Source organism: Macaca mulatta, chromosome 7 (assembly GCF_049350105.2).
Source record: "Macaca mulatta isolate MMU2019108-1 chromosome 7, T2T-MMU8v2.0, whole genome shotgun sequence".
Lineage (NCBI taxonomy): Eukaryota > Metazoa > Chordata > Mammalia > Primates > Cercopithecidae > Macaca > Macaca mulatta.
This window is the reverse complement of record NC_133412.1, coordinates 118,412,166-118,700,523: the sequence shown is the minus strand read 5'-3', so window position 1 is coordinate 118,700,523 and position 288,358 is coordinate 118,412,166. Positions and strand designations below refer to the sequence as shown.

The 288,358-nt window shown below is 38.5% G+C and overlaps 4 protein-coding genes and 2 non-coding genes across 18 annotated transcripts; 3 read left to right on the top strand and 3 right to left on the bottom strand.

Moving 5' to 3' along the window:
* The first annotated feature begins 68,875 nt into the window (after positions 1–68,875).
* On the top strand, positions 68,876–68,982 carry LOC114679759 (U6 spliceosomal RNA). Its single transcript, XR_003731871.1, has one exon. It is a non-coding gene; the product is annotated as a U6 spliceosomal RNA (small nuclear RNA).
* A 22,102-nt stretch (positions 68,983–91,084) lies between these two features.
* Positions 91,085–152,509, top strand: MIS18BP1 (MIS18 binding protein 1). 3 transcript variants are annotated; one of them, XM_077940954.1, is made up of 20 exons: positions 91,453–91,629; positions 91,901–91,925; positions 100,112–100,220; positions 102,854–102,892; positions 104,863–105,497; positions 109,472–109,585; positions 109,821–110,302; positions 116,919–116,992; positions 118,699–118,829; positions 121,792–121,879; positions 123,309–123,466; positions 127,081–127,232; positions 128,050–128,143; positions 130,142–130,970; positions 138,980–139,152; positions 140,119–140,279; positions 145,528–145,676; positions 150,202–150,289; positions 151,903–151,957; positions 152,145–152,509. In XM_077940954.1, the coding sequence occupies exons 5-20, from the start codon at positions 104,954–104,956 to the stop codon at positions 152,246–152,248; spliced, it is 3,396 nt and encodes a 1,131-aa protein (XP_077797080.1). In that variant the 5' UTR covers positions 91,453–91,629; positions 91,901–91,925; positions 100,112–100,220; positions 102,854–102,892; positions 104,863–104,953; the 3' UTR covers positions 152,249–152,509. The 3 variants fall into 3 exon arrangements, with proteins under 3 accessions (XP_028707364.2, XP_077797080.1, XP_077797081.1); XM_077940955.1 differs by lacking the exons at positions 91,453–91,629; positions 91,901–91,925 and adding exons at positions 95,455–95,674; positions 96,518–98,268 and having other exon boundaries at positions 98,351–100,220; positions 102,778–102,892; XM_028851531.2 differs by lacking the exons at positions 91,901–91,925; positions 100,112–100,220; positions 102,854–102,892 and having other exon boundaries at positions 91,085–91,629.
* A 3,784-nt stretch (positions 152,510–156,293) lies between these two features.
* FANCM (FA complementation group M) lies at positions 156,294–227,783 on the bottom strand. 3 transcript variants are annotated; one of them, XM_015143628.3, is made up of 23 exons: positions 227,174–227,783; positions 226,425–226,597; positions 222,650–222,727; positions 209,645–209,803; positions 206,060–206,191; positions 204,022–204,154; positions 203,259–203,384; positions 202,645–202,731; positions 198,845–199,029; positions 193,244–193,450; positions 190,632–190,845; positions 186,486–186,643; positions 184,045–184,200; positions 179,979–181,887; positions 175,123–175,217; positions 174,942–175,010; positions 172,764–172,892; positions 171,305–171,461; positions 168,799–168,905; positions 167,003–167,566; positions 159,832–160,207; positions 157,418–157,709; positions 156,294–156,497 (listed from the first exon to the last, which is right to left on the bottom strand). In XM_015143628.3, the coding sequence occupies exons 1-23, from the start codon at positions 227,679–227,681 to the stop codon at positions 156,359–156,361; spliced, it is 6,153 nt and encodes a 2,050-aa protein (XP_014999114.3). In that variant the 5' UTR covers positions 227,682–227,783; the 3' UTR covers positions 156,294–156,358. The 3 variants fall into 3 exon arrangements, with proteins under 3 accessions (XP_014999114.3, XP_014999116.3, XP_077797079.1); XM_015143630.3 differs by lacking the exon at positions 193,244–193,450; XM_077940953.1 differs by lacking the exon at positions 222,650–222,727.
* Positions 227,784–229,236: 1,453 nt separating this feature from the next.
* On the top strand, positions 229,237–248,175 carry FKBP3 (FKBP prolyl isomerase 3). 3 transcript variants are annotated; one of them, XM_077940962.1, is made up of 8 exons: positions 229,237–230,277; positions 231,182–232,519; positions 232,876–232,967; positions 233,758–233,865; positions 242,022–242,157; positions 242,689–242,756; positions 245,477–245,574; positions 247,829–248,175. In XM_077940962.1, exons 2-8 carry the CDS (start codon positions 232,408–232,410, stop codon positions 247,881–247,883), a joined length of 669 nt encoding a protein of 222 aa, XP_077797088.1. In that variant the 5' UTR covers positions 229,237–230,277; positions 231,182–232,407; the 3' UTR covers positions 247,884–248,175. The 3 variants fall into 3 exon arrangements, with proteins under 3 accessions (XP_077797088.1, XP_028707363.1, XP_014999113.2); XM_028851530.2 differs by having other exon boundaries at positions 229,237–231,022; positions 232,221–232,519; XM_015143627.3 differs by lacking the exon at positions 231,182–232,519 and having other exon boundaries at positions 229,237–229,369; positions 232,866–232,967.
* Positions 248,176–248,474: 299 nt separating this feature from the next.
* On the bottom strand, positions 248,475–280,312 carry PRPF39 (pre-mRNA processing factor 39). Of its 7 annotated transcripts, XM_077940960.1 has the most exons (17): positions 280,181–280,312; positions 268,872–268,956; positions 268,614–268,771; positions 268,014–268,139; positions 267,757–267,825; positions 267,491–267,653; positions 267,244–267,362; positions 261,304–261,471; positions 256,402–256,567; positions 255,515–255,622; positions 254,252–254,416; positions 253,812–253,938; positions 253,199–253,467; positions 251,517–251,701; positions 249,816–249,890; positions 249,472–249,592; positions 248,475–249,229 (listed from the first exon to the last, which is right to left on the bottom strand). In XM_077940960.1, exons 6-17 carry the CDS (start codon positions 267,575–267,577, stop codon positions 249,173–249,175), a joined length of 1,647 nt encoding a protein of 548 aa, XP_077797086.1. In that variant the 5' UTR covers positions 267,578–267,653; positions 267,757–267,825; positions 268,014–268,139; positions 268,614–268,771; positions 268,872–268,956; positions 280,181–280,312; the 3' UTR covers positions 248,475–249,172. The 7 variants fall into 7 exon arrangements, with proteins under 7 accessions (XP_077797086.1, XP_077797084.1, XP_077797087.1 ...); XM_077940958.1 differs by having other exon boundaries at positions 268,614–268,956; XM_077940961.1 differs by lacking the exon at positions 267,757–267,825.
* LOC114680037 (small nucleolar RNA SNORD127) lies at positions 253,049–253,134 on the bottom strand. The gene has a single exon (XR_003732112.1). It is a non-coding gene; the product is annotated as a small nucleolar RNA SNORD127 (small nucleolar RNA).
* Positions 280,313–288,358: the final 8,046 nt, after the last annotated feature.

Below are 288,358 nucleotides of genomic sequence, written 5' to 3'. Positions count from 1 at the left end.
ATTCTTTTTTCTGCCCCTTTGAGATGTAAACACCATCTGGGAAAGTCTTTCTCAAGAACTTAAGAGCCATCCCTTTGAAATGTAATCATCAAGAAAGATAGCTTCTATCTCCCAGTCTCTGTGGGAAGGTAGAAGTCTAACTTCAATAAGCACCAATGAGTGACATACATGGCCTAACCACACTGACCAATGTACTCCCTAATGCCCTCCAAAACTCTTCCAATAGCTCACTCCAATGCTCATAAAACTCTCCCATCTTTTGCATCAACGGAGTTGAGTACAATCTATCCCACAGTGCTATGCTGAGAGCATTCATCCATATCTCCTTTGTCTTGCTAATCCCTATTCATCCTTCACATCTCAGCCGGAATATCTTTTTCTCTAGAAAGTCTTCTATGGTACTAGCCATCTAAGTCTAGGTCAAGTACCTTCCTCTACTTTATCTAAGACAGCATTTATTACACTTTATTAGTTGCCCATTTACTTGTCCCTAGACTCTATTAAGTCTCCATCAGGATAAGAAGCATATTTGTCGTGTTCACCATAGTGCATATAGTTTTAATGAATAAATATTTGTTAAATAAATTAATGAATGACTATTAAAATGGTCCAGTCTTCCATTCAAGCCAGCACACTGATTAGGCTCCTGACATTTCAGAATAGAATCCTAACTTTGTTACCTTCTTATCTGTTTTTATCCCATGTGGACCTGCCTTCAGTCATTCACAGAAAGGATTCTATGTCTTTGTCAAAAACTACAACCTCAAATTGTCTGTTTTCCTCTTTCTTTAGACTTAGCCAAGAAAATTTGAGGCAAATTGCCCTAAAAGAAAACAATCTGCCTTTTTTTCTCTACATGCTCTAAACTATAAAGTATGAGAAGATGACAGTTTCACATTAGTATAAAAATAAAGATAAGAATCAAGTGGGACCACCAAAAGTCTACATAGTTGGACCATATTAGTTTGGTCCCTCAAAGACTCACCTGGGCCACGACTACATTTGAAAACTCTGTGGGCACTATGCACTCAGAATTTTGTGTGAAAGGCACACACACATACTCTACAGTCTGTTTGAACAGCATCCCCTGGAGTTATACAAAGCACCATGGCCTTGAAATCACCTCTATCAAGTTGCTGTTTGTGTTAAGCCTCTAGCTTTAATTTTAAAAAGCCAGAAACAGACACAAAAAATTCACTCCCAGGTTTTCAGTAAACATATTGTTAATGAAATTTTCCTCTTCAATAATTAGCATGCAACAAAGAAATATATTTTTGAATTTGATGTTAGCACAATCCAATGCTGGTTTCTTGAAGAAAGGTAGTAAAACAAACCACTATCAATTCTAGAGGAAAATTCTGAAGGCTCCTGTTCCCTCCCTGTCCCCATTCACTGTGTCCCTAAGAAGGAAAAGTCTTCTTGTAAACCAGGCAAATTCCAAGGTAATCTTTGTGTTATAGTACTAGGTATCTTCTGAGAACGTCTAACTTCCATGATGCTGGAGACACAAGATAGAACTCAAGTATTTCACTTTTCCGGGAAGAGGCACTCTCTCCACCTATACCTCATTGCCTTCTTTCCCCTTAAATAGCTATGTGGGAACCAGAGAAAGCCTGAGGGAAAAGGAGTGCACTTTGATCCGCCTCTTCTAGGAAAAAAAAAAGTCCTCCAGAACTAACCTAACTCACTAGCATTCAGGACTTCCCTTCGGTTTTGAGTCAAATCTCAAGTTAAAAAAAATTATATCCCTTTTTCTGGTATAGTCTCTACAACACATTTTCCCTGAGGGGCAGTAATGACAGGGTGGAATGAATCTCTGGTGCACTACTTTATTACCACAGAAGCACTCATTTTGAAAGATTTAGGAATAGCCAAAATTTTCAAAAGGAAAAATTAATGAGGCTTTAAACATTAAAATATAATTAAAAATTATAACAATTGTTAAATGTGGCATTGCCAGACAAGAGAAATTTAATAGAAGAATTTTAAGTAGGAGAATGACATATTCAGATTTGTATTTTGAAAGAGAATGTGGAGGATGGATTACAAGAGGGCAAGAGTAGACACTAAGACAACAGTTCAGAAGTTTTATGGTAATCCAGGGAGGAAGTAAAAAGGGCTTGAACAAATGGAAATGGAAAAGGGAATGGAGGTAAATGGACTAATCCAAAACATATTTTAAAAATTACAGTCATCACAACTTCCTGGTTGATATGATAGAGGTGAGAGAGAAAGAACAGGTGTGAATGGTGCTGAGTTTCTTGAATTTACTACCTGGTGGATGTAAAAAGAAAACAAAATTTAAGGACTTTTCAAATGTATTATGCCAAGGGGAAAAGTTAAGCCTTAATGCTTTCCAAACAGCTGCCCTCACACTTTGCACTTGAATAAACTCTTTTAACTGGATCCTGAGCCTTTTGATTATTTTAGGCTGACATGGATAAAGGTGTCTTTCACAGAGACTGGAAACATAACAGGGGGAGAAAGTTTGGAAGGAAGATATTAAATGGGGTTTGGGATATTATTAATGTAAGGTACCTTCATGATAAACAAATAGAGATAACAAGAAAGTTGTTGGGTTTAATTTAAAAGATAATTGTCAGACTGGGCATGGTGGCTCACGCCTGTAATCCCAGCATTTTGGAAGGCCGAGGCAAGCAGATCGCTTGAGGTCAGGAGTTCGAGGCCAGTCTGACCAACATGGTGAAACTCTGTCTCTACCCAAAAGTACAAAAATTAGCCTCCCCGGTTCAAGCATGGTGGCAGGCACCTGTAATTCTAGCTACTCAGGAGGCTGAGGCAGGATAATCGCTTGAACCCTGGAGGCGAAGGTTGCAGTGAGCTGAGATTGCACTACTGCATTCCACCCTGGGTGACAGAGTGAGACCCTGTCCTGCCAACCCCCCAAAAAACAAAAAGATAATTGTGACCTAGAGATGTAGATTTGGGAGTCAGCACCATAGAGGTAATTCTTAAAGCCATAATGGTGCTGAATAGGACCCAAGAGAGTATATAGAGTGAGAAAAAAAGTATGGCAAAACTTTGAGTATTACCTAAAGAATGGTAAAGAATGGACAGCAAGAAAGGATTCTGCAAAGGGGACTGAAAAGGAGCAAGACAGAGAAATTGGATGAAAAATGGGAGAGTAACATACCAGAGCAACTACTGGAAGAGGGATTTTTCAGGAAAAAGAGAATGTGACTGGGTCAGCAGCATCAAATGCTACTGATAAGTCAAGTCATAGTAAAAGGAACTGAAAAATGCCCATGGGACTCAGCTAGAAGGAAGTGAGGACCTTGACAGAAGTACTTCAGTGAAATGAAAGGATGCTGTCTGCAAACAGATTGAAAAATAAATGCAAGTGATGAAACAGCAACAGAGCACATGAACAACATTTCCAAGAGGCTTGAATGTAAAGAGGAAAAAGAAAATGGAGAAAAATAAGGCAGGATTAGGAGTTGTTGCTACAGAGAGATTTTACTGATTTGATTGTTTATTTCGTTTTTGAGTAGTAACTTTTTGCTGTTGTTTTGTTAGTTTTAAAATAGGAGAAAATTGAATATGTTTAAATGCTCCATGATTCCTCCCTCCTGGTATTCATGGCTTTGTGTAGTTCTCTTTCCACCTCACAATGCCTGAACTTTCACATTCAATAGGACAGATCTATGTAAACAATAGGATAATATGGAAATGGTGGTGTGTGATTGTGATTCCTGAAGCTAAGTCATAATGGGCATTGTAATTTCTTTCTTTCTTTCTTTCTTTTTTTTTTTGAGATGGAGTTTCACTCTTGTCACCCAGGTTGGAGTGCAATGGCACGATCTCGGCTCACTGCAGCCTCCGCCTCCTGGGTTCAAGCAATTCTCCCGCCTCGGCCTCCCAAAGTGCTGGGATTACAGGTGTGAGCCACGGTGCCCAGCCAAGACATTGTAATTTCTTCCTTGTTCTCTTGGATTGCTAGCTCTGGAGACAGCCAGTGTCATGTTGTGAAGACGTTCAAGTAGTCCTTTGAAGAGGTCCATGTGGCAAGAAACAGGCTTCCTGCCAATAGCCCTCTAAGTGAGGCATCCAAAAGTGGATTTTCTATCCCTAATCAAGCTTTCAGATAATTGTCAGCCTTAGCAGACATCTTGACTGCAACCTCATGAGAAACTCTGAGCCAAAATCACCCAGCTTAGTCACTATCGGATTTCTGATGCACAGAGACTGTAAGGTAATAAATGTGTGTTGTTTTAAGCTGGCAAGTTGTTATGCCGCAAAACATAACTAATACAGGTTATGGTATTAAAGGAAAGAAGACTGGGCGCGGTGGTTCACACCTGTAATCCCAGCACTTTGGCAGGCCGAGGCGGGCGAATTACCTGAGGTCGGGAGTTCAAGACCAGGATGCCCAACATGGTGAAACTCCGTTTCTACTAAATATACAAAAATTAGCCAGGTGCAGTGGCGCACACCTGTAATCCCAGCTACTCTGGAGGCTGAGAATCGCTTGAACCCGGGAGGCAGAGGTTGAGGTGAGCCGAGATAGTGCCACTGCACTCCACCCTGGGCGACAGAGTGAGACTTTGTCTCAAAAAAAAAAAGAAAAAGAAAAAAAAAAAAAAGGAAAGAAGTTAAAAATATTTTTAAAAAGGAGGAAATCCTTGATATGCAATATATCTGGGGACATAGAAGAAGGAAGTGTTCTCTAAGTGAAATGAACAGCCTCAAATGGAAGAAAGAGTGCCTCTTTCACTTCATAGGAGGAAAATAAAAGGATGGCCGTATTAGGTCAAGTTGTTTGTCAGTAGCAGGGAATGAGGAAGTATGCATCCAATGTTCTGTTTTCTCTGAAAAGAAGAAAGTGGGGTTATCTGTTAATAATGACGGAGGAAGTGGAGGGGTTTAACTTGAAGAGGATAAAGAAATTTTAAGTAGCTGCTGTGGAAAATAGGAAAGACATGACTAAGGAACCATAAAAGGATTTCTCAATAGCATTCAGATCCCAGTTGATGTCAGAGATCATGAATTTTTTATATAACCAATCTGTGAATTTTCTCCAAAATAGAGGTGAACTACAGGAGTTCCTGTTGGCAAATCCTCATAAAGCAGCTTTGAATCACAGTTCAAATTAAGACAAAGTTGCCTGCACTGTGGTCTAATCACAGCTTGACAATTAAAAATGGCAGGTGTGATTGAAGAGAAGCATGGTGCTTTACATCCAAAAGAGATGGAAAACTATACGGCTAAGGAAATTCAAACTAATCCCCCAACCATTGTTGTATAGAGCTATGGCTATGTAGCTAGTTTCTTTTAAAATGTCAAGAAATACAATAGTGTAGAAAATTATTAGAAATATTTTCTGGGTATTAATGATTCATTATTTCTTGCTCTTTCATCTAAATACCTTTCCTTTCTCTTCTAGTCTCTCCTGTTACTTTAATAGGCAACCATTACAGAGCCTAATGAAACACTCCCCAAAAAATAAGCAAAAAATACCTCCCTTCATGCTTAAATTTAATGAATTGCATTCTTTAGAAATGGCCCATCAAATATGTTTACCCATTGAATGCAACATATACATAAATTTAATCTAACAAATAACTCAAGAAATAATTTCTATGATCCAGCATATAAACTTTTCTTTATATAATAGATATCCATGATTCAAATTCAAATGTCAGAGCAGCAGTATATAAACCACCTTCAATCAGGCTTGTTGTAGTCTGTCTCTTTAAATACTACTTTTTAAATTCCAATATAAACCAGGCTTAGAAAGACACATTCCCACCATGCATTAGCAGAACAAGAAAAAATACCTTAAATGTGAATGCTGCCCCCTTGTTAATCATATTCATTAAAGAATAAAATATTTTATACAAATAAAAATTTTTAGGCTCCAAAGTATGGAATGTAGTATTTTTCAGCCATGACTTTTTAAAGAGGTATATTTCTAAAAATACCTTGGGCTTTATTTCAGTAAACAATAACACACAATAATACAAACAGATACACTGCCAAGTCATTATTCCCATCCTTATTAAGGCAAATAGCACCACTAACCTGAAGCACTATAAATAATGAGAGTGTTAAACTGATTTCAATGAATAATTCATGAAACCCAATTCTTCCAGTTTCCTTGGCAGTACTCTTACAGCCAGATGAAGCAATGTAGAATGATTACAAAGATGTATCATCTGTATTATTGGGGTATATGTCTTATCTATTAAACTAGCTCATTTATTTAAAAAATAATAATCATCTCACAGCTACTTTGTATTCTAAATGTTTGCTTTTATAAGATAATGTGATGCAAATGTACCTTACTGGAGTCTGAAAATGAGATAATGTCCAAACGATGTCTGCTTCACACTCAGGACCTGATTTAGGAGTGAACTGAACCTCCAAGGGTAAGATGGAACACCCTGTGACTCTCAGAGACACTGTGTTGCATTCCTGACCCAGCACTTCACCAAGATGAAGGAGTTTAGGGTCATCAAAAAGGATCCTGGGAGTTCATTGAGCAGAGAAACTGGTTCTAATTCTAGATCTGCCATTGACTTGATTTGACCTCAGTCAAGTAACGTAACTTGTCTAGATTTTCATCCCTAACTCTTTCACACGAGACTATGGACTGGAATAACTATGAGACTCCTTCTGGTCTTCATTTTCAGCAGTCTACATTACCACCAAACCAATTTTCTAGCTTCCAGCCATATTCTACTAAATTGCAAGAATCATGAATGCAGAGAGATGTTTTGTTCACCAATGTATCCTCAGCATCTAGCACAGCATTGGAGTATTTCAACATAAATTTATTGAGTAAATGAATTAACCTAGTATAATTGAAAAACACACTATCAATCCCAAATGTGTTTCTTCTTTAAAACAATGTTTGACACAGCAAAAGTCTGGAATTGCTAAAGCCCTAAACTGCTGACAAAAACTAAAGATAAGAGAATCATTACATTCAACAACAAATACCTTAGTGTTTGGTTTTCTCACCAAACTATCAGAGCAATATATTTTTCAAAGTTTATGATGGAGCAAGTATTAAAATTTTGTTTTTCTATTGCTCCGAGTAGCTAGGTTTAGGTCTAGCATTCTGAATAATCAGCTGGCTATTCGTTTTGATAGTAATCCTAGTGCAAAGCAATAAATCCTCTCCCTCTTCCAATACACAGATATGAGCATATGTGCACACTTAAGCCTATATCTCTTCTCAAAACACAGACTTAAAAACTATACACTCTAAGAAAATGTTTAAATCATGGAATATTCAAGACGAGACTATTCTATAGCTTCTGCCAACTTTATACCTGCCACCAGTCTATCTTGTGATTTATTCCCATTCTCTGATTGAACCTCTGCCCTATGGAATTTTAGCATTTTCTCCAATAATTGAAGATTAACACTCTGTTACTACCCTCAGAAATTCTTCCTGATCTAGGCCAGCAGTGATAGTGAGGGAGAAGCATTTTAAGTTTTGCTTTCCCAGATATCTGAAATTTATTCAAGTAGATTCTTATAACCACTCGAAAATAAGAAAAAAAGGTATTTTATATCTAAGAAATGCCTCTGTGATAGATGATTTCTACCATATTGTGCTTCGTATAATAATAGTACAATATGAAAGATTATAATGTAAATGATAAAGTATAGCAGATAAGCCCAGAGCCATTTAATAAAGTAACAGTGGTGACCCTTATAAAAGACATCCAATATTTATTCTACCATTGTTCCATTGAATAATAAAAACATGGTTTCAGAATTTTATCTAAGCTTAAGTTTTCTAATAATTGGTTCAAGAATGAGTAGAAACATACCTCGTTTAATTGTGCTTCACTTTAGTGTGCTTCTCAGATGGTGCATTTTTTATAAATTGAAGGTTTGTGGCAACCCTTATATGAACAAGTCTATTGGCACCATTTTTCCAACAGCATATGTTTACTTCTTGTTTCGGTGTCACATTTGGTAATTCCCACAATATTTCAAACTTTGTCATTACTATTATATCGTTACAGTGATCTGTGATCAGTGATCTTTGATGTTACTATTATAGTGTTTTGGGGGCACCAAGAACCACTCCAATATAAGATAGCAATTTTAATATATAAATATAATGTGTGTTTTGAGGGCTCTGTCTCTCTCCCTCTCCATGGGCCTCCCTATTCCCTAAGACACAACACTATTAAAATTAGAACAGTTAACAACACTATAATAGCCTGTAAGTGTTAAAGTGAAAGACAGAGTTGCATGTCTCTCACTTTAAATCAAAAGCTAGAAAACATTTAGCTTAGTGGGGAAGTTGAAAGCAAAACAGACAGAAGGCCAGACCTCTGGCACCAGTTAGCCAAGATGTGAATGCAAAGAAAAATTCTTGAAGGAAGTTAGAAGTATTATTCCAGTGAACACATAAATAATAGGAAAGCGAAACAGCCTCATTATTGATAATAAAATTTGAGTGGTCTGCATAGAAGATCAAACCAGCCACAAGATTTCCTTACACCAAAGCCTAATCCAGAGCAAGGCCCTAATAATTCTCTTTAATTCTATCAAGGCTGAGAGATGTGAGGAAGTTGCAGAAGAAAAGTTAGGAACTAGCAGAGGTAAGTTCATGGGGTTTAAGGAAACAAGCCATCTCCATAACATAAAAGTCAAAGGTGAAGCAGCAAGTGCTAATGTAGAAGCTACAACAAGTTATCTAAAAAAAATCTAGCTAAGATCATTGATGAAAGTGGCCACACAAATCAACAGATTTTCAATGTAGACAAAACAGTCTTCTATTGGAAGAAGATGCCATCTAGACTGTAATAGCTAAAGAGGAAAAGTCAATGCCTAGCTTCAAAGCACAGGTTAACTTTCTTGTTAGGGAATAATGTAGCTGGTGACTTTCAGTTGAAGTTAATGCTTTTTTTACCAATCCAACAATGCCAGGGCCCTTAAGAATTGTGCTAAATCTACTCTGCTTATGCTCTAGAGATGGGAGAACAAAGCCTGGATGATGCACAACTGTTGATAACATGGTTTACTGAATATCTTTTTTTTTTTTTTTTTTTTTTTTGAGACAGAATCTCACTCTGTCTGTCACCCAGGCTGGAGTGCAGTGGCACAATCTTGGCTCACTGCAAGCTCTGCTTCCCAGGTTCATGCCATTCTCCTGCCTCAGCCTCCTATGTAGCTGGGACTACAGGCACCCACCACCACTCCTGGCTAATTTTTTGTATTTTTAGTAGAGACGGGGTTTCAACGTGTTAGCCAGGATGGTCTCAATCTCCTGACCTCGTGATCCGCCCACCTTGGCCTCCCAAAGTGCTGGGATCACAGGAGTGAGCCACCGTGCCCGGCCGGTTTACTGAATATCTTAAGCCCACTGTGGAAACCCACTTCTCAGAAAAAAAATTTTTTCAAAATATTACTGCTCATTGACTATTCACCTGGTCATCCAAGAGCTCTGATGGAGATGTACAAGGGGATTAATGTTATTTTCATGCCTGCTATTACAACATCCATTCTGCAGCACATGAATCAAGAAGTCATTTCAACTTTCAAGTATTATCATTTAAGAAATATATTTTGTAAGGCTATTACTGCCATAAATAGTGACTGTTGTCATGGAGCTGGGCAAAGTGCATTGAAAATATTCTGGGAAAAAAAAAAATCACCATTCTAAATGACATTAATAACACTTGTGATTCATGGGAGGAGACTGAAATATCAGCATTGAAATAGTTTAGATATTTGTCCACTTCTAATCTCATGTTGAAATGTGATCCCCAATGTTGGAGGTGGGGGCTGGTGGGAGGTGTTTGGGCCAGGAAGGTGGATCCTTCATGAATGGCTTAGTGACCTCCCCATGATAATAAGTGTAGTCTTTCTCTATTAGTTCACATGAAAGCTGGTTGTTTAAAGAGCCTGGCATCCCCCTCTTGCTTCCTCTCTTGCTATGTAACACACCAGTTCCCCCTTCACCTTTTGCCATGATTGTAATATTTCTGAGGCCTCACAGAAGCCAATCCTGGCGCCATGCTTCTTTTACAGCCTGCAGAGCTATAAGCCAAATACATCTCTTTATAAATTACCCAGCATCCAGCATTTCTTTGTAGCAATGCAAAATGGACTAATATAAACGTTAACAAGAATTTGGAAGGAGTTGATTCCAGCCCTCTTGGATGACTTCGAAACCTTCAAACCTTCAGTGGAAGAAGTAAGTGCAGATGTGATAGAAATAGCAAGAGAACTAGAATTAGAAATGGAGCCTGAAGGCTGGGGGCAGTGGCTCATGCCTGTAATCCCAACATTTTGGGAGGCCGAGGCGGGCGGATCACCTGAGGTCAGGAGTTCGAGACCAGCCTCAACATGAAGAAATCCCATCTCTACTAAAATTACAAAAATTAGAAGGGTGTGGTGGTGCATGCCTGTAATCCCAGCTACTCGGGAGGCTGAGGCAGGAGAATTGCTTGAACCTGGGAGGCGGAGGTTGCGGTGAGCCGAGATAATGCCATTGCACTCCAGCCTGGGCAACAAGAGTGAAACTCTGTCTCAAAAACAAAAAAGAAATGGAGCCCGAAAATGGGACTGAATTGCTGCAATCTCATGATAAGATCTGAACAGATGAGGAGTTGCTTCTTATGGATGAGCAATGAAAGTGGTTTCTTGAGATGAAATCTACTGCTAGTGAAGATGCTGTGAACACTGTTGAAATGACAGAAAAGGATTTGGAATATTACATATAGATAGTTGACAAAGCAGCAGCAGGGTTTGAGAGGGTTTTAAAAGAAGTTCTACTGTGGGTAAAATGCTAGCAAATAGCTTTGCACAGTGCAGAGAAATCTTTCATGAAAGGAAGAGTCAATCAATGAGGCAAACTTATTATTGTCATATTGCTGCAGTCACCCCAACCTTTAGCAACCACCACTCTGATGATTCAGCAATCATCAACATCAACGCAAGAGCCTCCACCAGCAAAAGGATTGTGACTCACTGAAGTTCAGATGATCATTGGCATTTTTTATCAATAAAATATTTTTAAATTATGGTATGGATGTTGTTTTTTAGACATAATGCTATTGTATACTTAGTAGACTGCAGTATAGGGTAAACATAACTTTTTATGCACTGGGAAGCCAAAAAATTCATGTAACTCACTTTATTTCAATATTCACTTTATTGTGGTGGTTTGGAACTAAACCTGCAAATCTCTGAGATATGCTTGTAGTGGCATAATTATTATCAATTAGACATGAAAAGAGAAATGCTAGAAGCCTCTAGAAATATTATTCTTTGTTTATAAAACAGAGTGAGAATAAAACCTGGTGTCTCTTACAGCTGGACAGCTGCACATGAACAAGAAAACATGTAACTCAGTTGCAGCCACTTAAAAATCACAAAGGGAATCAGCCTTAGTTTGAAGCCTGACATTGCAGATGGCATAATAGAAAACCGAAAGAAGCTAGGTCCATGATGCCATTAATGAGCTCCTAAAGCATTTAAACTTGTAGCCAACTTTACTTCTAGATGCTCTGTTATTTGAGAAAACAAATGTTTTTGCTTAAATTAGTTTAAGTTAAGGCTTCTGTTACTTGCAGGCTGAAGAATTCTATCTGATATACATAGTGATCTATTTGTGGGAATTTAAAATAAGCATATAATTAATGTGATTTAAGATTTTTTAAAAACAGGCCAGGCATGGTGGCTCACGCCTGTAATCCCAGCACTTTGGGAGGCCAAGGTGGGTGGATCACCTATGGTCAGGAGTTTGAGACCAGCCTACTAAAAATACAAAAAAATTAGCTGGGCATGGAGGCAGGTGCCTGTAATCTCAGTTACTTGGAAGGCTGACGTGGGAAAATCGCTTGGACCCAGGAGGCAGAGGTTGCAGTGAGCAGAGATCGTGCCACTGCACTCCAGCCTGGGCAACAAGAGTGAAAGCCTGTCTCAAAAAATAATAATAATAATAATAATTTAAAAATTAATAGCAAACCTGTGAAGATTTCTGCCATACACAATGTATAATTATAAACAATAGCCTTCTCTGAGCACATAGTCTACTAAGCAAATATTTCCTATTTGATTTATCAAGGTTTCTTATCTGTTCACAAGCAACTTTTTAAAAAAGTTAAACGTAAAAGACATACTAGGAATAAAACTTTATGTGTCAGTCTGTCACTGTGGAAAGACCTTCATGGAAGTAAAAGATGGAAAAGGCCTGTTTGATTTGTACCTTTTGCAAGACATGATAGTTCGTTACCACATACTTTCTTGTTAAAATTATACAATGGGTCTCAATCCTGAGGCATTAGTGGATAAGGTGACTTCTAGCTGGGATTGAAATGAGATTTCCCCCCACCCTGAGGAATAGTACTACAAATAGGATCAAGTGAACTACTGAGGGATTTCATCCTACCCTACAAGACTCCTAGTCTGTTCTAGCGTGATAATTTCTAAATATACAAGAAAAATTAAATTCAATGTAAAAGTTACTTCATGCCCTCAGCTTCCATACAACCAGGAACTGACATAGTTCCATGTGGAAGTAAACTTTCTAAAAGATCATTCTGCTAGGTTATAAATTTTAACTGACCTGCCAACTTTCTAAGGGCCACAAAAACTATCTCAATAATCTAACTTGTCCTCACACCCTAACCATACATCTGTCACATTAATGTAGTTGGGCTTTACAGTGTCTTATGTTTACTCTTCGATGTTTTTATTTTTGATGGCTCTTTTGTTTCAGATGAACTTCCCCTCCTCTCATCTCTCCCACATTCCTCTCCTCTTCTTCCTCTTCTCTGCTCTTCTCCCACCTTTTCTCTCTCCTTCCTCTTTCCTTTCCAATTCCTACTCATCATTTCAGGTCTAATTCATATCTTATGACGTGCTGAAAACCTTTCCTGAGCACTTCTCTCCTCTAAATTCCTATGAAGGAAAGTCTGTACTACACAATCCCAACATGTCTTGATTTAATAAGGCAAAATGATATAACAAAGAGCTTAGTCTTTAAGATGAAACAAGTGTTCAAAGCCCAGCTCTGACACTCTTTTTAACATTGTGACTTGTATCAGACCCTCAACAAAGAGTACAATTATTACCAATAACAATAGGAATAAATGATTATTAAATCCTGATTCTACTATGTAATACCTTTATGATCTTGAGAAAGACATTTAGCGTACCAGAACCTGAGTTTCCCTATGTTTAAATGAATAACATCTGTCCTACTGACCTCATAAAATTGTGAGAATTGAAGTAAGATTATGAGAGTAATAGCGTTTGTAATGATTATACAAATATCTACATGATAGATTCTGTGAAATAAAAATAAATCCTAAGCACCCCCAACCAATGGAATGAACTCTTCTTGACCAAGGAGACTCCAGAGAAACTTGAAAAACTAAATTTTTGAGCCACAACAAAATGGGAGGTTGGGCACACCTCAGTATACTCTCTTCCTTGCTAATCATTCTCAGACTTTTTTTTCTTTTACTAAGAGTTAAACAGAAACCAGCCCCATAAAACAAAGAACAAAAGACACACTCCTCCACTGACTTCAGTAAACTGCCTGACACTGCAATCAGACTCTCCTTCATTTCTGTTGTTTCAACATGGCAGCTAACGAGTTTCACAAAGCATCCTTCCTGATAAATGACCACCAATCACAAATGCTTCTGATTAGTTTACTAAGGCTGCATACTGAGCACCGTTGTGGGCTGTTTCAGTTTTTGAGGTACACAGCCTAATTTTACTGCATTTTTTCTTGTTCTTTGTCTTTTTTTTTTTTCTTTTCCAGAGACAAGTTCTCGCTCTGTCACCCAGGCTGAAGTACAGTGGCACAATCGTGAACTCCTAGGCTCAAGCAATCCTCTTGCCTCAGCCTCCTACAAGCACAAGTCACCATGCTTGGCTAATTTTTTCTTCATTTATTTGTAGAGAAACTCAGTGAGATACGAGAGAATATGGACAGATAATGTAACAAAATCAGAAAGGCAATTTATGATTTGAATGAGATAATCAGCAAAGAGATAGATATAAAGAAGAGCCAAACAGAAATCTGAGAGCTGAAGAATTCAAGAAATTGAATAAAAAATGTAACTGAAAGCTCCAACAATGGATTAGACCAAGCAGAAGAAAGAATTTCTGAACTTGAAGACATATATTTTAAAATAACGTAGAGAGACAAAAAAAAAGAAGAAATAATTTTTTAAAATTAAGAAAGCCCACAAGATTTATAGGGCACCATTAAGCAAACAAATATTCAATCATTCATGTTTCAGAAGAAAAGAGGAGAAAGGTATAGAAAACATATTCAATAAAATAATATCTAAAGCCTTCCCAAATCTTGGAAAAGAAATTGATATCCAGGTTCAGGAAGCTCAAAAAACCTGAAGTCAATTCAAACCAAACAGGTCCTCTCCAAGACACACTATATCAAATTGTCAAAAGTCAAAAGTCAAAAAGTCAAAAGTCAATTCTAAAAACAGAAAGAGAAAAGCATTAAATCAAATATACGGCAATCTCCAATAGATTAACAGTGAATTTCTCAGCAGAAACTTTTCAGACCAGGACAGAGTGGGATGATATATTAAAAGTACTGAAAGAAAAAAAGGTCAGCCCAGAATATTATAGCCATCAAAACTATTCTTCAGAAATGAAGGAGAAAAAAATCATTCACAGACAAGCAAAAACCAAGGTAATTCATCACCAATAAACCATCCTCAAAATAAACAATAAGAGAGAAAGTAAGGAACAAATGATACACAAAACAACTAGAAAACAATCAATAAAGTGACAGGAGTAAGTGTTCCCCTATCAATAATAAACTTGAATGTAACCAGATTAAATTCCCCATTTAAAAAATATAGACTGGCTGGATATATTTTTTCAAAAACAAGACCCAACTGTATGCTGCACAAAGAAACTCACCTCGCCTGTAAAGACATACAGACTGAAAGCGAAGGGATGAAAAAAGATATTCCATGCAAATAAAAACCAAAAGTGAGCCAGAGTAGCTCTACTAATATAAAACAAAACCACAAAAGATACTGAATAGCCAAGGCAATCCTGAGCAAAAGGAACAAAGCTGGAGGAATCACACTACCAGCTTCAAAATATGCTCTAAAGCTGTAGTAACCAAAAAATCATGGTACTGGCATAAAAGCGGACACAGATATGAATGGAACAGAACAGTGAATCTAGAAATTAATCCACATATCTACAGCCAACTGTTTTTTGACAAAGGTGCCAATAACACTCACTGGGAAAATGACAGTCTCTTTAATAAATGGTGCTGGGGAAACTGGATATCCATATGCAGAAGAATGAAATTACACCCTGCCTCTCACCCTATACAAAAATCAACTCAAAATGAATAAAAAAACTAAATATAAGACCTAAAACTGTAAAACTATTAGAGTAAAACATATGGGAAACATTTTAGGATATTGGTCTGAGAAAGATTTTGTAAATAAGACCTCAAAGCACAGGTTTAGAAAAAAGCAAAAATAAACAAATGGGATTATATCAAACTAAAAAGCTACTGCATAGCAAAAGAAATAATCAACAGGGTGGAAAGACAACCCAGAAAATGGAAGAAAATATTTACCAACTACTCATCTGACAGGGGATATTTTAATATCCAGAATATACAGGGTACTTGATGCAATTTGGATATTTGTCCCTGCCCAAATCTTATGTTGAAATGTAATCCACAATGTTGGAGGTGGGGCCTGGTGGGAGGTGATTGGATCGTTGGGGCAAGTGTCTCATGAATGGTTTAACACCATCTTCCTGATGCTGTCCTCACAATAGTGAATGAATTCACATGATATCTCATTGTTTAAAAGTGTGTGTTAGCCAGGCATGGTGGCTCACGCCTGTAATCCTAGCACTTTGGGAAGTCAAGGTGGGAACATCACTTGAGGTCAGGAGTTCAAGACCAGCCTGGCCAACATGACAAAACCCCGTCTCTACTAAAAATACAAAAATTAGCTGGGCCTGGTGGCACACTCCTGCAGTCTCAGCTACTCGTTAGGCTGAGGCAGGAGAATTGCTTGAATCCAGGAGACAGAAGTTGCAGTGAGCCAAGATCATGCCACTGCACTCCAGCCTAGGTGACAGAGCGAGACTCCATCTCAACAAAAAATTTTTAAAAGTGTGTGTCATGTCCCCACCAATTCTCTCTCTCTTGCTCCCGCTTTTACCATGTGATGTGCCTGCTCCCACTTCACCTTCTGCCATGAGTAAAAGCTTCCTGAGGCCTCCCCAGAAGCAAGCAATGTCAGTACCATGCCTATACAGCCTGCAGAATTTTGAGCCAATTAAACCTCTTTTCTTTATAAATTACCCAGTCTCAAGTATTTATAGCAATGCAGCAGCCTAATACAGATCTCAAACATCTCAATAGCAAAACACCAAACAATCCATTTTTTTAAATAGGCAAATGATCTGAATGGACATCTCTCAAAAGAAGATATACAAATGGCCAATAAATATATGACAAAATACCCAACATCAGTAATCATCAGGGAAATGCAAATCAAATCCACAATGAGAAATCACCTTACCTCAGTTAAAATGGCTTTTATTTTATTTCAGTTTAGTTTAGTTTAGTTTTTTTTTTTTGAGACAGAGTCTCACTCTTGTCCAGGCTGGAGTGCAATGGTGCAATCTCAGCTCACTGCAAACTCCGCCTCCCGAGTTCAAGTGATTCTCCTGTCTCAGCCTCCCAAGTAGCTGGGATTACAGACTGCGCCACCATGCCCAGCTAATTTTGTATTTTTAGTAGAAATGGGGCTTCACCATGTTGGTCAGGCTGGTCTCGAACTCCTGACCTCATGTGATCCACCTGCCTCAGCCTCCCAAAGTGCTGGGATTACAGGCATGAGCCACTGAACCCAGCCAAAATGGTTATCATCAAAAAGACAAAAAATACGAAATGCCAGTGAGGATGTGGAGAAAAGGGAATTCTTATATACTGTTCATAGGAACAGAAACTATTAGAACCACTACAGAAAACAGTATGGGAGTTCCTCATATAACTACCAATAGAATTACCATATAATCCAGTAATCTCACTACTGGACATTTATCCAAAGGAAAGGAAATCAGCACATTGAAAAAACATCTGCACCTTCATGTTTATCCCAGCACTACTCACAATAGCCAATATATGGAGTCAATCTAGGTGTCCAATAAGAGATGAACGGATAACGGAAATTTGGTACACAATGGAATACTATTCAGCCATAAAAAAGAATAAAATCCTGTTATTTGTGGCAACATGGATGGAACTGGAGGACACTGTGTTAAGTGCAATAAGCCAGGAACAGAAAGTTAAACATCGCATGTTCTCATTCATATATGGAAGCTAAAAATAAGTTGAATTCATAGAAGTAAAAAGTAGAACAGAGGATACTAGAGGCTGGAAACAATAGGGGTAAGGAAGGGATAAAGAAAGATATCTTAAAGAACACAAAATTACAGCCAGAAAGGAGGAATAGGTTCTAGTGTTCTATATCACTGTAGGATGACTCTAGTTAATAATAATATATTATATAATTTCCAATAGCTAGAAGAAGGATATTAAACATTCCCAACTTAAAGAAATGATAAATGTTTGAGATGATGGATATGCTAATTACTTGATCTGATCACTACACATTACATGTAGTGCAATATCAATGTGTACCCCATAAATATACAATTATTATGTATTAATTTAAAAAATCAAAATAGGCTGAGGACAGTACTCATGCCTATAATCCCAACACTTTAGGAGACCAAGTCAGGTGGATCACTTGAGCCCAGGAGTTTAAGACCAGCCTGGGCAACATAGAAAGATCCATCTTAAAAAAAAAAAAAAAAAATTAGCCAGTATGGTGGTGCATGCCTATGGTCCCATATACTCAGGAGGCTGAAGTGGGAGGGTAACTTAAGCCTGAGAGGTCAAGGTTGCACTGAACTATGATCATGCAACTGCACTCCAGCTTGGATGACGAAGTGAGACTCTTGTCTCAAAATAAATTTAAACAAATAAAATCTTTTTAAGTATGCAATTGTTCAAAAATATGAATAAAACCACATAAAAAGTGTGTTTTACAAAAGACTATAATGAAACATACCAAATTGTTAATAGTAGTTTTTATGACAGGGACTAGAGGGTGATGCAAGTGAGGCACTTAGGACACAAAATTTAAGGAGATAATTGCTCATCTCCTGCAAATGCAAGGTCAGCCTCCTTAAATTTTGTTCCCAAAATAATATCCTGGATACCCAGATAAAGTTGCATTGCTGGGATGACATTGATGGTAATAGCAAACAATCAGAAATGAACAGTCGCTTCTCTCACCTCCTGCCTTCCGATCTCCCTCTACTGCTCCCGGCAGATCCTAATAGGAAACTAGCCAAGAACAAATAGTTGGCAGAGTCTCAGACCCAGCATTACCAATTATAGAAGGTCAACTTGGAGCTGGAAAACAATGGCTTAATAATTGGCACACCAATCAACTAAAGCTTCCCTAGGAATAATATAACCATTTTTCTTTTAATCAAATTGTATGTAAAAATAAATTCTGACAAAGAGCAGGGTCTCAACTCCCATCTAGAAGAAGGCATAGAGCAAAGACAGGAGTACTATTGTGGGTTTCAATGCAGTGAAAGGACTTGCCTTGAGTTGGAAATAGAGCCTACCTGAAATTGTTTTTACTCAATATATGATTTCATGGACCTGGAATAATCAATCTTCTAAAGAAATAACTCAGTGGTAATATAGGTAACATAAGGTTGTGTTTGACAGCATGAATAGTGAAGCCAAAATTTATTTAGCCAAACTAAATAAAAGACATTCTCAAGAAACTCATTAGAAGAGACACAATTCACATTCAAATTACCTAGTTTCAAATCCTTGTTTCACCATAGAAGGGCCTAGTGGCTTTAGGCAAGCTACTTCAATTATTTGTGCTTTCGTTTTCTCATCTATAAGGCTAACATAATAATAGTGGCTACATGATTGTGCTACTGTGAAAATTAGTTAATCCACATGCAGTGATTAAAGAAGTGCATGGAACGTGGTAACTGCGTAATAAAACTTGGCCACTATTTCTGGCTATTGATTAAATTTCTTCCTTTAGTTTAAAGAAATCTCGTTAGTTCAAAAAAGTATAAATGTGTCTTGAGATAATACTTTAATTTATTATTGGTTATTTATACTACAGTGTAAAGAAAAGAATGAGGGTAGATTTAGAAGAGAATATAAGGAATCAATAGTGAAGATTTAGGAAAACATGAGAATACTAGGTTTGTAAAAAAAATAAATGTAGGAATATACTGTAATGTCCAAGTGTGGTGGTTCACGCCTGTAATCCTAACACTTTGAGAGGCTGAGGCAGACAGATCACTTGAGGACAGGAGTTTGAGATCAGCCTGGCCAACATGGTGAAACCCTGTCTCTACTAACAATGTAAAAATTAGCTGGGGGTGGTGGCACATGCCTGTAATCCCAGCTACTTGGGAGGCTGAAGCAGAAGAATCACTTGAACTTGGGAGGTGGAGGCTACAGTGAGCCAAGATTGTGCCACTGAACTCCAGCCTGGGTGACAGAGCGAAAAAGAAGAAGGAAGGAAGGAAGGGAGGGAGGGAAGGGAAAGAAGGGAGGGAAGGAAGGAAGGAAGGAAGGAAGGAAGGAAGGAAGGAAGGAAGGAAGGAAGGAAGGAAGGAAGGAAGGAAGGAAGGAAGGAAAGAAGGGAGAGAGAGGAAGGAAGGGAGGGAGGAAGGAAGGAAGGAAGGAAGGGAGAGAGAGGAAGGGAGGGAGGGAGGAAGGGAAAGAAGGAAGGAAGGAAGGAAGGAAGGAAGGAAGGAAGGAAGGAAGGAGAAAAAGAAAAAGAGAAAGAGAGGGAGAGAGAAAAGAAAAAGAAAATAAAGAGGAAGGAAGGAAGAGAGAAAAAGAGGGAGAGATAAAAAGAAAAGAAAGAGGGGAAGGAAGGAAGGAGAAGGGAAGGGAATGAAAAGGAAGGGAAGGGAGTGAAGGGAAGGGAAGGGAGTGAAGGGAAGGAAGGAAGGAGGAAAGAAAGAAAAAAAGAATGAATGAACGAACGAAAGAAAGAAAAGGAGGAGGAGGAAGAAGGAGGGAGGGAAGGAAGGAAGGAAGGTTGGCAGGGAGCGAGGAAGGGAGAGAGAGAGAGAAAGGAAGGAAGGAAGGAAGGAAGGAAGGAAGGAAGGAAGGAAGGAAGGAAGGAAGGAAGGAAGGAAGGAAGGAAAAGAAAGAAAGAAAGAAGGAAAGAAAGAGATAGATGGGAGGGATGGAGGGAAGGAGGGAAGGAAGGAAGGAAGGAAGGAAGGAAGGAAGGAAGGAAGGAAGGAAGGAAGGAAGATCCACAATATTTTGCTCATAATTATGTTCCTTGCGTAGTGTCTAACACGTAAGAAATCTCACTAATTATATGTGGAATGAATTACTTGAATAAATTTAATAATTAAGGAGTGTTGAAAGTAAACTTAATGTAATTGACATTTCTGCCTCTGTTCAATCTAGAAGGAGGCTATACAATACTTGAAGTGAGTTGATTGGTCTAAATATGGAACAGAAGGATGTAATATTCTTCCTTCTCTTCCACTAAATAAAATAATAGGTGTTTGGGAGGAGTTGAATAGTTAACTAGAGCTATGCAAAGGATACAAAAACTAAATAAAAGATGTTCTCAAGAAATTCACTAGAAGAGACACAATTCACATGCAAGAAATAATTGACTTTATCATCAGAAAGCAGCATATAGCAAAGAACTATATTGTCTGTAATAAACAGTAAATGCCATAGCAGTTTAGGGATAGAACAGGCAAATCACTGACCTTATAGAGGCTACAAGAATTCAGCTCTCCTGCTCCACACAACACTCCCCAGTAGCAACAGCTCCTAAGGTCCTGGAGTAACATAAATTAAGTCAGAGATAATTTGACTGGCAGATTCTAAGATTTTATTGGTGACATATCCTACTTCATTTACATTACAGAGATCAAAGAGGATCTCACCCTGACATAGAAAGAAGCTTTTATGAAGATCTTCTAAGTCTCCATATTACAATAACTTTATAAGTTTTCATCCATTCCTCCCCTGTCTTAATATACATCTATATCCATTTAACAAGGAAAGAGGAGGAGAGGAAGGAGGAAAAGGCGTTTTGTCAGGAAAGCTTGCTATCTTTGTCCTAAAAAGTTTCTAAGCGTATCAATGTTTTATCTTATTCTTTGATATTTCAAATAGGCCACAGTGACACTCCTTCATCCCAGAAGACAAGCTTCAGAAATCTTAAAAGTATATATAGTGAAAGAAATCAAGGTGGGCACTGTGGCTCATGCCTGTAATCCTAGCACTTTGGGGGACCGAGGTGGGAATATCACTTGAGGTCAGGAGTTCGAGACCAGCCTGGGCAACACAGTGAAACCTCATCTCTAGTAAAATACAAAAAATGAGCCGGGCGTGGTGGCGTGCACCTGTAGTCCCAGCTACTTGGGAGGCTGAGGCAGGATTTTTGCTTGAACTTGGGAGGCAGAGGTTGCAGTGAGCCAAGATTGTGCCACTGCATTCCAGCCTGGGCAACAAAGTGAGACTCCATCTCCAGAAAAAAAAAAGAGAAATCAGTCTTCACCATTCCCACATTAGCCTTGTTTTCTGAAGTAGTTGTAATCGATCCTTAGAAAATGAATCTCCAGAACTCAGCTAACTGGGTTTCAAATAGCAAAATGTTTTCAAGCTATGCTTTGCAACTGTTTAGTGGATCGTGATATTAATTATTTTAATTATGTGATATATTTGTATATAGGTACACATATGTTGAGTCATGACACAAAATGCATCCTTACTATGGGTCACAAGTCAAAATGTTTGAAAAACACTAGTCTAAGCTGTTAACAGGGAAGAGATCAACAAAGGAAATTCACCATATTGACACTCAGCCATACAAAGCTCTATTAACATTATTTTCAGTAAAAGAGACGAGAAGATAAGTCATCTGATTTGTCTGACATCCGTATAATTAATGTCAGGACAGTGTTAATTATTAATAGGATAGCATGACTTGCTTCCTCTCGTGGAAGGATCTGAAGAAAACTTCACACTTACATTTTGGGTTCACTCTCCTTGACCATTTACAATGTAATGGCTGTTATTTCTCCACATCTGTAAATAAAGGCATATGCCTCTGAGTGCTGAATAATTCATGTGTCTAGATATATAAGGGTGTAAAAGTTATATGTCTTTATATAGAATACATAAGTGTGAATAGAATACATAGAATAGAATACAAGTTAATATGAGCATTACTGGACCTGTCCGTAATAATTAAGTTTGTTAAGGAGACTTTATCAGATAGAACACATGCAGCATAGCCCATTACCTTGTAGGGTGTGGGAAAGAATGCCCTAAAGAAACAAGCTGCAAGTTATGATAAGCTGCCTGTAAGCACTGGATAAAAGCCTACAACTGGGTGGCCATTAGGACAGCTGACTACGGAAGACAGACCAGTGTATGTGTGAAATGGCTTCCTTGCTCATTCTTATCCTGCTGTTTCTTACTTATGCACCATAGAAAGGTCAGCCCAACTGGTGCCAAACAGCCTTGAATATTAATCCAGGAGCAGGTGAAGCAAATTGCCTTCATCACCATAAATGCTCATTATTTTATCATTTCTTTTTCTTCCCTCCTTTAGATGATGTGCATTACATGTTATACGTTATATATGCTAAACTAACAAATTTATAACATCAGTTGTTTGCTACACTTTGTGTATAAAGTTATTTAAGTAACATCTTCCTAAGAAAATAATTTTTTTCTCATCTGCACAAACTCTCAATCTAAAAGAAATAGAAAGGCTAAGGAAAGCGTACACAAATTCCCACAGAGCAAAATAAATTCCTTTCACTTTAGTCTAGTTCTTTATCCCCAAATATGGTCATTATACTACTTAGAGCTGACATAAATAGGAGAAATAAATGCATGAAGGAGGGGAGGCTGCGTAGAAGTACTTATTTAGTGCCATTTTTATAGCTCTTAGCAATTTTACAAAAGCACTTAAATATACATTATAACATTTGATTCAGATTACATTGTGATGCAGTAAACAATATTACTTATCCTCATTTTTCAAGTAAAGAATTGAGGCTCAGAAAGCTAAAAACAAAGCCAAGACTCAGAGTCCATCTGTTTCTTCCATATACCACACTGCCCCTCTACTGACCCAAGATGATTGGGACTTCTTCAAACGGGATGAGTTGAAACTCTGAAAACAAATTTTAAAAACCTGGAGGGTGGCATATAATCCCAACCCCTTTTGACCTTACCTATAATTGTAATTCTATACAAGGCCGCATAGGTATCATAAATATCTGCTCTTGTCACAGCTCTCTGCTACCACTAATTACTATGGCTCACAGCCATCAAAAGCAGTGGCACTGACTGTCCAGAACTGAGCAAATACTCCAACTGTGCCCATCCTCTCATGGCAAAACTAATTTTTCTATCTGAACCTAACAATTAATTAGACATAAATTTCAAAATGCAGGGTCAAAATCAGGAAATACTGTCATGTTTATCCTATGTGTAAAATATAACTACAAGGTAACCAATGAACCCAAGTAAGAGTAGTCCTAGGACGTTTGCTCATTTACATGGGTGTGTTTAGTGGGAAAATCTGTGTCAATGTGAAAAAAAAAAAATAGCTTCCCCAGCAACTCAATCTTTCCGGATCTCCTATATCTAAGAAAATGATAGAAAAGATTTTAAACTATTAAAAAGGGAAGACTTTGATGAAGTTAGCATTTATTTAAATGTGTGTATTATATTATACATATATCACTGTATTTTATATATATATATATATATATATATAGAGAGAGAGAGAGAGAGAGAGAGAGAGAGCAAATGTGCAAGGTAGTGCCTGCCACAACCACCACAAAAAGAGTGACAGTGGTAGAGCTTCAGAGATCCTGTGGTCCAGTCCACTGGGAAATGGGAAATAACTGCTCTTTTTATCTTGTCTTGATGCTCTATTTTTTATCACTGTCTTGCTTTCTTCCCCATAACATCAGCCTATAAATCTGTCTCAGAATTAAAAGTTTCTAATTGGGACCTCTCATATCCACATAGTATCACAGAAAAAACAACTCTGAATCATCCCCGTCCCTGATTTAATAATAGCTAACATCCCATAAATTGAACATTGTAATAAAAGTATAACAGAGCCTTCTTAGAGCATTGTTCTGCTCTTTAACAAAAAAATTTAAGGGGTTATAAAAAGTTTATGAGAATTTTACCTTATGGTTAAGCTAATTAAGATTATATAAATTTGTTTACAAGGCTTTATTAAGAATTGGCTTTAACATTAATAGTACACTAATGCAAAGGTGAAATTTGGCTTTCTCTTTTGAACAAGATTTTCCTGTAATATTAAAAGATAATGAAAGGTTTTCGTTTGTCCTCCTGGGTAAATGGCAGGAAAAAAGGAAGAAGGCAGACAAAAGAGACAGATTCAGGTGACCTCATGCTGTCTTTATTGGGTCTTGTTGTTTAGAAAGCTGATTCTCTCCTCTATCAGTGAACGTGGGTTTTGCCATTAAAAAAAATTTTTTTGAGTCACCAGTTTGGCTAAATGAATAATCTGTGATCTTATTTTGTGATAGCCAGTGTTTTACACTTTGATATTTGACAGACTTTCCAAAATCAAATTATAAATTATGTCTCCTTCTGACCGAAATTGACCTTTTAGATATTAGGTCCCCTAAAGTCCAAAAATGGCATATTTGGTATAAAAATCATATGGGAAGCATTGTCAAATATGAAATGGTGTTTGGCTTTCTTTAGGCTGTATTTGTACAATATGTGTTATTGGTATATGTTCCAGAATTATGGGAAACTCCTATAATTGTGACATGACTTAGTATACATTATTAATAATTATAATTGTTATGTAAAATTGTTGCATGCCACAGAAGTAGCCAAAATTTCTAGTCAGTTGTGGCTTTAATAGTAGCTATCCTAAGACTTTTGCCATCCACAGACAATTGTTGTCTTGCTTTGATCCTTTTCAAAAGGCAATTTATAATCAGATATAGGACTCTGACAGTACCCATAAATGCAGGTCTCTGATAACTTTAGAAATTATGCTATTGGAAGAGAAGAAAAAAACAAACTTCTAGGACTCTCGTAAGGAGCTAATGTATTAAACATGGCTAATTCTTTTGTTTTTAAGAGTCAAGAAACTTTTGTCCTTTTGAGCTACTACAACTTTTAGCAGTTGAGTAAAATGTAACTCCTGTGAGCAAAATTTGAAGCACATTGCTTTCTCTCTACCTGATTTCTCCAGAACTGTGTGTGAGTACTCTCAACTTATGGCAGTATAGTTATTTGGATGAGTGCATTGAGAATCTGTTTTCTTTTATAACAGAACACAATTAGAGAAAGTGGTCATTTTACCAGGATTTGGATTGGAATGGCATGCTTTCAGATTTCAACAGACTGCTTTAAGGAATCAAATTTGACTTATAGAGCCAATAAAAGACCCTCAGGAAAGCTGGCCTCATACCTTGTCTCTGCATTCCCTGTAGAGGACTCCTGACCCATGGTAAGTAAAGCATGTAACTTTCTGACAAGCCAGGAGCCCCAAGTTATCTTAGGACCTTGAATGGAGGAAAATTCAGGCAAAGTGAAAGAGATAAATCCATGGCTGGACTTCAAGGCTTTAAAAAGTACAATCTGAGATTCCTTATAGAACAAAGTTTCAGCAAAGCCAAAATTAAAAGAGCCTATATGGCAAATAATTATTCCCACTGCACTTTATGTAAATAATCAGCCAGAGCACAATAAGACTAAAACTTATTTTGCAAGTAAATTTGACTTACTATGATTTATTTTTAATAAAAATGGGGCCGGGCGCGGTGGCTCAAGCCTGTAATCCCAGCACTTTGGGAGGCCGAGACGGGTGGATCACGAGGTCAGGAGATCGAGACCATCCTGGTGAACACGGTGAAACCCCGTCTCTACTAAAAAAAATACAAAAAACTAGCCGGGCGAGATGGCGGGCGCCTGTAGTCCCAGTTACTTGGGAGGCTGAGGCAGGAGAATGGCGTAAACCCGGGAGGCGGAGCTTGCAGTGAGCTGAGATCCGGCCACTGCACTCCAGCCCGGGTGACAGAGCGAGACTCCGTCTCAAAAAAAATAAATAAATAAATAAATAAATAAATAAATAAAAATGGGTACTGGAGAGAGAAAAATTATGCTTCAAAAAAAAACTATAGTACAACTGTTAGTTGTTCCTGAGTTTTTTTCCTGCACTTTGGACTAAATCTTAAATTATTTGTGGGCTACAAGTCCTCAAACTAATGCTTTCAAATCTTTACTTTTAAAACTGGAAACTGCACTCCTTATTTTAGAACTCATTATTGACCTTATAGTATGCTGTTTGCTTAAAAGGTGTACTTAAACTATAAATGAGAATACTAACACCTTTGCCATGCAAGCCTTGGAACCCCAGCCCAGCCTGCTGGAGTATACGCAAGACAACTGCAAAGCGGTTCCACTCCTCTTACCTAGAGGTCAACACCTACCCCACTATGCCCTGGTAAGCAGGAAGAAGTTAGAGTGGCCTTCCTCCTTTTTCCATCTTAATTAGCCCACACCTTAAGATTAAGGCATTACAAAACCCAAAGGGAGGGATTGAAATTGCCCCTGCAAAATTATAACTGAGACAGTGAAAGAGACCTGACCTAACCAAATCCATCTTGCTTCTGACCTCCAAGCTGTCCTTGTTCATTCCTAGGCATAGACTGAACTAACTTAGGGAGGAACTTAGTTTGTAGTTTATAGTTTAAAACAAAGAGGACAACAGCCTCTTCCCCAAAAGAAGCCCCCTTCTTGCCTGGGGACTAGGCTGCCTTTGTAAGATTAATGAATTAAGCAGATGATTAGAAATTATGGTTTAGGAGTCATGAAGTTGGAGGCTACAAGATTCTGACTCTCCCCAAATTGCTCCTGGGGATAACATCACTATTATAAGACCTAAGATCAGTGCCTGAGATATTCTGCAGGTCCTGCACTTTATGGATCAGCTGGCACCAGCCAGATCAATAAACTGACTCATCAGATCTTGTGGCCCCCACCAAGGAACCGATTCACCACAAGAGGAAAGCTGAGAGTCCTTATGATTTCATCTCTGACCCAACCATTCAGCACACCCGACTCACTGTCCCCCGCCCCCCCACTCACCTTAAAAACTGATCCTCAAGTGCTCAGGGAGACTGATTTGAGTATTAATAAAACGCCCTCCCCCCAAAAAATAGGTAACATCTCCAAAGGATTTTAAAATTATGTTCAGTAACCCTATGGGTGTGATCTTTTGGAAGAATGGGTGTTTTTCTTCTTTTGCTTTGATTTGTGTTCGGCTGGGTTTGATACTATTGTTTGGGTTTTTTTTTTTTTTTTTTGTAATTATAACTCGTGATAGGATTTAGTAACAAAAACAAATTCGAAAGAATAACATAATGAGACTACATACAACACACATGCATGCATGCATGTGCACATATTATATAATCAAAACCCAGATTCAAAAGAGTCAGGATTGGTGGGGGACGGTGGCTCATGCCTGTAAATCCCAGCACTTTGGAAAGCTGAGGTGGGCAGATCACTTGAGACCAGGAATTTGAGACCAGCCTGACCAACATGGTGAAACCTCGTCTCTATTAAAAATACAAAATTAGCCAGGCGTGGTGGCAAAAGCCTATAATCCCAGCTACTTGGGAGCCTGAGGCAGGAGAATCGCTTGAACCTGGGAAGCGGAGGTTTCAGTAAGCCAAGATCGTGCCATTGCACTCCAGCCTAGGCAACAAGAGCGAAACGCCTTCTCAAAAGAAAAAAGAAAAAAAAAAAAGAATCAAGATCTAAAAGAAAAGATATCAGAGAAACATCAGAGTGGGATATTAATTGTCACTGCAATTCATATAAACTTCATCTTTTTTTACCATATTGATTTTTTATCATATTAGTGATTATTTATCTTATAATACCATTTAATCTTCAAGAGATAGAAGTACTCATATTTGAAAACAGTTTTAATTATGCATTCCAAACAAACCTATTTTAATCATTCAAAATGTAAAGTGAATATTTATTCTAATGCATAAAGTTTAAATTGTATATATTGGGTTTCACATTGGCTTCATTCAAAACTAACATGAGTCATTTTTAAATTCTGTAATTATGACCAAGTGATGTTTCGCAAATAAGGTTAACTGTGTATCCATCAATATTCATTGTTAAAAAGTTAGAAACACCACATAACTGTCTTAATCTACAATCTCATATTTCTCATCTCAGGTGGCCCAGTAATGCATTTCAGATGCAAGAAGGACTTCAACAACTGTAGTGTCTGGTTCATATTGATAGTATTCCTCATAAAAAAAATTTAAAATGACAACCTAAGTTGGTGTGAAAAGGCACAACCTAATGGTCTGAGATACTGTTCTTTCTTTCTGACCTCAATCCATCATCCAATAACATAATGTTACCATAAGTGAACCAAGACTGAGATTTATGCATATTGAAAATTGCCTAGCAGTTCTAGAAAAGCACATGCCATAATAACGTGCATTAAAACTTTTCTTATTTGGAAAGCTCAATTTACAGTTACTCTCACCAGGCTTAGGTAAAGCAAAATCTATCTATCTATACCTTATTAACTGAAAGTCTCAAAAACAACCACTCATTTCCCTTCCTGGATTTTTCCAGGATTTTTGCAGGAAGGGAAATGAGAGACAATAAACGCAAAATTAGTTATCAATCTCTCCTTTGGGGAGGGTCCTCAGTGGTCCAGAGGAGTCTGGTTTTTATGCTTTAACTTATGCTCACCCAGTGGCTTACAGGAAAGTGGAAAGGGAGGCAGTAAATCAAAATGCAAGGAAGACTCTCAAGAGAAGAATGGAACATTCCTAATTCCTCAAAAGTTTCCTACTTCTGGTCAATGTCAGATCATACAAAGTTATTTTACATTGGAAAGGGAGGAGAGCTAGTGCTGGAGAAAAAAAATAAAAAAAGAAAAGGAGGAAAATAACTCCAAACGAGAATATCCGTACTCCTCCAATTGCCCAATTGTCCAACTCCACTTAAGCTTGTGGCAAATGCAAAGTCCACTGGGCCAGCAATGAAGCAACAGCCCTACTGGAGTCCTGACTTGTGCCCGCTCTTGCCTCAGTGGCCACAACTATGTGCCTCCCATTCACCTGGACCTGGGCTGACATGTTTTATTAAGTAACAGCCTCGGTTATTCAAATGAGAAAAATCTGGCATTGATGCCTAAATCACAGACACCAGACAAATGACAGACATCTTTTCTCTCTGCCCTGCAGGTGTGGCATACACCACAATAATTTCATGAGAGCCTTTCAACCTTTTTTTTTTTCAGTAAGACATAATCATAAATGTAACAAACAGTTCTAATCAAATAGATTAGGCTCCTAAACTTTTAATTCAAATAAGAAATTCAACATGTGTTTTTCCTCTCTGCATGTTACAGGTAAGGAACTGCCAATAATTCCCTTCTCACTTAATGTCTGTTAAGCTTTTCAACTTCCAAGTATTTTTTATCTTCAGAAAAAAAGAATGTTGATTTAAATATTATTTTCAGAACAAAAAATTATTATGTAAGATGAGCAAAAGATTGCAGATTTTTTAGAGGTTACAGGTTACTTTCCCAGAACATGGCAACAATGCGTGAAATTCAGGCATCTTACAAGATTCCTTTGCTAAAAATAAACTTTCCAAGAGTGGTTTTATGACAAAAATAAAATCGTGCCCATGTTTCTACAGATATAGAGGAAGAGGGAATATTTTATCTTTCTTATCATGCTGAGATTTTCATCAGCTGTTAGAAGTCCCTACAGTTTTACTGCTAGTACCTGAATTTCATAAATTAGCATCAAGAGAAAAATAAAGGCTAGGCTGAAAAGCTCAAAACTTACAAAACAGAAAAGGGAAAAGGCCAAATAAGATTATTAATACATGAAAATTGGGAAAATCAGGGCATGAAATGTTTTCCAACCTCATCTGACAACTCAGTAACATCAGAGTTAGAAAAGTAATTATAATTGCTCATATAAAGGGTGCAGGATTACATGGGGGAATCATGATATCTGCATGGATATTTTATGTTCCAGAAGTCTAACTCAGCCAAAAAATGTAAAGTTAACACATTAATTCTAGATATTTCTCTCATTTAAAAAGTTGGTAAAACTATATATGTACTCATGTGAAATATAAATGAATTTTTAATTCCTTAAAGGAATTCAGCATTATATAAAAGGAATTTGAGAACTAGTATGCAATTCTGAGGATCAAGGCCCTTTCTAGAAGCATAAAATATTCAATTAACTATCCTGTAGAATTTTTAATTGTGACATTGAAATCCTAAGCAGAGCATTAAAGTCTATTATTCTTTATGAAGTAGTATTTTCCAGGACTGTACACACTGTCAGTTCTATAACTGCACTTTAGGGTGCAATTTAAGGTTTTGGTTTCATTCTCAACTCATGTTAAAAGGTAATGTTTAATTCCAATTAAGCTACTTTTCATATAATAACCAATAAAGCATAATTTCAAACCAAGAAAATATTATATTTCCTTAATTTAAAAGGATGATTATTTTTAATATATCAGGACAACATCTTACATGATTTCAAAATCAATAGGATGTTCCAAATTCCCAATGCTATGCTATAACACATTTTTTTCAAGATGTGCTTTTTGGCTCATTTCTTTCCTTTACACACTCAAAAAAACAGGTCCTCCACCTACTTCCAGGGAAGAAGGCAGCTCTGCACAATTGTGCCATTGACACAGAATGGAGGAAGCCTGAAATAGAATGTTGACCACCACTAAGGAATTCAATGAAAAGAAGTAACCCAGGCTATAAGTCAAAAGGAGGTAATCTAAATCAAATCAAATCTAAGGTAAATCTAAATCAAAAGAAGGTAATATTAGCACCATTAATTTACAAACTCTATGATTTGGGGCAAGTTTACTTAACTCTTTTAAGCCTCAGTTTCCTTGTTTATAAAATAAAAATAATGATAATACCTATTTCATAGGGATGCTATGAGAATTATGAGTTAATACACGTATAACACTACACTCAGCACCTGGTACCTAGAGAGTGATCATTAGATGTTTACTTTTTCTTACATTAAAATTCTGATCAATCATTTGGGCATTTCTATGTTCAATGTAACTCCAGGATAATAAACAGCTTCGAACATATCTATAGCTCCAATCAATTGGCAGCAGCTGCCTAGAGTAATCAATTAAGAATAACCAATGAAGTATCATTTGAAACAAAAAAATATTATATTTGCTCAATAAAAGTGGAGACGTATTTTTTAATATATCAGAACAACTTCTTACAAAATTTCAAAATCAGTAACATTTTCCAAATTTGAATCTGAGTTCAGGGGAAAAGAGTTATTAATTACTATTCCTTACTGTGGGCATGAAATAGTGTAATAACATGTTTTCCATCCCTGGTATAGGTATGTGTTTGTTGTCATGTTAAGTAATACTTTCTGTGTAAAGAAATTGTTTGTTTTCCACTTAGTTTCGCCTTTGTGTGAACAGGAAAATCCACTCATAGATGTGAAAGGGCAACTGTGTGAGCAAATCTACAGAAAGTTAATAAATCAGTTTTGGTCCAGGATACCCTAATTTAAACTGCCAATGCAATACTGCCAAGAAGGTTCAACTGACTGACGGATCATCACAATAAATGTTTACATTTTAAAATAAATACATTATGTAGAAACATCAGGTCTAATATTTTTGCATATTGAAAAACATGTAGATTCCTTTTCGCAGTGTATGAGGAATGCTGGAGATCACATGCATTAAGACAGTTTTTGAAAAGTAGTGATTTTTTTTAAGAAATGAAACATTCAAAACAGATCAGTCACAAGCTCTACATCCTACCACATTGCTGTCAACTTCCCTAGTTTAAAAATAGGTATGATTTTAGAAAAAGCAAGCAATGCAGAAGAGCATATAATTTTTAAAATAATTTTAAAACAGCTCATCTGCTAAATTCATATTACATAAATTTAGTAGATTTATAAAAGATGTTTTTCAACAATTCAAACTGAGTCTTATTCAATATTTATCCTGTGCTACAGAGAATGTATCGAAGTTTGGATTTGCTACCACTAAAGTAGCATAGTTAATTACAGCACCCACTAAGACATGAAAAATTGAGTCATGTTTCCCAAAATGTTAACATAGCCAACATGTTTAATTTACAAACTTAAAGTTATTCCTAATTCTGTTGCCACATGTAATGTAATTACAGGGCTTTTATTGCAACACAATGCTACTGCCCATAGTTTGGCTAATATGCATTTTCTATTTAATTCTCTTTATGCTATAACACATCTTCCTTGATAGATAAGCAGAATATTCCACTATTACCTATAAACTTATATTTCCTTCAGGAATGGCCCTATGAAGAATTTAGTGTAAAACAAGTGCTCTAGTGCAATTTGTATACAATGCATTTCACTAGATTAGTATTTTAAAGAAAAAAGAAACCTTTGTATTTTAGTATTAGAATAGGGTGTATCTAGGCTGGGCACGGTGGCTCACACCTGTAATCCCAGCACTTTGGGAGACTGAGGCCGGCTGATCACCTGAGGTCAGGAGTTCGAGACCAGACTGGCCAACATGGTGAAACCCCACCTCTACTGAAAAGTATAAAAATTAGCCGGGCGTGGTGGTGGGGGCCTGTAATCACAGTTACTCGGGAGGCTGAGGCATAAGAATCGTTTGAACCCAGGAGGTGGAGGTGGCAGTGAGCTAAGGTCCTGCCACTACACTCCAGCCTGGGCAACAAAGTGAGACTCTGTCTCAAAAAAAAAAAAAAGAATAAGATGTCTCTAAAAATCATAGAATATTAAAGACTGAAGACTGCTTAAAACAGTAGCTACCAAGGTTTTAACCAGTAAGGACCTCTTTTTAATTTTTATCTAAAATGACTTATGCTTTCCTATATCAAGTGGAGGAAAAAAAAAAAAAAAAAAAACTCATGCACTGTTAGTGGGAATGGGAATGTAAATTAGTACAGCCATTGTGAGAAACATTATGGAGATTTCTCAAAAATCTAAAAATAGAACTACCATACAACCCAGCAATCCCACTAGTGAGTATTTACCCAAAGAAAAGGAAATCAGTTTATTGAAGAGATACCTGCACCCCTATGTTTACTGCAGCTCTAATCACAATAGCCAAGATATGAATCAACCCAAATGTCCATCAACAGATGAATGGATAAAGAAAACGTGATATGTATACACAATGGCATACTATTCAGCCATTAACAAAAAAGAGGGAACTCTTGTCATTTGCAACAACACGGATGAGCCTAGAGAACATTATGTTACATGAAATAAGTCAGACACAGAAAGATAAATACAACAAGTTCTCACTCATATGTGGGAGCTAAAAATAAAAAAAAAAGGAGCTCACAGAAGTAGAGAGTAGAAAAGAGACTTTTAGGGTTTAAGTAGGAGAGTGGGGAGAGGAGGATAGGGTGAGGCCGGTTAATGATAAAAATTACAGCTAGATAGGCCAGGTGTGGTGGCTCAGGCCTGTAATCCCAGCACTTTGGGAGGCCGAGGCGGGTGAACCACTTGAGGTCAGGAGTTCAACACCAGCCTGGCCAACATGGTAAAACCCCGACTGTACTAAAAAAAAAATACAAAAATTAGCCGGGCATGGTGGCATGCAACTGTAGTCCCAGCTACTCGGCAGGCTGAGGCAGGAAGATTGCTTGAACCCAGGGAAGCAGAGGCTGTGGTCAGCCAAGATGGTGCCACTGCACTCCAGCCTGGGCAACAGAGCAAGACTCCATCTCAAAAAAATAAAATAAAATTACAGCTAGACAGAATAAGTTCCAGTGTTATGTAGCACTGAAGGGAGAATATTGTTAACAACAGGTTAGTGTATATTTTCAAAAAGCTAAAAGAGAGGATTTTGAATGTTTACAACACAAATAAATGATAAATGTTTAAGGTAATGGATATGTTAACTGCCCTGATTTGATCCTTGTATATTGTATACATGTATCAAAATATCACTGTAGCCTATGAATATGTAGAATTTTTATGTATATTACTATATTTTAGTTTATGCATATAAATATATATTTTATATAAATATATATATTTATATATAATATTATAAATAAATGGTTAATCTTTCCTATATGAAAAAATACATTTAGAAAACTAATGATTAATTTTTCCATTCAATATATGCAGACATAAATGCCCGTTTTCCAGTGGGCTTTAGGAATACTGAATAGGAGCCGGGAACGGTGGCTCAAGCCTGTAATCCCAGCACTTTGGGAGGCCGAGACGGGCGGATCACGAGGTCAGGAGATCCAGACCATCCTGGCTAACACTGTGAAACCCCGTCTCTACTAAAACATACAAAAAACTAGCCGGGCGAAGTGGCGGGCGCCTGTAGTCCCGGCTACTCGGGAGGCTGAGGCAGGAGAATGGCGGGAACCCGGGAGGCGGAGCTTGCAGTGAGCTGAGATCCGGCCACTGCACTCCAGCCTGGGAGACAGAGCGAGACTCCGTCTCAAAAAAAAAAAAAAAAAAAAAAAAAAAAAGGAATACTGAATAGGTCAGGCACAGTGGCTCATGCCTATAATGCCAGCACTTTGGGAAGCCAAAGTAGGAGGATTGCTTGAGGCCAAGAGTTTGAGTCCAGCCTGATCAATATAGTAAGACCTTGTCTACAAAAAATAAAAAATTAGCTGGGTGTGGTGGTGCACACCTGTAGTCCTAACTACTTGAGAGGCTTAGAGAGGAGGATTGCTTGAGCACAGGAGGTCGAGGCTGCAGTGAGCTGTGATCACACCACTACACTCCAGTTTGTGCAAAAGAGTGAAATCCTGTTCCCCTTCTTCCAACAAAAAAAAGAAAAAAGAAAAGAAATACTGAACATAGCTCAAGGGCCAGTGTGAGCATGGTGCGCTGATAGAGTGCGATTTCTGGAGCCAGGTGCCTAGATTTAATCCTAGATCTACCACTTACTAGTTGTGTGATCTGTGCTTGTTTCCTTAACAATAAATATCATAAGAATAATGAGAATAACTACCTCCTTGGAGTAAATACTAATATTTATGTTTAAAGCCCTAAAAACAATGCCTGGCAGATAGTAACTGCTCATTAAGTGTGAATTATTATATGAATATTACCATGTTAGTCCCTGAAGCAGGAACCATCTTTGGAACTCATCTAGTCTATGTCCGCCTAATTCAAGTGTCCATTTCTAAAACAGTCTTAACTAATGGCTATCCATTTCTCTCTTGAATATGACCAAACAACAGGTAATGTATCAGTTATCTATCGGCACAGTAATATTGCATAAAAACACCTCAAAACACAGTAACTTCAAACCATAAGCATTTATTTAGCTTATAATAAATAAATGGGTCAGCAATTTAAACTGGGCTTGCCTTGGGCAATTCTGGGCTTAGTTGTACTCAACTCAAATGTCCAGAGGACAGCAGGCCCTCAGATGATTTAAGAAGGCTTCAACTGGGATGATGAGGGTGACATTCTGCCCTATGTACATCTCATCGTTCAATCATATTGACCAAGAATATTCACGTGGTGCTGGCAAAGGTGCAAGAGAAAACAAACACCAATGTGCAAGCGTACTTCAATCCTCTGCTTGTGTCACATCTGCTAATATCCCATTGGCCAAGCAATTCACATAGTTCAGCCCAGAGTTAAGGGGCAGGACAGACCACCCTGCCCTCAGCAGGAAGCACTACAAAGTTACATGGAAAAGGACATGGATGCAGGGAGTGGTAAAAGAGTTAGGTCATCAATGCCATCATACACAGAGCGTGGACTAGATCAAAAGGCAGTCCTTTACAATTATTAGACAGATATGCTTGGGGCTAAGCCAAACCATCCCTCTCTTAAACTTCTGTGGTTTCTTCTAGTTAATTCTCTGGAGCCATGACTGTGTAAGTCTAATCATTCTTCTATATGACATTAAGTGCCATTAACATATTTAGTTAGGTTCCTCATAAATCCTATCTTCTGCAAGATAAAAGGAAAATCAATCCCTTCTATTGTACTTAATATAACTTGAGAAATGATCTTGCTTTTACTGTCAATGTTTCCCTTAAATCATGGTACTTTATACATGTCAGATGAGGTCTAATGTTACCTACATTATTCTGGGTACTGTACATCTATTATAGCATTTAAAAAATAGTATAGGCTTTTTTGCTTTCCTATCACATTGTAAACTCACACTGAGCTTGCAGATAAAAGGCCCAAGTGTTTTGCATGAAGTATTAGTGAAGTAAACTCCTCTGATTATAATTTCTCATAGAACGACCCAATAACACACTTTCCCGAGTATAGGCTTTAGTTCACAATGAATCAGTATGACTTTGCCATGTTTTTTGTTGCTATTTTATAAATGAATTGATCAGTCTATCCCAAATGCTAGTCCCTAGTCAATTGCCTTAATGATACATTTTGGTCCTGTAATACAGCTTTATTAGGACTTCCTGCATTAAAGAATGGATTTGGACCTACTGTGCTTCCATCAGAGGTGGTTTATGTAATCTTATAAACTTAGAGTTGGAAGGGCAATTTGAGATCATCAGCTCCAACCTCCTACCCAATATGGATAATGTTGAGTAGTCCTAACAGGTGAATCAGGTCAATGTCTGAAGAACTCTAGTGTAATGCCCTGTTTGTGGTAATCCATTTCCTGGTTACAGGGACATTAGAACAAGTTTGCAGGGAAGGGTATCCTTATCTAGTTCCTTATATTTCTAAAGGCTTTTCAATTTCAAAGTGCTTCCTTATCGATTATCTAATTTTATCTCCTTTAATCCACATACTCACTGATTTCCAAAATTACTTTAATAGGGCAAAAATCTTTGATTTAGCAATTAGAAACATTTGAAAATTCTAATACCTCTATGAGAATAAAAATATTGATTTATCTTTACATTAAGATTTAAATTATTCATAGCAGATTCTTTCTCCAATGGATTTTTATAGAGTGGTGTGAAGCCACTGGGATACTTGAAAAGGAACAAATTAAGTTTCAAATAAACCTTACACACTTCAAAACTTTGGCTAGGTGGGAAAGTAGTGATAGGTTAGAAGAGTAGTAGAAAAATGTCAGAGAGATTTAACTGTCCATTGAATAAAACTGCATAACAGAGATGAGTTAAAAATTACCACAAGCGACTATTTTTGTTGCTATAGGACAACATGGTGAACAACCAATTATGTGACACTGAAATTGGAACTGTCAGCTCTTAGCACTTATTTCCTTTGGCCACGATAATGGAAGAAATGAGAGTACATGCTGGGGCAAAGAATCAAATCGCTGATAATGAAATAATAACATTTTTGAAGAAAAACAGATGCAACCACTAAATTAATGAAAATAGGAAGAAAACATTCAAACTTTGCTTTATCCCCAATTAAATCACTCATTTCCAGGTTGTGAGTGTTCTCCCTACAGAAAGGAACTATAATGGAAGTTCTCTCTCTTTTGGTTTAGGTTTGCTCTGCTCATTCTGTTGTGTGAAGGATGAGAATAAGAACTTTCAGAAGTATGTAACACTCTCAGCATGTGAAAAATCCCAGAGAAGGAAAAATTGTATGTTTTGGATTAAATTATTAAGCTGTATTCTCTCCTTCACATTCCAAGTTTAACACACACACACACACACACACACACACACACACACACACTTCCCAGAAAGACATAGGAGAAAGTTTTATTTCCCCTACTAGATTTGCAATGCAGTTGAACTACTTTTAATTTTCAAATGATAATCCAACTTCTTGGACATATGTCAACAAAACCATTGCTTAAACCTAACGTGCACATTTCCTGTCTCAAAGAATCTTCTTGTGCTGCTTTTCCAGACAAACCATCTTTTCAGGTCACCAGTTGACACTGGGATCCATCCAATGTAGTCCTACCACCTACTGACAACCCACTTACCATGTCTCATTGTGAATTATTTGTCTACATGTCTGTCTCCTCTACCAGACTGTGAGCTCCAGAGGGCAAGAATTACTTTTTGTTTGATTTTTATCTCCAGTGACTAGCACAGGTTCTCATACGTGGCATTTTTTTTTGAATAAGTGAATAAATGGAAGCATTCTGCATCATCATCCTCCTTTCATTCCTCCTTTCACTTCACCTCCCACAGCCACTCAGGTTGACTCCTAGCAGCAATTGGATAGGTAAAAGTATGAATTAGAGGCTGGGTGCAGTGGCTCAGGCCTGTAATCCCAGGTCTTTGGGAGGCCGAGATGGGAGGATCACTTCAGGCTAGGCATTCAAGACCTACCTCATCAACATAGCGAGACCCCATCTCTTAAAAAAAGAAAAAGAAAAAAAGTATGACTTGGGAGAAAGGGACAAGATGGCTGACTAGACACAGCTGGAAGCACCTCTTCCATGGAGAGGAACCAAAATGTCAAGTAAACCTCCACACCTCAATCAGATTTTTTGAGGGAAAATATTAAAAGTCAATACAGAGGTGACACAGACACTGTGGTTGAAGAGGGAGGAAGCAAGGCAGCCTGTTTGTAGTCCGTGAGTGCCAAGACCAGCCCAAGGACCTGGACCAGACCTAAGGAAGGGGTGAGTGAAGGAACCCTGGGCCACTGCATTCCCATGACAGTCTTCTGAGATCCTAGCTACAGGAGTTGCCATGACCCTCACAGACCTCTGGACTGGCAGGGGAAGCTGCACAGAGAATAAATAGAGGCACAGCTTGAACCTATGCAGAGTCCAAAAGGCTTCACTGTGCTGTATAGTTGCAGCAAAATATAGGCATAGGATCCCATCTGCCGAGGTTATCCTTCTTGCAGTGAGAGGTTGCAGCACCTGCTGTCTGCTCAGCTGGGGGCTAGCAGGGTCTGGGTATATTCACATGCTCAAGACAGGCCCTATTCCCATTGCCGCAGGATTCAGGTGCATCTGATCCATGTGCCTTGTTGCCTGCTGGTCCCTATCAAGGCCACCTACCTGGCCATTTCTGCAGGAGGGTACCCACAACACAGCCTTCACTGCCCCACCTGAGAGTTGTATTGGCAGCCTGGGGGGCAGTTCTGCACCCCCATAACAGCGGGTGCTTGACCCTGAGGGACCAACAGAAAAATCTGTGGACCTGATCCCAACTCCTCAGGACTTGAGCACACTGTCCTGGGGTACTGAGCTGAGATTTGTGGCCTGATCTCAAGTAGGGGAGAAGCTCCCATGATCAGAACACAGAGAAGAGTGTGGCATAGGTTCATGTGCCAGCACAGAAGTTAGGTGAACCTCCTTTAGTAAAACTGGACCAGGAAGGGCATGCGTGGCCTGATAGCCATGGCTTCTTCCCCAGGGAGTCTCACAGCCTGGAATGCCTGGAACAGCTCAGCAATCTTGGCACAGATGGCTTCACACTTCAGTCAGATTATTTGAGGGAAAATACTAAAAGTCAAGAGAGAGGTGTCAACACAGACACCGTGGTTGAAGAGGTGTCTCTGACATTCACCCCGACAGAAGGCCCTAGCCATTTGGGCCTCCCGCCAGGGTGAATGCCAGCAACCAGCTGGGTCAGGGGCGCATGAGCTGGGCAAGACCCACAGCCACCTGATGGTCTGAAAACCCCAGGCCACAGGCACCATACCAATGGTATATCAGCAGTGCCACTGCCCTGCCTGGGAATCCTCCACCCTTGATCTACTGCACCACCAGGCCATCCGAACCCCACAACCCACTCTGACTTTGGCAAGCACAGAGGACCAGCAGGTTCCCAGATAATTGCGGTCACCTGGTGATCTTACCCTCAGCATGAACCACCCCTGAGGAAGTGGGGATTACAGCCCACCAAAGCCCCTTTTGAGAAAAAGGAAACATGGACACAGCACACACAGCTGAAGAGGGCACCACCAAGGCCCAGGAACAGACTTGGAGAGGTAGTCCTCTCTTCCTCCTGACCCACATCCTCTCCCCAGTGCACTGTTGCAGACATACCGAAATACAAAAGGGATGACTGCAAGTAGGGGGCACACTTTTCAAGTTTATCTGGCACCTCTGCCCCCACTGAAGACAACTGGAGCTGAATAAGAGCTTATATGCCAACTCCATCATTTAAGCATCATCTACTAGACTGCAGCCTGAATTATACCACCAAACAAAAATATACTGCTGCAACAAGCAATGCCTGTAAAACCTACCACAGAAGTCTATCTGAAACCAAGGAACCCATACAGAGCCTTGGCTTTCTGAAGCACCCAGAAACAAAGTCAATCAATTATACCCAACATAGACCACAATCATACCCACAAGGGAAACATAACAAAAACTCAAGAAAGCCTCATCCAAATCACAGCAAATTCAAAAAGAAAAAGAAGCATCAGCCCCTCAAATGAGGAGGAATAAGTGCAAGAACTCCAAAAATACAAAAAGCAAGAGTGTTTATTCACCTCCAAATGTGAATCTATCGCTAGCTCCCTAGCAATAGATCTTAATCAGATTGAAATGTCTGAAATGACAGACATAGAATTCAGAATCTGGATGGCAAGGAAGCTCAATGAGATCCAAGAGAAAGTTGAAGTCCAATCCAATGAAGCCAGAATAACAATACAAGGTTTAACAAATGAGATGGCTATATAAAAAAAGAACCAAATGGAACTTTTGAAATTGAAAAATTCACTGCAAGAATTACAAAATACAATTGGAAGCCTTAACAACAGACTAGACAAAAGCAGAAGAAAGAACTTCAAAGCATGAAGACTTGTCCTTTGAATCAATCCAGTCAGAAAAAAAGTAAGAATTTTTTTAAATGAACAAAGCCTCCAAAAACTATGGGATTATGTAAAGTAACCAAACCTATGACTCATTAGCATTCCTGACAGAGAAGAGGAGAAAGTAAGCCATTCGGAAAACATATTTGAGGATGTAATCCAGGAAAGTTTCCCCAGTCTCACCAGAGACATTAATATGCAGATACAAGAAATCCAGGGAACTCTTGCAAAATACTATAGAAGATGACCATCACCAAGGCACACAGTCATCAGACTTTCCAAGCTCAACAAAAAGGAAAACATCTCAAAGGAAGCTAGAGAAAAGGGCCATATTAGATATAAAGTGAATTCAGTCAGACTAACAGTGGGCTTCTAACAGTGGGCTTCTCAGCAGAAACCTGAAGACATTGAGGGCCTATTTTAGCATTCTTAAGGAAAAGAAATTCCAACAAAAAATTTCACGTCCTTCCAAGCTAAGCTTTATTAACAAAGGAGAAATAAAGTCTTCCCCAGACAAGTAATCACTAAGGGAATTTGTCACCACCAGAATGGCCTTACGAGAGAGGCTTAAGGGAGTTCTAAACATGGAAATGAAAGAACAATACTTGCTACCACAAAAGCACATGTAACTACATAGCCTGGAGGGCCTATAAGCAACTACACAGTCAAGAATACAAAACAAGTAGCTAGAAACACCAGGACAGGAATAAAACCTCACATGTAAATATCAACCTTGAATGGTAATAGCCTAAGAACTCCACTTAAAATACATACAGTGGCAAATTGGATTAAAAAACAAGGCCCAGCTTTCTGCTGTCCTCAAGACCCATATCACATGTAATGACACCTATGGTATCAGATAAAGGAATAGAGAAAGATCTGTCACGAAAATGAAAAAAAAAAAAGGCAGAGATTGCTATTATTGTATCAGATAAAACAGACTTTAAACCAACAACAGTAAAAAAGGACAAAGAAGGGCATTACATAATGATAAATGATTCAATTCAACAAGAAGATTTAACTATTTTAAATATATATATATATGCACCCAACATAGAGCACCGAGATTTATAAAACAATTACTACTACAGCTACAAAACAGACTTAGACAACTACATAATATTAATGGGGGAACTTCAACACCCCACTGAGAACATTAGACACATCACTGAGGCAGAAACTAACAAATTTAATACTTAAATTCAACACTTGATTGATTGAACCTAATAGGTACCTACAGAATTCTCCACCCAACAACCACAGAATATGCATTCTTCTCATCTGCACACAGAACATACTCTAAGATTGACCACATACTCAGTCATAAAGCAAGTCTAATAAATTCAAAAATACTAAAAGCATAGTAAGCATTTTCTTGGACCACAGTGGAATACAAATATAAATCAGTACAAAGCGGAACTCTCAAAACCACACAAATACATAGAAACTGAACAACTTGCTCCTGAATGACTTTTGGGTAAACAATAAAGGCAGAAATCAAAAAATTATTTGAAACAAATGAAAATAGAGATACAATATACCAGAACCTCTGGGATGTGGCAACAGCCACTTTAAGAGGAAAGTATAATGCTAAACACCTATATCAAGAAGATAGAGAGATCTCAAGTTAACAGCCTAACGTCTCACCTAAAGGAACTAGAAAAACAAGAATGCACTAATGAAAAATGAAAACTATGGGCCAGTATCCTTGATACAAAATCAACAAAACCTAGCAAACCAAATCCAGCAGCACATCAAAAAGATAATCTACCATGATCAAATGGGCATTATTCCTGAGATGCAAGGATGGTTCAACATATACAGATCAACAAAAGTGTCATCACATAAACAGAATTAAAAACAAAAACCACATGATTATCTCAATAGATGTAGAAAAAGCACTCAATAAAATCCAACATCCTTAATGATAAAAATAAAATAAAATAAAATCTAGGCATCAACAACCTAGGCATCGAAGGAATACACTTCAAAATAAAAATTGCCATCTATGACAAACTTATGACCAATATTATACTGAATGGTCAAAAGTTGAAAGCATTGGCCAGGCACGGTGGCTCATGCCTATAATCCCAGCACTTTGGGAGGCTGAGGTGGGTGGATCATCCAAGGTCAGGAGTTCGAGACCAGCCTTGCCAACATGGTGAAACCCCATCTCTACTAAAAATACAACAAATTGGCTAGGCATGGTGGCAGTGCCTGCAATCTCAGCTACTCAGGAGGCTGAGGCAGGGGAATCACTTGAACTCAGGAGGCAGAGGTTACAGTGAGCCAAGGTCACACCATTGCATTCTAGCCTGGGCAATAAGAGCAAAGACATGGAATCAATACAGGTGCCCATCAATAATGGATTATATAAAGAAAATGTGGTACATGTATACTTTGGAATACTACACAGCCATAAAAAGAGCAAAATTATGCACTTTGCAGCAACATAGAGGCAGCTACAGTCCAGTATCTTAAGCGAATTAACACAGAAACAGAAAACCAAATATCACATGTTCTCGCTTATAAGTGAGACCTAAACACTACATAGGCATGGACATAAAAATGAGAATAACAGGCCCTGGGGACTCTAAAAAGTGAGAAGGGGACATGGGGAACGGTTGAAAACTACCTATTGGATACTATGCTCACTATTTGCATGGTTCAATTGAAGCTCAAACCTCAGCATCATGCAATATATCCATGTAACAAACCTGCATGTGTAAATGTAAAAAAAAATTTAGTTTTTTTAAGCTAAATGTTTAAAAAAAAAAAAAAGTCTGACTTGGTATTTTCTCATATTAAGATTACTTCTCCTTCTTGTACTATTTCTCCCTAACTCCCAGCACCTAATTTGTATCCCACTATTGACTGCACCTTGATGACATTTAAGATGCTCACTAAGAATAGCATAAAGTATTAAACATAAAATATCTTCCACAAGATCCCTGACAAATAGTTGACAAGTCTCTGCTCAAATACTTGAGCTTCTAGTTATGGCAGAATTCCTTTAAAGAAAAATATCCGTTTGCAGGTAACTTTTTAAACAAAATATACCTTTCTGTCTCTCTAACACGCTCATGCTTCTAAATCAGCCGCTGGGGTGTCCTGGAATAAATATAATTCTTCTACATGAGAATCTTTCAGCTATTTAAAGATAAAATGAAGTCCATCCAAGTTTCTCTCCTCCATTTTAAATATTTTCTATTCTCAACTACACCTCATGTGATACGGCTTCAATTCACTCTTCTCTGAATATACTCCAGTAGATCAGTCATTTTCGAAATGTGACAACTGGAATTAAACACAATCCAACAGATATGTTTTACAGGGAAGAGAGGATATCACTTCCTTTGTGATATGATCAATGTTTGCATTATGAGTTTAAGGGTTTTTTGTCAGGCGGTGTTTTGTTTGTTTGTTTTTGCAACTATATCACACTGTCACCTATTTTAAGTTTACAGTCAACAGTACCCCTAAGATGTTACCACATGTGCTACCTTATACATGATGCACAGGTTTGTTGATGGTTGTTGTTTAGTCACCTAAAAGAAAAGAAAAGAAAAGAAAAAAGCAGCACTTTAACTCTAGTGTCAAAAAATTTCATTCTCTTAAATGTAACCTTCTATCTCCTGTTCCAGCTAATCAGGATCACTTAGATTTTAATTCTGTCATCTGACATATTAGCTATGTCTCCCAGCTTCATCATTTGCCAATTTAATGAGTATGTCATTTTAACAAAATAATTTTAAAATGTTGAACCCAACTTTTCAAAGACACATTACTAGAGATGTACCTTAGGCACTATTTGAACACTGCCTTCAAACCAGTTACAAATCCAGTTCCTGCATTTTTAATGTACAATGCCATGTACAAAAGCCTGCAAGGCCAATAGAAATTAATTTCTAAAGATGAAATTTTTTGAGTTGTGAGAGAAAGTGTTCTGCCAGGAGAGTTCTTCTATTATAGGTGTCTGTTCATAAGCCTACACTGGTTAATCACATCCTTACCTAGGTTTTTAATTCCTTCTTTCCACAATGGTGATTGAATTGTGCTGAAAATTTATTAAAAGGATTGCCTTGAGTGAAACTGATTTGGAGAGATATGATCTGCTGATTTCTTTTAAACATAAACTCTAATATACATCATTTCTCATGCAAATATCCGTGAACAGCTCCATATAAAGAAGCTGAAGGGTTCCAGGTAATCATGAGCACTGTAACAATACAATATTAAAATGATTTCCTCATGTAAAATCTAGAAGTCAGAGCTTCCAGATATTTGGCTTGATTTTTAGCATGCACAAGTTACTATGATCATCTTCATTTCAGATTCATTGATTTTATTTCCATTTTTACAACTCTCCTATGTCATTGAATCTTCCCTGGAATCTATAGCCCTGACTCAGTGAAAACAAAGTGAATCACAAGCTATAGTTGTTTTATTTTTAGTACACAGCACAATCCTGAGAGAGTTGCAGATGTTCAGAGACAAAAACAACCACCACCACCTCATGTAAAGCCAAAATAACATTCCCTTGCACCTTAAAGTGAGGATCTCCTGTTGTCTGAATCTTAATAGATGTCAACAGAGACGGGGCAGCCATAACACTTTCAGGAGAAACTGTGCACTCTCTCTGTACTTTTCTGGCGCCTTTTTCGGTTTCAGAGAAAAAGCACAAATGGCAAAGGAGGAATACCACATTGATGAGCCAGGTTAGGCGTCTACCGCACAATTTTATTACTTTTACACACAGGCTGTGTATGAAATGCATGAGGAAAATGGAAAACAGGGGTGGTGCCTTTCCAGCCAAAAGAAGCCCTTTTTATCAGAGAAGTCTGCTAAAATTATGCTGAATTACAAGCATGTAAAAAAATGGGTTCCAAACACCACTCTAAAGCTGTTTTTAAGCCAAGTGGTAGGTACTCATTTGGATAATAAAATGTTTGCCAATATAATTAATTCTAGTTTTTCTGCTTTCTATTTGCTTTAAAAAGTTTTATATTTAACCTAGACTGCTATAAGAATACAAACTAAATCTGAACTTAGAATATTATACCATTCAAGTGTTTCTTTTCCTCCACATGAATTTTAATTTAATGAAATCACATAACATTAGGCCTTATTATTTATTTATTTATTTATGTATTTATTTAAGAGACAGGGTCTCACTCTGTCATCCAGGCTGCAGTAGGTTGGCATGATCATAGCTCACTGCAACTTTGAACTCCTGGATTCAAACAGTCCTCCCATATCAACCTTCAGAATAGATAGTCTTGTAGTAGGACAACAGGCACATGCTATGCTCAACTAATTTTTTTTTTTTTTTTAATTTTTGTGGAGACAGGGCCTCACTCTGTTGCCCAAGCTGATCTCAAACTCTTGACCTCAAGTGATTCTCCTGCCTCAGCCGCCCAAAGTGCTGGGATTACAGGCATGAGCCACTGCACCTGGCCAGGCCTTATTTTTATAATACACCGAGTGTTTTTCTGTAAGTATGCCAAGGTAACTATAGTTCAGTAAAAAAATACTGTTTTCTTCTTTACCTTTGGAAAGTAAGTGAGTACATAGCCTAATTTGTGATGGGGATTGACCACAGCAATGGCAACTGCCACCAGAGAGTGACACCACCTCAGGACATCATAGGATAAAAAATACCACTCTGTAGAAGCAACTTCAGTGTAAGTCATATAAAACAAACACAACATTTTGAAACTAATTGGGTTTGTTTGTTTAGAGACAGAGTTTAGCTGTCACCCAGGCTGGGATGCAGTGGCACAATCATAGCTCACAGCAACCTCAAACTCCTGGGCTCAAGGGATCTTCCTGCCTCAATCTCCCAAGTAGCTAGGACTATAGGTGTGTACCACCATGTTCAGCTAATTTTTTTTTTTTTTTTTTTTTTTGTAGAAACAGGGTCTTGCTATGTTGCCGAGGCTAGTTTCAAACTCCTGGCCTGAAGCCAGGATCCTTCAGTCTCAACCTCCCAATACTTGGGATTACAGGCATGAGCCTCCATGCACAGCCCAATGAATGATCCATTTTTAATTTAAATGTCACACTATAGCAATGACATTTGCTGAGCTTCCTGATGGGTTCATGGCCCAAGTGTAAGATACAGTCAAACAGAATTTTAAAGTTGTATTTATTATATAATTGTAGAAATAGGATATTTTGGGGTATTTTTACTTGTGTCATTGTACCTTGCTATCAAAGTGTGGTTTGTAGATCAGTCCCATTGACTTCACTTAGAAGCTTATTAAAAATGCAGTACTCAGGCCCCATGCCAACTCCTGAGTCAGAATCTGCATTTTAAACACAACCCTGGTTCATTCATATGCACATTAAAGTTTGAAAAACATTATCATAGTACATTTTAAAGTATCTTCTAGCTCTGATCCTCCACAGCCAGAATCCTGCACTCCCATTTAAATAACTAAAACACATTAATAATAGATGTTTTATTGAATCTTGCATTCCTTTTAAATTAACCGGAATAAAAAATTGCATGAACTTGTCAAATAATGAACAAATAACTGACTATGGTGGCAAGAATGAGGGTTACATAAAAATTGTCTTTGGCCAGGGAAAACAAGTAACATCATTCATTCTTTCAGTATGCTAACTGCTCATAAAATTGCAAATGATGCTACTAAATAAGACAAAATGACACAGCTATACAGAAATCAAAGAAGCACATCTAAGACAAAGGCACAAAGAAAACTGTAATGCCAAATGCAAAATTTCATTTGAAATAGGAAACACAATAGACTTGTTGTGCAGAAGAGTGTATGGACATGACAGTGTAATAGAGAATCATGAGGCAAGTCCTTGTCTTTTGTCTGTCACCCTTCTTGTATGTTGTGGGGAGAAGCCCTATGTCCACAACTGCTCCCAAACAACCTTAAGCAATTAACCACTTCAACATTTTGTTGCTTTTCTTTTTCTTCTGGCTTTATTTTTTTGTAACTTTTAAGTTCAGGGGTATATCTTCAGGTTTGTTACATAGGTAAACTTGTGTCATGGAGGTTTGTTGTACAAATTATTTCATCACCCAGATACTAAGCCTAGTACCCATTAGTTATTTTTCCTGATCCTCTCCCTCCTCCTAACCTCCACCCTCTGATAGGCCCCAGTGTGTGTTGTTCCCCTCTATATGTACATGTGGTCTCATCATTTAGCTCCCACTTATAAGTGAGAACATGAAGTATTTGATTTTTCTGTTCCTACATTAGTTTGCCAAGGATAATGGCCTCCAGCTCCATCCATGTCCCTGAAAAAGACACAACCTTGTCCCTTTTAATGGCTGCATAGTATTCCATCATGTATATGTACCACATTATTTTAATCCAGTCTAACATTGATGGGAATTTAGATTGATTCCATGTCTTTGCCATTCTAAATAGTGCTGCAATGAACATACACGTACCTGTGTCTTTCTAACAGAATGATTTATGTTTTGGGGGTATATACGAAGTAATGGGATTGCTGGGTCAAACAGTATTTCTGTCTTTATGTCTTTGAGGAATTGCCACACAGTCTTCCATAATGATTGAACTAATTTATACTCACACCAACAGTATATAAGCATTCCTTTTTCTCCACAACCTCACCATCTGCTGTTATTTTCTGACTTTTTATAGTAGCCATTCTGACTGGTGTGAGATGGTATCTCACTGTGGTTTTGATTTGCATTTCTGCAATAATCAGTGATGTTGAGCTTTTTTTCATATGTTTTTTTGGCCACATGTATGTCTTTTGAAACATGCCTGTTCAAGTTGTTGACAAAAAGTCAAACTCTGTAAAATATTTGGAGAGATTTACTCTGAGCCAAATATGAGTGACCCTGGCCCATGACACAGCCCTCAGGTGGGCCTGAGAACATGTGCCCAAAGCGGTCAGGGTACAGCTTGGTTTTATACATTTTAGGGAGGCATGAGACATCAGTCAAATACATTCACAACTCAAAGTGGAGAGGGCTTTCAAGCTATAGGTAAATTTAAACATTTTCTGGTTGACAATTGGTTGAGTTTATCTAAAGACCTGGGATCGTAGAAAGGAAATGTTCAGGTTAAGATAAAAGATTGTGGAAACCAAGGTTCTTTAGAAGTCTTATAGTGGCTGCCTTTGGAGACAATAGATGACAAATGTTTCCTATTCAGATCTTTAAAAGGTGCTAGACTTTTAGTTAATCTCTTTAGGATTGGGAGGGCCTGGAGAAAAAGATCTAGCTATGTTAACAGAGATTCTTTACAGATGCAAATTTATCCCAACAAAGGACAGCTTTGCAGGCCCATTTAAAGATATGGCAAAGAAACACATTTTGGGGTAAAATATTTTGATTTTCTTCTTTGTCTCGTAAGGTTATGCCAAAGTCAGGTTGGAAAGTAAGTCACAAGATATAGGGTTAAATAAAACCCATCTGATGATAATTTATTATTTGTAGCACATGACTCCCCAGACTCCTTAGATAGGAATTTGGGCAAGATTAAAAAATCAGAGTTTAGTGCTCAAAGTCCGTTGCCCACTTTTAATGGGGTTTGTATCTTTCCTTGTAAATTTGTTTAAGTTTTTTTATGGATGCTGGATATTAGACCTTTGTCAGATGCATAGTTTGCAAACATTTTCTCCCCTTCCATAGGTTGTTTACTCTGTTCATAGTTTCGTTTGCTGTGCAGAATAAACTCTTTAGTTCAATTAGATCCCATTTTTCAATTTTTGCTTCTGTTGCACTTGCTTTTGGAGCCTTCATCATGAAATCTTTGCCTCTGTCTATGTCCTGAATGGTGTTGCCTAGGTTTTCTTCTAGAGTTTTTATAGTTTTGGGTTTTATATTTAAGTATTTATTCCATCTTGAGTTAATTTTTGTATATCATGTAAGGAAGGGGTCCAGTTTCAATCTTCTACATATGGCTAGCCAGTTATCCTAGCACCATTTATTGAATAGGGAATCTTTTCCCCATTGCTTGCTTATGTCAGGTTTGTCGAAAATCAGATAGTTGCAGGTGTATGGCCTTATTTCTGGGTTTTGTGTCTATTTTTCTGTGTCTATTTTTGTACCAGTGGTGTTTTGGTTACTGTAGCCTTGCAGTATAGTTTGAAGTTGGGTAGTGTGATGCCTCTAGCTTTGTTCTTTTCGCTTAGGATTGCCTTGGCTAGTCAAGCTCTTTTTTGTTCCATATGAATTTTAAAACAGTTTTCTCTAGTTCTGTGAAGAATGTCAACGGTAGTTTAACAGGAATAGCATGAATCTGTAAATTGCTTTGGGCAGTATGGCGATTTTAACGATATTGATTCTTCCTACCCATAAGCATGGAATGTTTTTTCATTTCTTTGTGTCATATCTGATTTCTTTCAGCAGTGCTTTGTAGTTCTCCTTGTAGAGACCTTTTGCCTCCCTAGTTAGCTGTATTCCTAGGTATTTTATTCTTTTTCTGGCAATTGTGAATGGGAGTTCGTTCCTGATTTGGCTCTCAGTTTGACTGTTGTTGGTGTATAGGAATGCTAGTGATTACTACACATTGATTTTGTATCCTGAAACTTTACCAAAGTAATTTATGAGCTGAAGGAGCTTTGGGACTGAGACTTTGGGGTTTTCTAGATATAGAATCATGTCATTTGCAAACAAGGATAGTTTGACTTCCTCTCTTCCTATTTGGATGCCTTTTATTTCTTCCTCTTGTTTGATTGCCCTTGCCAGGATTTCTAATACTATATTGAATAGGAGTGGTGAGAGAGGGCATTCTTGTCTTGTGCCAGTTTTCAAGAGGAATGCTTCCAGTTCATCACAACCAGTGTGATGTTGGCTATGGGTTTGTCATGGATGGCTCTTATTATTTTGAGGTACATTCCTTCAATATCTAGTTTATTGAGTTTTTAAAGTGAATGGATGTCAAATTTTATCAAAAGCCTTTTCTGCATCTATTGAGATAATCTTGTGGTTTTCATCTTCAGTTCTGTTTATGTGATGACACATTTATTGATTTGTGTATGTTGAACCAACCTTGCATCCCAGGAATAAAGCCTACTTGATTGTGGTTTACAAGCTTTTTGATGTGCTGCTGGATTCGATTTGCCAGTATTTTGTAGACGATTTTGCATCAATTTTCATCAAGGATATTGGGCCAGGTCCAGTGGCTAATACCTGTAATCCCAGCACTTTGGGAGGCCAAGGCAGGTGGTTCACTTAAGCTCAGGAGTTCAAGACCAGCCTGGGCAACATGGCAAGACCTTGTCTCTACCAAAAATACAAAAAATTAACTGAGTGTGGTGATGCATGCCTGTGGTCCCAGCTACTCAGGAGGCTGAGGTGGGAGGATCACTTGAGCTCAGGAGTTAGAGGTTGCAGTGAGCCAAGATCGTACTCCAGTGTGGGTGACAAGAGTGAGACCTCATCTCAAAAAAGAAAAAAAAAAAAAAGAAAAAAAGGATATTGGTCTGAAGTTCTTTGTTGTTGTTGTTATATCTTTGCCAGGTTTTGGTATCAGGATGATGCTTGCCTCATATAATGAGTTAGGGAGGAGTCCCTCCTCCTCAATTTTTTGGAATAGTTTCAGTAGGAATAGTACCAGCTTTTCTTCGTACATCTGGTAGAATTTAGCTATACATCTATCTGGTCCTGGGTTTTTTTCAGTTGGTAGGCTATTGCCAGAGTGATTTTTACAGCTTTATTGAGGTATCATTGATATACCAAAAAAAAAGCACATATGTATACAATTTGATGAGTTTAGACATATGCATATACCCATGATACCATCATCACAATCAAAGTAGTAAACATATCCATCACCTCCTAAAGTTTCCCTGTGTCTCTTTGCATGGTTTATTTTGTTTCATTTTATAGTAAGAACACTTGGCAAGAGATCACCCTCTTAACCCATCTTTAAATACACAATACTGCATTGTTAACTAAAGAAACCATGTTGGGTCAGCCAAAGTGGCTCACCATAATCCCAACACTTTGGGAGGCCAAGACAGGAGGATTGCTTGAGCTCAGGAGTTTGGGACTAGTCTAGGCAACATATCTAGACCCTGTCTCTACAACAGCAACAAAAAATGTTTTTAATTAACCGGGCATGGCGGTGCACACTTTTAATTACAGCTACTTGAGAGGCTGATGCAAGTAGATCACTTGTGCCTGGGAGTTAGAGGCTGCAGTGAGCTATGATCGCTCCACTGTACTCCAGCTTGGGAGACAGAGTGAGATCTTGTCTCTAAAAAAGTAAAATAAAATAACAAAATAAAATTAAAATGAAGGAAGAAAAAAGAAAGCATGCTGTACAGCAGATCTCTAGAATTTATTCATCTAGCATAACTGAAACTTTAAGACAATAGAGTAACAATTCCCCATTTCCCCTCCACCACCCCAGCCCCTAGCAACCATTTTTTAAATGGAAAAATTAGTCCTTTCCTACATTAAAACCCTTCAGTGTCAACAGGATTAAGACCAAACCCCTTAGGAAGTACAGATGCTTTTCAACATACAATAGAGATTGGTCTCCATAAACACATCGTAAGCTGAAAATATTGTTGAAAATGAAAATGCATTTAATATACCTAACCTACTGAACATCATTGCTCAGCCTAGCCTGCTGTAAACATGTTCAGAACACTTACATTAGTCTACATTTAGGCAAAATCATCTAACACAAACCCTATTTTAAAATAAAGTGTTGAATATCTCATGTAATGTATTGAATATTGTACCAAAAGTGAAAAACTTGTATGGGTGCTTTCAGTTTGGTTTCTACTGAATGCATACTGCTTTTGCACCATCATAAAGCCAAAAACAATTGTTCAGTCAAACTATTGTAAATTGGGAACCATTTGTACACAGATCCTTTCATAAGCTGCTTATGACTTTCCACATGACCTACCATATAGCCATTCCACACTGCCAACTCGTACTGCTAAGATTTTGGACTTCCTTCCCCCTTCCTAGAATGGTCCGCTCTGTCCCTTTTGGCTTCTGGATGCTCATCCTCCAAGTCTCAGGTTTCACTTACCCTACATAGACGAGATTCGGCATGTTCAAGTTCGTATGGCTGTAGACATCAGTTACTCTATATAGAATTACTCTTTCCTCTGTTCTATCAATGTAGTGGCACTTAATACATTGTACTGTAATTGATTAACATCCCTGAATCTTCAGCTCGATTACACCCTTAGTCGTCTTTTTAACCCCATTACTTGGTACACTGCTGCCAAGCACTTATCATCACTCTGTTTTTCTCTTGGAGACAGAGTCTTATTCTGTCACCCAGGCTGAAGTGTAGTGTCACGATCATGGCTCACTGCAGCCTCAATCTCCCAAGCCCAAGCGACTCTCCTACTTCAGCCTCCCAAGTAGCTGAGACAACAGGCATGTGCCACCATGCCCAGCTAGGTTTTGGTTTTGGTTTTGCTTTCACTTTTTAGTGACTGGGTCTCTCTATGTTTAGTGTTGGGTCTCTCTAGGCTGGTCTCAAACTCCTGAACTCAAGCAATCCTCCTGCCTCAGCCTCCCAAAGTTCTGGGATTACAGGCATAAGCCACTGTGCCCAGCCAATTTACTGCTACTCTCACTAGATGCGTGTTTCTATTCCTGGGTTCTCTATTTTTGTGTTAGTTTCTGGATTCGCCAAGGTTACCTCCACCTCCTGGATTAACTATGCCTCTTCTGCTTTTTATTCTTTTTTTTTTTTTTTTTTTTTTTTTTTTTGAGACGGAGTCTCACGCTGTTGCCCAGGCTGGAGTGCAGTGGCGCGATCTCGGCTCACTGCAAGCTCCGCCTCCTGGGTTCACGCCATTCTCCTGCCTCAGCCTCCTGAGTAGCTAGGACTACAGGCGCCCGCCACCGCGCCCGGCTAATTTTTTTTTTGTATTTTTAGTAGAGACGGGGTTTCACTGTGGTCTCGATCTCCTGACCTTGTGATCCGCCCGCCTCGGCCTCCCAAAGTGCTGGGATTACAGGCTTGAGCCACCGCGCCTGGCCTATTCTTTTAATATATTTATTAGATTTAAAATTCTGCTTTACATCTGAGTTTCCTTGACCTTGCACTTACCTTTTAATTTCATTCTGTTGTTTTATATTCTTGTCTTTTAAACTTTCATTTCACTGAATTTCTATTTGTGAAAAATTCTTCTACAGCAAGAGACATTCACAAGGAAACAGTTTCTGTTACAGAAATTATCATTTGACTAGAGTTTAAAAAAAAAGAATTCTTAAATGTTTATCCCCTGAATACTTTATATTTGAATTATAACATAGATGAATATAATATTTTGTCTAAGAATGTGGTGGACACCTCTATTTCTTCCAGTGCTAAAGTTTTCTTTTTTTTTTTTTTTTTTTTTTTTTTTTTTGAGACAGAGTCTCGCTGTGTCGCCCAGGCTGGAGTGCAGTGGCACGATCTCGGCTCACTGCAAGCTCCACCTCCCGGGTTCACGCCATTCTCCCGCCTCAGCCTCCGAGTAGCTGGGACTACAGGCCCCTGCCACCACGCCCGGCTAGTTTTTTGTATTTTTTAGTAGAGACGGAGTTTCACCGTGTTAGCCATGATGGTCTCGATCTCCTGACCTCGTGATCCGCCCGTCTCAGCCTCCCAAAGTGCTGGGATTACAGGCTTGAGCCACCGCGCCCGGCCCCAGCGCTAAATTTTTCTGTAAAAAGTCTGACACAAGCTTGAATTTCCCCTTGTTAAGTAACTTGCTTTTTCTACTTGATGTGTGAAGAATTCTTTTCTGTTGTTAAAATCTTGATGCTTAGTAACACACAGGGTACTTCTCAATGTTGTTAATTCAGTGTCAGTTTTTCCTATTAGATGTGTGTGCTTTATTATGAAAGAGATTTTCCATTATTATATCTCTGAATACTTTTTCTCACCATCTGTTGTCTACTTCAGAGATGCCTATTATTTTGTCAGTCATCCATGTCTACAGCCTCTTCCTAATTGCCTTCACCTCCATCTTATGTCTCATTCACTCTAACTTATGCCTTTTTTCCATCACATTAATTGGAATTACATCACATTATGTAATTCCATCACATAAATTTTAACTATGTCTCTTCTGCTTTTTATTCTTTTAATATATTTATTAGATTTAAAATTCTGCTTTACATCTGAGTTTCCTTACCTTGCACTTACCTTTTAAATTCATTCTGTTGTTTTATATTCTTATCTTTTAAACTTTCATTTCACTGAATTTCTATTTGTGAAAAATTCTTCTACAGCAAGAGACACTCACAAGGAAACAGTTTCTATTACAGAAATTATTATTTCCTTTTTTTTTTTTTTTTTTTGCAACAGAGTTTCACTCTTGTTGCCAAGGTTGGAGTATAGTGGTGGGATCTCAGCTCACTGCAACCTCTGCCTCCTGGGTTCAAGGGATTCTCCCGCCTCAGCCTCCCAAGTAGCTGGGATTACAGGCACCCACCACTATGCCCGGCTAATTTTTTTTATTTTTAGTAGAGACAGGGTTTCATCACATTGGCCAGGCTGGTCTCAAACTCCTGACCTCAGGCAATCCACCCGCCTCAGCCTCCCAAAGTGCTGGAATTCTGGGATTACAGGCATGAGCCACCATACCTAGCATTTCTTTTCTTTTCTGTTTTTTTTTGTTTGTTTGTTTAGGCAGTGTCCCACTATGTCACCCAGGCTACAGTGTAGTGGCATGATCACAGCTCACTGTAGCCTCCAACTCCTGGGCTCAAGTGATCCTCCTACCTCAGCCTCCCAAGTAGCTGGAACTACAGGCATGCACCACCACCTCCAGCTAATTTTTGTACTTTTTGGTACAGATGGGGTTTTGCAATGTTGTCCAGACTGATCTCGAACCCCTGAGCTCAAGGTATCCTCCCACCTCCACCTCCCAATGTGCTGAGATTACAGGCATAAGCCACTGCACCCAGCCAGAAATTATGATTTCTTATAGATAGTGTCATCATTTCTCTTTCACATCTATGTTTCTCTCAGTCTCTCTCTGACTTTGTCTCTTTATATTTGTCTTTTTCTGTAGCACTTTTGCAGAGTTTTATGCCATTTCCTTTCATCTTGCATATGTTTATACAGGCAACACTGTACAGACATTATTTGCTCTAATATAGTGTATTTTGCAATCATTTTCACTTGTTTATACACAGTCTTTCAGAAAGGTCATGCCAGAAGATTTAACCCTGCTAATGTCTGTAAGAAGAAAATAAAAAACCCTTTTAAACATGACACAGTGCTACACATATTACATTGATTTAGTGTAATTTATTTATGGTGGGCACTAAGATGTAGTGGTCAGGAGAGCAGACTCTGGGACAAACTGTGTAGGTTTAAACCTGTATATCTTGGATTGCTAAATCATTTAATCTATCTAAGCCTCAGTTTCCCAGTCTCTAAATTGGGACTAATAAGAGCTCCCAATCTCATTGTTAGGGGGAGCAAATGAAACAAAGTATGAAAAACACATAGGAGGCACTTCATATTTGTTAAATGAATAAATGAATACATATTCTCCAAATAAAAATTTTAAACATTACAATATATTTTCAGTTTCAGTTTGAATAGCTTGATTCTAAATTTGGCTAAATTTGTCAATCAGTGCCTTTATCATTTTTTGATACAGGCGCAGCTGACTCATGCAAAGATGTACGTTTTAAACAGCAGCAATTTTTTTGCTTGATGCCACTGAGAAATTCAAAGAGGCGGCTTGCCATCTAGTGGAAACCTGTTAAATTCCAATGCCTCTTCTGAGTCTGGCAAATTCACAGATTAAGGTAAATTGTTCATTTTAATATGTTCTAGAGAAACTTCCTTTATATACCTTGTTTGTGCACATTTATAGGAGGGAAATGCTCTGTGGTAGAACAAAATAATAATAATAATACTAACAGTAATAATAATCAACTTGAACTGTCCTCTGATCGAATGGGATTGGCTTTACAAGATAACATATATTTTATAGCATTCTCAAGTCAGACTTGAAAGAAAATTCCAGAAATTAATTAGCAATAGAAAAGACATACTTGTTTAAGAGATGTCAGAATTTCTTCCACAGTGCTCATGTAGAAAGGCCACGAATGGCCGGGTGCGGTGGCTCACGCTTGTAATCCCAGCACTTTGGGAGGCTGAGGCGGAAAGATCACAAGGTCAAGAGATCGAGACCATCCTGGCCAATATGGTAAGGAAACCCCTTCCCTACTGAAAATACAAAAATTAGCTGAGCGTGGTAGTGCGCGCCTGTAGTCTCAGCTACTCAGGAGGCTGAGGCAAGAGAATCACTTGAACCCAAGAGGCGGAGGTTGCAGTGAGCCAAGATCGCACCACTGCAGTCCAGCCTGGCAATAGATGAGACTCTGTCTCAAAAAAAAAAAAAAAAAAAAAAAAAAAAAAAAAAAGAAAGGCCACGAATATAAATGGCCTCATGCTCCCAGGTCTCTTTCTGATTTTAAGGCCTGATTTCTTTGTTTCCATGAGTAACTTCCTTTTCTTCTCCCTGCATTTATCTTTTTTTAGGTAAAAGCCTGATCAGAAACTTCCAACCTATTTCGTCCTCCTAAAGAAGGATGAAAGTACCTGAAGTAGCCAAGTCTTATGAAACTACCCCATATATCAAGAAACAAATTACACTGGCAGGGTCGTGAGCTGTGGCAATGATGTACAATTCTTGGGTCAAAAAGGTAACCAATCTACATGTTGAATAAGGTCCTCTCTCTAAAAAGGTGGAAACTTGACAAAGTTATGGGTAATGATTCTTAAAAGAGGTAAGTAAGTGGATTCCATTAAATTATTTGAAAGGTTAACGGTTTTAAAATATAATGAGGCAAGAGCTATGGTTAGGAGGGAAAAAAATGTATCAGTGAGACCAGGGAGAGAAACATTTGGGCAAAGCATGTAGTAGACAATGGTTCCAAGAACCTTCTGTCTTTTCAAAGCAACCTTTGAGTGGGGCTATCCATAACCCCATCCATAAACCAAGCTTGAGTTTTTTTCTTTGTACTTCAGGTAGAATCTTCCATAGAACCATAGGCATGAGATGAGTGAAATGGCACTGTTAAAACAGTGATAGGTGCCTAGGGGTCTATAATATCTACCGTGAAGCTTGTTTGAGCCATCTGGTTATGATTATACTTGCTCCTAAATGTACCAACTCCATCTTGCAATGTACTATTGCTTGGCCTAGCTGACCTTTCTATTTGGTAAGTCTGATAGGACCCAGCTCATGATGGGAATTTCTATAATATATACATGGTTACTTGATACTCCATGGTCAGGCATCCTATCTCCACCAGGGTTGGGGAGCACATCGAAAGGTATATAATTCTCTACCAAAAATGGCATTGCCTTGCTCCAGAAACCAAGGGACTAACATTATAATTTGCCCACTGGGACTTGCAACAAATTCCACACAGGATCTTGTCTTACCACTTATACCTTTATAATCACAAACTCTGCTAAATTGTATGACCCAAGTGACAGGGCTGCTTGCAACCCAGCCTGGACCTGTTGCTATTTCCTACTCTGGATCTGATTTAAAGTTGGCACCATTTTATGTCATCCAGTATATTGGCTGGAGAAGTATCCCTAGGTGTAGAACTGTGCTGCCTCCAGAACTCAGAGGTCCACCAGGTATTGTGCTTCTTTTTTAATGTAGGAGGTACAAGATGCAATAATTTGTCTTTTATGTTAGAGGATATATACAGGCACAGCCCTGATCAATAAACCCCTAAAGTATCTACAGATGCAGCAAGCACTTATATCTTCATAGGGTTTGTCTCTCACACACTAGAGCATATCTTGCCATTGCCTCCACTGTGCTAGCCCTCTCCTGCAAATCCAACTCAATCAAAATAATGTCATCAAAGTAATTGATCAGTGTAATGCCAAATGTCAAGTGGGTCCAGATCTCTTCAAACTGTATTATGACAGAAGACAAGAGGATTAAAAACAGCCCTGGGACAAACCTATAAACAAATATTATTGTCCATTCCATATGAATATAAACTGTTTCTTATTCTCTTATCTAATTGGAAAAGAACACATTTTCTGACCTTATCCTTAGCCCAGTGAGACTGATTTTGGATTTCTATCCTCCAGAACTGCAAGAAAACAGATTTGTGAGGTTTTAAAATGTGACGCTTGTGGTAATTTGTTATAGGAGCCATAGGAAATTGTTACAGCTAGAAATCTAGTTGATGTATGTCCCTGCCTACCACACGATGTTAAGCCATGAAGTCACAGTCTTGGGTCTCAGGAGATATATAAACTCCACTACAACACCTGTATAAAGAAGCCATTTTATTGGAAGAAAGAAAAGGAAGCTGGCAGGAACCAGGATTTCGTGAGATTACACATTTAATACATTGTGTAAGTCATAAGGGATCACTTTTTCTTTCATTCATTAGTAGGGGGCACTAGTGAGCATCTGGAGATAGAGACAATATTGGTCTTGGGCAGTGGTAGCCAGACTTAAATGTAAGGAACTCCAAATGAAACCAGCTGAAACCTTAGATTCTAAGAGACTATAGGGAAATGAAAGATTGGTTGACATCCAGAAATATCGATCATCTAAAGATCCTTTACCTTATGTTTCATGGAATACCAAATCAAGAAAAACTGCTGTCAAAGACTTCTATAATCATGGGAATTGAGTATTCTACAAGACTACAATAGTACAAGTTCATCAATGGAGTTCCTCAAGGTTCGTATTCTACTATGCCCTATATATTTAGGGTATGTTGGTCCAAAAGGTAAAACTCAACCAAGAATCACAGATATTGGATGTCAGTAACTAAGTTTAATGAAACCTTGGTTGGATGAGATGAACTAGCATCACAGTTAAAAGCTGGTAAATGCAGAATGAGAAGAGAACCCAAAAAATCCTGCTTCCAAGGTAACAAAAGCTCATGTTCCTGCCACATGCTCCTTTTGAATGGATGTGACATATGGAGGACCTTAGCTTATTCCACTGTTTCCCATCTTTCCCATCTTTAAGAGCCTCAGAAAAATAGTTCTGGCTCTGAGGAAGTCATCCTAACAAAATGGATATGAGGCTAACTATAGGAACCCCAAACTCCTAGAAGAGTTTTGGTCTTTTTATTGCTTATCAATAAACTCATTCCTGCAGCGGGAAAAAAATTCAAAATTGTTTCATCACAGGCAGAGAGTTTCTCTCTCATTGCCTCTCTCCTAAAAGAGAGGCAAAAATATGAGAAATTACTATTGGTTCAACTACCAGTTTAAAAAACTGACACATTCATCTCTAGATTATGTTGATAAGAATAAAATTAATCTGGCCAGGTGCAGTGGCTCAAGCCTGTAATCCCAGCACTTTGGGAGGCCGAGACGGGTGGATCACGAGGTCAGGAAATCGAGACCATCCTGGCTAACACAGTGAAACCCCATCTCTACTAAAAAATACAAAAAACTAGCCGGGCGAGGTGGCAGGCGCCTGTAGTCCCAGCTACTCGGGAGGCTGAGGCAGGAGAATGGCGTGAACCTGGGAGGCGGAGCTTGCAGTGAGCTGAGATCCGGCCACTGCACTCCAGCCTGGGCGACACAGCAAGACTCTGTCTCAAAAAAAAAAAAAAAAAAAAAAAGACGGGAGGCCGAGGCAGGAGAATGGCGTAAACCCGGGAGGCGGAGCTTGCAGTGAGCTGAGATCCGGCCACTGCACTCCAGCCTGGGCGACAGAGCCAGACTCCATCTCAAAAAAAAAAATAAAATAAAATAAAATTAATCTTTATATTTATGCTTTCAACCAAAACACAACCACTATGGAACCCTGGACATTAGTATGGCCTTGGCTTCCATTTTCCAAAGGAAGAAAAACATCTGCAGGAAAAAAAAAATTCCAAAGTACAGCTGGAATAAAGTTTACATTTTTCTAATTCTATTATCAACTCTCAGGTTTAGATGATCATAAACAAAACCCAAGAAAGTACTTCTACAAAAACTCCTCTTTAAGATGACTCAGGTAAAAAAAATAATAAATGGGGGGAGGCAGAGGAATGTTTTAGTTTTTATTTAAAAAATAAAACACTATATTATGACAGAATATTTTGTATTTATTTATTTTTTATTTTTATTTTTTTTGAGATGGAGTTTTAGCTCTTGTCACCCAGGCTGGAGTGCAATGGCATGATCTCGGCTCACCACAACCTCCGCCTCCCAGGATCAAGCAATTCTCCTGCCTCAGTCTCCTGAGTAGCTGGGATTACAGGCATCTGCCACCACTCCCAGCCAATTTTTTTGTATTTTTAGTAGAGACAGGGTCTCTCCATGCTGGTCAGGCTGGTCCCAAACTCCCAACTTCAGGTAATCCACCCGCCCAGGCCTCCCAAAGTGCCGAGATTACAAGCGTGGGCCACCGTGTCTGGCTCTATTTTTTTTGTTTGTTTTTGTTTGTTTGTTTGTTTGAGACAGAGTCTCGCTCTGTCACCCAGGCTGGAGTGCAGTGGCGTGATCTCAGCTCACTGTAAGCTCCACCTCATGGGTTCATGCCAGAGCAGAAACACGTTAAATTTCTAACAGAGCACTCTGATATCCTTATATTATCTTAGTCAATTTTCAGAATTGTCCTCCTACTCTGCTTCATTAAAGCAACAAGTCACAACTTTTCTCTGAATGTCTACATTACTTTGAAAATTAAGTTTTGTGGTTTTTTTGTTTGTTTTGTTTTTGTTTTTGTTTTGAGATGGAGTCTCGCTCTGTCGCCCAGGCTGGAGTACAGTGGTGCAATCTTGACTCACTGCGGCCTCTGTTGCTCAAGTTCCAGTGATTCTCCTGCCTCAGCCACTCAAGTAGATGGGATTACAGGCACGCACCACTACACCTGGCTAATTTTTGTATTTTTAGTAGAGATGGGGTTTCACCATGTTGGCCAGGCTGGTCTCAAACCCCTGACCTCAGGTGATCCGCCCACCTCAACCTCCCAAAGTGCTGGGATTGCAGGCATAAGCCACCGTGCCCGGCTGCATATTAAGTTTTAACTAGATACTTCGTTGCAAGTCATAGTATTTTATGGCAAAGTAGTTATATCAGTTTTTGGAAAACCACTTAAATATCTTAGGATGATAACTAAATCCAACTAACATATGTGACATCATATTAACCAGAGATAAATGTGTATGGGTGCTACAAAAACTGTAGTATGAATTAAAAATATAAACAGTTTTGGCAGAGCATGGTGGCTCACACCTGTAATCCCAGTACTTTGGGAGGCCAAGGCAGGTATTTCACCTGAAGGCAGGAGTTCAAGACCAGCCTGGCCAACACGGTGAAACCCCATCTCTACTAAAAATACAAAAATTAGCCAGGCATGGTGGCACACACCTGTAATCCCAGCTACTCAGGACTTGAACCTAGGAGCTGCAGGTTGCAGTGAGCCAAGAGAGCACCCCTGCATTCCAGTCTGGGTGACAAAGCAAGAATCCATCAAAAAATAATAATAATAATAATAATAAAAAATTTTTTTAAAAGTTTCTAAAAATCACTTTGACCAAATATAAATATCTCATATCACTTAAAAGAGCAAACAACGGAAAATGAAAAGAGCTATTTGATAGGAAAATAATCCAAATATACTTTAAGGTATGCACAGTATAAAAAAATAAGTTTTTCTTTCTATATATAAAAGATGGCTAAAAATTAAAGTCATTGCCATTTAAGCTAAATGACACATTTGGATTATTTTACTTTGCATATAACAATCACTGAAATTGTACATTCCGTATCATACTTTTATTGACACATTAACAACTCAAGTTATCTTTAATTTTTCAAGTACAAAGTATCTCATGGACTTAGGGTCCTAGGGAAGGGACGTGATAGAATTATTTACTTTTGGAATGCTCCATATGAGAGCTCTATTGTAGAAAGTGTAGCATAGGCCGGGCGCGGTGGCTCAAGCCTGTAATCCTAGCACTTTGGGAGGCCGAGACGGGCGGATCACGAGGTCAGGAGATCGAGACCATCCTGGCTAACAAGGTGAAACCCCGTCTCTACTAAAAATACAAAAAAAAAACTAGCCAGGCGCGGTGGCGGGCGTCTGTAGTCCCAGCTACTCGGGAGGCTGAGGCAGGAGAATGGCATGAACCCGGGAGGTGGAGCTTGCAGTGAGCTGAGATCCGGCCACTGCACTCCAGCCTGGGCGACAGAGTGAGACTCTGTCTCAAAAAAAAAAAAAAAAAAAAAAAAAAAAGAAAGTGTAGCATAATGATTAAGAGCATGAGCCCTACAGCTACATGCCCAGCTGTATCAGCTGTGTGATTTTTTTCAAGCATACTTAACTTCCCTATGACTCAGTTTCTTCATCTGTAAAATGGATGAATGGTTGTCTCATAAGAAGTTGTCTGGATTAAATAAGTCAATTCAAATAAAATGCTTTCAGCAGTGTCTTGAATAAACACAGAACACATAGTAGCCATTGTTATAGTTAACCTATCCCTCATGCCTAAGATTACTCCCTGGAAGCAAATTAAGTGCTTTTGAGGAGACAGGATCTCCTGTGCCATACTTTCATTCTTTCACCCTACAAATTACCCTTACTCTCAATACAATCATTGATTTCAAAGGAGATCATAAATAACAGCACACAGAAAAACACTGTATCGGAACTGCATAAACAGACTTTTTTAAAAAAAAACAAAAAAACTTTAAACTCACAAGGCTTTATTCTCTCCTGCAAGGATACAGAGACAGAATGGTGGCTCCACAAAACCATCAGTGACCCTAGCTCATTCTGTCTTCTCCATCATCCACAGTAAGTGGCTTTCATTCTCAAAGCCATCTCATGAACCAGGAAGACTGCTGAGCTCTAGCTATCATATTCCAGATGGCAGAAAAGGCAAATAAGTCCTCTCTCAATCAAACCTGCTCCCATCAAGAACCTTCCTAGAAGTCCCACACAATACTTTCATTGAACTTAGTTGGTCACATCTCCCTGCAAATAAAATTGAAAAATGTAATTTTTTTAGCTGGTTGTGTTGCTGCTCTGAAAACTACTGGAGTTCCATTTCCTTGCTGCAATAATTAAAGAGTATGAAACCTAGTCTCTATAATCATAAAGAAAAGTGGACAGCAAAAAATCACTCTCAATAATATATTAATGGGCCAGGCGTGGTGGCTCTTTGGAAAGTTGGCCAATGCAGGCAGATCACCTGAGGTCAGGATTTGACACCAGCCCAGCCAACATAGTAAACCCCATCTCTACTAAAAATACAAAAATTAGCTGGGTGTGGTAGCACAAGCCTGTAAGTCCGGCTACTCTGGAGGCTGAGGTAGAAGAATCGCTCGAACCCTAGAGGCAGAGGTTGCAGTAAGCTGAGATCACACCACTGCACTCCAGCCTGGGTGACAAAATGAGACTGTCTCAAAAAAAAAAAAAAAAAGGAAAAAGTATATATGTGTATATATGGTAACTCTAGATAATTAAGAGTTGATTACAGTAATGCTACCTAGCATTCAATTTGCTTATTTGGTGTTTGGACATATAACAAAGGTGAAAATGTAGAGTAAAATACAGAGTTAAAAACAAGAACATTTTTATCTTAATCTCATGCATATTTTAGGCAAAGAAGATTCTCTGGCCTGAAAAAGTCAAAACTCTCTTTTTGATAGTCCATGAACAAAATGAACCTAAAAAACACATTTACCCTTTAGAAAATCATAGAATTACAGTTGAAAAGGGACTCAAGGTTACTTGATTCACACAGCCTTTTTGGTATTTTATACCCATGATATTACTTTCTCTAAGTGATCACCTGGTCTGTATTTAAACCTATGTGAGAACGTAGTATTTTTGTGGTAATGTACTCTAACCTTAGAAAATTCTGACCTCCTGGTAACAGTGATTGGTCAAAAGTGTGGGCATATGATACAAGGCTAAATCAAAATCCTGCCCTGAGATTTTTCACACTGAGAAAATCGCTATGGACAGTCATAGAGTGCATGTGTAGAAGTGGCTAGCAGCCATGTTCCTCACAATATGGAGAAATCTTGTATGCGATAAGGGAGAATGAAGCTGAAACAAGATAGAGAGAAAGAGAGAAAGACATGGAAGACAGAGTAAAAGAAGATGACAATGTTCAGGTCCGATACAATAGTCTCTGAATTTCGCTCTGTCGCCCAGGCTGGAGTGCAGTGGCGCGATCTCGGCTCACTGCAAGCTCCACCTCCCGGGTTCACGCCATTCTCCTGCCTCAGCCTCTATAGTAGCTGGGACTACATGCCCCAGCATCACGCCCGGCTAATTTTTTTGTATCTTTAGTAGAGACGGGGTTTCACCATGTTAGCCAGGATAGTCTTGATCTCCTGACCTCGTGATCCACCCACCTCGGCCTCCCAAAGTGCTGGGATTAGAAGCGTGAGCCACTCAGCCTGGCATGTCTCTGGTTCTTTAAGCAATTTATTTTATAGTGTGACCTATCTCAGTCCTTTCAACAAATCTCCTTTTCTACATAAACTAATCTGAGTTAGATTCACCACCTAGGGCAGTTAGTTCTTGGCTGTAAACTTCCAGACTTTTTAAAATGTATCAAAAATAAATTTGGATAAGTGGAATTATAGTATAATTACTGTTCTTTAATATATTTTGCTTCTTTAAAATAATCATGGGCTTATTTCTGTGGCACTTTCTGTGGCAATGCTTCTGCATCTCTCTGATCAGCTTTAATGCCTACCAAAGCACTCATTTGTGTGCTTTAAAAAATAAGGTACCATTTTTTATTTAACCAATGACTTACTGATAAACATTTAATGTTTCATTTCATTAGTATAAATACTGCATTTATACTTGCACATATATTATTGTATATTTGTGCAATTATTTAGAATAAATCTCTAAAAGTATAATTATTTAATCAAAAAAGATACACATTTAAATTTTGAACGTTATTATCACATTTCCCTCTAGAAAAGTTGCAAACATTTGCATTCATAGAAACTGCATGGAAGAGGGTCTGCTACTTTATACCCTCACCAGTACCAGGCATTCTCACAGTTTAATCTTTGCCATTATGGTAGTCAAATATGCTGTCTCACTCGTGTTTTTATTTTCACTTTTTCAGTCATTAGAAAGACTGAACATTCTTTTACTTTGATTGATCATTTATATTTATTTCTTTTCTCCTCTTCTTCCTCCTACATTTCTTCCTCCTCCTTTTTAGAGAATGACATCCTACAACAAACATCATGCTTTAGGATTCATATATCAGACCCAGAACAGAGCAGAGATACAGAGCAGAGATATCAATCACCTCATTTATTCTGAATACTTTTGGTAATGCTGCAAAATATTATATGAGTTTTTTGAATGGCATAACACTTGAGGCTGGGTGCAGTGGCTCATGCCTGTAATCCCAGCACTTTGGGAGGCCAAGGTGGGCAGATCACTTGAGGTCAGTAGTTTTAAGAGCAGCCTGGCCAACATGGTGAAACCCTATGTCTACCAAAAATACAAAAATTAGCCAGGCATGGTGGTATGAGCCTGTATTTCCAGCTACTCCGGAGGCTGAGGCAGGAGAATCACTTGAACTGGGAGACGAAGATTACAGTGAGCAGAGATCGCACCACTGCACTCTAGCCTGGGCAACACAGCGAGACTTCGTCTCAAACAAACAAACAAACAAAAACATTTGAGACTTTTTCGATAACAAGTGACAAAACTCAACCCAAACTGGCTCAAGCATGAAGGGAACATTAGTTTACATAACTAAGAAGTCAAGGGCTATTACTAGGTTCAGTTGCATATTGACCCAGGACTTGGTTTTGCTCTCTTCATATCTTTGACTCTGCTTATTCTGTGTTGACTGTTTTCTCACTTTTCACATGTGGTGGAAAGATGACTATAGAAACTTCTCGTATTCTCTCTAGTTCAAGTCCATGAGAAAAAAGTAATCCTGCTTTTCTGGTAACAAATAAGATTCACTGTGAATGGAAAGGCCCAGATTATTTGCCCATCTTTAACCAAATACTGATACCAGGCAGTATGAAACGCTGATTGATTAAAACCTGGGCACCTATTCCATCCTTAGGGCCAGAGGTGAAGCACCATCTAGAACATTCTAGGACTGAGGCTAGTAAAAGACTGCATTCCAGAAACACAAAATCGAATAGTGTAGCCAAAAAGAGGGTGAAAGAATGCTAGGGAGGCAATCATCAAATTACTATTATATACTCACGTTTATTATTGACCAAATGAACTACCAGTCAAAACCCTGATGTCTTTTTCACAAAGGAAATAAGGCCATGACCTCCAATTATCTTTATCAAAAGAAGACTAAATTGTCTACCTCGTCTTCAGGTTACCATTAGTGGAGGTGAAGAACACAGATACTTTGATCTAGAGCCCTAATTAAGAATTTAAGAGGCTGGGTGTGGTGGCTCACACCTGTAATCCCAACACTTTGGGATGCTGAGGCAGGCGGATTCTTGAGACCAGCCTGAGCAATATGGAGAAACCTTGTCTCCTCAAAAAATACAAAAATTAGCCAAGCATGGTGGCATGCACCTGTAGTCCCAGCTACTTGGGAGGCTGAGATGGGAGGATCATTTGAGTCCAGAAGGTCAAGGCTGTGATGAGTCATGACAATGCCACTGCACTCCAGTCAGGGTGATAGAGTGGGAACCTGTCTCAAAAAGAAAAAAAAAAGTTAAGAATTGGGCCAGGCGTGATGGCTCACACCTGTAACCCCAACACTTTGGGAGGCTAAGTCGGGAAGATCATTTGAGGTCAAGAATTTGAGACCAGCCTGACCAACATGGTGAAACCCCATCTCTACTAAAAATACAAAAAAGTTAGCCAGGCATGCTTGTGCATGCCTGTAGTCCCAGCTATTTAAAAGGCTGAGGCAGGAGAATCCCTTGAACCCAGGGGGCAGAGGTTGCAGTGAGCCAAGATCGTGCCACTGCACTCCAACCTGGGCAACAGAGCAAAACTCCATCTGCCTCCCCACCAAAAAAAATTGAATTAAAGAGACTTAAATAAATATGGGAATATATGATGTCTACTGATTACACACAATACTGTTAACATGTCAGTTCTCCCCACATTGATCTACAGATTGAATGGGATCAAGATAATAAATACATCCATCACTCCCAAAAGTTTTCTCATGCCCCTTTTTAATCTTTCTTTTTTTCTTCCTCCTCTTCTCTTTTCTTCTCTCTCCTTCTGTATTAGTCTGCTTGGCTGCCATAACAAAACACCATAGACTGGGTGGCTTAAACAATAGAAATCTATTTTCTCACAGTTCTAGAAGTTAAATGTCCCAGATAGAGGTGCCAGCCAATTCAGTTCCTGTTAAAGGCTCTCTGCCTGGCTTGCTGAGGTCCACATTCTTGCCACATCCCCTGATGGCCTTTCCTCTGTGGTGCAGACAGAGAGAATAGTAAGTGATAGAGCCTAAGTGTGGCAAGTAGGACATCTGTGCAAGAAAAGGGGGTGGGGCAGCAATAGCAGGATGGTTAGGCAATAGCAGGGATGTGGATCATATAAACAAATATATTAAAGATGATGGAATCCATTTTTGTCACTGATGGGAAGGAGGGTTACAAATATGAAGAGGAAGAAAACTAGAATGAACCCTGTGGTACTGAATAAGAATGAAGGCTTTCAGGTAAACTTATGGATTTCAAAGAGATACAAAAATAAATATAGATATGAATGCATATATATTGTTTATAAGTGTGTATATGTGCACGAAAGAGCCTGGGGGCAGTGACCCCAGTTTGATGAACAATGGGATATTACATAGTTTCAAACTATCTCCCCACAAAATACTTACTTATTACAAAGAGGAAAAGAATAACATTACATTGTTGAATCCTAGTGGCTATCACCTTAATCAAGTGATCAAAGTAAGCATCAGTAAGGGAATATAGAAATATCATGTGACAACTGATAGGATATAATGAGAAAACACAGAATTACTTCTGTGATATTTATGCCAAAATTGCATAGCTTGAATCTAATCATGAGGAAACAAATCCAAACTGAGGGATATAGTACTTAATAACTGGCCTATAAATCTTCAAGAATGACAAGGGCACTCACCTTGGCAGCACATATACTAAAACTGGAACAATACAGAGAAGGTTAGCATGGCCCCTGAACACGGACGACACACAAATTTGTGAAGTGTTTCATACTTTTTTTTAAAAAGTGTCAAGGCCATGAAAGTCAAGAAAAAACTAAAAAAGAGATATGACAGCTCCATACACCACAGGATTGTGAACCAGATTTTTTGTTATACATGGTATTATTGAGACAATTGGCAAAATTTGATTCGGATCCGGAGACTGGAGGCAGTATAATGCATCGATGTAAATTTCCTGATTTTCATGGTTATTTTGCAGTAATAGGAGAATGTTCTAATTTGTAGGAAATACACAGTACAGTATTTAAGGAATGACCCATTCAAATAGGCTTTTTTTGAGCATCTTGTACTGTACTTACAACTTTTCTATACGCTTGAAATTATTTTAAAATTTAAAAAGGGGTCTGGCACGGTGGCTCACACCTATAATCCCAGCACTCTGGGAGGCCAAGGCAGGTGGATCACCTGAGGTCAGGAGTTGGAGACCAGCCTGGCCAACATGGTGAAACCCTCTCTCTGGTGAAAATACAAAAATTAGCTGGGCATGGTGGCATGCACCTGTAATCCTAGCTACTTGGGAGGCTGAGGCAGGAGAATCACTTAAACCCAGGAGGCAGAGGTTGCAGTGAGCTGAGATCCTACCACTGTACTCCAGCCTGGGCAACAGAGCAAGACTCCATCTCAAAATAAATAAATAAATAATAAAATAAAAAATAATTAATTAGTAACTTAATTTTAAAAATTAAAAAGGAGTAAGAAGTCCAGGTGAGCCCAGAAAAGCAAATTTGAAACAAAGCAAGCAAAACAAGCTAGATTGCTTTACTATAACAAAATAACAGGAACTTTCATTTTTCCACTTTCCACTTTTTGCATTTCTTTGTGATAAATCACCCCATATTCTGTCAGGGATATCCATGTGCCTTGAGAACATTTATTATAGCACTTACACAAATGAAAGGAAAAGTTCATATTCACCTTCTGGGAGTCAAAATAGGATCTTAAAGCAAGTCTTGAAAGCTAGGCTTAGTATTTTCTAAATTGATTTACTTCCAAGAACATGTCAGGAAAAAGTCTAAAGGGCTTAGACCATAGGGCAGAGAGGGCATGCAGGATGCACTCCTTTTGACTAAGATGGGTAGGCCCTGAGGCTTGCTATATAAGGCACAAAATAGCGGTTCTCAAAGTGTGGCCTAGAGACCCCCTGAGGATCCTCAAGACCTTTTCAGGAGATCTGTGAGGTCAAAACTATTTCCATAATGTGCTAAAACATTTTGTGCTTATTTCATTCTCACACTGTCATAAGTAGAGAGTGGAGTTTTCCAGGGGCTACATTATATATGAAATTCCAACTAACTGAATACAGAAGCAAATATGAGTTACTATTTAAGCTATCTTCTACTTAGCCAGACATTAAAGGGAATTGCAAAAACATAAAATAATGCCATTTTTTTCATCAATGGTGTTTTATTTTGAAAAATATATTTCATAAGATATGGTATGTACTATAATGAATATTATTAAAATTTCTGCTTTAATTTCTTTTTTTTTTTTTTTTTTTTTTTTTTTGAGACGGAGTCTCGCTGTGTCTCCCAGGCTGGAGTGCAGTGGCGTGATCTCGGCTCACTGCAAGCTCCGCCTCCCGGGTTCACGCCATTCTCCCGCCTCAGCCTCCCAAGTAGCTGAGACTACAGGCGCCCGCCACCACGCCCGGCTAGTTTTTTGTATTTTTAGTAGAGACGGGGTTTCACCATGTTAGCCAGGATAGTCTCGATCTCCTGACCTCGTGATCCACCCGCCTCGGCCTCCCAAAGTGCTGGGATTACAGGCTTGAGCCACCGCGCCCGGCCCTGCTTTAATTTCTTATATGGCAAACATTGATAACTATAACCCAAACAAATCAAATTTATTTAGGGTCCTCGAAAATTTCTACAAGTATAAAGGAGTCATGAAACCAAGTGGGTTGAGAATTGCTAACACAGAAGCAGAAAGTCTACCCCTTCCAGGTTAAAGTGTTATAAAAGAAATAAAAGAAGAAAAAGCTACAGCCAAGAAGTCAGTTACTTGGATTCTCATATCTCTCTCTCCCTATGCCCCTGTACTTCTGCTCAAACCTTAAGTGAGTTTAGAAACATCCAGGTAGGTATGGGAAACTCAAGAATATTGAGACTAAATATATTAGAAGAAGGCTGAAAGCAAGAATTCTCACATTTTGTGTGTGCGTGCCATGGACCACCTTTGGAGGTCTGATAAAAACATATGGATCCTGGCCAGGCACGGTGGCTCACGCCTGTAATCCCAGCACTTTGGGAGGCCGAGGTGGGCGGATCACAAAGTCAGGAGATGGAGACCATCCTGGCTAACATGGTGAAACCCCGTCTCTACTAAAAACACAAAAAATATTAGCCAGGCATGGTGGTGGGCACTTGTAGCCCCAGCTACTCGGGAGGCTGAGGCAGGAGAATGGCACGAACCCGGGAAACGGAGCTTGCAGTGAGCCGAGATCGCACTACTGCACTCCAGCCTAGGCGACACAGCGAGACTCTGTCTCAAAAAAAAAAAAAAAAAAAATGGATCCATGCTTAGAATGTTTTTATATTCATAAAAGAAAATACACAGAATTCAAAAAACAATATGCTGAGATACATTTCTATTCATATGCCCCCAAAAAAGTCCTGCACATGACTACTTCCAAAATGGCACAAAAAAAAAAAAAAAAAATGATGCAATAGCAACTTCAGGTGGCTATGGATAAATAAGCCTGGAACAAGACCCCTGGAACATACCTCTTCCCTATGGCCAGTCCTTTTCAAAATGCACAGGAGCCACCTATGCCCCATGGAATGGATACAGAAGTATAAGAAACTTGGGATTTAAAAAAAAAAAAAGAAGAAGAAGAAGAAGCCATAATGTGGGGATACTTCGACACCTCCAAATAGCTTGGACCATGTACTCTAACAGCCGACTTCAGCATGTCACCGCCTGCAGACTTTAGCCTATCAGCACCCCCCCGGTGGGGGATGCTGATAATGGGAGAGACTATGCATGTGTGGGGACAGGAGGCATATGGGTAATCTCTGTACTTTCCTCTCAATTTTGCTGTGAACCTAAAACTGCTTTAAAAAAATTTTTTTTTTTAATGTTCAGCATTGCTCCTGTTGCTCGTCCCTGAGTCTATCTAGACATTTGGAATCACAAGACTAGAATAGGTGAATAGGTATCACTATATAGGTTCTCAAAGCTATCCACAAGTCCAGAGGCTTGTCTTCATTGACCACTCCCATATAATAGCTCGAGTGGAAGAGAATGAGATCCTATGGACATGAGCAATCATCATCTTGGATAAGATGCTCCATGCCCCAGATAAGAAACAACATTCATGAGCATAACTTCCTGGTCCCCACAAATGACATCGAGTTATTCAGGAAAGTCCAAAGTTTTGGCTTTACACAGAAATTTGTAGTTCTTCACAATTAGTCAAGGTAAATTTATCAATCAGGGTTATTTTTACTATAAACAACATTGCTAGTTACATAGTTGACATTCTGCCATTTACAGGTTTCTAGGGAAATATAATTAGAAAGTTAATCCAAGGTAAATTTTGTCCACAGAAAAAGAAAGGATTTTGCTAACCTTTACACATTCTTTCTCTGTACCTTTTCCCAACATTGCATTAAACACCCTTGAAGCCACTAAAAAAGGTGAAAACTCACATCAAGACCAAAACCTAAGACTAACATAACAGATATTTCAATGCTGGATCTGGGAAAAACAATACTTAGTATAAGAAAGACGGAATTTTCTGTGAAAAGCACTTACACTCTGCTTCATGAAACAGAGATTGCCTGACAAGGAGTTAGAAAATAATGCATACTTCACTGCTATCTGTTTCCGAAGTCAGCGATATGGTATCTCCACCAACCAGAAATTTAGAATGCTATTCTTCTTTTTAAAAAGGGCCAATCCATGAGTTGACTGTGTCTCTCCTCCATAATGTTGGGAGACAATTCTCCAATGGTCTCTTGTGTTTCTGTATGTCTCATGAAGAGGCACTGACAGCTTTTGTTCCAGACTATCTTTTCAAGGATGTTTGTATGGCAATCTCAGAAGATAAAAAGTTGAGTCTCCCTCTAAAGCAGAGCATATATTTGTTTCCTGACCACGATAGTAAATGTGTCTCTAATGAAATATTTTCATGAAAACTGACCTAATAGAAAAGAAATATCACAGACCTCACTTTTAGGAGCAAGGAAGCTAATAAATAAGCTGATTTTTTTTTTTTTTTTAATCCCAGAAAGTTTCAGGAATTGGAGGCTCCAGATACATCTGAAGGCAAAGTGTAGAGTTGAGCTTAAAACAGAAGAAATAGTTGAAAGTCTGTATTTTTTTAAAAAAATCATTTCTCAGTCCTCTTTCCTTAGCCCAAAATTTGGGGACACCTTTTGCAGCTGAGGGATTAGTTATTATCTGAGAACAGGTGATTAATTGAAAGTCCTTATACTAAAAGGTGACAACCTAACCCTCTTCCCTAGTTTGTCTCACAGAACACCAGTTTTATGCTCTGTTTGCCTCTCCAGGTCCTTTCTCTGCCATTCTCTCCCTGGCTCTGAGAAACTGACTTTTGTGGACTTTATCAACCAGGTTCCCTTAGTCTCTGGCTTGCATTTGGACTCAGCCAATGAGAGCCACCAGCATAAGATCACAGGGTAAAAGGAGAGATGAGTTTAGCTTTTATTCTCTTTCTCACCTTCCCCTGCAATTTTTGCCAGTGACTGCAGTTCTCTCCTTTCAGATACAGCAACTGTTGGACGCCCTCTCACACACCACTACAGATTACTCCAGGTTCCAGTATACGGTTAGGCCTAGGAGAGGTAATGGCTTTCTGCTGTTTTTAGTCCTGTAGCGTTTACCATCTCTTGATTGTTCCTATTTGTGAAGGTTTGTAATGTTTCCCTCACTAAACTCTCTTCAAGGAATCCTTTCATTGCTCTTCGCAGTTTCCCCTTTAAGTGATCCATCTGTTTCTTTCTTTTTTTTTTTTTTGGTGAGACAGAGATTTACTCTTGTTGCCCAGGCTGGAGTGCAATGGCATGATCTCAGCTCACCGCATCCTATGCCTCCCAGGTTCAAGCGATTCTCCTGCCTCAGCCTCCCAAGTAGCTGGGATTACAAGCATGTGCCACCACGCCTGGCTAATTTTGTATTGTTAGTAGAGACGGGGTTTCACCGTGTTGCCCAGGCTGATCTTGAATTCCTGATCTCAGGTGATCTGCCCGCCTCGGTCTCCCAAAGTGCTGGGATTACAGGCATGAGCCACTGTGCCCGGCCAGATCCATCTGTTTCTTATAGACCCACACAGTCACATACCCTCTGGCAATTTTGCAGGATGCTTCTACTGGACTACCTGAACAAGCCCAAGAGAAAGACCTACAGAGGTTTATTTCTAATCAAAAGGGAAAAGCGTGAACAAATGCCCATAAGCATGAAGGAGCTAATTGTGTTCCAGGAACTAAGTGCTACTAGGTGTTACATGTAGGGTGGGGAGTGAATGAAGAGTAGGCCCAGAAAGAGACAAATGCCAACTCAAAGAGTATCTTGTAACTCACATCAAGGATCTTGGAGTTTACACTATAGGCTCTGCAGAAGCACTGAAGGATTTGAAGTTTGAATTTCTATCAATGCTGGAATAAAAATGAAGGAAAATGTAGGCAAGGCTAGAAGATGGAAGACATGAAGACGTGACAAAGACAAACAACTGCAATGGTTTCAATGAGAAATATTGAAGGCCATGATTCAGACTGTGGTGATGGAATGGAGGAAATGGACAAAAAATTAGCAGCTACTGGGAGGCAGAATAGGTGAATGAGGGAATGGGGGGAAACAGTCCCGACTGGCTCTTGAGCCTCTTACTTAATAATGGATAAACAGCCTTTCACTGTGATAAAGTGTAGAAGATGACAGAATTTAAGAATAAGATTCACTGGGGGAAGGAAGGAGGTGAGGCGGGAACAATGATAAAGAGTTCTATTCTGAACAAGTTGAGCTGGAAATAGCTGTGGGAAATGTGGGTGAAACTGTCCCTGAGGTGCAAGGAAAGAGCTTCCCTTCAACCAACTGGTCAGTGTAGAGGGCAATGAACTATGAGTTTTCCCCTCCCTCAATGAGGGAAAGCAAATCCAAATCCACAGCAAAAGAAAAATGTAAACAAACAAACAAGCAAACGAACAAAAACAGAGCAAATCTGCCCTTGATTTTAGCATGGTAGTAGGCAACTGCCAAGACCAGAATAAAGGCTCCCTGTGTAGATACCCATTCGACCACAAGATGGCATCAGAGCTTGTGATGCATGAGAGCCCTAGTCAGAACCTACCTCAGTGCAGCAAAGCCATCGCTTAATAGTTTTTGTTTGTTAGCAAGGAAGGGCTATTCACTGGCAAAAACAAAACAAAACCCCAATAAATGACTGAAAAGAGACATTTGGAATATTCTAAAACAAATTATACAGACTATACAGTATGCTCTAGGAGCTGGGAATATGGCAGGTGATGAGCCCTACTAGAGTCAAGCAGGAGCCTGTTTAAATTGGACATTAAGCCTGTGGGATAGCAGGTGTCACATAAGCAGACAACTTCAATATAAACCACAAGGTTGACCTGGTGCGGTGGCTCACACCTGTAACCCCAGCACTTTGGGAGGCCGAGGCAGGCGGATCACTGGAGGTGAGGAGTTTGAGACCAGCCTGGCCAACATGGTGAAACCCCGTCTCTACTAAATACAAAAAATAAAAATAAAAAAATTAGCCAGGTGTGGTGGAGGGCACCTGTAATCCCAGCTACTCAGGAGGCTCAGGCAGGAGAATCGCTTGAACCCAGGAGGCAAACGTTCTAATGAGCCAAGATAGTGCCACTGCACTCCAGCCTGGACAAGAGTGAGACTCTATCTCAAAAATAAAAATAAATAAAAATTAAACCACAAAGTATGAAAGGTGATCCTGAAGTTAGGTCAATTGGCATAACAATCAGAAACAAGAACAAAAACACTAGCAGGTTTATGTATCACCAGGCATGACCTCAGGCCTCACCCCAGGTGGTTGTTGAAGAGGTCCAGATATCCTCAGGTCAAATATTAGATTAGACCTGGGCATTCTGCGCTCTTGGCCTTTAATAAATACCCCCGCAAACACTGCAGTTCAGTTCAGTCACTCACTGTGGAGCTAGATGAGTTAGCAAGAAAAAAACCACGTCAGTGCTGGCATCTCATTCCTTCTTCCCCAAAATTATATGTCCTAGTCGTCATCTCAGCATGGAGAGGAGATGGAAGCAGCAGAGGTAGAGTGAGACTTACGGCATTTCCCCCAAGATTGGGAGGGGGATATAATATTGAGATTTCTTTGAGAGGCAGGAATCTGCAGGGGCAGAGTAGGTCAATATATTTTCAAAGCAGCCACTACTTAGAGAGAGAGAGATTTGACATACCACACTCAAAAGCAGGAAATGGGAAAATCAAGCCATCTCCTATGTATTTCCTAATAATTTGAGACTCTTTAATAAAAGAATTCCATTTCTTTGAATTCAAGCTAGCTTCAGTATGCCTTTTGTACCTATTAGTATGAACTTATATGGGAAAACAGAACAAACTTTATAAAGTCACGTCCTATAAATCATTGATGCCCCCACCTCCCCAGCCCACTTCACTTTTAGTTGTAACCGAAATACTAGTTATAATAGGCATTACAGACATAGTTACTATTGATACCACCAGGCCTCCCATATCACCCCAACCTCAGCCTACATGCAATTGAACTATCAATAACTATTTCATCAACTTTCAAGTTGCCTAGATATGGGCCATATCTCTGAATCATTTATACTCTAATATGTCACATGGCTACCTCCAAACCTTCCAGTTCTATTTGCTTAATTCTTACTGTCTTCAAGCTCCTCAAGACCCCTTGTCTCTTGATCCTTCTATAATAATATTCCTAATAGCCTTCCCTTGCCTTTATTTTTATTACCATTCAGCCAAAAATTAAAAAAATACAGTCTATCGTTTGAACTACTCACGTAACTATATCTTTATAACTCCTCTGTATTTTTTCATTCTGCTATATCCATTCCAAAATAACTCTAGGCCTGGATTAATATTTTCCCTTACAAAATTTATTAGAAATAAAAATAGTCAATCCTGTAAACTGGTGCAACTACAAATCCCAACCCCAACTTTAGCTCGATTCTCAACATACTATAGCAATCTTTCTGTTTCTCTCAAGATAGTTCTCTCCCATTTTCTAACAACAGGTGCTCCAAAATTGAACTACTCTTTTCACCAAGCAATCATTGTGAGGATTAAATACTTCAATACCTGCTAACTTGATTTTAGCCAATGATCTCTCTTCCTTACATCAGTGACAAACTATATAGGCCATGGAGAAGAGTTTAACATGAAGACTATTTCCTACCTAAAAAACTCATGTGTATGCCAGGCGCAGTGGCTCAAGCCTGTAATCCCAGCACTTTGGGAGGCCAAGGAGGGCGAATCACGAGGTCAGGCGTTCGAGAACAGCTTGGCCAAAATGATGAAACCCTGTCTGTACTAAAAATACAAAAAATCAGCCAGGCACAGTGGCGGGCGCCTGTAATCCCACCTACTCAGGAGACTGATGCAGGAGAATCGCTTGAACCCAGGAGGTGCAGATTGCAGTGAGCCGAGATCACGCCACTGCACTCCAGCGCTGATGACAGAGTGAGACTCCACCTCAAACAAACAAACAAACAAGCAAAAACTCATGTGCATCTCTACCAATAGTTCCTCCCAGCTATTCATTCTAAAAGAAATGTCCCTCCATTTGTAAAAGGCTGGCAGGGCACGGTGGCTCACACCCATAATCCCAGCACTTTGGGAGACTGAGGCAGACGGATCACTAGGTCAGGTGTTTGAGACAAGTCTGGCCAACATGGTGAAACCCCATCTCTACTAAAAATACAAAAAATTAGCCCAGTGTGGTGGCAGGCACCTATAATCCCAGCTACGCAGGAGGCTAAAGCAGAAGAATCACTTGAACCCAGGAGGCGGAGGTTGCAGTGAGCTGAGACCGTGCCACTGCACTCCAGTCTGGGCAACAGAGAGAGACTCTGTCTTAAAACAAAAGCTAACAATTCATTAATCTTTGCTCAAAGAAAAAAAAAAAAATCTCAGCTAAGTCAAAGGCAAGTCTTTCCAACTCTGCAGACAAATATTTCCTTAGTCCTAGCTGGTCTAAGCTCTTTCTCTCTCCTTCCTTTTATGTATTTCTTGGGGAACAAATATCTTTGTGTTTGTCTCCAGGCACTCACCTCTTGATTATACTCTGATACCATAACCAAGCTTCTGCCCTACAAACCTGTTGTCCCCAAGTCCCCATGATCGCCAAGCCCAAAGAGTATACTTTAACCTTTATCACATTTGCCTTTTGGGCAGCATTTGACATTAGAGACAAAATGTTTCCAAATTGCAAATCTGTAACAATAATAACAACAACTACTATATACTATGTACCTAAGGTGCTAAGTGTTTTATACATGTTACCTTATTTAAGCCTCACAACCATTCCATCTCATTAATGAGGAAATGGAAGTAAACTAACTTGCCAATAGATATACAGAGAGTAAGAGAAAGAACTCAGATCTGGAATCAGGGCTGACTCTAAAATCCATTCCTTTAATGACTATGCTATTTTCAGACCTATGTAGCATTCTGCCTACTGGCCAGTCCCTCTTGGATTACAAAGTAAATTCAAAATGACCAAGCCTAAAACTAAACATATCTTCTTAACCCCAAACAAACCCTTTTTCCAGTATTACCTACTTCTCTAAATGGTACCATTATCCACCAGAATGTCCAAATCAGAAACAAGAAAGTTTTCTTTAAAAATTTCCCTCTTCCAAGTCCTACATCAAATTGATCATTTAATTCTGTCAACTACATTCCCTTAACTTCTCTCCAATCTGCCCATCCTTACTTTCAGAGCTTTGGGTTAGGTCCTCTACATGTCTCACCATGAAAACTACAAAAATTTCTGAGACAGAATTATCATCTAGAATGCCATCCACTTCTAATCAATTCTCCACACACTATCAAAGTGATCATTCTAAAACTCAAATGTTCTTGAGAATGTGAACAACCTGGATCCCTCACATACTGCTGCTGGTGGGAATGTAAAATGGTATACACTCTGGAAAATAATTTAACAGTTTTTTTAAAACACTAAATACTTCTCATGTTACCCAGAAATTGCCATCCTGGGCATTTATCCCAGAGAAACAAAACTTAAGTCCGCGTAAAATCTTACATATGATTTTTCATTACAGTTGTATTTGTAATAGTAAAAAAACTGGAAATAATCAAAATGTCCATCTGTAGATGAATGGTTAAACAAATTGTGGGTACATCTGTAAATAAAAGGAAACTATCAAAACTATTGATATACACAACTTGGATGCAAGGGCATTATACGAAGTGGGGGAAAAAAGCGCCAATCTCAAAAGGTTACATGTATAATGATGGATGCAAAGGCATTATACTAAGTGGGGGAAAAAAGCGCCAATCTCAAAAGGTTACATGTATAATGATTTTGCTTACACAACTTTCTTGAAATGACAATATTAGAGATAAAAAAAAAAAAAGAAAGAAAGAAAAAACAATTAGGGCTGGGCACGGTGGTTCATGCCTGCCATTCCAGTACTTTGTAAGGCCAAAGCGGGGGATGACTTCAGGCCAGAAGTCTGAGACCAGCCTGGGCAACATGGCAAAACCCCGTCTCTACTAAAAATACAAAAATTAGCTAGGCCTGGTGGTGCACACCTGTAGTGAGAGCTACTTGGGTGGCTGAGGCACAAGAATCACTTGAACCCAGGAGGCAGAGGTTGTAGTGAGTCAAGATGGCTCTGGAGAATAGCCAAAAGTCTACAGCAACCAAGAAAATGCTGAACCAAGAAAGTGGGCAGACCACTTGAGTCTGGAAGTTCCAGACCAGCCTGGACAATGCAGCAAAACTCTATCCCTACCAAAATAAAATACAAAGACTAGCCAGGCATTGTGGCACATGCCTATAGTCCCAGCTACTTAGGAAGCTGAGGTAGGGGAGTTAACTTATACTGCGAGGTCAAGGCTGCAGTGATTCATGATTGTGCCACTGCACTCCAGCCTGGGTGACAGAGTGAGGCTCTGTCTCAAAAAAAAAAAAAAAAAAAGAGCAACTTACTATCTAAAACCATCTGCAGATTTCGTCAAAATGTCAATGACATTCTTCACAGAAATAGAAAAAAAAAAAAAAATCCTAAAATTTGTATAGAACCACAAAAAACAAAGCCATCCTGAGCACAAAGTTGGAGATTTCACACTACCTGACTGTAAAATATACTACAAAGCTGTAGTAACCAAAACAGCATAGTACTGGCATAAAAACAGACACACAGACCAATGGAACAAAATAGAGAACCCAGAAATTAATTCACATATCTACAATCTACAGTCAACCAAACTTTGACATAGATGCCAAGAAAACTCATTGGGAGAAAGACAGTCTCTTCAATAAATGGTCTTGGGAAAACTGCATCTCTGTATGCAGAAGAACAAAATTAGACTTCATCTCTCACCCTATACAAAAATCTACTCAAAATGGATAAAATACATAAATGGAAGACCTGAAAATATAAAACTACTAGAAGAAAACGTAGGTGAACTGCTTCAGAACATTAGTCTGGGAAAATATTTTATAAGCCCTCAAAAGTAAAGGAAATAAAAGCAAAAATAAATAAATGAGATTATATATAACTAAAAAGCAATCAACAGAATGAAAAGACAAACCAGAAAATGAGAGAAAATATTTGCAAATGACTCATGTGACAAGTGATTAATACCCAGAATATACAAGAAACTCAAACACCTCAAGAGCACAAAAATACAATCTGATTTTTAAATGAGTAAACGATCTGAACAGACATTTCTTAAAAGATACATAGTAGGCCGGGCGCGGTGGCTCAAGCCTGTAATCCCAGCACTTTGGGAGGCTAAGACGGGCAGATCACGAGGTCAGGAGATCGAGACCATCCTGGCGAACACAGTGAAACCCCGTCCCTACTAAAAAAATACAAAAAACTAGCTGGGCGAGGTGGCGGGCGCCTGTAGTCCCAGCTACTCGGGAGGCTGAGGCAGGAGAATGGTGTAAACCCGGGAGGCGGAGCTTGCAGTGAGCTGAGATCTGGCCACTGCACTCCAGCCTGGGCGACAAAGCGAGACTCCGTCTCAAAAAAAAAAAAAAAAAAAAAAAGATACATAAAAATGGCAGGCTGGGCACAGTGTCTCACACCTGTAATCCAGCACTTTGGGAGGCCAAGGCAGGCAGATCACTTGAGGCCAGGAGTTCAAAACCAGCCTGGCCAACATGGTGAAACCCGGTCTCTTCTACGAAAAAATACAAAAATTAGCCAGACGTAGTGACACGCACCTGCAGTCCCAGCTACTTGGGAGGCTGAGGCAGGAGAATTGTTTGAACCTGGGAGGTGGAGGCTGTAGTGTGCTGAGATCGTGCAACTGCACTCCAGCCTGGGCAACAGAGCAAGAGCGAGAGAGAGACAGAGAGAAAGAGAGAGAGAGCGCGCCAAAAAACACGTGACAAAATGCCCAACATCGTTAATCATCAGGGAAATGCAAATAAAAAGCACAATGAGGTTTTATTTCACCCCAGTTAGAATGGCTACCATCAAAAAGACAAAAAAATAACAGATTCTGACACAGATGTGGAGGAAAGGAAACTCTAACTGTTGGTGGAAATGTAAACTAGTAGAGCCACTATTGAAAATGTTACAGAGGTTTCTAAAACAACTACAAACAGAAGTACCATATGATCCAGCAGTCCCACTACTGGGCATTTATCCAAAGGAAAGGGAATTAGTATATCTAAGAGACAACTGTACTTGCAAGTTTATTACAGCACTATTCACAATGGCCAAGATTTAGAATCCACCTAGGGGTTCAACAACAAATGAATGGATAAAGAAAATATGGCATATACAAATGGAATACTATTAAACTATAAAAAATGAATGAAATCTTGTCATTTGCAATAACACAGACGGAGCTGGAAGACATTATGTTCAATAAAATAAGCCAGAAACAAAACATTAAACACCACATGTTCTCACTTATATATGGAAGCTAAAAAATTTGATCTCATAGAAGTAAAAAGTGGAATACAGGATACTAGAGGCTGGGAATGATAGGGAGAAGGGAGGGGTGAGGAGAGATTCGTTAAAGGTTATAAAATTACAGCTAGATGAGAAGAATAAATTCTAGTGTTCTGCATCACTGTAGGATGACTATAGTTAATAAGAATATAATTTCAGGCCACATATGGTGGCTCACACTTGTAATCCCAGAACTTTGGGAGGCCGAGAAGGGTGGATCGCTTGAGCCTAGAAATTTGAGACCAGCCTAGGAAACATGGTGAAATCCCACCACTACCAAAAAATACGAAATTTACCTGGGCATGATGGTATGTGCCTGAAGTCCCAGCTACTCCTGAGGCTGAGCTGGAAGGATCCTTTGAGCCTGGGAGGCAGAGACTGCAGTGAGCCAAGATTGTGCCACTGCACTCTAGCCTGGGTGACAGAGACCCTGTCTCAAAAAAAAAAAAAAAAAAAAAAGAAATATAATTTCAAACAGCAAAAAGAAAGACACTGAATGTTTCCAACACCAGAAAAAGATAAATGTTTGAGATCATGGATATGCTAATTAACCAGATCTGATCACTACGCATTATATGTATAAAAACAACACTGTGTACCCCATGAACATGTATAATAACTATTTGTCAATTAAAAAAGTAAAAAGAGGAAATGTTCTTGTACAAAAGCTTTGCAGCATTTTTGATTGCCCTTATTGACCTCCCACCCCATGGGAAAACAGCCTGTTGCATGACGAAAGTGATGCCACCTTGAAGTGAAACTGCCATGATGACCATGATGACTTCTGCAGCAAGGTCTTTAAGAATGCCTGTAACATAGACAACTTCTCATAAATAAACAATCCCTGTAGCATAAATAAAGATGCTTATCTAATCTCCCCAGTGATCACGTTTCACAAGAAAGTCTGAAGTATGATGAGCTACACAAATCTTTATCCTAAAAGCTTGCTTTACAAAGGATATTTTCTGGAGGGCAGGTAGAGGGATCCACCATCTCATGCCCACCCAACACATTGCTTCTGTTCATAAGTCCTATTAAATGTTTCTTTCTGAAGAACTGGATTTTTCAGCTTGGTTTCTTCAGCATCTCAGCACCTTTGGCAGCAGTCTTGAAGGCAGTACCCTGTCTTCAAGGTTCCAGTGTGGGACCTTGGTCCCTGGTTGTGGAGGGAGCACAGACCTTATGCTTAGAGAATTGTGTGTGTTTGTCTGTTCTAACTTATTTGGCAGTGTATTAGTCTGGATTCTTCAGAGAAACACAACCAACAGGAAAGAGAGGGAATGAGAGAGAGAGAGAGAGAGAAGAAAAAAAGAGAAAGAGAGAGATTGATTTACTCTAAGGAATCGGCTCATTGAAGTATGGAAGGCTAAGAAATCCAAGATCTGCATCACTAAACTAGTGACCCAGGAGAGTCAATGATACAGTTCCAGTCCAAGTGTATTAATGTCTGTTCTCACAATGCCAATAAAGATATACCCCAAACTGGGTAATTTATAAAGGAAAGGGGCTTAATTGATTCACAGGTCAGCGTGGCTGGAGAGACCTCAGAAAACTTACAATCTTGGTGGAATGGGAAGCAAACACATCCTTCTTCACATGGCAGTGGCAAGGAGAAGTGCTGAGCAAAAAGGAGAAGAGCCCCTTATAAAACCATTGGCTATCATGAGAACTCACTATCACAAGAACAAGCATGGGGCAACTGCCCCCATGATTCAATTACCTCCCACCAGGTCCCTCCCATGACACGTGGGGATTATGGGAACTAAAATTCCAGATTAGATTTTGATGGAGACACAGCCAAACCATATCACCCAGTATGAAGGTCTGAGAAACAGGAGAGCCAATGGTGTAAGTTCTAGTCCAAGAATGAGTCCAAAGGCAGAAGACTAAATGTCCTAGCTTAAATATATTCTGGCCAAAAGAAAGAATTCTGTCTTACTCAGCCTTTTATTCTATTAAGGCCTTCAACAGATTGGATGAGGCTCATCCATGTTGAGAAGAGCAATCTGCTTTACTCTGTCCAATCCAAAAATTAATCTCATTCAGAAACACCCTCACAGACAAACTAAGAAAAAAATGTTTAACCAAACATCTGGCAATCCATGATACAGTCATATTGACACATAACATTTACCATCACAGAGCACTATTTGAAAGAATGATACAAGGCACCTGACTTTCTTTTATATAAATTGAAACCTATTCAGCGTGAAAAAAAAAACAGCTACACAGAAGACATTCTTCAAAAACATTGTAAGACAAATGGACAACATGCTGCCACCTAAGGCAAAGAATTACAATTGAGGCAAATGATAGATGCAGTGAAAGCCTGCAAGGAAAAGCTGGGTAGAGTTTCTTCGGGAAATTATTCAAAAGTATCTCCATATGCTGAGGAATTTAGAAGCTATGCACATGCCTACGGCAGGATGCATATTCAAAAACAATCTATAAAGACTGTAAGCTTTTAATTCTTGCTTATCTTTGGGCTCAGCACAAGTAGGGAGTGAAGGTTTAGGCAGGGTTATAAATGACCTCGCTAAGTACTGAAAGCATGCTGTAACACACAGTCAATCTTCAAAGGTTGGAAGACGGTATTTTTGTTTCTTTTATTATTTTATTCTAGTGTAGCTCCTGGTGTTCAGGAAAATATCTATCAAAGCACCAGCTGAACACAAGCTAAAGGAACAGAGACTTCAGAGACCACACATGACAAATAATACAGACTTTACAAAGATCATATAGAAAAGACACTAAATAAGCAAACAACTGTATTTCACAGGAAGCAACAACAACAACAACAACAAATCCTGAGAAGGGAGAAGAATCTGATGTCCAGAGTTAGCATATTTTAATATTCAAATGTCCAGTTTCCAGCAAAAACGTTATGAAGCATGCAAAGAAACTAGAAAGTACAGTTTATTTACAGAAGAAATTAATATAAGCTCTCCCTAAGGAAAAACAAACCCTGAACATATTAGACAAAAATTTAAAATCAACTGTCTTAAATATGCTCAGAGAGGTAAAGGAAACCACAGACAAAGAGTTAAAGGAAACCAGAAGAATGATGTCTTAACAATAGAAAATATCAACAAAGATAGAAATTATGATAAGAAACCAAGTAGAAACTGTGAAGCTAAAAAATACAGTAACTGAAATGAAAATTCACTACAGGGTTACAATAGCAGATTTGAGCAGGCAGAATAAAGAAACAGTGAACTTACAACTGTCGACTAAAATCAAAATCCAGATCGAGTAGTATAAAGAAAAAAGAATGACCAGGCATGGTGGCTCACACCTGTAATCTCAGCACTATGGGAGGCTGAGACAGGAGAATCGCTTGAGCCCGAGAGTTCAAGACCACAGTAAGACTCTGTCTTTACAAAAAATTTTTTTAAAAAATGTTAGCTGGGTATCGTGGTATGTGTGTGTAGTTTGAGCTACTTGGGAGGCTGAGGTGGAAAGACCTCTTGAGCACAGGCGTTCATGAGGCAGTGAACCATAATTCTCCTTGTCAGCCTGGGTGACAGAAACAGACTCTGTCTCAAAAATTAAAAAAAAATGAAAAAACCGAAGAATAATTATTGGAGTCTTAAAAAATCTATGGGAATAATCAAGAGTACCACCATACACATTACAGGAGTCCCAGAAGGAGAAGAAAAATAAAACATTGCAAAAAAAATGTTGAAGAAATAACCAAAAACTGCCCAGATTTGGTAAAAGACAGGAACCTATGCACCCAAGAATCTCAACAAACTCCAAGAAGGATAAATATAAACAGTTCCACACTGAGATACATTATAATCAAACTGTCAAAAGACAAAGACAAAAAAAAATCTTAAAAGCAGTGAGAGGAGAGATTTGTCACATACAAGTGATTCTCTACAATAAGAGCATCTGATTTCTCATCAGAAACAATGTAGGAAAGAAGGCAGTGGGATAACATAGTCAAAGTGCTGAAAGAAAAAGACTATCTACCAAGAATTCTATATTCAGCAAAGTGTCCTTCAAAAATGATGGAGAAATTAAGACATTAGCATGTAAATAAAAGCTGAAAGAGTTTGTCACAAGTAGACCTATACTATAAGAAATACTAAAGGGAGTTCTTCAGGCTTAAATGAAAGAAAACTAGACAGTAACTAAAAGCTCTAAGAAGAAATCAAAAAGTTAGATAAATATAACTACATCAGTAAATACAAAAGCCAGGATCGCTATATTTTTGGTGTGTGGTTCCCCTTTTTTAATATGATTTAAAAGCCAAGTGCATAAAATAATTACAAATCTATCTTAATGAACACACGATGTATATAGATGTAATTGGTAATGATAGAAACATACAGGAGAGGTCTCAGCTGTTTAGAAGCAGAGTTTTTGTATGCTATTGAAACTAAGTTGGTATCAATTCAAACTAGGGTATTATAGATTTAGGTGGAAATAACCCAAATGTCAATGGAGTAACAGATAAATAAAACGTGGTGTACACACACACACACACACACACAATATGGAATACTGTCAGCCATAAAAAGGAATCAAGCACTGATCTACAATGTACAATTTTTGAGGTATATAAACCTCAGAAAAAACTGTGAAGGAAGTTATACATAAAAGGTCCATATTGTAATATTGTATGATTCCATTTATATGAAATATCCAAATATGTAAATTCATAGAGACAGGAAGAAGACTGGTGTTTGCCTAGGACTGTGGGGAGGCGACAAGAGAGAGTGACTGCTTAAGGGGTATGAGATTTCCTTTTAGGATGATAAAAAATGTTTTATAGATGGTGGTTGCAGAATATTGTGAATGCATTAAATGTCATTGAATTGTGCACTTTAAAATGGTTATTTTAAGTGAACTTTACCTTAGGTTTTTTTTTAATTAAAAGTCCTGACCATGCAGAAACATGAAAATATTCATATTGTATTACAATCATACACCATAGGCAGCTTTTTTTAAAAAGAGGAAACAGAAAATAACAGCATGCACTGCACAAAGTAATGTTCAGTAACACTTTTAAAGCTTTTTGTTTTAGTTAATTGTAGTTTTGTATATTTATTAGGTTACAATGTACAATATTTCCTACTGTGGGTTGCCAAAAAAAAAAAAAAAATTGGAAAGCCCTGAAAATAAAATCCTGCTGCTACACTCTTTTAATTATTCTTCTGTGGCAGGCATGGAAACATGCAATTCTGATCTTTTGTTAAAAAAAAAAAAAAAAGTAGTCACTGAGCTGTGAGGAGTGCAGTTAGCTGACAGCCTCTGGCTGCAAAGCCTTTGAGATTTGTTAAAGTCTTTGTGCCAAGGCCATGTTCTTCCCAGGCAGCCTCCAGTCTGGTGGATATCAGGGCCTGGCCATGTCTGCCCACTGCAGGACTTCTCTGATAGACAACCCCAAATCTTCCTATTGGGTTAGCCAAGACCTTGTCAAATCTCCAATGCAATCTCAGACTGCACCTACCCAATTCCACTTTCATCAATCTTTCCTTTTACAAATGTCAGATCTGTATCAAGATCTGAAGATTTCCCAGGTCCAGTTCTTCTTCCTCCCCCTTGGTCTTTCACAGGATCTATTTCCCAATAATCCTCATTCCAATTTGGCATCAGCTTCCTGGGTGATCCGAATTGATACATCCTCAACACTTATCACAATTTGTAATATGATTACGTGTTTGTATATTGTCTCCATCACAGAGCAATTTCTTTGGCAGCCTTTTTCACTGAAGGGTCCTCCTCTCACAAAACCTGGATAACTTCCTCACTGACTCCCTCCTTGTAGCCTATACAGGGGAGTAGTGGTTTTACTCTGTGCCCTACATAAGGGCACCCAGCTAAGAGAGTGAGAGGGGGCTGAAATCCTGTTTCAGGGCTATATCTGCCAAGAGTAGAATTTCTTAACCATGGCACTACTGACATTTTAAAATAGTTAATCCTTTGTAATGTTGGGGGGGGCTGTCCCCCCCACCATTACACTATGACATTTAGTAGTATATCTGTCCTCTACCCACAAGATGACACTGGTACCTTCCCTAATTGTGACATTCATACATGTCTCCAGACATTGCCAATTGTCCCAAGGTGGGGGGCAAAACTTTTCCTGCTTAAGAACCCTTGGCCTTGATGAAACAGCGTTTTTCTACTTTCTCCAAGTGTCATATGGTCAGTTAGTAGTCCTGCTACAACTTTTCATGGTCCTAGGAATATTCCTCCAGGCTAAGCAGCCCCAGATGTCTTGGTAGCAACTCGCACACAGCGTGAAGCTTTCTGTCTCTTCCTTTTATATCCCTTTTTTTGGACCCTACATGGGTGTCTGCATGTGTTTCCATGAAGTATAGGCCTAGGATGGGACAGATTATCCCAGGTGGCTGTGAACTGCAAATCCATTTCCAACCATTTTCTCAATACGGTCTCCCTTCCAAGCAGACAGAAACTTAAAGGAGGGCCAATCCAGGGCAGCATTGAAACTGCCTTTGCAAAATTATGGCTGAAACAGTGAAAGAAATATAACTTAACTGACTCCTCCTTGCCTCTAACCTCCAAGCTGTCCTTATTCATTCCTGAGTGTAGGTTGAACTAACTTTGGGGGAAACTTAGTTTGTAGTCTATAAACAAAGACGGTAATAGCCCTTTCCCAAAGCAGACCTTCTTCTTCCCTGGAGACTAGATTGCCTTTGTAGAACTAACATTAGCCACAATATTAGAAACTATGGTTTAGGAGTCATGCAGCTGGAGGCTACAAGATTCTGACCCTCCTTAAACTGCTCCTAAGATCAGTGCTTGAGATATTTTTCAGACCCAGCACACAGAGGATCAGCTGGCACCACCCAGATCAATAAACGGGCTCATCTGATTTTGTGACCCCCCAAACCAGGAACTGACTCAGCGCAAGAGACAGTTTCTACTCACTATGATTTCATCCCTGACCAATCAGCACTCTAGTTCACTGGGTTCCCCCCCACCAAATTATCCTCAAAAACTCTGATCCCCAAAAGCTCAGGGGAGACTGATTTGAGTAATAATAAAACACTAGTCTCCCGCACAGCCAGCTCTGCATCAATTACTCTTTCTCCATTGCAATTCCCTTGTCTTGAATTGACTCTGTCTAGGGAGCAGGCAAGGTAAACCCCTTGGGCAGTTACAGTATGTTGCCATTAAGGGACAGATGAACTGTACCTTGGCCTGTATGCCTTCTCATCACACTTTGTTATCCACAAACTGTTTAATCCAGTTTTGTTTGGAAAATTACTAGTCATCTTATGTAAATTCCTGCGGCCATTCACATTGGGGCATACTACATACTACTTCTTTCTTACATGAGAAGTGGCCAATTAAAAAGAAGTGTGCATTTCTGAGTGCCTGCCCTTAATACGTCAGGGTTCCTATTTTGCCTAAACTTGTGAGCCATGGCCATCTTCATCAGGCACAGAAACCTCTTACACCTCAATTTCAGGTGCTTTGAAATCTGAATGACCATCCCTTCAAACTTCCCCTATCAAAGTATATTTCACACATGCCATTTAACCTGTTTTAAGGCCGGTTCCCACAAAACTAGTGCAAATCCATGTCCAATCATTTTCTCATTATGGTGTACAAGAAAGAAACTTCATTTTATCCAGGTAAGTTTGCTTCCTTTCCCCCTACCTCCAACTGTTGTTTTTCCTTACTTGCATTCATGTGGATGTTTTAAATTTATATTTTGGATTTTGATTATTCAGTGTACAAAATTCAGATGTGTAATACCTAACCTTGTTTTTTACTCTGTTTTTATACTCTTCCTTAATCACCTAGCCTTGTTTCCACATGATAAGCTCTCCCTTAGCTAAGAAAGCTGGACGAACTCCATTTGGCTCCGTCATTTGCAAGGTTTCAAGGACTCCTTACCCACCCCCTTCCTCTGGCCGAGAATTTCGAGCGTTAGCCATCTCTCGGTCGCCAGCTAATAAAGGACTCTTAAATTTGTCTCAAAGTGTGGCGTTTCTCTAACTCACTCGGGTACAACAGATGCAGGATTTAGAAGGGATTGCACAAGTCACTTAAAAAAAGATCAATCCATTACAACCTTTTCAGTAAAGCCTCTTAATGGGGAAATGTGATATGTGACTAGGAAGTTGAGTAATTTTCTTAAAGTATAAAATAAAAAGAAGCTCTCATCACAAATGCGGATGGGGGGAAGAGGACAGACTTCATGCAGGACTGGAGTTGAACAGGGTTCAGGGCTGAAAACACACCTTACATTCCCTCGCTTCCCCTTCTCTACTTTCAAGACTGAACCAATGTGCCCTATACAAGGCGAAGTATACACCCGGTAACTCCGCGGTATCAGAGCGGAGATTCACTGGGTGCAGTCTAAGGCGGGACGCAGCCTGGGGGCCACCGTCACAAGCTGCATGCAGCAACCTACAGTTGTTGAGATTAATGTTTCTAGAATGTGAGGTGACTTAAAAATAATAATAATCACTTCCTGGCCCGGCGCGGTTGCTTGCCTGTAATCCTAGCACTTTGGGAGGCCAAGATGGGAGGATCGCTTAGAACCCAGGGGTTGGAGACTAGCCTGAGCAACATGGCGAGGCCTCCTCTCTACAAAATAAAAATTAGCCAAGCATGGTCGCGCACGACGGTAGTTCCAGCTACTCAGAGGCTGAGGTGGGAAGATCCCTTGGAGTTCCAGGCTGCAGTGAGCCGTTATTGCGCCACTGCCCTCAGGCCTGGGCGACAGAGCGAGAACCTATCCCCCACGCCCCAAAATATCACACTTCCTGAGGGAATGGTTCAAACTAAACATCCCACTTTGTGCGTAACTTTACATTCAATCCATCATCCCCTCAAGAACAAAATGTTCTTTCTCCCCCTCAAACATGGAGGGCAGAAAAACAGACGTTCTCTCAAACCCACCGAGCACGCTGTTTTCCTGAGACGGAAGAGACGGATAACAGCCGCTACTGCGCACAGCCTAGTGGGGGAGGACGGCAGCCAGGAAGGGCCAAACTTAGACGCAGCAGCGCCGGAGCGCGCTCGCGGCCCACCGCGTGCGACGTCAGCTTTGCACCGGCAGAGCTTCACGGGAGGAAAGGCGGGATTCAGGGTGGGCGGGTGCCCTGCGAAGACGAAACGAACTTTGAGGAAAACTAGAGGATCTCGCCCCCTGCCTGTGACAGCTTAGGGTCGCCTACTTTTTGTGGATACACTACCGTCCACGGCGTGCAGAGGCCGCCTGCAGTTTTCTAGCGTCCCTGTGAGACGCACGGTGGCGCAATTCCCGAGAGTGCCAATCCTAGGCCGGCTGGAGGGCGGGCTCTTCAAATTTGAATTACGGAAGTGTTGTGTGATAGTATCTCGCGGAGGGGGTAAGCGTCGCTTGGTGCCCGGCCGCCGCGGGCAGGGGCCACCGTGGGCCTGAGGCGCGAGCCGGGCGGCGTCCGTCCCTCCCTCCGCGCGGAGCCGAGCCGGGACTGCGGCAGTCTCTCCCTGCCAGGCCCTTCACCCAAGGTACGTCCTCCCGCGCCCCCCGATAGCCTCCTGCCGCGGGTCCCCGCCGATGGTGGGCGTCCTGCCCTTTAAGCATGTAGGCTCACGCAGTTTATTTATTTATTTATTTGTAGATTTCTGGCTTTGGTACTGATTTTACAGCTTCGCACTCGATGTTCACTTATTTTGTGTCTACTGTACTTAAGAGAGTAGAACACGATTGCTCAGATTTATTTCGATGGTGAGCGTTCTAGGTCTTTGTTCTAAAATAACTTTTTTTTTTTTTTTTTAGAATACCAAGTGGGAAAATTATATGCGTCAGTACCCAACTCTTCCCCTTGGGACCCCAGGACCCACAGGGCTATAGAAGCAATTGATCATTCAGCTTATGTTTTGTTCTGGTTAAATTGCATGCTTGTTGCAAACAGCTTTAGATGTTAATAAAATTATTTAGAAAATGGTCGGGCGCGGTGGCTCACGCCTGTGATCCCAGCACTTTGGGAGGTCGAGGCGGGTGATCTTTGAGCTCAGGAGTTCAAGAAAATGGTAGGCCGCTTCATCCTGCCCTTCGAAGATAAACACTGTTTACAATTTGGTTCACTGCTTCCAGAGTTTTTCTCTATGCTTGTTTGTGTTTTATTTATTTATTTAATTTTTTTTTTACACAAATGCAATTATATGTTGTTACTTTCTTTTTCAATTTAATATTTCTTGGACGCTTTTCCGTGTAAGTACATATATATGTATTTATTGAATACATAAATTGTATGGATGTGGTGGAATTTATTTTGTCCTTTATTGGTAGACATCTGGGTTGTTTAATTTCATTTTATGCTGCAGGTACTGCAGCATGAACTTCCCTGTTTAGTGGCTGTGTAGACTACGTTGCCTTTTGGTAAAGAACTTAAGCTATGGAGTCGGGTAGAATCGGATCCTCTTTCTCACTGTCGAGTGACCTTGGTCAGGTTACTTAACCACCTTATACCTTAATTTCTCTTTTTTCAAATTTGGAGTAATAACAGTACTTAACTCTTTCGAGTTACTGTTAGATTATATAGTGACTGGCATGTAAATATTCAGTAAATAACGGCTATTACGATACATATATATTTGCATTCTTATGCAGATGTTTCTATAGGAAAAAACAAGTTAGAAGTGGAATTCCCAAGTCAATAGTATGCAGACTTGCATTTGAAATTAATCTTTACCAATGTGATATGAAAAAAAAATCAGTTTTAGTTTGCATTTCCATTTATGAGTAAAATTAGATGTCACTTGACTCGTTTGTTGGCCTTTTTGTATTCTATTAATTGCATTTCATGTCCCGTGACCGTTTTCTGTTTTGTACATTTTTTAAAGTTGATTTATTAGGTCTCTTTGAATGTTATGTAAATTAACCCTTTGTCATATGTGCTGAGTATTTTTTTCAAGTGTATCATTTGCCTGTTAACTTAAAATTCTATTTTTCCCCTAATTCTATGTCCCAGTTTTGGTTAGTGTGCTCTGGGATTTTTGACCCATTCCATAGTAATAGTTATTATTACTGCTACCACTACAGTAAATTCTTACAAGAACTTTCCATGTCTTTTTGGGAGGAGGAGGAGGAGTTATATTCAGGATCATATACATAATTGTTTAGCTTCAGTTCTGTGTTTATATGTGTCACTTGTAACTGACTGTCATATGTTCTGAGAAATACATTCTCAGGAAATTTTTGTCATTGTGCCAGTATCATAGAGTGTACTTATAAAAACCCAGGCTATATGTTATAACCTATTGCTTCTAGGCTTCAAACCTGTACAGCATGTTACTTTACTGAATATTGTTGGCAGTTGTAACACAATGATAAGTATTTCTGTATCTAAACATACCAAAATATACAAAAGGTACAGTAAAAATAAGTTAAAAAAAGGTACACCAAAACAATTTCATGGGACCACTGTATATGTGGTTTGATGTCATTATGCAGTGCATCACTGTACCATAAATGCTTACGGCCAGACTTTTTTTTTTTTTTTTTTTTTGAGACAGAGTCTTGCTGGAGTGCAGTGGTGTGATCTCCGCTCACTGCAAGCTTCGCCTCCCGGGTTCACACCATTCTCCTGCCTCAGCCTCCCGAGTAGCTGGTACTACAGGCACGTGCCACCATGCCCGGCTAATTTTTTTGTATTTTTAGTAGAGACGGGGTTTCACCATGTTAGCCAGGATGGTCTGGATCTCCTGACCTCGTGGTGTGCCCCCATCGGCGTCCCAAAGTGCTGGGATTACAGTTGTGAGCCACCACGCCCATCCTGGCCAGCCGTTTCATCCAATGGTTTTCCCATTCCTGTGTCTTTATGTTGAAAACAATTTTTTTCCGCCAGTACATCAGCATTTGTCAGTTTTTAGAATAAGTTTTAAGGATTAGATTTTCCAAACAACTTTAAGCAGTTAATGAAAACGGAAACATACTTTCTCCAGTCTGAGAGGAACTAACAATTTCTTGTTGCTGACCTCCATCTGTTAGCCAATGTGCTTGGCTTCAGGACAGGCTGTTCTTTCCTCCACTTGAGGGATGCCAGTTATTAAATCTCCACTAATGTCTGTGTTTCATCAGAGGCTGATTTCTTTGTTTTGCTCTTTTGACTAGGAAGGAAATGGAGCTTCAGATCTGTCCTGGATGAATTATCTAGACCCAGTGGTGTTCTTGTTTATCTATTCCGCAAAGCCTCTGTGGTCAGAGGGAATTGTAGATCATTTTTTTTTCTCTGCATTCTGTCTTTAACAAACCACTGGCAAATACTGACTGCTTTTTTTTGGCTTATATTGAGTTGCTATTTATCACACGGTGGGAAAAAGGTCTCCTAGAGCAACTTTTTGTGTCTTTGGGACGGGAAGTGGAATTTGAGGATTTTTCAGAATCTTGGCTACTCACCTTTATCCTACTACTTGCCTGAATTGGGGGCAGGGACATTAGGAAACAGTAAGCTCTGTTTGTTTCTCGTAACCTTTCAGTGTGACAATTATCTGACTTTAAATGAAGACAGTTCTGCATGTCCATTACAGATTGGTTCTGTTTTCAGTGCTGCTCGCTTATTTGCAGTTTTTACTTTCTGTTTAGCATCTCATTAGGCTCTGAGGAATTAAGATTGTGTAAACCTGAACATTCTTTGCCGTTTTGCTTTGCAGTTTTCCAGTTTATTGTTGTTGTTGTTGTTGTTGTTATTATTATTATTATTATTTTGAGACAGAGTCTCACTCTGTCGCCCAGGCTGGAGTGCAGTGGTGGTACGATCTCAGCTCACTGCAACCTCCATCTCCTGGGTTCAAGTGATTCTCCTGCCTCAGCCTCCTGAGTAGCTGGGACTACAGGCATGTGCCACCACATCCAGCTAATTTTTGCATTGTTAGTAAAAACGGGGTTTCACTGTGTTGGCCAGGCTGGTCTTGAACTCCTGACCTCAAGTGATCCTCCTGCCTTGGCCTCCCAAAGTGCTGGGATTACAGGCGTGAGCCACTGTGCTCAGCCAAGTTTATTCATTTTTTATTTTGAGAGATTGTATAGCTTTATTGCCTTTCTTTGAAATGAACAGCTAAGCCAGACTTGGTGGCTCACACCTGTACTCCCAACACTTGTGGGAGGCCGAATCAGGAGGATCACTTGAGCCCAGGAGTTCAAGACCAGCCTGGACGACATGGGGAAACCTGTCTCTATAAAAAAATGCAAAAAAACATAGCTCAGGTGGTTCATGCTTGTAATCCCAGTACTTCGGGAGGCTGAGGCAAGTGGATCACCTGAGGTCAGGAGTTAGAGACCAGCCTGACCAATATGGTGAAACTCCGTCCTACTGAAAATACAAAAATCAGCCGGGTGTGGTGGCATGCGCCTGTGATCCCAGCTACTTGGGAAGCTGAGACAGGAGAATTGTTTGAACCCATATGGTGGAGATTGTAGTGAGCCAAGATCACATCACCGCACTCCAGCCTGGGCAACAGAGCGAGACTCCCTCTCAAAAACAAAACAAATAAGCAAAAAAAGAAAAAAGAAAACATAGCAGAGGTGCAGTGGCACAAACTTGTGGTCCCAGCTACTCTGGAGGCGAAGGTAGGAGGATTGCTTGAGCCCAGATTTCGAGGTTGCAGGGAGCCCTGAGCACACCACTGTACTCCAGCCTGGGTGACAGAGACACTGTCCCAAAAATAAAACAGAAATGAAGTGAACAGCTAATATTATAACTTCCCAGTACAGAACCCCTGGAACTAGCACATCATAAACATATACATGCATGCATTAATATGTATTTGCAGGATTCATATTCTGTGGAAGAATTACAGTGGTTTTTAGGAGCTCCAGACTCCCAAGATAGCCTTCTTTGTTGACTGTTGTAATTTAAGAATATTTTCCTTCTTTTTTTCTCCGTTATCATAAATTATTGGATTAAATAATACTTTGTATATTAATTGCTTATCTCTCACAGAAGTAGCTGTAGATAAAGATACTTGATATTTTTTGGTCTGGCTATGTTAGAATTTTCTGTGATAGGTTTTTTTTATGTTTATATGATGTTAACTAATTGGAATAGTTATAAATTCAGCTATAAGAGATGCTGTAAATCTAGACTAGTAAGTTCCAGGGTCCTTGGATTGAAATATTTTATTTATTTACCAAATATTAGTTAATGCAACTATATGGTTCCTTACCTAGAACCTTAATTTCTAGGTGTGAATAATACAATTTATGTGTAAGAAACAAGTTGCAGCCGGGCGCAGTAGCTCACGCCTATAATCCCAGCACTCTAGGAGGCCGAAACAGGTGGATCACCTGAACTCAGGAGTTTGAGACCAACCAGCCTGACCATCATGGAGAAACCCCGTCTCTACTAAAAATACAAAATTAGCCAAGCGTGGTGGTGCATACGTATAATTCCAGCTACTCGGGAGGCTGAGGCAGGAGAATTTCTGGAACCTGGGAGGCAGAGGTTGTGGTGAGCTGAAATCCCACCATTGCACTCCAGCCTGGGCAACAAGAGGGAAACTCCGTCTCAAAAAAAAAAAAGAAAGAAAGAAAGAAACAAGGCTAAAACTATGTAAACTCAAGTACAGTATTTCTGCTAAAAATTCTAAATAGCACTACATTAAAAGAAATCAGAATGAAAATAATTTACCATTTATTTGAGGATTTTTCAGCTAAGACCTTAAAATGTAAATGCTCTAGAGCATAAAAAATCAGGATTGGGTATTATTAAATAATTGAATAGTTTTTTTTTTTTAGCTTTTATTAGAATAGATCGTTGTAGTTGCTGCCTTAAAATATAACTGCCTAAAAGGAAAAATTATATTTGTGGAACTTTATCTTTTGTAACCTAATGTATTACCATTTGCATGTATCTTTTATTTCATTTTGTTTTGTTTTATTTTATTTTATTTTGAGACGAGGTCTTGCTCTGTCACCCAGGCTGCAGTGCAGTGGCACAATCATTGATTCCCTGCAGCCATGACCTCCCAGGCTCAAGTGATCCTCCCTACTCAGCCTCCCAAGTAGCTAGTGTTATGCCCAGACCGTTTATTCCCCGAAGAAGACCACCAGAGTCCAGAGTCAAAGCTAAGCAGCAAGGATCTTTATTACAGGTTCGAACCTGGAACTCTCCCTCGCTCGTGAAACGAGACGGGCAGGAGAGCTCCCCCACTCAGCTCCGAACAATGTTATATAGTCTAAGAAAAGTGGGCATAGAGTTATTATACAAATCAGATATATGATTGGCTAGTGTTTGAACAAGGCGATTTGGCTAACTATGATTGGTTCCTGCCATTTCTGATATTTTGGTTCAAACTTTGAGGCGGGAGAGCAGGTTTATGGCAGCAAGAGTTTATCTTTCTTAAACACGTCTTGTGACCTTGCCTCAGAACTTACAAAATCTCTGGTATGTGCAAAACAAAATCTCTGGTACGTGCAGAAAACCAGGTACTCACAGAACTTACGAAATCTCTGGTATGTGCAAAGATTAGAGAGCAGAACAAGGGTGTAGCGGGTGGGGGGCGGGTACACATCTATCTTTGTGTCCTTTCATTTCCCCCTTCTCATAAGTAACTGGATGTCCAATCTTGGATTTCCAGAGTCTTATAATATAGCCTCACTTTCTGGGTGCAGGAGAGGCTGGTGATGGCTACGGAGGACCATTAGTTGGATGGTATCAAACCTTTCTCTGACAAATTGTAAAATTTTATTTACCACACAGGGGCCTATAGTGAATAGAAGTAGTAAAGACATTAGGGGGCCTAAAAGGGGTGCCAGAAGGGAAAACATTGAAGAGCTCCACCAATTGTTAGCGGCTGTAGTGAATTGTTGCTTTTTCATTTCTAAGCTTAGTTCGTGTAGGCGTTGGACTCTTTCCTCAACTAACCCTGACTCATTTATATAGAAACAGCATTCTTCTTTGAGGAACATACAGGTACCTCCTTTCTCAGCCGTGAGTAAGTCTAAGGCTCTGCGGTTTTGAAGGGTGACCTGTGCTAGGGAGGTGAGCTGCCGCTGAAGGAAGGCTAGGGAATAGGCGGAGTCTTCCATAGCAACAGAGAATTGTTGTAACAGCTTGTCGTTTTCTATCATGGAGTATTGTAGGGCCCCTCCTGCTAACCCCGCTGCGACGACAGAGGTGGTTAAGGATATTCCGGCAATTAGTGGTAGAAAAACTGCTCGTCTATGTCGCGCAGTTTTAGTTGGGGCGGTCCCTGCCCAGCCTATGAACTCTGCCGGGGTTAGCAGTGTCAGTCGGGGAACTAGGGTAACAGGGATACACAACTGTCCGTCAGAGATGCTTTTGGACAGAGTTTTTAACAGAGTCATATTACACCAGAAGAACACACCAGGGGGAGCATATATGGGACTATTAGGGTATGTAGCCGATTGGTTACAGAGGCTGTTGCTAAATGCCGAATAACAATAGGGGTATTTCTCTTGGTATGGGTCACGGTACAGGGCTACATCGGGTATCGTGACTATCGATGAGTTAAAACCTGTATAGTTTGTGGGAGGGGAGGATAGAGGAACAGCCGTTAATGGTGGTCTTCCTAGGGTTGCACACATAAAGCAAGAGGACAGGTCGCCTAAACCAGTGAGGTTGGCGAATGCTAGCCCTTCCCGTAATAGAGTTAGCCAGGAGAAGGGCTGCAAGTCTTGTGATAGCTTGGTTTCTTGCCTGTGGATTTGTGTGTGGATTAAGGGTTGAATCTGGACTAGACTTCTCCACAGATATAAATGGCTACTGGGCCAGGTACTAGTTGATGAGTAATATACTCCCCCATGTTGTGGGGTTGTCCACCGAGAGTCCCATGGGTCTCTAATTATCCAAGTGTAAGTGACGGGAGACTCAGTTTTGTAAAAATACCACCCTTGTCGTTCTCTCCAGTATCAGACAGAGTGCGTCTTACAGTAGCTATATGGGCAACCTGCACTCTGGTGCCACCAATAATTTTTACAATTATATTCAGTTTGATCATATTCAAAACAGATCATGGGTATTGCTGGTTGGGCAATCTGGAACCCAGTGAAATTGAGGTAAACTATAGTATTACACCCTGAGGGGGGGCAGTCTGCGCTAGCTAGCAGTTTACCCGCTTGGGGGGTTTCCCCGGGGTGAGTTTTGTTCTCATAGAGCCAGAACCTCCAGACATAGGGATTAGACGGCGCAGCAGTGAGGAGAGTCAGATGCATAAGGCATAAAAGCATAGGTAAGCTAGACATGGTTACGGCTATGGGGATGACGGCGCAGGGTTAGCTTTAAGGGATTGTTCTTAGCTTTGTCTACAGTCCATGTAACCGGTGCTCCAGACGGCTCGAGAAGGTCGGATGTTGGGTCCACTGGTTTGACGTGTGTGTAGTGGATCCACGAAGCAATGCCTTCTACTTTGAGAGCGGTGGGAGTAGTCGGGAGTACTTGCAGTGGTCCTTTCCACCTGGGTTGAAGAGTTTCTTGCCGGTGGCGCTTGACTAGGACCCAGTCTCCCGGCTGGAACGGATGAGGCGTCGGCGGAGGTCCTGCCTCGTACAGTTCTCGTAGTCTGGGCCAAATTTCCTGGTGAATTTTCTGTAAGGCTTGTAAGGAGAACAGGAGCTCAGAGACATTTTCAGTTTCAGGTTTGAGTAAGTCATCTTTTAGACTGGGGACCAGGAGTGGGGGTCTGCCATACATGATTTCATATGGTGTGAGGCCTAGTCTGTAAGGGGTATTTCGGGCCCAGAACAGACCATAGGGGAGAAGTACTACCCAATTAGCGCCAGTCTCCATGGTCAATTTAGTTAAGGTCTCCTTCAGAGTCCGATTCATCCTTTCTACCTGTCCTGAGCTTTGGGGCCTATAAGCACAATGTAATTTCCAATTTGCCCCCAGAATGGAAGCCAAATCCTGACTTACCTTAGCAACAAAGGCTGGTCCATTGTCTGACCCTATTTGGACGGGAAAGCCATACCTGGGGAGGATTTCTTCCAAAATTTTCTTTGCTACAACCTGAGCAGTTTCTCTCTTAGTTGGGAACGCTTCTGTCCATCCTGAAAAAGTATCTCAGTCTCTGACGTTACAGCCGCTCCTGCATACCGCTGGCCTTGGTGGACATAGCTGCTGCCATCAGTGAACCAGGTGAGTTCTGTGTCGGGGAGCGGACGATCTTGCAGGTCCTCCCGCACCCCATGCACCTGAGCCAGTATCTCAGTGCACTCATGGGACGGGGCGTCCAAGTCTGGATTTGGCAGCAGTGAAGCAGGGTTTAAAGAGGTTGGGGGCAGAAAAGTTATTCTGAGGGGGTTTAACAGCAGTCCTTGATAGTGGGTGAGCCGGGCGTTACTCATCCATCGGTCCGGCGGCTGCCGGAGGACGCCTTCAATGGCATGCGGGGTTATAACGCGCAACTCTTGCCCCATGATAAGTTTATCAGCGTCTCGGACCATTAGGGCGGTCGCCACGATTATCCGGAGGCAGGGTGGCCAGCCAGCAGCCACTGAATCTAATTTTTTTGACAAATAGGCAACTGGCCTCTGCCAGGGGCCTAGGTACTGTGTTAACACGGCTTTTGCAACACCCTTACTTTCATCCACGTATAAGTGGAAGGGCTTGGAGACATCAGGGAGCCCCAGCGCGGGGGCTGATAACAAGGCAGTTTTGATTTGCTGAAAGGCCAGCTCAGCCTCTTCCGTCCAATTGAAGGGCTGCCGTTCCTTTGTTGCCTGGTATAGGGGCTTGGCTAACTCAGCAAATCCGGGTATCCATAACCTACAGAACCCTGCCGACCCCAGGAATTCTCTCACTTGCCGTGTTGACTGGGGTCTAGGGATGCGTAGGACTGTTTCCTTTCGGGCTTTGGTTAGCCAGCGTTGCCCCCCTTTTAATAGGTACCCCAGATAAGTTACCTCCGACTTGCAGATCTGAGCCTTTGTTGCTGAGGCTCGGTAGCCTAGCTCCCCCAGAGTCTTCAGGAGGTCCTCAGTCCCTTGAACACAAGTTTCCGGGGACCTGGCCGCTATTAAGAGATCATCAACATATTGCAAAAGAGTTATTTCAGGGTGTTGCCGCCGGTACTCACCCAGATCTTCATGAAGGGCTTCATCGAACAGGGTTGGCGAGTTCTTGAACCCTTGTGGCAGTCTGGTCCATGTTAGCTGACCGTTGATGCCCCTCTCAGGATCCGTCCATTGAAATGCAAAGAGTTCTTGACTTTTGGGAGCCAGAGGAAGGCTGAAGAAAGCGTCTTTTAGATCAAGAACGGTATACCACTGTTTTTTGGGATGTAAGGCACTCAGAAGGGTGTATGGATTGGGCACAGTGGGATGTATGTCCATGACCCTTTTATTAACTTCTCTTAAATCCTGTACTGGCCTGTAGTCCGTACTGTTGGGTTTACGAACAGGTAACAGTGGAGTATTCCAGGATGAGTGGCAAGCCCGTAGGACTCCCTGGTCTAGGAGTCGGCGGATATGGGGCGTAATTCCTTCTCTTGCCTCCAGGGGCATAGGATATTGCCGAACCCGAACCGGGTCCGTCCCTGGCTTAACTTCCACAAATATGGCAGGTCGATGTTTAGCTAGCCCCAAGCCCCCAGTTTCTGCCCACGCTTCAGGGAAACGCTGGAGCCAAGAGTCAATTCCCTGATCGGGGGGCTTTTGCTCTTGATGGAGTCGGTACTCATCTTCTAAGGTGACAGTCAGGATAGATATTGGCCTGTTTTGGGAATCAGTTATCTTGGGCCCTTCTGGCTCAAAGTGGATTTGGGCCCCCATCTTTGTCAGCAAGTCCCTCCCTAGTAGAGGGCAGGGGCTCTCTGGGATGACTAGGAAGGAATGGGAGACTTTTCCCGTTCCTAAGTCTACAGTCCTCTGGGTTGTCCAGGGGTATTTTTTGATGCCTGTGGCCCCGTGCACCCAGGATGTTTTCTTAGACATTTTTCCAATTGGTTTGGTTAGGACTGAGCGTTCCGCCCCAGTATCGACCAAGAAGCGAACTGGGGACCCCTCCACTTGCAAAGTTACCCTGGGTTTGGGGAGGGGGTCCGAACCCCGTCCTCCCTAGTCAGAGTCCTGGGTAACGAGTACGGAGGTAGGGTTAGCTGGTCTCCGTTTCTTTGGGCAGTCTTTAATCCAGTGGCCACGTTCCTTGCAATAAGCACACTGATCTTTTTCTAATCCTTGCCAAGGGCCTTGCTTTTTCTGCTTTCTGTTTTGGCCATTTCCTGCCTGGGGGAAAGCTGCTACTAAGACTTTGGTCATTTCTTTGGTTGCCTTGAACTGTTTTTCTTCTGGAGTATCCCTATTATTATAAACTCGCTGGGCCATCTGAAGGAGGTCCTGAATCTGCTTTCCCTCTAAACCTTCTAATTTCTGGAGTTTTCTTTTAATATCTGGTGTTGCCTGGTTTACAAAGGACATTACTACCGCTGCCTGATTTTCCGGTGCTTCCGGGTCCATAGGGGTAAACTGTCTGAAGGCTTCCATTAATCTCTCTAAATACACAGCGGGGCTTTCTGTCTTACCTTGTAACACAGAATATACTTTAGCCAAATTGGTGGGCTTGCGAGCTGCAGCCCGGAGACCCGCCATTAGAGTCTGGCGATAAATGAGCAGTCGTCCCCTACCTTCTGCCGTGTTGTAGTCCCATCTGGGCCGGGTCAAAGGGAAAGCCGCATTAATGAGGTCAGGATTTGCAGTTGGCTGGCCGTCATCTCCTGGAACCAGTTTTCTGGCCTCAACTTGGATTCTTTCCCGCTCCTCCGTTGTGAACAGGATTCGGAGGAGCTGTTGACAGTCATCCCAGGTCGGCTGGTGAGTAAACATGACACTGTCTAACAACGAGGTTAGATCTTTGGGATTATCTGAGAACCGAGCATTTTGGGACTTCCAATTGTATAAATCACTGGTGGAAAAAGGCCAATACATGAGACGGGAGAGCCCGGTATCATCAAGCGATCCTATTTCTCTGAGAGGCAGGGCTACAGTGGAGTCAGGGAGTCGGGAAGCTTGGTCCCGCTGTACGCGGCCTCGTGTTCGGCCGGCCGGCCCCCCCAGGTTACTTTCGCTCTCGGCTGCTTCTGCTTCTCAGTTTCCCTCTACGGAAGCACCACCCTGGGGGACTGGGTCCTGCGGGATAAGGTGCGGATATGGTGGGGGAAATGTGGGTTCTAACGTTAGGGGGTCCTGGCTGTCCGGCAGCACAGGGGCCGAGGGAGCAGAGGGAGTCTTTTGTCTTGTAGGTCGTGTTACTAGGACTTTGCAGGGCTCAGGGATGAATGGAGTTATCCAGGGTGGTGAGTTTTCCACAAGATCCTGCCACACTAGAATATAAGGAATTTGATCAGGATGTCCTGACTGCCCTGGCAGGAAAATCTTAGTTTTTACCTTAGTAATAATAGAGAGACAGAAAGTTCCTTCGGAGGGCCACCCTACGCCGAAAGAGGGCCACTCCGAATGGCAGAAAGTAACTAGCTTTCCCTTCTTTAGTTCTACGCTTAAGTTACGCCCCCGAGCCTTCACATCCTTAAAATTGGTAACAAGGAGTGAGAGCGGCGTGCTCTGGTTGTTGCCCATCTTTGGACTGCTCCTACAAAGAGAAGGGGGGACGAAAATGAGTGTGAAGCAGAGGGGAGTATCCGACAGGTCCGGTCCTGGAAGGGGAAGAAAAGGTTTTATGTTTCGTTTTGGGCTTACACTTAACACTTAACAATAACGGACAGACAGTAATAACGATGAGCATTCGCGAGCGCGTGTCGGACTTCCGACCTGAGTCAGACGGGGCAACCAAGGATGGAGGCCCCCAGATGGGCACTGGGGAACGTCTCCCACCAGTCCCGAGTGGCTGTCTTCTAGCGCGTCCGCCAAGACCGTGCCACTTACAGAACAGACCAATACAGATTACAGATTACGGATTTCGCGAAATTTCAGGGAGACAGACAGAGACAAAGACAGAGACAGTGACAAAGCCGGCTTACCTACAGATTAAGATCCGTTGACTTGGGGGTCTGGTGGGCTTGGGGGAAATCCCGGATGAGCCCCCATTTGTTATGCCCAGACCGTTTATTCCCCGAAGAAGACCACCAGAGTCCAGAGTCAAAGCTAAGCAGCAAGGATCTTTATTACAGGTTCGAACCTGGAACTCTCCCTCGCTCGTGAAACGAGACGGGCAGGAGAGCTCCCCCACTCAGCTCCGAACAATGTTATATAGTCTAAGAAAAGTGGGCATAGAGTTATTATACAAATCAGATATATGATTGGCTAGTGTTTGAACAAGGCGATTTGGCTAACTATGATTGGTTCCTGCCATTTCTGATATTTTGGTTCAAACTTTGAGGCGGGAGAGCAGGTTTATGGCAGCAAGAGTTTATCTTTCTTAAACACGTCTTGTGACCTTGCCTCAGAACTTACAAAATCTCTGGTATGTGCAAAACAAAATCTCTGGTACGTGCAGAAAACCAGGTACTCACAGAACTTACGAAATCTCTGGTATGTGCAAAGATTAGAGAGCAGAACAAGGGTGTAGCGGGTGGGGGGCGGGTACACATCTATCTTTGTGTCCTTTCACTAGGACTACAAGTGTGTGCACCCATCACACCCAGCTCTTTTGTTAAGGAGACTTCAATAAAAATAAAATCTTAGTCTGATTTGTGAGCTACAGATTATCTAGTATTGTTATGAATCAGTTAAACATTTTAAATAGTATAATGTTGTGGAAAGCAAATAAACTTTAAACATTTTCTGCCCCAAAGCGTGATAAAGACTGATTTTACATTGAACTACAGGTTTCTGTGGATCGCCTCTGAAGTTCTATATGAAAATTGTGCTTAAGTGAATTTTCTGTTAGAAGAACTTGGTTGCTCCTGCCTTGTCAAGATGATTGCAACACCTTTGAAACATTCAAGAATTTACTTACCTCCAGAGACATCTTCTCAAAGGAGAAATCTACCCATGGATGCAATCTTTTTTGACAGCATTCCTGCAGGCACACTTACTCCTGTAAAAGATTTGGTGAAATATCAGAACCCCTCTTTAAAATCGAATGACCGTAAAAAGAATCAGTTCCTAAAAATGACAACTTTTAACAATAAAAATATATTTCAATCAACTATGCTAACAGAGGCTACTACCTCTAACAGTTCTCTTGATATCAGTGCTATAAAGCCCAACAAGGATGGATTAAAAAATAAAGCAAACTATGAATCACCGGGAAAAATATTTCAAAGAATGAAAGAAAAAGTACTGCGTGACAAGCAAGAACAGCCACCAAGAAACAGTAGTTTGTTGGAACCACAGAAAAGTGGAAATAATGAAACCTTCACTCCTAACAGAGTTGAAAAAAAAAAATTGCAGCATACCTACCTATGTGAAGAAAAGGAAAACAACAAATCATTCCAGTCAGATAACAGTTCACTAAGAGGTTAGTTTTATGTGTTAGCTAAAAAACTGTAATGTCTTAAGTGTTTAATGTTTCAGACACTGTTTTTGGTACTCAGAATATAGCAGTGAACAAAATGGACAAAAATCCTTGCCCTTGTGTAGCTCACATTCACGTGGTGGAAAGACATAATTAACATATTAAATAAGAATTTTTATGGCATAGTAGAAGAGGAAAAGTGGAAAGAGAAAAAGCAGAATTAGGATAATGGGAAGAGTTGGAGGGGTATGTAATTTTCAGTGGAGTGGTCAGAGTAAGCTTCAATAATTTGAATTTGGGAATTTGAGCCCACAAAATTGAATATGATGATAGATACGTGTATCTTGAGGAATGGGGAAGGATGATCTAGGCAGCTGTTACAAATGCCTTGAAATCGCATTCCTGACATGTTGCAGGACTAGCTATAAAGTTAGTGTGTCATGGAGCGAGTAGATAGAGCTCAGGAGGAAGGCATAAATAAGAGTGGGTCAGATTATATAAGGGCTTTATAGGTAAATGTAAGAGTTTTGGCTTTTACTGTGAGCAGAATAAGCCATTGGAGGGTTTTGAGCATGTGAATGACAAGATCTAACTTACGAGGTTTTTGTTGTTGTTTTTTAATTAACCATTGTGTACAATGACTTATGTTTTTAAAATATCATTCTGGCTGTTCTGAAATAGAGTTACTGCAGTAAGTCAGATGGCAGCCACTGTTGGCTTGGTTCAGGTGTTAGTAGTGCAGATAGTAAACGTACAGATAGTAAATGGCTGGACTCTGGCTGTGTTTTAAAGGTAGAGCCGATAGGATTAGCTCATAGATTGGGTGTAGAATGTAAAATAAAAAGATGTAAAGGATAGCTCCAGGGTGTTTTTTTGTTTTATGTTTTTGGTTGTGGCCTAAGCAACCAGGAGGGTGATTTAACTGAAATGGGACAAACTGAAGGAGGAATGGAGTGTGAGCTCATTAACTAATATTTTTGTTATGTTAATTTTGATAATCTCTATTAAAAATTTAAATTTAGGTAGGGTGTTGGAAAAAACTAGTTGGAATTTAGGGAATTGATCAAGGTGAGAAAAGTACATTGGGGCATCATTAGCACCTAAATGGTATTTTAAAAGCAATGAGATTAGATGAGGTCATCAAGGAGTAAGTATAGAAAGAAAACATTCAAGATCTGGGTCCTGGGGTACTCCAGCATTTGGAAGGTAGAAGAAAGATTCCCATCACTTTGGGAGGCTGAGGCGGGAGAATCACCTGAGGTGGGGGTTTCAAGACCAGCCAGACCAACACGGAGAAACCCCATCTCTACTAAAAATACAAAATTAGCCAGGCATGGTGGCGCATGCCTGTAATCCCAGCTACTTGGGAGGCCGAGGCAGGAGAATCCCTTGAACCCAGGAGGCGGAGGTTGTGGTGAGCTGAGATCATGCCATTACTCTCCAGCCTGGGCAACAAGAGCAAAACTCCAGCTCAAAAAAAAAAAAGGTAAAAAGAAGAGTAGAAAGGCCACTGAGAAGATGGTGAGGAAGAAGGAAAACCAGGAGAGTGATACTGTGAAAGCCAAGAGAATGAAGTACTTTAAGGTGGGAGTTGACAGCTGTCTGATGCTCCTAATTGGTCAAGTAGGCTGAGATTCTGCTGCTCGATTTAGCAATGTGAAGGTCATTGGTGACTTTGATGCAGGGCGGCTTTGGTGGAATGGTAGCAATGAAAACATTGCATGAAAGGGTTCAAGAGAGAATGTGACAAGAGGAATTGACAATAGTGAACATAAACAGCCCTTTTTTTGAGGGTTAGAAAGTGTAGTTTAAGGTTTTATAATTTTTAATACTTGGTGAAATGCAGCATTTTTATATGCTGTTGGGAATAATGAAGTAGGAAGGAAAAAAATGAAATTGCTAGTATGATGCCCTTCAGTAGTTGAGAGGAAATATAATCCAATGCATCATTAGAGGTTTGACCAGAACACAAACAGACCAATTGTTAACAGAAAAGAAAGACATTTATACAGATGTTGGTGGGTTATTATTGTATGACTTCACAAATAATTTAAAATAAGAAGTAAAGTCATCAGCTGAGCAAGTATGGAAAACAGGTATTGAAGTTTGAGGAGGTAGAGGTTTGAATAGTTTGGGAGAGGCCTAAATTTGATTTCCTAGGTAACGCAGAAGATATGTTTAAGATTTGTGGACATGAATTTAAAATGGAACCAGTAAATATGGCTGTGAGTTTTCCTTTGGCCCTGTTTAGCTGCTAAGGTGCTGGTGTAGAATAGGGAGGGAGCTGGATTTAACTGGGTTGTAATTTTGCCAAATAGAATGAAGTGACAGAAGGACAAAGGAGGGTGTGTGTGAAGGAGTCACGATGAAATTTAAGCTGATTAATGAGGGCAAAGGATCTGAAGGAGATGAGGGATTGTGAAGTGTACATTTTGTTTGGATAATCACTGGATTTTGAGAGAATGATCTGGAAAGATGACACTGCAACAATTGAAATTGAGATTTTAATGAGTATCAGTCGTTGATAATGAAAGATATTTTACTTGTATTATCTCTTTTAATCCTTTCAACAAACACTATGGGTGGATACCCATTAGTGGTCTATAAATGGGGATTATAAAGAGAGTAAGTCTGCTTGCTCTATGTCTCATAGGTAACAAGTGATAAGTTGATAATTGAATATAGGTATCTCTTAGCAAGCCCGTGCTCTAAATCACTACACAGTAGGTTGTGGGTATACTGTTGCATTTCCAAGACAGTGACATATTCTAACACAGAGTTTTCTAAGGAAATTTGGGGGTAGAAGTGGGGAGACTCACAGTCATCTGTTTCTCATATAGCCTGGGAGAAAAGGAAGAAGAAATGAAATAATGCATATTAAAGTGTTCAAATATAATAAGGTAGCATTTGAGAGTAAGAAATACCTGAGTGTTCTGAGAATCTGGTGACCCTTTCCCCCAGAAAATATAAACACAAATACAAATACAAATTTTGTATATAGTTTTAGAAACCTTTTAGAGAGTCTGCATGAACCTCGGACTCCCACATAAGTGGATAAATATAACTTGTTGCATTTGATTGAATTACTACTGAATTGCCTTGCCATTTCCAGTAGAATGAGTTAAGGATATAGAAACTTATTGTTTCTTTTTGTGACACGTTGTTATAATGAAATCTTTATGTTAAGATTTCTGAGACCAAAGTGGCATACTTATTAAAGCATAGTCACTACCAGTCTTTTCAAGTATAAGATTTAAAATTAAACATATAAGATAATTCTTCTCAGGCTCAAATTTTAAGTCTATTATCATCCCCTTTTTGTGTGAAAGAAACTACATTCGAGAAACATTAAACTTTAAAGATCTAGGAGGTAAAGCAGAATAAAATGTAAGCAGTGCTATTAGTTCTTATTTGTCTAGTTGAGAAACCTACAACTTGTGAGCATTTGAAGACCTACTAAAAATTGTCTAAAGGATATAAATTATGGCTGAGTCTGCTGTTGCGTCTCAGCATTTTAATTTTTAAGGAGTAAGTTACAACTCTTCGACTGTCGACTGTCTTTCATGCTTTAGAAATTCACAGCAACCAGAAACAGAATCGGAATTTTCAAGACTGGGTGAAACTTTATATTGTAATCTTAACATATACATATCCAATTTGTGGCAGCACCAGAATTCCAGGTCTCTAGGTTTCTAAGTCTAATACTTTTGTCTAGAGCTGGCAGGTTGTGTCTTGGAGAAGGTTTTAAAAAATTCTTCCTCACCATAAGGTTGGTATAGAGAATGGGGTAGAGGTATTAGAAGATAATACAGCCAAAAATAAAAAAATATATGTAACTGTCATATATTGCGAAAGTACTATATTGATCTGATCATTACTAAATCTAAGTGTCTGTATTTCAAGAATTTTAAAAGATGTTTTTTTCTTAGTAACTAATACAATTCAACTTCTTCTTTCTTTAAAAAATAAAACCTTAGCCTCGGTCCAAGGAGGTCCTCTAGAATCATCAAATAATGATATTTTCCTCCCAGTCAAACAAAAGATTCAGTGCCAGCAGGAAAAGAAAGCACCACTGCACAATTTAACTTACGGTAAACTATTTTTGGTTTGTTTTTAGTTTGTTACTTAAATATATAGTTAAATGTTCTAGGTAATTATTTTCCTTGTGTGGGCATTAAACTTTGGCTGTAGACAAAAGCTTGAATCGTAAAAGAGACACTCAGAGAAAGACTGGGCAAGAGGGTGGAACATTCCTAACCTAAATTTATCTCTTAGTTTCCTATGATCCTTATATAATTTTTTTGTTTTGTTTTGTATTTTTTGCAGAACTTCCAACTCGGAACCAAGAACAGGAAACTTTTTTGGCTACAGAAGCCCCAAGCAAGAGATTAACTAGAGCTCAGTTGGCTAAACAAATTCTTCAGTCAAAGGAGAATGTAGTTGCAACCACTGGGTCCAAAAAGGACATGTTTGTTTTAGAAGGCATTGATTCTGCTGATGAACAATTTCAAAATACTAATGCTGAGACTCTCAGTACTAATTGTGTTCCTATTAAAAATGGCAGTCTGTTAATGGTTTCTGATAGTGAGAGGACAACAGAAGGGACTTCACAGCAGGAAGTTAAGGAAGGAAATGACAAAACAGTGCCTGGAGAGACAGGTCTTCCAGGTTCCACGGAAGATACCTGTAAAATTGTACTTGCAACACCAAGACTTCATATAACAATACCTCGGAGGTCAAAAAGAAATGTTTCAAAGCTTTCTCCAAGAATATTTCAAACTGTTACAAATGGAGTTAAGAAAAATCAGGTGGGAAAACTTTTAAGACAGATATTTATTTCTATTTTTGCCCCATTCTTCAAGAGCTTGAGCTTTTGATGTTCTCTCATTATTTTTTTTTTCTAGCTAGGATTTGAACCTGTATGCTTTATTATTAACAGTGTCTTCATTATCATGTTTTACTGTTTACTGCAGTGACAGGGTGACATAGTGAAAAGAACAGTGAGTTGAATATAAGAAGAGCCACGTGTTAAGTCTTATCTTGCTCTATTACTAATTGTGTAGTCTTCAATGATTTACCTGTTCCCTTTGGTGATGAACATTGAATTCATTCCTACTCTTTTTTTCTGATACGGTACTACTAAAATAGTTAGATCAATTAAGATAGAAAGGAACTGTAGCATCTGAGGATTTGAGAATTTTTCCTAAATTAAATAGAGTAATCAATAAAAGACTTCAGAGCATTGAACTGTTACCTTAGGACAAATTCTCTGAAGGAAGTGGAATGGAAATACAAGCTTAAGGAGGAAGATGCAGTGTAAAATTTCCAATTCTTAAAGGTTTGCCCATTAATTATTTATTTATGTTTGAGCAGGAGTCTTCTTCTGTCACCCAGGCTGGAGCACAATGGCACAATCTTGGCTGACTGCAACCTCCACGTCCTGGGTTCAAGCGATTCTCCTACCTCACCCTCCTGAGTAGCTGGGATTACAGGCACCTGCCACCATGCCCAGCTAATTTTTGTGTTTTAGTAGAGGCGGGGTTTCACCATGCTGGCCAGGCTGTTCTCTAACTCCTGACCTCAAGTGGTCCTCTCGCCTTGGCCTCCCAAAGTGCCAGGATTAGAAGCATGAGCCACGGCGTCTAGCCATTAATTCTTAAATGTATAGTGGTGGTTATCAAATTGAGATGGTGTATAAATTCCATCTAAATTTTAATTAATAATTTTTTAGATGAGGCCTTACTCTGTTGCCCAGGCTGGCCTCTTGGGTTCAAGCAATCCTCCCACTTAAGCCTCCCTTGTAGCCATCTAAATTTTAAAGAGTGACATACCAGTTATGGTTTTATATCTCAATATATTCACTAGAAATCCCATTATTTGAAAATATGTAAACTTTATCTATTTACTTATTTATTTATTTTATTTATTTTGGAGTCTCACTCTGTCTCCCAGGCTGGAGTGTGGTGACGCAATCTCAGCTCACTGCAACCTCCGCCTTCCAGGTTCATGCAAATCTCCTGCCTCAGCCTCCTGAGTAGCTGGGACTACAGGCGCATGCTTCCATGCCCGGCTAAATGTTTTTTGTTTGTTTTTTTTTTTTGTATTTTAGTAGAGACGGAGTTTCACCGTGTTGCCCAGGCTGATCTGAACTCCTGAGCTCAGGCAATCTGCCCGCCTCAGCCTCCCAAAGTGCTAGGATTGCAGATGTGAGTCACCATGCCTGGTCTGAAAATATTTAAAACTTTTAATGAGAAGTTTTAGATGTTGAGTTAAAAATATGTGAGATGGGTTAAGCAAAAAAGTTTGAAGACAAACTGTTCTAAGAGGCCCCACAGTACTAATTTAGTCATCTGTATAGTGCTATTTATCTCAGTTACCACAAGAAGTCCAAGCTTTCCAAAACTCTTATCCCTATTTAATTCTGAACTTCCACTAATTCTGTCTCAATTTCTCACTCATACCTAACTCTCCATACCTTACATTGTGTCCTTTTGAACTCCAGTTATGTCATCAGCAAAATGTTTTACTGCCAGTCTTCTATGAAGATTTCTTACACTGCTCTAACTAAAATGTGGCTTCTACAAACAACACACTCAAGTGGTGGCTCCTTTTTCTCTCATATCCCACATTCCACTGGACCTAGAGATGACATAAGGTGTAGCTCTGTTGCTCCTCATTGCTACTTCAGGCAGTTTTTTCTTCCTTCTCTCTAAAGCTTCTTTGAAGCACATGCCATAAGACTTTACCAGTTGTATTCATCTGTAACACAACCTCCTAGTCATGACCTTGCATTTCTAAGTATTTGACACCTGTTAGTTTTCCCTCTACTACTTCTGTCATAATCTCCGGTTACGTCTACACTCGTTTAGATGATCCATCCAACTATCTTTTTTTGATAGTCAGTGACCCTTCTCCTACCTTTACCCTCTACCGTATACATTTCCATTGCTTCTCATTACCAAATAAACATGCACTGAATTTTTCAAACATGCCACTCTCTCACTGCCAACTCCTGTAGTTGAGATCATTCCCCCCTAGTACTGTTCCCCTACCCTTCACCGTCAATACTCTGACCCCTCTAAGACAGCGTTCATCCATCAACTCTCATGTCCTCATTTCACTAGTCCATCACTATAACTATTAGAGGTTTTAAGTCTCAACTCTCTTTTTTCCCCGTTTGTCCTCCTCTGGCTAAATGCCAGCCCTGGTTAAATTTAACTGTACAGTCCTGTACCTGACAGCTGGAAGTGGCTAGAGCAAAACACACAACCATATTGGCTTATCTCATTTTAAATTTGACAACAAACCTTAAATGGGCTGTCAGTATTGCCCCATTAGTCCTGGTACATTTCACTTGTCAATCTACTCTCTGACTTTCCTGGAAGAGTAACTCACCTTTTCTCTCCTAAAACCTCCAGATCTTCTCATTCCCATTTCATTGAGAACTTCATAATAATCCCATCAGAAAATCTACCTGCTGCTGTTTTCACATACTCTGCTTTTTCCCTCCTATTAAAATGGATGAACAATTTATGCTCCTTTTCAGAGCCCATTCATTTCCTTTTAAGGGTAAGGACATTCCTTTTAAGGGTAAGGACATTGCCCTTTCAATTGCCCCGTCAATTTTTTTTTCCTGGATTATGCTCATTAACATATAAACATGTTGAAACATGGCCTGCATTTTTTAAAAACATGCAAAGACCCATCTTTCCTTTATCCCCTGTCCAACTCCAGCTGCTACACTATTTTTTGTTTCCCTTTATATAGCAAGATATTTTGAAAGAGGTATGTGGTTTTAAGTTCTCCATTCCCCCTTGAACAGGTTTCACCTTAGACTATTCATAAAATATCCACTATTTTATTAATATTGCCCTTTCCAAGTTCAGCAGTCATCTCCATAACACCAAATCCAGTGACAGATTCTTATTTATTTTTTTTTGTTTTCTTTTTTTTTTGAGACAGTCTTGCTCTTGTCACCCAGGCTGGAGTGCAGTGGTGCGATCTTGGCTCACTATAACTTCTGCCTCTTGGGTTCAAGTGATTCTCCCTCAGCCTCTGGAGTAGCTGGGATTAGAGGTACTCGCCACACCACATCCTGCTAATTGCTCTTTTTAGTAGAGACGGGTTTTCACCACGTTGGCCAGGCTGGTCTCAAACTCCTCACGTGATCCGCCTGCCTCAGTTTCCCAAAGTGTTAATGATTACAGGCATCTTATTATGTCTTTTTTTTTTTTTTGAGATGGAGTCTTGCTCTGTTGCCAGGCTGGAGTGCGGTGGCGTGATGTTGGCTCACTGCAAACTCTGTCTCCAGGGTTTAAGTGATTCTCCTGCCTCAGCCTCCTGAGTAGCTGGGACTACAGGCACGCACCACCACACCTAGCTAATTTCTTGTATTTTTAGTAGAGATGGGGTTTCACCATGTTGGTCAGGATGATCTCGATCTCCTGACCTCGTGATCTGCCCGCCTTGGCTCCCAAAATGTCTTTTTTTTTTTTTTTTTTTTTGAGACGGAGTCTTGCTCTGTTGCCCAGACTGGAGTGCAGTAGTGCAATCTCAGCTGACTGCAGCCTCCACCTCCCGAGTTCAAGTGATTCTCCTGCCTCAGCCTCCCAAGTAGCTGGGATGACAGGTGCCCACCACCAAGCCCAGCTACTTTTTGTATTTGGGTAGAGAGGGAGTTTACTAGTTGAGCTGGTCTCAAACTCCTGACCTCAGGTAATCCACCCGCCTCGACCTCCCAAAGTGTTGGGATTACAGGCATGAGCCACCACGCCTGGCCCCATAATGTCTTTCTAAAGAAGTGTGATGCTTTATATTTTGTATTCCAGGATCTTTCCTGATTTTGTGCTACATTGCTGGCCATCCCTTCTCAGTCCCCTTTGCTATTTCCTCTTCCTTTCCCCAGAATCAGTCCTAAAAATGTTGGAATTACTGCAAATCAGCCCTAGAAATGTTTCTCTACCTACACACACTCTCTAGGCTCTATTTCCAGTGTCATAGTTTTAAATTCCATCTCTATGCTGATAGCTCTCCAATATGTTTCCAGCACAGAATATTCTTCTCAACTCTACACTCATGTGCAGTTGTCTGTATGACTTTTCTATTGATATCAGATAGGCATCTCAAATTTGAAATGTGAGAAAACGTGAGATTCTCATTCTTGATTTCTTTACCGTACCTTCTCCATTGTCCTGTATTGGTACCAATTGTAATACTTTTGGCCCCAGTATTTAGGCAAAATTTTTAGATTCATCTTGGACTCTTGTTTTTCTCTGATGCTCCACATCCAAACCATGAGGAAATCCCATTGACTCTACTCTCCTGAATGTGGCCTCTTCTCGCTGTTCAACCACTACCTCCTAGTCCAGGGATGACTGTCATAGCCTAGTGGTCTCCCTGCTTCCAGTATTGCTTTTCTCCTTTTTCTCCTTTTTCCAGACAGAAGCTAAAATCTTAATATAGTCTCATCTCTACCCAGTAGTCCCTTAAAATATCAAATGTCATTCTGTTCAGAATCCTCCAGTAACTTGTCATCTCAATAGAAAACACTAAGCCTTTACCATGGTTTATGGAGCTGTACTTAGTTAATCCTGGAGATCTCCAACCTCACCACTTATTCTCTGTCACTTACTCCTTTCATATTATGCCTTCCATGCTGCCTACCTGGGTCTTTGCGCTAACTCTCTGTGCTTAGAAGAATCTTCTTGCTGATATCCATGTGACTCATTCCTCACTTTATTCAGTTCCCTCTTCCTAGACATTCTCTAACTGTTTTGTCTTAAAAAGCACCTCATTTATCTAATACCTTATATTTATTTTTCATAGTAATTATCACCACCTGACATTTTCATATTTGTTTAGATGCCATTATCCTGCTTGCCTCCACCCCCTACCCCAACACACACACAAGAATGTTGAACCTAAGAGAGGCAGCTGTTTAGTTTCTCACTGAATCTCCACTATCTAAAACATTGTGTAGAACTCAACAAATATTTGTTGAATGAATAATGAATGAACATTTTGATATATAAGCAGTATATAAGCTGTATAATAGTATGGTACAGGATTATTATCTCCATCTGACTGGTGCGTTGATATATCTCAGGTAGTTCCAAATGTGGGAGAAGGTAAAAAGAGAGTAGTATTTACTGCTGCTTCCCCAAGTCCTACCTATAATTTTTTACTTTTTTCAGAAAGAAACATTTAAAAGGGGCTTAAAAGCAGAAGCCATATCTGTGTCTTGGGTGAGGGTAAGACAAGATGGTGGATCCCCTCGCCATTACTACTGAGACCCACGGCTTATAAACCATCCTACTTACAATTTTTTATTTTGATGTATTTGCTTCTTGAGGGTCTTGTTCTGTCATCTGTTGAGGCTCACTGCAGCTGAGGCTCAAGTGATCTTCCCACCTCTGCCTCTCCAGTAGCTGGGACTATAGATGTGTATCACCACACCCAGCTAATTTTTTAAATTTTTTGTGGAATCTTACTATGTTGCCCAGGCTGGTCTTGAATTGCTAGGCTCAAACGTTCCTCCCGACTTGGCCTGCCAAAGTTCCGAGATTACAGGTTTAAGCAACTGTCCCCAGCCGTCATTTATAATTTTTTAAATGGACATAATTGACATGTGCCATAACAAAGACTGTCCCATTTTAATGTTTTTTCCTGATTCAGTATAAAACTACAGCTAGATAATTTGTTTTTATTTGTAAATGTGTAACTTTATATATAATAAATTGCTACTCAAATTATTCCATAAATTTTGACTTTTTTCTCATCAAAAGTAGTTCAATTTTAAATTTTATGAAATGTATATACAGTAATTTTTTTGCATAGATTGTCATAAAATGTGTTCCATTAGAATGATATTTTACTTGTAGTAAGGTAATAAGGAGTTCTCTGAGCTATTCAGATGTTTACTTTGGAATAAAATGCTGTTAAATCTAGATTACCAGCAGTCACCTTTTTAGTTTGTAGAAAATTGGAATACAGGTCTAAACTTTAAAAAAAAACAAAAACAAAAACAAAAAAAAACCTCTAATTTTTTAAGGACAAAACATAACTGACTGCTTTTCACTCCAAGTTATTGGGCTTTTTGCAGGACTTGGTGTTTTAATCTGTACCTTGGAATTTTACAAGATTTTTTTTCCCCACCAGTTGAAATTCGATAATAGAATATTTGAAGTATAATTGCTTCTTGATTGTAGAACAAATGCAGTACAACCTGAATTCATTCTTTTCTGTTTCATTGTATACAAGAATTTTACCTATTGCTATTTAGAATAGAATGTGAATCTTACATCGATGGCACTAAGGAATATTTGGATTACTTAGACAAGTTTTTTCTTTTACTGTAAGTTAATTTTGTAATGCTCGTGCTGCAAGTAATACAGGAAATATGTTCTTTGTTTTATACCTGATTAGATAGTTCAGCTACAGGAATGGATGATTAAAAGCATCAATAATAATACTGCTGTATGTGTAGAAGGAAAATTGATGTAAGTATACTATTTCAGTATTCTTTTAGTAAAACTTTAGTTATGTGTAAGCACTTAAGAGGTGATGCATGAGAAATAGCATCCTCCATAAAACAATGACCTAACAAGGTTATGAACTGAAGGCAAAAAAGTAAAATTACTGTGCAGGTCCTAGCCGTGTTGATTGCTACCAGCTTTTTTGTTTTTGCATGTGTACTCAAGTTATTTTTAAAATAGTGACAGTGTTAATTTGTATAGTGCTTTTTTTTTTTCTGAGGTGCTAATAAGTGGACTGGTATTATCTGCTTAATTATATATGATCAGTTAATATTTACTACATGCATTTCAGTCCAGATTCTTATATCTAAATTGGGACAACCAGATATAAATTACTGATCCAGAAAAGGAATCAAAATTACTTAAAACTTTGCCATACAGCTACATATTAAGTAATCATTGGCACTTTCTGGTTCTCCCTAAAGTGAGAGCATCACCAGGTAAGTGGGCTTTACCTAATTCTGCTACTCTATTAGCACCATTTCCTATTCTTCAAGGCCAGTTTCTTAGTGCTACAAATATTTGTAATGAAATGTAATAACTCTTCTCCAGCCTTGGTGACAGAGCGAGACTCTGTCTCAAAAAAATAAAAAATAAAAATAAAAAATTATAACTGTTTAAGGTACTTATGTAAGTTTATAAGTTGAATGTGTAAAATCTGTATTGTCCATTCTTTATCTGTCTGCTTTGTGCACATTTCCTTACTATTAAAGATGCAGTGTAGATTGCCTTTGTTGGAATTCCATTGCTGCTGCCTACTATCTGTATTACCTGGGCAAGTTATTTATCCCGTCAGTCTGTTTCTTCATCTGTACAATGTGGATAATTGTATTACTTACCTTGTTAGTTGTGCTGAGGATTAAATGAAAGGCTAGATAACAGTGCTTTTAGAATGTTATTTAAATGTTTCTTAAATAAGTAATTAAAGCAAAAAAGAATTGAAGAGAAATAATACTGTATTAAGGTATAATATATGAGTTTAATCCTAGTTGACCAAAGAAAAGTAACTTGATTTCCTTATTCATCATGCTTATCATTAGTATGTTTATTATTATCAGTTACCTGATGAATGGGACAGTATTCATCATTTATCTAATACATCTTCATATTTTTTTCTATTTCATATTTATTCTTTAAAGAAATATGAAGAATAGATTTATGGGTCAGTGATTTGATACGGTAATTTCTTTTTTCCTCACTTAAACCTCTTTTGGTACCTTCCAAAATGAAAGGTAAAAACATTTGGCTGTATAGCGAGGGTGAAAAAACACCAGATTAGCTGGATCCAATCTACTTTTCTGCATAAAAACTAACACAGTATAGACCCTGAAGGAGAGGGACAGGGAGATCATCCTTTGGAAGCTTAGCATCAGTTAAGCTGAAGCTGCAAGTATTTATTGCCAGCATCAGATACTGAGACAAGGCCTCTGCTCCCTTACTAATAATATTTTGTAGAAGGGACATGGTTTGGCCACAGTATAGTTTTTTTGGTACAATATTGGGATTACAATAGCTAAGCAGTTGAGTTCTGCTTTAATGTTTGGCCCTCAAATATTTTGTAATTAGACTAACAACATTGTTAGTGTTGCTGTAGCTAGAGTGTGAAATTATTTTCTGTTAGAAATTTCTGTATGAATATTTGACCTTATCAAAACTATTTTTTTTCCTAGAGATATCACTAACATATATTGGCACAGTAATGTGATTATAGAGCGGATTGAGCACAACAAACTTAGGACTATATCAGGCAACATTTATATATTAAAAGGCATGATAGACCAAATTTCCATGAAAGAAGCAGGTAAATGACTGTCATTATTGATAAGTTATTTTAAGAAGTAAAGCAGTTAATCATGTTTCTCACAGTAATACACATTTTTTAACTTTTTAATTAGGTATTTTATAATTATGAATAAATCAAAACTAAAAATTAACTAATATGTAAAACTTGTATAAAATTGGTAATTTTTTCTGATTTTTATCACTCTTCTTGACAATTTCTAATAAGTTATGTGATTTTTTTTTTTTTTTTTTGGGAGTTGGAGTCTTGCTCTGTCTCCCAGGCTGGAGTGCAGTGGCACAATCTCGGCTCACTGCAACCTCCACCTCCGGGATTCAAGTGTGATTGTTCTGCCTCAGCCTCCTGAGTAGCTGGGACTACAGTTTCTGCCACCATGCCCAACTAATTTTTGTATTTTTAGTAGAGATGGGGTTTCACCAGGCTGGTGCTGTGCATGACCACTTCCAACATGGCACAAAAAAATGATGCAATAGCAACTGCAGGTAGCTGTGGATAAATAAGCCTGCAACAACACCCGTGGTTTCCTGTGGCCAGTCCTTTTCATGCACAGGATCCACATACACCCCCAGGGAATGGACACAGAGTGTTAAGAGGTTTGGGAATTTTTTTTTTTTTTTTTTGGAGTCTTGCTCCGTTGCCCAGGCTGGAGTGTAGTGGCATGATCTCAGCTCACTGCAACCTCCACCTCCTGAGTTCAAGCGATTACTTGTGCCTCAGCCTCCTGAGTAGCTGGGACCACAGGCATGTGCCACAACGTCCAGCTGATTTTTGAGACAGTGTCACCATGTTGGCCAGGCTGGTCTTGAATTTGTGACCTTAGGTGATCCACCCACCTCAGCCTCCCAAAGTGCTGGGATTACTGGCGTGAGCCTCTGCGCCCCGCCTGATTTGTGTGAGTTTTAAAATATCAAATGAAATACTCCTTGTTTACAAGGAAATATGTTATAAGAATATAATTTAACTCCCTGATTCCTCTCTTTGTTGAACCTACCTGGCACAACCCCAGTCCTGGTGTAACCTGATTTTCTACCTATGCCTTGCACACAGCTGAATATAACTGGAGAAAAACACATCCAAGTAGTCTAAATTTATGTTTACTAGCAACAAGTTACAGTCCCTTAGTGGTTTCTTGGTGCTGCTTGGTATCCTACCATATTTCCCTAATTCATTCACTCTCCTGTCCTTCCTGATGACTCCTTCATATTTTGAGAAATCTCCAATACCACCTCCTTATTACCCTCTCTCAGGTGGGCAAAGTAGGGAGAGGGCAGAGCACCTGAGCAAGAGGAACAATCAGAAGGATATTTCTTTACCACGTCTACTCACCTGCTTGGATCAGCACCGGCTTTTATTATGGATGAACTAGCATGTTACTGTCTGTCAGCCTCTCCATTTGTACACTAGCTGTCATTTTCTCTTTTACTCAAGGACGTTATTCCAGTAACACTCCCTTCTCCTTTTTTTTTTTTTTAAATTTCTGTTTTACCCACATTTCTCCTTTTAGCCAGTATTACTCTCATTTGTAGCAAAACAACTCATATAGTTTGTTTATATTTACTTCTGTAAATCTAATTTCTCTTGAATTTTCTTCCATTTTTTTTTCTTGATTCTCTTTAACCTCCCCGGTTCTTCACCAAAACAACCCGTATCAAAGTCACCAGTGGCCTCCACATTGCTACATTCAGTATACACTTAACAGAGTTAATCATACTTACCTTTTTGAAATACTTAGTTTCTCTAATACCATATTCCAATTTCTGTGCTGCCTCACTGCCTGCTCCTTCTTAATTTCTTTGTGTATTTCTCCATTTTTTTCTAATAATGGGGTAGCTTGGGGCTGTTAATACACTCTGTGGTATGCTGATTCCTTTTAGTCTTTAAATATAATTTATATGATGATGAATGCGAATTTTATATCTCAAAGCAGGACCTCTCCCGTTAGTACCCAATTCGTTTTTGATATCTCCACTAGGATGTCTGTGGGCATTTCAAACTTAATATATCTAAAACCTGATCTTTTCCCTTAAATTTGCTAAAGCTATAGTATTCCCCATCTTTCCATGTATCAGTAGCCAGAATTCTTGGAGGCATCCTTAAATTCTCCATTTCTCTCATACCCACATCAGTGTGTGGGTCAGTACATCCTATTAATGTATCTCCAAAATATATCCCAAACTGAGACCTCTGCAGCATCACTATAGTCCAGACTTTCCTCATAATTTGTCTGGATCATTACAGTGGCCTCCTAACTGGTCTCATTCTTTCTTTCCTCACTCTTCCACAGGCTCGTCTCAAAACAGCAGTTTGCTTTAGCAGTCCTGTTAAATAAATTAGATCCTATAGCCCCTCTGCTTGGAATCTTTCCATAGCTTCTCATCTTGTCCAAAGTAAATGGCCAGTTCTATAATGACTCTAAGGCCGTATATTATAATCTCTCATGCTTCTTACTGCCTCTGTTGCCCATGTGAGTGGCCTCCCAAGTTCTAACCCCTCCTCATGCCACTTCAGTTGTTTCAAACAGGCCAGGTATACTCTTGCCTTGCACTTTATGTTTTGTGTCCAGTATTCTAACCCCATATTACTGCATAGCTCAATCAGTTTGTTCAAATGATGCTATTTCATTGAAGACTTCCCTGATTATCCTTTTTTAAATTGCTGTTCACCCCTCTACTCCCCCATGAACATATCAATACACCTATCTGCCCATCCCTGCATAACCATCTAACAAACAATATATTGTACTTATTGGTTAGCTTTTTTTTCCACATTAGAAGGCAAGTTCCATGAGGATAGGAGTTTTTGTCTGCTTTGTTTACTGCTGAATTCTGAATATCTATAATAAATAGTACCTAGTGCATATTAAGCAATAAGTGCATATTTCTTGAATGATTTAATGAATTAATTATATCTCTTTAAAATTCTAGGCTTTTAAATACTTTTGTTGTTGTTTATCCTTAAATAGGGTATCCAAATTATCTCATAAGGAAATTTATGTTTGGATTTCCAGAAAATTGGAAAGAGCACATTAATAATTTTCTGGAACAGTTAAGGTAAAATGTTGTTTTATGTTTTTAGAAGTCAACTTTATTGAGATACCTTTACAGTTTATTATGTGTGTGCATAATTTACATTTAATTATGTGTGTGCCACCATGTCCAGCTAATTTTTGTATTTTTAATAGAGATAGGGTTTTGCCGTGTTGGCCAGGCTGGTCTCGAACTCCTGCCTGGCTGCAAGCGATCCACCTGCCTCAGCCTCCCAAAGTGTTGTGATTACAGGCATGAGCCACTGTGCCTGGCCTGAGGTACAGTTTACATTTAATTAAATTCACCTGTTTAGATATTTGTTTGTTTGAAATACCATTTTTTTTTTTAAATTTTTATCTGAGATGGAGTCTCACTCTGTCACCCAGGCTGGAGTGCAGTGGCAGGATCTCGACTCACTGCAAGCTCCACCTCCCGGGTCCCATGCCATTCTCCTGCCTCAGCCTCCCGAGTAGCTGGGACTACAGGCGCCCGCCACCACGCCCGGCTAGTTTTTTGTATTTTCAGTAGAGACAAGGTTTCACCATGTTAGCCAGGACGGTCTCGATCTCCTGACCTCGTGATCCACCTGCCTTGGCCTCCCAAAGTGCTGGGATTACAGGCCTGAGCCACTGCACCCGGCCGAAATGCTAGCTTTGAAGTTTGCTTTGGTCTGTGAAGCATTTCAGAAGCAATAACATTTTACTAGAACTTCTGTCGAATTTAGTAAATCTCAAAGGAAAATAAAACTTTTGACATATGTCAAAGTAATTCTTAATCATTTACCCTTCAAAAGGCATGCAGTTATTAAATACTAATGTGCAGTTCTTCCTTCTTTTTTTCATTCATTTTCTCAGTAGTTATGGAGTGTCTGCTACTTTACAGACACTCTAGTTGATGCTGGTGAAACAAGAATTTGATTTATTCTTGCCCTTGTGGAACTCATAAGGGATACAGACTTTAAACTTAATCACAGCACAAATATAATAATTGATAACGGGGGCTGGCATTTTTTTTCTGTAAAGGGCATATTCTGTAAAGATAATATTCTTGCGGGCATATTGCCTCTATTGCAGCTATTCAGCTCTGCCATTGTAGCAGAAGAGCAACCATAGATAGTATATACATGAATTAGCATGGCAGTGTTTTAATAAACTTCATTTACAAAAACAGGCAACTGGCAGTTGTCCTATAATATCAGTTTAAGTAGGAATTTTAAGAGCATCTAGTGGGAAGCAGTTTGCAGATCATATTTGAGTCCTTTGACTTAAGCTGTTACACCTCAGTTCTTTGTGAAGGAAGGGAGTGGAAGCCATGAAGGATTAATAATGTAAGATTAAAGATACCCTGCCTGGGTAGAAAGAGCTTTATGGAAGGGGTTTTTATTTGTTTATGAAGATTTTGTTTTGTTTTTTTGAGAATCAGTGCTAAGGAAAAATAATATAATTGTTTTTAGGGCTGGTGAAAAGAACAGGGAGAAGACGAAACGAAAACAGAAAATTGGAAGATCTGTTCGTGACATAAGAAAATCAATGAAAAATGATGCACAAGAAAACCAAACAGATACCGTTCAAAGAGCCACCACCACTTATGATTTTGATTGTGATCAATTGGGTATGTTTTGTCTTTACTTCTCTGCTGGTACAGTGGTAAGTTCTTACATGGTCTAAATTGTTTATGGTTTGTAATGTGTATAGTATTGTGTTCTTTGACTTATACTGCCCCCACATTCCTGCTTCTTCACTACTAAATGAGAAGTGACTATAATACAAATTAATCATGGTCAGTATTCAGCTTGCTTCATCAAATTTCACCTTTGGCTGGGCCCAGTAACTTATGCCTGTAATCCCAGCATTTTGAGAGACTGAGGTGCAAGGATCGCTTGAGCTCAGGAGTTCGAGATCACCCTGGATAACATGACAAGACCCTGTCTCTACTAAAAGTCAAAAAAAATAGCCTCCCATGGTAGCACATACCTGTGTTCCTATCTTCTTGAGAGGCTAAAGTGGGAGGATCGCTTGAGCTCAGATGGTTGAGGCTGCAATGAACCGTGTTTGTGCTACTAGACTCCAGTTTGGGCATCGGAGTGAGACACTGTCTCAAAAAATAATAATAATAATAATTACCTTTTTATTAATCAGAATATCAAAGAACACTGGTAAACATATTAATGAAAGATGATTGTTCTTTTAATTTCCTCGACCCAAAGTATTTAAGCTGCCAACCTACTGCAAACCTATTGTAAAGACATATTTTATTTTTGTACTAAATTTCATTGCTCCAAATAGGCAAAATCTGTTTCCTTTCATGGAGGAAATGGAATTGAAGAAAATGGTTTTCTTGAATGACCATTGCCATAAGGATAGATTGCAGAACTGGTTTTTTTTTTCTCTTTTTTAATAAGGAGACCAACTTGCCAGAGCAGAACTGTTTTGTATCAGCTCTTTGCCATCACTATAATCTGCTTCACCTGTGTAAAAATGTATGAACATTAAATTACAGCTCTTTCTAAACAATATAGATGAGTAAAAGTTACTAAAATATGTTGTAAACATTTCTGCTGATTTTGCCTTAACCTTGTAACTAAGAGCTTTACAGAACTTCCAAAACTTGAAAAAGAGTTCAAGAATCCTGCCAAAAACATAGCACCATACTGGATATAAATGTACCTGTATCCTATTCTAACCACTCCTCAACCCCCATTTGAACTTCCACCCTGAAACTTTGCTTATCCTTTCTAATGCAGAGAAAGGAATAAATTAAATATGCAGATGGCTGCTTCCCCATAGCTAGCAAAAAGTCACTTACCATTGCCCTAGTTCCTTCTGAACCCTTCCTCTTTTTATCAAAAGTCATCCTATTTTCCCTAAATTAGGCATATTGCTTGAGCATCTTGAGTATGCTGGAACCTTGGGGCTTCAGCACCTGCTCTCTACTTTTTTACTCCTAAAACAAGAGAATCTTTAACAGTATATCTCACTTCTAATCATTTATTAGTCTTTAGTCTTGGTTCTTTTTTTTTTTTTTTTTTTTTTTTTGTGAGACGGAGTGCAGTGGCCACATCTCAGCTCACTGCAAGCTCTGCCTCCCGGGTTCATGCCATTCTCCTGCCTCAGCCTCCCGAGTAGCTGGGACTACAGGCGCCGCCACCTCGCCCGGCTAGTTTTTTTTTTTTATTTTTTAGTAGAGACGGGGGTTTCACCATGTTAGCCAGGATGGTCTCGATCTCCGGACCTCGTGATCCACCTGTCTCGGCCTCCCAAAGTGCTGGGATTACAGGCTTGAGCCACCGCGCCCGGCCCTAGTCTTGGTTCTTATCTCTTCCTGTACCCCATTTCACTTAGAGCCAGCACTTATTAGGGATTTGATCTTAATTGCGAATATTATCAGTGAGGTGTTTAAGAAAGCTAGTGGCAAGAGAAATGAATAAAAATTTAAAAGACTAAAGTTTGATAACTATTTTACATACCAGCTTATCAGCTGTGTCCATAGGAAAATCACTCAGCTCTTTTTTTTTTTATTTTTATTTTTTGGAGATAGTGTGTTGCTCTGTCTCCCAGGCTGAAATACAGTGGTGCAATCATGGCTCACTGCAGCCTTGACCTCTTTGGTTCAAGTGATCCTCCCACCTCAGCCTCCAGAGTAGCTGGGACTCCCGGCATATAGTACTGCACCTGGTTTGTTTTTTATTTCTTGTAGAGATGGGGTCCTACTATGTTGCCCAGGCTGGTCTCCTACTCCTGGCCTCAAGCAGTCCTCCCACCTTGGCCTCCCGAAGTGCTGAGATTATAGACATGAACATAGCACCTGGTGTCAACATTTTTAAAGTGCTTTCCATGAACCTTGGTCTGTTAAGTTTTAGGAACTTAGAGATGAATAAGGCATGATTCCCGCCCCTCCTACCCCCACGGATCTTAGTTTAGGGGCAAATATTAATGTATTCTGTTAGGATTATATCATTTTTCTAGTGTGATTCATTAAATCTTTGTTTAATGAAACTGTTAGACACTATCTTCATATCACATAAGTTATTTCGAGTGGTGGTTGGTTGGGGCTGTTATTAATTTTATTATCATTGCACTTTGCATGAAAAAAACAAAACCACAACTAACATTATATAGCTAAGATTATGTAAAGGTACCAACCTGAATTAATTTAAGATAATGTAATTTTATGTATGTGTTTTAATGATTTGCCTAAAAAGTACTTGTATATCATATTATTGCTCTTAAAGCACTCTATCTCTGTTATTACACTTACCAGAGTATATGATAAATGACCTATCATAATAGAAGCCTCCTTCATTATATGGTAATATTTTCAAGAGCAAAGACTAGTCAGTACACTTTTAAAGTATAGCTTCTAGAAGAATAACAAAAATGTTTTTATGCTTTTTATGAATCTGTTTTAACTTACCTAGAATTCCAGCTTAGTAACTGTTTGTTGAGCGTATATTATATACTGTATAATTTAGTTTTGCTCAAAATTTTAATTACAGAAATTTAGTTATATATTGGAGTACACAAACTAGTTGAAACATTAACTTACATTAACTACATACATGAAGAAATAGAAGAGGAACAGTTATTAGCTTTGTATTTATTTGATGTGCAGTTAGGATGAACAGGAATTTTTATTTACAAAATGGATTAACCTTACTATTTTGTCTTTAGATGTGACTAGGAAGATCCAAAACAGATGGTCATGAATAATACGGCTGTCTAGGCTTTTTAAATTTTTTTTTGAAGGAAAAAAAGTGATTTGAACAAAATATAGCCCTATACAGAGTGATTCTGTCCAAATAAAATTGCTTTATATCCTAGTCAAATTATAACAAATATTTATGACAGAGGGATTAGACAGATTATCATTATTATTTCTGAGACAGGGTGTTGCTCTGTCACCCAGGCTGGAGTACAGTGGCACAATCACGGCTCACTGCAGCTTCGACCTCTCTGGCCCAAGCGATCCTCCCACCTCAGGCTCCCAAGTATCTGGACCATAGGCATGCCCCAACCTTTTATTTTTTGTAGAATCAGTATATCACTATTTTGCCTAGGCTAGTCTTGAACTCCTGGGCTCAAGCAGTCCTCCTCCCTTGGCCTCCCACAGTGCTGGGATTACAGGAGTGAGCCACCACACCTAGCCTCAAAGTTAATTCTTCATGTAGAAAAGCAGCTTCCCTTTTATGTAACCATTTATTGAAATCTCCATCTTTGTACTCATAGAACTGAAGAGTAATAAGCACAGTGAGTCGCCAGGAGCTACAGAATTAAACATGTGCCACAGTAATTGCCAAAATAAACCAACATTAAGGTTCCCAGATGACCAAATAAATAATACTATTCAAAATGGAGGAGGAGATGACTTACCTAATCAGGTAAGGCTTTATTGTACACTGTATAGTACAAGCTGATATTTAGAGGGGTGATTTACTACTGAAAAGGTTTGCAACCATATCAGGGACATGAATTCTGTTTTTTTTTTTTCTTTTGAGATGGAGTCTCCCTGTTGCCCAGGCTGGAGTGCAGTGGCGTGATCTTGGCTTATTGCACCCTCCGCCTCCTGGGTTCAAGTGATTCTCCTGCCTCAACCTCCACCTCCTGGGTTCGAGTGATTCTCCTGCCTCAGCTTCCCGAGTAGCTGGGACTACAGGCGTGCGCCACCACGCCTGGGTAATTTTTGTATTTTTAGTAGAAGCGGGATTTTACTATATTGGCCAGGGTGGTCTCAAACTCCTGACCTTGTGGACCCACCTCAGCCTCCCAAAGTGCTGGGATTATAGGCGTGAGCCACCACACGTGGCCATGAGTTCTATTTTTCAAGTATCAGCTTTTCATTAACTTGGGGACTGAATGTCTTGATATTTATTTTCCATGTCTCTCAATGAAAAAATGCAGGCAACAATAAAAGTTTTAGCTTTTAGAGTAAAGCTTAAATAAAGCATATTTTTAAAAGCACTTGAAAAACCACAAAGTGTTAAATTAATATAGAAAATATGTAAGATAATGGATACCCAGATGTTGCTTGTAGCACTCAGGGTCTGGCAACTGGATTTCTGACTGTGTCCACTAATGAAATTTGTGGAACTGTAAGTACCTAGAAATTTGTATGCTTGATGCATACTATGAAAATGCTTCAGATCATGTTTAGGTAGCAGTTTTAAAATAAAACCTAGGTATCTTTTTGTTTTGAAGGAATTAATTGGAAAAAAAGAATATAAAATGTCTTCAAAGAAACTAAAAATTGGTGAAAGAACAAATGAAAGGATAATAAAAAGTCAGAAGCAAGGTAATATATCTTTAATGGTTTTTTTAATGATAAGCAGAAAGCTACTATTTGAAATGTTTTTAATATGATAAAAGTGATCTTGTAAATTTCCTCATGTAAAATGGCAAATTATATAATGGTTTTAAATGTTTGGTTTTGTTATTTTTACATAAGATGATTTTCATAATAAAATAGCCCTTTTAAAAACCATCTATACTTACAGGTTTGCCTTCTTTAATCTGGGTACTAAAATATTTGTTTAGATCACAAAATTATATATCATTTAAAATACGCTTACAGGAATGTGTAAAGAGTGAATCCTTTTATGAATTTACTACAATAATTTAGTTTCAAGTGTGGATTTTCAGAGTGATTTAATTGGAATCTTGCATGCTATAATTTACAGCCTTTCCTCTAAACATTAGCAAGTTTACAGTTTCATGTTGAGCTAAATCCATTCGTTTTATAGCATTTTTTCTGTTTTATTTCCTCTTATAAGTAAAAAGAAGTGAAAGTGAAGAACATTTATTTGTTTGAAGAAGATAGGAAAGCAGTGCTGCTTTATACTTCCGAGTTCATACTCGGTTAAAGTATCCAAGATAGCTGGATCTTTATTAAATAATTTATTAAAATTAACAAATACTCTGGAAATATTGTTCAAAATTAGAATGTTGAAAATTTTCAAATTCCCAATTGAACATTTGAATTGGATTTATATGAGAAGTTAGAAGAAAATACTTTTCTCAGAATTTGAAGATATATGATGCCAGTGGAAAATCTTGCAGACACTTTCTAAATTATTTTGATTAGTACCTTTTTCCATGGATTGTAATTTAGAGGCTTCTTTTCTCCCCAGCATTCAGTATTATCTATCAGTCTCATTTTGTCAGTCATCTTGTAAACAATAATATATGGAGGTTGTTGTAATATGCTTCTATGACAGTGGGATGATTTGCAGTTTATATGTATTTCTAATTACAGTTGGATAGTTTCAGTTAATTTGACTTCTCATTACTTAGGTTTTGAATTGATGAATTGTTCTCATTTTAATTTGCTTTCTTTAATGACAAGGTATAATATAAGATTCTCAGGTTGTTCTGTTTTGCTTGTTTTGTACTTTATGGTGTTTGGGGGGATTCATTTTGAGTGTGTTTCTATGACCACCATTGGCGATAAAAGTGGAACCATGCAGAGGAAGTTCCATGTCCTCCTAACTAGCAGAGCCCATATAATGTATACTTACTTAGTAAGGTTTCAGTGACTACTGGTTTTCTTATATCTTCTGAATATTTTACCTCCAGGGCTTTGATTTAACAAGTATTTACTTATTGCCTACTGTATATGTGAAAGGCTCTGTACTACGGCAAAAAAAAAAAAAAAATCAAACCATACAGATAAAGTTCTAACCATTAATTATTTTTGCCAGTCTGATTGAAAGACAAGTGTGCAGTTATAATACATGTCTCACTGTCAAACATGGCATTATTTTAAAGTATTCTGGAAACTTGAAGAAGAGCTTTCATTCAGTATAGGGAATGTGTACAAGTTTGTACACTAGGTGGGTTAGAGAATAAAATCGAAGCAGGTAGTGATTTTGTTTATAGATGAATGAAGAACATTTTCAAAGCAGAGTGGACATTAATGAAAGTAGAGAACCAAGAAAATCTGAGGAATTGCGATTTTTGTGGTTCTGAACATAGAATACAGTGGAGATTTTGACAACAGTGAGAGATTGGAACTATGTGGAAGGCCAGGCAAAGGAGCTTATTTATATGTCTACTAAAAGACTGTGAGAAGTAACTGTCAGGTTTGTATAAACAATAGTATATGTTTACAGTTGAAGGGGCAGTGGTCTGAATAGACCTGGGCTTCAGAAAGATCAAAATGACAGGAGGTTATACAGTGTAGCTTGTGTATAAAAATAGTGTCTTTTCTCTGTGAAAATATATTTTCTGTGCTTATATTTGTTTATAACTAATTTGAGATTTTGGTCTTTGGTTTTGTCTTATGAAATTAAAGAGACAACTGAAGAATTGGATGTATCCATTGATATTCTAACCTCAAGGGAACAATTTTTCTCAGATGAAGAAAGAAAATACATGGCCATCAATCAGAAGAAAGCTTATATTTTAGTAACGCCACTTAAATCTAGAAAAGTGATAGAGCAAAGATGCATGAGGTATAATCTGTCCTCTGGCACCATTAAAGCAGTAACAGATTTTGTAATACCAGAGTGTCAAAAAGAAAGTCCCATCAGCAAGTCCACGGAGACTTTAGAAAATACATTTGAAGGTCATAAAAGTGAAAACAAGGAAGATTGCAATGAACGTGACTTACTTACTGTCAACCAGAAAATAAAAATATGTAACCTTGAAAAGGAACAAATGCTCACCTCTGACATTAAGAAAAATACCAGACTATTACCAAAATTGAAGAAAATAGAAAATCAGGTAGCTATGTCATTTTATAAGCATCAGTCCTCAACAGATTTGTCAAGTGAAGAAAGTGAAACAGAAAAGGCCATTAAAAGGAAAGCTGAAGTTAAAAAAACCAAAGCAGGAAACACCAAAGAAGCAGTGGTTCACCTGAGAAAGAGCACAAGAAACACAAGTAATATTCCAGTGATTTTGGAACCTGAAACTGAAGAAAGTGAATATGAATTTTATATCAAACAAAAGAAAGCTAGACCTTCCGTCAAAGAAACTCTTCAGAAGTCTGGTGTTAGGAAAGAGTTTCCAATTACTGAGGCAGTAGGATCTGATAAGACAAATAGGCATTCCTTAGAATGTTTACCTGGTTTAATTCAGGATAAGGAATGGAATGAGAAGGAGTTACAGAAACTTCATTGGTAAGTAGTTAGATTTCATTCTGAAATATCTACAGAGCAGCCACAAGACAGTTAAAGACATAAAAACAGCAATAAGGGGTTAACATGGAAGATGTCATCAAAAGAATTGGGAGAAATTACAATTTGTACAGGGAATGGAGATAGAATACAGATAACTTCTAGTGGTATTTTGTGGTCATCTCTAGTATGAGGAAATTATGAGGAAAGCCTAAGTATGAGGAAAGTAAAAGTGACCTTCTTTCATTCCCATATAATATTTCAAGATAGCCAAATGGTACTCTCTCACGTAACTTCATGTTTTAAGAAATTTGTTGTTTTATTTTGTTTTGTTTTGAGTCTTGCTCTGTCGCCCAGTCTGGAGTGCAGTGGCGCAATCTCGGTTACTGCAACCTCTTCCTCCCGGGTTCAAGCGATTCTCCTGCCTCAGCCTTCTGAGTAGCTGGGACTACAGGCACACGCTGCCATGCCTGGCTAATTTTTACATTTTTAGTAGAGACAAGGTTTCACCATGTTGGTCAGGCTGGTCTTGAACTCCTGACTTAATGATCCATCCACCTTGGCTTCCCAAAGTGCTGGGATTATAGGCATAAGCCACCGGACCCGGCCTAACAAATGTTTTGTAATTAACTTTACTGTTATAAAACCTTAAAGCTGAATTCAAATTTGTAGGTTACTTGATGTCTTTTGCCTTTATAGGGAATAAAATAGAGTTTCAAATTGATGATTTTTTTCCAAGGTTTTATATTTAGAACAGAAATTCAAGAAAAGCTCAGTTAAGAACCTGCTCTTTCATTCCTTCATTAAACATTTACTTATTTGGGTGCCTCCTATATGCTACGTAGTTTGGAATGTTTGGAGATACAGAAATAAAATAGACAAGGTTATTTTCCTCAAGGAGCAATTTAGTAGGAAAGACAGATAATACAAAAGTAAGCCAGTAAATAAAAAAAAATTAATTGTGATACATTCTGTGAAAGAAACAAACGAAATTGATCAGGAAAGCTCTCTTTTGGTTGATGCCACTTAAATGGAGATCAAAGGATGAAATGATGTCAACCATATAAAGAACTAGAGAAACAGCATTCCAGGAACAGAGACAACCTAAACACAGGTCCAAATGCTAGGAATATGTTGATATGGGAGGAACTAAAATAAGACTACTGTTATTAGAGCATAATGAGTTGTAGGGGAATGGCTTGAGGTGTGAGCAGAGAGGCTGTGACTATATTGGGCATAACCTTCTGGGTCATGATTAGGAGTTTTGTTTTTAGGTGTAATAAAAAGACATTTAAGCATGGCATATAGTTTGAGAAGATGCCTTTGGGGAAGTAGACAAGGCATTAATTGTGGGGTTGTTGGAGTAGTCCATTGTTGTCTGCACTGATATGGGAACTGAAAAAATGGAGAAAATTGGATTAAATCTAGCAATATTTGTACAATATCAAATACAAATCCTATCAATTATGTGGCACCTGACCTAAATAACTTGGTAGATGGTGGTGTGGCAAATATTTGAGGAAAGAATAAGTTGAGATTGGCAATTGAGTTTCTTTTTAGACAGTTCTATGTGGATTGTCTTTTAAGAGGCAGGTTTCAGTGAGATCTAGGCTACAATATAACTTTGGTAAGCATAAAGATGGTATTTGAATCCAGTAGATTGAACTGATGAGAAAACATAAGGAGATGGTGTGAAGAGAAGAAGGGCATAGTCCTGAGCTCTGAGAAAAGTATTTAAAGGAGGGAGAGGAGTAGGCCAGTAAGGGGGAAGAACCCAGGACTAAGTCATATTGCAGAGACCAATAGTGAGAGTCTTTCAAAAGTGTGGGAGTGATTTGTTGTGCCTATTGCTGCTGATAAATCAGGTATGTTAAGAATTGGATATGGCTACATAGATTTAAGTTTCAGTGGTCTAGTAGTATTGGAAACCAAATCACAGTTGAGTGGTTAAAAGTGAATAGAAGGGTAAAGAGACAGCCTAGGTGTAGACAACACAAGAAATTTGGCAATGATGGGAAATGAGAACCACAGAGATAATAGAAGAGAATGTGAAGATAAAGGAAGATGTTTGGTTGCTTACTTGCTTATTTGTTTGTAAGATGGCTGTTGCCAGAGTATGATGGTATGATGATGGAAGTGATCTAGCGAAAAGAAAGGAAGATGTGATTGATAAAGGCAAGAAGAACACAGAACTAGACCACATCTAGTGTTCTACTGCCTTGTGTACTCCCCAGACTTAGAACAATTATAATTCATTTCATATCTGCCTTTAGAAACATTCTTCCTAGGGCATCTCTGTGAAACTCTACTATTCCTTTTTAAATTTTCTAAATATTCCTTCTCTGTCTTAATTTCAGGCAGAAAAGGCAATCTTCCTTCTTATTCCCCAAAATTATTTTTCTTGTTTGCTTTCTTGCTATAGTATCCCCCTCAGTGATCTTTTGTCCTCACAAAACTCTTTCTTTTTTGTACAATGAGTCCCCAGTCTGTATCTCTGGCCCTGAATTCTTATATTTAGATTTGTATTTCCCTTTGTCTGCTGGGCATTATTACTATATAAACCTCACCTATGGGTCTGACGTAATATGTCAAAAGCAAACTTATTTTCCCCTGCTTGCCTACTTTGCTAACATTTCTTTTTCTGGAAATGTAATTCTTTCCATCAACTATATTTAAACTCTTTGTCATTATTGATTTTTTAAAAAATTCAATTAGTTGCCAAAAAGCTATTCCACAGAGTCATTCTATCTGCACCTTCTTTTCTTGACGCTACCCTTTTAGGTCTTTGACGCCTTTTGCCTGAACTATGGAAGTAGTCTTATTTGTAGTTTCTTCTTTTTGCCTCTGTAACCTTTTTTATACATCTCCAGGTTATTCTTTATACATTGTTGTGGTTCTGATCAAAAACTTGCATTGCATTCTTCCTAATCTTCACATTGTGTAAAGATTCTTCTGCCTTTCATTGAGAGCAATCCGTATTATAGGCTTGATTATCCTTTCCAGCTATATCCCTTATCATTTCCTTATAATAAAGCTTCTCAACCTTTACTGTATATTCAGATCATCTCAGGAGATTTTACAATGCCTGAACCGTAGAGATTCCAGTTCCCAGTAAGGTGGAATAAGTACACTCCCCTCTATTTCTTCTCTGCAGCTATAAAACCTAGACAGAGGCTGGTGCGGTAGCTCACGCCTGTAATCCCAGCACTTTGGGAGGCTGAGATGGGTGGATCACCTGAGGTCAGGAGTTCAAGATCAGCCTGGCCCACATGGTGAAATCCTGTCTCTACTAAAAATACAAAAATTAGCTGGGCATGGGGTGCATGCCTGTAATCCCAGCTACTCCAGAGGCTGAGGCAGGAGAATCTCTTGAACCCAGGAGGCAGAGGTTGCAGTGAGCCGAGATTGCGCCATTGCACTCCAGCCTGGGCAACAAGAGTGAAACTCCGTCTCAAAAAAAAAAAAAAAAAACCCTAGACAGAATGTATGGAGCAGCTTTTTGTTGACTTAGAAAAGTAGATAATAGCAGGTCGATTGTAGATTGGAATTTTAAGTACCACCAAATTAGCAGTGAGTTTCTAGTATTTTGTTTGATGCCCCACAAGTGAGACTCGAGGATACTAGAAACCTAGAAGTGGGCATTGAAGCGTAACAAGGAGGGTTTAAAGAGGAGCTCTCCAGTTCTGGGTTGAGGAGCAGAAAGGGGGACTTCTGACACTCAGAAACAGTGGAGGAAATCCCCAGTTTTTTTGTTTTTTTTTTTTTGTTTGTTTGTTTGTTTGACTTATTCTCTTAATTCCATGCAATCCTGCAGGGGCTACAATCACAGCATCAGCTGGGGCTGAGATATATCTAAAACTGAGAGATGAGAACCTCCTCTACAATTAGGAATGGTTGTCTCAAAATAGTGGGGCAAGTACCTGTTGCTTCTGTTCTCTTTCTGCTGTCTGTTGCTTGGTATTAGACAAAAATTCAGTTGTGTGAAGCATACAGCAGAGCAGAGTAATGAAGCCCAAGCTTTCTGGCCAGAGAACTGACAAGGAAAACAGGGTACCGAAAATCACGGAGAGAAAGGAACTAGGAAAAGCAACCCCATAAAGTTGTTTATGAACTTCTCTGCCACCCAGGAGTTGTACATATGTGGACATGGTCCTAAAGAGCATATAAAAGACTGAGAACTGAACTAAGCAGTAGACCACACGCAGTTTCTAGGCTAGCTACTCAGTGTGCCACACACTAGGATAGATCCTAGCAGCACTGCAGAGCTTTGAAAAAGGAAACTGACGTTGAAACGACGATAGTAGACTCAACATATAGCTTGGAATACAACCAGGTTGATGATCTGCTAAAATAGAAATAGTAACATTTCACTTGAAGCAGTAAAATATTGATTCTAAGTAGACTGTTCAAGTTAAGTATATTTAATGTCATCCCTAGAGCAACTTCTAAAAAAAAACTATACAAAGAAATAAATTCAAACATAAATTAAAATACCAGAAAATCAGATAGCCCAAAAGAAGGCAAGGAAGAAGAGAAATGGCGGATTTTTTTTTTTTTACATAGAACAAGCAGAAAACAAATAATAAAATAATTGACCTAAATCCAACCTAATTAAATTAAATGGTCTAAACATACCAATTAAAAGACAGATTGTCAGAATGAATTTAAAAACATGATCTAACTATATGCTGTATACAGGAAACTCACTTTAGATATAATGATATAGGTAGTTTAAAGGATAGAAAAATACTATCTAAACACAAATCAAAGCTTGAGTGGTTGTATTAATATCTGTCAAAATAGACTTTAGTAGGAAGAAAATAACCAGGAATAAAGAAAGACATTACAAATGATAGAAGGGTCAGTCACCAGGAAGGCATAAAATTCCTAAGCGTGTATGCACCTGACAATAAAACCTCAAAATACATGAATTAAAAACTGACAAAGCAGCAGACTAAACTGCAAGGATAATTAAATCCACAATTATAGGAAACCACACTGCTTTTCTCTTCGTATTCGATATAACTGACAGAAAATTAGCAAGTGTAGAGAACTGAATAACACCATCAGTCATTTGTATCTGATTCACATTTACAGAACATTCCACCCAATAATAAGAAAAAGAATAGGTTATTTCCAAGGATAGGTTGATCATTCATCAAGATAGAACATATACCAGATCATAAAACATCTTAACAGATTTAAAATCGCTGAAATTATACAAAGCATGTTCTCTGCTAATAATTGAATTAAACTACAAATCAATAAAAGGAAAATTTCCAAGTGGTTTAAAATTAAATAACTTACATTTAAATAATCTGTGGGTCAAAGAAGAAGCCTCAAAGTAGAAAACATTCTCTTTTTTTATTTTTTTCTTTTTGGAGACGGAGTCTCATTCTGTCACCCAGGCTGGAGTGCAGTGATGCGATCTCAGCTCATTGCAACCTCCGCCTCCTGGGTTTAAGCAATTCTCCTGCCTCAGCCTCCCAAGTAGCTGGGATTACAGGTGTGCGCCACTATATCCAGCTAATTTTTGTATTTTTAGTGGAGGTGAGGTTTCACAATGTTGGCCAGGCTGGTCCTGAACACTTGACCTCAAGTGATTCACCCACCTTGGCTTCCCAAAATGCTAGGATTACAGGTGTGAGCCACCAGCCCGGCCAGATATTCTTAACTGAACAAAAATGAAAATATATTAAAATTTGCAGGATGGGCCTAGGAGTTCATAAACAACTTTAAAGGGTGCTATACCAAGTTCCTCCCTCTCCCTGATTTCTGTCGTACTTTATACATAGACAAATTATGGTGCATTCTTTCAGTGGACTACTAAGCAGTAAAAAGGAAGAACTATTGATACATACAACAACCTAGTTGAATTTCAAAGGCATATTGAGTGAAGGAAGCCAACTCAAAGGCTTATATACTATATGATTCTATTTATATGACATTCTGGAAAAGTGTGCTACACACTTTTAAATGACCAGATTTCACGAGAACTCATTATCAGAAGAATGGTACCAAGAGGGATGGTGCTAAATCATTCATGAGGAATCTACCTCCATTAACCAGTCACCTCCCCCTAGGCCCCACTTCCAATACTGGGGATACATTTCAATATGAGTCTTGGGTAGGGGCACATATTTAAACTATATCAATAAATAAGAATTATTTAAACCCAGGATTCAAGACAAATGGACCTTAGAATAGCATACACAAAAGTAGAAAGAAAGAGGGCACATTTAGAAATACTGAAAGAATGGGTGTGGGGTTTGTGCCTATAGTGCCAACCACTAAGGAGGCAGAGTCAGGGGGATCGCCTGAGCCCAGAAGTTGGAGGCCACATTGAGCTATGATAATGCCTGGCATTCCTGTGTGGGCAACAGATCGAGACCCTGTCTCTTTAAAAAAAAAAAAAAAGAAAAGAAAAGAAAAATAAAAAAGGCCAGAATGACTGGAATACTGAAAGTTGACCAAAGAGCAGTACAAGATGAGACTAGAGAGTTGGGCAAGGAACAATACAGCATTACACTAAGGATTTGGGGTTTTATGCTAATAATGAAACAAGTTTTAAACATGGTGTGATATGTTTAAGTGTGTCTTTTTAAATTATCTGGAATAATCTAGAGGAGATGTATTAAGTACTAGTTTCTTATTAAATACATTATTATTTGTGTTATATAAAATAGTTCTTTTAGACAGTCGTAGATTTAGAAATTAGCCACACACACAAATAGAGAAGCTTGAGTTCCCAAGTCCTTCTAGTTTTTCACTTTAGAATACCTGTGGAATGATTAATTATGTAAAATAATTCATTAACAAGTATTTAATGCTCATAAGTATTCTTTTCTGCATGGAATAGTATGCTGTGGTCAACTGGTAGCTGTTTACAAGAGCTGATTGTTAAATTTTGGGGAATTTTAAAAATTGAGTGTTAAAGTCATTAAAAATTAAATTATATAAACTTATAATTATTTAAAACAAAGATAATGCTCAAAACTCATTACTTCCTAATTATTTTACATTTTATTACATATGTTCTCTTGTATGGCGGAAATACTATATAATTGTGTGCTATCACACGTGTTTTATCAACTCCACATTCAGTGACATGTTGGTAGCTTGACATCAACCCCAATGGGAGTATTTACCCTTTGAAAATCATCAGACTTTATAAATCAGGGCTGTTTAACCCCAGAGAGCTGATTAAAAATTTTCCCAAGTAGAAATAAAAATATTTTGCCAAAGAAACAGATTAAAAATAAAGACGTGGTATAGTTGAAATAACATTGTATATCACTTTTATGGTAATTGATGAGTTACATAGATGTTTTCTGACTAAATTGTCAATCTAACCACAATGCATAAAATCTTTATGGGGAGAGTGGGGGTGGTAACTTGTATACCAGGTTCTAAATCATTTACAAAGGAACTTGTAGAATGTAACTCAAATGTTAAATTAGGGACTTCCTTATAGTTTTCTGTATTTCAGTTTTCATTTTCCTTAATTAAGAGAGCATTTATCTAAAATACTGAGTTCTACAAAGTATAGTAGAATGAAAGCAAGCATAACACTTTTTAATAGCTTATAACCTAGACTGTATAAGAGAACTAAGAGCTTATTGTCCAATATACTTAGCACCAGTAAGATTTAAGGTAACAGTGTAGAAAATTTGGTCATGCCAGAGTCTCCTAAAAAACCGTATCATCGATTAGTTGGACTTAGAAAAAAAAAATGTTGAAAGGCTGAGGGTCATTTTTCAGGCTTAATAAAACACATCAAAATAGTTAGAAGACATCTACTAGATAGGTAAAATTACATCTTCATATTTTAAGCACTAGAGTAAGTTATTGAGGGGAGGGAATAATATCTTTCTTAATTGTTATCCAGAATGATTTCGATAAAACCAATTCCTTCATCTCAGTAAATCTCATTAATTCAGTGGTATGCTTTTAAGAGGTTATTGTCATTGGTTTGAATTTCTTATTCTTTAATTGGTTTTGATCTTCCATAGTGCTTTTGCATCTCTTCCAAAGCACAAACCTGGTTTCTGGTCAGATGTAGCTGCGGCTGTAGGTTCTCGATCTGCTGAAGAATGCCAGAGGAAATATATGGAAAATCCCAGAGGAAAAGGATCCCAGAAACATGTCACTAAGAAAAAGCCAGCCAATTCCAAAGGCCAAAATGGTAAACTTTGTAGTAAATAGTTTTTTTCGTAGTACTCAGTGTTGATTTCTGATCACTGAAATCAGATGTTTTATATTTATCCATGAATATTAATAGGTATTTTCTTAAAATATTAAAGCTAGAAAGAATTTCAGAAATCATGTTTAATTTTTAAGTCTTACCTAGGTCTCTACTTCCATCAATAGTAGTTTAGTAGCCTTGTGCTTTGAGTTTTAGGAATTCTGCAGTTAGATCCAGAGATTTCAGTATCTGAATTATTGTTCTGAGGGTTTAATTAAAGGCACTTGGGTCAGATCCCCAAGTAATTTATGAGAAAGCTCAGAAAATACTCAGTTTTCATAGTCCCATGATTACATACTCCTGTTCATGAGTACTAGTAAAAGGTTGATTATGCCAGAGAATTTCTATAATAAGCATTAGTGAGAACCCAGTACCCCATCATAATTCAATAAGGTTTATATATTTTAGCAAAATCAATAAATTAGGCATTCAGCAAGTGGCAGTGTAGAGGCAATCATTCTTGCAATGTAAAGATCTTTTTGGCCAGGCGTGGTGGCTCTGCCTAATCTTAGCTTCTTCATGAGTATCCTATGGGCTAATCATATTGCACAAATCCCAGATCCCAGTGTAGAAATAATCATTTGTTCTATAGGAGACTTGTAAAATAAAAAGCTAAGTTTTCATTCTCTTTTTCCTTTCTTTATCTATATTTTTTTAGAGAGATGGGGTCTCACTGTATTGCCCAGGCAGGTCTTGAACTCCTGGGCTCAAGCATTCCTCCTGCCTTGGCCTCCCAAAGTGCTGGGGTTACAGGGATGAGCCACTGAGCCTGGCCAAGGCTGAGTTTTTTTGTTTTTTTTTTTTTAACATGAATGCACAATTTAGATTTTGCAAAGGCTATTAACTTTATAGAGCAGTTACTATAAATAACCAAATCCTTATCAAAATGGTTTGCTGACTCTTCAGGCAAGCAAGGTGATGCTGATCAGAAACAAACTATTAAGATAACTGCCAAAGTGGGAACTCTTAAAAGGAAGCAACAGATGAGGGAATTTCTGGAACAGTTGCCAAAAGATGACCATGATGATTTTTTCAGTACAACACCTTTACAGCATCAAAGAATACTGGTAAGAGGCACAAAATCATTGTTTTCCTTATCTGTATTGACTTTTATATCTTTCATTTTTATGTATGGTAGTGTTCATCACTAATATTTAGGCGAAGGATCAGTAGCCTCCCTAGACGTGATCATAGTCTTATGGCAAACAATGTGCTGATATATGCCATTCTTACTAGTTTCTAGAGTCTGCACTTCAGTCGGTTCAAAGGTAATGTTTGTAGAACCAAACAGTAAACCTAGAATTAGGCAAAACATATATAAAGTTTAATATACTACCAAGCAAACTTTTTTTTAAAGGTGATAAAAGATACTGTGTAGTAATTGAAAGTAGGGATTAAATGATAGTAGCACAGTATTAAAAGATTTGAATGTATGAAAGAATTTTTGTCATATGAAGAGTAGAATAAGTAAATATTTCAGTGACTGGAGTAATTCACAGCAAATAAAACCAAGCTAGTATCTGTAATATGAACAAGTCATTCAAATGTTACTGGAATAACAAAAAGTACCAAGATCACAGGAAAAGTGTGAAAAAGAAGAAATTCAAAAGGCTTAATAAACACTTGGGGAAGTAGTCATTTTAGTTAGTAATTCAAGAAAGTAAAGTAAATTATATATGTATACTTTCTAAATTACAGAATCTTAAAAAAAAAAGTAAGTTAAAATATCCACTGCTAACAGAAGCAGTGCTGATACTGATACAGTCAGACATCAGTGGGCATACAAATTGAATCGTACCTTTTAGTAAGAAAGCATTATGGCAATATATTATAAAAGCCATAAAGATTTATTCTATTCTTGAGAGTTTATCCTAAGAAATCCAAAAGCCCCAAATCTTTGCAAGATATTTATTGCAGTTTTATCTTTATAGCAAAAAACTGGAAACAATCTGTATATCCAGTAAAGATGTTTTTCATAAACACAGTGAAATACAATACAGATATTAAATGCACATTTGAGACTTTCTAGAATCTAAATATAAATGTTAAGAATATTAAGATTAGCGGGGCGTGGTGGCTCATGCTGTAATCCCAGCACTTTGGGAGGCCGAGGCGAGTGGATCATGAGGTCAGGAGATCAAGACCATTCTAGCCAACATGGTGAAACCCTGTCTCTACTAAAAATACAAAAATTAGACGAGCGTGGTGGCGCATGCCTATAATCCCAGCTACTTGGGAGGCTGAGGCAGGAGAATCGCTTGAACCCCCTAGATAAAGATTGCAGCCACTGCACTCCAGCCTGGCGACAGAGCAAGACTCCTTCTCAAAAAAAGAAAAAAAAACAAAGATTATTAAGATTAAAGTAATGCAGAAATGTGTGGATAACAGACAACTGGACTATTGAGTATAAGAATTCAAACAGTTAGTGAGCTAGACATAAGCGTAATTTTTTCATCTACCAATTTCTTGTCATTAAATCATCTTCAATTTAAAAAGGCTACACAACGCTTTACAAAGTTTAGTAACATTAGCTGGGCCCCCTTTTTGCTTACACTGGTTATAAAGGGAAGTCTTAAGAGAGCCACCAGAGGCCCTGACAATGTTTTCTTCAAAACACTGTGGTCCACTAGGGGTTGTACCCTTTATGTTATCCCACCATCATTTCAGGTTCTATATGTGTATATTTTAGCCTAAATGCAATAGTAGCATCATAAAGAACAGAACTGCCGGGCATGGTGGCTCACGCCTGTAATCCCAGCACTTTGGGAGGCCAAGGTGGGCAGATCACCTGAGATCAGGAGTTCAAGACCAGTCTGGCCAACATGGTGAAACCCCATCTCTACTAAAAATACAAAAATTAGCTGGTGTGGTGGTGGGCATCTGTAGTCCCAGCTACGCAGGATGGTGAGGCGAGATAACTACTTGAACCCAGGAGTGGGAGGTTGCAGTTAGCCGAGATGGCACCATTTTACTCCAGCCTGGGCAACAAGAACGAAACTCCGTCTCACAAAAATAGAAATGTAAAGAACAGAACTAAAGTAGAAATAGACAGCAACAAATTATCTCATTTTCTGTGACATAGTTAACATTGCTTGAGTTCCTACTGAGGGCTAAGCATAATAGTAAGTGAATTAGAGTTTTGTTTTGTTCTGTTGATACGAAAGGTCAGATTTGTTTGCATATTGTCTATGCCTGCTTTCATGCTACAGTGCAGAGTTGAGTAGTGAGAACAGAGACTGGACCACAAAACCTAAAATATTCACTATCTGATTCTTTACGGAAAACATTTGCTGACCTCTGGTCTACATAACCTTTAGAAATAGGTGTTATTATCTCTGTTTTACACAAGAGAAATTAAGTCTTTTAAAGGCTAAGGCTCGTCCTTGTCCTTGTTCCTTGACCTTAAAATTTCTAGCAGACACAGCCTAAACCTGTGCAACCAGCAGACCCCCATCATTCTTGTTTATCTTCTGTCAGGGAGAGCCTCAGCACCCTAGACCTATATAGTGTAGGATGAATCCCTTCTGTTACTGGTAGCGAATCCATACGGGTCTGCAGAAACCACAATTCTTACCTCCTCAGAAGAAAGAATTCTGGCCAGGTGTGGTGGCTTATGCCTGTAGTCCCAGCACTTTGGGAGGCCAAGGTAGGAGGATCCCTTGAGCCCAAGAGCTTAAGACCAGCCTGGGCAATATAGGGAGACTCCGTCTCCATTTTTTTTTTAATAATTATAAAATTTTTTTAAACAGAATTTGACCAAGGAAACATAAGGCAGAAGGAGAAACCAAGGCAAGTTTTAGTGCAGGAATGAAAGTTTATTAAAAAACTTTAAAGCAGGAACCAAAGGAAGGAAAGTACTCTCAAAAGAGGGCCAAGCAGGTGACTTGAAGGATGGTTTAACTTTGTGACTTGGGGTTTTATATGTTGGCATGCTTCTGGGGGTCTTGTGTTCCTTCTCTCCTGATTCTGACTTTGAGGTGGGCTGTCTGCATGCCCAGTGGTGTGCTAGCACTTGGGAGGGGAGCAAGTTACAGTGTGTTTACTGGATTTGCACACAGGCTCACTTGAGGCTTTCTTCCCTTACCAGTCGAATGTCCATAGGAGGTCATATACCAGTTAAACTCCTCCATTTTGCCTCTTAATGCACATGCTTGAGCCCACTCGCCCAGCTTCTGAGATCTTATCAGGAAGCTGCTCATCACCAATTTTAGGTGTTTCTGTTTATTGAGAGATTGCCTTTCCCTGGTGCTGGCTGCGATTAATTATTATTTTAGAGACACAGTTAACAACCACCTGACCATCATAGGATGGTTGCCTAACAACATTCCTGGTAGGGGATGGGGAGGCCTGCTCATTCCCTGCTTATCCCTGACTAGCTACCTGCTGTAACATTCCCACTTCCACAAGTCACCAGTCAAGGTTAGCTGTTTCCAGCTGGAGGAAGCTAATGGTGTTTATGGCCCAGGGGAGGTTAGGCTTGTTTCCAACCCAGAGCTGTTTCAAGCCCAGGGGAGGTTAGGCTTGATGGCTTGTTTCCAACGTAGTCAGTGGGATGGAGCTGGGAGGAATAGAAAAGATGGAGGAAGAGAGAGAGATTAGGGCCCATACACACATTAAAATTATACACCTACATGTGCAAACAAATGGTGCACTGCCTCCAAACAAATCCCCAGTTAAGAGGACTGGGTAGAGTTCCAAACTCCTTGCCTCAGTTTCAAACAGCCCCCACCAGGGGACTGAGTCCAATGTGAACAAAGCCCTGAGGGTGCCACAAATACAAATGCGTAAAAATGGCCAAATGGTGACACCAACAGCTAAGTCTAAACAGAGCAGAGACCCAGCAACACCCTGAAAAGAGTCAGAGGGAGGCTAGGTGCACATCAGCAGCTCACCCGGTTCCAACGTTTGTCGACTTCTTCAAAATGTCACACATTGTGACATATCAGTGAAGCTTTGGAAGCAGCAGATGCTGTGACAAAGAGAAAAGGAGGTTCCGCAAGACAAAGGCACATTGGCAGCTGCTGGAAGCTCCCCTAATGTTCTTTCTACGGGGTCAGCTAGCCACGAGCAGCTGGCATTCACAGGTGGCTCCATGGCCCCATCTAACAGAAGATCAGATAGGTGGGTCTGGAGCCTCCTGTGAATACACAGGGCTCCCTGTATGGGCCACCAAAAATTGTAACAAGCATAGGAGTCCAACTACTCGCCGCTTGTGAAAAGAAGACAATATAACAAGAGCAAGGTGTGACAGAGTTTTATTATCTGTGCCAGCAAAGGGAAGTGTGGGTGAAATTCCAAAAATTCCAGTCTTCAATTTGTGGAGAGAACATAGGAGTTTTTAAAGAGAGAATGGTTTGGAATGCAGGAGAGGAGGGGTTAGGAGGTGTCAGGTGGCTCAGTGTGCTTCAACAGCTTATCTTGAAATATTATTCCATTTGGTGAAGGGGCCAGCACCATCCTGGGCCCAACCAGGTTACAAATTAATTGTAGTAAATCTTGCAGTAAATTTCTAGATGGGAGTGAGTTTTGGCCTTGACTGGGGAGAGAATTATTAAAGTATCCAGTTTGTGCCAGGATCCAGCCCCTGAAGCTTCTAAGGAAATATATGACCAGATAAACGAGCATGGTGTGCACTTAAAAAGTGTCTAGGTAAATACATGTGCATAAGGCATGGGAGCACAGAATGGGTAAAGAAAGGGAATGGAGGTTCACATTTTGAGGCTGTATTTCAAGATGAATGGAAACACATATGCAGTTTATCTCAAAGTTGTATCTTAAAATTGGGGAGAAAGGAATAAAAAAGTTTTAAAACCTGGTTTGAAGCCACACTACTCGGTTACAGGCTGAATAAAGAGGGTGACAAATACAGTTTCTCAGAAACATTTAATAGAGACTTTTGAGCAGAAGCCATCTCTTGGGTGGCCACAAGATGGTGGATTTATGCACTGTTATCACCCCAGACCCAGGGTTTATATACCATAGGGAATTTGCCTAAGGGACGGATTTATGGTAAGTATGTGTTTACAGTAACACCAAGGTTGTTTTGACCTAAGGACAAAATTTCTGGTAAGTACATGGAAGTAGAAATCTTAGAGGCATTTCCAGAACTGGGTTTAATCAGAAGTCGGCATGGTGAATTAGCATCTAAAATGGAGTTCCTCTAGCCTCTACTCCTCTACCTACTATTGTTTTTAATTATCTAACTTGAAAAGTTATAAGAAGGAGAACCAACCTATCAGTCCTCCAAAAACTATTTTGTGATAGAGAAAATACATTTTATGGGGTGTCTGCTGATAATAAATACTTGTTTTCTAGTTGCCAAGTTTCCAGGACAGTGAAGATGATGATGATATTCTGCCAAATATGGACAAAAATCCAACAACTCCATCATCAGTTATCTTTCCATTGGTAAAAACTCCTCAATGTCAGCATGTCAGTCCTGGCATGCTAGCTTCTATAAATAGGTAAATATTCATGCATATGATATTTTAATTCTCTGCATCAGAGTAGTGAGGAACATTTAAACATTTCATGAGGACCATAGATGCCAGTAATGGGAAGAGTCATTATTTAACAAATCAAGAATGTATAGTTTCTAGAAGTTAAGGATGGACAATTTCATCAAGTCAGGGTTCTATTCAATAAATAGCACTGTGATATAATCCACATTTACTTCTGGATCAATTCAAAATGGATCAAGGTTTTACTTGTAAAAAATTAAAAAAAAAAAAAAACTAAAGAAACCTTGGAGAATGATTTTATAATACCAGATTAGTGATGGTCTTTCTAACTATAATATAAAACCTACAAGCCATTAATGAAAAGATGAATAAAGTCAACTGTATAAAAATGTTTAACAAATTTTACCTGGTACCAACCACTACAAACAAAAGACAACCTGAGAAAAGAATATATGCAGCTTGTCACAGGCAAAAGGCTAATTTCTGTAATATATACAGCATTCCTACAAATTAACAAGGAATGCATTGTTAATTTTCATGCATTGCTAGTGAGAAGGTAAATTAGTGCGATCTTTGCAGCAACAATTTGTAAGTATCAAAATTATAAATGCACATACCCTTTGACTTAGGAAGTTTACTTACAGAATTGTGAATGTACAGCTTATTCATGGTAGCATTGTTTAAATTGCAGTACCTCAAAAATCTATCAGTAGGGACTAATTAAATGAATCCTCGTCCATTATGTAGTCATAGAAATTAATGAAGAGCCAGGCACAGTGGCTGAAGCCTGTAATCCCAACACTTTGGGAGGCTGAGGTGGGAGGATCACTTGAGCCCAGGAGTTTAAGACCAGCATGGGCAACATAGGAAGACCCCATTTCTACCAAAAGAAAAAAAAAAAAGTTAGCAGGATGCAGTGAGGAAAGCCTGTGGTCCCAGCTACTAGGGAGGCTGATGTAGAAGGATTGCTTGAGTCCCAGAGGTCTAGGCTGCAGTGAGCTGTGATTGCAACAGTTGCACTCTAGCCTGGACAACAGAGTGGGATCCTGTCTCAAAAAAAAAAAAAAGGAATTAATGAAGGTATTTTTTATGGCTGTCATGATAAAATGCCTAAGATACATTAAATGAGAAAAAGGTAGATGTAGTGAATAATATACTGTTTGTGTAAATAGAACCTATATGTGTGTATGCATATATGTATATACTTGTGTGTGTGTATATAATTGCTTTTATTAGATTAAGTATTTCTAAAAGGATGCATAAGAAACCAAAACATTGGTGATCTTTAGGGAGAACTAAGGTAGCTAGAGGAAGGAGAGGGGGGCTTTTGAATTTTGAACCATGTGAATACAGGAACAATTTGAAACATATACATAAATAAAATTAAGAAAAAAGTAGGGGTGACTAACAATAAAATTTCACCAAAAAAAGATAGAAAGTAGTAAGAATGAGGCCTGAAAATAGGCTATTCCATTTGGAGAGTAAGAGGCTATTGCTGATCTTAGAGCAATTTCCACAGAATGAGAGGCAGAAGCAAGATAATAATGACTGAGAAAAAAACTATTCAGTACTCTCAGGAAGCCTGCTAAAATTGTAATTTGCACTTATTGGATAAAAATATAATTTTCCTAGGCATCTAAAAGTTATTTTTTATTTTAGTATTTAGTGCAGGTGAAAGCATATTGAGAATACAATTTTGGACAAACTTTTTGATAAGCACTTTGACCAAATCATCAAAAGCCTTAAAATATTCATCCTTGGCCGGCACGGTAGCTCACACCTATAATCCCAACACTTTGGGGGGCTGAGGCCAATGGATCACGAGGTCAGAAGTTTGAGACCAGTCTGGCCAACACAGTGAAACCCTGTCTCTACTAAAAATACAAAAAATTAGCCAGGTGTGGTGGTGTGCACCTGTAATCCTACCTACCAAGGAGGCTGAGGCAGGAGAATCGTGTGAACCCAGGAGGTGGAGGTTGCAGTGAGCCAAGATCACGCCATTGCACTCCAGCCTGGGTGACAGTGCGAGACTCCGTCTCAAAAAAAAAAAAAAAATTCATCCTTTTGGCCATTGAATTTTATTAGACACTTTAAGGAAATATGAGATTTGGACAGGCATGTATTTATATGAACAAAGATGTTCACCATAAAACATAATACTGAAAGTTTGAGAATGACCAAAACATCCAAAAATAAGGAAAGTTATAAATTAAGATTTATCCATATAATGGAATATGAAACAAATCATGTCTTCAAGAATGTTTAATGACAGAAAAATATCCAGTGGATAGTAGTTTTTTAAAGCTAGGAAAACTACATTCAGTATGATCCCAATTTTATGTAACAAATTCATAAGGAAGGAAATTTCTTAACTTACACATCACCAGCCATTATTTCTAGGTTATAGAATGACACCAGTGTGGGTTGTGAGTTTTTGTTTTTTGTTTTGGGGGATATTTTCTGTCCATTTACATCACTTTTACAATTAAGGAAATCCGATAGACTCACTTATGTCATGTATCTATACTGTCTAAAACTTTTTCTTAAAAAAAAGATTTTTTTTTTTTTTTTTTTTTTTTGAGACGGAGTCTCGCTTTGTTGCCCAGGCTGGAGTGCAGTGGCCGGATCTCAGCTCACCGCAAGCTCCGCCTCCCGGGTTTACACCATTCTCCTGCCTCAGCCTCCCGAGTAGCTGGGACTACGGGCGCCCGCCACCTCGCCCGGCTAGTTTTTTGTATTTTTTAGTAGAGACGGGGTTTCACCGTGTTAGCCAGGATGGTCTCAATCTTCTGACCTCGTGATCCGCCCGTCTCAGCCTCCCAAAGTGCTGGGAATACAGGCTTGAGCCACCGCGCCCGGCCAAAAAAAAAAAGGATTTTCTTAGGCTTCTTCACTATCTTTGACTTTACTATCTCTAGTAATTGATGAACTTTTCATAACAGTTTTAAGTAATCAAACAGTTGTATCACTTCAGAAGTGAAAAACTCTTTGTCTTCAGAGACATCTCTTTGACAATAGACTTACCAGTTGCTGATCCTGAACAAGTGGCTAGGCCTGTTCATTTGTTTTTTGTTTTTGAGATGGAGTTAGTCACGTTGGAGAGCAGTGGCACGATCTCAGCTCACTACCACCTCCATCTACCAGGTTCAAGCAATTCTCATGCCTCAGCCTTCCAAGTAGCTGGGATTACAGGCACATGCCACCGTGCCCGGCTAATTTTTGTATTTTTAGTAGAGATGGGGTTTCACCATGTTGCCCAGGCTGGTCTTGAACTCCTGACCTCAGGTAATCCACCAGCCTCAGCCTCCCAAAGTGCTGGGATTGCACCTGTTCATTTGTTAAGCAGTTTGCTAATACCTGATGAGGTCTATTCATTGCTATACAGCAGTGTTTGATTCAGATAAGTATCTTAATACAGTCACATTTCTACATGTCAACTTTAAGGTTGTTCCCAAATAGTCATAAAGAACAGGATACTCAGGTATGTAAGATCTTAGAGCCAAGGGAGAGTATGGAAATGGGTGTTCAGCTGGTATTAACTGTCATAAGTGGGATTAGGAATTGTGGGTTTAAGGAATTAAAAATAACCAATCATTCTACTTGGCTTTTAATCTCATCAGTTATGAGTCAAGCCTATTTACTTGTAAGGGAAGAGATAAGGTAAAGGAAATGAAAAAAACAAAAAAAAAAAATTTGGTGGTTGGTATGGGGAATTCAAGAAAGATAAAGTTTTGTAGAAATAAAAGGCTTGATGAGCTGGATTGGAAACCCAGCACAGTTGGAAAAATTGAGGGTTTTCAATCACCAGGCATATCTTTAAAGTGAATAAACTGAGATTCAATTAGTATAGGGAAGGAAGTGAACAATGGTACAGCAAAAGGGAGTCCAAGGACCAGAGGTCTCAGTGGGAGTTTTGGAAAATGAAGAGAGGCAGCAAGATACTGGAAAGAGCGTAGACAGTACAATGAGCAGTAAGCAAAGCATAATTTCCCAAAATAGTCTTATTCATTATTTCCTTTAAAATGTTTGAGCGTTTTGCCCATCTCCATAGGCACATTGTATTGTCCTCTTTAAAATACAGAATGTACTTTTTAAAGATGGAAATACATTTGAGGTCAGGCATGGTGGCTCACGCCTGTTATCCCAACACTTTGGGAGGCCCAGGAGGGCAGATTGCTTGATGAGCTCAGGAGTTCAAGAGCAGCCTGGGCAATGTGGCGAAACCCTGTCTCTTAAGAAAAATACAAAGATTAGCCAGGCGTGATGGCACGTGCCTGTAGTCCAAGCTACGTGGGAGGCTGAGTTGGGAGGATCACGTGAGCCCAGGAGGCTGAGGCTACAGTGAGCCATTATCATGTTACTGCACTCCAGCCTGGGCGACAGAGTGAGACCCTGTTTCAAAACAAGAAATACATTTGAAATTAATTTAGGCAATTGTTGTTCAACCTGTGGTTAAAAGTATGACAGTTAACTGAAAATTATTAAGTTGACTTAAAAATATTGTTGACTTTATTTTGTATTCAAACAGGAATGATTGTGATAAATATGTTTTTCGTATGCAAAAATATCATAAAAGTAATGGTGGTATTGTCTGGGGCAACATCAAGAAAAAATTAGTAAGTATTTTTCTTTATCCAACACATATCTATGAAACAACTTTAATATATGATAAACTGTGGTAGTTATAAGTGATGTCACAGTCCCTGTCCCTAAAGTGATTATAATGTAATAAGTTACAATAATGAAGCCATGAATGAGGTAAGTACATAAGTACTGTAGGATTACAGATGGCATTACATAGACTGAAACATTGGAGCAAGGAGAAAATGGGTAAAAACTTTGATTTTTGGGAAATGAAGGGTGGTAAAAATATACACAGGTCTGGGAAGGATATTTCAGGCAAAACACAAAAGCTTATCTGTTCAAGGATTAAAGAATAATTCAGACTGAGTCATGATTCTCATAAAATAAGACATTTCATCAAATCCTATGTAGCTTTAAAATGGTTTCAAGTGTTTTTCAGATGTAGCTACTTAATTTTATTTTTTTATTTTTTATTTTTGTACATTCTAACATTTAAAATCCAACTACAGAAAAATTTTTAACTAAAAGATGCCTTAATAGAATTATCTGTATCCCTCAGAGAAAAGATTAGGACAATCCTTTATCCCCTTGAATTACTTTTTAAATTTTTAATTTTCTGATTTTAATTGCAATAACTGATTATCAATCAGATATAAGTACTAGGATTCTGAAAAAAGTATTTCATCTCAAATTTCGTCAAAGTAAGTAGCTAATCTCAGAGAATGGTAACTTATGGGAACCCCCTTGAGTCCCTTGCTTTATGACACTGAGCAAGTTACTTAAGCTTTCTAATATCATTTTATTCATGTGTGGTATGATAATGGGGATCATGATTATATTGATTTATGTTACCAAATGATTTTGAGGGCTAAATGATATAGTGTTTTACCTCATGTCAGAAAAAAATACATTTATATCACAGTCTGTGCGCATGAATTTGTATCTCAAAAATTTCTTCAAACAGTACTTACTCTTAGTATAGGGGCTATTATATTTTTTATTCTGTTACTTTTTATTTTTAAAAGATTTAATGATTGCCAGCCATGGTCAATAGTTTGATAAGCATTGTAATGTGTGTGAGCATGTACTTCAAACTTGCCATTTACATTACCATTTTAGCCAAGAATTTCAAGTACAGAGAATTAAAATTCTGCTAGTACAAAACATTGTACTGTTAAATTAACAGACTGTAGGTAAAATACAGTAATTACTATTCTGTATAGTAATTACTATACTGTAATAGTATAGTATTGTAATTATAATTACTATATATAATCATGATAAATTTTGTTTATATTTTACGTTTACTAAACCAGTATATTCATTACCTAATTACTTAGTACATTTTGGCAACTTTTGGAGGCCCATAGACTATCCTTTAACTGCTATAGCATTAGTTTATAGTTATGAGTAGTGTTTGCCAGCAGTGGAAAACAACATTGAGTAAGTCATGGTTCTTGCCCTGAATAAACCCAAAAGAGAATTAGGCATTTCACAGATAATTATAATGTGATTAAATGTTGTTATAGGCATAGTAACCTATAGTTCAAAGTAACCTGGGGATAAGCATGCTTAATTTTGTCTAGATTTGAGGTAGATTTCACCAGGAGGTACCATTTAGCTATTAATAGTAACTCTTTTATAGGTTGAAACTGATTTCTCAACTCCAACACCAAGGAGGAGAACCCCACTTAACACAGGTAATATACTTACAGCTTTCTTTTGTGGCTCAGTTCTATTATAAGGTAGATTCTTTATTTAAATGGTATTAAAATTAATTGCTCTCAAGTGGACAGACTTAGCATTTTATTCCTTATAGTTGTTTTCAGTTTTATTGAAAGTACTTTTAGAAATTTATTAATCTTTTTATTAAACTTCTCTTCACAGATTTAGGAGAAAACTCTGGTATTGGAAAACTTTTCACTAATGTTGTGGAATCTTTAGATGAAGAAGAGAAAGATTATTATTTTTCAAACTCTGATTCTGCATAGTAAAATGAGAAAATATGATTCCTGGGATGTTTACCATAAAGCAGACAGTGTGTTTGTATTTTCAACTGGAGTACATGTATTTTCTTTGTAAAGTAGCTTCCTATGAAAATGTGGACTTCTTTGAAGGTTTTATGTGTTTGTGTTCAAACTAAAATATCCTTATTGCTGCAGCTTACTAAAAATGTAAAGAAAATTGTTTTTGCTTGTGTAGACATCTGTATATTTGTTTTTGCATATTAAAATATATAGATACTTTTTAAATATGCATCCAAGTCTTTTTACTTTAAGAAAAACATTTCCCAAACAGATTTTTTTCTTTTAATTTCAAGAAAATTTTGCTACCATTTAAGTAAGTAAGGGAGGGTGAGAAGGATGACAGAGGTTGTACTGGTAGCTATTGAATTCATGAAAACTTTTAAGTTAGCATTTGTTACCAGTTATTATCCAAGCCAGAGTAGGATTTGTTACCAGTTGTTATCCAAGCCTAATGTTTAAATTACACATTGTTGGAATTAAATTACACATTGTTGACATGCTCCTCTCCTGATTGTTTTTATTTTATGTGATTGGCATATCTATGAAACCTATGTATATTTAGTTTATTGCTTTGCCATTATTTTACTAGATATTTATTTTATTTTACTAAATAATTATTTTACTAAATAATTATTTACTATTTTGTTCTCTAATTTTTAAGTGTTATTTACATATGCAGATACAGCTTAAATATTTTGACTAGATTAGACAGTTAATAGATCCACCATTAGTAATCAATATATTATGTCATAATAAACATCCTTTTTCTTTCACTGAAATTTCGTTTAGAAATAAACTTATTTTCGCTTATTATGTTTTGAAACTTGACATATAGGATATTTTCCTTCTGGCTACACATTCATCTACCTTTGTTCTCTATTTAGATTATTCAAATAAAGTTAGTTTGCTTTTATAATATTTGTTTCTTGTTTTTTGTTTGTTACTAATTACTGGGTGATAGAAATAAAAACAAATCACGAGTGGTCCTGTTTAAAGTTTCCTCAAAAAAAAAAAAAAAAAGTAACATTTTCTTGTTTCTTAAGTGTTTTAGTCAGAGCAGGCCTGGTGTCATATACCTGTAGTTTCAACTACCTGGGAGGCTGAGGAAGGAGGATTGCTTGAGCCTAGGAGTTCAAGGCTGAAGTGTGCTATGATCATGCCTGCAACTAGCCACTGCAGTCTAGCCTGGGCAAGAGAAAAAGACTCCTCTTAAAATAAATAAGTAAATAAAATAAAATAGTAATAATCAGCAGTTGTATAATTACAGGACCCATGGAAACACTGTAAAAAGAACAGTGCAATTGGACTAAGATTATTCTTTAAACTACTATGATTATTTCTGCCATAAAGACCATTGGTGGATATAGGATGGATCAAAAGAAAGGTTTATTTTGGAGTGGCCAAAAAAAAATGCTGTTGTATTACTTGAGTTGCCAATACTTTATCTAATACTATACTGCTTGGAGTTAATGGATAGTGTTTTAGGAGTTAAGAAGGTGGTTAAATCCCTTAACAAAAAGTAAAAAGGTAATTGAAATGGCATAAACTTGACTCAAATCAAGAGTCTGACCCCTACTGCCTATATATTCCCTTGTCCTATCAGAACTCCTTCAGCGCCTTCCCTATTCTAAGGTATCTCACCTGCCAGGTACCTGGTTTGTCCCATTTCTATCAGGTCATAAGATGAACTAATAATAAAGTTTAAGGTAAGTAACCTCCAAAGGAGACTTAAAAGTGGAAAAGAAAAAGACCTTAAGGACTTAAATAATAAGATGGATAATCAATGGTTAATGGCTACCAATGAGAGTATAGGAGGAGGCTATTGCAAGCCTAAATATGGATAGAGCTCTCCACACAGCATAAATAAATGAAATCCTCTAGGTTATGTCTGTAACACCATGTTAATGTACGTAATTTTTTTTGTCTGATGGGTACACACACAGCTGAGTCTGAGCATGTGGTATCTCTGAGGTTGAGGGACTGCATGATTCTGGCATGCAGCTGGGGCAAAGCACCACCAGATGCCCCTACCCACAGTCCCTGCTGACAATGTAGCAGCAGCATGATGCATGAAGATGTAGCACAGTGGAAGGAGAAAGGCTCCTTTCCTCCTGTCAAAGCTTAGCATTGTGCTCACTACTAAAGGAGAAATACTCAAAAAGTCCAGTTACAGAAAATTGATAACTGCACACTAGGCAATAACTTACAGTGTTTCCTCTCTCTGGTTTTGACAGAATTATTGAGCAGCAGACATAAGAAGTCAGCTGCTTTCAGACAAGTTGAGAGTTGATACTATCTCAAAGGAGCTAAGTAGAATAACTTTTTTGTCCCCTTTTATCAACACCATAGAGTGAAAGAGAATCATATCTAGTTTCTGGGTTCTGCTTCTAGATTTGCCAGCCTAAACTTGAATAAGTCACTTGTTTCTGGGCATCACTTTTATCATTTGGTAAGAAAGGGAAGAGAAGTGATTTGAATTACATGAGCTCTGAAGTCCCTGCCAGATTTAAGGTGAGGAAAGCTCTCTGCGGTGAGGCTGGTTCAAGTACCCAACAATGTAATAGGGGTAAAAATGAGGCCGAGAATAAAGGACTCACATAATTAAAGGCTGCTTTAGTACTAGACTGACTAGAAGAAAGATGTCATATATATTGCAGATACAAGCAAAGCCTTCTTTTTTTGTTTTTGTTTTTGAGATACAGTCAGACTCTGTCGCCCAGGCTGGAGTGCAGTGATGCGATCTCGGCTCACTGCAAGCTCCCCCTCCCAGTTTCACGCCATTCTCCTGCCTCAGCCTCTCAAGTAGCTAGGACTACAGGTGCCCGCCACCACACCCGGCTAATTTTTTTGTATTTTTAGTAGAGACAGGGTTTCACTGTGTTAGCCTGGATGGTCTCGACCTCCTGACCTCATGATCTGCCCAGGATTACAGGCGTGAGCCACCGTGCCCGGCCCCAAGCAAAGCCTTCTTAATGTCATCACAGACAACAGAATAGATCAAAACAGTAAATGTAATGTGGTCAACATAATGGGCCTGAATTCAGTAATTTATATTAAAAAGAAACTTTCTAAATCCAAACCAATATACCACCTTGAATATATTTCAGCAACAAAAAAGAGTAAGGTAGCTGGGAGTTTGTATTAGTCTATTCTCACACTGCTATGAAGAAATAACCCAAGACTGGGAAATTTATAAGGAAAAGATTTTAATTGACTCACAGTCCTGCATGGCTGCGGAGGCCTCAGGAAACTTACAATCATGGTGGAGGGGAAGCCAACGTTTCCTTTTCCACATGGCACTAGGCGTGAGAACTGCAGAGTGAACAGAGGAAAAGCTCCTTATAAAACCATCAGATCCTCTGAAAACTATCACTAGAACAGCATGGGGGAACCGCCCCCATGATCTAATCACCTTCCAGGAGGTCCCTCCCCAACATATGGGGATTATAATTCAGATTACAAGTCAAGATGAGATTTTGGTTGGGGACACAGCCAAACCATATTAAGAGTTCATATTAACAGATTTGACAGTACTTAACTGGGACACACCTCTGGTCAGATAAACATTCAGTTAAGTTTTCTACTTTCCTAGTTACTAGGTCATTTATCTCACAACCACCCATCACCCACACCTTACCAAGTACACATATTTAGAATCGGTACACTTAAAGTATACTATCTACACATGGGAAAAATCAACAAGTTGGCTGTAGTTAGACATATCAACTTTACTATTTATCACAACAGTACAACTTTAATCTTGGGAAACATTCCAAAGTATATGTCTAGCTTAGCTTTTACTTTCTTAAACTACCCTTAGTAACACTTTTAATAAACCTTCTTTTATTTAATAAAAAAAATTAGTTTCATAATCTAGTCAAAATGATCACCAAACATCAGATTTTTGTTTTTTAATAATTTATATAATCTATATAAATAAAAATATATACAATATAAAATATATTTAAGGAAATATTCTATTTACAAATAAACATAATCACAAAACAGCAATGATTATTGAAGTGCATTTAATATTGTGAGAGTTCTTTGAAAACCCCATCTTGAGCAGCCTGATTATGCATCAGATTTCAGTCTATCTTGGTTAAGATCATTTGGTAACATTTGTATGTCAAATACATAGTGAATATATCTATAGATCTCCTCAGCCTTCTGATGAGTTACTTGTGCATACATGGAGATTTCTTGAGGTGTGCTGAAAAATAAATGAGACAAAATCATTACACTAGGACTTTTGGCTTTTATAAAATTTAATATTACCTAAAGAACACCAAACACAGTAGCCTTTAAAGAAATCATCTCAAGCATTATCCGTCCAGCTGATGTCTTGAAAATTAGTTTGGATAAAACAGCTACTTGGTTCCTTTCCTTAAAATTATCTAGAAAAACAATTCCAATATCTTCAATGAACTGAATGTTTTTGTGTTCCCCAAAATTCATATGTTGAAGCCCTAATCCTATGTGATGGTATTTGGAAGAGGCAACTTCGAGAATTAGTTGATAAAGGTGGATATCCTCGTGCACTTATAAGAAGAGGTCAAAGAGCTAGCTAGCTCTATTTCTGCCATGTGAGGATACAATGAGAAGGCAGTAGTCTGTGACTCAGTACAAAGCTCTCTCCAGAACCCAGCCATATCTCCGACTTCCAGTATCCAGAACTGGCAGAAATAAACTTCCGTCATTTATAAATTACCCAGTTTATGGTATTTTAGCATTGCAGCATGAGCTAAGACAGTATCTGATGTAGGCCTTTAATTAAAATAAACTACATTCTAAAATCTCCCTCTTCAAGCAATATAAATGCTCATTTTTCTTGTTACAGAACTGAACAGCCCAGAAATGTTAGATTGCAAGGTCAAATGTAACTGCTATTTATTGTCTCTCCACAGAGCTCTAAGGTTCTCAAAGGAAATCCCTACACCTATTTTTTCTTTTTTTCAATTAATGTCCCTCAGCTTCATATAGTAACTAATATATGTTGGCAGGCAAAAAATGTTTACTGAATAAAATCTAACAGGCACGATGCCTCTTAAATTTTTTTAACGTTAAACTTCTATGGAATGCTTTTAAGAATCTTTTAAAAGTAATCATTTAAAAATATTACAACAGACATACCTGTTAGCCATCCTTTTCACAGATGAAAACTGGTGACACATATTTAATGCAGTTATATAACTTATATTAGGAATACTTAAATAAAACTGGAGTGCCTCACTTTTACTACTATTCACCACTGTTGGAACATGAATACCAACATTCTTTCTTTGTTCCACTAAAGACAGTTCCTTTAGCAAATCTGCAGTTTCTTCTTGGCAGGAACTGAAAAGAATTCGGATTCCAGCGCCAATTAAGGTAGTCAGCAGGCTGTCATAGCTTTTTGTTCTCCTAAACATCCTTGATGCGTCTCCTAAATATTTATATTTAGGGAAAGGCAAACTTTAGTAACTAATATCAAGTAGAATCATTAATATACTTTATTTTATTAAAATCCCAAGATCTACACCATTGGCAAACTAGTGCCACATTCTGCTAATGAGAAACCCTACAACTAATGTTTCTCAAATATCTGAGAAAGAAAATAGGGATAACTATGAGCACCTTGAGCTGGAATCAACATAGAAAGGTGAATAAGGAAGAGCTTATATTCCTACATAATTCACTCCTGAAGGCCAAGATTGTATTACTCATCTCTAATTTTTCATGCCAGCTCTGAGGAAGGGCGCATTAAGTACTGGTTTAAGTGATACAAAATTATCTTATGTATTTATTCCAAAGAATCACTCAACAATTACCCTGTACACCCATTTTAATGTCATCTTGCCAATTAGTTCCCTACCCTTTCTTGTTCATTTTCTATTCCATATTCTACTTAAATCCTTTTATTGGTATTCCCTATCATGGCCCTCGATACTTTTCTATAACCTTTGCCATGTTACTTTCCTGTCTACTCCAAATCTATTTCCTTTATCCCTGACTTTTCAAATTAAAAAGAGGCTGGGGCTGGGCACGGTGGCTCACACATATAATCCCAGCACTTTGGGAGACCGAGGCAGGCAGATCACAAGGTCGAGAGATCGAGACCATCCTGGCCAACATGGTGAAACCTCATCTCTACAAAAAATACAAAAAAAAAATTAGTTGAGCGTGGTGGCACACGTCTGTAGTCCCAGCTACTCAGGAGGCTCAGGCAGGAGATTCACCTGAACCCAAGAAGCAGAGGTTGCAGTGAGCCGAGATTGCACCACTGCACTCCAGCCTGGGTGACAGAGCGAGACTCTGCCTCAAAAAAAAAAAAAAAAAAAAAAAAAAAGGCTGGGCACGGTGGCTCATGCCTGGAATCCCAGCACTTTGGAATGCCAAGGCTGGCAGATCACCTGAGGTCCAGAGTTCGAGACCAGTTTGACCAACATGGTGAAACTCCGTCTCTACTAAAAATACAAAAATTAGCTGGGCATGCTGGCACATACCTGTAATCCCAGCTACTCAGGAGGCTATGGGAAGAGAATTGCTTGAACCTGGGAGGTGGAGGTTGCAGTGAGCTGAGATCGTGCCAGTGCACTCCAGCCTGAGTGACAGAGCGAGACTCTGTCTCAAAAAAAAAAAAGGAAAAAAAAAATTGGGTAACCAAAAGATAAAATGACTTATGTAAGGCCACATGGTTCACCAATGACAAAATGGGGATGAAAAAGCTGCCCAATTCCCACACCAATGTTTTGCATAAACTACACTATTACCAAAAGTATAAATGTTCAATTCTTCTGCAGTGGCTTTCACAACTACATGATTTTACTTAGTTCTCATAATATCACAAGATGAATAGGACAAGTGTATTATTAGTTCCTCAGAGGGAGTGACCTGTCAGTGCAATGTCTCATAGAGAAACCACAGAAACGGTGTGTCTTCTGATTCCGTATCTCATGATCTTTTCACTGTTCTTGAGGGCTCGCCATACAATTGAATAATTACTGCAGAAATAACCTACCTGAAGCTCCAATCCTGCACTTCCAAATGCATCCTAGGCACCCACTTCAGTGACCCACTGAGAACTCGATCTTAACGTGTTCAAAATTGAACTTTCCTTGTCCCTCTTATCTGTTGCTTCCATTATATTCATAATTGCAATAAACAGTACCACTATTTAACTGCCCAATAACCAAGAAGTTGGTCAACTCAGTAATTCTCAACTCCTCCCACCAACTCTTGCTAATCCTGACTCCTTAAACATCTCCCGAATACTACTACTCCTCCCCATTGCTGCCTTATTTAAGGCCCTCATTCTTCGTGGGTTCCTGAAACAGTCTTATGTTTGGCAGACTTGCCTTCAATTTCCAACCCTTCAGTTCTCATAAGCTGCATTTAAATACAATAACTAATGAAAGCCATTATGGCTGCATGAAAATAAGAATGACATTCACCAGTCAGGTGTTTATATTTTAAGAGTTCCCACATCCTAATAACAGAAGAATAAACTAAGTTAACAGTCAAGTTCCTTTACAGTCTTATAAACAAAGATATTCCAAATTACAAACCTGTTTTTTCTCTGTCCTTTTCCACAATCACACATATTCTTTCAAACATACTCTGCAGGTGCTGGATCTGCTCAATGAGCTTGTTCTTATTGATACTATTTAACATCTCAGACTGAGACCTCCTTTCCACCACCATGCGGTTACTCACGATGTAATCACAGCCATTAAGAGGACAAACTTCTACTTGCAACCCATGAATTGCTCTTAGGGAAGAAATTACTTCTAATCCAGAAGTTATTTCATGACCGCCTACAAGAATACAGGTTTCTTTTCCTTCCTGTGGAAGTCTAAGAGAAGTATGTGTCCCAGCTAAATGTGGTCTTGAATTGGAAGAGGATGCCCCTGAAGCGCAAGAATCCTCCAAAGCACTACCATCCTGAAAAAGTGGAAAACACTGGTCACAATCAGGTGAAATACATAAATGTGCCATAAGTGTCTCATGTCCAAAGTTGATTCTCCGTACTGAGAACGTCCAGTTTTCTTCCTTCAATTTGACCAAAGTGACAATACATGAAGGAACACGTAAGTCACTATTCTTACACCTCAAAAAACTATAAAGCTATAATTAACAACAAAAGCTAAGAACAGTAGGATGTAAAGAAATAGGAGAAAGTCTAAAAATGAACAGGAAAGGAAATAAGTGTTAAAAAAGAAAATTATAATTTTTAGCCTAGAGAAAAAAAACAAATGAATGGAAGATGAAATAATCTTAGAGCAGATTAGAGTTCATTGTGAAGAATAAGGAAACCAGACAAGACATTTTTGAAAAATAATAGGAAGATTAAATAACCAGAAAGTATCTCCAGTTGAAAACAACTAAACCTGTTTAGTTTTAAAAAACTAACATGTTTGTAAAAAATACTTAGAAACACATAAATGGTCTGACGAGAAAGGAAGAAATACACCGAGGTCAAAAACAACATGGAAGTGAGAATTTTGGAAGTTACTTAAGCCAGAACATACCCAGCTTTCCTTTCCAAAGTAATCTGCCAAATCCTGTGAACCATGAGCTCCTCTTTTTGCAGAGGCACAGGGCACGGGAAACAGTGCCAGATGTCCGAACCTCTGTCCCCAAAAACGGTTAAACATTTTTATAAGCGCAAATAAAAAATAAATCTACTCCATAAAAAGCAGAAAGGAAAAAGTAGCTGTCAATCTTGATATCTGGTAGAGAGGGAAAAAATCTCAGAATTGGTATCAACATACCGGCCCTACAGCCCTCATGTAGGCTTGTAGCCAGAATACACAATATCTGTGTGATCCACAAAAAGCAAGTAATAAAATGTGCTCTCAAAAAAGAAATGCAAATGGCTCTTACAAGCTATATGAATGTATGAAACTGAAAGAAAAAAGATGCTTTCAACTTTGCTATGCAAAGAAAAACACAAATTTGAAACTATATGACATGCCATCTCTCACTAGGTTGACAATATTCTCTGTTAATAAAGTTCTGGAGAAATCAGAAACTCTTTTACAATGCTGGTAGTAATAACATGGTACAGGGCCAGGTGCAGTGGCTCACGCCTGTAATCCCAGCACTTTGGGTGGCTGAGGCGAGTAGATCATTTGAGGCGGGGAGTTCGAGACCAGCCTGGCCAACATGGTGAAACCCTGTCTCGACTAAAAATACAAAAATTATCTGGGCGTGGGAGGCGGAGTCTGCAGTGAGCAGAGCCACTGCACTCCAGCCTGGGGCGACAGAGCAAGACTCTGCCTCAAAAAAAAAAAAAAAAAAAAAAAAAAAAAAAAAAAAGTACAAACCCTATAGAGAAGTTAGCAACATCTGGCAACATTACATATGCATTTACTTTTTACAGCAATTCCAAGAAATTAATCCCAAAGTTACACCGGCAACATTTAAGAGAATACAAACATGGCTATTTATTATAAGAACAAAAGATTAGAAACAACCCACATATGCATCAATATAGAAATGTTGAATAAATAATTACATAATCATACAATGGTATATGTAGCTACACAAAGTAATGAGGAATATATATCTGTATATTACTATTGAGTGAACCTAAGGATAGTTTTAAGTAAAAAAATCAAGACGGGATAAAGTACGTACTATATTTTACTAACCTATCTAAGGAAGATTAAAAATATAAAAGCATCTAATTATATATTTCAAACAATGTATAAACGAGCCGAAGTATATAGATATTTTTAATTATTACCTTTGTACAAGGAAGGAAACAGTGAAGGACACAAAAATAAAACTGGAATTTTTTTTTTTTGAGATGGAGTTTTGCTCCAGTCGTCCAGGCTGGAGTTGTATGGTGCAGTCTCAGCTCACTGCAACCTCTGCCTACTGGGTTTAAGTCATTCTCCTGCCTCAGCCTCCCAAGTAGCTGGGATTACAGGTGCCTGCTACAACACCCGGCTAATTTCTATATTTTTAGTAGAGACAGGGTTTCAAACCATGTTGGCCCGGCTGGTCTTGAGCTCCTGACCTCAGATGATCCACCCACTTCGGCCTCCCAAAGTGCTGGGATTACAGGCGTGAGCCACCGTGCCTGGCCTGGAATTTGTTGAATATAAATTATTTTGTAGATTTCAATTTGGGACCATGAACAAAATAAATAAAAAGACATCCCATTTTCATGCACTGAAAAATTTAACATTATTAAGATGACAATACTACCCAAAACGATCTATGTATTCAATACAATCTCTTTCAAAATTCCAAAAGGATATATTGCAGAAATGGGAAAACCCATACTAAAGTTCATGTATTTCAAGGGACTCTGAATATCTAAAACAATCTTAAAAAAAAAAATAAAGTTAGAAAACTCAGACTTACCAACTTCAAAACTTACTATAAAGCTACAGGAATCATGACAGTGTGGTACTGGCATAGAAAAAGACATATGCCAAAGAAATGAGAGTCTAGAAATAAACCCTCACATATATGGTCAACTGATTTTAAGCAAGATAGCCATGCATCACCACCACCAAAAGCTGGACTTTTACATCATTAACAAAAGTTAACTCAAAATGAATCAAAGGTATACACTGAAGAATTAAAACTACAAAACTCTTACAAGGAAACATAAAGGAAAATCTTCATAACTTTGGATTTGCGAAGATGTTCTCTTCCCATACTTGTCAGCAGATTGCTCTAGTTACTTGGTGTTTGCTAGACTGGTGGGAGGGAGCACTAGGAGTGTGGAATTTGTGTTTTCTATTGTCCTGGTTCAGCCATAGTCTTGGGCAGGACTTGTTTCTGTAGGTCTCGAAGGTAGGAATTTCTCAGTGATCTTACTCTCCCTCCCAGTTATTAGAGACCTGTAATTGTCTAGGCTTAAGATGTTTTCCTGCCCTTCTTCCAGTTATAGAGGATATTTTTCTTGTTTCCTTCCTGATCTGCAGTCTTCACCTAAGCTCTGAGGGCAATACAGTTTGCTGCTCTTCCCCCAGTAGCTTAAAGCTTTTTGTTCCGTAGGAGAAAGTTGGAAAGGAACAAGGTGAGGCATGGTTCCTTTTCCACAGCAATTGCTTATCTCTTCCCCAAGGACTGTACTAAGAAAAAGGGTTTTTCTTATTCTCAGTCTTTTTTGTGAATCCCTGATGAGTGTGTGAAGAGCCCATGAGTGGCTGTAAATTCCCCGTGTGTCTACAACTCCCAGGGGTTCTAAGCTTTCATGCTAGTCCATTGCCTTTTGTAATTCACTAACGTTTTAGCTGAAACTTTTTTTAAATTTTTTTTTTAGAGAGTCTCACTTTGTTGCCCAAGCTGGAGTACAGTGGCACGATCACAGCTCACTGTAGCCTCAACCTCCCGGGGTCAGGTGATCCTTCCACCTTAGCATGCTGAGTAGCTAGGACTACAGGCATGCACCAGCATGCCAGGCTAATTTTTTTGTTATTTTTGTTTCGTTTTTCTTTTTTTTGAGGTGGAGTCTCGCTATGTTACACAGGCTGGAGTGCAGCACCTCTCCCTCCCAGCTTCAAGCAATTCTCCTGGCGCAGCCTCCTGAATAGCTGGGGCTACAGGCATCTGCCACCATGTCTGGCTAATTTTTTGTATTTTTAGTAGTGACGGAGTTTCACCGTGTTGGCCAGGCTGGTCTCAAACTCCTGACTTCAAATGATCCCCCTGCCTCGGCCTCTCAAAGTGTGGGATTATAGGCGTAAGCCACTGCCCCCGGTCAGCTGAATTATTTTTACCACACTTTATAGTGTTCTGTGATTGCCATGAATCAGCAAGCTTTTCATTGGAGGGGCCTGTTTTTCCTTAAATATCAGCCTAATTGTTTGCCCTACAACCTTAGCTCTGTAATGGTTTCAAGAAAACATGATTTTGCTGATGACTGGCTCTTTGTTATAGTAAGGATGGGAGCAATACTCCCTCTACCTTTCTACGTTGTAACTTAAGGTAGACTTTCTATATTTTAACATAATAAACTAAGATCAACATCCTAATTATTCAGAAATTATCGCTAAAATATATTTAATATTTAATTTAAAAAAAGAGTAATAAATGTAATGAAGGAGGAAATGGCCACTAAAGAACTAGAAGAAAATAGTGAAAGTACTTAGTTATCTTAGAGTATGGCTTCCTAAACATGACAACAAGGTCAGGAAGTACAAAGAAAAAAAATCTAGGCTGCATAAAGAAGTTATATTTCATATAGCAAGAAACACTAAACACAAAACAAAAAAGCAAATAAAAGACAAGGAATACTGTTTGTAATATTTATGACAATGCAAATATTAGTATTTTTAATCTGTGAAGATTTTTGTCAGGGTAGTCTATTTTATGCCTTTTCAAATTTACCTCAAAAATTCTTTCCCCTCCTAATTTCAAGTAATAAGAATTATACTATATGTAATTTTATTCACTAATAGTAGAAAACTTAAAACATCTTTCCATTAAGATCTACTGATCCTTTTTCATAGTGCTCTTCAAAGTATCACTAGCCTGTATCTATTTTCTAGTTAGGACATACCAAAGTAGAAATACTGCTTAAAGTGTTAGTGATTACCAGTGCTTATTTCTCTTTTCAAAGTAAAGAGCACTGGAGTGTGGTGTGGGGGTGAATGGGCATCTCTGGTAATTTGAAGCCCAGAAGGGCAGTGTGGAGGCACCCAGCCTCTGTAGCCTCATCTCCACTGCCCAGATAGAGTTAGCCCAGGGTCAGGAGGGACTCTGTCTTGTCGAGAAAAGCCTAGGATACTGAGACAGTCGCAAATGTCACTAGTGTGAATTACAGCTGAAGAAACTACACAGAAACTACACTACTGTATGCACCTAGAACCAAGGCCAACACACCCCACCAAACTGACACCCTAAGACCCATTTATACAAATAAGTCTTTCCCTGGGAAATTACTCCATAAAACTTCATGAGGTGAATGTCCCACTAGATGTGTAGAAATCAACATAAGGACACGTCATATATGAAAAAGCAAGGACATGATACTTCCAAAGGAACACAATAAGTCTCAAATAACAGACCCCAATTACAATGAATTATACAAAAATTGTAATCTTGCCAGGCATGGTGTAGCATGTCTATAGTCCCAGCTACTAAGAAGGCTGAGGTAGGAGGATCACGTGAGTCCAGGAGTTCAAGTCAGCAGTGAGCTATGATCGCACCTGTGGATAGCCACTGTACTCCAGCCTAGGCAACACAATGAGAACTCATCTTGGGATTTTAATCTCTATACTATCGATGAGGACATTGAAACTCAAAGAAATTAAGTACTTTCTTGTTCTCCAGTCTATTATAAAGACTTAATGTAGTCAATCTTTTCCTAACAATGCCTTCAAGAAATAACTATGCCTCCCCCACAAAAAAAAAACTGGGGACAATTTGCAACTGGAAACACAAATATGAGGACCATTGTGTGGACACTGTCAAGCATGTGGCTAAGGCAGAGTGTGATGAAACTTCTTGGGGATAAAGAGAAGTAGAAGCAGAGAGTAGAATAGTAGTTAGTACAGGTTAAGGTTGGGGTGGAGGGTGTTGGTCAAATGATACAAAATTTCAGATAGGAAGACTATAGTCAATTACAAGGTATTTTATCTTGAAAATCACTGAAAGAGTAAATTTTAAGTGTTCTCAACCAAAAAATGATAAGTATTTGAGGTAATACATATGTTAATTAGCTTGATCTAGCCATTCCACAATGTATACATATTTCAAAACATGTCCTACTTGATAAATATATACAATTATTTGTCAATTATAAAAATTATTAATTTTTAATAAGTATTTTCAGTCTCACTCCTAGTTAGGCAAACAAATGAATCAATATATACGGCTCCTATTATTTATTTAACCCCTATTTAGCAAAATTACTGTAACTATAAACTCTTAAAAACAGGAAACAGTTTTACAGTGATTCTTCTAGAAACAGCACAACAGGGAGAAGGTAAAACTGGACTACTTAGCCGTCATTCTGGAAGGAAGTGGAAGAAAACTTTAAGGAAGGACACCAGTTGGTACTCCCAAACTCCTTTACCCAATAAAAAGAGACTTACATACCCAAAGCCTTCTGAGAAGAAGAGAAGTTAATCTGGGAACTAGTTCTAGGTCTTTTTTTTGTGTTTTGAGATGGAGTCTTGCTCTGTCACCCAAGCTGGAGTGAAATGGCACGATCTCGGCTGACTGCAACCTCTCCTTCCCAAGTTTCAGAGATTCTCCTACCTCAACCTCCCAAGTAGGTGGGACTACAGGGATGCACAACCATGCCCAGCTAATTTTTGTGTTTTTAGTAGAGATGTCATTTCACCATGTTGGCCAGGCTAGTCTTGAACTCCTGACTTCAAGTGATCCACCTGCCTCGGCCTCCCAGAGTGCTGGGATTACAGGCATGAGACACTGCACCTGGCCAAGGAACTAGCTCTGAACACGTAATTACAATTAACTTTGCCTTGCAGAAAGCCCTATTTTCCTACATCCTTTTAATAAAATTATCAAGTTTCCTTACACAGTGTTAACAAAACATTAACATATTTAAAAAATTAAAACCTTAGCATCCTGTGAATTGCCCATATAATTTTGTGTATTGTTTTCTTGTTTGAAGACATTTTCTTCAAAATTTTTTTGTTAATTTTTCTTTGACCTAGTTATTTAATACAAAACACATACATAAGAAAGAAAAAGAAAAACTTCTGCTAACCATCTAAAGACATTTTTCCTTTCTTTGATCCATACCTTCTGTGGAACTGGAAATTTTCTACAGTCTTTCTGTGAATCAACAGCAGTGAAGGGTGGTGTCGTAGACTGGACTTTATTATGATTTTGAGGTTTGAAGTCAGAGACTTCAGAAATTGTATCCTTTAAATTAAGTGATGTCGGTTTGCTCTGCTTTGGTGATTGATTAACTACTGGATTAGAATGCATCTTGGACTGCAGAGAAGATCCAGAAGGCACTGAATTTAAACAACAGTCCTGTTGTTTGTTCTTCTTAACAGTGCTTGGGTTAACTGCAATATTAGATTCTCTTTTATCATTTACATTGTTCTCCTCCTCACTTGAATCATCTGGTAAAATAATTCTGGATAATTTCTTTTTTGAATGTGCACAGTTTTGTTCCCTCATTTGTTTTAGCATTACTGCACGTCGGGTTTTATACTTTTTACTGCTACTTGCAAAGCCATCATCAGTTATTAAGTTAAAATCAACACAAACTTCTTCTTCACTTGATTGGCCTTTGCAAGACTCTTCCTCATCAACACAAAAACTATCCTCTAAATAGGTTTCATCTTGTTCAGGAATCTACAATAAAAACATAAGAATATTTTACATTTATTTCAGAAAATTAACAGGTATTTAAAACATACTTCGAAGCACATGAAATCTGCATTAATATTTGTTTAATTTACTTTATTAATTCAGCCACTTACTCAACTAACATATACCAAGTACATTCTTTGTGGAGGAAAATGAGTTTGAGAATAAAGGAAAAGAATGATTTACCATCTAGAAATTTAAGGTTTAGTAACAGCAGGTAGAAAGTAAACAATAATAATAGATGATAAATGCTATATAATAAGCACAATGGAAGTACAGAGAGTACACATTACCAAGCTGAACATGGCAATTTATAAACAAACATGACTAATATGAAAATGTTATCCTTGGCCGGGCGCGGTGGCTCAAGTCTGTAATCCCAGCACTTTGGGAGGCCGAGACAGGCGGAATACGAGGTCAGGAGATCGAGACCATCCTGGCTAACGGGGTGAAACCCCGTCTCTACTAAAAAACACAAAAAACTAGCCGGGCGCGGTGGTGGGCACCTGTAGTCCCAGCTACTTGGGAGGCTGAGGCAGGAGAATGGCGTGAACCCGGGAGGCGGAGCTTGCAGTGAGTTGAGATCCGGCCACTGCACTCCAGCCTGGGCGACAGAGCTAGACTCCGTCAAAAAAAAAAAAAAAAAAAAAAAAAAAGAAAATGTTATCCATAAATGACATAACCTATAATTTTCAGAATATAACATTTTTGTGAAAAAAATAAATTTTATCAACCAAGGACAAAAAAGGGATTTTTTTTATTTTTTGAAATGGGGTTTTGCTCTTGTCGTGCAGGCTGGAGTGCAATGGTGCAATCTTGGCTCATTGCAACCTCTGCCTCCCGGGTTCAAGCTATTCTCCTGCCTTAGCCTCCCAAGTAGCTGGGATTACAGGCATGTGCCACCATCCTGGCTAATTTTTGTCTTATTAGTAGAGATGGGATTTCACCATGTTGGCCAGGCTGGTCTTGAACTCCTGACCTCAGGTGATCTACCAGCACTGGCCTCCCAAAGTGCTGGGATTACAGGCGTGAGCCACCATACCTGGCCAAAAAGGGATCTTGAGAATTCATTTAGTCGAGCTTCCTGACTTTGGGCAGAAATTATCTCAAATAGCTCTGAGAGCCCAGTTTTAGAAACAAAATGGAGGCTTCATTAACAGGAACATATTTCAACCTCACCATCCAGAAATTCTCCATTATATTTCTATAGTTCATACCTGTGAGAAAATGTTTATGTTTTTATGTGTCTTATGAATCATTTTGTACTTATTGTTCATCATCGGACTACGTAAAGATTTCATGTAAACAGCTCTCATTTCAGCATCTGTGTAAAGATAAGAATTTAAGACAAAGTAGCAAAATTATTTAAATGAATAATTGAAGTATTTATTTCAATTATTTATTTCAATGATTGAAGTATTTAACTTCAATCTATTTCAAATTTACTTGATTCAAACCTTGTGCAAATATTTTACACAAAGACAATAAATATTAAAAGATGTCTATAAACAATTATTGAAAAATATTAAGTTAGGAGTTTAGCCTTTGAAATCAGATCATCTAGTTGAGTGATCATGGACAACTTAAGTTCCGTGCTTTAGCTATCTCTCTGAAAATGAGGATTGAAACAGACTTTTCTTTCAAAACAAAGGTATACAAAGACCTTAAAAATGTACCAGATTTACAGAAGTTTCACAAAAACATAAGAAATCTAGCCAGAAAAGCAAATATGCACTAAAAACATTAAAACCCACAGCCAATAAAAAGTATGTTTCATAATTTTCAGTTAAGGAAAACTTGGGAAACATCTTGTTTTTTTTTTATGCCTAGCATTTTTAAAAGTTATAATGAAAGGTACTTGAGACATGATACATAAAAACACAAGATAATGTGAATTTCGAGGTACTTAAAAAAAAAAGCTTTGAAACTGTACATAGTTCAAACATACTGTGTCTACAATGGAATTTCAAATCTCTATAATCGCCATCTAAACTGCTTCATCTGCAGCCTTCCCCATAATATAACAGCAACTATATCCTTGTTGCTCAAGCTTACTGACTCGTCCTTTTTTTCTGATCCATCAGAAAATCCTGTCAGCTTTATGTATCCAGAATTCACTCTTTCTCACTCTCCTCAGTGCTACTATCTTGGTAGAAGCCACTACCATTCCTTGGTTGGAGGACCTCAACAGTCTCCTAACTGGTCTCAGTCTACCTCTGTTCCCCTACAGGTCATTCTCAACATAGAAGCTACAGAGATTCTACTAAATTATGTCAGATTATGATCTGGCTGCTATTTATCTGATCTTCCTACTACCTTCCGTTTTCCCTCATTCCAGTCACAACACTGTTCCTTCAACAGGCCAGACACACTACCGACTCAGGACCTTTGCACTGGCTGTTGTCTTTGTATCAACATTCTTCCACTGGATTATATTGTAAACCTGCAAAAGCCACTTCTGTTAATGAACATCGAGGGCATAAAACCTTATCCTGCAAATTATATCAGCATTAAGGACAGTACTGAGAACACTGTCTTTAAACACTTTTTTCTTAAAAGTCACAAACTTTGAGAAACTTTGTCACTTTAAATAATATCAGAGACTGCAAAAGCAGAATAAATGATGAGATCTGTGAAAGATTAGAATACTGAAGAGATATAATCAGAATATTTCTCACTTCTGTTACAGTCAATCTGAACCATCTCCTCTAAATGTATTGTATGTAAGATCTGTTCAAGCATTGGATGAACACACTGTTTTCCGAAAGTAAACTGCTTTACTTGGCAAATTTAATAAATTTAGCTTTGTATTTCAGTTGGTCTTAACAATCTACATCCCTAAATCTCTCTTCTTCTAGTCTCTGATGATGTCGCCTTCTCAATGAAGCCTATTCCTAATTGCTTTATTTAAAATCACAGCTAGGCTGAGTGCAGTGGCTCACAGCTATTGACCCAGTACTTTGGGAGGCCAAGGTTAGAGGACTGCTTGAGGTCTGAAGTTGGAGACCAACCTGAGCAACATAGTGAGATTACATCTCTACAAAAGGCCAAAAAAATTAACTGGTCATGGTGGTACATGCCTGTAGTCCTACAGGAGGCTAAAGCAGGAGAATCTCCTGAGTCTAGGAGTTCAAGGCTGCAGTGAAATATGACTGCGCCACTGCACCCTACTCTGGGCAACTCTGTCTCTAAAAAAATAAAATTAAAAAATAATAAAATGGCAACTCGTCTGTTATTTATACCCCCAACCTCAATCACTCCAAATTTTTCTCATCTTGTCCAACTTTTTTATTTTTCTGTAATTTTTTATCTTACAATAAACTAAATAATTTAGTTAGCATATATACTGTCTCTTTCCATGTGAATGTAGGCTTCATAAGAAGAAATTTTTTGTCTATTTTGTTCATTCATATACAGTTCCTAAATGCCTTACGTAGTACTAGGCATGTAGCAGGTACTAAACACGTGCGAAATGAACATTTCACACCTCAGCAACCCAGGTCAATCTGAAAAGAAATATTCAAATTAGCAGAAGCCTATAAACAACCAGTTTAAAATAAAGCAAGTATTAGAGAATTTGAATGAAAATGACCAAATAAATATTTTGCACATACCACATTTAATTACTTTTAAGGTCTAGTTTCATTAAAAACTGATTAAAATATTTAAATATAAGCACATACAAACATTGAAAAAAATCTGAAGGATCATTATAACATTTACCATTTATAGCCTGTGAAAGTTGAGTTTCATCATTTAAAAAGTCAAGTAATGAGGAATCTTCTTCATTTTCTGACTCATCATTTTCATCTGATGAAACATATTCTGCATCTTCTTCAGAAAGTTCTGCTTCATCATCTAAAAACTTCCTAGCTACATGCTAAGACAAATTAGAAGACATGAAGATATCATTGAGAAAATAATTTTCTTTCATGATTGGAAATGATTCTGGAAAACTGATTTCTTATCAATGCTTTTAAGATTAATAAAATAATAAAAACAGAAAATTTCTAGGCCCAGTGTGGTGGCGCACGCCTGTAATCCCAGCACTATGGGAGGCCGAAGCAGGTGGATCACCTGAGGTCAGGAGTTCAAGGCCAGCCTGACTAACATGGTGAAACCCCGTCTTTACTAAATACAAAAAAAAAAATTGGCCAGGCGTGGTGGTGCATGCCTATAATCCCAGCTACTCGGGAGGCTGAGGCAGGAGAATCACTTGAACCTGGGAGGCGGAGGTTGCAGTGAGGTGAGATGGCACCACTGCACTCCAGCCTGTGGCAATAAGAAAGAAGCTCTGTCTAAAAAAGAAAATTCCAAGAAGAAATGATAAAGTTACAAATCTATTTTAAAATTCTGATAATTCTGTCATAAGTAAAATAAAGTAAAAGTTGGCATATTTGCTTGATCTTTTTTTTTTTTTTTTGAGACAGTCTCACTTTGTTGCCCAGGCTGGAGTGTAGTGGCACAATCTTGGCTCACTGCAACCTCCGCCTCTCGGTTCACGAGATTCTCCTGCCTTAGCCCCCCGAGTAGCTCGGATGACAGGCACATGCCATCATGCCCAGCTAATTTTTGTATTTTTAGTAGAGACAGGGTTTCACCAGGTTGGCCAGGTTGGTCTCAGACTCCTGACCTCAGTTGATCCACCTGCCTCAGCCTCCCAAAGTGGTGTGATTACAGGCATCAGCCACCCTGCCCAGCCTGCTTGATATTTCTTAATAAGCATAAAATTTCTTGAGTCTTCCAGCTCTTTCAAGAAAATTACTGCACCACAAAAGAATTTAATCAGGAAGGAAAGGTACTGAGAACATTTTCCAAGTATTTGAAAATTGGATAGAAATAAGAAAAACAATATATTGATAATAAAAGCAAGTATCTTAAAACTCAAAATTTCTAATTCTATATTTTCTTCAATTTGAAACATAAATTCTCAATACACTTGAGTTTTTTGGTATTCATTCAAAGTAACACAACACTGAAAGATAAAGCATCAAGACACAAAGAAAAACAAAAAAAACTATACGTTGAATTTAATTCCAGTAAAAAAAAACTAAACGGGAGTCAAAATACTTAAATTTTTTTTCTATAAAGAGAATGTATAGAGAAATCTACATTGATGTAAAACCAATTATCTTTACTGATAAAATACATACATATTTAAAGAAACTAAAAAAAAGATTACCTTTAAGTGACTCTGTCTCTTTCGGACTCTGATGCCTCTTCTGGCATTCCTGTTACAAACCCTGAAGTCTTCTAATTGTGAACATGGTTTGGAAAAATTCTCACTCTCATCACTAGATGACAGTTCTGACTATAATAATTCAACAAAATTCTTGCATAAGAAAAAAATAATTTCTTCCTAGACAAGTAAAATCGCTCTCACAACTCAGAGCCATGTTATAAATACAAAATAATTATGTTATAAATACTTAAGAATGTAAAAGTAAATAATTTAGGTAATATGAAATACTAAATTAGGTTATAAGTAATACTAGTATAGGTATTCATCCAATATAGTATTACATCAAACAGATTTGATGAAAACATACTTTTAATTTTTATTTTTATTTTTTCTGCAAACACTATGGTGACTTAGAAAACTGATACTTTTAGTTTAACAGTATTTCCTTCAGAAGATGTTCAAGGGCTTCACAAAGAACAAGCCTATACATTTGGCCATCAAAATCAGTCCAAATATAGGAATCCTTTGAAACCAAGAAACCAATAAAACAATAACAAGTTTTGACTATGAGGCCTATCACCATATCTCTTATAGGATAATGTAAAACCAGTCAAAAGAATCAAGTTTATCAAAATCAATTCAATTAACAGGAATAAATTTAGTTTAAAACAAACTGATCATCAGCATTATCAATATTTTAAATCATTTCTGATAAGTCAATCAGATCTTCTAGTTAAGGTAGCAAGTTGTTTTTCTAGTGAAGTCTTATATGAGTACACAAAGTTAATAGAGACTGGCTGTATTTTAAATTACATATGGTCCCCAACTCACAATGGTTCAAGTTATGATTTTTCGACCTCTCCATAGTGCAAAAGTGATATGCATGCAGTAGAAACCAAATTTCAAGTGCCTATACAAACATTCTGTTCTTCACTTTCAGTACAGTATTAATAAATTACATGAGATACTCAACATTTTATTATAAAATATGCTTTGTGTTAGATGATTTTGACCAAACATAAGTGTTCTGAACACGTTTAAGGTAGGCTAGGCTAAGCTATGATATTCAGCAGATTAGGTGTATTAAATGCATTTTCAACATACAATGTTTTCAATTTATGATGTGTGTATCAGGATCCAACTCTATTGTAAGTTGAGGAGCACCTGTAATTTTACACAAATTATCCTAGACCGTATTTGAGATTTAAAACATGAGTTGCTAATCTCAAAATTTAGCTATCAGCTATAACTGGTGAGTATCATTAACCTTAAGACCTGCCCATATACTCAAACTTCAGATTCACAGTCATCAATGCCTGCTAGACACTGTGACTTTACTATCCCACAGGAACTTCAAATTCAAACCTGTTCAACACTTAACTTACCATCTCTTTCTTGTTTAGCCTAAATCTGTGACACACTTGCCAAAAAGCCAAAAACCAGAGTCATGCTGGACTCCTTCCTTTCCTTCTTTCAAACTCATTCAGTAATCAAATGAAAGAATAAGCACTTCTAACACTTGACCTTGATTTTTCTCCGATTTTACTTCTTGAAACTCTTTTGTCTTTACAATCTAATAACATAGAGATGTCATTTCTCACCTTTGCGTCTTCCTTTAAGCTGTTATTCTGTAAACAATGCCTTCTCTTCCCCCTTCTTTGGCCTCATTGCCAAATACAGTTTAAGGTTTAACTAAGGTTAAACCTTAGTTCAAGAAGCTTGCCAGAACTCCCAAGATCGAGGTTAAGGACTTAACTATTCTTATCACTCAACTTTAAAAATTATACTGAAATTATGTTTATTTCTCTATCTCTCCTATTGGGTAACTTATGACAGTATTAGGATATATTCTTTAGAGTATGTCCAGCATCTTACACAGTAGAGACATAGTAGGTATTTAATGAATGCTTGCCAAATTGCTCAAGTGTACTGACAAAAATAGGATGGTTTTTAAAGAGTCTAAAATTACTTAATATTTTTATTTATTGTGCTTAGGAAAGTTTACAGTGAATACATCTTTGAAAACTAGCAGAAGCTAGAAATTCCAATCACATACAATAGAATATCAACTTTTCTACTAAGGATTAAAATACCTATATTTATCTACACATATATTTTTCACAAAATTTTTATTCCAAAGGAATTTGGATTATTAAACATTATCTGCTATTTACTTACTCTGTTTATAGGAAATCTGCGCTTTTTGACAGCATGAAGTGGAGAATCAACTTCACTATTTTTCTGATCCTAAAGTAAGTAAATAAAGTAAAAGGTAACAAAAGTCTCAGCAGAAGCCCAAGGTATAGAAGGAAAATAGCCTTTGATATGATTATACTATGGTGATTACTGAATGACTCACCTCAGGAGAGTTTAAAACATTTCCTTTTGCTTTTTTAACTTTTCTTCGGAAAATCTCATCATCTTCACTTTCATTACTTGTTAATAATTGTCCATCTATAATTTATTTTTTAAAATAATGAAGGGTTAATAGATTTAGGTTTACCCAATCATAACAATCTATTTTATTGATGGCTACATTAAGAATTATTTCAGGCAATCTCAACATTTACTCACTTTCAAAAAAATATGGTCTTTGAGAACTTTGAACAAAAATCTAAATAAGAGACAAAAAAATTAAAATGCCAGTGAAGAAAATAGGACAATGTCTTTTGCTAATAAACACATATTTGAATGAAGTTCAGTTTTATAAATTAACTGTAATGAGACCAGAAAAACACAAAAATGTAATTTCATTAGTCACAGGTTCTATTAATAGAATTTATCTCTAAAATCTACTGCAGTCTTTCTGCCCTTTGTGTCTTATTCCCTTTCTACTTGAAAGAGTTAAAGCATAAAAATGCAAGCTACAAAACAATACATTAAAAGATTCTTTGTTATATATGTGTTTTCCATACATATTTGTGTGTATGAAATAAAAACTGGTGAGATACAATACAATACAAAATGTAACTAGAACTGTGTGGGCCAGACTTAGTGACTTGCTTCTAAAAAAAGGATATAATGAAAATGAAGGTGTATGACTTATGAGTTTAGGTCATAAAAGGTATTGTGGCTTCATTTTTGCTTTCTCTCTTGCATCACTTGCACTGGGAGAAGTCAGATGCTATGTTCTATGACCATTCCAGGCCAGGAGTGGTGGCTCACGCTTGTAATCCCAGCACTTTGGGAGGCCAAGGAGGCAGACCACTTGAGCCCAGGAGTTTGAGATCAGCCTGAGCAACATGATAGAACCCTGTCTCTATAAAAAATGTAATAATTGGCTGGGTGTGGTGGCACGTGCCTGTAGTCCCAGTGGCTGAGGCAGGAGGACTGCTTGAGCCCAAGAGACGGAGGTGGCAGTGAGTCGTGATTGCACCACTACAATCTAGCCTGAGTGACAGAGCAAGACCCTGTCTGGGGGAGGAAAAAAAAAAAAAAACCCAGTTATCAAACCGCCCTACGAAGAGGTCCACATGGCAAGAAACCAAGGTCTCCTACTAACAGCAGTATGACTGAGCCATCTTAAAAGCAGATCCTCCAAAGCTGTTCAAGCTTTCAGATAACTGCAGCCCTGGCCAATGTCTTGACTATTACCTCATGAAATATCCTAGGCCAGAACCACTCAGCTAAACCACACCTAAACTCCTGTTGTACAGAAACCTTAAGGTAACAAGGGGTTATTTTACATCATTAAGTTTTGCAGGCAGCTTGCTATGCAGCAATAGATAAATAATACAGATTTTGGTACCTGGAAATAGGGAGTTGCCATAACAAAAACCTAAACTGGGAAAGTCGCTTTGGAATTAGATAGTGGTTAGATACTGAAAGGACTTTGAGAGTTTTAGTGAAGGAAGGCTTGAAGAGCCTCAAATTGTAGGAAAGTTAGTTGGCCAATGAGGAAAGGGTGGGTGAGGGCTTAAAGAAAAGTAGGAAAAACCTTAAATCCTTTAATGTAGTACCAGAAAATTTGGCATCATTGCAGTTAGCACGAAAAGGAAAAAATGGGCCAGGTGCAGTGGCTCACACCTGTAATCCCAGCACTTTGGGAGGACGAGGCAGGCAGATCACATGGTCAGGAGTCTGAGACCAGCCTGGCCAATATGGTGAAACCCCATCTCTACTAAAAATACAAAAATTAGTCAGGTGTGGTGGCAGGCAACTGTAGACCCAGCTACTTGAGAGGCTGAGGCAAGAGAATTGCTTGAACCTGGGAGGCAGAGATTGCGGTGAGCCAAGATTGTGCTATTGCACTCCAGCCTGGGCGACAGAGTGAGACTGTCTCAAAAAAAAAAAAAAAAAGGAAAAATGTACCTAATCTATGAGAGGTAATCTAGCTAAGACTTCCAGACAAAATGTTGCTTTTTGCTATAAGAGCAAAATGCAAAAAGAAAGACATTAAGGACAAACATAATTAGAATTTGCTGATTGTGAAAACTCCCAGCCTCTCCTGATGGCAAACAATGCTAAAATTAAGAAATTTTCTAGGCAAAGATCAAACCCAGAGGACAGCCAGGAATACATTATGAAGCTGAGGGTGAGCTGAGGGTGTAGCTTAAATCCTTTGTTAAGACCTACTTAAAAATCAAAGATTGCTGGGCGTGGTGGCTCATGCCTGTAATCTCAGCACTTTGGGAGGCCGAGGAGGGCGGATCACGAGATTAGGAGATCGAGACCATCCTGGCTAACATGGTGAAACCCCGTCTCTAATTTAAAAATACAAAAAATTAGCCGGGCACAGTGGCGGGCGCCTGTAGTCCCAGCTACTCGGGAGGCTGAGGCAGGAGAATGGCGTGAACCCGGGAGGTGGAGCTTGCAGTGACCCGAGATCGCACCACCACACTCCAGTCTGGGCGACAGAGCGAGACTCTGTCTCAAAAAAAAAAAAAAAAAAAAAAAAAAAATCAAAGATTGTGCCTTACAGTACCATTTAGTCAGAGAGTAAGGATTTTATTTTTATTTATTTATTTATTTATAGACAGAGTCTTACTTTGTTGCCCAGGCTGGAGTGCAGTGGTGCGATCTCGGCTCACTGGAACCTCTGCCTCCCAGGTTCAAGCGATCCTCCTGCCTCAGCCTCCGGAGTAGCTGGGACTACAGGAATGCGCCACGATGCCTGGCTAATTTTTGTCTTTTTAGTAGAGACGAAGTGTCATCATGTTGGCCAGGCTGGTCTCAAACTCCTGACCTCAGGTGATCCACCCGCCTCAGCCTTCCAAAGTGCTGGGATTACAGGCATGAGTCACTGCACCAGGCCCATTAAGGATTTTAAAGAAGCTCCTCACAGATCCTCTCAAACAACAGGCCTTCTAAGAAGTTTATTTTATTTTACTGATTATTTCAGGCCACTGAGTTTTTTGGGGGTACTTTGTTAAATAGCAATAGATAACAAATACAAAACTACTCAGTAAATTTCTCCTCATATTCTGCTACTAAAACATCTACCCAGACAGACAAACTTGAGTGATTTCCTTTTTGGAGATGAGCAATATATAAATCAACTAGTTTTTCTTTTTTCATTACCTTCTAAGAAAGTCAGAGTTAAATGCAGGACTCGGCTACAGTAACCAACTCAATTCTAGGAAGCTTTCCTTTTCAGTGCTTTCATGATGTTTTAATCAACTATGTTTTTCATATATAATAGAGAAAAATGAGCTTAAATTCTCTCTTTGAAATAAGTAGAATAAAAATAGTTATTATCTCTATTTATTAAATGTTCTCTAATAAATAATTTCCTGATTTGTATTTGTATTTGTAATTATTTTGCCCACGATTTGTAGTTAAGTATAATCCTAGAAAAAATGTTTTTGTGCAAATCTGACACAAAACCAGAAAAATTATCTCACTCATTAACATGGACTTCAATAGAGGTATTAAAGCAAATATTGAAGGCTCACAGGCATCATATACTTTGTAAAAATATATATGTCATGGCACAACCCCAGACTATATAGAATAGTCAGGTTTTGAAAATTAAACGTATTTCCAGAACTTACTTCCAACATGCTTTCATCTTAAATAGAACATTCACAAACCATGTCCTCCATGCTAACGAGAATAACGTAAGGAAAAGATTTACAGAGGAAACTTTCCTCTTATCCTACAGCTACTTTTTATTCAGCTTTTAACATAAGGAGTAAAATTCATAAATGACTTGATATAATAATCTGTAGAGTTGTATTATACAGCAGGACTTCATATCAAACATCTATCACTATATCTTCTAGTTTTCCTGTAAGTGTAATGGTTAGAATACAGAAACCCATAGATTTCTCTGTTTTTTTGTGGTCTGGTCTTAATCATCTGAATACAGTTTTTATTTCTCAAATATTTTGCTACATAAAACTATTACTTCAAACTATCTCTCAAAATCATACTTGCCTTCTTTCCCTTCGCTTTCATCATTTTATAACACCTAAATTATATCTTTAGTATCTTCAACATACCAAAAGCATAAATACTCTCAAGGAACCAAAATGAAAATCTACACTATATATAAAACCTTAGCCAGGCGCAGTGGCTCACACCTGTAATCCCAGCACTTTGGGAGGGTGAGGCGGGTGGATCACCTGAGGTCAGGAGTTCCAGATCAGCTTGTCCAACATGGTGAAACCCCGTCTCTATTAAAAATACAAAACTTAGCTGGGCATGATGGTGGGTGCCTATAATCCCAGCTACTTGGGAGGCTGAGGCAGGAAAATCACTTGAACCTGGGAGGCGGAGGTTGCATTAAGCCGAGACCACACCATGCACTCCAGCCTGGGCAACAAGAGCAAAACTCCATCTCAAAAAAAAAAAAAAAAATTTCCAATCTAATCAAACTCAAAATTTCATCATCCTCTGAACCTCCTAAACAGTCACTCTCTTATTATTCATTTGGTGGTTATTTCCACATTTTACTGGCATCTTTTCAAATACATATAAATATGTCACATAATTATGTTTTACAACCAAGACATAGCCAGATCTTACACATCTTCGTGTATTTCATAATGTCTAGCAAGAATAACCTTTTCCATACCATGCATGCCATAAGTATACATAAATAAAATAAATCTAATATTAGTAAGATCACCTTAAGAAAAATATAACACAACAATTATCTAATTCAATATTTATATTGTACCATGTGCTAAAAAATTACATTTGGAAAAATTACCAAAGTATTTCTAGAGTAATTATTCTAGAGTTATAGATTTTATAAAGATGGAATCTTACCTTGAACAGAATGACAGGATTTATGCAGATACATTTGACCACTGCTTTTAGACTTTTCTAGAGAAAATTCTGAATAATCAAAAGTTGAATTCAATGCTTCTTTGAATCTTTGTAGATTCATTTTTCCCTTATTAGAATCTGGTGTCTTAAGTATTTCCTTTCCTATCTTAGAAAATGAGTTCAATGTGTTTGATTCAGAGAGTGGTATACTCATAACTTTTTCTTGCACTGGTAAAGAAAACTGAGAATAACCAGGAGATAACAATTCTTCATTTTTTGCTGCACTCAGTGGCAAATGTACACAATTTGGATTCTGCATATCTTCATTTGATGGGATAATAACGGTTCCGCTAGTAAAATTTTTGCTATGATCTCTTGGTATTAGTGCTTGATTTGAAACATAATTTGCATCATTTATCTCCTTAGTTTCCAAATACCTTCCATATAGATTATCTAGAGGTCTACTGCTATCTGATGTATGTTCCAATATTTCATCATCAGAATCTGGACTACAGAATCCTAAATCAAAGGTAACAGAAAATAAATCCATAGAGCAATCAAAAATATCCTCATGATTCTTCATTTTTTCTTCCTGTACACTTCTCAGATCATCATGAGATTTAAAACTATTATCATCACGGGTTATTTGATCTTGGGCTTCAGAATTATTGTCCAACAAAAGTTCATCAGAAATTAAGAACTGAGAGACCAGAGGTATTTCACTAATAGCAGTTTTGTCTGACACACGTAAAGATTTGCTTTTACTGTTCAAGGGTGCAAGACTTACATCATCAAATTCTGTATTAACATCTTCAAATAATAGTAAACTTTCATCTTGATCAGTGGACAATACTGGGAGGTCACTGTTATCAACATCATGATTGTTCTCTCCAACTAAACTCTGTGCAGGGCCTCTGTGCATTTGAACACGATTGTAAGGTACTAAATTTTCATTTTGATTATGTTTATATACATCACAGTCACAGAGGCTTGGCTCATCAGAAATATTACCATTAGGTATATCATAAAGGCAACTTTTTTCAGACAGATAATTTATACATTTAAGTGAATTCAATTCTAAATTCTGTTGAGAATTCACAGCTGAATGTGACATCAAACAGGTGCATTTATCACTTTGTAAATGCTCTGTACAGGGTAAGAAAAGCAAATTCTCAAGTGCAGTACCCTTAGCAATTTCATATTCCAAGTTTGAGAGTCCACTGAGAGGCGGAGGAGAATGAGATAAAAATCTCTCTACATTAGCTAGTACCTCTTTTGTCAATGAGTGACAATTATAAAATTGATCATCTGTTCTAACAATATAAAGCTCTTCTTCGAATGGAAGAAATAAGTTAGATGAAACAGATTTTTCATCACTGAAACTGTTATAACCAGAATCTAAAACATTTCCAGCAAATGAACTAGTGGATTTGTTTGTAAACTGACACTCGGTTAATAATACACGTGGCTCTTTAATAACATTTTCATTAATAGTACACGTGGCAGCAACTTCATCTGTATCTGATGTCCTTTTATCATTTGGTAGGTCTTCTTGAAAAATATTTTCAACAGTAGAATTTCTGTCAGTATCTAAAGAATCTATAATCCCGTGATTATTTTCTTTTTTAAACTGATCTTTTTTTATTTCTTTAGACACTTTTTTCTTTAAAGAAACAATTTTAGTAGGTTTGATATGAGTTTGTTTAAAAATTTCAGCACATTCTTCATCAGATTCTATCACTGAGGATGAACTGCTTTGATTTATGTTCTTTATAAATGACGATTTCTTGTGAGTGATAAAGGTGTCATTGGCAAGATTATTAGATTCATTCCTGGGAGCAATAAATGTTGAGCTAACATCTTCCATTTGTAAATAAGATTCAACTTCCAATTTATAGCTGCATTCTCCCTATAAATAAGGAAAATTTAAAAAGCCACAGGAAAACAAAACAAAACAAAACAGAAAGCCAAATCTAAGAGAGGAGTTTCACTCTATATTAAAATATTTCTATTATTACATTGTTCCAATGATATTCTTTTACACCTTAAAAGTTATTCTGATAAATCAAAATTATAAAGTACACTACTGTGAAACTATCAAGTTATCATTAATCAGTTAACTTTTTTGTATCTCCACTATTTAATACCCAAAAGACCCTTGATAACTATTTGTAGGAAGAACAAATTGAATGAATACATAAGAATATACTGAGTTTTGCATTTCTAACATTTAATTGAATTATTCTAATTTCCTAAAAATAGATATTTTAAAAATATATATTAATAAAAACCATATACATTTGTTAAATTTACTCTTTCAATGACAGTAAACTAAGAATAGCTTTTAGAATGTCCAACATAAACCTGTATGTTTACTAGGTTCTATCCTGGAATATACTTCTGTTTGTAACAAAGTTCCTAATCAAGAATTTGTATAGTGAATTTCTAAGCCTTACTTATGTCTAAGTTATTAGCTAAAACTACAATCTTCACCATCCCTCCTTTCCTCCAAGAATGCTACTTTAATGAAGATTCTTCTATTACTTATAGGTTTAAGCAGTTAACTCTCTGGTTTGTTTTTTGTTTTTTTTTTTTTTTTTGAGACGGAGTCTCACGCTGTTGCCCAGGCTGGAGTGCAGTGGCGCGATCTCGGCTCACTGCAAGCTCCGCCTCCTGGGTTCACGCCATTCTCCTGCCTCAGCCTCCTGAGTAGCTAGGACTACAGGCGCCCGCCACCGCGCCTGGCTAATTTTTTGTATTTTTAGTAGAGACGGGGTTTCACTGTGGTCTCGATCTCCTGACCTTGTGATCCGCCCGCCTCAGCCTCCCAAAGTGCTGGGATTACAGGCTTGAGCCACCGCGCCCGGCCTTTTTTTTTTTTTTTTTAAGACAAAGTCTCGCTCTGTCGCCCAGGCTGGAGTACAGTAACTTGATCTCAGCTCACTGCAACCTCTGCTTCCCGGGGTCAAGTGACTCCCCTGCCTCAGCCTTCTGAGTAGCTGGGATTACAGGCATGTGCCACCACACCCACCTAATTTTTGTATTTTTAGTACAGACAGGGTTTCATCATGTTGGCCAGGCTGGTCTCAAACTCCTGACTTCAAGTGATCTGCCCGCCTCGGCATCCCCAAGGGCTGAGATTACAGGCCTGAGTCACCAAGACCAGTCTTCTCTGCTTTTTTGAATAATAAATATAACAAGCATTAATGTGAGCAAATGTCTGTCTCCTTGCTAGTATATATACTCCACATAAACAGAATATTTTCTCTAGTTTGCTCACGGTTATAGCCATAAAGCAGGTAACAGAGTGTGGCACACAGAAGGCACTCAATAAATATATGTTAATTTGATTGCACACATTTTGCTGGGATCCACATATAACTACTTTATTTACATGTATGCATGACCAAACGCTAATAATAAAAATAGGAGCTACAATTTACTGTGTACTTATTATATGCCAGTTACTATATGCTTTACATATATTAGGTCATTTAATCCTCACAACAACCTTATGAAATAAGTATTATCACTATCCCTATTTTACAGCTAAAACTGAAACACTGAGAGATTAAATAACTTATAAACACACAATCAGTAGAAGGCAGAGTTAGGATTCTAACCCAGGCACTATGGATTTCACACTCATAATTGGTTCACTATGCTGACCCTAGGAAGAATAATCAAGGAACTGCTCAAGGAATCTATAATTCTCTAAACTAGGACCAGGATACAAGAAAGATATCAAATAACCTAGATGATAGAGAGTATTTCAATAAATCCAAATCCAAAAGAATCCTAAAGTAGCTTTACAAGCAGTTTACACAAATCATTTAAGTATATTAAAATTCTACTCTGGTCCATCAATATTTACAGATGACATTCTTCTTCTAATTAATTAAATCTATTTCTTCTCTTAAGGCAGAAAACTCATTCCTTATTGAGATCACAAGGAACTATACAGAAAAACAAAATATTTCTTATTACTTCAAATTAACGAAAATAAAAGATAAGTACTCTAGTTTTACTATCATACCAGCAAGAAAAAGTTATAATAAAACCTTACCTCTTCGTGTCTCATTGCCTCTATCATTTGCATAAGGCCTATAAAATGGCGGCATCGATCTGAGTGATCAACTTGATGTGTAGGTAAAGGATGATCTTGCCACAGTCTCCATTCAGAGAGAGAGAGTTGACGAATTCCAGTGGCTGATTCTTGAGTCTTAATTATTTAAAAAGTAATACAAATAAGGAAAACATACTGAGATTTCACAAACTAATTTTAAAAAACACTCGATACATATATAATCAGCTTAACATAATTTGGATCCATTTAGATATTCCCAACTAAAATCTCAGAAGAAAAAAAGAAAATAATTTCATAAAGCAGAAATATGCCCTTTAAAATATATTTGTTAAATAACTGTTATATGACTTACAAGTTGATGATATTCCTATTTATATAGTTCCATGTTAACAACAAATAGTTAAATATTTTAAAAGAAATCTTTTCTGAGGTTGTTTTCCCAGCTCTCCAAGCACACATACAACCTTTGATCAGTTCTCTTGACTTTCACAAAGTTAACTAAGAATTTGTTAATAATAAACAAAATAAACAATAACATCAAATTTAAAGTTTTAACTATAATTTCAAAACAAAAAATAAAAACTGGTTTACAAGGATGCTTATGAAAGCATAATTTATGTTTACAGCCAACTGATCTTCAACAAAGCAAACAAAAACATAAAGTGGGGAAAGGACACCATATTCAACAAATGATACTGGGATAATTGGCAAGCCACATGCAGAAGAATGAAACTGGATCCTCATCCCTCACCTTATACAAAAATCAACTCAAGATGGATTGAAGCCCTACATCTAAGACCTGAAACCATAAAAATTCTGTAACATTGAAAAAACTCTTCTAGACATTGGCTAGGCAAAGAGTTCATGACCAACAACCCAAAAGCAAATGAAACAAAAACAAAGATAGATGGGGCTTAATTAAACTAAATGCTTTTGCACAGAAGAGTAAACAGACAACCCACAGGGTAGAAGAAAATCTTTGTAAACCATGCATTCAACAAAGGACTAATATCCAGAATCTACAAGGAACTCAAATGGCCAACAAACATAAAAAAATGTTCAACATCACTAATTATCAGAGAAATACAAATCAAAACCACAATACAATACCACCTTACTCCTGCAAGAATGGTCATAATTAAAAAATCAAAAAATAACAGACGTTGGCGTCGATGTGGTGAAAAGGGAACACTTTTACACTGCTGGTGGGAGTGTAAATTAGTACAACCACTACAGAAAACAATACAGAGATTCCTTAAACAACTAAAAGCAGAACTACCATTTGATCCAGCTGTCCCACTACTGGGTATCTAATCCAGAGGAAAAGAAGTCATTATATGAAAAAGATACTCGCACACCCACATTTATAGCAGCACAATTCGCAACTGCAAAAATATGAAGCCAGCCTGAATGCCCATCAATCAGTGAGGGGATAAAGAAAATGTGATACACACACACACACACACACACATATACACATCATGGACTACTACTCAGCCATAAAAAAGGAATGAAATTATTGCATTCGCAGCAACCTGGATGGAGTTAGGGACTATTATTCTAAGTGAAGTAACTTAGGAATGGAAAACCAAACATCATATGTTCCCATTTAGAAGTGGGAGCTAAGCTATGAGGACACAAAGGCTTAAGAATAATATAATGGACTCTGTGCACTTGGGAGGAAGGGTAGGAGTGGGGCAAGGGATAAAAGACTATACACTGGGTGCAGTGTACACTGCTTGGATGATGAGTGTGCCAAAATCTCAGAAATCACCACTAAGAACTTATCCATGTAACAAAACACCACCTGTTCCCCAAAAACTATTGAAATTTTTTTAAAAATGGTTTACAAGGATAATTATGAAAGCATAATTTATGTTAGTAAAATACTGAAAAAGCCAGATGCAGTGGTACACACTTATAGTCCCAGCTACCTGGGAGGCTGAGGCAGCAGGATTACTTGAGTCCAGGAGCTGACGGCCAGCCTGGGCAACAGAGCGAGACCTTGTCTCTTAAAAAAAAAAAAAAAGTTGAAAAGAATCCGAAAACACAATAGGTAAATAGTCAAACAAACTATGGTATATCACAGAGTAAAGTGACAACCATGTAAGATTATGCCTATGTAGAAATGTTTAAATGATAGTAATGAAAGAAAGGCATAATTTATGTAAAGATATCACAGTTGGTTAAATACATATATACAACAAATAATACAGGAAAATTCATAGTTTTGTAAACTTAGACTGTGATGATTTTTTAAACTGATTACATTCTTAATTTCTAAAAGTAAGTTGACATTCCAATCACAATTATCTCATTATTCCCAAAGCTATTGCTTTATCATTATATAGAACATCTGAGGGGTTTTGGCATTAAAATGAGAGGGAGAAAAAGAACATCTGAAAATATATTCAACTTACTGGTTTGCTTTCCTCATTTTGTAAAGAAGAAAACTGAACTTGAGGCAATGTTATCTCTTTAATTTCATCACTGTCTCTTAATCTATAAAGTCTGTTCCATAATTTAAATTCTTCTTCTGATAAGAACCAATCTTTCTTTAGTTTACTTTGCCTCATTCCTGTAAGTTGAAAAAAAAATGGAAAAGAGACTTTTTAAAAATCTTTTTAAAAATCTGTTTTAAATCTTTTTAAAAACCCACAATATCCATTCAAAGTCTGTCACCCAGGTTGGAGTGCAACAGCACATTCATAACACTGTAACTTCAAACTCCTGGGATCAAGCAATCCTCCTGCCTCAGCCTCCACAGCAGCTGGAATATAGGTTCATGCCACCAGGCCCACCTACTTTTCTTATTTTTTACAGAGATGTAGTCTTGATATGTTGCCCAGGTTGGTCTCAAACTCCTCAGCCTTGATTCTATTTCTTTAAACTAGTATTCTCCATATAAAACCACTCAGTTTATCACTTCATGCTTCTAAATGTCTCCTAAACTTCTCTTACCTCTTTGAAAGTACCCATCTGTCTAGGAGCCATCCTTTGGTAATGAATTCATTAACAGAACAGAGCCAGGTAGCTAGGCTCTCAGTCCTGGCTTCTTTTGGACTCTTTTCATTTGGTTGCCTAAGACCTGGCATGAAACAGAGTAAAATAACTCACAAATGAAAACTGGTATTATGATTCTATCATGGCAGTATTGGAAAGTTCATCTGAAGCTTGGTGTGGGTGTTGAGAGTGGGCAGGAAAGGCCAAGACTTTTAAAAAGGGTATATATCTTAAGTCATAAAAGGCGGTTGGGGGCAAAAGGAGTAAAGTGTAGGGGGAATAGATTTGTTGCTTTAAAAGAGGACACAACAGACTTTTAAAAATATGTATAGTACATTCATTGCTTTCAGCTTCTATAATCTCTAAGAATCACCAAACTGAAAAGGCTAAACAGTACAAAGCAGGAACTCTGGCTAATACAGATGAGAGCAGAAAAATTGAGAAGCTACTGAATTAAAAATCAGGAAATTGGCTGGGTACAGTGGCTGACACCTCCTCCTTGGGAGGTCTAGGAGGGAGGATCAATTAAGGCCAGGAGTTTGAGTCCATCCTGAGCAACACAGTTTGACCCCAAGTCTAAAAAAAATAAAGTTAGCTGGGCATGCTGTTGCATCCCTGTAGTCCTAGCCACACAGGAAGCTGACAGGAAGATCTCTTAAGCCCAGGAGCTGAGGTTTCAGTGAGCTAGGATCACATCTCAGGTATTTCAAAATATTGTGTAAGAAGCTTTTTAAAAATGTAAAAAAAGAAAAAAGCCGGCCACGGTGGCTCACACCTGTAATCCCAGCACTTTGGGAGGCTGAAGTGGGCGGATCACAAGGTCAGGAGATTGAGACCATCCTGGCTACCACGGTGAAACCCCATCTCTACTAAAAAATACAAAAAATTAGCCAGGCGAGGTGGCGGGCACCTGTAGTCCCAGCTACTCGGGAGGCTGAGGCAGGAGAATGGCGTGAACCCGGGAGGCGGAGCTTGCAGTGGGCCAAGATCACGCCACTGCACTCCAGCCTGGGCGACAGAGTAAGACTCCACCTAAAAAAAAAAATAAATAAATAAATAAAAGATTTCTCTGCATCTGTTTCCTCATCTGTAAAATAAGGAGATTTGAACTAAATGATCTCTCAGGCCCCTTTCAGACCTGACATCCAGAGGCTCTAAGATTTTGAAATAGGCAGGTACCCCTAGTCCCTTAAAACAAATTCAGAGTGGCTGGGTGCAGTGGTTCATGCCTGTAATCCCAGACTTTGGGAGGCCTAGGTGGGTGGATTACCTGAAGTCAGGAGTTTGAGACCAGCCTGGACAACATGGAGAAACCCTGTCTCTACTAAAACTGTAAAAATGAGTCAGGTGTGGTGGCACGTGCCTGTAATCCCAGCTACTTGGGAGGCTGAGGCAGGAGAATTGCTTGAACCTAGGAGGCAGAGGTTGCAGTGAGCCAAGATCATGCCACTACACTGCAGCCTGGGCGACAGCGCAAGACTGTGTCTCAAAAAAATAAAATAAAATAAAAAATAGTCAATTCAGAGCTCTAAGCTCAGATGAATTATATACTAGTGTATATAATATATACTATATATATGCTATATATAGTATATAATATATAATGTATATAAATATATACTAGTGTAAATATATACTATGTATATACACTAGTATATAATTAGCATACATTAACAAAATACATAGTAAATACACTAGTATATATTTTATATATTAGTATAAATACACTAGTCTATTTATATACTAGTATAGAATTATAGAATAATTCCATACATAAATCACATAATCTAAGATAAATCTTTGACACTTGAAAAATCAGAGAAAAGGGGAGGAAACAAGTATAGAAAAATGAACATAAGTTAACATTGTCTCAATTTTTTAAAAGGATAGGTTCCAGATATTCACTAAAGAATTTGCCATCGACCCCAGTAACATTTTAGAAATACTTATTAAATACAAGATTAAGTAGCAATTATAAAAAATATAATGATCACTAAAAATGATTTATCCAACCTAATCAAGTTTTGATGCTTTTATTAATTTATCAAATTCGAGAAAACTCAAAAGACATGCTGTGTTTTTATTTTAACCAAATAATTGGCAAAATCTTGAAAAATGACAGGTATGTGCCTATTAAGGGAATTTGTATTAGGTTTAATAGACATAGCCAAAAAAACACTGATTGACGGCTCTGAGTTAAGGGAAAGATTATTAACAAATTTGAATTGAAAGCAAGTAGTAGGAGGATAAGAACCTTAAAAATGCATGGTATAGGCCGGGCAGGGTGGCTCAAGCCTGTAATGCCAGCACTTTGGGAGGCCGAGACGGGCGGATCACGAGGTCTGGAGATCCAGACCATCCTGGCTAACACGGTGAAACCCCGTCTCTACTAAAAAATACAAAAAACTAGCCAGGCAAGGTGGCGGGTGCCTCTAGTACCAGCTACTCGGGAGGCTGAGGCAGGAGAATGGCGTGAACCTGGGAGGCGGAGCTTGCAATGAGCTGAGATCCGGCCACTGCACTCCAGCCCGGGGGACAGAGCGAGACTCCGTCGCAAAAAAAAAAAAAAAAAAAGTGCATGGTATGAAAACAGTGGAACAAACAGTTGAACAAACATAAAAGGGATGGCCTTCAAATATATAGAGTACTGTTATAAAGGTAAACCAAAGATGAAAACTGTTTTTATCTAAGAAACCAGATCAATGGGAAAAAAGTACAAAGACACAGATTTTTCAACATAAGAGTCTTCCACTATATAGGGCCATTCAACAATGGAATTAACCTGCTAAAGAAATATAATTTATATTAACAGAGGTATTCAAGTTAAGACTGGGTATGCATTTAATAAGAATGCTGCAGAAGCATTCCTACCTTGGTAAGTAATTGGACCACATGACTCCCATGGTTCCTTCCAAATGTTAGAATACAGTTATATGATTTTTATGATAGTTTAAAACCCGCCTTAAAGATTAAGTAAAATCCAAAAAATAAACTTTTTTTCTCACTTTCATAGCGCAAATATCTCAAGATATTTGAGAAAGGCAACCAGCTAACGCAAATGGCTACCTAAATTACCAGGTAAATATAGGATAAACTATGAAGGAATGTATAGCAAATGGTGCCGTCTTACATGAAGACAAGTTACTATTAATATAGACAACATGTATGTAAAGGATTCTAAGTGCATGGGGATATATATAGGGAATTTCTTTCTGTCTTGGTATTATCTTAGTACATTGTCTTCAGTGCACATTGTAATCTGGTTTAATGCTTATTCAAAAATAAAACTCTTTTCTTTCTTTTCTAAACTTTATGGAGAACATTCTCTAGGTTGGTAGGGTATTTTTAATTTTCCCCAGCACTGAGTTTCTGTCACTCTATACTACCAGTGTCTCTCCATTTGCAACATGAACAATCTCTTATAGACTTTCCAAAGAGAATGTCCATAATATATTACTTAGAACATATATTCAGTTTTTCAAACAAGAAATATTATATCAAGATATGATCTGCTAAGTAAAAACAGGGGAAAAATGCATGTGTCAAATGCAAAATTTATTTACCATCCCTATAGGAAAAGATAGATGACTTTCGCTGCAAGTTCCGAGAAGGCTTCTCTGGTTCATAGACACCATGTGTGATGAACATTTTGTGTAATTTTGGGTTGATTCCATCAGGAACCATTCGTGGACTTCTTTGGTAAAAATGAAGGACCTGCCTGTTACTTGAAATAGCTTTACATATATTTCTTTTGTTGGACTGACTCTGATTATAAATCTGTAAAAACAAATATAAAATGTCAGATTATATTAGTTTTATAAATAACAATTTATCCATAACAAACAATTATTAGTTTGGATTTATTGTAAACATAAAGTTAAACCCCGATCCACTTAAATACTTAGAAAATAGAGCTTCTGTTGTCTTGATTTTTTTTTTTTTTGGAGACAGGGTCTTACTCTGTCACCCAGGCTCTGGAGTACAGTGGTGTGGTCAGGGTTCACTAAGCCTCAACCTCCTGGGCTCAAGCGATCCTCCCACTTTAGCCTCCCGAGTAGCTGGGACTACAGGTATGGACTACCACACCCAGCTAATCTTTATTTTGTAGAGATGGGGTCTCCCTGTGTTGCCCAGGTTAGTCTTGAACTCCAAAGCTCAAGTGATCCTCCAGCTTTAGCCTCCCAAAGTGCTGAAATTACAGGCGTGAGTCACTGAGCCCAGTTGTCTTGAATTTTAAAACCTATCAGTAAACTGTTAGATTAACCTTTAATGAAAATCATTTCAGGCTGGGCGCGGTGGCTCACGCCTGTAATCCCAACACTTTGGGAGGCCCAGGCAGGCAGATCACGAGGTCTGGAGTTCAAGACCAGCCTGGTCAATATGGTGAAACCCCGTCTCTACTGAAAATACAAAAAAAAAAATTAGCCGGGCGTGGTGGCACACACTTGTAGTCCCAGCTACTCAGGAGGCTGAGACAGGAGGATCGCTTGAACCTGGGAAATGGAGGTTGCAATGAGCCGAGATCGCGTCACTGCACTCCAGCCTGGATGACAGAGCAAGACTCCGTTTTTTTGTTATTTTTAAAAAAGAAAATCATGTCAAAGTCCATAATTACAAAAGCCCACCTTAGCAGTTACACTGCAGAAGTAAATCTATCTTTGTTACCCTGCCGTTTTTAAAAGAGGTTGATATTTACATAGAAGTGTAAGGTTGTCTTGTGCTTGTTTTTAAAACTATTCCCTTATTTCAGTTTGTTCATCATTCTACACTTCAGTTTCCTTCTCTGTATACAACAAAAGCGTTACTCCCCTTACAGGGTGCTGACAGCATTAAATACAAGAATGAATCTGAAACTTGGAACATTACACAGCACAATGTAAATACTGAGTAAATGTGGCCACTGTTACTATTTTACAGATAAGAAACCTAACAAGTGAATGGAGAGGTTAAGCAACTCGGCTAGGTAGTACAATTAAAACCCAATTCCACTCACTGATATTACATGGCCTTTTACCAAACATTTCATTAGGATCATTTTATGGATAAACTAGATGTTACATATGAATATGCTATAATCACATGAAAAGTATTAGCGAAATAATTCATTTTTCAGGATGATTTTAAAGAGTATATAAAATATTTTAAATCAGGGTTTTTTTCTGGAGATGGAGTCTCACTCTGTTACCCAGGCTGGAGTACAGTGGCAGGATCTTGGTTCACTGTAACCTCTACCTCCGAGGTTCAAGCGATTCTACTGCTTCAGACTCCCAAGTAGCTGGGATTACAGACACACACCACCACACCTGTCTGGTTTTTGTATTCTTTTAGTAGAGATGGGGTTTCACCACGTTGGCCAGGCTGGTCTCGGACTCCTGACCTCAAGTGATCTGCCCGCCTCGACCTCCTAAGGTACTGAGATTACAGGCGTGAGCCACCATGTCCAGCCTAAAATCAATTTTTTAAAATTATCATAGCTGTTAAGGAGACCTTTAATGTGAATCTATATATTTGGCTGCTATATAGTTACAAATCTATATATTTGTAACTAGTCTCAAGGAGTTACAAAAGTTAGTTAATACTTTAGTGTAACAAACACAAAATAATATTTTATGTAACATCTTATTTAGAAAGGCCTGTCACTCAAGATTGTATGAATCTAATTCAAGTTCCTTATCACTTAGAATAGGCATCAGCAAATTTCCATAAAGGGCCAGAAAGTAAACATTTTGGGTTTTTCAGGCTTCATACTGTCTCTGATATATATTCTTTGTTTCTTACTTAGTCAGTTATTTTGACAGCCCTTGAAAAGGAAAAAATGATTCTCGGTTTACTATAGTTCAGAAAGAAAAGTAAACTAAACACAAAGCATAGGCCTTCTTTAGAAGCACAGGAAAATAGTAAAACAAAGTAATACATATTGGTTTTTGGATCTAGGTATCTCTGAATTACTACTTACATATTAAAAATGTGTTTCTTTAGATGGATAAAAATTAGGAAACTGAATCCAGTCAAAAACTCTCCTAGTTACAAGATAGAATCCAATACAAAGAGGGGAAAATAAACCAAAACTATCTACAGAGTGTTTGGACTTGGAATGCTAACATGTTGATATTCACCTTTGGGCTATATTTCTCCAATTTCAATTGTCAAATTGTGTTCCTGCAGCTCTACTTACACGTTCCTCTCGTCCTTCAGAAAGGATAACAACTATCCTGCCTTGACGTTTACGGCCAGTTCTACCCATTCGTTGTACAAGACGAATTGGGCTCTTCTGGGAATCAAAACATATTATAAGATCAACTTCTCCTATATCCAAACCTTCTTCACCCACACAGGTAGAAACCAACGTGTTGTAACCACCATCACGAAACTGTTTCACTACCTAAAATAAAAATGATTGAAAAATAACTACATGCAAATATAAGAGAACTGTAGATCAAAGTATATTTTCCCCCACTCACCTGAAAAATAGTAAAATCAGATTAAAAATCAGCCTCAAAGCTGATCACAGCTCATGCCTGTAATCTCAACACTTTGGGAGGACAAGGCAGAAGGACTGCTTGAGTCCAGGAGTTCAAGCTCAGCCTGGGCACATAGAAAAACCCTGTCTCCATGAAAAATAAAAAAAAAAAAACTAGCCCAGCATGATGGTGCATGCATGTAGTACTAACTACTTGGGAGACTGAGGCAGGAGGATCTCTTGAGCCCAGGAGTTCAAGGCTGCAGTGAGCTATTACTGTGACACTGTATTAACATCGTACGTAACATCTTATTTAGAAAGGCCTGTCACTCAAGATTGCAGCACAGTATGAATATAATTCAAGTTCCTTATCACTTAGAATAGGCATCAGCAAACTTCCATAAAGGGCCAGAAAGTAAATATTTTGGGTTTTTGGGATGTATTAAGTCTTCTCATAAACATTTCGGTTGCACTGGTCCAAGGATTTTCCTTCAATATGGAAATCCTCAGAGTACAAGGAGAAACAATGCTCATGATTAAACATTAAGATTCTAGCCTAGGCAACACAGTAAAGCCTTGTTTCAACAAAACAAAACAAAAAAAATCAGCATCAAGGATAGTACAGAATAGGAAAAGAAGCAATCAACTGGCAATATAAGCCAAAAGAGATTATGGTAAAATAAACAGTTCTAATTATTTTGCTTTAGCAATGGTTGTGATGTCAAAAGGATTTGTCCACAATTTAACAGTTTGTCACTGAATGAGAAACCCCAGAGTTTATTTTTTAGCATCACAGAAAGGGGAATAGGGCAGGTAAATAGCCTACAGCAATCACTCCTATTTATCATATCTTAGACCTAAATGTATATAGTTTTATCTGAAATCAGTTTATAAATATTTCTGATAATATTTGTAAGAATGATATATTACTCTTAGAAGTCATATCTTACCTTTTATACTATCATTCCAGGATTTCTCTGAGATCAGTTTAATGAAACCCCAATAGCGTGAGGAGTTAATGAAAACGTTAATGAAACATTTTCTAAAAGTCCCTTAAGCCTTATAAACTTAGTTCTCAACTGCTCTGAGCCTCGGTTTCTCCATACAGACCAATACCAACATTGCAGGTTTGTGTACAGTGGAGTGGTGGCGGTGGTAATTAAATGAGATAATGCAACATCAAAAGCTGAATTAGCTGATAAATAATGATAGCTACTATGTGCAAGGGCACCCTATGAGGCAGGTAACATAGTAAGTACTTTATACATTAGTTTCTACTGTCAATGACCCTATGAGGTAGATATCATCATTGCATTTTATTAAACAATCTGAAAATCTGAAAAGTTAAGCTATTTGCCTAATGTCTCACTAATAATCATCAGCATTTGAATGTTGGTGTCTCTGACTCCAAAAACCTAACTTAATCTATAAGCTAGTGTTATTGTTAAAAACTATAACCTTAAAAGTAGGATAATAAACATAAATGTATCATGTTAAGTCTTCTCATAAACATTTCGGTTGCACTGATCCAAGGATTTTCCTTCAACATGGAAATCCTCAGAGTATAAGGAGAAACAATGATCATGATTAAACATTAATAGTAATTCATTTCCTTTGGAATTTGTAATGACATTAAGCCAACCTGCATCTAACATAGAAAAGCATATGTCCTTTTTGCCCAGATTAAAAAAAAAAAAAAAAAAACAAAGGCCACAGTGCTAGATACATTTTTAAAAATTATTAATGTAATTAACAGATTAATAATGTCAATTTTCTTTTTAGTTAACATGTATAAACTAAACTGTTACTTCCATGCTTAAGATTGACATTAATTTGCCATTGAAAATATACTTTCATGAACCCTTTCCACAAATTCAAGACATATATTCAATTGTTTATCCAGTATCTCTGCTTGATGTTTAAAAGACTGCTACTGAGAGTGTGCTCCGTGAACTGTTTATTACTGGTGCCTGTCCAAAAACTGTTTATTACTGGCTGACAAAAAGATAAGTACAATAACTGAAAGTAAGGGTTTAGACACTTGAAAGAGTAATTTTGTTGGCAGACTCTAGTAATATTTTTAAAATTGGACTTGAACTTTATTTTTCATTCATTTTACTTTCTAATAATTCATTTTTATTATATTGTTCAAAAGTATCAGTATGTGATGTAGTGGGGGAAATAAACTGGTCCTCTACCAGTTTCAATAGTTTGAAAAGCATTAATCTGAGAGGCATGTCAAAGTTAACTCATCTAAAACCGAGCTCCTGCTATTCCCTAATTCTCCTGCCTCAGCCTCCCAAGTAGCTGAGATTACAGGCACCTGCCACCATCCCTGGCTAATTTTTGTATTTTTAGTAGAGAAAGAGTTTCACCATGTTGGCCAGGCTGGTCTCAAACTCCTGACCTCAAATGATCCGCCTGCCTTGGAGTCCCAAAGTGTTAGGAATACAGGCATCAGCCACCATGCCTAGCATTTCCTGCAGTCTTATTCATCTTAGTTAATACCAGTTCCTTTCAGTTGCTCAGGCCAAAAACCTTGGAGTCATCCTACAGCCAGACTTCATGTGCCTTTATCTCATATCCCACTCTAATTTGTCAATACACCATCAGCTTGACCTGCAAAATACATTCAGTACTTAACCACTTCTCACCACTTGCCTTGTTACCACCCTAGTCCAAGTCACCATCATCTTCAGTTTAAATTGTTATAAGTCTCCCAACTAGTCTCTCCACTTCCACCCTTACCCCCTACAGTTTATTCTTCAGACAATAACCAGTATTTTTTCTTTTTCTTTATTTGAGACAGGGTCTCACTGTGTTGCCCAGGCTGAAGTGCAGTGGTGTGATCTTGGCTCACTGCAGATTCAACCTCTGGGCTCAAGCATCCTCCCTCCTCAGCCTCCCAAGTAACTGAAGCTACAGGCACATGCCACCACACCCAGCTAATTTTTGTATTTTTGGTAAAGATAGGGTTTCACCATGTTGCCATGGTTGGTCTTGAACTCCTGGCCTCAAGAAATCTTCCTAACTTAGCCTCCCAAAGTGCTGTGATTGCAGGCATGAGTCACAGTGTCCAGCTGATTTGTTTAAAATATAAATCAGGCTAAGACCATCCTCTGCCCCAAACTCTCCAAGAATTTCTCATCTCAGTCACAGTAAGAGAAAGTCATTAAAATGGAAATGACATACAGGGCCCTAAAGGATCTCGCCCTCCCATGTCTTCTGACTTAATATCATGTTTCTAAATAAATGGACAATGTACAATTATTTGCCTGCAAGCTCATTTCAAAATAAAACAGCTGTTATGAAAGCAATCACATATAGGAGTAATAAAAAAAAGTTTTTACTTTGGCATACATTAAAATATTATTGATATAAATGAGTAAATGATAAAGTCAGTAAAATCAATAAGGTTCTTATGGTGCCTGACAAGCTCAGGAAATAATGACTTTAGGTAATACTGAAATTGATCAGAGATCGGATTGGGTACTGTGGGTATTTTAAATAATGAAAATGCTTGACCTCCAAAACAAAAATCCAATTCATTTTTCATTCATACATAAATGTTAAGAGTAGTAATCACTCAATAGATGCCTTAAAAATATGTATAATCTGACTTGATGATGGGCAAAGGTATTATTTTCAGATTCAGGAAGGCACTCCCCATCATATCCAGTCAGCTTAAACAGACTCTTCTCGGTGTAGTCAGGGCAGGTATAAAAGGTATTTAAAGAATACCTGACCATGGCTCACACCTGTAATCCTAGCACTTTGGGAGGCTGAGGCGGGCGGATCACGGGAGGTCAGGAGATCGAGACCGTCCTGGCTAATACAGTGAAACCTCGTCTCTACTAAAAATATAAAAACTTAGCTGGGCATGGTGGTGGGCACCTGTAGTCCCGGCTACCTGGGAGGCTAAGGCAGGAGAATGGTGTGAACCTGGGAGGCAGAGCTTGCAGTAAGCTGAGATGGCACCACTGCATTCCAGCCTGGGTGACAGAGCGAGACTCCGTCTCAAAAAAAAAAAAAAAAAGAAAGAAAAGAAAGAATACCTGACCAACATGGTGAAACCCTGTCTCTACTAAAAATACAAAAAAAAAAAAAAAAAAAAAAAATGAGCTAGGTGTGATGGCGGGCACCTATAGTCCCAGCTACTCAGGAGGCTGAGGAGGGAGAATCCCCTGAACCTGGGAGGCAGAGCTTGCAATGAGCCGAGATCGGGCCACTGCACTCCAGCCTGGGTGACAGAGCGAGACTCCATTTCAAAATTAAAAAAAAAAAAAAGAAGGCTACCTCCCGGCCAGGCAAGGTGGCTCATGCCTGTAATAAGCATTTTGGGAGGCTGAGGCAGGCAGATCACCAGAGGTCAGAACTTTGAGACCACCCTGGCCATGATGGTGAAACCCCATCTCTACTTAAAATACAAAAATTAGCCAGGCGTCGGTGCCTGTAATCCCAGCTCTCTGGAGGCTGAGGCAGGAGAACCTGTGAGGTGGAGGTTTCAGTGAGCCAAGATCATGCCACTGCACTCCAGCCTGGACAACAAAGCGAGATTCCATCTCCAAAAAAAAAAAAAAAAAAAAAAAGGATACCTCATTACCTCATCTACTAACGTCTGCAGATTCAAAAAAGGATCTGTCAAAATGAATTAGAAATTAAAGAGATATCTAACTGGCAGTCACTACTCAAGTATAGACTTACACAGTTAATTTATAAAAAGCTGCATAGATTTTATAAGAATCAATAACATAAAATTTCCCTCAAAACCTCACAGCACTTAGAAAACAATGTTCTCTTACTCAGAGGATGAGGCTACCTTAAATACTATCATGGTTTCTTCTGACCCCATTTTTAAAGTAAGATTTTTAAATAAATAAAGATAAGCTAATTGTTTGTTTAGAATAAATTATTAAAGTGACTTAACGTAAATAGTAAACATTTACTGGTGGCTCTACAATAAGATCTCTTTTAATGCTTACGACAACCCTATGATGTATGTTTACAGATAAGGAAAACTGAGGAAGAAGAAGTAAAGAAACTTTTAAGTGGTAGTCAGGATTCCAACCCAGGTAATATAATTCTAGAGTTTTTCTGCTTAACTTTTATACTTTACATTACTTTAAAAAAAAAAAAAGTTCCAAACCCACATAAAACATTTATCATCTTTCAAAATATGCTCATTTTTACTTACATGTTTACTATAAAATTCTTTTTAAGTAGCTAATTGACCAGTGAGTTAAAACTAACAAAAAAAGAACAAGTGCAAAGCTAATCAATCTTATTTTTATTTTCATAAATTCCAAAAATAATTACCTCCAGTTGCTCCTTCTGGGTAAAACCCTTCGTGCTTTTCCCTGAGGCATGGCCAACAAAAGTCATTACTCTAATAATTGGCTGATGCTGTGAAAGCATTTCTGCAATTTCTTGAACACTATCTCGAAATGAAGAGAAGATCATAACTCGCGTCTCATCACGTTTCTTTTCAGAAGTGTTTTCAGCTACATATATACAAAAACTTTAATTACAACTTTTTACAAAGCATTTAGACAAGAACTAGTTCAAAAGACAAACCTGAAAGTATTATGCTAACAAATGATAGTTCTTTCAAAAAAATAATTTAGCTGGATGTGGTGGCACACACCTGTAGTCCCAGCTACTTGGGAGGCTGAGATGGGGGAATCACTTGAGCCCAGGAGTTCAAGACCAGCCTGGGCAACATAACATAGCAAGACCTAGTCTCTAATAAACAAACAAATAAATAAATAATTTCAAACATCTTGAAATTTTACTTTTTTTAAACTATATTCTCTATTAATTTTAATAATCGTAGCTTGTTATTTATCATTGGCTGTCATAAAATAAAATCCTAAACAAATCAAATATGAATTACCTGAATCACTTTTGACTAGTCCTTCAATTCAGGCATAATGGCTATCATTTCCCTTTACCTTCTAAGATAGCCAGAAGCACAGAATTATGTAGCTCCCCCTAATTTCATAAGTCTTCTCTTTCCTTTCTGTTCACTAAAGGCAATGTCTTAATCCACGCCATGCATTCTGTCCTCAAATCTACTATACTTTCAAATTCTCCAAAGAAAACTGCAAAATATACCCTACAGTGAATTCCAAAGCTGCTCCCAATATGTCTGTACTGAGGGGCAGGTGGGGTAGGGGGGTGGCGGACAGTAGAATGCACTAATAAGAACATGATCTTTGTGGCTGGGCACTTAATTCTCTGGGTGATTGGTGATCATGGTAGTTATTTAAGCTCTTTAAGCTTTAGTTTCTTCATATCTAATATGGATTGATGTATACATGAAACAGTAAAAGTCAAGTATATAGTTTTGCACTTATAGTAATTGGTTAATTATTGCATATTGTGTGGGGTTTTTGGTTGTTTGTTTTTATTTTTGAGACAGGGTCATGTTTGGTCACCTAGGCTGGAATGCAGTGGCACCATCACGGCTCACTACAGCTTCGACCTCTTGGGCTCAGGTGATCCTCCCACCTCACACTCTGAGTAGTTGGGACTACAGGCACATGCCACCATGCCCAGTTACATTTAAAATATTTTTGTAGAGACCGGGTTTTGCCATGTTGCCCAGGCTGGTCTCGAACTCCTGGGCTCAGGAGATCTGCCCACCTCAGCCTCCCAAAGTGCTGGGATTACAGGCATGAGCCACCACATCCAGCCTCTAATGATTTTTATTATCTTAATCATCATATGTGTTCCAAGGACTGCACTAAGCATTTTATGTATGTTAACTCATTCAATCTTCACAACTCCTCTAAGGAATAAATGACTTATTAAATATAAAGTTAATTTACAATACAAAAGCAAAACGTAGGACTTGAAGAAGCAGCTGTTCCAAGTAAATTTATTCTAAACAAACTTCTTTTAATCATTGCATCAAGCATCAAGCCTCTGTATGTGACCAGCTCCTGAATGAATTGCTGCTTTCATCACAAAACCTACATCTCCTTCAACCTGTCACAGCCTGCCTTTTTACCCTCATTCCACTAAAGCTCCTTCCAGCAAAATCATCAATAACTTCCATACTGCCAAGTTCAATGGACACTTTTTAGTTTAACACACTGTACTCTTTCCTTCTGAAATAGTCTCTTTCTTCAGCTTCTCTTACACTTTACTTGTCTAGTTTCATCCCCAAGGTCCTTAGTGGCTTTTTTTCATCCAAACTTTGTTGATATTCTTCAGGACTCCATTCTGGATCCTCTTCTGTCTGTCTCCAAACTGTTGTCCTGACAATCACATCTATTCCTGAAACTTTAAATATTACCTGTATGCTGATAACTCCAAAATGTATTCACATATATGTAAGTATGTAAAAACAGCACTAACCATTCTTCTGAGATCTACATTTGCTTATCTAATTTTAGGTGTCTCAAAAACATCTTAACGTGTTTGCTCTTTCTTTTGTTATTCTTTTTTTTTTAATTGAAAAATAAAAGTTGTACATATTTAAGTTGTACAATATGTTTTGAGATGTCTATATACATTGTGGAATGGCTAAATTAAGCTAATTAACATACATATTACCTCACATACTTATCTCTACATTTTTCACTTTACTCGTGTAATCATTTGCAAACATGTACACATAATTGTATATACCCAGCCAGATTCCTTTTTTCCTTTTTTTTTTTTTTTTTTTTGAGATGGAGTCTCACTCTTGCCAGGCTAGTGTGCAGTGGCACGATCTTGGCTCACTGCAACCTCCGTCTCCCAGGTTCAAGAGATTCTCCTGCCTTAGCCTCCCAAGTAGCTGAGACTGCAGGCATGCACCACCACACTCAGCTAATTTTTGTATTTTTAGTAGAGACGGGCTTTCACCATGTTGGCCAGGATGGTCTTGATCTCGACCTCGTGATCTGGCCACCTCAGTCTCTTACAGTGCTGGGATTACAGGCGTGAGCCACTGCACCCAGCCAATTCCCTTTTTTCTTATACCATATGTCTAATCCACCAGCAAATACAATAAATAAGTTGGTTCCAATTTGAACATACCTCTAGAATCTATTTCCCAGCACCTTGACCACTATTGCCTTGACGCACACCATTATTATGTGTCATCATCCAAGACTATCATAATAGTTTTCTAAGTTATCAATGTCTATGCTCCACAAAACTACCAGAGTGATCCTTAAAATGTCATCTCATTCCACTGCTACAAATACCTCTCTTTGGTTTTGCAAAGCACAAATACTCGGAAATTAAAAACTAAAGTCTGATATTATCTGGATACCTCTCATCTATATCGCTTGTAGCCTCAGTCACACTAATCTAACCACATTGGTCTGTTTAATCATACCAAGCACCCTACTGCCACCTCAGGGCCTTTGAATCTGCTATTTTTACTGCTTAGAATTCTCTCTCCCCCAACCTCCAAAACTCACAAGGCTTCCTCCCTTATCTCCATTATCACTTTAAATATCCCTCTACAAAGAAGCCTTCCATAACCATCCTATATAAAACAGCACTCCTCTATAACTCTCTCTCTCCTAACCAACTTTACTTTAATCTTCTACTTTACTATATATTGTTTTACTGTCCACTTTCTTTATATTATCCCAAGCTAACTTATATAGTACCTTATTCTTAACATTCCCACCACCACCCTTGCCCTAACCCTTCCAAAATTTCTCAGAGCTTTTTAGTATTCATTATCCAGAGTAATTAAAAGCCCATCTTCTCCATAAGAAATGTTAGAATAAACTAATAAGTTGAAGTTTTTTGTTTTATTTTCGAGATTATTTATTTTGAGTTTTGCTCTTGTAGCCCAGGCTGGAGTGCAATGGCACAATCTCGGCTCACCGCAACCTTCACCTCCCAGGTTCAAGCGATTCTCCTACCTCAGCCTCCCAAGTAGCTGGGATTACAGGCATGCGCCACTATGCTCGGCTAAGTTTTGCATTTTTAGTAGAGATGGGATTTCACCATGTTGGTCAGGCTGCTCTTGAACTCCTGACCTCCCGTGATCTTCAGCCTCCCAAAGTGCTGGGATTATAGGCATGAACAACCACACCCGGCCATAAGTAAAGTTCTACCTCTTGCAATAACTTTACCTTGCCTTAAAGCTACTAAACATGACCTACCATTCCACGACTTGAAGTGTTCAATTACAACTTCTTCTAATTTCTTTAACTTTGGATGACTATAAACAAATTTTTTATTTTTATCTCCTGGAAAAAAACAAAAATATCAATTAAAAAAAATTTTTTTTCCATATTCAATTACACTAGTGTATATTAAAGTTATCTTTTCCAATGCATATGTTGGACTTTTTTAAAAAAATTTTTTAAATTTAAACCAGAGGTAACATCTAGGTAGCACATAAGTCTTACTGTAAAATGAACTTTGAACTTTCATAAAAATTTCATTCTGAGAGAACCTAAACAAGAACCAGAAGCAAAGCAAAAATATATTTTAAACTATAAATCAGGTTTTGATAGTTCTGAGAATTTTCACTACCACTAACAACTACTAACATCTGTTATATGTTTATAGTTTAAACATTGTTTAAAGCATATAAACTTTAAACTTGTATATATTAATCTTAACTTTAAAAATGAAATAGTTACACATTTAACAGATCTGTTGCTACAAAATATAAATAATTGTAGACATTTGCATCAAAGGAGCAAAATTTCAAAATTAACTTTGATTAAGAAACACAATGCAATACATAATTTTAAAAGAAAAACCAGACCTTGTTGGATAGCAGAAACACTATCTGCTGAAGTACTACGTGTATGTGCAAACATACACTCTAGATGATTATAGAGCTTCATGAAGTCTTCATTTCGGCCAAGTTCATTTTTTGACCGTGTCATCCCTTCAGAAATTAAGAAAAGGTTTTCCAAATAAATAATAATAAAACTGATAAAATGTATTATTTATTAAAAAGAAATTAAACTTTAGCAATGAATGTAAGTTTTTCAAGTGTAAACATGAAAACCAGCAACTTTTTGCAGTTCTACATTCATATATGTATTAATGAATGGTTTCCTTTTCTCCAGGAATTTATTAAAAATAAAGAAACATGGCCATTTGTTAATTATTCCAGTGCTTTTTAAAATAAATCATTTTTAAGTAATCCAAACTCTGTCTTTTTGTTTTGTTTTTTTTGAGACAGTCTCGCTCTGTTGCCCAGGCTGAAGTGCAGCAGCGTAATCTTGACTCAAGGCAACCTCCGCCTCTCGGGTTCAAGCGATTCTCCCGCCTCAGCCTCCTGAGTAGCTGGGATTACAGGTGTGCAACACCACACCTGGCTAATTTTTGTATTTTTATTAGAGACAGGGTTTCACCATGTTGGCCAGGCTGGTCTTGAACTCCTGACCTCAAGTGATCCATCCATCTCGGTTTCCCAAAGTGCTGGGATTACAGGCATGAGCCACTGTGCCCAGCCCTTCAATGTCTTTAGCCAAAATAATACATGTCATTATTTCTTTAAATAATTTGATATAATTTACCTTTAGTTCCATCCATAATTCCACAAAGGAAGAAATATAATGATCTCATTCCCATTTGCTGCAATAATTCATAACCATGATATAAACTAATACAAATAGCAAACTCTCCCTCGATTACGCCTTGTTGTATTCCCTAGAAAAACAGCATATGTCAAATTTAACCAGAGAAATAAATGAACATACACGCTCCATGCCCAAGTTGTCAGGCCATAGTCAGTGTAACATTTATAATATAATCCAAATGATCATAATAATCATTCCCTTCTATACTGCTATAACTGACTGGTTATTAAATGTCATCTTACAGGATGTTGCTATGGAAAGGTACCAATGTATTTTTTATGTAAAATCTGCCCCTTTGTTTTTTTTTCTTTAATTAAACAAGAAACTTACATTTTAAAAATAAGTAAAGGAGAAAAAAATTATACTGTTTTTCTTTACAGGTAAATTAATTGACAGTATATAGATATATTTGTTCTTTCAAAACTATATAGTAAGCATCTACTACATGTCAAACACTGAGCTAGATACAATGGAAATGGGAAATAAGTTAGATATGGCCTATCCTCATGAATGTTACTGGCAAAAATACAAATATTTAATCAGACTGTTTTAATGCCAACATTTAATACCAAGTTTAAGTGCTATGAAAATATCTGATACTGAGCCCCAGAAACTATTCTAAGCACATTACTTGCACAATTCACTTAATCTTAGTATTTAGCAGGTAGCTACTATTGTTATGCTCATTTTACAGATGAGGAAGCTCATACAAGCTGTAAGTAGCAGAACCACTATTTAGACCCAGGAATTTTGGCTAAGAGGCCTTGTGCTTTCAACCACTACTCTCATGGAAAAATGAAGGACACATTCCTTTATGGAAGTACATGGTATGTGTATCTATCTCATAAGATAGTTTTTAAGGAAAGCATGGAGAACATATTCTAATTATTTTTCTTTGAGATGAAGACTACTGTTTTCTAACATTTTTAGTAGCATTTAACCTTTGGACCTAGTTTGACAGACATTTTCCTATCCATTTATTTTTTTCCAATGAAGGTTAGAAACAAGAAGCTTGCTGTGATGCTTCCTTTAAACTCTGGTATTGAGAATAAGAATAAATGTTCTGTGTCTAAAATTCCGTTACAATCTACCCTCTCATGGCCTTGCGACTTTACAAAATAAATGGACTTAAAGACAAATTCTTCATTAAAAGTTAAAAAGAAAGGTTGGGCACTGTGGCTCACATCTGTAATCTTTGGGATTACACTCGGGGAGGCCAAGACAGGCAGATCACCTGATGTCAGGAGGTTGAGACTGGCCTGGCCAACATGGTGAAACCCTCTCTCTACTAAAAATACAAAAATTAGTCAGGCATGGTGATGCGTGCTTGTAGTCCCAGCTACTAGGGAGGCTGAGGCATGAGAGTCACTTGAACCTGAGAGGCAGAGGTTACAGTGAGCCAAGGTCACGCCACTGCACTCCAGCTTGGGCAATAGAGCGAGATTCTGTCTCAAAAAAAAAAAAAGTAAGAAAGAAAAAGTTAAAAGGTAAAATTTATCTTAATACAAATCATTACATTGTATTCTTGCCAGGTTTTTTTCATGCTTTTATAAACTATATAAACATTTCTGATTTTTTTTTTTTTTTTTTTTTTGAGACAGGTCTAACTCTGTCACCTAGGCTAGAATGCAATGCTAAAATCACAGCTCACTGCAAACTCGACCACCCAGCCTCAAGCAATCCTACCCTGCCTCAGGCTCCTGAGTAGGTACATACCACCACACTTGGCTATTTTTTTTTTTTACATTTGTAGAGACAGGATCTCACTATGTTGCCCAGGCTGGTCTTGAACTCTGGGGCTCAAGTGATCCTCCCACCTTTGCCTCCCAAAGAGTTGGGATTACAGGCATCAGCCACTGTGTTCAGCCTCATTTTTTGATGAGCTAATAGGTACCCAAAAAATCAGTACCTATGTTTTATCCTGGCTTTAGGTGAAAATTTACTCTGTCATCAAAATTTATTTAAAAATACCTACCACAATATTCGGAGATGGGTTTTTCCTAAATTGATCTCTTGCCAGAATTATCTGGTATTTTGTTAGATTTGGGATATCCCTTCTCATCAAAACATTCCTCTGAATCAAAGAATGAGCAAATGATTCCAAAATCTGCAAATTTAAAAGCAATCTAGTTTAAGCTTGCTCTAAGTCCTTTTTCAAGTACAATCATTTTCTCACATATTAAAACAGGAATTATATATTTAATAAGGTTTGCCTTACAATGAATGTTTAAGTAAACTCAGCAATGATAACATGTAAAACCACTTCACATCTATCCCCAAATAATATCCATATAAAAATCAACATAAGCAATTATTATATACAACTATAATTTAAGAACACATTTGTTAATCTGTTTATTTCTTTTTTTTTTTTTTGAGACGGAGTCTCGCTCTGTCGCCTAGGCTGGAGTGCAGTGGCGCCATCTCGGCTCACTGCAAGCTCCGCCTCCTGGGTTCACGGCATTCTCCTGCCTCAGTCTCCCGAGTAGCTGGGACTACAGGCGCCCGCCACCTTGCCCAGCTAATTTTTTGTATTTTTAGTAGAGACGAGGTTTCACCGTGTTAGCCAGGATGGTCTCGATCTCCTGACCTCGTGATCCGCCCGTCTCGGCCTCCCAAAGTGCTGGGATTACAGGCTTGAGCCACCGCGCCCGGCCCTAATCTGTTTATTTCTTAACTCCTCTCTCCCTCAACCTACACACACTGTAATCTAAGTGTAAGTACCATGAAAGAAGACCTTTGATTTCTTCACTGTTACAACCTCAGTACCTAGACCAGTTTGGCACTTAGGTCCTCAGCAGATACTTGTAGTTTGTAAAGTACTGAATAAATTGAAATGTTTTGAGTATATTTAATTTTACTCACTGACTCATTTTTTTCAACAAATATTTATTAAGCACCTACTATGTAACAAGCAGTGCTCTAAATGCTGGGTGTTTGGGTGAGGGGGAAAGGACAAGATGGAGGAAGGTGAACAAGATGGAGCAGTCCCTGTTGTTTCCGGGTTTTTCATCACAGATTTTCCCGCGCCCAGGAAAAGAACCAAATCAACTGAGCATGTGCAGAGTGACGTCAAGCCGGGGACACCGAAATTCAAGAAGCCACTCCTACACACACGCCCCAAACTCCTCCCCCGTCCAGCTCCCAGGCATGAAAGTCCGCTGCCGGTAAGCGCCGGTGTGACTTCTTCCGCCCCGGTATTTGTGGACCGGAGAACATCACCCAAAAGGACCGGAGCGACTTCCCTGGCCCCCCACACCTGAGGACCAGAGAACCTCCACCGAGAGTGTGTGCATATTTGCAATAAAAGACTGCCACTTTCTTACGTACTTTGGCCTCATGTTTAATTACTTAGCTCTCCTAAATTAAGTTAAATTAAATTAAAACACTGGGGACAGTGTGGCTAAGACAAATAAAGTCACTGCTCCCATATAATTTCCATTCCAAAGGAGAGAACCAAAGAATAAAGAAGCGAACAAAGAAAGCAGATCATTTGGATTATAACAAATGCATTTAAGAATCTAAAACACAATAATGCTGTAGAGTCTTTGAGAGGAAAGGGATCATTATTAAATAAGGTGAACAAAGACTCTCTCTTTGAGGAGCGAACATTTGAGTTTACATGTGAATGATGAGGTATGTCTACCATGTGAGGTTCTAAGGACAAAGGATTCCGGAGAGAGAAGTCAGCAAACAAAAAGGTCCTGAGGCAGAAATGAGCTTAATGGCACAAAAGGAGACCGATAGATGAAGACCTATTATAGCAGTATGTAATTGTTTAAATTTTTGCCTAATTTGTATTTTCTAAACTATGGCTAGTTTAATACAGTATTTTCCTCCCTTCCAACTTTGTTGATCATACTGCCTAATAAGGCACTCTAAAAATACCAACAAAATTAAATTACATTTGTATATGATTATAAGAATTATCATATTTACGTTGTTATAAATGGAATGATTTTCAATTAAAAATGCACTAATATCAAAGAGACGATTACAAAAAGACTGTGCCACATCTTAATAATGCAAATAATTTAAAAACAAAAAACAAGCTGTATTACTACAAAATGTCTCTTAAGAAAGACTTATTATAGATTAAGTGACAGATAACTTTTTGGTTATCTATTCCTGTAACCATCTTTAATCCATGGCAATGAAAATGTGAAAACATGTTGTTCTACCATGACACTAAGTATGAACTGCAGAAAAACAATGTGTTACCTCAAATTTCTCCCAGTGAAAATGACAATTGTCTAAGCAGGTCCTCAACAGCTATAACATTGACATTTGGGCCAGACAATTCTTTGTTGTAGGGTTGCTGTCCTATCCATTGTAGGATGTTTAGCTGCTTCCTGGCCTCCACATACTAGATGCCAATAATAACTCCACATTTCACCTCTTGCCTTCCCCTTCTATCCTGTCTTTTTGTTGTTGTTGTTGTTGTAAGAACCAAAAATGTGTCAAGTCATTCCCAAATGTTGCCAGGTAGGTGAAATAATTCCCAGTTGCAAAGTACTGCTGTATAAAGGATCAGGGAGGACAACAGTGAAAATATATTTCATTACAAAGAAACCTCTGAGGACCGGGCACATGGTGGCTTACACCTGTAATCCCAGCACTTTGGGAGATCGAAGCAGGAGAATCACTTGAGGTCAGGAGTTCAAGACCAACTTGGCCAACAAAGCGAAACCTCGTCTCTATTAAAAAATAGAAAAATTAGCCAGATGTGGTAGCATGCGCCTGTAATCCCAGCTACTTGGGAGGCTGAGGAGAATCGCTTGAACCGGGCAGGTGGAAGCTGCAGTGAGTGAGCTGAACCGAACAAAAAAAAAACAAAAAGAAAACAAACTTCTGGCTGAATCTCAGCACATGTTCGTGTTACGGGTGTGTGCACTTTGTGAAAATTCACTGAGCTTTGTCTACTTTCACTGTTTGTGTGTGTGTGTATGTATGCGCATATTCTATATTCCAGTTAAAAGGTTTACTTAAAAAAATGCAAAACCATGTAAGGCTATTATTTGCTTTACAAATGGCCTGTCTTTTGTATTTTCCCTTTCAATAATAGTTTGCTAGTAAATACAAAACACGGTGCTCATTCCAAAAATTTTAACTTCAAAGAATTTTTTCAACATATCAATTATATAAAAATAAGTATATTAAGCCGGGCGCGGTGGCTCAAGCCTGTAATCCCAGCACTTTGGGAGGCCAAGACGGGTGGATCACGAGGTCAGGAGATCGAGACCATCCTGGCTAACACGGTGAAACCCCGTCTCCACTAAAAAATACAAAAAACTAGCCGGGCGAGGTGGCGGGTGCCTGTAGTCCCAGCTACTCGGGAGGCTGAGGCAGGAGAATGGTGGGAACCCGGGAGGCGGAGCTTGCAGTGAGCCGAGATCTGGTCACTGCGCTCCAGCCTGGGCGACAGAGCAAGACTCCATCTCAAAAAAAAAAAAAAAAAAAAAAAAAAAAAAAGTATATTATCACATCCAAATCCTGTTAGCTGAAATAATTAAATTACCAGTTTATTTATGAAATCCTAAATGTCATAAAAATGGCTTACCTGGATATAGGTCTTTTGGATGGCTGCAAGTTCTTCACCAAGTGGAACAATAAGCTTTTCAATTTTTCTTTCATAAGAATATGCCAAAATATCTGGAGAATCTTCAGAACGAAGCTCTATCTGCCCAATTAGCAGGTTAGTAATAACTTGTTGCACAGCCTATGCGAAATCAATTAAGTATGATTATAAATTACATTACATGTTAAAATTTTTTAGTTTAAGTCACTAACAGAAATAAAATAGCAGTAAAATTTTGAAAGAAGCACCAGAAATTTATATCATTAAATACCAAAAAAGAAAGAAGACAAGCCTATAAGAAAAGTACATCAGAAGTAGTACAACAGGTGAAAAGTGCTTCCAAAACATTTTTCCCCACACAGACCTTCAAGCAAAGCATCTGAGAAATAAGAATACTGTAAATGTCCAAAAAGTTCCTCAAATGTAGTTTGGTACTTTCCAAATACAGTCTTTATAAAGACTCAGACAAAAATTTCAAATTAGCAATACTAAATCAATTATTGATAAATTAGTAGAATATTTTCCATTTAAATCAACATATATGATGTGAATACATTTCCAGGGCTAAATTTCATGTACCCAAAGCTTATAAATAGACTTCATTATAAAATTAGGAAACTGGAGAAAAAACATATAATCTGTTAGTGTAAACAACTACTGTACCAGAAGACTATGGTACTGACAGTGTGATTAACAATTAAAAAGAAAAAACAAAACAAAACAAAACAAAGAAAGAGAATCCTGAGAGTATCTAAAAATTAAAAGTTGTTTTGTTGTTGTTGTTGTTGTTGTTGTTGTTGTTTTTTGAGACGAACTCTCACTCTGTCACCCAGACTGGAGCACAGTGGCATGATCTCGGCTTACTGCAACCTCTGCCTCCTGGGTTCAAGTGATTCTCCTGCCTCAGCCTCCCCAGTAGCTGGGATTGCAGGCGCTTGCAACTATGCCCAGCTAATTTTTTGTGTTTTTAGTAGAGAAGGGGTTTCACCATGTTGGTCAGGCCGGTCTCGAACTCTTGACCTCATGATTCACCCACCTTGGCCTCCCAAAGTGCTGGGATTACAGGTGTGAAGCATCGTGTCCAGCTTTTTTTTTTTTTTTTTGAGATGGAACCTCCCTCTGTCGCCCAGGCTGGAGTGTAATGGCGCAATCTATCTCGAGTTACTGCAACCTCTGACTCCCAGGTTCAAGCAATTCTCCTGCCTCAGCCTCTCCAGTAGCTGGGACTACAGGCATACGTCACCACACCCAGGTAATTTTTGTATTTTCAGTACAGATGGGGTTTCACTATGTTGGCCTAATTGGTCTCCAACTGACCTCTGTGATCCGCCCACCTTGGCCTCCTAAAGTGCTGGGATTAAAGGTGTGAGCCATGGCACCCAAACAAAAATAGAAAGCCTTGTGGGTTTAGGCCAGGCAGCAGCTCATGCCTAAGGGTGTAATCACAGGGCTGTGGGAGGCCAAGTTGGGAAGACTGCTTGAAGCCAGGAATTTGAAACCAGCCTGGGCAACATAGTGAGACCCCATATCTACAAAAAATGACAATTGCTGGTGAAGTGGCAAGCACCTGCTGGAGTATCACTTGAACTCAGGAGTTCTAGGCTATAGTGAGTGAGCTACAGTTGCCACTGCATTTCAGCCTGGGTGACAGAGCAAGACCTTGTCCTTTGTCTCAAAAAAAAAAAAACAAAGAAAGCCTGGAGGGCTGAATTTCAGGAAAACAAAACAAAACAAAATAGCCTAGGGTAAGAATCATATCTTAGCATTCCCAATACCTGGCAAAGTGCCCAATACAGCACACCATAATCATAATCACTGGGGGCCTTATGTATTCAAAATCTAGAGTACATTTGGGACCATTTTATAAAATTAAGCTTATTGCTTTTAATAGTTCATTCATGAAAGAAATACATGGGTAACTCCCACATGCCAGGCATTGAGTTAATGACAGAGGAGTACCAAAATTGGCATAATCCCTACATTCGTGTAGCTGATATTTTAGTGGCGCTGAAGGACCACAAATAATCAATATGCAAAAGAATGACAGATTATCACAAATGTTAAGAAGAAAATAACAAGATAGGGAACACTGACAAGATAGCTTAGTTAGAACGGATCTTTCTGAAGGAATGGCATTTTTAAACTGACTGAAAAACATGAATGTTTAAATGAGGTCAGGGAGAAAACCAGAGATAGGATACAAATTTCTAAGCTCATCAAAAAGAGGATAGAAGAAAAAAGTCTTGCAGCTTGGGAGAGTTAAAAGCTATCACTGGAAGCATGGAGCGAGATGGAAATACAGATAATTGCCCACGCAGAACATCAAATCTGACAACTGTCTACACAAAAAAGCACCTTCGTGAGAACCAAAAATCAACTGAGCAATCACAGTACCTGGTATTCACTTCATATTGCTGAAAGAGGCACTGAAGAGGATAGGAAACACAATCTTTTTTTTTTTTTTTTTTTTTTAAGATAGAGTCTCACTCAGTCGCCCAGGCTGGAGTGCAGTGGCTCGATCTCGGCTCACTGCAAGCTCCGCCTCCCAGGTTCATGCCATTCTCCTGCCTCAGCCTCCTGAGTAGCTGGGACTACAGGCGCCCGCCACACGCCCGGCTAATTTTTGGTATTTTTAGTAGAGACGGGGTTCCACCGTGTTAGCCAGGATGGTCTTGATCTCCTGACTTCGTGTTCCACCTGCCTCGGCCTCCCAAAGTGCTGGGATTACAGGTGTGAACCACCGTGCCCGGCCAGGAAACATAATCTTGAATCATCAACACCACCCCTCCCTCATCCCCCAGAGGCCCTGTGGTGTGGAGAAAGAATCCAAGAACTCGGGGGAGGAAGAGTGCAGTTTCTGTGAGAGTGTGCCTTGAACTAAGTGTTGCTCTGTCACAGTGAAAAGCAAAACGAAGTGGAACTCAGTGCTACCACAGAGGGAGCATTTAGACCAGCCCTAGCCAGAAGGGAATTCCCCATCCTAGTGGTTGGAACTTAACTTCCGGCAAGTGCTCTGGAGACGATGAACATGAGGGGCACACGACCTAGTGAGACACCAGCTGGGACAGTTAAAGGAGTGCTTGCACCACCCTTCATTCAACCCCAGGCTATGCAGCTCACAGAAATGAAAAATGACTCCTTCCTTCTGCTTGAGGAAAAAAGAGGGAAGAGTAAAGAGGACTTTGTCTTGTATCCTGGATATCAGCTGAGCCACAACAGGATAGGGCAGAGTAGTGAGGTCTCCGTTCCAGACCCTAGCTCCCTGACAACTTTTCTATTCGTACCCCGGGCGGGAAGGAAACCCACTACCTTGAAGGGAAGAACCCAGTCCTAGCAAGATTCATCACTTGCTGACTAAAGAGTCCTTGGGCCCTAATAACCATCAGCCATACCCAGGTAATATGTCATAGGCCTTAGGTGAGACTCTGAGACATGCCAGCTTCAGGTGAGACCCAGCACATCTCTAGCAATGATGGCTATAATGAGAGACTACTTCTGCTTGAGAAAAGCAGAAGTAAAGGAGACTTTGTCTTATACCATAGGTACCAGCGTGGCCACAGTGGGGTAGAGCAACAAATGGGCTCTTGGGGACCTGATTCCAGGCCTTGACTCTTGAACAGCATTTCTGAAACTGTCCCAGGCCAGAGGGGAACCCACTTCTCTGAAGGGTGAGTCCCAGGCCTGACAGCATTCAACACAAGCTGACTGAAGAGTCCTTGGGCCTTAAGTGAAAATCAGCAGTAGACTGGCGGTACACCCCATGGGCCTATGGTAGTGGTGGCCATGGGGAGAGGCTCCTCTGCCTGTGGAAAGAAAGAGTGAGAAGGATTTCATCTTGTGCTTTGAGTGCAAGCTTAGCTGCAGTAGTATAGAGCACAAGGTAGATTTCTAAGGTTTCTTACTCTAGTTCCTGGCTCCCAGATGGCATCTCTGGACTTGCCCAGGGCCTGGGGGAACTTGCTACCCTGAAAGAAAGGAGAGAAGCCTGGCTGGCTTCAACTCTTTCTGATTGTAAAGCCTTAAGTAAACATAGACAGCAGGCAGGTAGTGGTAACAGCAGGCCATGAGTGAGACTCAGTGCTGTGGTAGCTTCAAGTCTTACCCAGTGCAGTCCCAGTGGTCATGGCCACAAGGTGGCTTGTGTTACCACACCCCCAGCTCCAGGTAGCTTAGCACAGAGAGAGAAACTCCATTTGTTTCTCTCTGAGACTCAGACAGTGCCTCTGAGTCTGCAAGAACTAAAGTGTTAACTGCACTTGGCGCGCTCCCTAATGGAAATACAGCTTAGATCACAACACACAAGTCCCTCTGAATACCCGGAAATCCTTCCCCCTAAAAAAGATGGGTACAAACAACTCCAGTCTGTGAAGACAATAAATACCTAACTCTTTATTATCCAGACACAGGTGAACATCCAAAAGCATCGAGACCATCAGGAAAATATGATCTCTCCAAATGAATTAAATAAGGTACCAGGAGATATGGGACCTTTCAGACAGTGAATTCAAAATAGCTGTTTTGAGAAAACTCAAGGAAATTCAAGATAACACAGAGAACGAATTCAGAATTCTCTCAGATAAATTTAGCAAAGAGATGGAAATAATCAAAAACAATCAAGTACAAATTCTGGAGGTGAAAAATGCTATTGACATAATAATCCAACAGAGTCTCTTAATATAAGCAGAATTCATCAAGTAGAAGAAAGAAATACTGAGCGTGAAGACAGGCTATATGAAAATACACAAAAGAGACAAAAAAAAAGAGAAAAGAATAAAGAATGCCTGTAAGATGTGGAAAATAGCCTCAAAAAAGCAAATCTCACAGTTATTGGCCTTAAAGAGGTGGTAGCGAGACAGATAGGGGTAGAAAGTTTATTCAGTAGGATAATAAAACTTCCCAAACCTAGAGAAAGATATCAGTACTTAAGTACTAGAAGGATATAGATCACCAGGAAGACTTAACCCAAATAAATCTACCTCAAGGCATTTAATAATCAAACTCACAAAGGTCAAGGATAGAGAAGGGATCCTAAAAGCAGCAAGAGAAAAGAAACAACATACAATGGAGCTCCAATACATCTGGCAGCAGACTTTTCAGCAGAAACCTTCCAGGCCAGGAGAGAATGGCATGATATATTTAAAATACTGAAAGAAAAAAAAAATTACCCTAGAATAGTATATCCAGCAAAAATACCCTTCAAATATGAGGGGAAATAAAGACTTTCGCAGATAAACAAAAGCTGAGGGGTTTCATCAACACTAGACCCTTCTTACAAAAAAAAAAAAAATGCTAAAGGGAATACTTTAAGTTCTGAAAGAAAGAACGTTAATGAGTAATAAGAAATCATCTGAAGGTAGAAAACTCACTGGTAATAGTAAATACTTAAAAAACACAGAATATTATAACACTGTAACTGCAGTGTATAAACTACTCATGTCCTAAGTAAAAGGACAAAAAGATGAACTGATCAAAAATAACTACAATATCTTTTCAAAACAAAAACAGTACAGTAAGATAAAAATACTGACAAAAAGGTAAAAAGCAAGGAGAAAAAGTTAAGGTGTAGACTTTGTATTAGTTTTCTTTTTCCTTGCTTGTTTGTTTGTATAAGCAATCAGTGTTGTCAGCAATTTAAAATAATGGGTTACAGATATTATTTGCAAACCTCATGATAACCTAAAATCTAAAAACATACAACAGATACACAAAAAATAAAAGCAAGACACTAAAATGTACCACCAGAGAAAATTACCTTCACCAAAAGGGAGACAGGAAGGAAGGAAAGGAGGAAAGAAGAAAGAAAAAAACACAATACAACCAGAAAACAAACAACAAAATGGCAGGAGTAAGAGTTTACTTATCAATAAAAACATTGATTGGGAGGCCAAGGCGGGCAGATCATGAGGCCAGGAGATTGAGACCATCGTGGCAAACACGGTAAAACCTGGTCTCTACTAAAAATACAAAAAATTAGCCAGGCATGGTGGCAGGTGCCTGTCGTCCCAGCTACTTGGGAGACTGAGGCAGGAGAATGGTGTGAACCCGGGAGGCGGAGCTTGCAGTGAGCCGGGATTGCGCCACTGCACTCCAGCCTGGGTGACAGAGTGAGACTCCGTCTCAAAAAATTAAATAAATAAATAAAAACACTGAACATAAACAAACTAAATTCTCCAATCAAAAGATCTAGAGTGGCTGAGCAGATGAAAAAATGAGACACAATGATCTGTTGCCTATAAGAAACATACTTCACCTATAAAGATACCAGCAGACTGAAAATAAAGGGATGGAAAAAAATATTCCATGCCAATAGAAACCAAAAAAGAGCAGAAGTAGCAATACTTATATCAGACAAAATAGATTTCAAGACAAAAACCATAAGAAAGGAGAAAGGAGATAATTATATAATGATAAAGGGGTCACTTCAGCAAGAGGATGTAACAGTTTTAAATATATATGCACCCAACACTGGAGTACCCAGATACATAAAACAAATACTAGAGCCTAAAGAGAGACATAGACCTCAATACAATAATAGCTGCAGACTTCACACCCCACTTTCAACATTGGACAGATCTTCCAGACAGAAAATCCACAAAGGAACATCAGACTTAATCTACACTATAGACCAAATGGACCTAATATTTACAGAATATTTCCTCAACAGCTGCAGAATATATATTCTTCTCCTCAGCACTTGGATCATTCTCAAGAACAAACCATATATATGTTAGATCATAAAACAAGTCTTAAAACATCTGAAAACAATGAAATAATATCAAATAACAAGAGGAATTTTGGAAACTATACAAACACATGGAAATCAAACAGTACACTCCCAAATGACCAGTGGGTCAATGAAGAAATTAAGAAGGAAATTAAAAAATTTCTTGAAACCAGATGACAATAGAAACACAACATATTAAAACTTACAAGAGATAATGAAACTAGTTCTGAGGGACAAGTTTATAGCTATTAAGTGCCCATATCAAAAAAGAAAAACTTCAAATAAATAACTTAACAGTGTATCTTAAAGAAGTAGAAAAGCAAGAACAAACCAAACCCAAAATTAGTAGAAGAAAATAAATAATAAAAATCAGAGCAGAAATAAATGAATTTGAAATGAAGAAAACAATACAAAAAAAAAAAAATCAATGAAACAAAATGTTCGTTTTTTGAAAAAAAAAAAAAAACCAAAACCAAAATTGACAAAACTTTAGCCAGACTAACGATTAAAAAAAAAAAAAAGGGAGAAGACCCAAATAAAATCAGAGATGAAAAAAGACACATTATAATCTATACCACAGAAACTCAAAGGACCATTAGTGGCTACTATGAGCAACTATATGCCAATAAATTGGAAAACTTAGAAGAAATGAATAAACTCCTAGAAACATACAACCTACCAAGATTGAACCATGAAGAAATCCAAAATCTGAACAAACAAAACAGATGAAGAGGTAATACTTCCAAACTCATTATACAAGGCTACAGTATTACCCTGACACCGAACTAGACAAAGACACATCAAAAAGAGAAAATTACAGGTCAATATCCCAGATGAATATTGATGCAAAAATCATCAACAAACCATATTCCACAATATGATAAAAAAAAATTCATCATGACCAAGTGGGATTTGTCCCAGGGATGCAAGGATAGTTCAACATACAAAAATCAGTCAATGTGATACATCATACCAACAAAATGAAGGACAAAGAGCATATAATCATTTCAATTGATGCTGAAAAATATTTGATAAAATTCAACATCCCTTCATGATAAAAACTCTCAAAAAATTGAGGGTAGAGGAACATATCTCAACATAATAAAAGTAATATATGACAAACTCATAGCTAGTATCGTACCGAATGGGGAAAAACTGAAAGTCTTTTCTCTACAATCTTCAACAGGACAAACATGTCCAGTTTCAATACTGTTATGCAACATAGTACTGGAAGTCCTAGCTAGTGCAATCAGACAAGAGAAAGAAATAAAGGGCAACCAAACTGAAAAGGAAGAAGTCAAAGTATCCTTGCTTGTAGATGATATGATCTTATATTTGGAAAAACCTAAAGACTCCATCAAAAAAACTATTAAAACTAGTAAGAAAATTCCGTAAAGTTGCAGGATACAAAACCAACGAACAAAAATCAATAGCATTTCTACATGCCAACAGTGAACAATCTGAAAAAGAAATCAAGAAAGTGATTCCATTTACAATAGCCACAAATAAAACAAAATGCCTAACAATAAACTTACCCAAAGAAGTGACAGAGCTCTACAATGAAAACTAAGAAACACTAATGCAAGAAATTGAAGAGGACACAAGAAAAGGGAAAGATATTCTATGTTCATGGATTGGAAGAATCAATATTGTTAAAATGTCCATACTACCCAAAGCAATCTACAGATTCAATGTAATCTCTCTCTCTCTCTCTTTCTCTCTCTCTCTTTCTCTCTCTTGTTATCTCTATCAAAATCCCAATGACATTCTTCACAGAAATAGGAAAAACAGTCCTAAAATGTATATGGAGGCCAGGTGTGATAGCTCATGCTTGTAATCCCAGCACTTTGGGAGGCTGAGGTGGGCGGATTCCTTGAGCCCAGGAGTTTGAGAACAGCCTGGGTAACATGGCGAAACCCGATCTTTACAGAAAAAAGCAAAAAAACTTAGCCAGGCATGGTGTTGCAGGCCTGTAGTCCCAGCTACGTGGGAGGCTGAGGCAGGAGGATTGATTAAGCCCAGAGGTTGAGGCTGCAGTGAGCCATGACTGTGCCACTGCACTCCAGTCTGGGCTACAGAATGAGACCCTGTCTCAAAAGCAAATAAATAGTCAGAATATATAAGGAGCTCAAATAATTCTATAGTAAAAAGTTTAATAATTTGAAAAATGGGCAAGGTATCTGAATAGACTTTTCTTCAAAAGAAGACATACAAATGGCACAGGTATATGAAAATGTGTTCAATATCACTGATCGTCAGAGAAATGCAAACCAAAACTACAATAAGATATCACCTCACCCCATTTAAAATGGCTTTTATCAAGAAGACATGCAATAACAAATGCTGGTGAGGATGTGGAGAAAAGGGAAGCCTCATACACTGCTGGTGGGAATGTAAATTAGTATGATCACTATGGAGAACAGTTTGGAGGTTCCTCAGGGAACTAAAAATAGAGCGACCATGTGATCCAGCAATCCCACTGCTTGGTATATACCCAAAAGAAAGAAAATCAGTTTATCAAAGAGATATTTGCACTCCCATGTTCATTGCAGCAAGATTCACAATAGCCAACATTTGGGAGCAACCTAAGTGTCCATCAACATGCGAATGTTTGGATAAATAAACTGTGGTACATACATACAATGGAGTAATACTCAGTCATTAAAAAAAAAAAATGAGATACTGTCATTTTGCAACAACATAGATGAACTGGAGATCATTATGTTAAGTAAAATAAGCCAGGCACAAAAAGACAAACTTCACATGTTCTGACTTTTTAGTGGGAGCTAAAAATTAAAGTAATTGAACTCATAGAGATAGAGAGTAGAAGGATGGTTACAGAGGCTGGGAAGGGTGGGGGGGAGGTGGGTAGGAGGGGGGATCCTATGTTAATGTGTACAAAAAAATAGAATAAATAAGATCCAATATTTGATAGCACAATAGGGTGACTATAGTCAATAATAAGTGTACATTTTAAAATAACGAAAAGAGTATAACTGGATTGTTTGTAACAAAAAGGATAAATGCTTAAGGTGATGGATATCCCATTACTCTGATGTGATTATTATGTATCGCATGCCTGTATCAAAATATCTCATATATACCATAAATATATATACCTTCTATGTACCCATAAAAATAAAAATTTTTTTTTAAGAAGGCTGTCACAGAATGTATCCAATAAAATCCTTACTCAATATGGAAGACCGTTCAGAGCGACTAAAATCAGAATGTTACAGGACAGGTCTCAAAATCTGCATTTTTACCATTCTTCAATAAAGGAAACCAGAATTTCCCAGAGAAATGGTTGATTCCATGGCTGGGCCAAAAAGATATTAAGGGAGCATAATGTATCTTATGATGTCAGAAAGTTGCAGAAGCATTAAAAATAAAAAAAAGGGTGGCAAGGTGTGGTGGCTCATGCTTATAATCCCAGCACTTTGGGAGGCTGAGACAGGTGGATCACTTGAGCCCAGGAGTTTGAGACCCGCAGTTCTAGACCAGCTTGGGCAACATGGGGAGACTCTGTGTCTACAAAAGATACAAAAATTTGCTGAGTGTGGTGGCATGCACCTGTAGTCCCAGCTCCTCAGGAGGCTGACATGGGAGAGTCACCTGAGCCTGAGAAATTTAGCTGTAGTGAGTATTATTGTGCACTGCCCTCCAGCCTGGAGAACTCAGTGAGACCCTATTAAAAAAAAAAAAAAAAAAAAAAAGTGCATGTCTAAAGGACACAGGACCTTGAAGGAGGTCCTAATGGCCAAAGCTGGAACAATCTTAATAAAATTGACAAAATAGTATTGGACTGTGGCCCATAGAAGGAAAAAAGCTCTTTATTGCAGAAGAATTCAAATTAATGAATGTAAAAGAGAGAAAGAATGATTAGGCAAATACCACAACAATAATTGTTGCAAGCCAAGAACCAACATCAGATGCTAAAACAGTATTATTTACACAGTCTCAAAGTATTTCCCCCACAAGATAGTTATTAATTACAAAGGGAGTAACAGTAATTTTACAATGAAGAAACCAAGAAGACATCATCTTAACTAAGTCAAGATTAACAATACAAGTAAAAAGGCAAACCATCGTCATGTATTCCCTGATAGGATATGCTGAGAAAGGTACAGCATCACTTCTGGATTATTGTTAGCAAATGCATAACGCCACCACATCATGAGAAAACATCAGACTAACCCAAATTCAGGGATATTCTACAAAAGACCTGGCACCTACTCTTCAAAAGCATCAAGGCCATGGAAAACAAGGAAAAAGAGGAACCGTGCGGGCGCAGTGGCTCACACCTGTAATCACAGCACTTTGGGAGGCCCGGGCGGGTGGATCTCGAGGTCAGGAGTTCGAGACCAGCCTGGCCAACATAGTGAAACCTCATCTCTACTAAAAATACAAAAAATTAGCCAGGCGTGGTGGCAGGCGACTGTAATCCCAGCTACCCAGGAGGCTGAGGCAGGAGAATCGCTTGAACCCGGGAGGTGGAGGTTGCAGTGAGCTGAGATCATGCCATTGCACTCCAGCTCAGGCAACGGTGTGAGACTTTGTCTCAAAAAAAAAAAATAAAAAAGAAAAGAAAAGAGAGGAATCATCACAGATTACAAGGGACTAATAAGCCATGACAACACAATGTGAGATCACAGCAGAAAAGTACATCAGTGGGAAAACTGGCAAAATTCAGACAAGATCTGCAGATTAGTTACTGGTATACCAATGCTAATTTTCTGGCTTTGATAATTTTATTATCGTTATATGATACGTTAACATTAGGGGAAGATGGGAGAGGACCAAAAAAAGACTTCAATTTTTGCAATTTTTCTGGAAATCTAAAGTTATTTCAAAATAAAACTTTAAAAAACTGAAAACGGTAACAATTTTTAAAAATCATTTTACTATTTGAAAATACCTGCATTTTTAACAGGTTTTAGGGATTCTTATGCACACTGAAGTCTGAAAACTACTAATTTAATAAAACTCCTGGGCTCGGCATAGTGGCTCACGCCTGTAATCCCAGCACTTTGGGAGGCTGAGGCGGGCGGATCACCTGAGGTATGGAGTTGGACACCAGCTGGCTAACATGGTGAAATCCTGTGTCTACTTAAAATACAAAAATTAGCCAGGCATGGTGGTGGTGGACGCCTGTAATCCTAGCTACTTGGGAGGGTGAGGTAGGAGAATCGCTTGAATCTGGGAGGCGGAGGTTGCAGTGAGCCAAGGTCATGCCATTCCACTCCAGCCTGGGTAACAACAGCGAAACTCCGTCAAAAAAAAAAAAAAAAAGAAAGGAAAGGAAAGGAAAGGAGGGGAAGGTAAGCTAAGGGAAAGTGAAGGGAAAGGGGAAGGGGAAAGGATCGGGGAGGGGGAAGGGAAGGGGGAGCGGGGAGGAGAATGGAGCAGAACAGAGGGGAGTGGATGGGAGGGGAGAGGGGAGAGGGGAGAGGGGAGAGGGGAGAGGGGAGAGGGGAGAGGGGAGAGGGGAGAGGGGAGAGGGGAGAGGGGAGAGGGGAGAGGGGAGAGGAGGGGAGTCCTACAACTACTGAAAAAAAGCTAAGCAGGTTGCAGGAAATGTTGTAGTTCTCATGTCAAACTAGATAAATACTACAATGGAAAACTGATCTGGCCCCATAGGATTTGTATTATTCATTTATTTATTTATTTATTTATTTATTTTTGAGAAGGAGCCTCGCTCTGTCCCCCTGGCTGGTGTACAGTGGCTCAATCTCTGCTCACTGCAAGCTCCGCCTCCCGGGTTCACGCCATTCTCCTGCCTCAGCCTCCTGAGTAGCTGGGACTACAGGTGCCCGCCACCACGCCCAGCTAATTTTTTGTATTTTTAGTAGAGCCGGGGTTTCACTGTGTTAACCAGGATGGTCTCCATCTCCTGACTTTGTGATCCGCCCGCCTTGGCCTCCCAAAGTGCTGGGATTACGGGTCTTGCTCCGTCACCAAGGCGGCAGCACAGTGGTGATCATAGCTAACTTCAGCCTCGATCTCCTAAACTCAAGCTATCTTCCTGACTCAGCCTCTGGAGTAGCTGGGACTACAGATGTGTGCCACCATGCTCCACTATTTTTAAAATTTTTTGTAGAGATACGTCTTACCATGTTGCCCAGGCTGGTCTGGAATTCCTGGCCTCAAGTGATCCTCCCACCTCCACCTCCCAAAGCACTAGGATTACAGGTGTGACCCACTGCACCTGGCCAAAAGCTTTATTTTCTTAACTGTAATAAATGGAAAAACATTTTACTTACCTTTATATCACTACCTGGTGTGGCACTTAGAGCCAAGATTCTAAAGTGATTTGTATATTTGACTAGTTCTCTTACAACCTTAAGAAAAAAAAAAGTTGTTTAGTTTCATCTGTTCAATGCAAAAATAACAGTGGTTCTGTTAAACTACCTATTATACATGTTCCCTTATCATTATTCCTTAATCAATATATTGATGGTCTAGTGAGTGAACCACCACCAGTTACGTTATCTGAAGAGCAAATGATTTAGGTTTATACTCTATGCTGATCAAGAACACAGTACGGCTTCTTCTACAGAAAAAACTGCAACATCAAAGCCAAATACAGGCCGGGCGCGGTGGCTCAAGCCTGTAATCCCAGCACTTTGGGAGGCCGAGGCGGGTGGATCACGAGGTCAGGAGATCGAGACTATCCTGGCTAACATGGTGAAACCCCGTCTCTACTAAAAATACAAAAAAAACTAGCCGGGCGTGGTGGCGGGCGCCTGTAGTCTCAGCTACTTGGGAGGCTGAGGCGGGAGAATGGCGTGAACCCGGGAGGCGGAGCTTGCAGTGAGCCGAGATCACGCCACTGCACTCCAGCCTGGGAGACACAGCGAGACTCCGTCTCAAAAAAAAAAAAAAAAAAAAAGCCAAATACAGAGGCAAATCAAAATACTCAAAGGGGCTGGGCACGGTGGCTCATGCTTGTAATCCCAACACTTTTGGGAGGCCAAGTGCGGTGGATCACTTTGACTCAAGAGTTCAAGACCAGCCTGGGCAACATGGTGAAACCCGGTCTCTACAAAAGAAAAAAAAAAAACTCAAAGGGCTGCTTTAAGGTCAAATAGAAGAGGAAGAAAGTTCAGTTTCCATTGTCTGTGCCACAGTTCAGCCTTACAGCTATATCCATATGCACACTTGACAGATTAAGATAAACCTTAATAGATAAAACTGAGCAAAATTTTAAATAGCAATATGAAATTATATTTGAAATTTTGTGAAAGATTTTTTTAAGTTAGATTTTATGGAAAACTCACAATTGAAAAAAAAAAAAAATTTAGAGACAGGGTCTTACTCTGTCGCCCAGGCTGGAGCATAGTGATGATATCCATCATAGCTCACTGCAGCCTCAAACTCTGGGGGGGCTCAAGTGATCCTACTGCCTTGGCCTCCCAAGCAGCTGGGGCTAAAGGTATGTGCCAGCAGGCCTGGCTAATTTTTTCACTTTTTGTAGAGGCAGGGTCACCCTATGTTGCCCAGGCTGGTCTTGAACTCCTGACTTCAAGTGATCCCTGGCATTGGCCTTCCAAAGCGCTGGGATTACAGGTTCAAGCCACTGCGCCCAGCTCACAATATATAAATTAAGTGTATTCATTAAAAAATATAGTCATTTGAGGTAATTTTTAAAATCTAAGTATCTTTTTAAATCCTAAAACATTTCCTCGGTAGTACCAAATCACCATCTGCACTTCCTGGTTTGAACTCAACAACCATTTCTAGTATGATTAATACTGATAATTTGCCAGATTCCCAAATACCACTTCACGTGAAGCCCCAGTATAGAGGAAAATGCACTTTCAAAGTAGACTGATTTGCAGGAATAGCTCTCAGTATACTATAGTTCCCAAATTAAACACAGGATTAAACAATAAAACCAGATTATTCAAAAATCACTCCAATTTCAACCCAAGACAAAAACAAATTCAATGAGACTAACACTGAATCTTGATTAATACTGATATTATTTATCGAGTTTTTAAAAATATGGTACAGATTGCATATGAAGACATAACATTATACTTATTATTCTTCAGAAACAAGTAAAATTATAGTTAAAAACTGATGCAAGACAAAATATCCCTAGTGACCATTTTCAGTTTAGCTTAATGCTAGAAGTGATGGTCCTTACATATCATAGAAAGATTTTTGAAAAGTCATGAGTGCAGTAAGGAAGACAAAAAGACAGCTTACTGGATTGATGCTTTTAAAAATCTGTTTTGTATGATAGCCAAAATTCAAAGTGTTCTTTCAGATTGTGAGGCAGTTTTGAGTGAAATCATTTTATTGTTATATGGCACATGTATCAATATGCCTTCCAGAACTCTTATACATGAAAAGTAAGCCAAATACATTACTTCTTTTCAGGAGGAATTCTCAAGCATCTTGTAGAAGAGGAAATGGTGGTGTGTGCTTCATGGAGCAGGTGTGCCTATTGGAATATATATCTGGAATATTCAATGTAGTGTAAGCTGTCAGGGCTGTCTGATTATTAATGAAGTCAATGCATGTTTTATTGTATTCATAAAGTCTTGCTGTTAAAAAAAAATCATCTAATGCCTAGAAATGTTTTGAAAATAAAATAATTACCAGCTAAATCTTCAAAACGTATTCCATACAGTTGGAATCAAAAAAAATTTTTTAAGTGCTTTATTATTTCATTTCATTTTTGTAGACATAAGGTCTCACTATGTTGCCCAGGCTGATCTCAAACTCCTGGCCTCAAGCTAAAAGTTTTTAAATGCCCCTCTCAGGTGGAAATTTTTAACATGCTGTGTATTAATTTAATTTGGAATGATACAAATAACTGGAAAAATATATTATATTCATTTCCTGAATATAATTAGGAAGATCAACTATTTAAAAAGATGACAATTATCCCCAATACAGAGATATAATAAAATAACATTTACAGTCCCCAAAGAAATGACTATACAAATTCAAAAACTGGCAGTGAAATTCATGTCTTTGCCCTAAATGAAATTAACTTTCCCTACCTTTTCCCTCTTTTATTCTTGCTCTATAATATCCTCCTATCATCACCAGCTACTATAGTTTTAACTACCATCTATATGTTTATAATTTCCAAATCTGTATCTCTACCTCAGAACTCTCCAGCAAGATCCATACTTCTATCAATATCACCTAATGAATATTTACAGCTGAATTCCTCATAGACACCTCAAACTCAACACATCTAAACCATCTTTCCACGTTCCCCTAAACCTGCTCTCCATTCAGAACTCACAGTCTTCAGTTTTCCAAGTCAGAAATCTGGAAGTCATCCTACATCCCTTCTACCCCTCATTAGATACCCTGTCTTTAGCCTTCTTCTCTCTAATCTCTTTCAAATCTTAAGTGTTATCCCAGCTAAATATTTTTTAATGAGTCCCCACCACCTTTATCCACTATGGCCTACAAAGGCTTTCAAACTGTTAAGCATAAAATATTAATGACCTGGCCCTTAAGTAGAAGAGGCAAGGTCCCCCTTAATAGAAGAGGGAAACAGAGAGTCAGTTTCATTGAGTGCAAAGATATGAATGATGTTTACAACCACATCCCACTACTTCATCTTATTTTATATTCCTGGAGTACTCAACTGGAAGGCACTGTGTTAGGTATGTGGCATACATCATGTCATTATTTTACCTAGCCGCCAAGAAAAGACATCGTATATCCACTACCAATCTTCATTAATTTCAAAACTCCATTCATACCCTATTTTAGATCACTGTCCCAACCATGACTAGGCTCTTATGATCTACATCTGACACTAATTATCTGGTTAGTCTTAAAAAAGAAAAAGAAAACAACAATAACAGCAAAAGGCAGTGGAGACACTAATTTGAATGGATGACAGAAAGTACAGATATTCTTTATCACCATCTGTTCTGAGATAATAGACGTAAAGGCTTTTTATAATATTGTCAATAACTTCCATCGCACTAGTAACTATTCGCCAAAATACTCTTTAACAGTACAGTTACACTACAAAATACCGTTTAACAAAATTATTACCTGGCAATAGGCATAGTTTCCGAGAGCTTTATGAGCTTCATCAATAACTAAACACTTTATTTCAGCAGCGGGACAAGCTCCTCTGGAAAGGTCATTTACCATGACCTGAGGTGTAAGAAAAAGGACTCTCTTACTGCACCATATTTCCTTCCTGGTGAAAGCTTGTGTAGACCCTGAAAATAAAAGTGACATTCTACATTCTAAACTTCAGACTGTTATCTATAAAATATAAATAGTCTGGCCTTTTCAGAAGGCAAACATGCTTTGGTAATATTAAGAGAAAAACAATTTGACAATTCATCGGAATGCTACATTTTAAAGTTCTGGTGTGGTCCAAATATCAAAGCTGGCACTTATCTAGGACTACAACCAAATTATCTTTAGAAAATTCCTACAAAATGGCATAATATTTGAAGAGAGGCAATTTCTTCAACTGAGAAATCTTTTTCAGGAAGAATGCCAGGAAACACCATGTTCAGTTACCCATGGGGTATACACATATAATAGCTTCAAAATACCATGAGAAGCTACAGATATTCTCTGAAGATTGAATAAAGCAACCCTACTCATCAGTGTTGGGCTTGCTACAAGTAGATAATGTTTTAAGAGAGAGGGCATAAGATGCACATATTCTAGCTTGGGAACTATTCCACATGGGTCAGGAATTCCTTTAACTCTATTTCCACCAAAACGCATGTTTTCCCCTGGAGACCCAGCTCTTACTTCAAAATTAGTCCAGTCTAAGATACCTGTCATTTCGGCCATGTGAGATTGAGGGATACCCATCACCTGGTAGCAAGCCTCGATCTGCTGTGTCACCAAGGGTTTCGTTGGGGCCATGAAGACCACCTTTCCTGAAGGGAACCAGCGGTAGAAATTGTACATGACCACGGCGGCAATAAAGGTCTTTCCCAGTCCGGTAGGTAGACACACCAGCGTGTTGCAGAACAGAGCAGCTCGGGAGATGTGCAGCTGGTAGTCTCGCACTGGGCAATTGGTAGGGTAAATCCACAGGGCGCCCGCGGAGGTGCAGAACCCGCCATTCTCTATACACAACTGCCGCTCAGCCTCGTACGCCGCGACAAGCAACACATCATCGTCCGACTCCAGCTGAGCCTCCGCTGTTGCTGACAAAGGCGCCTTGGAGCTGCCAGGGCTCTGAGGTCGCTCAGTTCCGGAGCTACAACCCGGAGCCCCAGATGATCGGGAGATACTTGAGCCCCACGTCTGAAAAAGCGTTCTTTGCCGTCCGCTCATTAGGCCAACAACCACCGAAGGCTTCGGTCAGATATCCGTAGCAGCGGCAGCTCAACCGCTACGGTTCCGATCCCCATCGGTTTCCTTCGCGCAAAACTCTGCAACGAGAAGGCGGGACTAAAGCCAATTTATCCAGTAGAAAATGCTGCCACTGAGTTTGCGTTGGGAATATCATTGGCTGGCTTCCCGGAAACCTGTGCAGGCCTCCCGGAGACTCATGCGCACCATTAAGGCGTTACTCTAAATATGGTCCCCTGTGCGCTTCCGGTGTTTTGTTTTGTTTTAAAAAACTCAAAATTTAACTTCCGTTTCCAAAGATTAGATGGCTGGGGGTCATTGCTAACGTGATTAAATCACTTAAAATGTCATAATAGAGATTTATTATAAAATATATACCCTGGGACAATGGAATACCCATCAATTTGTGAACTTAATGTTATTGAGCGTCTAATGTGCCTCATTCCTTGTACTTTTAAATCAGAATATAAGGTGAAAAGCAAAAGTGTGTAGATGGAATAATTTGTCTTATATCTCTATCTGGGCCGAGAAAACAAAATGCCAAGTCTCTTTTTCACCGTGCAAGGAGTGGCAACCCATTATTTTAATATTTTCATTGTTTAAAGGTACGTGAACGTGGTCTGGTCCAGCTATTCGTCAGAATTTTTTATGTTTTAATGCTCCTTGCATAGCAGAGCTAACTCATAGGCAACATGCCCAGAGTCTGCCTAGATTTTTTTAAGTAAGGAGTCCTAATGTTCAACTATTAAATCTTTATTATAGATAGAATTATAATAAATGTCGGTGTGCAATTATTCCACTCTAACAAAGATTTCTATATCAAACAATTCCTGACTTCTCTCTAAACCTGACTTTGAGTAACCTCTGTAAATTTGTTTCCTCGTGTACTGAGAAAAAATATACATCACAGAGTTACGAGCATTAATAATCTCATTCTCATCAGCAAGTGGCATCCTTAGTGCAGTTTCTTTATAAATTGTTTATTCAAGTTTCTGAACTTCGTGTTGGACAAACTTTCTCGTATTTGTATGGGGGGAAGGGGATGGGCAGCTTGTATTTAAGTTTCAGTTGTGTGATCTTTAAAAGGGAGATGATAGGATATGGATTTTCGGATCGACAAGGACTGAAGCAGTTTAGGTGTGAATTTTTAGGCTAGAACTAGATAAAACGAAGTAAGGAGCCTGAATGCTGTTTTCTTTTAACAGGTTATAGACTGAACTTTAAAGGCATAGCTGCCGTAGGTAATACATGTGGGTAATGGTTGATAAATGTCGCTACCCTCAGAGGTCTCTTCACAGTGGGTCTAACTCAGAATCGAAGATCGCTAGCGGTCTTCAAGTCAGCCTACTGCAGAGACGACCGCGGGAGGTTTTTTAACCTGGACTGAACAAAGAAACCCTCATAGCACATCCTTGACGTCACTCAAAAACAAGCCCCAATCCCGACTGCTAGCGCAGTGGCCCGCCCCTCGACCTCCGTGAGTGGTCATGCCCCGCCCTAGGGGGCGGGGCGATGCCGAACTGCGGCGGGCTGGCTCAGTAAAGCGGAGGCAGCGGGGGAAGATGGCGGCGGCTGTTCCACAGCGGGCGTGGACCGTGGAGCAGCTGCGCAGTGAGCAGCTGCCCAAGAAGGACATTATCAAGTTTCTGCAGGAACACGGTTCAGATTCGGTACCGGAGGCGTAGGGGCGGCCGGGCTGGTGCGGCTGAGGGACGCCTCACCCCCCTGGAGATGCCCATACATTCCGTATTCCTCTGTGCCCCCGCCCTCGTCTTCCCGCGGCCGGTGGCCGGGAAGGCCGGAGCGGCCCAGGGTGTGCTTTGGGCCTCGCTCCCGCCCCTCGGGCGTGCCCTGCTGGGGCAGGGGAGCAGCTTTGTCTCTTGGAGCCCACAGGCTGCAATTGTAGAGTTAGAACCTCATTGGGATCCTTGAGTGGGGGTGGAGGCCAGAAAAATAGGAACCCAAAGATACTGGGGGCAAGGGCGGGGAGGCCGAGGAATAGTGGTGTGGATGAGACTCCTGGGAGTGGGGCGCCGGCTACTAGGGAAATGGGAAGGGACGTGAAGATTTCTGTGGGAACGGTGTATCCAACTTGCTTTTAACAATTTACTAGATACAGAACATTAATGCGTGTGATTTTTTTAAAAATCCGTAGGTTGTGGCTAAAGTTTTGTTTTAACATATCGACCCTTTAAATGACCTTTTCGCCTTTATACTTTAAGGGAGCTACATTCACATTTCTCTTGTGCGGTGGTCTGTCATTGTTATAAACAGACTAAGAAATTTATTTGGAATTCTTTATACTGTACGCTCTCCATTTGTCAGCATAGTCTCCATCTTAACCATCCGTCTATAGTCAAGTTATTTTTGTCACGCTTGTTTTTCCTTTGGAAATTAAGATCATTCGGGCATCTCTTAAATTGCTGGAATAGTTGTGCACGCAGCATTCTCTTACAAGCGGCAGCCTGCTTGTGTTTTCTATACAGTTTTAAAAATTCTAAACTTTTCATTTAGAAAATTTGTTTCTGGGTTTTTTGTTTGTTTGAGACGGAGTCTCTGTCGCCTCGGCTGGAGTGCAGTGTCCCGATCTCGGCTCACTGCAACCTCCGCCTCCCGGATTCAAACCATTCTCCTGCCTCTGCCTCCCGAGGAGCTGGCACTACAGGCGCGTGTCACCACTCCAGGTTAATTTTTTGTATTTTTAATAGAGACGGGGTTTCACCGTGTTAGTCAGGAAGGTCTCGATCTCCTGACCTCGTGATCCGCCCGCCCCGGCCTCCCAAAGTGCTGAGATTACAGGCCTGAGCCACTGTTTCTGGGTTATTTTGAGAAGCTTATATTTTATTTTCATTTTGGGCGGCCGTCATGACGGGGAGATACAAGAACTCTCCAACTTCAGTTCCTTCTTCCTGAATCATTATCCTGGCATCTGCATCTTAGATTAGTTTAGCAGATGTTAATACAACATCTGTAACAAGAACTATTCTCAATGTTTGGAGGTACAAGGGTGAAAAAGAAAGAACAGGCGTCGGGAATCTTACCCCATTTTAATGGAACTATTTTCTCTTAAGCCAATTCGTATTTCAGAATAGACATATTAACATTTAATAATACCTCAGTCATGTACTTCATCCATCATATTCTTATGAAACAAATCATGCCATGTGAAATCGTATGTCAAACTGGGCCACATGGAACAATTTTAACAGACTTGGATTATCAAAATGATATTAATCTTTTAAATGCATAGTCTCGGCCGGGCATGGTGGCTGGTTCCTGTAATCCTAGCACTTTCGGAGGCCAAAGCGGGCAAATCATATGAGGCCAGGCATTCAAGACCAGCCTGGCCAACGTGGTGAAACCTAATTTCCACTAAAAATACAAAAAAAATTAGCTGGGCCTGGTGGCGGGCATCTCTAATCCCAGCTATTCGGGAGGCTGAGGCAGGAGAATCGTTTCACCCCAAGAGGTGGAGGTTGCAGTGAGCCGAGATTGGACCACTGCACTCCAGCCTGGGCGACAGAGCTACACTCTGTCTCAAAAAATAATAATAATAATCTCCAGTGATCATTAACACTTAGACCTATACTTGACAATAATTATTTTATTAATCATAAGATATCAAAGAGATGTTTATGCTTTTATGCTTTGGGTATTTTCTGGAATCTTTTAACAAGAAAACACCAGCGTGCTAAAGGTAACTGATTACTTCCGTTTAATCAACTTTGTCTCCTTTCCCCATCAGCTGTTATTTAGAACATATCTTTGAAAGAAAAACCAAAAGAAAAAAAAAAAAACAATAGTGATAGTGTTAGCTGTTGACTGCTAATAATGTTAACTGTTTTCTCAAAAGCTTAGAAGATGCCAAAGGACAACTTTGAGAAGGTAACAAAATTAGGAATTAGGCAAGGACCACAAGGCAGAAAAAGAAGCAGAATAAAATAAGGAAACAAAGAAGTTATGGAAATCCTCACAATTACGTGATTTTGAGATAAAGATATATTGTGACTTGCTATTTCAGCAGTAGTGTTTTAGTGTCCCTCTGCCATCTTAGCAGTCTTATATTTGAGAGAAAAGGAATTCCGCTGTTACCTTGAGTTATTAAATACAGTATTAATCATAATTCCAATATTTATTAAGTTCTTACTGTGTGACAGGCTGTATGCTAAATGCATTAAATGGATGTTTGCACTTTATCCTTATATCAACTCTTTGACGTAGACGCTGTTATTAATCTTCCACTACAGATATGGAGGCTGAGTCTTCAGACAAGCTTAGTCCCTTGTCTAGTGTCAGACAGCTAGGATTTTTTTTTTTCTTTTTTTTTTTTTGAGACAGAGTCTTGCTCTGTCACCTAAGCTGGAGTGCCATGGTGCAATCTCGGCTCAGTGCAGCCTTCACCTCCCAGGTTCAAGCAATTCTCCTGCTTCAGCCTCCTGAGCTGGGACTACGGGCATGTGCCACCATGACCGGCTAATTTTTGTATTTTTAGTAGAGATGGGGTTTTGTCCCGTTGGCCAGGCTGGTCTCAAAACTCCAGACCTCAGGTGATCTGCCTGCTTCAGCCTCCCAAAATGCTGGGATTACAGGCATGAGCCACCGTGCCCAGCCCAGTCAGCTAGGATTTTAACCTCGATAATATGACTCCACAGCCAATACACTTAGCAATTATATATATAACGTTAAGCATAGCAATCTCAACATACCTATGTTACATGCGTGTGTAACAGTGACTCTTCCTAGTCTGCTAGGGATGGGTTACAGATGCCTCAGGATAGCTATGCCCAACCTGGCTGGAGACTCTCAAGGACTGCATCCAAGTATCCTCCTGCAGTGAGCAACTGACTCAAGTCACCACAGTATACTTGCTGTATAAATGTTATTTTTCGTGAGTGTTGACAGGAAAAAGGTTAGGATGAACCACTGTGTTCAGTACATAACACTGCAGTTCCAGTCTTGTGACGAATTCTTATAAATACCCAATTTTAAAAAAATCTATCTTACATTTTTTTATAATGAAGTAGAGTATAAACTATAGGGTTTATTTCTTCTTCAATACTAGTAGTATTGACAACACAACTGCTAACATAAAAGGGTCGTTTTCTAATGTTAGACACTTCTTACTCCGGAGAAGTTATCGTGATTACCCAGCTTTTTTCCTTATAGTTTCTTGCAGAACATAAATTATTAGGAAACATTAAAAATGTGGCCAAGACAGCTAACAAGGACCACTTGGTTACAGCCTATAACCATCTTTTTGAAACTAAGGTGAGTATTGTTAGATTCTGTTCACAGAACATCACTTTTGAAATTTTATTTCCAAAAAAGATGTTTAAAATGCATTTATTTGCTGAATGTGTTAGAGCTTTTCTACCTGTAATTTTTCTGAACTATTATCGTAAGTGGTCAGGCTGTCAAATCTAGCAAGGCTAATCTGCAGTATGGCAGAATGTTTCAGTATTTTCAAAGGGTCTAGATTTTGTGGCTTAAATTGAGACAACAAATTCTTAAGGCCACTGAAGTTATAAATTCATTAGATCAGTAGTATTACCATATTACTTTAGCATATGGTGTATATTAAATGTATTTTGTCATTTTATTATATATATTAAATGTTATACAGAAAATAAGTTTCCATTTCACTAATGAATTTAAAGTCTGGTTTAGATTTAGGCTGAGCCTTTACAAAAATAAATTTTAAGACATTCTCCCATATTTGTTTACTATGAAATGAATATCTTCCACAGGAAAAAAATCTTTAGGAGTTATTGAATAGTGTTTATATCTCTGGGTATGCGTTGGCCTTTGTAAGGTCATGGTTCTTATTTCAGAATTTATATTGTAAGCTGGTTTGAGGGTAATAATTTATTGTTTAAAAATAAATTATGAACAAAATTATTTCTTTGCTCTTTGTTTCCTTAGACCATTTATTCACAATTGTGTTATACAACCTGTATTTATTATGCAGATGTTCATTTAATTGAGAGGCTGAAAATCTTGATGTTGCTCCTTGGTTTTAGCCTGTCCTGAGTATGATGTTAAAACATTTTCCTTACAGCGTTTTAAGGGTACTGAAAGTATAAGTAAAGTGTCTGAGCAAGTAAAAAATGTGAAGCTTAATGAAGATAAACCCAAAGAAACCAAGTCTGAAGAGACCCTGGATGAGGTCTGTATATAGTATTTTTTTATTTTATCATGTGGATTCTAGAAATTGTATTGTTTCTTTATTATTTGCACTAGTTTCTCATAGTGAAAGGTGGTTGAGTATGACCAGTTTCAGTGAGCCAAACATTTAGTGTAGTGTGCCGTTTCCCTTAGGTGTACTGAGACAGAAATAATCCTAAGAACTAGTACTTTACAGTTATTAGCCTATCCTTTGAAACACTTCTGATATTGTATTTAATATTGCCTCCACATCTGTCCAGACCTTCTGAGCTTTCAAAGCTATTTTAAGGCCTTGATTCTATGGCCAACTTGGACTAAATGACATACATTTTCTTTGATTATTTTTAGCTTTTTCTAATGTACATGGTGTCCCTGGCAATAGAAGTAATCCAGGCTTGGCTGCAGGATGTGGGTTCATCTGTCTCAGTTTTCCCAACTCAGGTTTTATATTTTGGTACAAAGGTTTGAAGAACCAGATTAATTCATTCCTGCAAATTGACAGCCTTAGTAGAGCTAAGATCAGCTACTAAGAACTGACTTAGCAGAGCTGAATTGGTTATAATCTTGTAATTTCTGATAATACCTTACTATATAAGCTCACTCATTGCCAGCAGTCTTAGTATCAGTGATAATAATCTATATTTAGTTCTTGTAAAGAGGTGAGGCTATTGATGACAGTGTGGCTTTTGGGTATTTGTGGAAAGTATAAATTCAGTTATACAATTATAGATGTTTATTTGATTAAAGCTAGTTAATTTTGCATGATCTTCTCCTATTGGCTAAAAAGCAGAAATTAATGTTTATAGGTATATGTGCACATAAAGCAATTTTAAAGTTTATCACAATTAACATTTGATAAATATTATATCTATTGAGTAGCTACTAAGGTAAATGGAGCAATTATTATTTAAGGATTTCAGAAGCAACTGGCAACATAGTTTACCGTCCAGGAAATTTGAATAAGGATAGTTTTAGGAGACATATAGTATTTCATTAAGGAGTTAAGAAGTTATAAATAAATTAAAAGGTAAGTTCATAAGAGCTAGAGACAATCTAGAGAGAGCTTATGAGGGTCCTAAACTATATCATTTTATTTAAAATCTCTTCATTTAACTGGCCAGCCTGAGCCCAATTACATACTGTGACTGTTTTCCTAGCATCCTAGATTCAAAAGCCTCTTGTCCATTTCCTTGCTAACCCTCATTGTTTACTCTCTGTCTTTATGCTTTGGGACTGGAGAGCAGGCATTATACACACATAATCATAAAACCTTTTGAGCCTGGTATAAATTCATGCTTAATATTAGCCAAGCATGTTTTCTAGTTTCATTGCTACTCAACATTTATACTATCCTTTGCCCAATTCTCCATCACATTGCTCATTGCTCACGTAATGTATTTGACATTTTCTCACAAATTCTCAGTCTCTTCTTACTCCTTTCTCTGTTTTTGTTTTTTGTCTTTAAGACAAAGTCTCACTCTGTCGCACAGGCTGGAGTGCAGAGGTGCCATCTTGGTTCACAGCAACCTCCACCTCCTGGGTTCAAGTGATTCTCCTGCCTCAGCCTCCCCAGTAGCTGGGACTCCAGGCAGGCACCACCATACCCAACTGAGTTTTGTATTTTTAATAGAGATGGGGTTTCTCCATGTTGGCTGGGCTGGTCTTGAACTCCTGACCTCAGGTTATCCGCCCACCTGGGCCTTCCAAAGTGTTGAGATTACAGGTGTGAGCCACTGTGCCTGGCCTCCCTTCTCATTACATGCTCCTGTGTTCTATATTGCCAAAACGTGAATGTCTAGCCATTGCCATTCCCTTCTTCTGAGCTTAAAATTTCTCTGAATTTTTCGTTCCTTTTTCTTTCTCATGTCTCCTTCAAGACTAATGCTCTCAAACATCTTCCTTTTATTTTAAATGTTCATTCCTTTTCCATTTTCAAGCATTCAAAGCAAGGCCTCATACCTGGAATGTTAAAAACATTGTTCATTTCTTGCCTCCCTTCTCTTTATCCAGTCAGCAACAAAATGGGTATTCTAATAATATTTCTAAAACAATACTTTTCCAAACCACACCCTGCTGAAGAATATATTCAGTAATTGAGTGCTGTCTAGAATTGTCCGGTTCAGTATGATAGTTACTAACCATATGTGGCTACAGAGTGCTTTAGCTACTTTGAACTGAAATGTGCTTTAAGAGTAAAATATGTACTCAGTTTCAAAGGTGTGATTTAGACGTTTCTTTTTTTAAAAAAAGATTGTAAAATATCTCAGTATTTTTTATATTGATTACTTATTGAAATGATGGTATTTGGGATGTTTTAGTTTAAATAAGACAGTTTTTCATTTTAAAAATTTGTATTTTATTTTTCTAAGACAGGGTCGGTTGGGAGGCCGGGCATGGTGGCTCGCGCCTGTAATCCCAGCACTTTGGGAGGTCGAGGCAGGCAGATCACCTGAGGTTGGGAGTTCGAGACCAGCCTGGACAACATGGTTAAACCCTGTCTCTACTAAAAATACAAAAAATTAGCCAGGTGTGGTGGCATGCACCTGTAATCCCAGCTACTCGGGAAGCTGAGGTGGGAGAATTGCCTGAACCCGGGAGGCGGAGGTTGTGGTGAGCCGAGATCGCGCCATTGTACTCCAGCCTGGGCAACAAGAGTGAAATTCTGTCTCAAAAAAAAAAAAAAAGACAGGGTCAGTCAGGTACAGTGGCTCGTGCCTGTAATCCCAGCACTTTGGGAGGCTGAGGGGGGCAGATCACTTGAGGTCAGGAGTTTGAGACCAACATGGTGAAACCCCATCTCTACTAAAAATACAAAAATTAGCTGGGCATGATGGCGTGCACCTGTAATTCCAGCTACTTGGGAGACTGAGGCAGGAGAATAACTTGAACCCAGGAGGCGGAGATTGCAGTGAGCTGAGATCATGCCATGGCACCCCAGCCTGGGCAACAGAGCGAGACTCAGTCTCAAAAAAAAAAAAAAGACAGGGTCATGCTGTGTTGCCCAGGCTGGACTCGAACTCTTGGGCTCCAGCAATCCTCCTGCCTCAGAATACTCAGAATAACTGGGACTACAGGCATACCACTGCCTGGCATAGACATACTTCATCTTTCTTTTTACATTTTTAAGTGCAGCTACTAGCAACTTAAAATTACATTTGTGACTCCCATTGTTATTGGTCACCACTGGTCTTCAATATATATCCAAATTTCTTATTCTTGGCATTCAAAGCCTTCCAAAATGTGGCCGCTGCTAAGCTCCATATTCCATGTTTCTATAGACGTATTCTTTTTTTTTTTTTTTGAGACAGTCTGTCTGTTGCCTAGGCTGGAATGCAGTGGTGTGATCTCGGCTCACTGCAACCTCCACCTCCCAGGTTCAAGCAATTCTCCTGCCTTAGCCTCCTGAGTAGCTGGGATTACAGGCGCACGCCACCACGCCTGGTTAATTTTTGTATTTGTCTTAGAGACGGGGTTTCACCATGTTGGTCAGGCTATTCTCGAACTCCTGACCTCGTGATCCACCCACCTCGGCCTTCCAAAGTGCTGGGATTACAGGTGTGAGCCACCGCGCCCAGCCTGTATGGACATATTCTTGGCCAGGTGCAGCGGCTCACGTCTATTATCCCAGCACTTTGGGAGGCTGAGGAAGGTGGATCACTTGAGCCCAGGAGCTCAAGACCAGCCTGGGCAACATGGCGAAATCTGTCTCTACCAAAAAAAGTAGCCAGGCATGGTGGGGTGTGCCTGTAGTCCCAACTACTCAGGAGGCTGAGCAGGGAGGATCCTTTGAGCTTGGGAGCCAGAGATTGCAGTGAGACAAGATTGTACCACTGCATTAAGCCTAGGCAGCAGAGTAAGACCTTGTCTCAGAAAAAAATTTTTTTTTTCTTTGACCACAAATATCTGCTCATTGTCTACTAAATCATGCCCTTTCCTACCTCCATATTTTATTTCTTCCTTACAGTGTTCTTTTACTTCCCTATTTGTCAGTTCTGTGCTCCCTTTAAGACCCAGCTCCTGGGCTCATTGCTTCCTCTGGATTTTTACCATGTGAGACTTTGCTGTATACATGCATAACAGCATACATTCCAAAGCACATTGTATCTGTATTATTTATTTCTACCTTTATTTTAATATAAAGACTGTTGTCTAATAGCTCTTAAGGAACTTTAAATCAGTCACTGTCAATGTATTTATTGTCTATTATATATTAAATAGCGTGGAGGAAAATTTTCAAGGTATGAATGAGCATTGTACAGGAGAGAAAATATAAGTTGCGAAGAAACTCACACTTAGCAATTAGTAGTATAAAAGTACTCAAACGAAAAATTTGATAACTTCATCTTTGATAACAACTTCATATGTAGTCATTACCAACTTCTGGTGATTCTGCCTCCAAAATATATCCCAAAGCCATTCACGTTTTGTCATCCTCACTGTTAGCACCCTGGTCTAAACCTAAACTACTGTAATAGTTTTTTTCCTAACAAGTCTCTCCACTTCTACTTTTGCTTCCCAAGTCGTTCTTTATATTTCAGTCACAGTGATTAAAACACAAATCTGGCTGGGCACTGTGGCTCACGCCTGTAATCCCAACACTTTGGAAGGCTGAGGCAGGCAGATCACCTGAGGTCAGGAGTTCGAGACCAGCCTGGCCAGCATGGTGAAACCCCATCTGTACTAAAAATACAAAAATTAGCCAAGGCTCAAGGCTGTAGTCCCAGCTGCTCGGGAGGCTGAGGCAGGAAAATTGCTTGAACTTGGGAGACAGAGGTTACAGTGAGCCGAGATCATGCCACTGCATTCCAGCCTGGGCAACAGAGTGAGACTCGGTCTCAGAAATAAATAAATAAATAAATAAATAAATAAATAAATAAATAAATAAATATCTGGTTCTGTAACTTCTCTATTTAAAACTCATAATTGGCTAATGTCCTAAAGATAAAAACCCAGATTCTAGCATGTCCTACATATTTTGCTAGCCTTATTTCATGCCATTCTCCCTTTCATTGCTCCCTTACAGACAGTAATGTTTTTATACTTTTGAAATATTATTAAGCAGGCACAGTGGCTCTCGCCTGTAATCCAGCATTTTGGGAGGCTGAGGCAGGTGGATTGCTTGAGCCTTTAAGTGAGCCGTGATTGCACCAATGTAAAATATCTCAGTATTTTGCAGTGGAATGATCACTCCAGCCTCACAACACTGAAACTTTGTCTCTTAAAAAAGGAAAAAATATATATATAGAAATATTTCCTTTTTTTTTTTTCTTTGACAGAGTTTTACTCCTGTTGCCCAGGCTAGAATTCAGTAGCACAATTTTGGCTCACTGCATCCTCTGCCTCCTGGATTCAAGCGATTCTCCTGCTTCAGCCCCCTAAGTAGCTGGGATTACAGGCGCCTGCCACCATGCCCAGTGAATTTTTGTATTTTTAGTAGAAATTGGGGTTTCACCATGTTGGCCAGACTGGTCTTGAACTCTTGACCTCAGGTGATCAACCCTCATGGGCCTCCCAAAGTGCTGGGTTTACAGGTGTGAGTCACTGCACCCGGCCGATTGAAAGATTTATATGCCATGTGCACCTGCTCTACTGAGAAGGTCATGGAAGAGACAAGAGTTCAAAGGCTGATAGAATTCTGGAGCTTTAGGGAGGGATAGATTAAGATCCTGCATGGTTTAGGCCTTTGGACACAAAACTATAAGCAGTAATTGTTAACATCACTCTAGCAGTTGAGTAGAGGACTGACTGAAGGTGTCAGTGATAAATACAATTGGACATTAAAGTGGTGAAAACAGATTTTATTCAGCCTACTGACAGTAGGGGAAAGAGCTGAACTCCTGTCTGATTTGTGGAGAGGTAACTGGGCCTTTTAAAAGAATGAAGGGGCCGGGCCCTGTGGCTCACCTTGTAAGCCCAGCACTGAGAGGCTGAGGCGGGCGGATCACAAAGTCAGGAGATCGAGACCATCCTGGCTAACACAGTGAAACTCCATCTCTACTAAAAATACAAATAAAAATTAGCCGGGCGCCTGTAGTGCCAGCTACTTTGGGAGGCTGAGGCAGGAGAATGGCGTGAACCCGGGAGGTGGAGCTTGCAGTGAGCCGAGATGGCGCCACTGCACTCCAGCCTAGGAGACAGAGCAAGACTCCGTCTCAAAAAAAAAAAAAAAAAAAAAAAGAATGAGGGAGTAGGGAGGGATTTAAGCAGAGTTAGGGAAGTGAAAAATTACAAAAAGTAGGAAGTGGGGGTCGGTCCATAAGAAACCTATCTGAGTTTGCCAACTGGTGCTTATCAAAGTTAGGCTCCCATAGAGACTTAGAGACAGGGTCATATCTTCATCTTCAGGCATTGGCTGGAACAAACAGTAAATTTTTTTGGCAGCCTTAAGTTTTCTTGGGCAGGCACTTTAAGGAGAGATCAGGTCCTCCTAGGAATAAGGCATTGAGCTATTTGAAACTTGTGTTTGTTCAGATCTTTATAGTGCAAGGTTGAAGCCTTGTGGAGAAGAGGGCTCAGAGGATCCTAGCTAGGGTTTGGTCAGGGAGAGAATCTTTTGTCCAAGAGGTAGACTATTTGCAAGGAGATCAGACTTTTTTTTTTTTAAGATGGAGTCTCGCTCTGTGGCCCAGTGGTGCTATCTCGGCTCACTGCAACCTCCGCCTCCTGGGTTCAAGTGATCCTCCTGCCTCTGAGTAATCCCGAGTAGCTGGGATTACAGGCACACGCCACCCCACCCACCTAATTTTTTAATACAGATGGGGTTTTACCATGTTGGCCAGGCTGATCTCAAACTCCTGACCTCGAGTGATCCACCCACCTTGGCCTCCCAAAGTGCTGAGATTACAGGTGTGAGCCACTGCACCCAGCACAGATATTTCTACTTACAAGTTTTGGAAAAGGATAAAACCTTCAGCTAGGGAAATGAAAGCGAATAAAAATTTGCATACCTTGACCAATTAGAAATAGATCAGGAATAGGCCAGGCGTTGTGGCTCACACTTGTAATGCCAACACTTTGGGAGGCCGAGGCGGGCGGATCACGAGGTCTGGAGTTTGAGAACATCCTGGCCAACATGGTGAAACCGTGTCTCTACTAAAAATACAAAAAATGAGTGGGGCATGGTGGCAGGAGCCTGTAGTCCCAGGTACTCGGGAAGCTGAGGCAGGAGAATCACTTGAACCCAGGAGGCAGAGGTTGTTGCAGTGAGCCGAGATCACACCGTTGCACTCCAGCCTGGCGAGAGTGAGACTCCATCTCAAAAAAAAGAAAAAAAGAAAAAAAAAAAAAGAAATAGGCCAGGAATAAAGAAAACACTTTATCTTGCTTTTCAAACTCAGGAACTAATAGATTTGAAATATTTGATATCTACCCACACCTTTGTTATTTATTTTATGAAATTTAGAAACTAAATACAGATTTGGATAATGCAGATCCCTCTGAATTTGGTCTGAATTTAGAAACCAAATAGATACCAGGTAAGGAGGATACTTTTAAATTTGGTACACCTCTTTTTTTTAATTAACTCCCTAAGATTCTTGACAGTTCCTCTGTCTGCTTTCCTCTCATATATGAATTACTATTGATCAGATTAATCTGTAACCTTTTTTTTTAGAAGACCCTGATAATCCTACTTTGTTCTAGGAAATATGCCTGTTATTTCTTTAGGTAATGTCATCCATTGTGTGAATTTATTTTCCAAATCAGGGTCAGAGGCAATATCACTGTATTCATTCTAATTGGATATAATAAAAACACCTAGTAATATCAATTATTGCTGCTAAAACAGTTCAAATCTTTGTGGGAGGAAGTCACCATCCCTTATTTTAATGCCTTATGATTTCATAGGAATTAAATGGTAATTTTTTTTAACTTTAGGAAATAACTGAAATCATGTTATGGTTTGGTGAGTAATTAACAGAATCTTATTAGAAGAATTGAGGCTTCCAAAGAAGCTGGAAGTTATTTGAAATTATAGATGTGTAAGTTACTAATAGTCACATCACAGCCCTGAAATTAGATACTGAGTGTTTTGTTTGTTCATTACCAAATCCATCAAACTCTTTAAACTGACTTTGGTCATTGTTGGCTATTGTTTGTCATTCTTTTAAAGTACACAAATTAATAACTCTGTGTGTGTGTGTTGTGTTTTGTTTTTAGGGTCCACCAAAATATACTAAATCTGTTCTGAAAAAGGGAGATAAAACCAACTTTCCCAAAAAGGGAGATGTTGTTCATTGCTGGTATACAGGAACACTACAAGATGGGACTGTTTTTGATACTAATATTCAAACAAGTAAGTCTAAATGTAATCTTACGATTTTGGCTTAAAGAGATTCAAAATACTTGGGTGGCAGACAGATGAGTAGTTAGCAGTACCTTTTTCCTGACTGTCACCTACTTTTATCCAGACATACTTCCCCCTAAGATCTACTTGGAAGAGGTCTTCAGTTCACTGATTATTGGCTGGCTAAAGACCTCTTGTTCATTGGAAAGCAAAAGATAAGGAATCTCAGTCTAAACCTAGTTAATGTCCAAAAGTAAGGCATTAGTATTTGAATAGAAAAGGCAGGATAGTATGCTGTTTTGTGATATAAGTATAGGTCCTGCCCTTCTACCCTTTGTTAAGAATGTAATTATTTTTATAGCCAGAATTTTATTGATGGATGATCTGACTTTGTAAATTTTTCTTTCTTTTAAAATACAGTATTGTAATTCTGAAATCAAACCATTATATTTTTGCATTGGAATTTAATAATTTCCAATGGAAATTTCTTAATAATAAATTAGAGTATATCATTAATTATAAGGAAAATCTGTTTTACAGGTGCAAAGAAGAAGAAAAATGCCAAGCCTTTAAGTTTTAAGGTCGGAGTAGGCAAAGTTATCAGAGGAGTAAGTAAAGAATGCCAGTGAATCAGTAGATATTCTGGCACATGCTGCTTCTGGTATGGTGCCTTAAATAATTAGGTTTGGGGATATAATACAAAGGAAACAGACTTTGGAGTCTGACAAATTCGGTATAATCATTGCTAGCTGATCTTGCACAAGTTGTCTGGGTCTCAGTTTCACTATCTATAAAATGAGGACAGTACTGCCTACCTCAAGGTTGTTAGAAGATTAAATGAGCATAACTTGGAAGTACCTAATACAACAGGGGCTTAAATGTTAGTCCCTTCCATGTGTACCCATTTTATTATTTTTCTTCATAAAGTAAGTCTTTGTCAGAACATTTGGCCCTCTAAATTTGTCTTTAAGCTTCCTGTAAAACGTCTTACAGGACGTTTGTACCATTTACATATAATTTGCAAAGGTAAAATATCTGTTCCACTGAAGTACTCATAGAAGCAGAGTTTGTTTCTGTAGCCTTTTCTCCTCATACAACATAGGCTGCAATACCAGAAAATCATTCAAACATAAGCATGCTTTAACCTACACTTACATGTGAGAGAGAACAGAAAGAAACTTTGAGAAAAGGGGAAGGTAGGCTTGACCCATACTGACCATTACAGTGTACAGAAGAAGATAAAAGAGCAGGATGGACTGTCACCTTCTATGAATCATGCTAGGGCCTGCCCATTGTGCCCATTGTTTGTTTTAAATTGTTATTGTCAGAACATCAGACACCAATAACTGGAATGCCTATTTAAATGCAGTTATAGGAACTAAGATATGGTTCAGACAATCATATACAGAACATAAAATATCTTGAAACTAAAGGTTTAGTTGAGCATAACTTATAATTGTTACCTGCCCCGGCCAGGCATGGTGGCTGAAGCCTGTAATTACAGCAATTTGGGAGGCCGAAGTGGGCGGATCATGAGGTCAGGAGATCGAGACCATCCTGGCTAACACTGTGAAACCCCGTCTCTGCTAAAAATACAAAAAATTATCTGGGCATGGTAGCACTCGCCTGTAGTCCCAGCTACTTGGGAGGCTGAGGCAGGAGAATTGCTTGAACCCGGGAGGTGGAGATTGTAGTAAGCCAAGATCACGCCACTGCACTCCAGCCTGGGCAAAAGAGCGAGACTCCATCTCAAAAACAAAAACAAAAACAAATTGTTACCTGCCCATACCAAGTTGATAGCAAGTATATATCAAATTGGACTATTTTTCTATTTCTGTAACTTATTTGCATACTGGTAAATTTCTTCTAGTCTGCCATACTGTTTTTTTTTGTTTGTTTGTTTGTTTTTTGAGATGGAGTTTCGCTCTTGTTGCCCAGGCTGGAGTACAATGGTGCAATCTTAGCTCACTGCAATCTCTGTCTCGATGAGTTCAAGCAATTCTCCTGCCTCAGCCTCCAGAATAACTGGGATTACAGGCATGCACCTCTCACCTAATTTTGTATTCCTAGCAGAGACGGGATTTCATCATGTTGGTCAGGCTGCTCTTGATTCCTGACCTCAAGTGATCCACCCTCTTCAGCCTCCCAAAGTGCTGGGATTACAGGCGTGAGCCACCATGTCCGGCTAGTCTACCATATTCTTATTTTCCAAATGTGACCACCATAACTTTGTCCCTTGAGCTTTATATGAGTGTTGTATTTCAATAGAGCATATAGTATTAGGAACATTATCCCTGTGGTGATGTGAACTTAACTGTTTGTGGCAACTAGTTTTAAGATCCAAATTTGGAAAATATGGAGGCCAACCCAGAAGCCTTTTATTGTTTCTTTGAAAAGTTAGTTTTACCTTTTGCACTTTTGCAAAAGTGCTGTAACATTTTAAAAATTGTATTTCCCAAATTAACTGGGCATTCCTGTAATCCCAGCTACTCGGGAGGCTGAGGCAGGAGAATCACTTAAACCCAGGAGGCAGAGGCTGTGGTGAGCCAAGATCACGCCATTGCACTCCAGCCTGGGCAACAAGAGCGAAACTCCAACTCAAAAGAAAAAAAGAAAAAAATTGTATTTTATGTGCCAACATGACTCCACTATTACAATTTGGTAATCTTAAAACAGTTTTACAGTGAGTACTTGCCATTATATTCCAATAAAAATAAAGTCAAGTTTGTCCTGTGATGTAAAAGCGTTGCAGGTTGTTTTTATGATGGTGCTAATAACAAACTGATTTTCATAATATATGGCATGTTACAGTTTACAAAAAGTTTTTGTTTGAGATGGAGTCTCCCTCTCTTGCCCAGACTGGGGTGCAGTCATGCAATCCTGGCTTACTGCAACCCCCGCCTCCTGGGTTCAAGTGATTCTCCTGCCTCAGCCTCCCGAGTAGCTGGGATTACAGGCACCCGCCACCGCACCCAGCTTATTTTATTTTTAGTAGACATGGGATTTCACTATGTTAGCCAGGCTGGTCTCGAACTCCTGACCTCAAGTGATCTGCCCACCTTGGCCTCCCAAAGTGCTGGGATTACAGGCATGAGCCCCAAAAGGTTCTTTTCACATTAAAAAACCCCTGCTTAAAATACCCTTATTTTTTTCTATTGAAGAAATGGAAGACAAAGATTTAGGGACTCAACTGAAGTACATTACCTTAGAATATAGTGAAATCTAGTAATAGATTCTGTGTTTAACATACAATCTTGTCTTTACTGTCCTGGTATTACATGTGCTTTTTGCAGAATACCATTAGTTTTTATTTTGTTCTTGCCTTCAGTGGGATGAAGCCCTCTTGACTATGAGTAAAGGAGAAAAGGCTCGACTGGAGATTGAACCAGAATGGGCTTATGGAAAGAAAGGACAGCCTGATGCCAAGTATCCTTTTTTCCCTTCATAATTAAAGTTAAAAAAAAAAAAAAAAAAAAAAAACCTGTAGATCACCTGAAGATGTGAAAGATGCTGTCTAGGTAAAACTTCTGGATCAAGAACCCTGTCCAGACTAGTCTTCCTGATCTTTAGATGCTTATGTGTCAGCACCTCCAATAGACAATAGTATTTTCTATTGGTATAAAGTTCAAACCTCAGCTATAATTTTTGTTTCTCTTATTCAAATTCTTAACTTTCAAGACCTTAACTGTGAAGTTTAAGCTTAAGCAGCAATTCTTAATGTTTTTAAGTTTAAGAAAAGTTACCATGCCCAGTACAAACTGCAGCAAAGTAGGATGCAAATATGGCTCATGGTAATTTTATGGTACAATGTAATTTCAGGCAATTAAATTCAAAGCTTAGAAATGGAATAGATGTGGGAGATTACCAGTTGTGAACTGAAGGAGACCACAGAATCAACAGTGTTAGCATAAGCATTTATTATTACTACTAATGACAATACTCACTGAAAGTCCAGTTTATGAACATTTAAAAAAGAATAAGGAATGACTCCAGACCATTAAGACCAGACCAATCCAGTAGGTAAGAGGGAAGGTAGTTTATGGCTTTTGTTGGTTCCATTCCTCTTGGACCCGTAAGATTAAGTTTGAAAAAACAATTCCTTTGGAAGGCAGCTTTCTGTAGTCTTAGCAGATAAACATATTTGGGAATATAATAGCTCTCTTAGCTTTTCAAAATCAAATGGCCAAGCTGGGCGCCATGCTAATGCCTGTAATCCCAGCACTTTGGGAAGCCAAGGAAGGCAGATCACGTGAGGTCAGGAGTTCAAGACCAGCCTGGCCAACATGGTGAAACCTCGCCTCTACTAAAAATACACAAATTAGCCAGGTGCGGTGGTGCAGGCCTGTAATCCCAGCTACCCTGGAGGCTGAGGCAGGAGAATCGCTTGAACCTGGGAAGCAGACATTGCAGTGAGCCGTGATCATGCCACTGCACTCCAGCCTGGGCAAAAGAGTAAGGCTCTGTGTCGCGGGGGGGAAAAAAATCAAATGGTCAGCTGCAGCAGCTCCCTCTCCCATGTAAAGAAGCATCTCAAGACCAATCTGATGCACATACAAATTATGTAACTGTTAAGTTAGCATTTTTTTTTTTTTTTTGAGACAGAGTCTCACTCTGTCACCCAGGCTGGAGTGCAGCATCGTGATCTCAGCTTGCTGCAACCTCTGCCTCCCAGGCTCAAGCAATTCTCCTGCCTCACCCTCCCTAGTAGCTGGAACTACAGGTGTGCACCACCACACCTGGCTAGTTTTTGTATTTTTAGTAGAGACAGGGTTTCACTATGTTGGCCAGGCTGGTCATGAACTCCTGACCTCAGGTGATCCACCGCCTCAGCCTCCTAAAGTGCTGGGATTACAGGTGTGAGGTACCATACCTGGCCTTGAACTTAGCATCTTAAAATGCACAGTAAATATTACGTACTACCTCATAAAAAGTTTAATACAGAGTGTGTGTGTGTGTGTGTGTGTGGTGTGTGTGTGTGTGTGTGTGTGTGTGTGTGTGTGTGTGAGGTACCATACCTGGCCTTGAACTTAGCATCTTAAAATGCACAGTAAATATTACGTACTACCTCATAAAAAGTTTAATACAGAGTGTGTGTGTGTGTGTGTGTGTGTGGTGTGTGTGTGTGTGTGTGTGTGTGTGTGTGTGTGTGTGAGGTACCATACCTGGCCTTGAACTTAGCATCTTAAAATGCACAGTAAATATTACGTACTACCTCATAAAAAGTTTAATACAGAGTGTGTGTGTGTGTGTGTGTGTGGTGTGTGTGTGTGTGTGTGTGTGTGTGTGTGTGTGTGTGTGTGTGAGGTACCATACCTGGCCTTGAACTTAGCATCTTAAAATGCACAGTAAATATTACGTACTACCTCATAAAAAGTTTAATACAGAGTGTGTGTGTGTGTGTGTGTGTGTGTGGTGTGGTGTGTGTGTGTGTGTGTGTGTGTGTGTGTGTGTGTGTGTGTATTTTCCCAGCTAGAATGACATTACCTTTTTTTTGGAGTTCTTAATAGTCTTCATTAAGTGGTGGCTAACTTAGGAGTACTTGTAAAGCATCCAGGTAAGGAGGATCCTAGTCCAAGCTCTATTTATCTAGTGAGCCTATCTAGTCAGCCTATCCTATACTAAGGTTATGGGGGTACGGGAGAGGCACTTTTTATCAAATGTACCTTGACTTCTTCAACAGAATTCCACCAAATGCAAAACTCATTTTTGAAGTGGAATTAGTGGATATTGACTGAAATAGTTCAGCTCTAAGGATATTAGCAACAATGATAAAACTTGGCCTTGAAGAAACTTACATAACTCGTTAGAACTTGTTACTATGGTAAAGGAAGAGTCAACTGGAAAATTCAAGGAGTTAATAAAATTTGTTTACTTGATCCCAGCTTTTGAGAGATGTAATCCCTTATGAATCCCTGAAGTCTAAAATACTTTCCTACAGCTGTGTAAAATACTGGTCAAGGAGAACTTTTTCCTTTTACCTCATGTTGTAAACTAAGTGGCTCAATAAAAATTTATCCACTGTCTTGATCTGACTGTGATTTGTTTGGTGTTAATATATTATTGTTCTGATTAGGTAACTGGAACTAAGGACCTCATCAAACCAGGGAGTAACTGCCAGTAAAATTATCTGGACAGATTGCCTGTATAATGAGAAGGCAAAGCATAGGGCTTGAGGGGAAACAAAATGCTAAAAGGGAAGAAATCTTGGCATGAAGATCAATACCTCAATTTAGGAAAAGTGCACTTCAAAACCAATGAGCCACTAATAAAGATGAACATAAAGTTAATATTATTAATTGATGCCCCCAAAATAAATTCATAAACGATTACTGGATGAGTCTTCCATTTTATTACAAAAATGAAGATGATCAGTTTGATCAAAATGAAAGCTTGTTCACAAGTTTTACATGAATATTCTAAATACAAAGTCTCCTGAAACAACATACTTTTGATATGATTTTCATTTTTAAAGGGATGCAAACATTCCATTTTCTCATTTATAATCTCTATTCCAAGGCATAGTATTTTAATAATGTATCCTTTCTGCCGTTAGATCACAATTCACAAGTATAACTGAAACAGACAAAACCTTGATAGCAAAGGTTAAAGTCCTTTTTTTTTTTTAAAAAAAAAAAAAGGTAAATCCTTAATAACCAGCCCTTATGTGTTGTCAGAATTTTGTACTACACTGACATGATTTGCAGTCAGGTTTTTCTTCCTACCCCTTAAGGCTACAAAATTCTGTTGCAAATGCATTGCAAAAGAATTCTAGACCACTTAATGCAAAAATCAAAAAATAGTTCTTCAATAAAAAGTAAATTTTATAAATGGTAGGAAACAGTATCAGTATCTGTGGTAAGCTACTAATTGACATTTTTCCCCTATTACTAAACAAATCATGTTACACAGAAACAAGGAAGACAGGTTTTCAAATACAACAAGCTTATACTGTTTACATCCCTCATTAAAAAAAATAATAATTTCATACTTTTCACACACTCCATTTGAAATTTACATTTTCCCATCAGGTTGGAGGGGGAGGATAATATTGTCCATAATTCCAAGGATTCTGATAATTGTACTGAAAGGAAAAATTAAGTGTGTTAGTATATTAGAACTATGGCAGAGTTCCATATGTAAAAGTATAATTAAAGCAGGTATGTTTAAGAAAACAAGCAAGTGTTCACTGCTAAAAATTCTAGTACTTAACCACCAAAGAATGTATTACACAATTGGAACAAAAACATTTTTTTTTAAAAAGAAAGTATCCTAATTTATGCTAATAACATCTATGAACAAAGAATTATAATTATGCATACTCACTTGATACCATGCACTATAATTATATACAGCTTGGTTTGCCTGTAAATCACCATCAATCATCTGTGTAGATGATGAAGTTGTATCTTCTGTGTGTGCTTTCTTTTCCTCTGGTTCTTCTGATCTATTATAAAATGGCAAAATGGAAACTTTCAAAACTCCCACAGATAACAACTTTAACGAATAGATGAATGTTATCTATACATTTGTATTACTGAAGTTCTGAATCATTCATGACTTTCAAATCATGAAAATAAAGTATGTAAATTACAACAAAAGTAACATTTGTCTTTGAAGGCATTTCCATAATGAAGCACCCCTTCTTGACTTAGCAAAAAGTGACATACCCATTTTCTGCTTTCCTTTTTAAAGAATCCTGTTCTTTTAGGAGTGTCTGATGTTCATCATAAGCATTCAGAAGCCTGAAAGGAAAGAAAAACATATCATCTGGAATATATAAAAAACAACTTTATTAAATATTTAAAGTTATTTTTACTTAAGAAACTGCCTAAGAAAATTTCTAAGCGACTCCTTTATTTTTAAAATTTCTACTACTAAAATCATAGTTCTGATAGACACTCCATTCCCTATACTTACAATGGACTAAATGACACTTGTGTTGAATCTCCAATTTGTCTGCCTATTTTTGCCAAATTAAAATAATGTCATTTAACATCACTGGTCAAAATTCCAATAGCTTACTACTATCAACTGCCTACTCCATGTGCTATCAATTCAGTCTAGCTTTCAATGCACGACAGAGTCAAGATCACGCTTCCACTACTTCACAAAAACCTCCAATCAAGCAGATGTTACTTTTAGATGAGCTTCAACTTGCTTTCGCCACTGTGTCCTTTGCTCAGCTTATCATGACAAATCCATTCTGATCCACAGAGAGATCACAGCCCTCCTAGCAGTTACTTGCTACCTCATACACTTACTTCCTCTATTAATCATATCATTCAACTAGACTAGAAGCTAGAATTACATATCTCATCTTTTGTGTACCTTCTTCAGTGTAAACATAAGACACTAAATACACAGCACCCAAGCAGTTAAGAGCAGAAACTGAAGTAGGTTCAGTCCAAGCTCCACAATGTAATAGCTACATTACCTCAGAAAAAATGCCTAATCTTTGTTTATTCCTCTCCTCATCTATTAAGACAACAGAACCCTATACCCTCATTCTACTGATATGAATTTTCTGCAAGATAGCTAATATAAAACATTTGGCATCATGCCAAGCATGCAAATCTATACATTAATACATTAAAATACATTAATATAAACATTAGCTGTTCTATTAGTTGCACTGAAATTTTACACAGCCATCAAAAATATATACACACATATACAAACACCCAGATACAACTAATTCTCAGTTTATCTACAGTGGTTTCAACAGAAATCTAAATGAGAATAATCAGAGAAGGCACATGCCTAACAGGAACTGGTATTTCCTTACTAGGATCAGGTAAGACTGGAACGTCAGCAATGCTCTAGCCAATACTTGTACTCTTAGTAAATTAAATCTTAAACTTGTCCTTTTCCCAAATCCACTGGAGCATTCTCTTCAACCATCCTCAACTTTCGGCCTTTTAAAATGAAGATGAGGCCACTAGGCGTGTTCTGTGGGACCATATCCATCCTCTTCTCCAATCTCAGAAAACAGCACTCCTACTGGAGATTAATCCCATCCATCTTTATTGACCTATATATTAAATATTTAGGTTTCAGGGTTCAATCCTTATCCCATTTCCCTTTCACAGGATTGCTCCTTCCTGCCTTCTCTCATTCAGTCATGGTTTAAATTGTCACTCTAAAATTGGGAAAACAGTTTTGAAGGAAAGACTAACCGTATGTCTTCCTGTTAAATGCATATACATTTATAAAACTGAATTTACCCCCACATATATCTGAGGAAAAAGTAAACTAAGCGAACATTTTAAAATTTAACAATGTATTAATCTATACTAATCATCAAATCCCCATACAAAAATAACAATGCTCATTTATCATTCGAATAGGTAATATAATTAAGATCTTACTTATTAACATCGGAACCAAAATCTTCAAGAAATTCCACTTTTCTCTGAGAAAATGTAATTCTCATTTTAATAGGTAATGAACCATGTACAGCTTTGTCAAAACAATTTAGGATATTTTCTTCATTTTGTTTGAGGTCACCACTATATTCCATTTCAAGTAAATTGAGGTATAACTTTGTATTCTCCTGTGTAAAAAGCAGCATCATTAATATTTCTAATATATTTTTATTAAAGCACAGATATTTAAAATGCCTTAGTTTTTGTCTCAATTTGAAAAAAAAAAATGAAAATTGTTTTGTATTAAAATACAACTCATGCTAAATGTTTTCGGCATATATCTAAAAGGGTGAAAAAATTCATTAACACACTGATGAATTTTTCAATCAATTGATCATTCTAGTATCTCCTAAACAATACAAATTGTTAAATGCCAATAAATTAAAACTATATCCTATCTTGTATTTAGTATGACTTGACTTACCATGACCATTAGAAAATAAAACATAAAAAAATTATCTCTATGCTTCAAATAATTTAAATCTTTACTACAACTATAGATAAACATCTTAACTGGGCCTGGTGGCTCATGCCTATAATCCCAGCACTTTAGGACGCCAAGGCAGGAGGATCACTTGAGGTATGAAGTTTGAGACCAGCCTGGCCACCATGGTAAAACCCCATCTCTACTAGAAATACAAAAATTAGCTGGCATGGAGGCGCACACCTTTAATCCCAGCTACTCGGAAGGCTGAGGCAGGAGAATGGCTTGAACCCAGGAGGCGGAGGCTGCAGTCAGCTGAGATCACGCTACTGCAATCCAGCCTCGGTGACAATGACTCTGTCTCAAAAAAAAAAAAAAACCGCCAAGTGAGGTGGCTCACGCCTGTAATCCCAGCACTTTGGGAGGCCGAGGCAGGCAGATCACCTGAGGTCTGGAGTTCAAGATCAGCCTCACCAACATGGTGAAACCTCGTGTCTTCTAAAAATACAAAAATTAGCTGGACACGGTGAGCGTGCCTGTAATCCCAGCTACTCGGGAGGCTGAGGCTGGAAAATTGCGTGAACCCGCGTGGCAGAGGTTGAAGTGAGCCAAGATGGCACCACTGCACTCCAGCTTAGGTGACAGAGCGAGACTGTCTCCAAAAAAAAAAAAAAAAAGATAAACCTCTTAAACTGCAGCTAGAAGCAAACTGCTATAAATCTTTATCTTAAACAGACCTGGCAATAACTAAAATCCTAAAACCTGAGAAATTACCTATTCCTGTACACTGCCTTTTTCAACTGATACATAAAAAGTACTCTATGGAGAAACTAAATCATCTCACTGCCAAATGTGCTTACAACACAGGCAATGCCTATGCTTTTGTTTATAAACTATTCTCCCAAGTCCTCTGTTCTACTCAATAATCAGTAAATTTGTTGATAATTTCTAAAGGGAAAATATAAAGTATCACAATGTCTACAACAATTTTAACCCAATAATCTTATGTCTCAAACTTTTAATTCAAAACAATTTGAAAAAATTTTTTAAATGGCAACATCAGTTTAGAGGGACTGTTGTCCTCATTTAGTAATAAAACATATTACATACAGACCAAATCTTTCATCACAGTTGCCACAGTGAAAATATACTGACCACTGGTGTTTTTATAGAAGATACTCTTAAAAATACAAATGCATACTTTGTCTCTTTCGATTGCTTCCAAAAGCACCTTTCTTGATTTTGGAAGGTTTTTCTGTATTTTGAAAAGATGCCGGGCTAGTTTGACAGCATAAAATGAAGATTCATTATTTGATTTGGCATTCTTAATGGCATCCTGAAGCAAATGTTCAGCTTCTTCCAGATTTCCATGCCGTCGTTCTAAACTTACTCTTCGTAAACGAACCATTGCCAACCCTAGAACACATTCTTCAAATGTTCTCAAGATATTCCTGGCTTCATTAATATTACCTAGAAACAGTAATTAAATGTTTATGCTTTGCTTTAAACAACTAAAATAATGTTTATAACCACATACTGGCAACAATCACCCAGGGGCTAAATCCAGCAACTAAAGGGAAACAGCCACACATATTTACATACTGCCTAGGGCTGTCTGGGGGCTACAATGGCTTGCAAAGCCTAAAAGTCAGAACACATGGCTTATAAAGCCTAAAATATTTACTATCTGGCCCTTTAGAGAAAAAGTTTGCCAAACTCTGCTTTACACCATCCCTTACTACTCAATTTGTTATCACTGTTTCCTGAAATAACTGAAAATCTCAAAAATATCAATTGAATTTCTCCACTCTTACCCTGCTGCTCCTCAAAAGCTGCCCAAAGCATATGCACCATGGGTTTCTTTGGGAGATGTATAGTACAAGCTCTGCTGAAGACATGCCTCACTCCTTCAATGCTATGGTTTTCCATGTACTTGGCATACTACATACAGAAAAGAGGAAATACTGAATAATTTACAGTTGAACAAGTCATTAAATTTGTGACAGAACGATAAAATTCTATTTTTAAACCCATTCAGCACCTTTATTGAACCACTAGACTAGTTTCTGTAAGGAAGGACGAAGAGAGGCAACGAGGTTGGCATATGCAGCAGTCAAATCTGGTTGCAAGCAGACCATCTCCTAATGCAACAGATATAGTTATATGAACAACATTCAACAGAAGTACAAAAAAGGTTAGTCACTAGATCAATGTTTATAATATATTCAAGTTTAAGAGCACATTATTTTCTTACCTTAATCCAAAACTCCTCATAGAGGGCACATGATATGACACATCTTTCAAAGAGAACCACAACTCGTTCATGAGTCCCATTTTCAATTTCAAATTCTAAGTATTCCTTCCAGTTTTTTAGTTGTGCCTTTTCCAAAGGTTTCACATGAAAGTAAGGTCTTTTAATCTGTAATGAAATTGTAACATGCCAATGAAAGTAAACCAAATCACCAAAATATGCACAAGCACAGTGTTAATACAAATTATTTTAAATATAATTGATAATTAAAATTTTTTAATCGTATTTCATAATTTAAAAAACTTTTAAAATTAAAAATCCCTTAAATTCCTTAAGCTTCACAAACAAATGAAATAATACATTTTCTATTTCTTCTGCCATTTTGCCAATTACATGCTTTTTAATGTACAGAACATTTTATACTTTGTTGAAAATTTTAAAATTGAACAACCATAGTGACAGAAAGCAGATCAATGGCTGCCTAGGGCTAGGAGTAGAGAAGGGGAACTCTGGCTGGAAAGGGGCCAAGGGGACCTTTGCAGTGCTAAAAGAGTTCTGTCTGTATCTTGATTGCTGTGATGACTACAATGTACATACATACATCTGTGAAATGATTCCATATTCTAAGATTCCATTCATATGAAAGGCCATTATAGGGAAATCAACAGAAACAAAAAGCAGATAGTGGTACCTTAGCACTGGGGGTAGAGGGTTGCAGCTGAGGAGGTAGGGGTAGTGACAACTAAAAGTTAAGGTGTTATTTTTTGAGGTGGTGATTATGTTTAAAAATTGACTGTGGTGATGGTTGTACATATCTGTGAATATACTAAGAACTATTGAACTGTACACTTTAAATGGGTGAATTATATGACATGTGAATTATCTCAGTAAAGCAGTCAGAAAAAAAAAAAAAAAGAATTAAAACTGTGGGAAATTACCTCATTTTACTATAAACCTAAAATGGGTGAATTATAATGTATGTAAAGTATGACCCCATGAAGTTGACTTTTAAAAATTGAACAATTAGAATAAAATTGTTCAGATTAAGCAGATATCTTGCAATTCAAGTAAATCTGAATTCAAACATTCTAAAACTGATTAGGGAAAATGGAAAAACTGATAATGATTATAATAAATGAGACGAACATCTGAAGTTATGGCTTAAATATGCAAAACTAAAGTTACAACAGAGATAGTACTATCAAAATTGAAAGAAAAATAAATTATTCCTACTTCGTATTTTAAAGACTATTAGAAAACACTTACACCTTCTTCAAATGTCCACCTTTTACTAACTTCATGCTCATTATAATTAAACATTTCTTGATGAATCTCAATGATTCTATGTCTCATGTTTTCTATTTCTGTAATTAACTTGGGAAGAAAAAGGGAAAAAATAAATCTCACAAACTATACTGAACATTTTCAGTATCACTGCTTACATTTAAGTATTATTCACAGATATTTTAGTCTTAGAATAGTGGTAGATTTTTAACTGTTGACAATTATGTGCAAAATCCAATTAACAACTAAAACTTATCACACAACTTCCTAATTAACCACTTTCACACATTTCTTTTTTTTTTTTTTTTTTTTCTTACATTGGGATAGCAGATTCACAACCTAGGCAAAATATTCCTTCTAAGCTAAGTTTATCTTGGGGTGTCTCGTAGTAAAAGTACTCAATCCCCACTTGCCTTAAACAGAAATTAATTTCAAACAAGCTACAAGTCACTGGGTAAATGGCCGGCTATATAAGTGATCACTGTGCTACTCATGGAGTCAAGGGATAACAGGTCCAGTTTCTTCTGCACTGAAGACCTTTTTTTTTTTTTTTCCCGAGATGGAGTCTTGCTCTATGGCCCAGGCTGGAGTGCAGTGGTGCCATCTCAGCTCACTGCAACCTCTACCTCTCAGGTTCAAGCAATCTTCCCACCTCAGCCTCCCAAGTAGATGGGACTACAGTCATGTGCTACCACACCTGGCTAATTTTTGTACGTTTAGTATAGACGGGGGTTTCACCATGTTGCCTAGACTGGTCTCAAACTCTGGACCCCAGGTGATTCGCCTAACTTGGCCTCCCAAAGTGCTGGGATTACAGGCATAAGCCACCACACCTGGCCACTGACGAACTTTAGAATAAGACTGGTTACCTTTGCAGGATCAGTTATGTCTTCAATTCCCGATGGTAGATCATCACCAGGGGGACCATCATCACCACTATGTCCATTTACAGAAGCTAACTCCCTTCGCAACTGAATAAACTGTTCACCAGTTAAAAGATCTCTAGGCAAGTTATTCTGTACATGTTCTTTAAATCTAAAGGAAGACAATAAAAATATATATTCTATATTTGAATCATAATTTTAGATCTCATATTGAGATTCCTACTACATACTACTCTTTCAAAGGATTTGATTTAAAGAAAGAAACCAAAATATCATAACTTTTCTCCTTCTTTTCTATATTAAAACTCTACCATATATGATAAAACACTACCATATGATAAAACAGTCTATAGACATCTTCCACTTCTTCCTTCCTTTACAGTAGAATGGAGAAGGCACGGACGGGCATAAACTGAAACCTCAGTTCTGTCTGTTACTGGTTATCTGACTTAAGGGAAGTTTTTCCTTTCTCTAAATCTTAGTTTCCTCAACTGTAAAATAAGATGATTAATACCTATTATTTGTGTGTCATAGAATCTATTTTACTACGAAGACACAAAAGTCACAGTAAAATTAAATATTGTGATCCACATTTAAATTCTAAATGATCACTTGTAAATAATCAACAAATATAGCATTTCCTTCCCACCTCCCAAATACTCTTCAATCTACATGAGTATGCAAGAATCCAATGAAACTTCCCAATTAAGGTTATCAATTACCTCATATATAAAATTAAATGGACACTTGTTTTGTAGTATGGTCCTCCAAGCCTCTGACTGCTGCTCTATGTCCTATTCCCCTTCCTACCTGCCCTAAATGCTACTATTCCCAAGAATTTCACTCTCCAGTTGGTTCTCATCTATTTTTATTAATACATAATTCTGGCCAATCTCACTGATACAGCTTGAAATAAGTATACCATGGTGACTCTCAAGACTATAACACAAGTCCAAACCTTTCTCCTAATCAGATTAGCATATCCAACTGCCAATACTCTGCACAAAGAAACATAGATTAGTTTTAAGCTAATCTATAAAAAGATTTTTGAAAAAAAAATCATTTCGCTATTTTATAAAAACATGCAATAATTTGTATACATACAAATTTTAATCAAAAACACCAAGTTGAGGAGCTAAAATATCTACACCATCACAATTTGAACATATCTTTGGAACCTCAAATATGAAATATCTTAAAGTAAGCATGGCATCTTCATCTGAAAATGAATACCCTCAGCATTTCTTTCTTTGTGTGTGTGTGTGTGAGATGGAGTCCCGCTCTGTTGCCCAGGCTGGAGTGCCATGGTGACATCTTGGCTCACTGCAAGCTCCACCTCCCAGGTTCAGGCAATTCTCCTGCCTCAGCCTCCTAAGAAGCTGGGATTACAGTTGCGCACCACCACGCCCAGCTAATTTTTGTATTTTTAGTAGAGACAGGGTTTCACCTTGTTGGTCAGCCTGGTCTTGAACTACTGACCTCAGGTGATCATCTGCCTCAGCCTCCCAAGCACCTGCTCATACCTGTAATCCCAGCACTTTGGGAGGCTGAGGTGGGCAGATCACCTGAGGTCTGCAGTTCAAGACCAGACTGGCAAACACGGTGAAACATGTCTGTACTAAAAATACAAAAATTAGCCAGGTGTCGGGGCGGGCACCTGTAATCCCAGCTACTCGGGAGGCTGAGGCAGGAGAATCACTTGAACCTGGGAGGTGGAGGCTACAGCTACTGAAGAATGCACCACTGCAATCCAGCCTGGGCAACAGAGCGAGATTCCATCTCAAAAAAAAAAAAAACAAGTATATAAATAACACTGGAATCTAATTTAAATTTTGCAAAGTCAATGGTTACAGAGGCTAACAGCCCATTTCAGCACCAGGAGGAAAAAAATTAACATAGATTGCCTCATGTTAAAAAATTAAAAATGAGGAAGTAACTCTCAAATATGTAGTATGAAAAAAGATTTAATTACAGATGAATATTAAAACTCAAAACTGTCAACATATAAATTAAAAAACTTAAGGTAAAATTTTAAAATAACTACATACAGTACATAAATCTAAAATGATTTGATTGCTACATCATGTAGCGACTTCTTTAAAACAGTGACAAAATGTGCATAATATTAAACAGTATTTTTTCAGCAGTTTTTTGTATTATAAAGCTAACATTTATTCAGTAAAGACTGGCTGAGTGTCTCATACATATTGAGGTCTATTCTTAGGTATAGAGATACAAAGAATTATGCCTCAGAAACTGACAGGCATGTTGAGGATATAGGAGACATAAATTCAAAGCAGTGTTACTGGTGCTGATATAAATGTAAACAAATGTAGGTAAAGTGGTGGCACAAACAACAGACTAGATATCTCAATATAGGTGAACCAGAGAAAATTTCACAGAGAAGACACAAAACTGTGTGGTCTCAAGGAATATGAGTCCACTAGACAAGTGGAAAGAGGAAAAGGTATTACAGTCATAAAGATATAAAACAGCACTGCCCTTTTGGAAGTTATCAGACTTAGGTGTGTTTAGAGCTCAGGAACTACCACGGATTGGACCTGGATATTAGACCAGATCACAAAGTCCTCACACTAAAGGTTTTAAATTAGACATTATCTCAGAGATAATGTGCAGGGTACATCCCATATACAAGCCTAATGCACAAGCACAATAAAGTATTTCCATTATTACTGTATAGCACTTAGAATATGTTTTTTAACACATGCCTCCTCCTCTATCCTTCTGACCAACTCACAGGCATGCTATCTTCTTCGGGCCTTCATTCCCACAACTTAGCCTATCAACAGGTACACAGCAAATGCCAAATAAATGACTTTAAGAAAGAAGCATGTGTTACCGGAAAAAAAAAAAAAATTCAGTGGTTCTCAAAGTAATTCAAAGTCATGTGAATTAGTTAACTTATATAAACTGTAAGAACTGCATAAAGACTACTTGTGAGTTTGCTATAACTGATAAGGAAAGTGGTTCTAAATGCATTCAGTGAAAAATAGCAGATTATAGATCAGTATGTGTAATATAATCCCACTAATATCTATTATAAGTATATACGCATTTTTAAAAGCGTAGGGTAACTGATGACTTAAAGAAAAATAAATAAATAAAAGCCTGGTGGGATAATTATTTAGAAATAAAAAAGGACTTGTAGGATAACATATCAAAAACTTTAGGGCCATACTGTCTAGGTTCCAAGTAGCTTCCAATCACTTACAAACTCTGTGGCCTTAGATAAATATGCTCATCTGTGTCTCCCCTTTCATAAAATGGGAACAATAGCCCTTGTCTCACTGGGTTATTGGGAGGATTAAGTGAATCATAACGCACTCAGCAGAGTGTCTGGGATATAGAAAATGCTATGTGTGTTTCCTACACATACTTTTTTTCATCATCAGTAAAGTCTTGTAGTCATAGATTTTTCCTATACTTTAAATCACAGAAGAACTAGTCTATGAAAAGACACCCTCTTTGGCCCATCAGGTAATTTAAGTACGTTTGTACTTATGTGTTCGGTAATTATTTACCAAGCATTTCCATATGCCAATTCTTGCTTGTGTTAACGTCTTTCAGCAAGTGTCTTCCCTGGTCATTGCATCTTAGAAACCTGCCTACTTCCTCTATTTCATCGAAAGCAGAAAGTATATGCCTATCTATATGCTTCCTATTTCTAACCTGAGTCTGTATAACTTCTACCTCTAGCAAACTGTTCCTTAGTACTTTACAAATACTTCATAAAAGTCTTCTACTTTTGGTAGTAAAGAAAAATTTAGAAAATCACTCACTTAAAAAGTACCTAAGTTTATTCAAGACTGCTCATAAAAATTATAACAAAAAATAGAAAACATGTCAATTTTAAAAAAGCAAAGACACAATCCTCATACTTGTTCAGAAAGACTTTCTGGATCCTTATTGATTTAATACTCTGAATAAAGCAGAAAACAAAACACAAAAATAATGACACACAGAATAAGTTGTTTTAACAGTAATCATTAAAAGGATACCAACCATAACAGAAAAATCATGGTAGAAAATTAAAATGGAATGATACCTGACTATTTGAAAATAGATACTACTTACTATACAAAATGCATCCTTCACTGTTTTGGATATAAGGTGTTATAGCAACCACAAGAATGTATACTTAGCAAATCATTAAGTTTAAAAAAAAAAAGCATCTATCATGTGCCAGGCACTGTGTCAATTTAATGCCATAAATAAATAACTACACTTACTATTTTCTCATTCCTTCACTACTCTGAACTACCTTAGACAAGACAGAATTCCTGTGTTTCTTTATCTATTAAAATGAATAAGGAGGGCCGGGCGCGGTGGCTCAAGCCTGTAATCCCAGCACTTTGGGAGGCCGAGACGGGCGGATCACGAGGTCAGGAGATCGAGACCATCCTGGCTAACACGGTGAAACCCCGTCTCTACTAAAAAGTACAAAAAAAAAACTAGCCGGGCGAGGTGGCGGGCGCCTGTAGTCCCAGCTACTCAGGAGGCTGAGGCAGGAGAATGGCGGGAACCCGGGAGGCGGAGCTTGCAGTGAGCTGAGATCTGGCCACTGCACTCCAGCCTGGGCGACAGAGCGAGACTCCGTCTCAAAAAAAAAAAAAAAAAAAAAAAAAAAAAAAAAAAAAAAAGAATAAGGAGAAACTTCTAACTAAAAACAGTAAAATTTCTAAACATTTCATAAGGCATATGAAAAAAATGTCAAAAGCAAGCATGTTGGTTGTGATTAGCAACAAAATTTATTCCTCTTTCCAAGTAATAAAAGCTTACATAACATTTCAAGAGAATTATAATACTTAATATTATCAACTATCTGAGTAATCAAAGATGTTTCAAAGATTAGAATTTCCCACCTACCTCTGAAAATGATGACTATACAGCTGTGTTGGAATACCAAGAATACGATCATATATAGCTGTAACTTCTCTCAGGTTTCCCTGCTCATTTTCCCAGTTTATATACATTTCCCACAGTCTGTCAGAACGGAAATCTGTTCCTGCAGCTAGAACAGCATGCTCAAAAGTTCTGAAAAATTAAATTACTCTTAAGTTATCTTTCCAAGACAAAATCACTTATAAAATATTTCTAAATTTAGAAAATAATGCTAACTTCAAAAATTATATTCAACTGTTTCCTATGCAAGTAGGGATTAAACGGTAGACAGAATAACAGAAAGCATACAAGAGTTGCTTAAAAAGAGTGAGAAAACAAAGGGAACAGTTAAATGTACTTTATGTAATTTTATCATATAGAAAATACAAAATGTACACATTGCAAATAGGTAAGAGTAGACATTTAAGTATTTGTTAAATCTGAAATGTCTGTTGTATAGATTCATTTATGACAGAAGACAAAATTAAAACAAGCAGGAAGTTAAAGAGAGGCAAATTTTATCTCAATTTAAGAATATTTTCACCAGGCGTTGTGGCTTGTGCCTGTAATAGCAGCACTTTGGGAGGCCAAGGCGGGAGGATCACCTGAGGTCAGGAGTTCAAGACCAGCCTGGCCAACATGGTGAAATCTCATCTCTTCAAAAATACAAAAATTAGCTAGACATGATGGCAGGTGCCTGTAATCCCAACTATTTGGGAGGCTGAGGCAGGAGAATCGTTTGAACCCGGGAGGTGGAGGTTGCAGTGAGCCGATATCGCGCCATTGTACTCCAGACTGGGCAACAGAGACCCCGTCTCAAAAAAAAAAAAAAGAATATTTTCAAGCAAAAATAATTCTCCAACAAGGAATCTGGCTGCCTTGTAAGATAAGTATACAAAGGCCAGGCACAGTGGCTCACGCCTGTAATCCCAGCACTTTCGGAGGCGAGCCAGATGGATCACAAGGTGAGGAGTTTCAGACCAGCCTGGCCGGCATGGTGAAATCCCGTGTCTACTAAAATACAAAAAATTAGCCAGGCATGGTGGCACATGCCTGTAGTCCCAGCTACTTGGGAGGCTGAGGCAGGAGAATTGCTTGAAGCCGGCAGGCAGAGGTTGCAGTGAGCCGAGATTGCGCCACTGCACTCCTCCAGACTGGGTGACAGAGCGCGACACTGTTTAAAAAAAAAAAGTATACATATACTTTAAACCTCTCAAAAGCCTGTCTCAATTCTAAAATTCTATCATTAAAATTTATCACAGGCTGGGCACAATGGCTCACGCCTATAATCCCAACAAATGAGGCCAGGAGTTTGAGACCAGCCTTACCAACACAGCAAAACCCCATCTCTGCTAAAAATACAAAAATTAGCTGGGTGTTGTGGTACACATCTGTAACCCGAGCTACTCAGGAGTCTGAGGCATGAAAATCACTTGAACCTGGGAGGCGGAGGTGACAGTGAGCTGAAATTGCACCACTCACCACTGCACTCTGGCCTGGATGACAGAGCAAGACTCTGTCTCCAAGGGGGGAAAAAAAAGTTTGTTACAAAGTATTTTAAAATACCTAGTCATGTCAAGAGATTTCTGCAAGCAATTTTAATCACTAGATTTAATACTCCAATGAGATAAAGCTTTTAGATACATACTTTTAAGTATCTTAAAATCAAGAGAAATTTTTTAAAAGTATAAAACTACACTCCTTAAGTTAACCCACAATTTTAACACAATTTCAATAAAGCACTAAAAAATGTTGAGTGGAACAAGAAAAAATCAAATTCCACTATTCATCTAGTATACAAAAATGCAAAATGACTGTGTAAAAAGATAATGCAGCAGGCATTTTCCTGAAAGATAATATAAGAAACTAGGAAGCTACAGTAATTACAAGTTTGGCACTGGCCAGGTAACAGAAAAATGGATGAACAGTACAGAGCCTAGAAAACAAAAAGAGATCAATGTATGTGAATATTTGGTGTATGATATGTAATAGGAAAATATAAAATATAAAAATGTCTATCTCATGACAGATAGAATTTAAAGTCAGATAAATGAATAAGTGAAAAACTACAGAAAAGTTAGAACAAAATACAAGATTTATATGTTTTTGGCAAAATAGGCACAAAACTCAGAAACCAGTAAGAATTAAAACAGAAGCACATTAAGGAAAAATAAAACTCCATATGATAAAAGACACCATAAAAAAAGTTAAAGACATACCAACATTGGAGGAAATGTTTAATATAGAGATAAACAATTGAAGAGCATGTGTGTATGTGTGTCTGTGCATGCATGCATGTGCACATGTGGTGTAAGGTTTCCTAAAGAATAAAATAGATGTTACTGTCCCTACAGAATCCCAAATCATTCAGAAAAATAACCAGACACTGAAAAAAGTATAGAGAAAAGGAGAAGAAGACAAGAAGGTAATGAAATAAAGACAGAACGTTTAGAAGAAGGTATACTTAATGAATGGTGAGAAATCTTCAACTTTCCCGCCCAGCTATAGGGACTTGAGAAGCTAGCTTTCCATTCCCCAGGTAAATAAAATTATCCTTCTCTAAAGAAACTGCTTGGCTCAGGAATAAAATATAAGGTTACTATCACTGGGAATCCACCAGCAAAAAAGAGTGGCCACATGATTACGCTGCTGTGAAACCCTATAGGCCAACTGACAACGTCCCATACAAAACACACAGTGCTTCCATATAGGTTGGTTTTTTTTTTTTTTTTTTTTTTGAGACAGGGTCTCACTCTGTCACCCAGTTTGGAGTGCAATGTCAGGATCTCAGCTAACTACAACCTCCGCCTTCCAGGTTCAAGCAATTCTCCTACCACAGCCTCCTGAGAAGCTGGGATTACAGACTCCCGCCACCATACTCAGCTAATTTTTTTGTATTTTAAGTAGAGACAGGGTTTCACCATGTTGGCCAGCCTGGTCTCGAACTCCTGACCTCAAGTGATCCACTGTGCCTAGCTCATACAGCTTGTTAATATCTAATCTGTAATAGGAACAAAAATCCAGAGATCAGGTATCTCAGAGACGAAAATGAGTAAACAGAAAAATTTCAGAGGAAACAGTCCTGGGAACAGAGGAAAACCTCAACTATCCTTAGTATCGTCAAAGAAAACGAAAAGATATGCAGCCATGAAACAAGAACTGGAGAGTATAAAAAAAGGAACACTCAGAGAACAAGAAAGATTCTTGGATATTAAGAATCTGAGCAGGGAGCAGTGGCTCACACCTGTAATCCCAGCACTTTGGGAGGCCAAGACGGGCGGATCATGAGGTCAGAAGATTGAGATCATCCTGGCTAACACAGTGAAACCCCATTTCCACTAAAAGTACAAAAAATTAGCCAGGCATGGTGGTAGGTGCCTGTAGTCCCAGCTACTCATGAGGCTGAGGCAGGAGAATGGCATGAACCCAGGAGGTGGAGCTTGCAGTGAGCCGAGATTACGCCACTGCACTCCATCCTGGGGGACAGAGATTCTGTCTCAAAAAAAAAAAAAGAATCTGATGGAAGATGTTAAAAATCCAATACAAGAGTCAAGGAAGTACCTCAAAAAGCCAGACAGTCTAAGATATGAAAAATAGGAAGAAGAAAAGAAAAACTCAGTAATTAAGAGAGGAGGTCCAATATCCAACTATTAAAAACAACAGAGAAAATCAAGGCAAGGAAATTGTCAAAATAAGAATATCCATCATAATAACATTTCTAAGAATAGAAGGATATTAGAATCTCAGATTGAAGACTCACCCAATCACCCAATAATCACAATAAGAAAAAGAAAATCCATATCAAAGCTCATTTTTATAAAACTGCATTTACATCAGACTCAAAGAGAACATCCTAACAGCTTCCACGGAGGAAAAACATGTTACAGAAAGAGAATCTATTCTAGAAGAATGGTTTTGGACTTCCCAAAAGCAACAGCAGAAGCTATAAAGGAATAAATAATGCCTTCAAAGCTCTATAGAGAAAATAATTTTCAACTCCAAATTCTATAGCTTACCAAACCTTAAAATTATTTTTTCATCCAAGCATCCTTTAACAAGTTACAGAACACACTCTTCTAAAAGTTGGACATAAAATCAAAAAAGAGTGAGATCTAATAATAAACTCTCCCAGAAGTGACGTAAAGACATCTCCTAGAACCATGATGATAAGAAAATCCCAAGACAACTCTTGTACAGCAGAACTAGAAGACCAGTCCAGATTATAGTAGAAAGGTTTCCAGGAGAGACAGCTCAAAGGTGAGGAAAAAATGGGACTTACACATTTTTTAACAGGTCTGATTATATAGAAAGCTATATTTAAAGCCTTCTACAAAGCTGTTGGAGAATATGAAAAAACCTTAAATGTTCAAAGAAAATTAGACAAATGGGAAAAATGAGGGGCAGAGGAGGAGAAATTAAAAACCAAAAAGGTTATAAAAATGAAAGGGCAGTATGATGAAAAATATTTATAGGTTTTTGATCTTTTTTTATTTTTTTGAGACAGAGTCTTGCTCTGTCACCCAGGCTGGAGTGCAGTGGCACGATCTTGGCTCACTGCAACCTCCGCCTCCCGGGTTCAAGAGATTCTCTTGCCTCAGCCTCCCGAGTAGGTGGAACTACAGGCATGCGCCACCACATCCAGCTAATGTTTATTTTTGAGACAAGGTCTCACTCTGTCACTCAGGCTACAGTACAGTGGTACAATCACGGCTCACTGCAGCCTCAACCTCCTAGGCTCAAGCACTCCTCCCACCTCAGCCTCCCAAAGTGCTGGGAATACAGGTATAAGCCACTGTGCCCACCCTTATTTATGGATTTACAATGATTAAAAAAAAATACTGAAGCTGATTATTGAAACCTATCCTGTAGCTATATTGGAAAGGAATGGGAAAACAAAGTGTAAGTGGGTTAAAATTCTCATTTACCGTAACAGATACATAATGTCTACAGCTAACAGAGAAAGAAAGAAAGCAACGTAGATTTACTGTTATACACGTGGTGGAAAATACCAGAAGAAAGAGCTGAAATATTTGAAGGGAGGTGGAGGGGGTACTTTTTGTTACGAGCAGTAATTAGCTAACTTCTTAAGCAATATGCAAATGCTTTTTTTGAAAACCGAAAACAAATACATTAACAAACTACTGTAATCAAGAAAAAGATAATGTAATAGAAAACTGAGCAAACGATATCAACAGGTAATTTAATAAATGGCTTATATAAGCATATGAGAAGATGGTAAACCAGGATGAGCAATCAAGATATACACAAATTAAAACAGAGATGCCACTGGAGGTAAAACAAACAAAAAATGTGGCACAGCTGTGGGAAAATGATTATTTTCATACGCTGTGGGAGTTTAGAATTGATACCATTTTTGAAGGAACATGTGATAAAACTTAGCTCTGTGTTCCCTTTAACAGAAGTTCCATTTCTAGTGCATTCTACAAAAATATTGACTTGTACAGAGATGTTCACTGTAGCACTGATTATTTCCTATAAATAAGGATTTGGTGAAATACAGTAGAGTACTTTGGCTTATAAGTTACTTTTTATAAAGTATTATAAAATACTTTTTGTAATGGTTAAAAAATATGGCAGGAAGAGATTCCCAAACACTGTTTAAAAAAAAAAGTCAAAGACCAATATGAAAACATACGCACAAATATGTACTTATACATACATCTGAAAGAACACACACCAAGCTATTAACCATGAGAAGTGGAACTGGGGACATAAGGGGTATGGAATGTAGGAGGGCTTTATTATCTGCATTTTCAAATCATAAAGCATAAGTTTATTATATGTATTTTTTTTAACAATGGAATAGAAGTTAAACTTCCAGCTTAGCTTTCATGAGCTCTATTATCAACATGAGAATAATTATTTATATCATAAAATACATTTCAGTATCAATGTTCCACATACCCTCTTATTGTATTGTTTGTCTCAGGATCACCAGGGTCCAATGTTTCTTTTAAGAAGTTTATATAATGTATCCAAAGGTCAACACTAAGAGGTATTGCCTGAAGCCCCCGCCGATAAACCTAAGAAGAAAACAGCAAACTGTACTTCAAATATTTAATTATTTCTTAACAGAGAGGCAACACTGTGTTATCCGGTGAACCTTAGAAATACTAATTACTGGAATTTTGTTTAAATAATCTACCATTACCATTTGGGTGGAGGTTGGATAGAACATGGCAATGTTCTGATCCCCACGTGCAGAGTCTTGATCTTCAAAGCGCAGCAGTCCCTGCATTCTGACCGGGTTGTGTGGGCAGGCTTTGGGTTACAGACCATAGGGCACAGACCCATTAGAGCATCAATGACAGCGTCTGACCAAAAATGCAATAAGACGTAGCAAATGTGACTAGCAAACCAACTATATTGTTTGGAAAATGAGAAATAAATGTAAGTGAGAGAAAAGCCCTGCCCTACTTGTTAAGCTGCAGTGTAATACAGAGGCTTGCACTGCAAAGCTTGACAAACTGTAGAGGTTTAACGCACCTGCCAACAAAGAGAGAAAATATTAGCTACAAATGCCACAAGAGTGACAAATGCAAATAAATACCCTATAAAAATTGTTTGACCATAAATGGTAGGTACTGCCAGCCAAAAAAAAAAAAAATCTTTGTTTTGTTATTAATTGGCTTACAGTACCTATTGGAGATAAGTTTATTCAGTGATGTACGCACCTCATCTGATGGTTTAATGTTGTCGTGCCGCTTTTCAAGGTCCGCATACTTTTTCCAGTAACCATAGCAATACGGATAGTGTATGAAAAATCTGTCAAATGCTTTCCTGGCAGCCATCAAGTGATTCTGATAAAAATGAAACAGTATTTAAATATCGTGGAAATTGCTGTCAAAAAAATATTTATTATTCCTTTCAAACGTTATTATCTAAAAAAATAATAATAAATGGCAGGCTTAAAAACTCCACATGCAGGCTGCTCTGCCGATGGAGCAGCCCTTCTTTTATTCCTTGACTTTTTTTCTTCTAAATGCAACTGAAACAGAAGAAACTAATTTTGTCAACATTTTATTTCAACAATTTTACACACACACTTACACCTCAATTATTACAAAATATTAAGCTTTGACACTACTGACTCTCTACAACATACAAAAGCTATAAGCTATTTTCAAAGCTAAAAATGTATCTACCTAATGTTATTCAACTTCATTTGAAAATTATGAGTTGCTTTTAATCATAAATAAGGTCTACTGTTTCATTATAAATTAACATGACTTGATTAATTTGTCCCTTCTGATACCATTTTAATAGTTACTAACCTCCTGTTCTACATATTGAAGCAAATATACCCAGCCTGTAAAATCCTGAGGATTATTTTCCACAGTTTTCCAAAATTTTTCATATTCTGGAGGGAAATTTGCTTCTGTTTCTGTCAGCGTCACTGGAAGGTCCACAGCACTTGCCATTTCACTTTCTTCTGTAGATGCATTCACATTGGGAGAGTCATCAGGTGACTGTTCCATTTCTGTAACATTCATAATCTCAGTACTGAAATCAGTAGGATGTTCTACCACTACCTCTGAACTATTGCCTGTGCTGCCATTACTAGAATTTCTGTATTCATCCATGTGAGAATTTTGCATATTGTCTTCAGTAAATGATCTGTGGAAACACAAAAAAGAGAAATATCTTCCAAATGCCAATAAAATTATTTGGTCTCAACAACATCTTTTAAAAAGCCCTAATTTGGCTATTAAAGAAATGTGATTCTTAATCCCCTACAAGTCAGAATCAGAAGGTTCATTAGTTTTTATATTATAAATAAAATTATAAATTCTTCACAAAACTGCCATTTTGTTGTTGATATTTGCATAAAAACCAAATAACTATAGATTTGTTACCTCATTCATAAAACAAGTAAGTTGACTGCTACCTAACAAAGAAATACTATTTAAAATTCAATGTTTCTGATTTAGGTAAGAATCTGATTCGGTGCCCGAATGTTACCTTGCTATGAATCACTGGAAAACGGCATATTTTTAATAACTGTTCTGGAGGCTAAAAGTAAAACTGACAAAAATTCTGGTCATGGATATAAACATTTCAAAAGGAAGCTCATCACTTGGCTCAGGATAAAGTTTTAGAAAAGATAAATTCATATTGCTTAAATATATCTACCTATTTATGAATTATAAATCCTGACAGCTAGGTTTCAAATTTATTATAGAAGATAAAAATTATGGTTTTAAAAAATTAAAAAGTAATTTTTAAAGTGAATAAATGTTACTTAAAACACATTTAAGGGGCCAGGCATGGTGGCATACAGCTGTAGTCCCAGCTACTCGGGAGACACTGAATCAGGAGGATCACTTGAACCCAGGAGTTCAACATGGCTGTAAGCACTGACCCTGCTACAGTACTCCAGCCTGGGCAACAGAGCACGGCCCTAACTCTAAAAAACATATTTGAGAAAGGCTTACAGTCTGGATAATAACTGCACAACATATCTAAAATTATGTCATCTAATTTTTAAGGCTATAAGGTAACAGGGAATTACCCCTTTAAGGTAGTACCACATTATATTTTCATAATCACCTTAATCTCTTCCACTAATAGCTTGAATGGAAACCAAATCATTAAATTATAGGGCATGTCCATTTTTTTTAATGAGGAATTATTCTCAAAATTAAGCTGACCATAAAACTGATTTACTCTTAAAATATACTTAGAACATACTACTGCTTATATATTAATAGTAATTAAAAAGATGATTAAAACTTTAAAGACAATAATGCAAATGAAGAAATGCAAATGACCAATAAACATATAAAAGAATTATATCTTTACTAATAAAGACATAAATCAAAATGAGTGTACCAAATAGCAATTGTACATATTTTATACTATAGAAATAATCAGAAAAAACATATTTGTTTAAGGGCATTCATTAGCAGCACTGTCGTATAGCAAAAATGGAGGGTATATTAAGAAAAAGAAGGGCCGGGCGCGGTGGCTCAAGCCTGTAATCCCAGCACTTTGGGAGGCCGAGACAGGTGGATCACGAGGTCAGGAGATCGAGACCATCCTGGCTAGCACGGTGAAACCCCGTCTCTACTAAAAAATACAAAAAACTAGCCGGGCGAGGTGGCGGGCGCCTGTAGTCCCAGCTACTCGGGAGGCTGAGGCAGGAGAATGGCGTGAACCTGGGAGGCAGAGCTTGCAGTGAGCTGAGATCCAGCCACTGCACTCCAGCCTGGGCGACAGAGCGAGACTCCGTCTCAAAAAAAAAAAAAAAAAAGAAAAAGATTGCTTTGGCCCGGCATGGAGGCTCACACCTGTAATCCCAGCACTTTGGGAGGCCGAGGAGGGCGGATCACCTGAGGTCGGGAGTTCGAGACCAGCCTGACCAACATGGAGAAACCCCCGTCTCTACTAAAAGTACAAAATTAGCTGGGCATGGTGGTGCATGCCTGTAATCCCAGCTACTCAGGAGGCTGAGGCAGGAGAATCTCTTGAACCTTGGAGGAGGAGGGTACAGTGAGCCGAGATCACGCCATTGCACTCCAGCCTGGGCAACAAGAGCAAAACTCCATCTCAAAAAAAAAAAGAAGAATAAAAGAAAAAGACTGCTTTAATAAATGGTATACTCGGCCAGGCACAATGGCTCATGACCATAATCCCAGCATTTTGGGAGGCCGAGACGGGAGGACCACCTGAGGTCAGGAGTTCGAGACCAGCCTGTCCAACATGGTGAAACCCCATCTCTACTAAAAATACAAAAAATTATCAGGGTGTGGTGGCACGCGCCTGTAATTTCAGGTACTCGGGAGGCTGAGGCAGGAGTATTGCTTGAACCCGGGAGGCGGAGATTGCAGTGAGCCAAGATCATGCCGCTGCACTCCAGCCTGGGCGATACAGTGAGATTCTGTCTCAAAAAAAAAAAAAAAAACAAAAACATAAATCATACACTCACATAATGGAACAACAAGAATTAAAAGGGAAATACGTATATCCGTATTGATACAGAAAAACATCCATTATGTATTTTTAAAATACATATATATACATACACACATGCACTCACAGATTTGTAAGGATTTACACCAAATAAAATAAAATACAATAAAACTGACAGCTGGTGTTAACAGTTGTTCTCCATACAAAAGAGAGATGTGCCCTTTATTCTTTTTGCTCATCTGCAATTACTTAACTGAATGGGGGGAGAAGTTTTTTGTTATTTTTTTTAAAAGTCAGCTATACAATGACTGGATACTTTTTTTTTTTTTTTTTTACAACTTTATGACTACCATACTTTAAAAATCTGGGTTTCACTACCGTCTACACAGAAATTTGCAAATCTGGCTCCACACAAGTCGTCTACGCAGAAATTTGCAAATCTGGCTCCACACAAGTCAACCAGTAAGCTGTTTAAAACTAATATAGATTGCTTACCGACTACAATGATTCTGAGGTCTAGGGAAGGGCCAAGAAAGTTATAGTTCTACCAAGTTCTCTAAATGATTCAGAAAAATAGAAACTTATTTGTGGGTAAACTCTGAAGAGTGTAACTTTTGGATCGAAAAATAATATTAAATTTGGAAAGAGCTGATGATTTTTTTGTTTGTTTTGTTTTGAGACAGAGTCTCGCTGTCACCCAGGCTGGAGTGCAGTGGCGTGATCTCAGCTCACTGCAGCCCCCGCCTCCTGAATTCAAGCAATTCTCCTGCCACAGCCTCCCGAGTAGCTGTGACTACAGGCGCGCACCACCATGCCCAGCTAATTTTTGTATTTTTAGGAGAGACGAGGTTTCACCATGTTGGCCAGGATGGTCTTGATCTCCTGACCTCATGATCCACCTGCCTCCGCCTCCCAAAGCGCTGGGATTACAGGCGTCAGTCACTGTACATGGCTGATGCTGACAATTTCTCTCTGGAAAAGTTGCACTAGTCATCTGGCAGACACTTTTAGTTGCCTACTGAATATCCCTTCTCACTATTTTAGTAATTTCCTTACTAATAAAAGACTGATTTCATTCAAAGCAGCAATATACTTAATCTCATGTAAGTGACCATAAAACTGAAAAGAGCATCTGCTGCAGAGATCTGAGAAAGCTTCTGCTTTTTTGATAAAAAGGGACAATCACAACTAGTATGGTTCTTTCTTCTACCAATTTATTCTTACCTTGGATTTGACCATATCTGAAACAATTCATGTCTATGAAGTAGTCTATAAGGGATTATGAATATTAAGAAATACCAGCCGTGACATCATCAAGCTGCTAACAAAATGCCACCTTTCTATTGTGTGAGGAAATAAATTCCTATTTGTTTAAACTACTATCAATATACAAATTTTCTATTACTCTGAGACAAAATGAATTCCTAACCAATTAAGTCATCAACAGTGCGGGAGACTGTCCACTGCTTTATATCCCCGTCAACAATAGGTATCATTTGCTCATCTAATTTTTTTTAACAAAGTAGCACCTCACTTTGATTTTCATTTCCTTAACTAGGAGTGAAGTAAAATTTTTATTTCTTTTTTTCATAAATGCCTTTTCACATCTTTTGTCCATATTTTCTGTTCATTACTAATTTTTTTCTTATTGGTTTGTATACGTTCTTCATAAACTAAGAAAGTCAGATCTTTGCAAAATACATTGTAAAATATTATTATGAGTTCGTCATATTAGTTTTACATTTGGGGGCGTGTGTCTATGTGTGACCCTTTAAAATTGTCACACAGATACAAAACCCAGATCTTAAAACATTTCCATCATTTCAAAATGTAGCATGGCCAGGCAAGGTGGCTCACACCTATAATCCCAACAGTCTGGGAAGCCAAGGTGGGTGGATCGCTTGAAGCCAGATGTTCCAGACCAGCCTGGGCAACAGAGTGAGATTCCATCACTACAAAAAAATGTAAAAGTTAGCTGGTGCAGTGGTGTGTGCCTATAGTCCTAGCTACTGAGGAGACTGGGGTGGGAGAATCACTTGATCACCCAGTAGTTCAAGGCTGCAGTGAGCTACAATCACACCACTGTACTCTAGCCAGGGAGACAGAGCAAGATTCTATTAAAAACAAGGAAAAAATAAAAAGAAAGACCAAAACAGTATGAAACTATTTTTTTCCTAAGAAATAATAAATTTTAAATGTTAAAAGACCTTCTGAGTCTGAATGTCATTGAAAGAATCAGCTATAATCAGGTAAACCTAGGGAATACACAAAAACATGAAAGGAAAAAATGGGACATGTGGGGATAGGGGAAGGGGACAATAAAATTTCAACGCCTGGCTGGTCACAGTGGCTCACGCCTGTAATCCCAGCACTTTGGGAGGCTGAGGCGGGCGGATCACAGGGTCAGGAGATTGAGACCATCCTGGCTAACACAGTGAAACCCTGTCTCTACTAAAAATACGAAAAATTAGCCAGGTGTGGTGGTGGGCGCCTGTAGTCCCAGCAACTCAGAAGACTGAGGCAGGAGAATGGCATGAACCCGGGAGGCGGAGCTTGCAGTGAGCTGAGATCACCTCATGTACTCCAACCTGGGCCAGAGTGAAACTCCGTCTCAAAAAAATGTCAATGCCTGATGGATTTCCAGCACTATATTACATTCCTTGTAGTGACGTATAAGTGTAAGATAAGGCCCTTACTCACTAAGGTCTATCAACCAGGTAGAGAAAGAGCTAACACACAACACACACACACACACACACACACACACACACACACTTGGAGATAAACTCTCAAATGAAACAAAGTGAAAGATTAGAAAAAAAATCATTTGAAAACGATAGCAATCTATAGATGAAAACCTCCGTGAAATATAATTAACTTTGAAAAATCATGGAATAATAGAAAAAGAATGGCAAAATATTCTAGAATGTGGAACAACCCATTAAACAACTCTCCTAGACAGTAGACAAGGTAGAAATCCTAGATAGTAGAAAAGGTAGAAATGATGACTGAAAAGATGAGACAGAATGACCAGAATGAAGAGGTTGGTATTGAGAAGTAGAAGGATAAAAGCAGAGTAAGTAGCTTGGAGCCATATTATGGACACAAGAATTTGAGAAGAAATTACACAAAAAGCAAATCTAGCCAATGCATAATAAAAGAGAATCCAAAGTATTAGACTATCAGAAAAAATATGTTCCCTTCTAGTTGAATGAATGATTAATGTCATCAACTTTTCCAAGTTTAATCACTTCAGACCCTAGGAAAAGGCAAACTAACTTGTAAACTTATTTTGCTCTTTTTCCCCCTTCCTTTAAAGAAAAAGATACGTTTGAAGATTAATTTTCCAAATGCAAATTAGTCACCAATTTTTGGTTTTATATTTCGGAGCTCAGTTTAAAAACAAAATACAAAAAAGACTGTAGGCTGATACCTTCTGAGTCATTAACTAGCTACCCTAATTTCATACTTAAGTGAGACATAAGGGTTTCTTCTGAAATCAGCAAATTTACCACACCCCTGCATCTTCACAGCCTGTCAATTACTCCACACCCTGCAATCACAGTGTTGTAAAAAGATTTAAGAACATCAACCTTATGCTTATAGAGATCATTTTGATGATTACTTCATAAATCACAGAGCCAAAAGAATACACTAAAGTTATTTTTTAATGAGTTGCTCCAACATATTATTTACATGTCAGTTATTACCAGTTTATTCTTAAAAACAACCAGTAACTTTCAACTAGCAACATAAAATGGGAAAGGGTACAGAATAGCTATCAAAAGAAATAAATAAAATGGACCAGGTGTAGTGGCTCCAGTCTGTAATCTCAGCACTTTGGGAGGCCAAGCAGGCAGATCACCCATGAGTTCCAGACCAGCCTAGGCAACATGGCAAAAACCATTCTCTACAAAAAATCCAAAAATTAGCCGGAGGCTGAAATAGGAGGATTGCTTGAGCCTGGGGAGTCAAGGCTGCAGTGAGTTGTGATTGTGCCACTGCACTCCAGCCTGGGTGACAGAGCCAGACCCTGCCTCAAAAAAAAGAAAGAAAGAAATCAAGTGTGATACTGACATAAAAACAGCCAAATAGACCAGTGGAATAGAGAACCCATAAATAAACTCCCTTGTCAAATGGCTCTCAACAAAGTGCTAAGACTGCTCAATGAGGAAGGGATCGTCTCTTCAAATGGTGCTTGGAAAACTGGATATCCAAGTGCAGAAGAATGAAGTCGGACCCTCGTCTTATACCACATGTAAAAATTAACTTCAAATGGAGTAAAGACCTAAATGTCAAACCTAAAACTATAAAACTCCTAGAAGTAAACGGAGGGAGAAGCTTAATGATACTGGATATGGCAGTGAACTCTTGGATAATGCCAAAAGCACAGGCAAACAAAAGCAAAAACAGACAAATAGGGCTACATCAAATTTAAAAGCTTTTGTGCATCAAAGGACACAATCAGTGGAGTGAAAAGGCAACCTAGAGAATGGGAGAAAATATTTGCATATCGTATCTCTAATAAGGGGCTAAGTAATCATTTCTCCACTGTATCAGTAATTTTCAAACTGTAGACTGCTTCAGACCAGTTTCTTGAACCTTTCTTCAGACGGAAAATAGAATAGAAAAAAAATTTAGCACCGTGCTTTGCATAGTAAGAGCATATTGTTTTATGACACTTTAAATGTAATACACATACATGTGTAATTCAACTACTGTATATTGAGTTGACTGGCACACACAGACACTCATTATTTCTGAAGAATCAATGAAAGCATGTCATCTGCACTGCTATAACTTCAATTACTAGTTATTAATGATAATAAGAGATGCTATTTATTGAGCAAATATTTTGTTAAATCCTACTTTCCTTTTTAAGGATGACAAAACCAAAATGCATTAAGGTTAAATAACTTGTCTAAATGTATACGAATCATAAGAAATAGAGCCAAGATTCAACCTCATCCTAACACCAAAACTCTTGCCTCTTCTCTATTAACTCGTACAGCTCAGATATTCTATTTCTGTTGAGTTTTGCTTTCTGTTTTTTCCAATTCCGCTCCTTTCAGCTTAGGAATCTTAGTATATGAAGTTTCTTCTACCTGAATGCCTCATCCCTTTACCCGACACCACACTCTGACTCAGTGCCTTCAAACTAACTAAAGCCTAATCCTCTGGGCATAGTTTGCTTTTTAATTTTTTTTTAAACAATTGCTCAGAGAGTAGTTGTTTTCATAATTAATCCAAAATTGTCTAAGAAATGCCAAAATCATAGTGGGCAAAGTTTAACACCACTTCCTGAAAAGTGTTCTCGTATCTCCCAAATAAGTTAGGCTGCCCCCAATCATGCCCCGACAGCATTCTTTTTCTCCATAGCACATAACACGTTTGTGATACTTGTTCAATGTGTATGTTCTCTACCAGATTACACATTTCTTGACAGTAAGGACCAGATCTACCAATACACACGGATACAGTACACCTGGAGGCCTAGTATACACTCAATTCATTGAACAATGAACAAGTAACATTAGTCTTCAGTCACCCATACTAAAACCCAGTATATTGCTTTCATGACCAAATGGGAAGTGATAAGTGCTTGGGCTTTAGAGGCCAAAAGAACAGACTTCTGGCTACTCATTAGGGAACTCTGAGCCAATTACTTAACCTCTGTAAGCCTCATTCACAAAATAATCAAACATACCTTGGTATAAAAATGAACGATCCCCTACCCCACAATGTATACAATTATGATCTGTCAATCAAAAATAATAATACACTCTGGGCCACGTGTGCAGTGGCTCACACCTGTAATCCCAGCACTTTGGGAAGTCGAGGTGAGAGGACTGCTTGAGTCCAGGAGTTCAAGACCAGTCTGGGCAACACAGGGAAACGCCGTCTCTACAAAAAAATTTAAAAACTAGCTGGATGTGGTGGCACGTGCCTGTAGTCCCAGCAACTTGGGAAGCTGAGGCAGGAGGATCATCTGAGCCCTGGGAGGTGGAGGTTGCAGTGAGCTGACCATGCACTTCAACCTGGGTGACAGAGTGGGATAATATACCTTAAAAAAATTAACTATCTTCTTCTTTCCATTCACACTACTAGTGTTATAATTTAAGTATTTATTTTCTCCCCTCTGGATCAATGTTTTTCAAACTGCAGATTGCTTCAAACCAGCTTCTCATTTTGTAAATGTAGAAAAATATATATGACAGAGTGCATGCACACCTTAAGGGCATAATGTTGAAGTACACACAAGTGAACTGTTTATTGAGTTAGTGATGTCCATATACATCTTATTGTGGGTTGCAGGAAAAAAAAAAATTGAGAAACACTGCTGCACTACTGCAAACTAGTATTACTAGAATATTAAATTCCCTGATCACAGCTCAACAGGAGTAAAAGCAAAAAAAAAATTAAATGACAATGAGGCCTTGTCAGTTTTGTTCACTGCTGTCCCCCTAGAACCTAAAATAATACTTGCTGTGTAACAGCACAATATCTCTGAATGATCTAGTCCCAACTTAACTTCCCAAAAATATTAATCTTACAATACTCCTCCTCATTGCCATTCCCAGAGCCCCTTAGATTCTTCCTTTCTGAGCCTTGACACAAGCTGTTCCCCCAGACTAATAAAAGTCTTCCCTTTTTCAACTCACCAAACCAGTCGATTCCTTTTCACTTTATTATATTATTATATATTTATTATTATTATTTTTACAATTTACTATAAAATCATATGATAGGCACAAAGGACACGAGTATAAAATGAAACATAATATAGAGAGAATATGCAATATATAAAAAAATACATTTATCATACCTTTCACTTTTAGTATAGTTATGACATACATTAAATATTTCAGTGACAATTATGCAATCTTAAAATTTAAAAGGTCTTTTGGAGGATGACTTCAATTACCAACACTTAATTAAAAATGGGACATTTGGGCCGAGCATGGTGGCTCATGCCTGTAATCCCAGCACTTTGGGAGGCCGAGGCAGGCAGATCACCTGAAGTCAGGAGTTCGAGACGAGCCTGGCTAACATGGTGAAATCCCATTTCTACTAAAACTATAAAAAATCAAACGGGCGTGGTGGCGCGCATCTGTAATCGCAGCCTGAGGCAGGAGAATCACCTGAACCCAGGAGGCGGAGGTGGCAGTGAGCCGATCACGCCATCGTGCTCCAGCTTGGGCAACAAGAGTGAAACGCCGTCTTTTGACCTAATACCTTATTTTTTTTATTCTCTGTATGCTTCTTATTCCTGTAGAGGTACTTAAAAATTATACCATTGACTATTCTTTTTCATAAACAGAGCAATACATAAAAATCCGAAGTCATCACTAAAGACTGAAAGGAGTTTTGGGTAGAGCAAAACAAGTAGCTTTGCTACACAAATCTCATCCACAAATAAGGGAATATGGAGATGTGGGATGTAAGAAGAAAAGAGACTATCTGGTCTTGGCAGCTGTTTTCAGGGGCTAAGTAGTCATAGGCTGACTTTTTAAGGTCTCGACATATTAAACACTGTGTTCTAGAAAGTAGATTTTGTATATGCATTTACATAAATGTCTACACCATCTTCGGCTTTTTGGAAAACGTACCATTTGGCTGGAACTATACTACTTTCTTCCTCTTTTGGCTATTTTTAAATTTTTTTAAAGTCCTATCTTCCATGAAGATTTGTTAAAACATACCACGAAAACAGCACATACAATTTTTATCATTTGACTTTTAAACATCTTCTTATTCAAGATACACAAGTAAAAATACTGAGACTTTAAACAAATAGTGACTCATAACCACCTATTAGCCATCTATGCTCAACTCCTACTTCAGAGTTCACAATCTAAATACTAGTCTTCTTTAACAGAACTCCCTTCCATCACTTTATCCCTGCTAGACAGTGAACAGTGGAAAGTTCCAACTTTTGCAACTCCAGAATGAGGTTATAAATCTAGAGGGAGGAGGAAAACCTGACAGTAAACGCTTGTTCTTTTCACTCCATTCAAGCTCCCATAGAGCCTAAAACACTTAAGTTCCAACACGAGTTTCATACTTCCCTGTCCGAAATTTGATTTCTCAAACCTCACGCTTTCCAGCTGTAGCAAAGTTTATTTCTGAACAGATTAAATCAGTTGCTAAATAATCTGAAGTCCTCAAACAGAAGGCCATATGAATATCAAACGAAAAAAATAATATTTGAATCGGCATAAATTTACATGGTATTATGGCATCATCACTAATATACTGAGCAGTATTATTTATTAACTTCAAGAATTAATTAACTTAAAGATGTGATTTTGGAGAAAAACACCAGTGGTGGTCTCTGATCACCAAAGTTAAATATTCTTAAGCAGATTCCCTGAAAAAATCCTACCAGGATCTCTGATGTCTGTTTTCTCTGTTCTAAAGTATCCTGCCAAAAGCTTTGGGTGCTGTGACTTAGGGTCGCAAAAGTGTTGCTTATGTAGTTAGAAGGCAGAACGTGCCCTACAAGGCGCTCACATGCCTTAGTAATAGAACGTATATTATCTTCCCAATCCTCTGGCGGCTGCGAATGTGCTCCTTCCACTTCCAGCCATCCCAGCTGTGTTCCAGCTCCGGGGGAAGCAAGGGCTTTAGAATTACCCGCAAATATCTTCCTAAATCCAGGCGAAGGAGGCCCACACTTCCCCACCCTACCTAATGCAGCCCTCAAGTGAAACGTTTGGTCTAAGAAAAAAATACCTTGCACCGCTCCACCCAACAGGTGGGAAGGAGAAAGGAATGGACAACTGGCCGCTGAGTCCGAGCCAGGCCTCAAACAGGGCGGGAGAGGGAGGCCGCGGCCACAGCGCGGCCTGAAACCGGGCAGGCCCTTTTCAGTCCCAAGTACCACCCTCCGCCCCCAGCTAATTTCAAGGAACCCGCCCCAGCAGACCTTATAATGGATGCTACTCGATGCCATGAGCCGAAGACTGTGACGACCTAGCCGAAGATGGCACTTCACCGCCTCCGTCCCCACAGCCACCACAGCAGCCGCCACCCGCGCCACGGTCGCCTGGTCCAGGGCACGATGCGCATGCGTCGGTGTCTCGGGAGGCGAAAAAGTCACGTGGGTTCGCAGCGCGCAGGCCTGGCCCTCCCAGGGATCCTGGCTGCCCCTGCGGCCCCAGCCCCGCCCACGCAGCCCCGCCCCACCGCCAGCGAGGGCGGGGACCGCTGCTCCTACCTGCTTTTCCCTCCATAGAGACTTCTTCCCAAAGGAAAGAAGGGTGTTTAGGGCCTTTCACTCGCCTGATCTTAAACACAGCGCCGTGACCCCTCCCCTCCAAAAACGGCAAAATGTCATTTTGGGGGTCAAATCTAAGGCTTTCCCAACAATTGTTCAAGCTTTCACACTAAAACATTTACCTAAAAACGGACAGAAATTCAGCCTTAAACCCACAAATCTCACGATGCTATGGACCTTGGGCTCACTCAGGTTTCCTGAAAACTAAACAATCGTGGACTTAGGGGTTTGGAGAACGGGCTATTGTTAAAGAAAAAAGTATTTAGTGACACTTGTTAAAGCACAAAAAGGAGGACTTTATTCAGGACCAAAGCAATAGGTATGGGGACCACTGACTGCAACGGAGACTCGCAGTGGGGAAAGAGATATTGGGCTCAACTCCCCATACAGCATGGGCAAGTGGAGATTTATAACCAAGGAGCAGAGGTAAGTGAATGGAAAATTACTAAGAGGAAACATCAGGGTAAGGGGGATTTTGGCTAAACCCACCTAATAGGATTTTTGCTGAAGACAGGCCAAGATGATGAGGCATCACCTGGGGGATGGTGGAGACTGAAGAACCTGATCAGATAATGAGGATGATCAGCTATCAAGGATAGGGGTTTATTGCTAATCTGACTTAGCAAAGTTCTTTGCTTAAACTGGATTTTACAAAGAAAGTGTACAGAAGAGCCTAGCAGAAGATTCAGAAACCTGACTAAAGTTGGCCAAGCAAAAAAAAAAAAAAAATATATATATATATATATATATATATATATAAAAAGGGATACGTTATCCTCTGGATAAATTGAGGGGGACTGTGCGTTGACAATCTTAGCAGTCCTCTTCAGTTGTACCGCCATCTCCACTTTAACAAAAAACAAACTTCTTTCCAATCTGGCCTCTCTCCCTTTAAGATTCTGTTACAATTGTGCCCCTGCATTCACCCATCACTTACCATTTAATCTCTTGTTCAAGGTGCAATATTATTACTACTGGGCTCCAAGTTCCTCATCTGGAATCTGTCGCCTCTGCAAATAATTATTTACAAGATGATGTTTCTTGTTACAACGCTGGTTAATCATAAATCCTCTCACCAGCACCTTTACTTCCAAATACCAAATTAGATCTTTTTTTCTACCTTTTACTTGCATCACACTGCACCTAGTAGTACCAAGTAGTAGCTTTCCTTTTGCATTTGCCTCTTCTACTCTCCAAGCTACCTTTTTTTGGATTCTCTGACAGTGTGGCCATGTTTTTGTTTTTGTTTTTGTTTTTTTTAACAGGTTTAAACAGCAGCTTTTAAATGTTTACTATGGGAAGAATAGTCAAGGGAGTGGTGCGTTGGGAAGACAGACTGGAGTTTGCTGCTGGCACTGTTACACAGTGACTGTTTGGCATGACCTTCACTCCTTTTCTTTGGTCTTTCTAAAGTGGCCTCAACTTCTTTATCAGTAAATAAGATTATCTCTGAGATGTCATTCACTCAAATAGCCATTTTGTAAAAATCTACTTGCATCTTCAACTTTATTCACTGTGGATTCATTGTTTTCCTTTATCTAGTTTTTACATTCTACCTTTCAAGCCAGTGCTATTGCTCTCACTCCCCTGCCTAAAAACCTCCACTGGTTTCCTCCTCCACGGTTTTTTTTTTGTTTGTTTTTTTTTTTTTTAAAGAAATCCTAAACTTTTAGAATGGCAAATAGTGTTTTCATAATCATGCCAGGCTTCTCACTATTTCTGCCTCCCGGTAACTCCACAGAACCTACTGTTCCCACAGCCCTTTTATGTGTCAAAACCTTTAAGTGGGGTCTTCTCTTGGCCTGAAATGTGATCCCCACTGCTAGAAACATACATTATCTTAAAAACTGATTTAGCTGGCAGGATGCAGTGGCTCATGCCTGTAATCTCAGCACTTTGGGAGGCCGAGGCAGGCAGATCAGGAGGTCAGCAGTTCGAGACCAGCCTGACCAACGTGGTGAAACCCCATCTCTACTAAAAATACAAAAATTAGCTGGGTATGGTGGCGCACGCCTGTAATCCCATCTACTCAGGAGGCTGAGGCAGGAGAATCAATTGAACCTGGGAGGCAGAGGTTGCAGTGAGCCAAGATCGTGGCACTACACTCCAGCCCCGGAGACAGAGTGAGACTCCATCTCAAAACAAAAACAAAAAACAACAAAAAAAATTGATTTAGCCTTAGTTGACTTTTTAGAAATTGTGTATCACAATTATAAGCTTTGGGAAGAAAAAAGATATTATACCAAATACTGTAGTTTAGAGGGTAGTGGGTTCTAAAAAAAACAATATTTAAAGTCATGTGATCTCAGAAACAGAACAAAGAAGTCAGACCAATGGGAAATGATATCATTTATTCATGTATTTCTTCCATTTGCCCCTCCAGATCAACTGTCTGTCCTTATCCACCCTGCTCCATTCTTTGGAGATTGACCCTTATAGACCATATCGATAAGTTCTCTTGCTTCCTGGTTTCTGGTTGAGTATGGCCAAGAGAAAGTCCTGGCAGAATGGAATTGAGGAGTGAGGTCACGGTATTTATTCCTCCAGCTCCCTCCATGTGGGTGATCTCAGCTCTGATCCAGGTAACCCTCTTCATATAACTTCATTCTAGGTTCCAGGTTTCCCTAAGCCCTGCCTTTATAAATACTCCCTTATTAACCACTTCCCAAATTATGCCAGTTTTGATTTGCCATCTATTTCCTTTTGGGTCCTAATTGATATAAGAGCAAAATGTATCTTGTGATACCCAGTGTTAATCACAATTTCTGAGCTGTTCAGTATGATTCCTGTTTATTCTTTTCAAAACGTTAACATGCCATGAAAAACTGCATAAAATACCTCGTGGATCATTTAATTTACAGAATATATTGCTCTAGGGAATGAAATTTGTTTACATTATAAATAAACCGTCACTAAATAAATTGTGGTGGCTCTTCTGTTGGAAACATTCAGACTCCTGTATTTAGTGTTTCTCCTTACTGGTAAAGCAAGTAAACTTAAAACTGTAGCTCCAGGAGATTTAAATCCAAACATAACATGAAGCTTGTTTCCTCTTTACTACTTCATCTTTCAAATTTAGCTCAAATGGTATTAATATCTCCTCAATTCAGTCTTCCTGAGAGTTATCAATGTTACTTCTGTTTCCAGATAACCTTAAAGAAGAGCACTATAATAATAGCACTCTGCACATTCCTCTTATTCCCTCAGAGACTTATGGCTACTTGTTAGGGTACCTTCATACCAGGAAACAGAAAACATGCTGGCTTCTTGGAATTTATTAAACACTGGACCTGAATTAAAACCAATTCCTGGGTCATAGAATGCCACTGTGGTTCATCAGACAGAGTGGGTCTTATGGAATGTGGCAGATATTGTAGGTCGGCTCAGTCGTATCCATGCCCACTATCTTCTCTATTATCTTCTGTGCTATTGAGACTGGGAAATGAAATACTCAATTTCCTAGCCTCCTTGGAACCTAAGGGTGGCCAATGAGATGTAGGTAGAAGTACATAGGAAGAGTCTTCTTCCCTAAATAAAAAAGCAAAGCCTCACTAGAGAAACACCTGTGCTTGTTATCCCTTTTACTTTTTTTTCTGTCTGAAGCACAATTATGATATTTGGAGAGGAAGCTGCCATCTTATAATCAGCTCTGATATCATCGAGCCATTGGCACAATGCTTAGCAGTGACATACTTCTACACTTCTTGTAGTATGAGACAAATAACATACCAATTGGTTTAAGCTACTGTTAGTTGGGTTTGCTATTCAGTCAAAAGCATTCCAACTGATACAACAGCTTTAGAAGCTATAATAAAACTTAGAGAACCTTTCTTATCCAATATCTCTTATGAAAACATGAAACAAAGGGCAACACAATTCCTTGAGGGAATCATAGAGATGAGTGCCTCAAAGTGTTGATCAAGTGTTCATCAATGGATGAATAAATAAAGAAAATGCAGTATATAGACACTGTGAAATACTATTCAGTCTTAAAAAAGGAAATCCTGTCATTTGCAACAATAGGAATAAATCTGGAGGACATTATGTTAAGTGAAACAAGCCAGGCACAGAAAGAAAAATAATACATGATCTCACTTATATGTGGAATCTAAGAAAGTTGAACTCGAAGAAGTAGAAAATAGGATGGTGGTTTGCAGGAGCTGGCAGGCTTAGGGTGGGGAAATGGAAAAGAGGTTGGTCAAAGGGTCCAAAGTTTCTTTTAGAAAGGGAGAATTATGGCCGGGCAAGGTGCATCATGTCTGTAATCTCAGCACTTTTGGTAGCCTGAGGTGGGAGGATCCCTTGAGTTCAAGTCCAACCTGAGCAACATAGCAAGATCCCATCTCTAAGACTATTTAAAAAAAAAAAAAAAAAAAAGAGGCCAGGCGTGGTAGCTCAAGCCTCTAATCTCAGCAATTTGGCAGGCTGAGGTGGGCAGATCACCTGAGGTCAGGAGTTCGAGATAGCCCGGCCAACATGGTGAAATCCCATCTCTACTAAAAATACAAAAACTTAGCCAGGTGTGGTGGCACATGCCTGTAGTCCCAGCTACTTGGGCTGAGGCAAGAGAATCACTTGAACCCAGAGGCAGAGGTTGCAGTGAGCCGAGATCGTGCCACTGCACTCCAGCCTGGGTGACAGAGTGAGACTCTGTCTCAAAAACTAATTAAAAAATAAAATAAATAAATAAAAGAGGAGTAAGTTCTGAAAACCTACTGTATAACAAGATGACTATAGTTTATAATAACGTGTATTTGAAAATTGCTATGAGAGTGGAATTTAATGTGATCACCACAAAAAAAAAAGTTAAGTCTGTAAGGTGATGGATATGTTAATTAACTTAATGATCCACAATGTATAAAAACATTAAGTTGTACCTAATAAATATACACAATAAAATAATTCCTTTTTGCTCATGCCAGTTGGGTCTTCCTTCCGTTGGGAATGTTAACTTTACATAGCATTTGAGGTTTACAAATGCTTTTTTTTTTTCTTGAGACGGAGTCTTGCTCTTGTCACCCAGGCTGCAGTGCAATGGCACGGTCTCGGCTCACTGCAACCTCCGCCTCCTGGGTTCAAGCGATTCTCTTGCCTCAGTCTCCGCAGTAGCTGGGATTACAGGCGTCCACCACCATACCTGGCTAATTTTTGTATTTTTAGTAGAGATGGGGTTTCACCATGTTGCCCAGGCTCGTCTCGAACTCCTGACCTCAGGTGATCTGCCCACCTAGGCCTCCCAAAGTGTTGGGATTACAGGCGTGAGCCACCACACTCGGCCCTACAAATGCTTTCTTATACATAATCCCTTTTAAATTTTGGACTTCGCAATAACCCTCGGATGTATGTAAGGTTTAGCAGGTAATTATAAAACTGGGTTCCCAAATTCATGCTTTCTGAATCAAAGTCTTATGCTCTTTATCTGAATAATACTTGCCTCCCTCGGTCATCTCCCTTTGAGTCACATCACTCTCCCTTAGCACTTTTGTGATGTTCACTACTCTCTTCTTTGCTACATATTTTTTCTCTCCAAATTACCTTTCAGATTCTCTTCAGATTATCTTCACTTATTGTAATTTAAATTTTACTATAAGCAATGTCTTGTTCATTTCTGAAAAACTAGAAATTACACTGAAAAAGAATTACACTGAAAAAAAAGAGTACACTGAAAAAAAATTAAAATAACTTCACTGCCCACAGATTACCACCATTAAGATGTCGGTGTATATATACTACTTCCATTTTCTATGTGCACATATATTGATGGAGATACTGTACTTATTTTGTAGTCACACTTTTCCTTTAACATACTGTGAACATTGTCCTGTGATTAGTATTTGGCATCTTTTTTTTTTTTTTTTTTTTGAGACGGAGTCTCGCTCTGTCACCCAGGCTGGAGTGCAGTGGCCGGATCTCAGCTCACTGCAAGCTCCGCCTCCCGGGTTCACGCCATTCTCCTGCCTCAGCCTCCCGAGTAGCTGGGACTACAGGCGCCTGCCACCTCGCCCGGCTAAGTTTTTGTATTTTTTAGTAGAGACGGGGTTTCACCGTGTCAGCCAGGATGGTCTCGATCTCCTGACCTCGTGATCCGCCTGTCTCGGCCTCCCAAAGTGCTGGGATTACAGGCTTGAGCCACCGCGCCCGGCCGGCATCATTTTTAATGTATTCCATTGGGTAAATACATCATTTAACATTTTATTTTTTTGTTGCATTGCTGGGTGACGTTAGACTTTTATAATTATCATTGCTAGTAAACAACATTCCTTTATTCCAATTAAATGCATTTGTTTATTCAGGCCTTCAGCTTTTCTTTAGTTATTTCAATCAGTGATCAGTCTCTCATTCTTTGTTGACTAAACGGTTCTTGATAAGAGTGCTAGACTTCTGAGTGCTCACTATCAAGAAGTTACTAAAATACAGAAACTCTTTAGGCTTGAGACTCTTGTTACATTAATGGCTATTTTCTTTGTAATAAAAGGTAGCTCACATATTATGTAAAATAAAGCTGCCACATTATTAGTAATGATTATAGTTACTGTACTATTTTTCTCCCTAGACTGATCAGAATATTGTATTTTCAATGCAAAATTCAAACTAAGGAATAATTAGGCTTATACATGAAGTAATGGTCTTCTTTTTCCTTTAAAATCTAAAATCTACCTTCAATATCTCTAACAATCTATTGATGCAAATTTAGCTAGCACAAGTGCAATGATACAAAGGCAGGAGTCATAATTAATAAAACTTAAAATCTGTAACTATTGTATCAATGATGCATATCAAGTAGGGTTGAAGCAAAATGTAATGATGATTTCAGAGTTTACAACTGAGATCAAACGAATCTAAGAGAGGCCTATTTTTCTATGGCCTGAGCTAAGAATATTTATTTTTACACTTTTTAAGTGTAAAAAATAGGCCGGGTGGCCAGGCTCGGTGGCTCACGCTTGTAATCCCACCACTTTGGGAGGCAGAGGCGGGCGGATCACGAGATCAGGAGATCGAGACCATTCTGGCTAATGTGGTGATACCCTGTCTCCACTGAAAATACAAAAAAATTACCTGAGCGTGGTGGCGGACGCCTATCGTCCCAGCCACTTGGGAGGCTGAGGCAGGAGAATGGCGTGAATCCGGGAGGCGGAGCTTGCAGTGAGGCGAGATCGCGCCACTGCACTCAGAGCGAGACTCCGTTTCAAAAAAAAAGACCAGGCACGGTGGCTCACGCCTGTAATCCCAGCACTTTCAGAGGCTGAGGTGGGCAGATCACCTGAGGTCAGGAATTGGAGACCAGCCTGGATAACATGGCGAAACCCCGTCTCTACTAAAAGTACAAAAATTAGCTGGGCGTGGTGACGGGCGTCTGTAATCCCAGCTACTCAGGAGGATGAGGCAGGAGAATTTCCTGAACCTGGGAGGTGGAGGTTGACGTGAGCCGAGATCACGCCATTGCACTCCAGCCTGGGTGACAAGAGCAAGACTCCGCCTCAAAATAAATACATAAATAAATAAAATAAGGACTTACAAATCCAAAAATATTTACTCTATGGCCCTATACATAAAATACACCAAACTAGAGGACTACAATAAAATACACTTAGAAGAAAATATAAGGTATTTTAAAAGTATATAATTATATAAAAGTTTATATAAATAGAAAAAGTAGCCAATTATCTACTTTTCTTCTAGTGTAGCTAAAATAGAAGCAACCCTCTCACCTTTTTTTTTTTCTCAAAAGCTAAGGATACATTTTTTTAAATCATAATTTTAAAAACAGCCAGATACATTAGAAAACTGGTCAGTGACTCAGAAGTAAAAAAGAATGAACAGAATCAT

Coding starts and splice junctions, on each gene's coding strand:
- PRPF39 (XM_015143621.3), bottom strand. CDS start 268,937: ATGCAAAATTCTCACATGGATGAATACAGAAATTCTAGTAATGGCAGC. Junction 268,140..268,613: donor TTCAATATGTAGAACAGGAG/GTTAGTAACTAT, acceptor CATTTTTATCAG/AATCACTTGATGGCTGCCAG. Junction 251,702..253,198: donor AAGCAATCGAAAGAGACAAA/GTATGCATTTGT, acceptor CTTTTTACACAG/GAGAATACAAAGTTATACCT.
- MIS18BP1 (XM_028851531.2), top strand. CDS start 104,954: ATGATTGCAACACCTTTGAAACATTCAAGAATTTACTTACCTCCAGAG. Junction 121,880..123,308: donor AATTTTCTGGAACAGTTAAG/GTAAAATGTTGT, acceptor AATTGTTTTTAG/GGCTGGTGAAAAGAACAGGG. Junction 127,233..128,049: donor GAGATGACTTACCTAATCAG/GTAAGGCTTTAT, acceptor TTTGTTTTGAAG/GAATTAATTGGAAAAAAAGA.
- FANCM (XM_015143628.3), bottom strand. CDS start 227,681: ATGAGCGGACGGCAAAGAACGCTTTTTCAGACGTGGGGCTCAAGTATC. Junction 202,732..203,258: donor TGTTTCTGCTATCCAACAAG/GTCTGGTTTTTC, acceptor GTTTTTTTCCAG/GAGATAAAAATAAAAAATTT. Junction 156,498..157,417: donor GTGAAAAGGATGGCTAACAG/GTATGTCTGTTG, acceptor TTTATTTTTCAG/CACACCTCAAGAAATCTCCA.
- FKBP3 (XM_015143627.3), top strand. CDS start 229,262: ATGGCGGCGGCTGTTCCACAGCGGGCGTGGACCGTGGAGCAGCTGCGC. Junction 242,158..242,688: donor TGATACTAATATTCAAACAA/GTAAGTCTAAAT, acceptor TCTGTTTTACAG/GTGCAAAGAAGAAGAAAAAT. Junction 245,575..247,828: donor AAAGGACAGCCTGATGCCAA/GTATCCTTTTTT, acceptor CTTCTTCAACAG/AATTCCACCAAATGCAAAAC.